The sequence below is a fragment of the Doryrhamphus excisus genome, chromosome 1 (genome assembly GCF_030265055.1).
Source record: "Doryrhamphus excisus isolate RoL2022-K1 chromosome 1, RoL_Dexc_1.0, whole genome shotgun sequence".
NCBI classification, from domain to species: Eukaryota; Metazoa; Chordata; class Actinopteri; order Syngnathiformes; family Syngnathidae; genus Doryrhamphus; species Doryrhamphus excisus.
In genome coordinates, this window is record NC_080466.1 from 29,298,807 (window position 1) to 29,587,164 (window position 288,358).

General features: G+C 39.4%; 1 protein-coding gene and 1 long non-coding RNA gene across 4 annotated transcripts; both read right to left on the reverse strand.

Moving 5' to 3' along the window:
* Positions 1 to 66,989: 66,989 nt before the first annotated feature.
* flrt2 (fibronectin leucine rich transmembrane protein 2) lies at positions 66,990 to 162,985 on the reverse strand. Of its 3 annotated transcripts, XM_058072159.1 has the most exons (5): positions 162,841 to 162,985; positions 160,145 to 160,282; positions 152,386 to 152,439; positions 95,927 to 96,030; positions 66,990 to 74,344 (listed from the first exon to the last, which is right to left on the reverse strand). In XM_058072159.1, exon 5 carries the CDS (start codon positions 73,915 to 73,917, stop codon positions 71,935 to 71,937), a length of 1,983 nt encoding a protein of 660 aa, XP_057928142.1. In that variant the 5' UTR covers positions 73,918 to 74,344; positions 95,927 to 96,030; positions 152,386 to 152,439; positions 160,145 to 160,282; positions 162,841 to 162,985; the 3' UTR covers positions 66,990 to 71,934. The 3 variants fall into 3 exon arrangements, with proteins under 3 accessions (XP_057928142.1, XP_057928143.1, XP_057928140.1); XM_058072160.1 differs by lacking the exons at positions 95,927 to 96,030; positions 162,841 to 162,985; XM_058072157.1 differs by lacking the exons at positions 95,927 to 96,030; positions 152,386 to 152,439; positions 160,145 to 160,282; positions 162,841 to 162,985 and adding an exon at positions 76,098 to 76,578.
* A 24,411-nt stretch (positions 162,986 to 187,396) lies between these two features.
* Positions 187,397 to 192,768, reverse strand: LOC131129005 (uncharacterized). The gene is made up of 6 exons (XR_009129742.1): positions 192,643 to 192,768; positions 191,838 to 191,901; positions 188,841 to 188,890; positions 188,581 to 188,648; positions 188,338 to 188,445; positions 187,397 to 188,205 (listed from the first exon to the last, which is right to left on the reverse strand). It is a non-coding gene; the product is annotated as an uncharacterized LOC131129005 (long non-coding RNA).
* Positions 192,769 to 288,358: the final 95,590 nt, after the last annotated feature.

A 288,358-nucleotide genomic window follows, 5' to 3' on the forward strand; every position in this document is an offset into this window, starting at 1 on the left:
GTAACCACAACATCACCTTAATCAACATTCTGTGGTTCGAACGTCTATCCCGTATTTTATTACAGATTTTCAAAAATAAATTGGGAGTGACCACGATGGATAGGATCAGGAACGAGTACATCAGAAAGAGAAAGTAGAAGAAGAAGATTTGCAATAAAGTAACCACAACATCACCTTAATCAACATTCTGTGGTTCCAACATCTATCCTGTATTTTATTACAGGTTTTCAAAAATAAATTGATTAAATTGTACACTACCAGTCCTACCCTAACCCTAGCATCTTACCATAGGTGTGAATTGTTCCCTGTGACTGACTGGCAACCAGTCCAAGGTGTATCCCAACCTTTGCTAAAAGTCAGCTGGTACTAGAAAAATAATAATAATAATAACATAGTCTTACAGATCAAGTACAAACAAGTGACATTAAAGCCTGAATTTCAGAGTTCAGCCTCTTGACATTCAAATAAACCCCAGCCCACTGATTCATTGTATGACTGACATCATCATCCCCAGAAAACGGGAACCAAAAACAGTCTACCAGTCGTATACAGTATTGGGTCGTTTTGATGAATATGTTTCTTTTAACAGTTCTGGTTTTGTATAGTAGCCACTGCCGATACCAATCAGATGGATTAACTGTAAATTGTTCAGGTTTTTTGTGAGTGCTATTGGCAACAACAGGTTTTCATTGGGAATGACCACGATCGATAGGATCAGGAACGAGTACATCAGAAAGAGAAAGAAGAAGAAGAAGAAGATTGGCAATAAAGTAACCACAACATCACCTTAATCAACATTCTGCGGTTTGAACGTCTATCCCGTATTTTATTACAGATTTTCAAAAATAAATTGATTAAATTGTACACTACCAGTCCTACCCTAACCCTAGCATATTACCATAGGTGTGAATTGTTCCCTGTGACTGACTGGCAACCAGTCCGAGGTGTATCCCAACCTTTGCTAAAAGTCAGCTGGTACTAGAAAAAAAAAATAATAATATAGTTTTACAGATCAAGTACAAACAAGTGACAATAAAGCCTGAATTTCAGAGTTCAGCCTCTTGACATTCAAATAACCTCCAGCCCACTGATTCATTGTATGACTGACATCATCATCCCCAGAAAACGGGAACCCAAAACAGTCTACCAGTCGAATGCAGTATTGGGTCGTTTTGATGAATACGTTTCTTTTAACACTTGTTGTTGTATTACGTTGTGTCATTGTCCTCTTTCATTCCCAGTAGCGATGATGGGGGAGCAGTCACTTAGCAACCCACACTGACCTTGTCTGCCATGTTAGCATGCATGAGCAATCTGCATCCATGACTCTCTGACGCACCTCCATCTCTCGCTTTCTATCCATGCATGAGCAACTTAAAGATTTCCTGTTAGGGTCAATGATACTGAATTGGGAACTGATCGAGTGTGACAAGCGGTTCTGAAAGGATTCGGAGCTCCGAAAGGACGTTTCACCTTAGCCAGGTGCAGTCACCTTGGCCATGAGCAATGAGCTCTGAGGTTAGCCGGGTAATTCCTTCCGTCGCTCCCAAAGCAGCACATTGAAGTGATCTGCATGTAGATTAAAGCCAAGAGGCATGGATGGAGAGCTTATCCTCAGTCAGTTAGCATGCATACCCACAACAGTGCTCAGACAGAATTTGGGAGGGAGTGACAGAGTTATATTTCAATATTTAAGTAGAATATGCTGTGGGAAGACCACCTGCTTTGCATCTTTATTGCGTCTTGCTTTTTTTTTTCAATATAAATCGAACAAAACCAGGTTTCAGGTCAAGGCCTAAAATAAAATCATCTAAGATCTAAATATTTTGATGTAAACAAAAGACCTATTTCTCGTAAATATCAGTCACAAATCTGTTTAAATGTTGAAAAGATAATCCATCTACCTCACAGGTATACCTGAGGCTGGCCGCAATAAAAGGCTACACCTTGTGGTTCACCACAAAGTTAAGCAAAAGTCTGTAAACCGTTAAACTACACTAAGACTGCATGCTTTCATGTGTTTTGTTTTAAAAGGGACAATTTTTAAGAGTAATAAACGTAATAACTGCCCACAAACGTAATAAACCACAAACGTAATACAAATCTGCAGCTTTGAATGTAATAATCCCGCAAATGTAATAAATTTCCCACAAACGTAATAAAATTTGCCTACTGCAAACGTGAAAAAAAAGTGAAAAACTGTAAAGGTAATAACTTCCCACAAATTTAATATGAGACAAAATAATGATTGTGGTTGTTCTTTCTACTTTTGAGGGCGAAAGTGTAGATTTCATTTTGAGGATTTTAACAAGATAATTCTTTTTTTTATTTTTTTGTGGAAAAAATATTATTCAAAGAGTATTATTTGAATACATTAAAGGCATTTTTAATTATTAAATTATAATTTATTTTAAATTAAAAAAGATAATTGTGATATTGCTATTCTTTTAATAAAATTATTATTACTATTACTATTATTTTATTTATTTCTTTTGGTTATTTCTTCCCCATATACACACAAAATCACAAATGTACGCCCACAAACAAAATTTAATAATTTCCTGCAAATGTAATAGTTATTACATTTTCAAGAAATTCAGTATTATGTTTGCAGTGGGCAAATTTTATTACATTTGTGGGAAATTTATTACATTTGCGGAATTATTACATTCAAAGCTGCAGATTTGTATTACGATTTTGGGTTAATTACATTTCTGGGCAGTTATTACGTTTGCGGGTGTAACAGACTACCATGACTCTACATTGTATTTTTGTATTAAGTCGCTGTTGAATTATAAATAGCTTTGCAGTCATTATCCCCTTCGCTGAGATGGCGGCGTTATGATTGTGTATGTGTGGTCGGCAGCTGAAGGACAGATGTGCTGACAGTTGGATGGATGATCGCACATATCGCCAGCGTACCCCGAATCAGCTATAATCTGCTGCGTCATTGACATTTTGGAGCACCGTGGGGATGAGAAATATAATACACTTTGCAAGAGAAAGTAAAATGTCAATACGCATTGAAACCCGGTTACCGTTGCTATGGTTGTAAAGCGTACATGTACTCGTCTCTTGCAGTACAATCTTTTGTCTCTGCGCTCAGAGAATATGAACTGGCAGAACACAAGCATCAACCTCTTTAGTTCAGTGGCCAACAATAGCAGACAAATGACTGCAGCAAAGAAAATGACCATCGGCGAAGCATCCAAACATGGTCATGTTCTCATTAAAATATGCAGATGAACTCCATGCTAAACACTTGGCCAGATGTTCACATCCGATCCAAGAGTCTATTAACTTGTAAATGAGTAGCATTATCGCTATTGTTACGGGGGAAAGCTTGTTGAGTTACGACAAGATTTGTTTTCTGTCCTTTTTGTGTGTGTACGTGTCCACTGGAAGTGATATGTCAGGTGATTAGGCAGACACCAACAGTCTGATTACTATCTGTATCTGTATGTACTGTGTATGTGTGTAAGTGATCTGTAAGACTATATTATTATTATTATTATTTTTCTAATAATCTGTGTGAAGTTGGTGATTCATGCAAACAATTCATGCAAACAACATATAATCTGTCGGCCTTGTTCATGCAAATAATCTGTCGGCCTTGTTCACTGTATTTTCACCGGCAATGACACAATGAGCCAAATACAGCTGTTTTGTCAAATGCACCGCGTACAAAACAATTTTGCAACATGATTGCAAAGTGCATACTGCAACATATTCAGGGTGTTTGATGCAGCTACTGTGCATGTGTACCTAATGTTGTGACCGGTCAATGCAGCAGTCAATCGGTTACAGTTACCACTGTCTGTTGACCGCCAACTGAATTCCTATGTTTGAATTAGCAAGCCTGTTTTATGATGACTTTGTGGAATATCATTCATTCATTAATTTTCTACTGCTTATCCTCACAAGGGTCGCGAGGGGTGCTGGAGCCTATCCCAGCTGTCTTTGGGTGAGAGGACCCTGGACTGGTGGCCAGCCAATCACAGGGCACATATAGACAAACAACCATTCACACTCACATTCATACCTATGGACAATTTGGAGTCGCTAATTAACCTAGCATGTTTTTGGAATGTGGGAGGAAACCGGAGAAAGCCCACGCATGCACGGGCAAAATCCACACAGAGATGCCCGGGCAAGGAATCGAACCCAGGTCTCCTAGCCTGCACGCTATCCACTCATGCATATCGGTTTGTCAATTTTTCATAGTTGCCAGTTCGAGTTGCCAATTAACCTAGCATGTTTTTGGAATGTGGGAGGAAATCAGAGTACCCAGAGAAAACCCACGCATGCACGGGGAGATAGCCGAGGGTGGAATTGAACCCGGATCTACTTTGTGGAATAAGAAAAAAAAATTTTCAAGGAAAAAATCTCAACACAGGCCTGCAACAGTGATGTCTTGTCAAATGCACCGTACATTATGAGATAAGTTTATACCAAGTAACAAACCAAAACAGGCGAGCTGTATAAAACAGAATAAGACACTGCTCAGCTCCTCTAGGAAGAGACTGGCCAATCACAGAGCATGAAGATTGAATATATAATGAGCATTTCCCTTAAACAAAAATACATTTGTTTCATACTCAAAAACCAGCATCCCTCCTGATTGCCCCTTGCACCAATATGTGAAAACTGGAAATATATTCCACACGGGGACACCTAGCAAAGGTCGAAACTTCAGAATGCTAAAAGGCCACCTGTCTGGTTTTGATGCACCTCAGTTGGATGATGCGTCTTATTACTGCAAACAAGTGCGCTCTTTCTTTCATAACACATTATTTAGGGAACTTGCTGTGACTTGAACACAACACAACAGGTATTTAATAAAGTGATATCACACCAGAGTCACCCCGCTTGTGTCTGCATCGCATGTAATATTGTGATTATACAACAAAAGATATGAAATATATTCATACTGTCTTCCGTTTATGTCCCTTGTGTGTGACGTCGCGGTCGCTGCACTGACATGTACGAGGACAAAAACATGGATTTCTTGGTTTCTCTTTTCATGACGACTCAAATCTTAAAAAAAAAAAAAAAAAAAAAAGAGTTGGGTTGTCCAAAGTGCAACCCGGGGGCCATTTGTGGACCGTGGCTGTATTTTTTTGGGCCTGTAGCACATTCTAAATATAGAATTAATAAAAAGAATAAGGGATGGGGAATCATACTCAGGTCCAAAAAAGATATGATTGTTCCAGTGCTAAAGTTCCCTTGGTTGTGGGAATTGTTTTTCTCTTTAGCTGATGAATTTGAGAATAGCATATCCTAATCCGCTAACCACAGCAGCACAACTAAAAAGTATGTCATCAGAAAAGCCACTAATATTTTTTTTGCCATTTCAAAAATTAATTTCATGAAAATACTGTAATATGCCTTAAACCCAAATCCACTACATTTATATATTGGATATATTAGACCCTCATGCAGCTCCCAGACATACTTATGGTTCTAGAAATAGACGTTTGTACCAAATATAGAGTAGATTTTTGCTGAAAATGCACTTTTCTGCTCAAAAAACAGCGGAAACCTCACACACACCCACCAGGGGGCCCAGGAGCTCCCAAAAAGTGCATAAAATGCCAGTGTTTGAGGGCGTTGATTTTTGACGAAAAACGTAAGGGGTTAGTATGTCGTTTTTTCTCAGTTTTTCAACTTGCTGAAAATGCACTTTTCTGGTCAAAAAAAAAGCGGAAACCTCACACACACCCACCAGGGGGCCCAGGAGCACCCAAAAAGCACATAAAACGCCAGCGTTTGAGGGCGTTGATTTTTGACAAAAAAACGTAATGTCGTTTTTTTCAGTTTTTCAACTTGCTGAAAATGCACTGCATATTTTTGACAAAAAAAACATAAGGGGTTAATATGTCGTTTTTTTCAGTTTTTTTCAAATATAAAATAAAAATTCATTTGTGGTTGCTCACAATTCAAGGTCTCAAGGAGCAAAATATACTCCATATATTGAATTCATAATATAAGCTGCACTCTGGCCTGTTTGAGAATTTATCACACATTAAGACACGACAGGTTTAAACCCCACAGCAACACACCGCCTCTCACCACCTCTGGTGCGAAACCTGCTGACGCAGTCCGAATTTGACACTTCCCCATTTCTTTACCAGATTGTTACCACATTGAACGCTTCCTGCAGTTGAACTGGCAAGGGAAATGTGAACAGACAGTTTGTTATCAGCAGTTTTATGGCTCCTTCTGTGGGATGCTGAGGCCACTACACTTCCTCTCAATTCACTTGCAAGACATGCGGGCTGCCGCCTGGACAGGAGGTGATCAGTTATCATCAATGTCTCCACCCCGTCAAGCACATTTGGATGCAAATGAGAGCAACCGTTATGGCAGGACTAAAATAGAAGACAGAGAAACCTTAATAACATTAATGATCTCAAAAGAGCACCTGAAACATTAAATATGGGGGGGCATAGAAAATGGATAACTGGGCATCGTATGATACTGAGGGAAAAAGTACGATCACATGGAAATGTTGCAGAAAAAAGACAGAAGATTATATTTTTAAAAGTAGTAACAAATAAAGCAGTCATTTTTCAAAATTTAGATCTGAACAAAAGTTATAATGTTAGACATTAAAGTTGAAGTTTTATGTGAATAAAGTCAGAATTTACAAAATTTACAAGAAGAAAGTGGAAATAGTTACAGAAATGAAGAATATACATTAAATATAGTCAAATTTTTTTAAAAACATACTTAAAGGTATTGATTCGAATAATACACTTTTTCACCTAACATATCTTACTTACTATTTTACTATGTAATATGTACTATGTATATACTATGAATATTGCATCAACTTTGGAAGCTATATTGGAAACAACATACTGATAACACTGGGGAACACTCAAAATGTTGCATTTAAAGTAAGACTTGTTTTTAGTCAATTTAAGTCTGCTGAGTTCAAATCTGAAGTTAGTTTTTTTCTGCAAGCTACAGATTTTATGCAATCTTTAATTTTGATTAAAAATGGAAAAAAATCGAACATTATTATAGGATATTGCAATGTCAGCCACAAATCAGTATATTTAACAAGGCAAAAGAAACAGAACATTAAAATGTGATTTTAGATTAAAGTACACCATTGTTAGAAGTGCCATATGTTTTTCTGGAAGCGTTTCTCAGAAAACAGTCTTTATCGCAACGTGAAATAAGCATAATTTACAACGTTCTTCAGATAAGAGTCAATCACAGCTAATAACGCTTATCACTTTCTGTCAGTACAGTATTTTAGTCAGGCAGGAATTTGCGTTTGTAACTTTTGCGTTTGTACACTTCATCTAGGCAATCTCGTTTAATACTCCAGCAGTAGTCGGCCATCATGCTTTTGTCCCAGCGACCTTGGTAGCGTTCTTCCATGATCTTTAGGTCTTGGTGGAACCGCTCTCCTTGTTCGTCACTCACAGCCCCCAGGTTTTCAGGGAACTGGTCAAGGTGGCTGTTCAAGAAATGAAGCTTGATGCTCATGTTGCACCTGAGAGCACGAAAAGCGAGGAGCATTCTGTTCACAAGTTCATTGTAGTTCTCTGCCTTGTTGTTTCCAAGGAAGTTCTAAGCGACTGCCACAAAGAATAACCATGCTGCCCTCTCCAAGGCGGTCATCTTGGTAACAAACTGATCATCACGAATGAGGGTTCGAATCTGTGGGCCATCAAACACACCTGCTTTGATCTTCTCGAACGACAACCCTGGTATAGCTTTGATTATGTGTTGGAAACATTCACCTTCGGTATCCAGTGCCTTGACAAATTGTTTCATCAAACCTAGTTTGATGTGCAGAGGAGGAAAGATGATCCTATCTCTGTCAACAATTGGGTCATGTGTGATATTTGGCATGCCTGCTTCAAGGGTTTCACGAACAGGCCAGTCCTTCTGGACCCAGTGTCTGTCTCGTGCTCGACTGTCCCACATGCAGAGGAAACATGGAAACTTGGTGAAACCTTTCTGTTGACCAAGAAGGAAGTTTACCATTTTCAAGTCTACACAAATGATCCAGTTGTGCTCACGATATTTTAAGAATTCCATGACCATTCTGATGTCATCATAGTCTTCCCGCAGATGAACTGAATGACCTACAGGCACTGCCCCGTAAACATTGCCATTATGCAAAAGAACACACTTGAGACTGCGTTTAGAACTGTCTATAAAGAGCCGCCATTCAGTTGGATCATAGTGAGGAACACCCAGTTCTTTGAGAAGACCTGGGATATCATGGCAGTAAACAAACTGTCTGTCTTCAGAAAAGAAGGTCACAAAAAGCTGGTCGCCCTTTCTGTAATATGACACTTTAACAGTGTGATCAACAAGATTTTTGCCTTGTAATCTTGATGCCAAAAGCTCAGCTGCTTTCTTTGAAAGACCTAAATCCCGAACTAAGTCATTCAGTTCAGTTTGGTGAAGAGGCTTGGGGACTGGGGGAGATTCAGTCTCTGAAGAACATTCCTCGGATTGTTCCCACTCAGTTTCTGGCAATTCATTGTCACAACTGTCTTCCTCGTTCGTATCATGTCCAATGTCTTTATCGTTTAATGAAGGCAAACCTTTGAAAACTGGAACAGGAATGGAATCTATGTATATAATCTCAAAACGCATAGATTTGGGTTACGTAAGTTCATATATTTAGACTATTTCATCTATCTCAAATTGCATGAAAACTAGAGCTTATGGAGAAAAACTAATTTCAGATTTGAAATCAGCACCTAAAAATCATTCAGAATCAGTTAAAAAATCCAATGCAACAGAAAGTTGAAAAAATATTGTTCCCCAGTGTAATTCAACAAGATGACTCGGAGAGTGCTTACCTTTACTAAGACCAAACTGTTTTTTTTAAGGTGCTTTTTAGGGAGCGCTAGAGTGCTGATGGTGGCTTCGGAATTGCACGGAATTTAATGGATTCCTTCTGGCCCGACTGGCTGCTACGCCACATAGTTTTCAACAAATTGATGAATATACAGGGTCAGGCAAAATGATCTGATACATTTGTAGGTTAAATAAAAGGCAAATAAAGTAAAGTAACAAAATTTTTGAAAAATGTTATTTTCGTGAAGTACATATAATGCCTTTTTTTTCCATGAAATGCCATTTTGCCAGATCCAAACACCATCTTGTTATGGGTTACAAACCAAAAATCAACCGCTCGACCTTGCACCGCTAGAACTGATTTAATTCTTAAAACATAATGAAACAGAATGGTATTATATGTACTTTTCGAAAATCCAATTTTTTTTTTGTTTCTTTACTTTATTTTACTTTTATTTAACCTACAAATGTGTCAAATCATTTTGCCGGACCCTGTACTTCAGAGGTAGGGAACCTATGGCTCGGGAGCCAGGTTGGGCTCTTTTGATGACTGTATCTGGCTCTCAAGCATTTCTTACCACAATAAAAATGTATTTTTGCTAACATTTTAAAGTAAACATCACAGAAATCACTGTTAAAAATAATATTAAAAATCAAAACTTTCTTATGCATTTTAATTCGTCCATCTATTTTCTACTGCAATATGGCCGACCATATCTATCTTTCCTGATGATATTTTCCAGGTCAAACACCAAAACTTGATTATTACTGGGTAATGCTGTAGTCTACCTCAGTCATTGAGATGTCAAAAAAAACATGTAAATGTAAACTTTCCTCCTTTAGTCAAATAGCTAAAGCTGCAGAACCAAGCCTTCTGACGAAGATGGCCAAAAGAATGAAATATGTGTACGGAGTACGGTGCAAAACCATGCAGCAGCAGAAGTTGCATTAATGGCAGCAAGTATTTGATTTATTATTAGACACTGCGCTGCTCACGAAAGTGTGCTGGCCACACCCCATTGGCGTGGGGTAGTGTGCCTGGTCTACATAATTAGAGCCCATTATATCTAAAACTGTTGGTCTTACATAAACATGCACACATTTTATTGCATTCAATGTTTAAAAAAATGTATATGGCTCTCAGAGATACACATTTTAAAATATCTGGCCTTCATGGCTCTCTTAGCCAAAAAGGTTCCCGACCCCTGCTGTACTTAAACCAAAATCAGTACAACTGCAGTGAGGGTATGAAATGTGAGTAAATGATTCTGGTCTGTTTCTATGTGAATTATCTACCAAACATGGCGGTTTAGCATTCTCACCCAGGTTGGGATTTTAAAAATCCCTGAAATCCCATTTTTCCGAAGCCATCCCCACTTGGTTCCGTCAATTTTTGATGATTTTTCAAGTCACACAGAATATTGTTTGTTTTATTTCCCCTGCAGGTACACAGTAACTTTCATGCATTGCAAAGTGTAGCTTCCTGCTGCAGTGATATGATTCTGGATTTGTGAAATCCCTCTTCCAGGAAGACGTACTGTATTGCTGCTGTACCAGTGCCGTATTATTACAGCTTACAAGAGTAAGCCGCATTTTCCACAGAGGTTAACAACATGTTTTGGAGCCAGAATGACAAGGCCCCTATAGTCTGTTCTCAATTCTTCGTCTTATTCCGCTCAGAGGATGGGAAAATGCAAAGCATTTAATCCAATGCAACCGTCGTTTATTATTTATGTTGAAACATTCCGTATATTGCCTTGGTCAAAGTATCGCTCATCTATTAGTCATAAGTCAGAGAGAAACATCTCAGACCAGCTGATTCTAAAATGATGCCAGAATGAAAAGGAATAGTTTATTATAGTTACATCATCTGAGGCAAAATATTTGTAAATGGGATTTTTTTGATGAGGGTGTAAAAACAGAAATTCATATTCCCAGGTATTATTCAAGTAATAATTCCCAGCTTGAATGCTGTTTGAATGAAAACTTATTTTTGTTAATTTATGACCAAAGGAAGGCTTTAGGCATTATCAAGATGAAACATCCCACCATCATCAAACGTCACTTTGGAGAATGATTCTTTTTTGTTATTCCTTCCTGAGAGAGCTGAGTAAACATCAGGTTATGAAGTCAAAATAAATTTCAAAAACATATCTAATCAGCCTAAATCCAACACAACAGCACACAGGCACGGAATTTTAAGCTAAATATGAATTCTTACCTAAGTTGGGGTGTTATTACTTATAATAAAATGGTCCGATAGTGATTGATTTATTCATTTTTCCAACTTTATATGATTATAAAGTTATAAATAAAATTCATAAATAATATTCATTGGTTTGTCCATCCGTCTAGTCATTTTCTATACCACTTATCCTCATGAGGGTCGCGGAGGGTGCTGGAGCCTATCCCAGCTGTCTTCAGATAAAAAGCGGGCTACACCCTTGACTGGCTGCCAGCCAATCACAGGGCACATATAGACAAACAACCATTCACACTCACATTCATACCTATATGGACAATTTGGAGTTGTTAATTAACCTAGCATGTTTTTGGAATGTGGGAGGAAACCGGAGTACCCGGAGAAAACCCATGCATGCACGGGGAGATGCCCAAGGGTGGAATTGAACCCGGACTTACTTTGTGGAATAAGAAAAAAAATGATTTCAAGGAAAAAATGTGCATTGTAACAGGCCTGCGCAGTGATGTCTTGTCAAATGCACCGTACATGATGAGACAAGTTTATACCAAGTAACATACAAACAAACCGAAATAGAGGCGAGCTGTATAAAACAGTCTAGGAAGAGACTGGCCAATCACAGATCAGGAAGATTGAATATATAATGAGCATTTCCCCATAAACTAACCCTAACCCCTAAACAACCATTCACACTCACATTCATACGTATGGACAATTTGGAGTCGCTAATTAACCTAGCATGTTTTTGGAATGTGGGAGGAAACCGGAGTACCCGGAGAAAACCCACACATGCACGGGCAAGGAATCGAACCCGGGTCTCCTAGCCTGCACGCTATCCACTTGTGCATATCGGTTTGTCCATTTTTCATAATTATGTGACTTAAAAAAATCTAATTTCAAATGTATGCTACTAAAATTTTGTTATTTCTTATTACGATGTTATTGTCATAGAATGACTTGTGTTAAATTACAACTTTTACGATTTACTATTTTCACCTTATTCTTAATTTTTGCTGGTTTTTTTTGAAAAAAAAAAGTCTTTTTGTTAAATTTCACATTTAAAATATGCCACAGGCCAATAAAAAAAAAAAAAAAACAAGGGTCACAAAATGGCCCCCAGCCTGCACATAGACACCTTTGCAATTCATATATTCCAAGATATCTTCAGTTTGAAATAAAAATGAATTTTTGTACCTTCCACTTTCATGACTGGCTCGTGGGCCATTGCTTGGGGTTTCAAACTCGCAGCCTCAATTGGCTGTGATGAGAGGTCCGTCCATGATGTCATCAGAGGTTGACTCTCAAAGATGTTAACGCACAACAAGTTTTTATAGTTTTACAATTACATTTGATTGATTTGGTTAGCATCTTTTTGGTTAGAGTTCAACAAATTAACAAATGAATGCTGCTAACCAAGGTTCTTGTGGAATACTTATTGAGTGGACCCCAGGTTAAGCTGAGTTCGACTGACTGGAATAAGAAGCCCCAAACAAGCGTGAAAACACAGTGACAACTTCAAACTGAGTGTTTTTTTCCACACGCAGGTAAGTAGCTTAACTTTCTTTCTACATCAGACTTTTTGGCATGAAATCTTTTCTAAAGTTGGGCCAGAACTCTTTAAGACGGCAGAGTACCAGGTTCCCACTGGTTTCTGCCAGTTCTGAGCAGAGGGCGGGTCTGGACTTGTTCCAGTTTGAATAGGAAAAACAGCTTCATGAGACTTTCATCTACTCCACCTAGTTTACTTGGCGGCAACCATCCAGTTTCTCGGTGCCTCTGCAGGAATGCTTGGATAGCACATCTGAAAACAACTGCCGACCACGAGTTTGATGCCTGTGAAAGACCTTCTTGATCATTGGCTTTCTACTAAATCATTTTTTTCCTTTAATCTGGACATGCCTACAATTTTACAAGAGTTGCTTTCCAATTCCGACTCACACTGAACACTTTGTTCCAACCGAGAGCTACAATTATTAATTGATTCTGAAAACAAGCAGAAAAATGTATTTCCTTCAATTGTGGACTCGGATGTGGACAACAACATGTGCCTGCTGAGTGGGTGCTTGGGTTCCCCAATATACACATCGATTCAGGGGTGTCAGGGTGTTACCAGGTACTGCAACCAGTACCCTAAGTGATTAAAAGTTGCTTCAAAGTTGAAGGGTGGACCCAACTCAATGGAAACCCATCCATCCATCCACAAATCTGGGTCAGCAGACTCAGTACTGAAGCCCAGATTCACCATTTTTCCCAGAATCAATTGGATTTGGGGCACCCGGGTGTTCACAGGCCAGCTGTGAGACCAAAGACCACAATGGAAACCCATCCATCCATCCATCCACAAATTCGGGTCAGCAGATTCAGTACTGAAGCCCAGATTCACTACCTTTCCAGTTTCAATTAGGTTTGGGGCACCCGGGCTGTGAGACCAAAGACCACAATGGAAACCCACCCATCCATCCATAAATCAGGGTCAGCAGACTCAGTACTGAAGCCCAGATTCACCACCTTTCCAGTTTTAATTGGGTTTGGGGCACCCGGGTGTTCCCAGACCAGTTGTGAGACCAAAGACCACAATGGAAACCCATCCATCCATCCATCCATCCATCCATCCACAAATCCAGGTCAGCAGACTCAGTACTGAAGCCTAGATTCACCATTTTTCCGGTTTCAATTAGGTTTGGGGCACCCGGGCTGTGAGACCAAAGACCACAATGGAAACCCACCCATCCATTCACAAATCCAGGTCAACAGACTTAGTACTGAAGCCCAGATTCACCACCTTTCCAGTTTAAATTGGGTTTGGGGCACCAGGTGTTCCCAGGCCAGCTGTGAGACCAAAGACCAAAACCACAATGGAAACCCAGCCATCCATCCATCCATCCACAAATCTTGGTCAGTAGACTCAGTACTGGAGCTCAGATTCACCACCTTTCCAGTTTCAATTAGGTTTGGGGCACCCGGGATGTGAGACCAAAGACCACAATGGAAACCCATCCATCCATCCATAAATCAGGGTCAGCAGACTCAGTACTGAAGCCCAGATTCACTACCTTTCCAGTTCCAATTGGGTTTGGGGCACCCGGGTGGTCCCAGGCCAGCTGTGAGACCAAAGACCACAATGGAAACCCACCCATCCATCCATGCATCCATCCATCCATCCACAAAACTGGGTCAGCAGACTCAGTACTGAAGCCCAGATTCACCACCTTTCCAGTTTTAATTGGGTTTGGGGCACCCGGGTGTTCCCAGACCAGTTGTGAGACCAAAGACCACAATGGAAACCCACCCATCCATCCATCCATCCATCCACAAATCCAGGTCAGCAGACTCAGTACTGAAGCCTAGATTCACCATCTTTCCGGTTTCAATTGGGTTTGGGGGCACCCGGGTTCCCAAGCGAGCTGTGAGACCAAAGACCACAACGGAAACCCACCCATCCATCCACAAATCCGGGTCAGCAGCCTCAGTACTGAAGCCCAGATCTGTACTGACCAAAGACCACAATGGAAACCCACCAGACATTGTATATAAAAATTAGCATAACAGTATTTTTTCTCGACAAACAAACCTCGTTGAAAGTAATTGTGACGAATGCTTTTTTTTTTTTTTATCTCCAGAGAGAGAAAGCCAAACATTTGTTGTCAAAGAGCTCAGTGACAAACGTTCCACAACTGTCTCGTCTACCTGGAGACACGGAGAGAGCAATTTACTCTCCTCGCCAGTCACTGTAATCTTCAAAGAATTGCTGTTATTGCATTGCTTACATCACTGTCAATCCGCACGTAGCCACCCCCCCCCCCCCCACCCCCATCCTGTCAGGAAGTAGCGAGATTATAACCTCCACTCGAGTGACATTAGCCACGTTTACATGGACCCAAATATTCCAATTCCATTTGGGTTATTTGCTCAAACGGAAAGAATGTAACCTTTGTATACACCTCATTCCTAAAGTAAAAATGCCAATCCGATTGAATATATAATGGGATTCCCAGGTTTGGAATATTCCTTTCCTCAATCCGATTGAGGTATCTTGTACCCGCTCAATCGGAAAGTTGTCAGACTGCGTTCTTCTTCGTGGTGTTTTTCTTCTTCGGTTGTTTATTGGCGGTTGGCAAGCAGCTTTCGTGTGCATTAGCGCCATCTGTGGAACAGAATCTAAACCAGGAATCTCAAACACGCGGCCCGCGGGCCAAATGTGGCCCGCAGAACACTAGTTTGAGGCCCCCGCCTTGATATGAAAGTTTAATGTTAGTGCGGCCCGCGCAAGTTTGATATGGATGCTGTATGGTATCATGTACCCAGAAAAAAATATTACGTTTGATTAATGTTCATGTTAAAGGTTAAATAACTGTTAATAGTTATCCTCCCTATCCGTGTGGAAGTGGTAAGTTTTTGGCTATTTAAGTTTAAAGGAAATAACTTGGAGGCTACCGTTTAGGTCGCTAGCTCTCTAGTTTGCGAGTTAGCATGTGTCTCAAGACCCTGCAGTTGCATGTTGTAAATAAAAAAAGTATAAATGTGACTATAGTCGTGTTTTGTCATGTCTACAGGGCTCTAATAATGCTTTGTTAATTTTGATCTGAAAAAAATAATTTGTCTACCCACCAACTATATGTGGTTTCTTAATTTTTTATTATTTGTCGTTTTATTATTATTATTATTATATTTATTTATTTATTACTGATTGATTGATTTTCTTTATTCTTGATTTGTTCATTTATTTTTCATCTTATTTTGTGTAGAAAAATAAAAAGTAAGATATTTGATACATTTTTTATATTTTGATACAGATGCTGCCATTTGTTTGGTTGCCGTCACATAGTTTTCTGCACACATCTGTATCTTCTGATCTTCTGCTCCAGCCAAAACCAAGCGGTTGTGACTCCAGTTCATCAAGCGCTTTTGCTCCTTTTTCTGTCTAATTATGAGGCGGTTCAAAAGGGGAACGAGGCTGCTCGTGTTAGATTGTGCTGCAGGAACGGAGTGAGTGGTGGGAGGGGGAGCTGCTGCAACGTGAGGACGGCCCGAGACAAAGGGAGACTCAAGTGGGACCGGCAAGATGGGAGGTTGGTGCTGTGAAAAGCTCAACAGAGGGGAGGGATGCACGGTGCCAAAACTTGGTCCCGACCGATGCCAGCACATTTCATCCTATTGTCTATTTCCCCACCTCTTTTCAATGGGCTTTGCCAGTAACAGTCCATTGGCCAAGCTTTGTATTAAGCTTTGGGCCACTAGTTTGGAGATGATAGAAGGCTATTTTAAAACGGACGCCTGCCAGGTTCGTGATACTAGCTTTGCCAAAAAAATTGCCAGTGTTGTATTTTGTCCGTGTTATGATGTTTCAGCAAACAAGGGAAATGGCTTCCACTTTGGGATGTTCCGCAACATTAATATTCCTTTTGGGGCAAGCAGAGCAGAAACTAATAACAGAGGAAGTGGCGGGACAGAACCCATGAAGGATCTACAGTTTCGAATTCATTCATTCATTTTCTATCGCGCTTTTCCTCACGAGGGTCGCAGGGGTGCTGGAGCCTATCCCAGCTGTCTTAAACCCTGGACTGGTGGCCAGCCAATCACAGGGCACATATAGACAAACAACCATTCACACTCACATTCATACCTATGGACAATTTGGAGTCGCTAATTAACCTAGCATGTTTTTTGGAATGTGGGAGGAAACCGGAGTACCCGGAAAAAACCCACGCATGCACAGGGAGAACATGCAAACTCCTGGGTGGAATTGAACGCTGGTCTCCTAGCTGTGAGGTCTGCACTCGATCGCCGTACCGCCCAGTTTCGAATTAAAGAATTCAAAAATTATTTTTATTATATTATTAATAATTTCTATTTAATAATTTATAATTAATGATCTTAATTATAAAATATTTTATTTTAGTTTAGTTGTTTGAAGATGAACTATATCAGCAAGTTGAAGTATTTGTGATTTTAGAAATAAGGAGTTAATATGTTCTCTGTTGGCGGCATTATGAATTATCCTTACTGGCCGTTTTTTTGCAGTACATTTAGCGAGTGAAGATTGCTTTTATAGTTATTAGCCCATATTTCCACAAAATAAGTAAGATATGGTAGAACCAGAGAGCAATAAAAAAAGAGTGTGGAGTGATTTCTGATTGAGAACAAATTTTGCTTTGTTCAATACTGAAATATTTAATAATTTTTATCCATAATGATGGTTGTGACACACAAACTTTTTTTTTTTATGATATTCATTTTCACTTCCATAGTGATGGCTTTCCTTTCCTCTGGACCACTTGAGAGACAAAATGGCATGAAACATTTGCAATATGAAACCAAAGACATTGTTGCCTTATGGTTTTGATTTTCCCACAGCATATGCTTTCTATTCATAGCTACATTTTGATTTTTTTTTTTTTTTTTTTTGGTTTTATAGCCTCCCGTTAGCACATGTGTCAAGTGAGTTTGCACATTAAAATGTATTACGAGGGTAACTAACTAAAACAATGCAGTGGATAACTCTTGTTTTCCTGATCTCATGAAAATCCGATCCTTGAGAACCGAGCATGAAGAGCATTTTGGCAGCCTCCATTGATTACCATATAGAAACCATCGCACTGACCCAAGCTGCTGTTCAAGCATCACACTCCATCCTCTTGTCTGTCATCCTCGTGTCAAACGAAATCTCAACTACGTGTCCAAGCGCTACGAGTCTTTGAGAATATAAATATTCCACACGGTGTGTTGTTGTGGTGCATCTCAATCACGGATCAAAGGGAAAAAAATCCCTCAAGGGGTGTGAAATTTAGACAGGAAACAAACACCCTGCCTGTCCAATATGGAAGAGCTTCGTCCTTCATGCATTTGTTTTTTCATTTAGCTCAAAGGCGTCGGTTCCAAAGCAGCTCTGCAAAAATGGAAATTGATCTATTCAAGTAACCATTTTGTTAAGTTCTATACGGTACCACAATACTAAGTTAAACATGATTTTAATACGCTAAAATAGCAAAAGTGGTACTCTCCCCTTACTGGAAAATGTCGCTCTTTTCGCTGGGTGTTTATACGGAGAATCAATAATTTACTTTATTTTCTATTGCATAAAAAAGATGTAATATTCACTATTACAATATTCTGCACAGAGGTTATTCGGAACCAGAATCGAAACAAAGAATCGGAACCGTTCAAATTCAAATGATGAATTTTAGAGCCCTCTAGACATGAAGTAACACCCCTATAGTGAACTTTATACTCATATTACCCAATATAGTAGACATAAAAGGAGAATATAAGATGTTTTTACTCTATATGGTGGATGAGTGATTAGCGCGAGGGCCTCACAGATAGGAGACCCGAGTTCAATTCCACCCTCGGCCATTTCTGTGTGGAGTTTGCATGTTCTCCCTGTGCATGCGTGGGTTTTCTCCGGGTACTCCGGTTTCCTCCCACATTCCAAAAACATGCTAGGTTAATTAGCGACTCCAAATTGTCCATAGGTATGAATGTGAGTGTGAATGGTTGTTTGTCTATATGTGCCCTGTGATTGGCTGGCCACCAGTCCAGGGTGTACCCCGCCTCCCAGCCTGAAGACAGCTGGGATAGGCTCCAGCACTCCCTGTGACCTTTGTGAGGATAAGCGGTAGAAAATGAATGAATGAATTAATTTTAGAGCCCTCTAGACATGACATAACACCCCTATAGTGAACTTTATACTCATATTACCCAATATAGTAGACATAATAAGAGAAAATAAGATGTTTTTACACTGTATGGTGGATGAGTGATTAGCGCGAGGGCCTCACAGCTAGGAGACCCGAGTTCAATTCCACCCTCTGCCATTTCTGTGTTTCTGCTCCAGAATGAATGAATGGTTCCTTGCATATTGACGTTACATCCTCCCCCAAAATTACCCCTTCACACACACCCCGGCTATGAAATACCTCTAGAAGAGTTGGCCATTGTTATATTCACTGTGTGACCTCCCGCCAAGCGAAGGGCAGAGCTCAGAAAAGGCCAGCCAGCAGTTGGGAAATGTCACCTACGCCCTGCTGTGGATTTACTGCGACTGACAGGACCAGAATAGGTCCTGATTTGCATACACATCTCATCTTTCATGTTCGGCATGATTTAATTAGCACAAAGTCCTCAAACCACACATGCGTAGCCTCCAAGACCATCCTCCGCTACGTCGTCAACATTGACTAATATATTCATAATTCATGCAATTCATTTAAATTAGACAGGATGATTAATGCCATGAGAATACCAGAAAGACGTTTTTGCTATAATTTTCACGACATGACAAGTGAAATGATTCCATACATTCGTTTTTTATGTCAAAGTAGGTATGCTGGAGCCTATCCCAGCTGTCTTTGAGCGAAAGGCGCGGTGCGGATTAGATTCAAGAGTCACATTTAATGTTTTTAGTTTGCTATCATAACACCCACACACATTATATTCGGTATTTAAAGTTCTAATACAAAAAAACAATGCAAATATTTTAAACGTGATGAATTACAATAATGCTCTGATAAAAACACAGCAGCGTCTGGGCTAAATATGCCTAAACAATACATTTGTTCGTTTCGCCCCGGGGCATTTTCAACCCACGCGATGCCACCGTGTCGACTTTTTCCCCTTTGAAACATGACTTAAACTGTCACAAATATTATTTTCACGTGTATTCAAAGAAAAGGTACAGCCTCCAAGTGCATGTTTGCAGGCAAATTAATATTCACAGTCAGCAGCTCCTTTTACTTTCGCTACATGTCTAGGAATAGCGAGTCTGATGTGCCGCCTGCTTGGCCGCGGGCCACATATGAAATGTCCTTGAAAAAGCTTTGTAATGTCAGTCATTTTTAAATTTGTGGGAAAAAAAAAAAAGAAACGTAGTCTAAATTCATTTATGCCTTGTAGCAAATGTAAGGTGTACATTAAAAATATATATCATCGGGTTGGCATCAGGCCAGGTTGAGTCTTCCCTGCAAACAAGTCTTTGTGAAGGTAACAAGTGCGAATTAGGCTCATTTGTATAGACGCATTTATTAAAAACAGAAAAATATACAAACTTTTTCATTGCTTTGGTTCCGATTTTCTACAATAAAAGCTCTGATAAAACATTCCACTGTTCTCAAATATCTTAATTTTTATTTTTCTACACAAAATAAGATGAAAAATAAATAAACAAATCAAAAATAAAGAAAATCAATCAATCAGTAATAAATAAATATAATAATAATAATAAAACAGCAAATAATAAAAACTTAAACCACATATAGTTAGTGGGTAGACAAATTATTTTTTTCAGATTAAAATGAACAAAGCATTATTAGAGCCCTGTAGACATGACAAAACACGACTATAGTCACATTTATACTCTTTTTATTTACAACATATTGCGCAACTGCAGGGTCTTGAGACACATGCTAACTCGCAAACTAGAGAGCTAGCAACCTAAACGGTAGCCTTCAAGTTATTTCCTTTAAACTTAAAAAAGCCAAAAACTTACCACTTCCACACGGATAGGGAGGATAACTATTAACAGTTATTTAACCTAAAACTATAACTAACGGGTTTGTGTTCACATTTGTGGCTTTCTGGAAACAGATTCATTGGATTTACATTATTTCTTATGGGAAATATTGATTTGGTTAGAGTACGTTTTGGTGAAGATTCATGACGCTAACCAAGGTTCCGCTCTTCCTCCAAAAAAAGCCCAAAGAGAAAGAAAAATTACTATAAAATATTTAAAAAAACATTAAAAATTATTAAAATTATATTTAAAGAATAAAAAATATTAAAATATATATTTAGTAATATTTAAAACACATATGATGGTAATTTTTTTTTTTCTCTTCATTGTTTTTCTTTTTAATTGTGGTAATTGTTTTAATTCTGGAAAGCACTTTGTGTCGCATCTCCTTGCAGGAAAAGTGCTCTACAAATAAAGTTGATTTGATTTGATTTGATTTGAATATTTAAATTCTAGGTAACATTATTTTTTGTATGGAAAACAATTAAAAAAATTGAAACAATATTTTCTTTAAACCTAAAATGTTTAATTATAATTTCCTAATAATGATAATGCAACATTATAGCACCATTTGAAGTTAACACTGGCATTGAAACAAATACATTATTACTGGTATTGTGAGAGGAGTAAAACAATGCATATAATACACAACTTGAGATTCATGGAATATTTTATTTAAAACAAAACAAAAAAAAAAACACTTACTATAGCATCCCACTGGGATCCAATACCATTTAAATTGCCGCTGCAATGAATAGAATAGGCTTCTCATTTCCGTGGAACAGCTGGAACTCTCTGATGTTAAGACGAGCATCATAGTCTTTGTCACTTGTCCAATGCATGTTTAATTTATTGTTTTTTTTTCACCCCTACAGGAAGCCCTGCAAACCAAAACTGTTCCTTGATGGATAAAACAGTGAACTTGACCTGCCACTTTTATGATTCAATTTAAGTGATTTTGAACGAGGTGTTGAAGTCTCCCCAATGGCGTATAAACGCAACTAAACAATAACTGTATCCTGTAATTACTGTTTGTTTTGCGTCAGAGACCCTGTGCCGCTGAGCAGAACTTACATCATGTTAGTCCAAATGAGAAAATCTTGTAATGCACGGTGAATCCTCGTAGATATCTGATACACATTCCCGAAAATGAAAAAATATTTCAAGAAAAAGGGAAGAACACGCATAGAGAGCTCTACTCATTTCAGAGGAGATGACCTTTTACTTCAATGGCTGCTAGAGTTGTCAGACAGCCCCATGGAGACACAATACAAAAAAGACGTGTATTCAACCAAAATGTTATTCAACATTGTGCTGTGAATCGCAGTAAAGCACTCATTTGGAGAGAATACAAAACCGTAGCTATGATTGAAACGTTCTCAGCCCTTTCAACCATATAATTATAAACGTTTGTTGCACATTTATATGCGTATGTCATTGTGGAAAAAGGACAAAAATGTCTTAAGCAATCTGATCGAGGGATATTTTATTGATTTTTCTGCCACCCGCTGACTGGCTCATCTCTCAAAGAAGGAAATAAAAAATTCGATTTTGCTTTTAATGTGGGATTGACGATATACCTTAGAGCAGGGGTCTTAAACTCAATTTACCTGGGGGCCACTGGAGCCAGGGTCTGCGTGAAGCTGGGCCACATCAGGTTTTCCTAAAAAAAACAAAAACAAAAAAAAACGCATTTATTAAAAACAGAAAAATGAATAAACTATGCTTTGGTTCTGATTTTCTACAAGAAAAGCTCTGATAAAACATTCCACTGTTCTCAAATATCTTAATTTTTATTTTTCTGCACAAAATAAGATGAAAAATAAATAAACAAATCAAGAATAAAGAAAATCAATCAATCAGTAATAAATAAATAAATATAACAATAATAATAAAATGGCAAATAATAAAAACTTAAGAAACCACATATAGTTGGTGGGTAGACAATTTTTTTTTCAGATTAAAATGAACAAAGCATTATTAGAGCCCTGTAGACATGACAAAACACGACTATAGTCACATTTATACTTTTTTTATTTACAACATATTGCGGAACTGCAGGGTCTTGAGACACATGCTAACTCACAAACTAGAGAGCTAGCGACCTAAACGGTAGCTTCCAAGTTATTTCCTTTAAACTTAAAAAGCCAAAAACTTACCACTTCCACACGAATAGGGAGGATAACTATTAACAGTTATTTAACCTTTAACATGAACATTAATAAAACGTAATAATTTTTTCTGGGTACATGATACCATACAGCATCCATATCAAACTTGCGCGGGCCGCACTAACATTAAATTTTCATGGAAGATCAGGGTTCAATTCCACCCTCGGCCATTTCTGTGTGGAGTTTGCATGTTCTCCCTGTGCATGCATGGGTTTTCTCCGGGTACTCCGGTTTCCTCCCACATTCCAAAAACATGCTAGGTTAATTAGTGACTCCAAATTGTCCATAGGTATGAATGTGAGTGTGAATGGTTGTTTGTCTATATGTGCCCTGTGATTGGCTGGCGACCAGTCCAGGGTGTACCCCGCCTCTCGCCTGAAGACAGCTGGGATAGGCTCCAGCACCCCCCGCGACCCTCGTGAGGATAAGCGGTAGAAAATGAATGAATAAATGAATAAAATATCACCAAATTCGACTGTCCGCCCCACGTTTTACGGAGTACTGCTCATTTCGCCACACACACGTATTTTTTTGCAAGTGTGATAAAGATCTAGTGAAGGTCGAGAGAGAGATCTCATTCTCAGCAAAGATGAGCCTGCTGATAGTGTCACTTGCACCGGCAGATTAGCCTCCTCGGAATCCCACTGCCGGCCCAGTCGTCCCAATGGTGTCATGGCTTCAGCGTTGATACTATCACACACAGTCAGCCACAGATGACCCTTAAAGGCAGTTAAAGATTTCATTTAACTCCGTGTCATTGCACAAAATTTTGTCGAGATAACTTGCTTTGCCCGTACGTGCGCATGGAAAATAAACCTTGCAACACATTGGAGCGACTACGGGCTGCCGGGTTAATGCTTTTTTGAACAGTCATTCTGGGATACCGACTTGCTCATATGGCACATCAAGGCTGTCTCCTTCACTGTCTCCCTCCTGGAGTTTTTCCAACTACTCCGGGACTCAAGAATAATAAGATGGAGGTCAGGGGAACGGTAAGGCTGACAGCCTGAAGGTGAAAAGAGGCAAATTAGAATGGTAAAAAAAAAAAAAAAAAAAGTTTTTCCTGCTATTGGTGCAGCCTAGTTGGGAACTGTGATGTTGAGTGAGAGTTGTTGTTCTGTGTTGATATTGTAATCACGGTTCATACAGTACTTTCAGTTACGTTTTGCAGCCTATCTTGTTATAGAATACACAAACACATGGGGAGTTCATTCAGCTGTCTTCGGGCGAGAGGCGGGGTACACCCTGGACTGGTCGCCAGCCAATCACAGGGCACAAACAACCATTCACACTCACATTCATACCTATGGACAATTTGGAGTCGATAATTAACCTAGCATGTTTTTGGAATGTGAGAGGAAACCGGAGTACCCGGAGAAAACCCACACATGCACGGGGAGAACATGCAAACTCCACACAGAAATGGCAGAGAGTGGAATTGAACTCGGGTCTCCTAGCTGTGAGGCCCTTGCGCTAAGCACTCGTCCACCATACAGTGTAAAAACATCTTATTTTCTCTTATTATGTCTGCTATATTGGGTAATATAGTACAAAGTTCACTATAGGGGTGTTACTTCATGTCTAGAGGGCGCTAAAATTCATTCATTCATTCATTCATTTTCTACCGCTTATCCTCACAAAGGTCACAGGGGGTGCTGGAGCCTATCCCAGCTGTCTTCAGGTGAGAGGCGGGGTACACCCTGGACTGGTGGCCAGCCAATCACAGGGCACATATAGACAAACAACCATTCACACTCACATTCATACCTATGGACAATTTGGAGTCGCTAATTAACCTAGCATGTTTTTGGAATGTGGGAGGAAACCGGAGTACCCGGAGAAAACCCAAACATGCAAAGTCCACACAAATGGGCTCAAGCAGAGATTCAAACCCAGGTCCTTCTGACTGTATGGCTCCAGCCCAGATGACGGCCCCTTAAGTTTTGAACCATTAGCTTTTTTCGTCATTCCAGTGAGACACAAACAATGCCTTCATTCTAATCAGAGTTACCGCAATAAAGCAATATCTACTGAGGTACATCAGTGTCACGGAATGTATAAAACTGTCATATGTGATTTATTAAAATGAAACAATCCAAGCGGGTTTTACAAAGCTGTCTTGTAAATTGAGCGATTAAAATTTTGGGTGATGGTTTGACAGGAAGTGGTTTGAACAGTGCGATTGAACCATGTTTGTGAGGGCTAAAACATCTGGAATTGAATGAGACTAGCCTGGGACAGTATTTTAAGAAGGTATGACCCACAAAAAATGTATTACATTACTACAAGTACACAGAAAAACCTCAAGAAGAACATGAACAACAAGTTCCCCGACTATTGCGTGATACTATATGATGACTGCCACTAACACCAAAACAACGATCAACTAAATGGAATTGCTTTTATTACATAATGACAGTAAGCAGGATCACAGCCGTGGGGGAATTAATTCACTCAATCATATCATATGGGAAGAATTACTGCACATCCAATAACATTATTTATCAGCCAGTGCTGCTGTTTTATATAATCTGTGAAAACAACACAATAGATTTTTGGGTGCATACATCAATCAGAGGCAACAGATGCAACACAATTGCCTGGTGTCGAACAAATCACCCATACGGGACAGTAGCAATAATAGTCTCATGATTACTTTCAGCACTGGGAATGAACATCACTCAAGTTTATGGAAATTAGAAGCAGTATCATCTGGAAAGCTGTTAGTAGGTTTTAAATGCATCAAAACACATGGTGGGTTTTTTTATGCTTCAGGTAATATTATGCCATTAATATCTCTGTCACTTCCTCATTATGCACCAATCACAGTCAACACTGGGGTGCATTCATTAAATACTGGAATTTTGACCATTCTGGCCAAAATTTATTTATTCTGCACATTATGGTGTTCTATATTACTGCTGGTTTTGCAGTGGGTTTTATTACGCCATTATTTCCTACTTGCATGTCACAAAATTAAAGTTTTTTCTGACAAAATTTGTAGGTTTTAAATGCATCAAAACACGTGGTGTTTTTTTTATGCTTCAGGTAATATTGTGAAATTAACATCACAGTCGCTTCCTCATTATCCACCAATCACATTCAACGGTGAGGTGCATTCATTCAATACTGGAATTCTGACCATTCTGACCAAATTGTATTTATTCTGCACATTATGGTGTTCTATATTACTGCTGGTTTTGCTGTGGATTTTATTACGCCATTATTTCCTACTTGCATGTCACGAAATTCCATTTTTTTCTGACAAAATTTGTAGGTTTTAAATGCATCAAAACACATGGTGGTTTTTTTATGCTTCAGGTAATATTGTGAAATTAACATCACAGTCGCTTCCTCATTATCCACCAATCACATTCAACGGTGAGGTGCATTCATTCAATACTGGAATTCTGACCATTCTGACCAAATTGTATTTATTCTGCACATTATGGTGTTCTATATCACTGATGATTTTGCTGTGGATTTTATTACGCCATTATTTCCCACTTGCATGTTACAAAATTCATTTTTTTCTGACAAAATTTGTAGGTTTTAAATGCATCAAAACACATGGTGTTTTTTTTATGCTTCAGGTAATTTTGTGAAATTAACATCTCTGTCGCTTTCAACACCAACACTTCCTCATTATCCACCAATCACAGTCAACGCTGGGGTGCATTCATTCAATACTGGAATTATGACCATTCTGGCCAAAACGTATTTATTCTGCACATTATGGTGTTCTATATCACTGGTGATTTTGCTGTGGATTTTATTACGCCATTATTTCCCCCTTGCATGTCACAAAACTCCATTTTTTTTCCCACAAAATGTATATGCTAGTACCAGTACTATAGGATAATATGTGAGGGTGGTAGAGCGGTAGTCTCCCAACCTGAAGGTCGATGGTTCGATCCTCAGTCCTCCCCTAACTACGTGGGCAAGACACTGAAATTAGTAACAATGTCAAAAGTGCTTAGAGAAGGTAGAAAAACACCATAAAAGTGAAAGACCATTACCATAAAATAATAAGTAAGTGCCAGTAAAACTGAAATAATAAACACAATGTCAGCTCTCCGACGCTGGCAGCCAACAGCCCATTGACTGCCAGCGCCTCACCCAACCACTATGCGGTAGTGTGGTAGTTCGGGCAGAGATTCAGTGGATTCACGAATGAATGGAGGATGGAAAAACCTAAAACATTGAAGAAACACATGGAGACCCAGCAGGAAAACTGTTAAATAATAAAAAACCAACAAATCTGGCTTGGAAATGAGAGCTGCTGTGGCCTTTTTGTCAGACAGCTGGTGAGCTCACCTCGCAAGTAATGCAGAGATTAATATTGTTTTTTTTTTTTTACTTTTGTCTCGAAGCAACCTCATCTCTTATGCAGCTGCAGTAGTTAATGAATTGTGCTTGCGTTCGTCCAAAACAAGCCCAGACATCATAAAACAAATCAACACTGGAAGGGTAGACTTAATTTATGACTCTGACACAAAATTAAATTGTGTTTCCTTCATCATTACAATTTCATCATTTTACAAATGATTTGCCAGTTTTGATTCGCACGAGCCAAAAGCTGTCATGTTTGCCCAGTAAAAATACATTTCATAAGCCAAGTTCCTTTCCTGTCAAATGGAAAACTGCATTGGATGAACAGCGTGGCAAAGGAATTGGGGGGAAAAAAATAAAAAAAAAAAACACAAAAAAGGGATTGTTTTAATAACATGCTGTGTTCTTGTATCAGTGGAATTTCATATTTAAATTCATATTCAAAAGGAAGAGAGAAGACAATACAGGTCTCTTGGTGCTCTGGGATGATCTGCCCAGCGCGGTGAACACAAAGAGCGGCATGATTTAACAATCTGGCCGTTATCACAGCGAGCTGTTAGCGAATCCACTTATCAATCCTCCTGAAAATCCATTGATGGCAGAATGAGAACCTGAGGTAGAACTATTTTCATGTAAAGTAAAATTTCCGTCTTATTAGTTCTCTCAGGTTCAGGTTCGATATTAAGTGAAGATATATTAAGCTCTTTATTCCCAAAAACCAGATAAACTACTTCTGGTCATGAGAAACTCTTTGTTTGTTATTGTTTGCCCCCTAAACTACTAACCGGTTTGGCCACACTTAGCAGCAACAACTGCAATCAAGCATTTGTGATAACTTGCAATGAGTCTTCAGGTTGAGGTCATCAACAGATGGCCGGACATTCTCTTTCAGGATTTTTTGGTAGACAACGGAAGTCATGGTTCCATTAATCACAGCAAGTCTTCCAGGTCCTGAAGCAGCAAAACGGCCCCATTCCATCACACTACCACCACCATATTTTACTGTTGGCATGATGTTTTTCAGTAATGCAACTAGGTGTTTTGGGACAACGGACGTCATGGTTCCATTTATTACAGCAAGTCTTCCAGGTCTTGAAGCAGCAAAACAGCCCCAGACCATCACACTACCACCACCATATTTTACTGTTGGTATGATGTTGTTTTTCAGTAATGCAACTAGATGTATTGGGACAACGGAAGTCATGGTTCCATTAATCACAGAAAGTTTTCTATGTCCTGAAGCAGCAAAACAGCCCCAGACCATCACGCTACCACCACCATATTTTACTGTTGGTTCGATGCAGCGTTACTTTTAAACCAGATGTAATGGGACATCCAAAAAGTTAAAGTTTTGTATCGTCAGACCACAGAGTATTTTGTTCATGTTCTTGGGGATTATCAAGAAATTTTCTGGCAAAATTTTCATCTTGGAACTCTGCCTTGCAGGCCATTTTTGGTCAGTGTCTTTCTTATGGTGGAGTCATAAACACTGACCTTAACTGAGGCAAGTGAGGTCTGTAGTTATTTGGGTGTTGCTGCGGGGTCTTTTGTGACCTCTTAAATGAGTCGTTGCTGTACTGTGCTTGGGTAATTTTTTGTTGGCCTGCCACCCAAAGCTTTAGAAATGATCTTTATAAGCTTTTCCAGACAGATAGAGCTCAATTAATCTGAGTTATGTTTTAATGGTGGGGCAGTTGTGTTGTCATTGACTTATATTTAAATGTCTGATGATCTGAAACATCCAAAAAAGTAAAAAAAAAAAAATCCAGGAAGGGGCAAACAGTTTTTCATAAGACCGTCATGATGGCAGATTGTGCTCCATTGATTTCAATGTGTGTGAGTAAATATCCGTGTGTTCATTATCCGGAAATGATTAATGTGCAAAAACATGTCATAGTACATTTGCTTCTGCACTAAAAATTCATACTTATTTCTGAACCCTTATTGCATGCAATTGGGACAATATTTTTCTTCATGTTTGAGCAAAATATCTCTCTCCCACAATGCCCTCTGGCTGAGTGTAGCTGGCCAGCTGTCCCGCTGCCTCATCTCGACATCAGCGAACAACATCTGCTTTGTTGACCTCTGCAACAGGACTTCGCTGTGTATTTTATTTTATGCGTGTGTGTGAGTGAAAGAGACACAAAATACCAGCTAATGCCAGATATGGGCTCCTCTTGTCATGCAAGCAGGCATCTGAATGGTAACCCCCCCGCCCCCTCCCCCCCATCACACACACGCACATCCCCTCCCTTTAGGCCCGGATGCAGCATCTAAACATTAAAACTATGTAAATTTGCATTTTTTAAATCCGATATTAGGTTTCCCTATCTCGGAATTTTCCTTCGGCCTCAGATATTGAGTGTGTCATAAAAGGAGGATGAAGTGTCGAAAAAAAAATACATGTGCGAAAAAATGTGGAACGCTGTGCCGCGGATAGAGCGATAAGTGGCATTTGTGTTATTCCCTCCCGTGGCTAATTATGCTATTTATATCAGGGAAATGGAGGAGATGAGCTGGTGCACCGAGATTAGTACTCTCACTAACATTGTTTATCCTCCCGAAAGTGATAACAGTGCACACCTCTTGCTGTAGGCGTGGAACTGGAACTCTGTCACTGTGTGTGTGTGTGTTACACATCCTGATTACGTCTGTGAAGAGATGCATACATCTGTTCTCAAGGTATTTGCACTCTCGTCAACAATGGTATTTTTGGAATCGAACTATTTCCAGTTTGTGACATATGTGACTATTCACTGGGTTTTTTGAGTCTTCGCTATCTGTGTTAATAACATTTAAGATAATTAACCGGCTCTGATTAATTGAGCTCTATCAGTGTGGAAAAGGTTATAAAGATAATTTCTAAAACTTTGGGACTCCAGTGAGCGCCATTATCCACAAATCCACAGTCATCATATAAATATTGTCCCAATTTCATGCAATCGGGGTTCAGAAATAAGTATGAATTTTTAGTGCAGAAGCAAATGTACTATGACATGTTTTTGCACATTAATCATTTCCGGATAATGAACACACAGATATTTACTCACACACATCGAACTCAATGGAGCACAATCTGCCATCACGGCGGTCTTATGAAAAACTGTTTGCCCCTTCCTGGATTTTTTTTTTACTTTTTTTGCATGTTTCAGATCATCAGACACATTTAAATATAAGTCAATGACAACACAACTGCCCCATCATTAAAACATAACTCAGATTAGATGAAAAAGGTCAAGGAAAATTTTGCCAGAAAACTTCTTGATAATCCCCAAGAAAATTGACAAAATACTCTGTGGTCTGACGATACCAAAGTGTAACTCTTTGGATGTCCCATTACATCTGGCTTAAAAGTAACGCCGCATCAAACCAACAGTAAAATATGGTGGTGATAGTGTGATGGAATGGGGCTGTTTTGCTGCTTCAGGACCTGGAAGACTTGCTGTGATAAATGGAACCATGACTTCTCGTTGTCCCAATACATCTAATTGCATTACTGAAAAACAACATCATACCAACAGTAAAATATGGTGGTGGTAGTGTGATGGAATGGGGCTTTTTTTGCTGCTTCAGGACCTGGAAGACTTGCTGTGATAAATGGAACCATGACTTCCGTTGTCCCAAAACACCTAGTTGCATTACTGAAAAACAACATCATACCAACAGTAAAATATGGTGGTGGTAGTGTGATGGAATGGGGCTGTTTTGCTGCTTCAAGACCTGGAAGACTTGCTGTGATGAATGGAACCATGACTTCCGTTGTCCCAATACATGTAGTTGCATTACTGAAAAACAACATCATACCAACAGTAAAATATGGTGGTGGTAGTGTGATGGAATGGGGCTGTTTTGCTGCTTCAAGACCTGGAAGACTTGCTGTGATGAATGGAACCATGACTTCCGTTGTCCCAATACATGTAGTTGCATTACTGAAAAACAACATCATACCAACAGTAAAATATGGTGGTGGTAGTGTGATGGTCTGGACTGTTTTACTGCTTCAGGGCCTTCAGGGTCAGAAGGGCAATGATCCAAAACACACCAGCGAGTCCACCTATGAATCTCGGTGCAAAAAAAAACAAAAACAAAATAAAGACTTTGTAGTGACTTCGTTAAAGTCCTGACCTGAATCCTATTGAGACCTTAAAAAGGAGCTTCATGCTGGAAATGAATGACAGAAATTGGGCAAATATGAGTGAACACAAGGTGCATTCATGTACATTAGGTAGTCAGATTATTTTCATGTTTTGGGGATTTTTTTTTTTTTTTTTTTTTTTGCCCAGGCAAAGACTCGTGACACATTGAAAATGGTTTTGCAATTGAGGCAGCAGCTGCTATACTGTGGGTGTGTATTCGATTTGCATGTGTACCTTTAGCAACATTAGCTCAGCAAAATTACCACAAGCAGATACATTTCTGTGAGCACATAACAGCCAACTAAATTAAAGATTTGTGTCACGCTGCGGAGTTGTACACCTTAAAATGAGTTTTTTTTTTTTTTTTTTTTTACAATTAAGACCTTCCGTCTCTGTCCAAATAAAAACAGTGCAGTGAGTTTAACAGCTACTTTCAGATGCTGTATTCTTTCTACAGAGCTGAGTTTTACGATGATAAATCAAGTACTGCACACCTCTGTACAGAAACACCTTGAAATACATTATGCATGAGACAAAACACTCAATGTTTAGTAGTGCTGCTTTTCAAACGGGCACTAAACCTCAGAGAGGCTCTTACCGGTGCCCTCCAATGAAAATTACAGTTTAACCTTGTCAACATGTCAATTTTTTTTTTTTTTTTCATATGCAACAAGACACCAGGAGTGAAATCAAAATCTGTATAGTTGAAGCAGTGCTGTGTCATCTGGATTTTCGAGCAGAAAGCAACACAGATGCCCACAGCTGATAATTGGGCGATCAGGCCCATGCCAGGTAGGTACGAGTACAGGTTATTGGCCTAGCGTGTCCGAACATATTCCACTGAGGACCACTAAAGTTATATGAACTGATACCAAAAAAATGCATGTCAGCTTTACAATATTCTGTCGGTGAAAAAGTGTATTTAATTTAGTATGATTAGTATGTAATTAGTATGATACTGTTTCATTTTCCAAATATTTCCATCCATTTTCGGTACCGCTTATCCTCACGAGGGTCGCGGGAATGCTGGAGCCTATCCCAGCTGTCTTCAGGCAAGAAGCGGGGTACTGTCGTGACTGGACTGGTGGCCAGCCAATCACAGGGCACATATAGACAAACAACCATTCACACTCACATTCATACCTATGGATAATTTGGAGTCGCCAATTAACCTAGCATGTTTTTGGAATGTGGGAGGAAACCGGAGTACCTGGAGAAAACCCACGCATGCACGGGGGAGAACACGCAAACTCCACACAGATATAGCCGAGGGTGGAATTGAACCCGGATCTACTTCTTGGAATAAGAAAAAAATATATATTTCAAGGAAAAAATGTGCATCGTAACACAGGCCTGCACAGTGATGTCTTGTCAAATGCACCGTACATTATCAAGTAACTTTAAATACAAATTAATACAATACAAACTCGCAAATTAACCTAGCATGTTTTTGGAATGTGCGAGGAAACGCTGCAGCCTCAAAATATTTCAACTTTCTTAAATAATCTATGGAATATTTGTAATATTATGACTTCATTCCCATAATATTTTTTCCTCAACTTCATTTTCAAAAAATTACAACCTTATTTTGTTTTGTTTGTTCCTCATAATATTATGACCAAAAATACCATTAATATTGTAATCACTACTAAAATTACATTATTTTTTTCTCATATTACAATTTTTTCTCTGAAAACTTTATAACTTCATATTTCTTACTTCGTCATGACTTCACAAACTACATTTTGACTTCTTATCATAACATTTTCTGCAACCTAATTTTCCCCCAAATTACGATACTTCTTTTCTCATAATTTTTACGACGCCAAAATAAAAACATTGTCTCTTCACCGAAGACTTGCCTATGCAATAATCATGCTGCGTCATCAGCATCTTAATATTGTCCATAATAATATGAATCACAATTCACTTCCACAGTGAAGACCCTTTCTGTGTCATTCAACCATTATAAAATCATTAACAACATGCACATTAAATTCCATGCCCCCCTAAGCTAGAAAGCCTCATCTAAAAATGATCATTTACATAGCAGTTTATTTTTAGCTTAGTAAGAAAATTATAAATTTCCATTTAAATGAATGGCAATAACTGTTTGGACTTTGTTTTGTGATCCCGGTGCAATTCCGTATCCCTTCCGAAATTTGACCTGAAGCCATTATACCACAATTGTTGACAAGCGTACTATTTGCATTTATGCACAATATTAAAATTATTTCTTCTCATGAGGCATTCATGCGCATTACGTCAATAAATACAGTCACACAGTTTTTCAATTTATAAAATCACGTACACCCTACGATATTTAGCGTCCCCTTAGGGGTTTGAACTAATTATCTATCTACTTATTTAACTGGAAATGTGTTGCTGTGTGACTTTGAAATGACACTGTCAGTTGTCCGGGTATCCATAACCCTCGGGGTGATGTCATTAAACTGAGCTTTTCCCAAAACAGGGACAATTAAACTGTGTCATTCAAAAAAGCCTTAAGCAAGCGAGGGACCAAAAAGTTTTAGTTCCAAATATAGACCCATAAATGATGACGATGATGCTCGCACCCTGGGTTAGTGTTTGAAGTGATCTCCCATCCAAAAAAGGTAAATTGCAGTCTTTCTAAGGTTGCAATAGTCGACTATTATTCATGAAGTTGCGACTACAGCAGCAGTCGTTTGTCCCAAGGTTGCCAGATGGATTCATGCGCAACTATCAAAAACATTTTTTTATTTTTTTTACTAATAAATTACTGTCAATTATCACCAGCTTCGCTCCCCCATGTTTCATTTACATGAGCTGAGCATGATGTTGATATTCATTTACTGGTGTAATAAATGTTTGAATGCAAACACCGATGAAAAATGACTCGGAAAGGTCTTGCTGCTGAGATTAATTGGGGACCTAGCAAAACACAAGTGTGTGTATGTGACTCTACACCGTCTGAATGTAAAAAAAAAAAAAAAAAAAAAGATGGATTTCTATGGAGACGGATTGCAAGCCAGCAGGGAAACAGAGTAATTATGATGTGGTGGGAAGCAAAGTGAGAGCCGTCTTTAAGAAGTAGCCCTCCGGCCATCAGATACTCAAGCATGCTTCATTGCATCACATGGCCAATTACATTGTGTGTCAGTGAGTGATTTATTGCTCCGAAAAGCGAGATCTTTCTTTACGGGCGGTCGGAAATGAGTGGGCGACTCCATGGTATGTTCGTAGATTAGGTGTTTCCCTTTTGACATGCACAACATAGCCCATGGTGTGTTTTCGAGGAGTAAGCATGTAACCGGCTTACAAGCAAAATTAAAGCACGCAAACATGCTGAAGTGCACACAACACATCAATCGCTGATGTGTTTTCATACCTGACCGATGCTGGTGACGGTTGCCTAATAGGATGTCAGAGATTGCGACGCACATCGACAATTTTAATATAAGATCCGACTATAACTGATCCGACTATAACCAAGGTCTGGACTCTGCCGCCATGGTCAAAAGAACTACTTCTTTTTGGTGAAGACTCAACATGTATCAACATGGAGGACAATACGATTTTATCAATTTTTTTGCGATATTTTCACAATTTCACCTTATTTCTATTCACAGCATATCAACAAATTTGGTTGAAATGTGTTGCTTTTTTTTTTAATGTTGAACCAAAAAGAATGAAGGACAGTTTGGATAGATCCCTTAGTTGTCTTACCTTCTGAATTATTCATCTCACCGAGATATCTTGAATAATTCTGTGCTTCTTAAAAACAGTTTGGGAGAAAGCTCTTTTCTGTTCCTGCTGAAGTCTTCCGGAAGAACGGATAAAAATCCACATATGCACACTTTAAAATATTGGAGAAATCTTCCCAGATGAGTACAAGCTGTTATAGCTGCTCCTAGTTGTAATGGATAGGTTTCACAATAGTTAGCAATACTTTGTATTGTCCAAAGTCGAATAACCATCAGGTGGCATCTTCAAAAGCCACAAAATTGCCCGTCGAACATGGGACATTGAAAGGTGGAAGAAAGTTGTAACCATGACATTCCGGATGGCTTTCGGGATGGCTCTGAATATTCGGTTTCTGAGAGTTTTTTTTTCCCAACTCTGGAAAAAGTCACCAGCCCAGTCCGGGTTTGTTCATGTTTGAAGGAAAGCTAACTGCCTAAAGAGGGAGGCAAGCATCAGGCAGAAGTGGTTGGAGTTTCAGATTCCAGGTGAAGAGAAAAATATGGGACGATACGAATCCAAACTGTTTCTGAAGCCCAATGCCTTCCCAGCATGACTTGGTCATTTTTGAAGATTCAGAAGCGCAATTTATATTAGTGTCCTAACTGCGTTTCTGTTGTGCTAGTTAGCGGTTGTCTGTGTAGCATTATAAGGAGCGGGGTGAGAATTACAAGATAACCGAGTTGCTAAGAGCCTTTTTCCAACCAGGTCAGTGGTCGACCCAAGTTGTTTTAAAAACGAGTAGTCCTGCAAAAACTATGTTGTGTCAAGATTGTCTGCACGTAGTAAACGCGGACCTACATTACCACTTGTTCAGTTCATACATGGTAAGTCAGGGGTCTCCAACCAGTAGCTCCTAACCACTTTTCTAGTAGCTCTCCAAAGGATTAATTCATTTATCATCAACTCTGATACCAAAAAAATTAGAAAGTGGGGTTCGGCAGTCGTCCGGAAGTCCTCGGCAGCACTTAGGAGTGGGACCAATCACAGTGGAGTGGGCATGTGGGTGTGGGTGGAATAAATTAAAATGACTGTTTTGGAAATCCAAGGAACTATAGCTGTAATAGGTGCAGATTCTGGAAGATCTAGAAAGATTTCTGTGCAGGTTATTGTGTGTAGCTGCTCTACAGGAGTCCTCAAATCAATACAAAGGCATGAAAATGAGCATAATAGGTCAACTTTACGATCCACCAATGTTGAATAGAAATTCTTGTAATTTTTCACTTGGTCTAGTGTACTTATCAGGAGTGTGTTTTCTTTACTCTTTGCTGGGGGTTGGGGGGGGGGGGGGGGGGGATTATTCTGTGGTGTGTATTGTTTGTGTCGGTCGATTTTCATGCAGAGGGAGAAAATTTGCATCGCAGTACAGCACAAATACATCTGCCTTGCCTGGTATTTCAAAAAAAAAAAAAAATCGACAAACGATGTGTTTTCAAACTGCATGCCAATATGTCTGATGAATATTTCTCCAATTTTTTTTTTTTTAACGGTTTGTAACCTCAAATAGTACTCCTCATGGGATGGCACCGGCAGAACTAATACATTTTAGATGCAGCAGCGAGGCTTCATGGAATATATTTGCAGTGTTTATGCCAAAGCATTTTAATAGTATTCAAATATGAAGCAGAGAACAAAGCATTTTTTTTTAGACACTATGGTGCAGAAGAAAAATTTATGAAATATTTCCATGCAGATATTTACTGACCAGTATAGATCAACATTTCCCACTTGTGGTAGTTTTTGTTTATGCAAAAATGAAGAAAATAGAAAAGCTATATTGCAATATTTTAACTGTCAAATATAAGCTAATGTTAAAATCCGTTGGGCCGTTGAAACAAAGCCACCTGCTGCTGTCAAAGTCGTCTTTCCTCCCCTTAGTGTCGCTTCCTTGATATTAGATTTGTGCCACTGAGCTTTGAGACGTAATAAAATGCAAACAAAGATGGATTGAACAAGTTAAGAATAAAAACAGACAAACCCCCCCCACATGACAACAAAACAAAAAGTAATTTGCGGAAATTACACAATTCTGTTCTTTGCAACTCGAAGTTCGTGCATGTTCTATTGTGACCTCTCGTGCTGCGTTCATGTTTGCCGCCTGAAGATAAGGTCACCTCAGCAGCGAAGTGTTTGTTGTCTGTTTGCAGCCGACTTAAGAGTCACAACAGTCCTGAGGGCTGACAAGCTCTCAATGGCTGATGCTCACCCTTAAAGCGAAACTGAAACTGAAAGAAATCTTCAAAAACTTACTTTGTCAGGGGAAATTTGTTTGGAGTAGAATGATGCTTCAAAAGACAAAAAAAAAAAAAGTTCTGAGAACCTTCTAGTACCATGGGGATTATATTTAGGAGTCAAACTGAGACTGATTCATTATAATGCTATTTTGTACAAGTTGTCTACATTGAGCAACAGGTAACTGGCAAATTCTTTCATCATTAATCCCGCTGTGTCGCAATTTAACAGGCTTTGAAAGGTCTTAGCGGGAAGGCAATTTCTTTTATGGCGTTGACGTCTCATAATAGCGCGTAAGCTTATTGTTTTAGAGATCCTTAAATACGATTGACGGTGACTATCTATCAAATGGTACAAACCACCCCCGGACTGTGACTGAGCTAATGCATACGTGCCGTGCTGATAGTGAATTAAAAAAATCCACAAGGGTTAAAAGGCCATGCTGTGGTGAATACTGTCTGCTATTGAAGTAATAGTCATGCTATGCAAAGATCAACTGCTATGGAAAGAACCAAGGTTGTGTCAGTCCCGTCAAACTCATTTCATATAATATTAGGGATGAGCAAGTACACCACTACCTGTATCTGCATCTGTTCACACATCTAATTTATCCAATCTATCCAGGCTTAAATCTAATTATTTTAAGTCTGTAATTGACACGGATTGATCACAAGTTGCTATATGTATTGTTTATTACTATGTGTACTGTGTATGTGTGTATAGTAAGTGATCCTTCAGACTTTATTCTTTAATTACTGTATTTTTAAGGACCTGTACTGTGTATGTTTGGAAGTGATCCTTGAGACTTTATTATTTAATTTTTTAATGACCTGTACTGTGTATGTGTGTAAGTGATCCTTGAACCTTTATTCTTTAAGTATTTTTAATGACCTGTACTGTGTATGTGTGTAAGTGATCCTTGAGACTTTATTCTTGAATTATTTTTTAACGACCTGTACTGTGTGTGAGGACTGTAAGTGATCCTTGAGACTTTATTATTTAATTATTTTAATGACCTGTACTGTGTATGTTTGTAAGTGATCCTTGAGACTTTATTATTTAATTATTTTAATGACCTGTACTGTGTATGTGTGTAAGTGATCCTTGAACCTTTATTCTTTAAGTATTTTTAATGACCTGTACTGTGTATGTGTGTAAGTGATCCTTGAACCGTTATTCTTTAAGTATTTTTAATGACCTGTACTGTGTATGTGAGTACAGTCAGTGATCCTTGAGACTTTATTCTTTAATTATTTTTAACGACCTGTACTGTGTGTGAGTACTGTAAGTGATCCTTGAGACTTTATTATTTAATTATTTTAATAACCTGTACTGTGTATGTGTGTAAGTGATCCTTGAACCTTTATTCTTTAAGTATTTTTAATGACCTGTAATGTGTATGTGTGTAAGTGATCCTTGAACCTTTATTCTTTAAGTTTTTTTAATGACCTGTACTGTGTATGTGTGTAAGTGATCCTTGAGACTTTATTCTTGAATTATTTTTAATGACCGGTACTGTGTATGTGAGTACAGTAAGTGATCCTTGAGACTTTATTCTTTAATTATGTTTAATGACCTGTACTGTGTATTTGTGTAAGTGATCCTTGAGACTTTATTTAATTATTTTTAATGACCTGTACTGTGTATGTGTGTAAGTGATCCTTGAGACTATGTTTTTTAAATTATTTTTAATGAAGTTGGTGATTCATGCAAACATGACAAACAGGGAAATCTGTCATCACCAGTGATTAACTCGGTAGTTCTTTGTAAACGAATACAGTTACGCAACAAGTATCTCCTTTTCTTATTGATCATGATTGCAAAAATAACAAAATTGTATTTGAACTCAAATTCATCTGCATGTTTTTTTTATGACAGAATTAGTACACTTGAATGTACTGTGTGTACATGTAGAACCAACAAGATGATGATGGAAGACTAGTTGGATCATGCCATGGCAGGCGAGGGTGTTGCGTTTTTCATAATCTACTGCACTTCAGGGACTTTAGTTTGACAGAACCAGGATGTTGCCATCGGAAGTGAAATTTACATCTGGCTTTAGGCTGCTTAAATATGTAATCTGTGACCTGGCGGACTCTTGTCATTGATGATTTAGTAGAGGAGAACACGGGTAGGAAGGGCAGCTCAACAAATGCTGCCTACCATGTGTGTGCTTTAATTCCATCCCAAACCCTTTCTGGTCACAACATTATGACGGGGACTGATCTGCAGGGAGATAAACGGCAGGGGACTGGTGCATTGGAAATTGGTTGGAAGGCAAGGTCAGGCGTATAGCATAAACTGCTTAAAATAAAGGTAAGGGTTCGCTGTGATTTCATGTTCTTTCTGCCTTCAGTCAGCTGGGATAGGCTCCAGCTCACATAAGATACACAGCATTTACCAGGTTTTGTCAAATTGCGGCTACAGATAGTGATTTGGGGAATTTTTGAAATGCGAAATGCGCCTTTTCAAAGACAATGTGAAATATCAGAATGACTGCAAGTCAATAGCCACGTTTACGTGGACCCAAATATTCCAATTCCATTCGGGTTATTTGCTCAAATGGAAGGAATGCAACCTTTGTATACGTCTCATTCCGAAAGAAAAGTGCCAATGCGAATGAATATATAATGAAATTCCCAGGGGTGGAATATTCCTTTCCCCAATCCGATTGAGGTATCTTGTACACGCTCAAACGGAAAGTTGTCAGGGTGCGTTCTTCTTTGTGGTGTTTTTCTTCTTCTGTTGTTTATTGGCGGTTGGCAAGCAGCTTTCGTGTGCATTAGCGCTATCTGTAGAACAGAATCTAAACTCTTCTATACGCCATTCATAAGTCCAGTTTTATTAAAAAAGAAAATATATATCTATATACGTAAAACATGTACCGAGGTTAATTATAAAATATTAGCAAGATTGAACTTTATATTTTCCTGTTCCCGGGTGCGTTCTTTCAGCGAATGCTGAGATATGACGTAACACGCAGCTCCAGACGTTCTTCGGTTTTAAAAATGGAGGCGAGCAAACGGCACTGGACTGCTGCGGAGTTTGGTTTTGATTCAATCTAAATTTCAAGACCGGACGAACGAAAAACTGGCAATACGGAGTTATTCCAACAAGTGAAAGAAAAACTCGAGGAAGTCGGTATCATGTGATGTTGATGTTTACGTTTTACTGGGCATGCCCCATTGACTATTCTGGTTGATTATAGCGACGCATGTAGACACACGATTGCAATATACCATTGTTTTCGGAAAAGTCATTCGGGAAGAGAAAAACCTATGTAAACGTGGCTCGTGAATGCATTCCGTTCGCAGACGGGAGGAACCTGAACTTTGGTTCATTTTCCATTGTCCTGTGGAGTCGTGTCATTACCAAAATAAGTCACCAGTAGGGTTTGGAAAGTCGCTAGATTTAGTGAGAAAATAGTCGAATTGGCAACACTGTGCTGCACATAAGATGGGAAGGGGCGGTTACAGATGGTGAATACATAAAATAGTCGTTCATAAAAATGTCAAAACATCTATTATATACGAAGGATCGGGCATTTGGTTTTATAATACGCATAAGTATGTGTTTGGTACTGAATGAGTTAAAAGCAGATCCCCCTTGATACTCATTCACACCAACTCAAGTTCTACCACTGAGAGAAAGACTTCCTGATGAGGTTGTTATTGATTAAAAGCGGACATCGCCATTCTGAGCTGGCTCGAAAAATCAGTGCCAAGTTGATGGAGGTTTATCTTTGCCTTAATGCCTCTTTGTTCGGTACTGTATTGGTGTTTCTGTCACTTTGTTGAAATCTATGGCGCAATATCACTCTCTTGGAATGGGCTCATCCAAGTGTCAGGGCCTTGAGGATCTATGGCCCAATATGGCAGGGAGTGGAAAAGGAGAAAAGGAGCGGTAAACTCATAAAGCTACAGTAGACTTCCATTTTGATTGATGATAATCGGCATCCCCCATAAGAAAAAACCAGTAGCAAACATTTGTGGTAAAAGTACAGCTAAAAAAAGTGTTTGCCAAATGACGCCTGGCCTAATCTATACATGGCCTGTGAAAGCACTCACTGGAGAAATGGATATGCGAATGGTATCTACATCGGTTTTATCATTTCCAATTGTTTCAACTGCGCCACTCAAAAACACACCAGCTGTTATACCATGAAAATGCTTTCAGTCAAGCAACCGGCGCTGATTGCAACACGTTTTGTGTGATTATGGCAATCATCGCTCGCTATGTGGTTACAGGTCCTCCAGCTGGCCAGTTTGGGCCACATCCATGTTGCTGTAGGCTACTAACAAGGTATCGGTTCTGCCTCTGAATGACTGCTATGTTTATGGGAATTATCACCGATGACTGGAAACACCGACTGCATGATGTTAGAATCTTTTATTTTGAATGATGAATAGGCTTACCCATTCTTACATTATTGCCTCATAAAACATTTCAAGTGTTGATCTGCTATCAGTTGTTGCAACAAAGTAACCTACAAACAAATATATACCTATGCCAAAAAAGAAACCTGATATTCCTGCCGCAAGGCATGCTGGGTAACTTGTGTACTTTTTCTCCCAACATTTTGCCGTATTTGTTGTATTTTTGCTTGATTGCAAAATATGTTGATTAGGCTGTCAGAGTAGTAAACAAGGAGGAGTTAACATTGTTGTGACAGCTGGACTACCCAGCATGCCTTGCGGACATTTGGAAGAGTTCTTCTTCTTTGTCTTTCGGCTTTTCCCTTCAGGGAAACTACCTATTTGGTTTTCCTTTACGCAATTTTTGCTGGGTTTTTTTTTTCTTTCTTTCGCAAATGGCCCCCGGGCCACGCTTTGGTCACCCCTGATCTACCATCTACCACATCTAGTGTTTTTTGGAAGGAAGATCGAAACCTTGGTTAGCGTCATGAATCTTTTCCAGAATCTTAACCAAAACGTACTCCAACCAAATCAATATTTCCTATAAGAAATAATGTAAATCCAATGAATCTGTTTCCAGAAAGCCACAAATGTGAACACAAACCCGTTAGTTATAGTTTTACATGCGGAAACCAATTTGAAACGCATACGAATAAAATGTATGTTTAAAAAAAATGAATATTTAACATCACTTTTTTGTGGGTTATTATTTCTGGTGTCCATGGGGTTTAGTAATAACACAACAAGACTTCTTTCTCTTTTGGCTTCCCTTCAGGGGTCGCCACAGCAAATCAATCTCTCTCACACCAACTACCCTCATGTCTTCCTTCACTACATCCATGAACTTCCTCTTTGGTTTTCCTCTACGCCTCCTACCTGGCAGCTCTAAACGCAGCATCCTTCTACCAATATATTCACTATCGCTACTCTGGACATGTCCGAACCATCTCCAAGGCCTCTAACATGTAAGGTACTCGTCCCTGATCCTATCCATCCTGGTCACTCCCATTGAGAACCTCAGCATCCTCATCTTTTCTGCTTCCTTCCATTTTGAAGAGTTAAGTTATATTATGTTTAGCACTTAGTTGTACTAAGTACACATACTGTGGATATGTGTACTGTATGTCGTTCCCTGTATATAGACAGTCCTTGTGACAATTTTTTTTTCAACCTAATGTGGCCCCGTCTGTCAAAAAGTGGGCCACTCCTGCACTAGAAAGATCTGAATACTCATAGTCACAAAGTTTGCCCCACTGATGCTGCCCCATTTACTCCAAAATTATGACTAATATACTAAAAAAAAAAGTCATTGTCCTACGCTGTGACTTTGCAACAGTATACATTCAGGTGTGCATTCATTCATTCCCAACTACGACCACAAATACTGACCTTTATTTACAATTTGAAATCTGTCCTCCGACTAGTTGATCAGAGTAAAAAAAAAAAAAAATGGTGATCTTTATTATTTTTTTAACAATACTGGCCCTCCAATGTCTTCTTAAGGAAATTCTGGTAGGTTAAGTCAGACCACTGAAGGACCAGGTACAAAAATACACGACCCGCCACTAGACTTGGGGTTGCAGTGCTGTTTGTCTCCGGGAATTGGTCTGTGCTGAGACTAGCAGGAGCGTTAATTTGATCGTGTTGAGACTCTTCTTCATTAAACTCAGGTCATGTACAGACCCAGAATCAACATGCATCTTCGGGGACTTCATCATAAGTGAGCTGCTCCAAGGATGCATCTAATTGCTTTGACCACATCTTGGAGTGGTCTGTGAAGTAAGCTACAAAAAAATAAAAAATTAATAAAATGATTTGAATGCAAATGTTTCATTTAAAAGTGTGGGCATAATAATTGCCATTCTCAAAATGATTGTTTTTTTCGGATGTGTTCCAATTTGAGTCATTACTTAGCGACTGTGCTGTTGAGGTGAGAGCCGATCCAATTTTTGCAACATTGCAGTGAACTCATATGATTTGCCATAAAACTGGGCCAAATGCTTAAAATGTATCCACACAAATAAAACCAGCTTTCACAGCTGGTGGGTTTTCATAATCTGTGAGTGTCAACCGAACATCCTCAGATCCCCTTTTTCCCTTCCCACAACAGCTCAAATTGCCTCGTGGAATGCTTATATTCAGACCTCAGAGCACAGGCCAGACAATGTGTGTCCTTTTCAAAGGGTATCGGGGATTGGCAGGGCCATGATCTCCTCCACTCGTAGGTCTCTTGCGATTCCCTGGAGGGGATGAGGCCAGGCAAACTCCCTGGCGCCATTCTTTGCTCTTTCACCCAGTCAGCCTTCATTAGTTTGCGCTATTATACGTTTCCTTTTGCTGGAGATCCAACTTTTCAGTTTGTCAGATGTCGAGCACAAACATGATATAATGTTTGGCCGGCGCCGTGCATATCTAACGATACAACCAGTTGTTGTATAGTTGTGATTTTATGTACTGCTACTTAATGATGGCCACAACTTTTCATGATAAATTAAATGTCACATCTGCAGTGTTTTGGTTTTTTTTTTTAGTAGTGGCTGAAACAGCAGATGGTTTTCCTGATTTATATTTTTACTTTTTTTTTTTTTTTTTTACTCTGGGCAGCCAAGCAGGACTTGTTGTGTAACCATAATCATCATCATCATCATCATCAATCCTTCCTCCCCCCCACCAGTTAATGATAATTACTACCTTTCAAAATACAGCAAAACAGAATATAATCAACAAAGTTGTAATATTGCAGCATTAAATCAAGAGTTAATGTGTTGTCCTTTTCCAAACCGTTTTTTTTTTTTTATTATTGCGTTCCCCCCCAAATTTTGAAACTATTGACTTTGTTTTCCAATTCTGGATCAACATTTGTGATAAAAAAAAAGTGAGTGAGATCAAATGCATTCAATCAGAGCATGAACATATTTGCTCTCAGGTCCTCTATAAGGAAGGACAGCAGTGACAAGCACCTTCCAGCTCATGTACGCTCCTATCAGCTTAGATTTTCGTTCGGTATTTGATAAAAAAAAAAAAAAGTAAATTCAACGATTTGGACTGTTCAAAATGATTGGAATAATTCAGAAAATACATTTATAATATAGTACAATGGGCACATATTTATATTTTATGTTATCTTTTGTTTGCCCACTACAAATTTTAGATGGATCACAGTCTAGTCACAGTCTCTCTAAATGTACTGCAAAAAAGGTCAGTAAGGATAATTCATAATGCCGCCTACAGAGAACATACCAACTCCTTATTTCTAAAATCACAAATACTTCAACTTGGTGATATAGTTCATCTTCAAACAGCTAAAATAATGCATAAGGCAAAAAATAACCAATTAGCTAAAAATGTCATCCAATACTTCTCTACAAGAGAGGAGAAATATGATCTCTGGGAAGAAGTACATTTGAAACACTTATATGCTAGGACTACGTTAAAAAGCCATAGCATTTCAGTATGTAATCAAACTATGGAATGGATTGAGTAAGGAAATCAAACAATGCACAACGATGAGCCAATTCAAGAAACAATACAAGCAGTTGATGTTTGCTAAATACAAGGATGAAGAGTCTTGAACCAGTCAAACTGTATTATGGAAAGCAGGAAGTCAACAAATGTAACAGTTACTGATTGTAAAAGTACCAGATGGAGGGGTAGGATTTAATAAGCTTTGCTTCTTCCTACTCCTTTTGGACATGTGGAACTGTGAACTGATTATGTGATGCATTCAATTGTAATCAAATGAAATAAAACCATTACCATTTGGCCTGCATTATCATGCATTCATATATTAATTCCAAGTTAGGGTGAATTATATGTGTTTTTGAAGGATGAAAAATGTACTATTTTCATAAAAATATATTTCTTGGAGCAGAAATTTGCAAATTTGCAGATAGTGAATGATGCATTGTGACTTTATGTGGAGATCTGCTGTCATTAATTTAATACATATAGTAAATTGAGCGATTGGGCGAGATTGCAAAAACATTTTGGGGTCAAGGTGATTAATACAAATAGATTATTGCTTCTTAAACGAAGACAAAGATGCACTTTTAGATTGGTTTTTCCCCCCTTGTGAGAGTTCAATAGCTTGTTACTGTAATGTTTAGTAGAATGTGATGAATGACTTTGTCTTTTAAGGCTGCCTTTAATAAAAGGAGTCCTTGTCTTCTTAGTCTGACACAACGTAGATTCTTGCCAAATACGGTTTTGTGCCAAGGAATGCAACATGCCAGGAGAAGAAACACCAAAATACTTCATGTAAGTTTATTTTTGTGATGTATAAAGCACATTTTTATATGCATTATGGAATAAACAGATAATAAAGTACACACTTGAGTTTAAATGTTTTCATTGTTTCAAAATATCTTTGTAATTATCTCTGAAGACAAGATCGGCCGACAAGGTATTGTATGCCTGAAATAAAATATTTCCATCAATACCAGTTCAATGTCGTGCATCAATAGTTGGTGCTAATTCAGCAGAGAAGCCGGTGATCATTCATACTGATAGATGAGGACCTCTGAACCTTACAATCAACCTGTGGTGCAGTGTGATGGATTTATGCGGCCCCCCGCCATCAGAACACACATTCATAACATTTTAAAGAAGCGCATGCAAAGCAGATACAAAGGCAATCTGGTTGTTGTTCTATTTTTGAATTGTGTCTATTAATGTGCAGAATGACAGTCAATCTATACTTGAATGCATAAATAAACTTTACACCAGCGGAAATCTGTCACCACTTAGCCATAACTAAAGGTAACCTCTGCATGCCATCATTAAGAATTGAATCAGCCTGAAGACATGTTGATTGACGAATCATGGAAAAAGTAGGAAGTGAGAAATATTACAGACAAAACCCCCACGACAGCAAACACTAAAGAACAACCAGGCAATTTATCACAGTGAGCTAATTTGTTTACACCAAAACCTGAATATTTTCCATTCCCCAGATGAGTTGTTGATAGAGAAGATTCCACTTGTTGAGAACCATGAAACCTTAGCAACCGTGTTGAAATTGTTTTCAATGAACCTTGAATGAAATTCACATGTTGCTCTCCAGTTTTAAAAAGCTGTTTTGCATCGTCTTACAGTGCTGGAATTGTTGATTGACATTTCTGTCGTCTTTCATCACTTATGTGAATTTCTAGTAGTAGAATTCATTATTTATGAATCAAATATTTTTATAATTAGAGCAGAGAAAACCTATGTATGACCGTCTAAATAGGATTTTTATTAAATCCCTCTAGGCATAATATAACAACCCTACAGTCACGTTTACATTCATATTATCCAATATAGTAGACATAAGGATGCTGAGGTTCTCAATGGGAGTGACCAGGATGGATAGGATCAGGAACGAGTACATCAGAGGGGCATTAAATGTTTAGAGACCTTGGAGATAAAGTCAGAGAGGCCAGACTGAGATGGTTCGAACATACCATTCATTATTTATTAATCAAATATTTTTATAATTAGAGCAAAGTAAACCTATGTATAACCGTCTAGTAGGATTTTTATTAGAGTCCTCTAGGCATAATATAACAACCCTACAGTCACGTTTACATTCATATTATCCAATATAGTAGACATAAGGATGCTGAGGTTCTCAATGGGAGTGACCAGGATGGATAGGATCAGGAACGAGTACATCAGAGGGGCATTAAATGTTTAGATACCTTGGAGATAAAGTCAGAGAGGCCAGACTGAGATGGTTTGAACATAGCATTCATTATTTATTAATCAAAAATGTTTCATAATTAGAGCAAAGAAAACCTATGTATGACCGCCTAAGTAGGATTTTTATTAGAGCCCTCTAGGCATAATATAACAACCCTACAGTCACATTTACATTCATATTATCCAATATAGTAGATATAAGGATGCTGAGGTTCTCAATGGGAGTGACCAGGATGGAAAGGATCAGGAACGAGTACATCAGAGGGGCATTAAATGTTTAGAGACCTTGGAGATAAAGTCAGAGAGGCCAGACTGAGACGGTTCGAACATAGCATTCATTATTTATTAATCAAATATTTTTTTATAATTAGAGCAAAGAAAACCTATGTATGACCGCCTAAGTAGGATTTTTATTAGAGCCCTCTAGACATAATATAACAACCCTACAGTCACGTTTACATTCATATTATCCAATATAGTAGACATAAGGATGCTGAGTTTCTCAATGGGAGTGACCACGATGGATAGGATCAGGAACAAGTACATCAGAGGGGCATTAAATGTTTAGAGACTTTGGAGATAAAGTCAGAGAGGCCAGACTGAGATGGTTTGAACATAGCATTCATGATTTATTAATCAAATGTTTTTATAATTAGAGCAAAGTAAACCTATGTATAACCGTCTAGTGGGATTTTTATTAGAGCCCTCTAGGCGTAATATAACAACCCTACAGTCACGTTTACATTCATATTAGCCAATATAGTAGATATCAGGATGCTGAGGTTCTCAATGGGAGTGACCAAGATGGATAGGATCAGGAACGAGTACATCAGAGTACATTGTGAATTTTCACAAAGTAGAATTCCTAATTTATGAATCAAATTAGATTTATAATAATAAATCTTTTTTAAAATCTTAGAGCCCTCTACACACAAAATAACAACCCTATATAGTAGACATAAATGTAAATAAGTAATTTTTCATTGTGTGTGTTACTATTAATGTGTCGGAAGACAGTAAGTGACGTAACTACTTTGGTACAATAACCACAGAACATTATGACATTATCGCCTAAAATGTGTACATTTATGGTCATTTCCAGTTGATTCTGAACAGGTTAAATTTCAGTTTTGTCCATTATCACCCAAACCATACACAATTTGTCCTCATTGCGTTTTAATTCCGTACAACATTAATTTAATGGGGTGCTATTTGTTCTACAACAGCAAGCATCTGCATACTGAAACTCCCTTTACGCAGGGAAGCATGGCGTCTCCTCGAAGAAAAGGATGCATCCAATACAAATCAAATGATTTAGTTTAAGTGCATTTTGCTTCTCCCATTTATCAGTCGGTTCTGTCGAAAAAACTGATAATGCTGTGCGATGCATATTGGAGGCAACGGGGTTTTAGCATTGACCCAGCGTGGGTGCCTATTTCACGCCTGCCCGGTTCAGGGGCTAATGAGCGCAGTTAGCATCTCACAAGTGGGCGAGCTCAATGATTGAACACAATTAATTCCACTGCGGATCAGTTTGTATCCAAATCACTGATCGGAATCCAGTTGAACATGTTCTAATGGCTCGATGGGGGAAAAATACTAGATAGGGTTCAAGAAAGGCCTCAATAAGTACGGATCTGTCGTTGGTTCAACCGATAATTCTCAGCTATTTTTTGTCACGCTACAACTGACGGATAGAAAAAATTTTCTCGATTTCATTTTGTTGTCAAAATGGATCGCCATACGCCGATTACATGTTGTTTTTTTTTACAGAAGTCAATGAGATTCAACACCTGAATACAAGGTTGTGGTTCTTGGTCAAGAGTCATTTTTCTCAGTAGGGTTTCTAAGCTCAAAATTTGACATTGGTCATCCAAGACAGACTGGTCGCAGAACTACATAGCAATTTTAGCTCCTGGATGAGATGTTCCAACATGGTATTGGCACTATGTCTCACATCTGCACTGGAAAAACTGTATGTGCTTGAATTTGACTGCAGAAAAAGGCATTTCAATCCTAATGACAAATACTGCTTACATTCCTCTTACTGTATAATCCTTATCCAAAAACACAGTTCTCATCAAAAGGAGGTTTATATTCCAGTAATCAGTGACTGAATGTTTCTTTCCACAGTTAATTGAGCCGTGTCATTGTACGATAATGTGAGACTTTTGGAAAATTAATTTGTGGTTAACTTTCTAAAGTATCCTCAAGGTTTTTTTTGTTTTTGAACATAAGTTTTGTGAAACGTTTGATGAAATCATTGTTTTTCCTCCCAAACAGTGTGAATAATGACAAGTTAAAGAGTAGCAGAAAAGTCTCATAATTGCCTACCACATTAGCCACGTTTACATAGACCTAAATATTACAATTCCATTCGGGTTATTTGCTCAAACGGAAAGAATGTAACTTTTGTATACACCTCATTCCGAAAGAAAACTGCCAATCCGAATGAATATATAATCTAAAAAAAAAATTCCCACTTCCACACGGATACGGAGGTTAACTATTAACAGTTATTTAACCTTTAACATGAACATTAATCAAACTTGATAATTTTTTCTGGGTACAAGACACGCAGCCCGCGTGCCAAATGTGGCCCGCAGGACACTAATTTGAGGCCCCCGCCTTGATATGAAAGTTTAATGTTAGTGCGGCCCGCTCAAGTTTGATATGGATGCTGTATGGTATCATGTACCCAGAAAAAATTATTACTTTTGATTAATGTTCATGTTAAAGGTTAAATAACTGTTAATAGTTATCCTCCCTATCCGTGTGGAAGTGGTAAGTTTTTGGCTATTTAAGTTTAAAGGAAATAACTTGAAGGCTACCGTTTAGGTCGCTAGCTCTCTAGTTTGCGAGTTAGCATGTGTCTCAAGACCCTGCAGTTGCGCAATATGTTGTAAATAAAAAAAGTATAAATGTGACTATAGTCGTGTTTTGTCATGTCTACAGGGCTCTAATCATGCTTTGTTAATTTTAATCTGAAAAAAATAATTTGTCTACTCACCACTAGTTTTTATTATTTGCCGTTTTATTATTATTATTATATTTATTCAAAATGTGATGTTAGTTTCTACGTCACTACTTCCTGAATATGCACTCTAAGAATCATGGGAAATGTAGTTTTTACTATCCAAGCTGCGGGGTTCAAAGCGTGACAAAAATGTAACAATTTATACACCGGAAATTGCAGTATTTTAAGTATTATGTTGAACAGCTATAATTTGATATGTGAGAAGTTATGTTAAAAACTGCAGTCACCAAGCAAAAATATTATTATTTTTTTTTAAGTTTGAATGGTTTTACTGTGATCATCAACTCAGCAGTTTGATTGAGTTGTTTTATGTCTTTGGATTATTTTGACTCCAAGTGCTCCCTTTGTGCCAAAGTGCGGAAGGACTGTGTAATGACTGTGTAATTCAGGCCGCTATGCTGACATTTACTGTCAGCGTTTTTTCCCGTGTCTATAATTACCTATCAAAAAAATTAAGAAGTCAAAACTTATTTAAAACTTATCTTGGAAGCGTGTACTGTTTACCCATCACTTTCTTATATTTCTTGGAACATCGGCACCATTTTAAAAACACCGCAGAGTGGAAAGACTGTTAAAATGTGATCTGCCGTGTGTCCGTGTGTATATTTCAAAGCCGCCGTTCTCTTTCAGATGTGCAGAATACCATTAGAGTTATACAGAACAAAAGCTTGCATCAAAAGGGTTATGGTTTTGAAAATTTCGACGCTAGTTAGTTAGCCAATTTGTCATGATCACACAAAAAAAAACTACTTACATAAGCACATGATATCCAAAAAAACTTTGTAGAAGAGATTATTTATTACACTTTAAGCAATTTAGTCAGCTCATAATCAAGGCCCACTGTTGCTGTCACCCATCACAGTGTATGTTTTTTGTCATTCTCTTGTAAAAAATACAGTAAAAGGACATCAGGAATCTAACCTGGCATTTGATGAACAATCAGTCCAACGAGTCAGATGAAAATTGTAAAGATTGTTACAGGTGGTACGAGTTTTCTTCAACGGGTAGAAGAAAACAGTGTCAATGCCAATGAAAAGACAGCTGCGGCCCTTCAAATGCCTCCGGGCCGCATTATGGACAACCCTGGTATACAAGTGTGAGGGACTATAATTTAGGACTTAGACCAGGGGTCTCAAAAATGCGGCCCGTGGGCCAAATGTGGCCCGCAGGACACTAGTTGGAGGCCCCCGCCTTGATATGAAAGTTTAATGTTAGTGTGGCCCCCGCAAGTTTGACATGGATGCTGTATGGTATCATGTACCCAGAAAAAATTATTACGTTTGATTAATGTTCATGTTAAAGGTTAAATAACTGCTAATAGTTATCCTCCCTATTCGTGTGGAAGTGGTAAGTTTTTGGCTATTTAAGTTTAAAGGAAATAACTTGAAGGCTACCGTTTAGGTCGCGAGCTCTCTAGTTTGCGAGTTAGCATGTGTCTCAAGACCCTGCAGTTGCGCAATATGTTGTAAATAAAAAGAGCATAAATGTGACTATAGTCGTGTTTTGTCATGTCTACAGGGCTCTAATAATGCTTTGTTCATTTTAATCTGAAAAAAATAATTTGTCTACCCACCAACTACGTATATGTGGTTTCTTAAGTTTATATTATTTGCTGTTTTATTGTTATTATTATTATATTTATTTATTACTGATTGATTGATTTTCTTTATTCTTGATTTGTTTATTTATTTGTCATCTTATTTTGTGCAGAAAAATAAAAATGAAGATATTTGAAAACAGTGGAATGTTTTATCAGAGCTTTTATTGTAGAAAATCGGAACCAAAGCACTGAAAAAGTTTGTATATTTTTCTGTTTTTAATAAATGCGTTTTTTTTTTTGTTTTGTTTTGTTTTGTTTTTTTTTGGAAAACCTGATGCGGCCCAGCCTTGTCCAGACCCTAGCTCCAGCGGCCCCCAGGTAAATTGAGTTTGAGACCGCTGACTTAGACTAAAAGTCAATATTTGGGGGCTAAGTGTCTTTCTTTTCATAAATGTAGCTTTTTTAGAACCCAAAAAATGTAAAAAAAAAAAAAAAAAAAAAAAAAAAAAGCAGTTTCATGCTGTGCAAGACGATGCCTAGTGAGTAAGCTGATTGTAATTCTGGTGTCAAAACATATTAAACCTATTCCCAGCAAGCAGCCGGCCTCCCTCCTGATGGGGTAACAACCTTGAAAAATGCATGAACAAATTCCTCAATTAATTCAGCCAGGCCTTCATATTTCTGGGTTACATATAATGGCAGCATGTATTTGTCCGAGCTCCCGCCTGCGGCATTCAGCAACTCCATTGATGTGTGTGTGTATGTATGTGATGTCCTCTCGCACTGCCTAAGATGACAGAGATGGCACGATGCCCTCTCTGTCAGAGCACTGCATTGCATTCCAATGGCCATTAATTGAGTACCTGCCCATCATCTGGTCCTCTGATTGATGACATAATTAAAGACGGCCTGTTTGATGGAGATGCCTGGCAAACTCCTCTGTCTGTTGGCCCCAGTGTGGATGTGAGGCCCAGGCCCCTGGAGCTTTGCTCTGTCACTAACCTCGCCTTAGCATGCGGCGGAGTGTGCCTTCATGTGCCTTCTGTGTGTGTGTGTGTGTGTGTGTGTGTGTGTGTACGGGGATCTCTGGTCCTCCTCCCCTTAACAATGAGCATGGCTTCAAGCTCGGGGAAGCTGATTAAATTAAAGTGCCTCGCAGGCAATCATGCCAAGGTCAAAGAGATGCTGTGCAAACTGCTTTTGGCACCAACTTTCCTCGGTTGTGTTGCGGGGGGCGTTTATCAGCAGATGTGTGCGGTTCGGGGCTTAGTCGCCGCTGAGCGGTCGAGGAACGCGCAAAATTGAATTGTCACTGACGATTTGGTCGGTTGCATGTCAGCGGGGAAAATGAACTTTCAACAATGCCGTCGGGTTGTATATTTTGCTTTTGTCTTTTGTAAATTAGCCCAGCCATGTATGCAAAGGTTGTTTTATGGCGACAGCGGCGCTCGACAAAAATAGAAATGCAACACAAACAAAAAAATATTCCATCTACCTCACAGGCGTGGCATACCAACATGCTGATGCTGTAGGGTGGCAACAATAAAAGGCCTCACCAAAATGACAAGCTACTACAGGGACAATTTCTGGTAATACATTACAAACCATATCGTACGCTAACCAGGAAATGTACGTGAACAGAGGTGTAACGTTTTCAATGTAAACCGAAAAATACACTAACCAAGGTGTACTCTAATTGAGGTTGTACTGTACTGCTAAAATCTAAGAAACACCTTTGGAGATGGTGTCTGTATGTTGCTACACAACCAGCGAACCAATGAAAAAAAACTCCACGTACAAGGCTTGCTTTTCTTGCTTTATGGAGCTTTCTTGTAAAAAAAAAAAAAAACAAGTGGTAACTGAAACATACAGAAAAAATAAAATAAATTCCAACACTGCTCATGTTGCAGGCTAAACACACATCAGCTAACAGCTAGCTAACACACGTACACCGACTGCAAATGCAAGCTAGCAGTAGCATGAAGCTAGCGAACTTGACAAAAACTAGTACAACAAAGCAAACGCATCTATGTAAGTGCTTTATACACCAATATACTTACAAAGAGCACTCTCTAGTGGCCCAAACGATACTTTCTAGAGAAGATGTCTCACTCTGTAAAAACTTTTTAACCTTAGCGTTTTTAACAATATTTATTAGAACTTTTAGCTATTTATTACTTTCATTTTAACTCCACTGGGCCGGTACCAGTTCGCGCCAGTTCGAGTCAATGCAATTTGCTGTGGCGCCTAGTGTCGCCAATAAGGTGCCTATTGGCGTGCAGTGGCTTAAACTGCCTCCCAAGTGGCCCGTAACAGTGACACAAATATAGTTCGGCGGCAAGAAAATTTCTAAATGTTTAAAATCTTCGTCGTGACAATTGCTTGATTCAAGTGCCCACCAACTGGAACCAAATGTCGCAAACAAATCCACCTATTGGAATCCAGTGGAATATAATGGCACAAACAATCGGCCTATTGGAATCCACTGGAATGTAATGGCGCAAGCCAAGTCGCGCCAAAAAATTATGTGATTCGCTGTGAAACATAAATAATGTTTGGCACCAACTGGCGCGGCGCAAAAAAATTAAGCAGATTCAGCCTCATTGTCTCATTAGTTGTCACCACAGTAAAAAGCAAAAACTGTGTTGTAAAAACATGAGACACTAATTTAAGGTCTGATAAGTCCAAATAGAGAGTGTTTAATCATACATTCAACGATGGTATGACCCATGTAAGCCAAATAAAACACAAAACACTGGAAACTTTGTGCTATGCTGCTGTTGGGAAGATTCCCTGCAGCGGGCCTGGGAAGATTCTGTGAAAATGGAGTCAGATCCATTTAGTAAAATGCAGACAATGCTCAGCAAATATTTGCCGCTGAGCTTAAGGGAATGATAAATGTGAATTCCTAAACTGTACATCTGGCGACCAGACTTTCATTCTTTCGAGGATTTATGGAGAAACTTGACAAATAAAGTTCATGGACCTACAGCAGTTTTGGATCCAACCGGTATGGACACTTTTATTGGACTTTACTGTGGTAGGATTACTTAGAATCAGCTAATGTTTCTGTCGAGTCTCAAACTGATTTAGTGAAAAGGGATAAAATGCACAGTACACACACACACACAGAGGAAAAACAAAACAAAAACAATTGCTGCAACTCGAGGCAGGATGTCACGGGTGTAAAACTTCAGTGTCGGGAATGTGGCCAAACTTTTTTTTTATTGGCTTTCCGGATCTGATAATGTGTAATGCAAAGAAAAATAATGTTACAATCCTATACATCCTTGGTCCCCAAAGTGGAATACACAAATTTTTATGAGGGGTATTAGTGTCTGTAACGCAGTGCACTTGAACGCCTCATCATGTGAATTGCGCCTTGGAGTACAGTGCAAAAGAAACAAATTACTGTCTGCAATAAATGAACTAATTGTTTGATGATTATGTTGTGCATTTAGAGCAGGGGTCTCAAACACGCGGCCCGCGGGCCAAATGTGGCCCGCAGGACACTAGTTTGAGGCCCCCGCCTTGATATGAAAGTTTAATGTTAGTGCGGACCGTGCAAGTTTGATATGGATGCTGTATGGTATCATGTACCCAGAAAAAAATTATTACGTTTGATTAATGTTCATGTGAAAGGTTAAATAACTGTTAATAGTTATCCTCCCTATCTGTGTGGAAGTGGTAAGTTTTTGGCTATTTAAGTTTAAAGGAAATAACTTGAAGGCTACCGTTTAGGTTGCTGGCTCTCTAGTTTGTGAGTTAGCATGTGTCTCAAGACCCTGCAGTTGCGCAATATGTTGTAAATAAAAAGAGTATAAATGTGACTATAGTCGTGTTTTGTCATGTCTACAGGGCTCTAATAATGCTTTGTTCATTTTAATCTGATAAAAATAATTTGTCTACCCACCAACTATATGTGGTTTCTCAAGTTTTTATTATTTGCCATTTTATTATTATTATTATTATTATTATTATTATTATTATTATTATATTTATTTATTACTGATTGATTTTCTTTATTCTTGATTTGTTTATTTATTTTTCATCTTATTTTGTGCAGAAAAAAAAATTAAGATATTTGAGAACAGTGGAATGTTTTATCAGAGCTTTTCTTGTAGAAAATCGAAACCAAAGCAAAGTTTATTCATTTTTATGTTTTTAATAAATGCGTTTTTTTTTTTTTTTTGGAAAACCTGATGCGGCCCAGTCTCGCCCAGACCCTAGCTCCAGTGGCCCCGAAGTAAATTGAGTTTGAGACCCCTGCTCAAGATTAAACGGAAGATACCAATAATTTCACTGCTAAATTGTTTAAATCCTTATGCCAATGCAATTTGTTGTGTCGCCAATTAGGTGCCTAGTGGCGTGCAGTGGCTCAAACTGGCTCGTGGTGGCCCGTAACGACAGCAAACATTGAGTTTGCTGGCAAGAAAATTGAAAAAAATGTTTAAAATCGGCACAAAGTGTCCACTAAGTGGAACCAAATGTCGCAAACAATGGAACAATGGAATGTAATGGCGCGAGCCAAGTTGTGCCAATGATGCTAGGAGTCCACTGGGCCACTAGTTGGTGCCAGTTCGTGCCAAAATTAAGTGATTAGTGCATAGTGGCTCGCTGTGGCGCGAACTGGCACCAACTGGCGCCGTCCCAGTGGACTCCTAGCATAACATGGCTATAAGGATTGCCAAAGAATAGCCATAAAATTTCGTCATTAGCATCAACGCTGTCTTGAGACATTATCGTCAGGCTGGACATGCAAACACGGAGAAACACATGCGATTGACAGTGACTCACCTTTGGAAGACCCCCCCCACCACCACCACCACACAGAGATTGTAATGTACTAGCCAAGAATGAGTATCATGACACGGTTTGCGTCTGAACACCACTGGCGTTTGCAGCATATGTTTAATTGGCAGTTTGAGACTCTGCTGGGCTGTCTGTGTTCCAAGTCATTAACATGTAATGTGCGCACCGGACCCGGGCCCCCATTAGAAACTGTCTTACCCACATAATATTTAAACAGCTATGAGCCGTAGTTTTCCCAGCTGTGAGACAAAGGGCGTATGCTTTTTGTCTACCGAGCGAACTCCTCTCTGGTTTTGCCATATGAACTGTCACCACCTCTTCACCCATTGGCCCTTCCCTCAACACATTCCCGCGGGATTTCGCTCACCGTTCAAGGCGGCTGCTGTTTTTCGTCTTTGCTGCTTCAAGTAAAGCCGGAGATGGAGAAAGACGGAAAGCAGGCGAGCGAGCGCATGTTGTTAACAGCTTGTTCGACATAGCTGTTTAATTCAGCCTCAGCCATAAGCGCATCTGAAATGAGACGTTCATCTTCTCTTGATGCACTCGGCTTTCATGGTCCAAATATAGAGAAATCAATTCGTAATGTCTCGCGTTTCCCTGCCCTCAGTAGATGCGTGAGACTCTAATGAGCTCCCAATTTAGACAGATATTTGTTTAGCACTTCAAAACTGTTTTTGTTTTGTTTTTTTTACTCAGAAGTGCAGGTTCAGCAAAAAGACACGGAATTGGTAAGAGTTTCAGAAGAGGCATTTTCTGTTTTCAACAATGAATAAGTCATCTCGAAGAAACTGCAGCCAAGGTCACACTCATGTTCACACTTGTGAAAAGGATGTAAACATAACCACCTCTGGATGGGGCTGTTCAGACGCTCAGTCGGCACCTTACAATACAATAACAATGCCAAGATGTGAGTTCACTTTGTTAGTACAACTTACTCGTACTCGTAGTGTAGCATATTTAAGCTGTAGCACAAAAATAATCAACTTTTTTTTTTTTTTTTTTACAAGCAATTTCGTCATGTTTGCTATGTTTATTTCACTTTGGTGTCAGGTTTCGTGAGAGCGTTCGACATCCTCTCTCGACAATTTGTCCCACACAAGGCAGGACACACACGGGGAAGGGTGGCTTTTTACACTCAACAGCCACAAGATTTTCCTCCCACAGCTTAAAACATGCATGTTAGGTTAATTTGAGACGCCAAATTGCTCATAGGTGTGATTGTGCTTGTTGCCCTAACCGCTTGCCCAAAATTCAGCTGGGATAGACTTCAGCCCATCCGTCAACTGTATCAGAAACAATACAAGCAGTTGATGTTTGCTAAATACAAGGATGAAGAGTCTTGAACCAGTCATGATGTGCTATATATATCACTATATTGACACTTACTATGGTACCCATTATGTCATTGGATGGTCATATCACCTCGGACTTCGGTACAAGGTACATTATTAAAAAAAAAAAAAAAAAAACCTTAAACTGTATTATGGAAAGCAGGAAGTGAACAAATGTAACAGTTACTGATTGTAAAAGTACCAGATGGAGGGGTAGGATTTAATAAGCTTTGCTTCTTCCTACTCCTTTCGGACATGTTGAACTATGAACTGATTATGTGATGCATTCAATTGTAATCTGATGCATGTTCAAATGAAATAAAAACCATTACCATTACCAAGTAGGAGAACTGAAGTGTCCTAAGTACAGACCGGGGGCCATTAGCAGCCTGCAGCTTGTTTTTTATTGGCCCATGACACATTGTGAAAATAACATTAAACCAAAGAATCCCAAAATGTTGATGCTAATAACAAAAAAAGTGTTCTTTAGCCCATCCATCCATTTTATATACCGCTTATCCTCATGAGGGTTGCATGCTGGAGCCTATCCCAGCTGTTTTCAGGCGAGAGGCATGGGTACACCCTGTGTACCCTGCTGTGAATGCTGAATCGTGAATGTGCGGGGATGCAATGTACTTCATGTTGTGTCTTTGTTTATATTCTCAAAGGCACATAAAAAAAACATTTTCAGGCTCTTCCTGTTCACCTGCTACACCTTGCCTTCACTATTCATCACTATCTTCATTCATTATAGGTCTTAGCAGACGACAGGTCTTGCTCAAGGTCACAGCTGCTCTGTCCCACCCGGAATTGTGACTCCTCTAACCCACTGGCTCAACATATGGTAGCGTGACCAAGATCTCCGAGGTCCAGGGGAGGAAGTTAAACTTTAATCTTGCCATCTACCGGGGAATTTGCTCCAAGTGTCCCTAGCAGGTGGTGCTTTAATTAGTGAAAAATGAGCACTTCACATACACGGCCGTGGATTTATTACAAAGTTATTTTCAGACACCTTTATCGCTGTGCATAAATATCACCCAGGCATCTCATGCAACTTTTATGATTCCGAAACTTCACACTCTTGGTAGTGATAGAAGACACAGAGGAAGTGGTGGTGGTTCGGTGCAGGCCAATTTCATCCTTTATCTTGATGTGTTTGCCAAAATCACCTATTTTCCACTTTATTGTTGATGCGGAAATCATCAATTAGCATACAAATAAGCTTAAATTTCGCTCTGTGGTGATTCATGTAAACAACTACAGATGAAATCCATACAGGTTGTAGACAACAATGAGAGACACACTGTTACTTGGAATAACAAGCATAACTTTTAGCTGACCTGAATATTAAAGCATTCGTCTTACTCATTACTCATCAGCAGATGTTTTAAATATATTTTATTAACAATATTAACAATTAGACTTACATCTGAGACATGTTGTTTCAAAGTTTACATTCATGAACTATGCTATTGTTATTATGAATGATAATACACGTAACAAGGAAGCTAACATGTATGCTCTTCGCATACTATACACCTTGCAGTTCAACCTCCCTTGATATATTTTATTGACCATATTAACAATTAGACTTACATCTGAGACATGTTGTTTCAAAGTTTATATTCATGAACTATGCCATTGTTACTATGAATGATAATACACGTAACAGGTAAGCTAACATGAACAGGATGCTCTTCGCATTCTATACACCTTGCAGTTCAACCTACCTTGATGTTCCTTGCGTCACTCGTCACTCGTCACTTGGCGGGTACTTTTTGTCATCGTAGTTCAACCACTGTGGCGATAAATGTCCAAGCTGATGGTGTAGTGATTCTACTTTTAATCACACATACTTAAATGTAAAGTCACGAGCAGCTCAAACTATAATCGCTGTGATTCAAAACACTTGTTGCTGGCGTCCATTTCCGGGTATTTCGGTCTTTTTTCATTACTTCCTGGTTCGGCACTCTAAGCATCATGGGAACTGTATTTCTTTCAACGTGAACTGATTGCGCTGCAATCGGTACCTACATGGATGCGAAGTTTTGCAAAAAAAAAATGTTTTAGAATGTGCCTGTATTGTTTAGTGATTGAGTTAAATTTAGTTAAATGGTGTTTGTACACACCTATATTTTGGAATTGTAGTTTTCTTAAAAGTAATGTTAAAATATTATCTCATTATCATGAACCCAATATCGTACATCATCTCATCTCCTGAATTAAGTGAAAACCCTTACCAAAAGACTGAAAACATAAAGTAGATGATGCATTCAAAAACGTGATATGCAGTATTCTGTATTATTTATACTATATTGGGTAATATGAGTGTTAAGGTGGGTGCATGTTGGACGAGTGGTTAGCACATAGGCCTCACAGCTAGGAGACATGAGTTCAATTCCTCCCTCAGGCCATGTCTGTGTGGAGTTTGCATGTGCTCCCCGTGCATGCGTGGGTTTTTTGGAGATAAGCGGTAGAAAGTGAATGAATGAATGAGTGTCAAGGTGACTATAGGGGTGTTATTTTATGTTATGAGGGCTTTAATAATGATTCTTCTTCCCTTTTGATGTATATAAATTCAATCACAGGATTATTTATACTGTATATAACTTGACTGTTATACGTCAAATGAAAACAATATCAGTTTAATTCAGCTGATAATACATCTGTACCTTTTTCTTTTGATGATCAATATTTTAATTTTAATTCAGAGGTTTTTTACCATTAAATGTACCTCCGATAAACATTACTGTAATATCAATCATGAAGCATAACTGTTGTTTGCAATTGTTTGTTGTTCCCTTCTGTGAATGGGTAGCACGAAGGCCAAACAAGGACAAGTATGTGCTTGTCGGACAGTGGTAATGTTGTTTTCCAATCAATTGAATAGGTGCACTTAAATATGTGTGTGTGTGTTTGTTGCGTACTATGTGTATTTTACTGCAGCTGGGATAAAAAAGTAACACACATAAAACCTTGAAAATGACCAAACAGGTGAGTTTTACCATTCAAAAAGAAACTTAGCATTATACTAAGCGTCAACAATTACAGTATTCAGTGTAGTAACTGTAAATGCCTGGCAGGTCTGAAAGCCTTTCAGGCTGTAAAACAGCAGCTTTCAGTGTAAAACTCATTTAGTCACCAATTAAAAGTAAGTACAGCTGGCCAGTTGCTTTTTACACATGTTGTAAAAAAAAAAAAAACAGAACGAGCGTTATGGAGGCAGGTCTGGCAAGATTCAAAGTACACCATTTGTTTCAAGTGCTTTTTACAGGGAACAAATGTTTGGCATCCGTGAATAATATTTATTTTTTGTATAAATTTCAAAATATTTTGTATAGCCCTTCTGGCCAGGTTAATTTTTAATAGATTTTAAAAGAATTTTGGAAGTTTTGATTAGTAAGGGGTGTGGCATCAAATTTGAAATACACAATTCCAGACCAAACCACGTTCTGTTAATATAATAAAATACTATGTATATATATATATATATATATATATATATATATATATATATATATATATATATATATATATATATATATATATATATATATATATATATATATATATATATTAATTAATAATATAATATTATTAATAATTATTAATTAATATATATATATTAATATAATATATATTTAATAAATTATATATTATTATATTTAAATCAATTATATATATTAATATAATATTAATAAATTGAATACATGGGAAGTTATAGCAGAGAAAACCTTTTTATGCCTTTTTAAACACAATTGTTAGTCTTCTTCACACTCCTATTATTATTTGTTTACAACACATGGCCTCATGGATCACCGCAGGAACACAAGAGAGGGGCATGACTGGCAAGGCAAGCTAACAAGCTAACTTGTTTTCCTTGTTTTCCTTCCTCCTTCTTTCCTCTTTCCTATTTAATTATTCGAAACTTCAAGTGTTTCAAACAGAGAGGGAAATAAGGTGCCAAAACTTTACCACTTCCACATGGAATGGGAGGAACATGTCAGACTTTTCATGGCTGACTACATATAGTATAGCGATTTAATCAAATGTCATGTAATATTACGGATGCCTAGTGACCAGAATACTTCATAAAACTTGTTTTTCAATATTTTTGGACAAATAATAGTCCGTAGTCAAGCACAAAAACAGTAGGGGAGCCATGTTTGAACCGCGGAAACCATTTCTCAAATATTTCCATTGAAACCCATGTAAAAATGAACACTACTTGCCTGTCCACCCAATGGGAATATTACTCCGTGAGTGGTAACTTTAATGATGTGTATTTATCAGAAGCCTACAGAAAGTCATTCCCACACGAGCTTCAATAACAAGCAACAAAAAAGTAAAGCATTTGTGTGGGCTATGGCCATGAAACGGGCCAGCAGTGACTCAGGAGGTAGAGCCAGTAGGTCATCGAGAGGTATGAGGGATCGAACCAACTATGAGTGTCCACCATGCCATTGACTGCGGTTATGTCCTTGGGCAATACGCACCACCCGCCTTTGTATCCGGTGCCGCCCACGCTAGTGTATGAATGTGAATGAATGGTGGTCGGTTACAGTAGGTATAGGTCTGAACAGATGTGGATCCAGATGTGGCTTACAACCATTGGGGTGTGGGTGATTAATGGGTTTTAGTGGATCCATTCATTCATTCATTTCGTACCGCTTATCCTCACGAGGGTCACGGGGTGCTGGAGCCTATGACAGCTGTCTTTGGGCTGCGAGGCGGGGTACACCCTGGACTGGTGGCCAGCCAATCACAGGGCACATATAGACAAACAACCATTCACACTCACATTCATACCTATGGACAATTTGGTGTTGTCAATTAACCTAGCATGTTTTTGGAATGTGTGAGGAAACCGGAGTACCCGGAGAAAACCCACACATGCACAGGGACAACATGCAAACTCCACACAGAGATGGCCGAGGGTGGAATTGAACTCGGGTCTCCTAGCTGTGAGGCCCTCGCGCTAATCACTCGCCCACCATTCAATATAAAAACATCTTATTTTCTCTTATTATGTCTACTATAATGGGTAATATGAGTATAAAGTTCACTATAGGGGTGTTGCTTCATGTCTGGAGGGCTCTAAAGTGTTATAATGTTAGAAGGTTAGAAACATTTTTTTTGTGCCTACCTACCGAAGATTTTGGAATGTGGGAGGAAACCGGAGTACCCGGAGAAAATCCACAAATGCACGGGGAGAACATGCAAAATCCACACAGAGATGGCCGAGGATGGAATCGAACTTGCGTCTCCTAGCTGTGAGGACTGCGTACTAACCACTTGGTCTATAGTAAATATTCATTAATTCAATGATTTTCTACCGCTTATCCTCACAAGGGCCACGGGAGTGCTGGAGCCTATGCCAACTGTCTTCGAGCTGGGAGGCGGGGTACACCCTGGACTGGTGGCCAGCCAATCATAGGGCACATATAGACAAACAACCATTCACACTCACATTCATACCTATGGACAATTTGGAGTCGCCAATTAAGCTATCATGTTTTGGTTAATTCCCCGCATAAAACACACACATGCACGGGGAGAACATGCAAACTTCACACAGGAATCAAACTCCAGTCTCCTACTCCTACCACTCATCCACTGTGCAGCCTGATAATTAAACAGTACAGCCATAAAAAATCAGTGTCTGTGTTCTAAACTGATTTTGAAACATGGTCATCCTGGCTAGAGTTCAGTTCCAAGTGTTAAAAGCCAGGTTTTAGCTCGACAAGGTAAACAAGCTAAATGAAAGGCTTTCACGTTGATTGCTATTTAAACTGAAGGTTGTAAAACTGAGGATTTTTGGGGGGTTTTGGAGAGGCTTCAAGTCCACAAGACAATATTGACAGTAACTGTTTACACAATCCTGCAACAACGACTGAAAACCAAACACTTAGAGGTGTGCGAGTCGTGAACGAGTCGTTCAAAACTTGCACATTTGATTTACTGAACACACACTTTAAAAAAAATTATTGTAAATATACTGTCGAGTGGTTAGCGTGCAGACCTCACAGCGAGGAGACCAGGGTTCAAATCCCACCCTCGGCCATCTCTGTGTGGAGTTTGCATGTTCTCCACGTGCATGCGTGGGTTTTCTCCGGGTACTCTGGTTTTTCCTCCCACATTCCAAAAACATGCTAGGTTAATTAGCGACTCCAAATTGTCCATAGGTATGAATGTGAGTGTGAATGGTTGTTTGTCTATATGTGCCCTGTGATTGGCTGGCGACTCGTCCAGGGTGTACCCCGCCTCCCAGCCTGAAGACAGCTGGGATAGGCTCCAGCACCCCCCGCGACCCTCGTGAGGATAAGCGGTAGAAAATGAATGAGTGAATGAATACAGCATTGTCAACTCGTTACAGTTGGTAGGACTCTAACCGAAACAGACTCTAACCAAGTCAATTTTTCCCATAATAAATATAGTAAATCTCATTAATCTGTTCCAGAAAGTAAAAAAATGTTAACACAAAACATGTTTTCATAATTTTCTCTCGCCCGAAGACAGCTGGAACACACTTTTGGATGCACAGTGTCCATAGGTATGAATGTGAGTGTGAATGGTTGTTTGTCTATATGTGCCCTGTGATTGGCTGGCCACCAGTCCAGGGTGTACCCCGCCTCTCGCCAGAAGACAGCTGGGATAGGCTCCACTAACCCCTGAAAATCAATGAATTAATGAATGTTTACTATAGACCAAGTGGTTAGTACGCAGTCCTCACAGCTAGGAGACGCAAGTTCGATTCCATCCTCGGCCATCTCTCTGTGGATTTTGCATGTTCTCCCCGTGCATGCGTGGGTTTTCTCCGGGTACTCCGGTTTCCTCCCACATTCCAAAAACATGTTAGGTTAATTAGCGACTCCAAATTGTCCATAGGTATGAATGTGAGTGTGAATGGTTGTTTGTCTATATGTGTCCTGTAATTGGCTGGCGACCAGTCCAGAGTGTACCCCGCCTCTTACCTGGGATAGGCTCCAGCACCCCCGCGACACTCGTGAGGATAAGCGGTAGAAAATGAATGAATGAATGTTATATACTGTCGATTAAGCAGTAATAAAGATCATTATAATGAATAACAATGAATGCTAATGATGAAAATAAAATGTCCGCATGTGTGGGTGCAACCATGTGGGCCGAAGAAAGAGCGAGGTTAATTAAAAGAAGTCTACAAATAGCCTGTTGTTTCCGCCGCCTAACTTTCCCCCGTCATCAGCTTCCACGGCTGAGCAGAAAGTTTTTTTTATTCATTTTTATGTAAATGCAGAAACGAGGTGACACTGAATTGATTGACCTAATGTCCGTGGCATTTGCTGTCGGCGGAAAATGGGCCGAGAATTCCAGTGACCCCCCAACGTGACATGCATTAGCTCGGTAGGAGAAGATGGCGGCTGAGGCCTCACCTGTGCTCACGCTGTAATTAAAGGCTTCTCAGCCCACACTAAAAGAAGCGAAAACAACAGCGCTTAATCTTTTAAGTCTACCAGATGTCCACGTTTGAGAATGTTCAATACCGCCCGCTCGAAATCGCGTTATTTAATGAGTTTACCCACAAAAAAAAAAAAAAAAACATCCTCTTTGAGCGAACACCTGTTCATTGAACATTCATTTCAAAAGCAGAACATCCACATTTCATTACTTGCTGCAATATGGAATATGACAAACATATTCTTGGAGATGAAATAGAGGACTTATTAAGGTGAAGAAACAAAGCGTGCTGGTATTGGCGCGGCACGAGCAGATGTGTAGCTCTTGATCAATTCCCTCTCATCCTAAAATGCTTTAGAAAGATTTAAACATCCGTAAATTAAAAGAGATTGCACCTCCCTTTTGGAAATGTCGGTTGGTGTTATGGAATATGTCTGACATGTTTTGATGTGACACTGCTGGGGTGTAAAATGTGAGAAATATTTTAATATTTCACATAATCAACTCTATGCAACCAGCTCAGAAAGAACCAACATTCACTGCATCTTATACTTGCAGTGTTGGGCAAATTACATTGAAGATAGTTAGGAGTTGGCTGCACAGTGGTTGAGTGGTTAGCGCGCAGGCCTCACTGCTAGAACACCAGAGTTCAATCCTCACAAGGGTCACAAGCGGGCTGGAGCCTATCCCAGCTGTCTTCCGGCTGGGAGGCGGGGTACGCCCTGGACTGGTGGCTCAGCCAATCACAAAGGCACATATAGACAAACAACCATTCACACTCACATTCATACCTATGGACAATTTGGAGTCGCTAATTAACCTAGCATGTTTTTGGAATGTGGGAGGAAACCGGAGTACCCGGAGAAACATGCAAACTCCACACAGAGATGGCCGAGGGTGGAATTGAACTCAGATCTCCTAGCTGTGAGGTCTGCACGCTAACCACTCGACCGCCGTGCAGCCCGTGTCATATATATTATGTCTTATTTTCTCTTTATTTTCTATTATCTTGTGTAATATGAGTTTAAAGTTGACTATAGGGGTGTTATTTCCTGTCTAGAGGGCTCTAATAATGTTCATTCATTCATTCATTTTCAACTGCTTATCCTCACGATGGTCGCGTGGGTTATTGGAGCCTATCCCAGCTGTCTTCAGGCGAGAGGCGGGGTACACCCTGGACTGGTGGCTCAGCCAATCACAGGGCACATATAGACAAACAACCATTCACACTCACATTCATACCTATGGACAATTTGGAGTCGCTAATTAACCTAGCATGTTTTTGGAATGTGGGAGGAAACCGGAGTACCCGGAGAAAACCCACGCATGCACGGGGAGAACATGCAAACTCTACAAAGAGATAGTCAAGGGTGGAATCAAACTCGGGTCTCCTCGCTGTGTGGCCTGCACATTAACCACTCGGCGCCATGCAGCCAGTATGACACGTGTGTGTTTATTATTACATTTAAAGCTGCAGATTTGTATTACGTTTCTGGGCTGTTATTACGTTTGCGAGTGTAACACACCCAGAAGAAAAAGACAAAAAAAAAAACATTGTGTATCAAGTTCGAAGTTCTCCGAAACAAAACGGGAACGAGCTCTCAAATCCAATGGCTCTTTTATTTAAAAAAAAAACAAAACAAACAAAAACAAAAAAAACCTTCACTTAAGTATGTACAGTTTGTGCAAAAACATTTAAAGGTTTCAAGGACTTTACATTGTAAGTTCAACCTCAAGGCACATACATGGAACAACATCAACATTTCGACATGAGAAAAGAAACTTTGGTTCCTAAGAAATATTTTGTGTGGGTGACGGGAAGCCGGGATGACCAAGTATCCCAAACGTTGCCATATTACATGCACTGTAAATTTTTGCAGCTTAGGTTCTCTAGACCCTCAGTATTGCAACCACCGGTTGGACGACTGCTTTAAAATATACCTTTGTAAGTCTATGAGCAAAATAAAAGGCAGTGAAGGTTAATACTGTACATGCAAAAAAATCAACAAACGGATGTTACTCGCCGATGTGCCTGCAGTTATGGTTAAAAAAAATGCTTATTTATGTATAATCACTTTTAATGAGTCATTTATCAGCACCCTAAAATAACAGCAGTGGTCAGTCTGCAGTCCGTTGAGTCTAATTCCTAGGATCTCGTTGTAATACACACTGCAAAAAAAAGCTCATTCCCAGCTTCGCTCAATCATTACCGATGTTGTGTCGTATGAATGAAAAGTCTCGTGTTACGCTTAGCAGTGTTGTTCCTGTCGGCACCGTTATTGTCACCGCCGTGGTTGCAAAAAAATGTGCTTTCTTTTCGAGCATTCTTCTCGCTGTCTCATGTTGTGTTCTTTTCTATCGTCGCTTCTGCATCGTTCCTGCATATAAAGGTAAGGCAAATATATTGGACGTCGGCATTACACATTCAGCAAATTATACGACGTGAAGGTTTCATGTGATCTGTTGGGGGTCAGTGTACAACAAAAAGAAACGATAGGTGGGGATTTTGTGTTGTATCGAAGTGGAAATCGGTTAAAATGTAGTGTTGGTTCAGTGCTTCGTCGTCGGCGATGCTTCACGATTGTTGAAGCAGGGCAGGTTTTTTTTTTTTCTGGGTGTGCTGATATGTGGATATTTGTAGAAAAAAGTTTCAACGTGGAAGTGGAGATGCTCTGATAACCACAGAAGATTCGACTGTTTTGTTGATTAAAATGCTGATATCGTGACGAGAAGGGACATCAAATCGAAATCGAACAATCGTACAGTTTGTTGAGGATTTTTGTATTTAATCAACGGATGTTCTATTCACCGGCACAGAAAGCACACACTCTTTGGTGGTAAAAAAAAAAATGGAATTCTAAAGAACGCGTAAATTGAAAAAATAAAAATTTTCAACAAAATGAATGAGAATTTAGGATAAAACTAATCGATCAGAACCAAATGGACACTTCGAACACTCGAACCAGCATCCTTCAGGTTGGGATACGATCACTCTACCACCGTTACGATTGATAAGCACTGCATTCAAACAAAAACTCATCTATATTTTTCATTATTACGAATTAAACCGCATAAAAATTTGTAACGTTCAATGGACTCACCAATGGCTTGTACATAAAAAAGTTTCAGAGAATCAAACCAATAATTTGGAATCATGTTGTATGCACGGTGATCTAGTGGTTAGCATGTTGGCCACAGAGTCAGGTGATCTGGAAAATCTGGATTCTAATCCGTGTTTGGGTTGTGAGGTTAATTGGTTAGACTGTAAATTCTTCGTGGAACAAGCGACATCAAAAATGGATGTTTATGCTAGGCTATACATTGATATGTGAACCACATATTGTTATTATTAGCTATAATAGCTATAATAGCGATCACTATTATTAGCTGACAACAAACTTAACTGCGATATAATCCCCTGACTCCACGAATTAATATAATGCTGTTTGTATTTGTATGTTCGAATGTTGGCGCCGTCTTGGCATAGGCAACTGGATAAGCCTTTTGCGTACCGTCCCTTTAATGCAACAATATAAAATGTTTAAAAAGTGTATTTTTTAAAAACAGACGTCTAACAGTAACTTCATGTTCACAGTATAGACCAGGGGTGTCCAAAGTGCAGTCCGGGGGCCTTTTTCGGCCAGTCGTTCCTTTTTTTTTCTTATGTTCTATAGTATATTTTTAATATGTATGCATCTAAAATTTTTAATTAAGTTATTATTAATTGATTAAATGAGTGAAAAAGTCACACACCCCTGGTTTAGACTGTTTCTTATTAAAATAATATAGAATTATTGAAGTATTACTAAGCTAATGACGCTTTGTTTTGGTTGAATGAGGAAAAACTATGAAAAAAATGCTGATAATTTTTTTTTATTTTGAACAATGGGGCCGTGGAAGTTTTGTTGGACTTGTAAATCCTCTTATCGATACAATATGTAAAACTACGAGCCCTTTTATTTCTTCTCGAATATTTGGCCCAATAGCAAAAAGTTAGTACTCTTACTCAACATGAGCTTAATGCAGCCGAGTGAAAATAAGTGCATATTTTTCTCTCTTTTCGGGGGTGGAGGATTATAAGGCTAGGAACCCTTTAAGCTTGCCCCCCCCCCTTCAAAATAAAATGATGTCAAGTCAAATAGAGTCTCTTTAAGAAGTTCATAATGAAGACCTCTTGCTGGCAGCTCCCATGCAAAGCGCCGCCACCGCAGTCCATGAGCTGAAGGGCAGGGAAAACTGCTTTAATTGAGCCCATGCAGGGATCACAGATATTGGGACAGACGGGGTGGGGGGGTAGAGACGAGTAAGCCCCCCCTCTTCCCTTATCATTCCCGATGCCGTGAAATGCGCATAAACAGACAAAAGTATGCAAGCCGAATGAGCAGTTTGCATTGTGGAGGATCCTAATTAAATTTCCCCAATTAAAAGCTTAGACGAGTTAAAAAAATAATTATGTTTCTTCTGAAAGTGCATCACAAAAGAGCCCACCCCTGATAGACCACAATGGTGAAAAATCCATATCATTTAGCCACAAAGCATGAAAGACGCTGTTAGTTTTAAATGATTCCACATCATTAAAGACACCCGATGAGCAATAAGACTGGAAACAATGGCGTTTGAGCAGAGTAATGTCATATGGGTAATGGATTCCGGCGGAATGGTGGTGGTAAAGTGATCCTTGTGGCTTTGTTTGCTTCTTCCTGTCTTGTCTCATGGCCTCTTGTTCAGTACTGAGCTGAGAGAAAGTGCCCCCTTGTGGATGGAAAAAAAAAAAGCAAACTGCTCTCTAGACTTTGCACATTTAACACCGCATGGAGGACGGTGATTCTTTGTTGTTGTTTTTTTTTAATGTTATCATTAAATCATATTGCTACTATTGAGAGTGTTCCAAAAAGTGTCTTTTAATAAAGCTCATCTTTGCTCGGATATAAACAATTAGAGCAACAATGATTTTAGAGTTGAAGGCACTTTTGGGACTTTGCTGCACATCCTGTTCCTGATTCCTCATAAACAGGGGTCTCAAACATGCGGCCCGCGGGCCAAATGTGGCCCGCAGGACGCTAGTTTGAGCCCCCCCGTCTTGATATGAAAGTTTAATGTTAGTAATAGTTATCCTCCCTATCCGTGTGGAAGTGGTAAGTTTTTGGATATTTAAGTTGAAAGGAAATAACTTGAAGGCTACCGTTTTTGGTCGCTAGCTCTCTAGTTTGCGAGTTAGCATGTGTCTCAAGACTACTTTAAGCCCCCCCCCGTCTTGATATGAAAGTTTAATGCTAGTGCGGCCCACACAAGTTTGATATGGATGCTGTATGGTATCATGTACCCAGAAAAAATTATTACGTTTGATTAATGTTCATGTTAAAGGTTAAATAACTGTTAATAGTTATCCTCCCTATCCGTGTGGAAGTGGTAAGTTTTTGGATATTTAAGTTTAAAGGAAATAACTTGAAGGCTACCGTTTCGGTCGCTAGCTCTCTAGTTTGCGAGTTAGCATGTGTCTCAAGACCCTGCAGTTGCGCAATATGTTGTAAATAGAGTATAATTGTCGTGTTTTGTCATGTCTACAGGGCTCTAATAATGCTTTGTTAATTTTAATCTGAAAAAAATAATTTGTCTACCCACCAACTATATGTGGTTTCTTAAGTTTTTATTATTTGCCATTTTATTATTATTATTATATTTATTTATTACTGATTTATTTTCTTTATTCTTGATTTGTTTATTTTTTTTCATCTTATTTTGTGCAGAAAAATAAAAATTAAGATATTTGAGAACAGTGGAATGTTTTATCAGAGCTTTTATTGTAGAAAATCGGAACCAAAGCACTGAAAAAGTTTGTATATTTTTCTGTTTTTAATAAATGCGTTTTTTTTTTTTTTTGGAAAACCTGATCCTTGCCCAGACCCTAGCTCCAGTGACCCCCAGGTAAATTGAGTTTGAGACCCCTGCTCATAAACAAGCACCGCTATTGTTAACATGAGTAAAAAACACGCCACCAGTGTTGCTCTTTTCCATAGTCCTGTCATCAATTCTTTGTATTGTGTTGTTTTAATGACTATTTTTGTATGTTTTTTTTTTTTTTTTGCTTCTGTGGTTAGCAAAGAATCCCTGCCCTCTCTCAGAGTGCCTGACATTTTTTCCGAGGCTGACAGCAGAAGCTACACCCAGGTTGCGGTGATTGTACAAATCTGTGTTCATGTACGGTACTGACCATTAAAACAACTTTTCAAAACCCTGCGCTTTATAAAAAAAAAAAAAAAAAAAAAAAAGCAAAACACTTGGATATCTCCTTTCTGTATGAATAAAAAAGATAGCAGAGATTCCCACATTATCCACAGTATAAATTACATCATAGACAGAACTTGGAAATATATATATGTATATATATATATATATTGTACAGTTATATTTTAAGATAATTTTTTACGCTTTTCTGTTCTGTTCTGTTCCACACAAACAGTGAAGGTGTGTATTGTTTATATTTGTCAAGTGTTTTTGGAGTTTACAGGGGGGGGGGGGGGTGCCGCCGTACCGTTTACCGCAGCATCACGTGTGGCAAAACTCAGTACTGGGCACGTTGCTGCTTTTGCAGTACGCCAAGCTGTTGTTACTGAGGTGACAGTCCCTAAATCCAATCCCCCCATTGGGTGTGTAGATGGGCTGAATACGGAAATCTCCCTTGAGCAGCTGCTCGTTGTTAAGCGCCACAATCTGGAAACTGGTTTCAGTCATCTCCAGAATGGAGTTATCCTTCTTGGTTCCGGCCTCGCAATAGTCGTCTTTTCTTCGACCGCGGTTGTATTTCCACTTAGTCGAAGACGACCGGCTCTTCCTGTGCATGTGCCAGCAAAAGAGACTGAGTAGTGTTACCAAAATGATAAGCACGGCTCCGCCGATGATGCCGGCCATTAACAACGTGGAATTAACGCCCTCCTTTGGAGCTTGCCCCGAACCAGGACTCTTTGTCGGTAAAGCTGACTTGGTCCTGGCCTCAGAGCATATTGTATCCTCTCCGGGCCTGTAGGAGTTATGGGTGTCCAAAACGTGCACACAGATCCGGTACACAGACCGCGGTTCCAAATTAGCGAGGCTGATATGGCGTTGGCCGCCGCTCACCGTCCGTTCTTGCATCCCTTCGTTTATTTGGCTTTGACCTCTTTTAACCCAAGTGACTTTGTAGGCTGTGACGGTGAAATAGGAAGCCCATCTCACGTCGATGCTTGTGGAGTTGACCACATGGAAGGAGATTTGAAGGGGGTCCTCGTAAGGAGGCAGGGGACCGGGTGGATTGTTATAAATCGGGGGTAAAGGTGGAGAAGGTGAGTCTAAATAATCAGGAACGGACGTGGTTACAAGAGTGGAGATAACGGTGGTAAGAGGGGTGGTCGTGGGCGGAGGAGGGGGCGTGGAGCGAATAGTAGGCCATGACGGTTGCCCGGCGTCGACCGGGCATTCGATAATATCCAAGGTGAGCTCTCGGACCGCCATTCCGCGCACCCGATCCGGACTCTGACACACAAAACCTCGGGCGTTTATCGAAGAAGGCAACGACTTGAGCCAAACCACCACCCATTTCACCGCACAGTCACAACGCCATGGGTTATTTCGCACCATGAGATGCCGTAAGCTTGACAGGCTATCAAACACACCCTGCGTCAGTGTCTGAAGTTGATTACTGGAAATATCCAACTTCTCCAGCCTGTTTAAATCTGCAAAAGCTGCAACTGGGATCTGGTCGATTTGGTTCTCCTGCAGACTCAGTTTGACCAGTGACTGGCTGGGTAAAAGCGGAGGTGGAAATGTAAGGGAGTTGCGTGCCAGCGCCAGTTCGCGGAGGCTCGACAACTCCTGGAAGGTCCCCGGTGCAATGCCCTCATCGGTCAGCAGGTTCCCGTCCAGCAGGAGGCGCTGCAGACGTGTCACATTCTGAAAAGCCTCCTCGGCGATGACGGCGATTCTATTCTCATCCAATCGCAACTCTTTCAGATCCTCCGGGAGCCCGATGGGAACGCTGCTTAAGTGGTTCTTGGTGAGGAAGAGCAGTTTCAGGCTTAGCGCCTCCCTGAAGGCGCCTTCTTCCACCCCGACTGTGGAGATAGAGTTATCATCAAGGTGCAACTCTTCTAATCGAGTCAACTGTGCTAGGGCTGCCCTGGAGATTGTTTGAATATTGTTCTCCTGGAGATGCAATACTCTGGTGTTTTTGGGCAGATTAATCGGAAACTCATCGAGCTGGTTGCCATAGAGATATACCGTCTCCACGGAAGCCAGATTGTGAAGTTCGACAGGAAAGCCAGCATTGTTGATCTGGTTGTTGTGCAGGTAGAGCACAGTGTAGCCCTCCTGTATCCCCAGAGGCACTGATGTCAGGCTGCGTTCATTGCAGTACACAAATAATTTGTCACAACGACACTCTTCCGGGCATGAGGCACCTGGGCTGAATTGCATTTGAAGGCTTAGGATTACAGTCAACCAAAACTGTAAGAATGAAGTCCAATCCTTATTCCAGGGTCCAGCCAGAAACTCCATAGTGAAAAAAAAAAACGGTCACTGAATAAAAAATAACTACAAGTAATTGAAACAAATACAAAAACTTGAACAGTAATGTAGAAATCCACCAAATACCAAACTTAAAAAAAAGTCCACCAAGAAGCGTTTGGTGATAAATGTTGGGAAACGATCAGGAAAATGTTCGGGAGTAATCCGGAATAAATGCTAGTCCTCGAATGAACAGCAACGGTCTCATTAGCGGCGGACGGTCCTTTGACTGACTCCATCCATGCTGAGACGTCAGACCATAGCAGGACTTTTCACTGGTTGTGCCATGCAGAGCTGAGCCAGGGGCCGTTTGAAGGGGCCACGCGGCTTCGAGGCTCCACTCGCCTGTCCGTCACACACTGCTGCTGTTCCCCGACTGGGGCAGAGTCCAAGGAGGGTGACATTTGGAACCAGAGACCTGTGGGAAAACAAAGAAATGCTAGTATTTTCAGGGTGGCCTGTTCGCAAAAAAAACGAAAAAAAGGAGGGTGGGCTCTTTTTTCTTTTTTTTGCCCCCCGGTCCTTCCTCTCTCTCTCTCTCTCTCTCGCTCTCTCTCTCTATTTGACAAACACAGAAGCATACCAACCGTCTCTGCTTCTACCACACTCGTTCTCTCTTATGATGCAGAACAGAAAGGCGCTAGTGACAAATCGCATTGCTCACCGCCGATGTCAACTGATGCACGGACTGATTGGGAAAAAGAAAGTTAAAGCGTGTCTGATAAATATTCACAACAGCGCTAGCATATCCGGTATCACACACATAAAGAGGGCTTTTGTCCCTTTGCACTCTTGTCAAGGGAGGGAATCAACAACGACACACACACACATAAAGGATTTCCAGAGGTATTGCCTAGCTTAAATCGAAAATGTCAGCATGTGTTCCAACATTAATGAAAATTTAATATTGCTGGGTTTATACATAAACATAAACGCAGCAGGGGAAACAATCAGTTTTTTTTTTTTGCTTATAGTAAACAGAGGCTCTGTTTTGCCTGCGGCCTAACACGACCTTGATATTATTATTATTAATATTATTATGTATAACCTACATTGTACATTCATCAACCTCAAGGGGTGAAGCTGTGAAAAATGGAATTGTGCGTAAAAAAAAGCAAACAAAGAAGTAACATATGACATATATAAGCTGTCAAACGGAATGGAATTGCGATAAATGATCAATATATGGGTTGTTTTTCATTATGGGAGGGAGGGGGGGTTCAGTCAAGCACAAGGTCGTCGCATTACATTCGGACCCCACATTCATTATTGTAACTTTTATGACCCATCAAACATCCGCTATTCCTGCATATAATTTTTTTTAAAGATTCCAGGTTGTCTTATGTTGCGTTCAGGGTTTTACTGAAGCCTCCACCCTGAAAAGCATTGATGGATAACACGCAATTAAGGGAAGTATGAGGTGAATGTTAAGCACAGGAACAGGCCAAGAGTTGCATTATTGTTGCATGCAAGTCTATCGCCTGTGTGGCAGGGAATTTTAACGATATTATAAAGCATGCATGATTAAGTGCAAATGATTATGTGTTCCATTTGACTGCAAAGCCCAGGCTTGCTTTGTTGCATGGGTGGACAAATCATTTGACACACATCTGTGAGCTACTTTTTTTTTCCGGAATTGAAAGGGATAAATTTAATCAAATAAGCTTTAAGGGAGGGTAAGCAAGCACAGGAGGAATGCAGCTGCATGCATATTATTACTGCACTCATAAAAAGGTCCATTTTGGGGGTTCTTAGTTAAGATTTAAAAATCCTTTACCACTTTTCAAGCCTTTCTTTATTCAATTTCCGAGGTTGTGAGCACATTTTCTTCACCTCCTGATGAACGCTGTGATACGTAGCCAGGAAAATCGGATTAAAAGTGGATTTGCTGGTAGAAACGCAATTAAAAGTTGAAAATGGTTAAAGGTATTTAAAGGGGGTGATAAGCAGCGGATCAGGTATACTTCAAAAGGTTGCTCAGTGAGAATGGAATATTTCTAAGAGCATTTAGACGCCTTGAAGTGTAATCTTTTTAAAAGAAAAATATGTCTGGTAGTAATTTATAACTAAAATAAACACAAAAATTTAATGGTTTGATTTGGGATCAGTCAGTAGGGATGTTTTTTCTTTTTTAATTTGACTTAATAAATCATAAATAAATAAATAAATACCTTTGCCGAGTCGTTATCCTCCCCCCCAAGCCGCGACTGCGTTCAACTTTTCGCCCTCCTCACAGTATCCTTCCCTGGGCCCGGCTGGATGATCATGCGTAAAGGTCCGTCTGGTTCCGCTGGTGCCAGGAGCTTCCGATCAACCCTCGTCGCAGCATATTTGCAGCCACCCGCCTCCAATCCTTACTTTTTGCCTTTTTTTTACGCAATACCACCGGCGCCACAGAGCGAAGGAAGCGGGTGCAGGGATCCGGTGCGCTCTAGTAGAACCGCGAGGACCCACACTTGGAAGTGTCCGTCGCCGGATTCATCACACGCCATGACCGCTGTCTGCGTGCGCCCGGTGCGCTTTTTTTTTATTTTAAATTGTGGATCAACTTCCCTTTTGGTGTATCTCTAGCACAAGTCTTCCTTGGAGTTGTTTTCTTAGATGCATCCAGTTAATAGTGCGACGTGTGCGCTCCTTGCACCTCTCTCTCCCTCTCCCTCTCTCTCTCTCTCTCTCTCTCTCTCTCTCTCAGTCCCTCCCCTCCTCTGAATAAAGAATGCACCCCCCCACCCCCACCAGCATACCCCGTGATGGCTGTGAGCCACAGATCCTCCCTGCTGCCCTCACACTGCAGAAAATAGTCTGTCTCTCAACACACTTTATCCCTACATGCCTACAGATGCAACCTTAACCATGATATGGGCACGCCTTTCAATCTGATTCTCATTAATACTAATAAAAAAGAACACATTTGTGCAAAATTTACTACTCCAAATAATGTTTTCCCAAACTCCACATCAAGACTCACATTATAAATTATGCATTTACTACAATGCATAATGTACTTCCAATATGGAAGTTTTTTTTGGGTTGATACACTGAAATTATTTAATGCATATATACACTCACCACTATCGAATGATAATGTAAGACTCGAAAATTCAACCGCGGAAATTTTGATGGGCTTGCCACCTGTGATGTGAACCTCGGGCCCGGTGTGCCAACGGCTACCATGCTAGCACCTAGCAAGAAAGCCTCAAGTACCGAAAAGGTTGATGCAGTCCCACAGTGTCCCCACATGATGCCATGTGTCTATTTGCCTTTATACATTAGTAAATTAGCTTCAATGCTAACATGCTAACGGCTACATGCCAGCACCTAGCAAGACAGCCTCAGGTCCCGAAAGGTTTGGGGCAGTCCCATAGTGTGCCCACATCATGCCATGTGTCTATTTGCCTTTAGACATTAGTAAATTAGCTTCAATGCTAACATGCTAACGGCTACCATGCGAGCACCTAGCAAGACAGCCTCAGGTCCCAAAAGATTTGGGGCAGTCAGATAGTGTCCCCACATCATGTCATGTGTGTATTTACCTTTAGACATGAGCATATTAGCTTAAATGCTAACATGCTAATGGCTACCACGCTAGAACTTAGCCAGAGGGCCTCAAGTTTAGAAAGTGGCAAGGTTGTTCTATAACCTCGCTGCATCATGCCATGTGTGTATTTCCCTTTAGACATGAGCATATTAGCTTAAATGCTAACATGCTAATGGCTACCACGCTAGAACTTAGCCAGAGGGCCTCAAGTTTAGAAAGTGCCAAGGTTGTCCTATAACTTCCCTGCATCATGCCATGTGTGTATTTGCCTTCAGACATGAGTAAATTAACTAAAATGCTAACATGCTAACAGTCATCATGCTAGCTCCCAGCAAAAGAGCCTCAAGTTTAGAAAGTGCCAAGGTTGTCCTATAACATCCCTACATCATACCATGTGTGTATTTGCCTTTAGACATGAGTAAATTAGCTTAAATGCTAACATGCTAACGGCTACCATGCTAGATGGACAGATCTACTCAGGTAGACTCTGTTGTTATTAGAAGTCCGAACCATCTCAGTCTGGCCTCTCTGACTTTATCTCCAAGGTCTCTAACATTTAATGCCCCTCTGATGCACTCGTTCCTGATCCTATCCATCCTGGTCACTCCCAATGAGAACCTCAGCATCATCATCTCTGCTGTTTGATGTTTGATGTTCAAGGGTTGATCTGCTATCAATGGTTGCAACACAGTAACCTACATGCTGCACCATGTGGTCATATAAACAAATATCTATGTGCAATACCCATGGCAAAAATCAACATGATATTCTCACCGCAAGGCATGCTGGGTAGCTTATGTTACTCTTTCTCCCAACATTTTGCTTGTTTGCAAAATATGCTGATTAGGCTGTCAGAGTAGTAATTAAACAAGTTAACATGGTCGACATTGACAGCTGGACTACCCAGCATGCCTTGCGGGCATTTGGAAGAGTTCTTCTTCTTTCTCTTTCGGCATCCTTCTATCAATATATTCACTCTCTCTCCTGTGGACATCCCTCTCTCGGACTTTATCTCCAAGGCCTCTAACATGTAATGTCCCTCTGATGTACTCGTTCATGATCCTGTCTATCCTGGTCACTCCCATTGAGAACCTCAGCATCCTTATCTCTGCTACCTCCAGTTTTGCTTTCTGTTGCATCCAGACGGGAAAGGATAACCGAGTGAAACTACCAAAAGCTAAACTTAAAGTGGAAAATCAACTTTAGCTCAATCGATGCCTCATCTGGTACTTAAGATAAGTTAAAAAAAAAAAAAAAAAACATTGATGTTGTTTTTGGTGGGTTACAAACTAAGCAACATGTAATCTTTTAGCCGAAAAGTGGTAAAGTCATCTTGCGGACACTTGTGGCTTGTGTGCTCACCATTTATCCATTCATCAAGTTTAGTGTGTGAGAAATGAACTTGTGCATCTTTTCAACAACATGAAAAAGTTCACAATAAGGTCATGGACATGAAAAATGTCTTTTTTTTACGTAATTCTTTCGTTTCTATGACGTGAATGATGGTAAAGTTTTCGCTGCCTGTGTCATTAAAGATGGTAAATATGTCAGTCTTTTGACGAATTGTTTGTTAAGATTAGTTAAATTATGTATCCAAGTTTTTTTTTCATGCAGAAATGACATAAATGTATATCGAAATTTAACTATTTACCCTGCTTGACTGGCTACTAATCCAGAGTGTACCTTAAATTAATACTTCACCAAGCCATGTAAAAAAAAAAAAAACTATAGTAACAGATATTCATATATGATTTCCTAAGAGAAACAGGAAAAGACTGATCACCACAGCTGACAAGCTTCACGTCCCCAAGCGGGGAAACAAATTCAATAGCTTCTCAGGTTCTGACAGGTTAAAAGCACCCTGTGGATAGCTGGAGTACCTGGTTCCAAACACTAATGTTTTTAAAAGTCTCATTTGTTTCGTGCTTGATGACACGGGGGCGTTTGTATCTTTCACTTGATACTGTTTTAAAGAAATACTCAAATACTCATTTTCTATTTTCAGAGGTACTTCAGCTTGCTTAAAAAAGGTAGAGGCTCTTTAATTGGGCAAGCAAGTCCAAACTTGCAGTGAACTTGTCACACGGTGAACTGAACTAGACGGAACACTGAGTACAATCACGGTGCGCACGTAAAAATGACAGCACGGCATGTAACAGATAAGTAAACACATATCGACTATTAAAAATAATAAACACAACTACTCTAAGTAGTTTTTTGGGGAGAGGGGTATTTGATAAAATCAAAGACAGCCAATAGTCCATTAGTCAATAACAACACAACCAAACACTACAGTGTCAATCTTAAAAAGCCATTTCTAAAGATTTGGGGACTCTAGCAAACCACAGTGAGAGTCACTATCCACAAATGGAGAAAACATGAAACAGTGGTGGACTCCACTTTTCCCAGGAGCGGCCGATCAACCAAAATTATCTCAAGAGCACAGTGAGGATGAATCCAAGGGGTCACAAAAGACCCCACAAGTACATTCAAAGAACCGCAGACCTCATTTGCCTCAGTTAAGGTCAGTGTTCATGACGCCAAAAGCTGAAAATTCATTCATTTTCTACCGCTTTTTCCTCACGACGGTGGCTGGGGGTGCTGGAGCCTATCCCAGCTGTCTTCGGGCTGGAGGCGGGGTACACCCTGGACTAGTGGCCAGCCAATCACAGGGCACATATAGACAAACAACCATTCACACTCACATTCATACCTATGAACAATTTGGAGTCGCTAATTAACCTAGCATGTTTTTGGAATGGGGGAGGAAACCGGAGTACCCGGAGAAAACCCACGCATGCACGGGGAGAACATGCTAACTCCACACAGAGATGGCCGAGGGTGGAATCGAACACCGGTCTCCTAGCTGTGAGGTCTGTGCGCTAACCACTCGACTGCCGTGCAGCCCAAACTGAAAATTTTGAACGTTAAATTCTCACTTTTCAGAAAAAAAATCATCATACCAATAGTAAAATGTGATGGTGGTAGTGTGATGGTCTTAGGCTTTTTTTTTTGCTGTTTCACAACTTCAGATATAATGAACACATTCCCTGTAGTATTATAGTCCTATTGCTTGGGTTTTGACTGTGACACTTAAGCCACTGTGCACCGACATTGAAAAGGCAGCTTAGCCTGAGCTCCAGAGTTCATACCTATGGACAATTTGGAGTCGCTAATTAACCTAGCATGTTTTTGGAATATGGGAAGAAACCGGAGTACCCGGAGAAAACCCATGCATGCACGGGGAGAACATGCTAACTCCACACAGAGATGGCCGAGGGTGGAATCGAACACCGGTCTCATAGCTGTGAGGTCTGCGCGCTAACCACTCGCTGCCGTGCAGCCCAAGCCAAAAATTTTGAAGGTTAAATTCTCACATTTCAAAAAAAAAATCAGTAAAATATGATGGTGGTAGTGTGATGGTCTTGGGCTTTTTTTTTGCTGTTTCACGACTTTTAGTCCTAAACCTTGGATTTTGACTGTGACACTTAAGCCACTGTGCACCGACATTGAAAAGGCAGCTTAGCCGGAGCTCCAGAGTGAGAAAGGCACACAGAAGTCACATGATCCTCACAGGTCAACATGTGCACGCTTCTGATCTTAGCCGTCGGGTTGCCAAACATTATGGCTGCAACAACACCGACTTTCCGTGACCCCCCCTTGGCTCAACGTCGGCAACTCTTCAAAAGTCTACAGACAAATCATGCGTCTCCTTTTCAAATTGCCGTTGTCGTTCCGTCCATTCAGCGCCATTAAGGTCTTCAATCACATGAAGTCCGTGACAGATGATGGTGGTCATTCTCAGTGTTTGTCCATCGTGTTTAATTTCAGCTGTCATGTCCACGTAAGCTTCACTCCACATTCACCTCCTTCATAAAACAAGCTTCCGCTCTCCACATGCATTATTGATCGACTAAATTTAGAGGAAACTGTGTATTTTTATTTTTTTTTGCCTTGATGGACATGTTTTGCAGCAAGGGCGCTGGCGGTCTTTGTTGATGTAGCATTATGGGGTGTCTTCTTTTTTGGCATGTGAATTACAAAAGAAACGGTTTGATATATTTCACAGTTTTCATGTAATCAAGCACATGAATGAAATTATTCCTGACAATGATTATATTTACATGAACAAATAACCAGACTGTCGACTGTATTTTGAATATCACCGTATTTCCATAACGGTGTTTATATGACTCGCTAAGAATATCCCATTTGTAATCCTTGTTTATAAGATACCAAAACACTGTCAGACTATGGAGAACGTGCACACTCTGGTCTACTTTACCTTCAGGAAAGATGCTTTCAAGATATTTTCTCTCATTACTGCTTTCTATGATAGGATATTATTTTATAATTAAGGTACATATGTACATGGGTAGAGTTATTCTGTGTTTTTCATTATAATCCTCTCTTTTTGACTCTTTGTATTGAGTTGTGGACGTATAGAGCAGCTGCATACAATAACCAGCACAGAAAACTTTGTAGATCTTCCAGAATCTGCACCTATTCCGGCTGGATTTGTGATTCCTGACAAAAAAAATGTGTTTTAATTGTTTCCAAAGTGTTTACTGTCTCCAAATTTGCATAACAAAAACATCAAATAACGGCAAATAAAATTTCATAGTACAGGGAAGTTGTAGCTTACACCTTTCCTGACATAGAGTAAATCTGTTTAGCATGTAAAAGCATTTAGATCAATAATACTATCTGCCCCAATTGGCTGGATGGGACACAAAAAATATAAACAAAAAACAAACAAACCCCCCCCCCCCCAACAAAACAAAGTGTTTCCTAACTACGAACGAACTAATATAACCTAATATAGTGTGTATTATAGTTGATAATACACAAATAAAGAGAGCTAATTGAGAGCTAATTGAAAGATATTTAGGATTTCCAACCTCATGTGCCACTCATTGTCGGACACACTTTGTCAGCGGCAATGTTATTGTTATGTTATTGTTTTTCTGGTCTATGGTACAGTGTATGACCTTAAAGACCTTAAAAGACTTTAATTGGGTTTTCCAGAGTATTGATGACCATGTTAAAGCAGCCATTAAAAACCAAGATTGAGTTAGTTTTAAGTGAGAGAACCAAATGTCAAACACTACAAGGATTTTTCCTCCTCAGTCAATATCCTCTGTGGAATTTGTGTGTGGAAATTCCCTTTCTCTGCCGCCGCCTGGAGACCTTTAACATGTTTTGGTGTGGCATATTTACTCTGCACGCTTCTGAACCTTGATGGAACTGCAGATATACAAGACCCCTAAACACATGAAAGTCAATGTCCATCTGCTCCTTTTTCCAGGACACAATCAGCATTAAAAACAAGGGCCGAGAAAGGAAGAAAAAGTCTGCTGAGATATTCCGATATGTTTATCCATTGGTTAAATTCGCTCCCCTGGAGACATCATTAGCTTATCACGTTTCTCCCTGTATTTACATCTGGACACTGCGAAGCACTTCAAAAGGTGCCGACCACATTAGTGTTACAAAAAAACTCCCTGCATTGAATTAGCCATGTCTTTTACAGAACAAACTGTGGGAAATCATGACGTGATTGCACCGTCCAATGAGATTTGAAAAATATGCTGATTATGTTGAGAGTGAATGATCAATGTGGTTATTAATTTCTTAGGTGATGTAATTATGTTTACTCCCATCAATTGTCAGTCTATATGCATGTAATGTCACAGCATGTTTACCAGAAGACGTGACACAAAATTTTACTCCCGGAGGACAATGTAGCTTCCATTCCTTTGCCAAAAACATGTATTTTTTTTTCAAAAAGCAAAAACAAATTGAGGTTGACAGCTAAGAATGCAGTACAATCAAATGCACAAAACTAGAGGAAAAAATGTGTGAAAATTTGTAATTAGATTGAAATAGATTAAATTAGATTAAATTAGATTAATTAGATTAAATTAGATTAAATTAAATTAGATTGAATTAGATTAACTTAGATTAAATTCGATTAGATTAACTTAGATTAAATTGAAATAGATTAAATTTGATTACATTAAATTAGACTAACTTAGATTAATTTAGATTATTTTTGATTAATTTAGATTAAATTGGTGTTTTGTTTTGTTTTTTTCAATTGCATTTACTTTGTCTGTCCTGAAGAAAATTCACTCATCACTCGCCGGCTGTCTTATATGAAAACTAAATGTAGCTCAGCACCTTGCGGGCTTCCAATGTGCCATGACCATCTAAACTGCATATCTGCGATATTGGATATGGACCTCGTCAAAATCTGGGTCATTGCAAGCAATGGCTGACGGTGAGATATTGAGTTCTCGGTAAAGTCCTGACAGAATTCTGCCCCTGTGTTGAAGCCAGCCTGTAAAAACACTTGACAACAAGCAAGCCCCTGTAAGTCAGTAGCGGGAGGAAAGGGGGGGGGTAGGAAACACACCGAGGAGGGGGGATTGTTGGTGTAGTTTTGAAGGAAAGGCGATGGAGGAGGAGAAGGAGGAGGGGGGTTGAAATCGCTCAAAAGAGGACAGGAAGAGAGGATTGTGGATTACTGCCACTTTTGACACGAGGCTCTGATGTCATCCCGGTCTTCCTAAGATTTAATACCTCAGTCGGCTGCTTAGCAACACATCCTGTAATTGTCAGGCAACACGGTCGACATTTTGTGCTGACTTTTGAGTCTCTCCGCTCTGAGAAATAATACACCTGAAAAGATCCACCTACAGCGTATATCACACTTTGCTAAGCCAAGTGACACATCAGGGATCCCGTTTTTTGGGATTGCATTTGTAATTCCAGGTAGTCGGCAACGACGCCTCATGTTTTGGTAATGGTAATGGTTTTATTTAATTTGAACATGCATCAGATTACAATTGAATGCATCACATAATCAGTTCACAGTTCCACATGTCCGAAAGGAGTAGGAAGAAGCAAAGCTTATTAAATCCTACCCCTCCATCTGGTACTTTTACAATCAGTAACTGTTACATTTGTTCACTTCCTGCTTTCCATAATATAATTTAAGGTTTTAAAAAAACGTAAACATAAAACATAAAAAAAACTTTATATATTTTTTTAATTTTTTTAATTTGATTTTTGTCATGTACCGAAGTACGAGGTGATATGACCATATATCATGGTAACTGTCAATGAAATGAAATATATATAGCACATCATCAATACAATCAGTAACTGTTACATTTGTTCACTTCCTGCTTTCCTAATTTTAATTTTAGTTTGTTTTTGATCCAAACTAAATTTCAAGACCGGACAGACGAAAAACTGCCAATACGGAATTATTCCAACAAGTGAAAGAAAAACTCGAGGAAGTCGGTATCATGTGATGTTCATGTTTACGTTTTACTGGGCATGCCCCATTGACTATTCTGGTTGATTATAGCGGCGCATGTAGACAAGAGATTGGAATATTCCTTTCCATGGATATCATTGTTTTCGGAAAGGTCATTCGGAAAGGAAAATTCCTCATGTAAACATGGCTAATGCTAGTGACCAGTTTGGAATCTCACAGCAAAAAATCTGAAAGTCCAAAAAATTTGGTACATTCACACGCAATTGACTTTTACCACTAATTGCTGCTAATTTATAAATAAATACAAAAATAATTAAGTTGAATAATGTGCTGTGTAACTTGTAACATAAATCAGATGATGCACACACAGTAAGAGAATCAGGAGGAGAATGGCGTGGCAGCGGGATCAGATGTCAGAGATTGCTGTTCGATTCCTGTTTCCAGCATTGAGTTGAGACTGCTCTTGACAGGTTTCACAGTGGGAGATCTGTTTGCTCCTGCATGGTTCTTTTTAAACTTCTTTTCCAATAGCAGTCAAGGAGAGTGCTGTTCAGAAACTAAACTAAAAATAATGAATATCAACCATCGCCATGATCTTTTCCTGATGCATCTTTTCCTTTTGCGGTCAAATAGTATGGTGCCCATCATTGGTGTTATTACTATTATTATTATTTTTATTATTATAAAGGGACCGCTATTGAGCATAATATATTTTAATCACCACATGTTGCATGTTGTTGTAATTTTGGTACACAAAACACCTGAATTCCTAAGAAGTCTTGGACGAAAGGAACTAAAATGTGCTCAATTTCCTTCCTTCTTCATTTTATACCGCTTATCCTCACGAGGGTCGCGGGGGTTGCTGGAGCCTATCCCAGCTATCTTTGGGCGAGAGGCGGGGTACACCCTGGACTGGTGGTCAGCCAATCACAGGGCACATATAGACAAACAACCATTCACACTGACATTCATACCTATGGACAATTTGGAGTCGCTAATTAACCTAGCATGTTTTTGGAATGTGGGAGGAAACCGGAGTACCCGTAGAAAACCCACGCAAACTCCACACAGATATGGCGGAGGGTGGAATTGAACCCGGATCTACTTCGTGGAATAAGAAAAAAAACATTATTTCAAGGAAAAAATGTGCATCGTAACACAGGCCTGCACAGTGATGTCTTGTCAAATGCACCGTACATTATGAGACAAGTTACATGCATGCACGGGGAGAACATGTAACTCCACACAGAGATGGCCGAGGGTGGAATCGAACACAGGTCTCCTAGCTGTGATGTCTGCGCGCTAACCACTCAACCGCCGTGCAGTCCTGCTCAATTTCCGATGCTAAAAAAAAGATTTATTAGCCTAATTTGAGTCCAAGTGACGACATTATCAAAACAACCCTTGTCAGACAAGCAGTACGATTTGTGGACATTCTCTGGACATAAAAAAATCCCTAAAGGACCTAAAGAAAAAAAAAATCCATTCTTTTGCACGAAATTATGATTAATGTCCTAGTATTTTTCAGGCTTTGGTCGTTAGCTATACTTAGCTGCTGATCTATGACAAAAAAAAAAAGATGAAACACAAAGCAGAAAAATGGGGAATGCTTCATCCGTGCTTGTTCACCATATTTGGTGAAAGTACCGATGACACACCCGACGGACTGCAACTTACAATAGACAATCTAGCAGAGGAGGAAAAATAGACAGATGCCAGGAAGGAGCGGGGTCTTGGGGTCACGAGAAAAGATGGGCCTGATCCCACCTCCTATCCCTGTTGCTTTTCTTTTGTTTGAAGTCACATCTGGGCTAAATTTCCTTTCCTGACTCGTGCAAAGAGGAAGTCTTCTGGGTGGGTGGAAGGGCGGCTTCTGCCTTCTCGGCTTAACTGTAAAAAAAACTGTAATCTGTGAGTCAATCCACTCACACTGAATAAATGCAATATCCAGACCTAGATTGACTATTTACAGTATAAATATTGTAATTGTCTGGACAGGTCGTGACAAAAAATTTATTTAAAAAAACAAAAATTGCTGATAAGCCTAATTAGAAAAATCAGATAAGGTTTGTTTTTAATGCTACAGTGGGTCATAATTACCAACACAGATCTGAAGAATCATCATAACTGAATACAACCATTTATTATTTAGCAGAACCAGTCAAGACATCTGCATTGTTTTCTTCATAAATGCTTATGAACAATTGCATTGTTGGATCTTAAGGATCTTCCAAATAGGGCTTAAAAGTGAAAGCATGAAATTTTGACGTTCATCAGCATCAAAATTTCCGACCACTGCCTTTAAAGGCAGAGAACATACTAACTCCTTATTTTTAAAATGAAAAATACTTAAACTTGCTGATATAGTTCATCTTCAAACAGCTAAAATAATGCATAAGGCTAAAAATAACCAATTAGCTAAAAATGTCATCCAATACTTCTCTACAAGAGAGGAGAAATATGATCTCAGGGAAGAACTACATTTGAAACACTTCTATGCTAGGACTACGTTATGATAGCCATAGCATTTCAGTATGTGGAATCAAACTATGGAATGGATTGAGTAAGGAAATCAAACAATGCACAACGATGAGCCAATTCATGAAACAATACAAGCAGTTGATGTTTGCTAAATACAAGGATGAAGAGTCTTGAACCAGTCATGATGTGCTAAAATAAAATGAAAAAAAACATAAAAAAAACTATTAGGAAAGCAGGAAGTGAACAAATGTAACAGTTACTGATTGTCATGATGCGACCATATATATCACTACGTATATTGACAGTTACTACGGTACCCATTATGTCATTGTATGGTCATATCACCGAGTACTTCAGTACATGACAAAAATAAAATTAAATAATTTTTTATATATATATATATATATATATATATATATATATATATATATATATATATATATATATATATATATATATATTAGGAAAGCAGGAAGTGAACAAATGTAACAGTTACTGATTGTAAAAGTACCAGATGGAGGGGTAGGATTTAATAAGCTTTGCTTCTTCCTACTCCTTTTGGACATGTGGAACTGTGAACTGATTATGGGATGCATTCAATTGTAATCTGATGCACGTTCAAATGAAATAAAACCATTACCATTAAATCAATTCCTTAGAACTCGTTAGAAGTCTGGTCATGTGACTATCTCACCTTTAAAGCTATGTGAAGCCTCCGACTGTTCTTCGAACTTCAATCTGTGTTTGTCATCAGCTTCCTCCTCGAACTAATTAACCGAGTCCCGGAAACGTCAAACACCTCAGCCCCTTGAACTTGTTCTCTTCTGACACCTTCCCGTTGATTTATTATCGTTTTCAAATTAGAGTGGAAAACTGCTCACTGCAGTTTACACTCACATGACCTGAGATGGTTATTAATTGCTCTATTTTATTCATAGATAATTACGATATGGTGCATATAATATGATTTAATTGAAAATTCTGCATAAATAAAGGATGGATAGTCATTATTATTATTATTTTGCAGACTGTTCATATCATTAATTTCTATTTAGACAACACTGTGTCAGACAGGAAGAGACATTAACAGCAGCAACGATTTGGTTCAACGCATATGTTGCAGAGCTGTATTACCTGTCTGCGTCCCCCAGATTGAAAAATCCCCCTGTTGCAAGATGAGACAGGAAGTCGGATAAATCCAGATTACATCAGCAACCAGGTGAAAGCGCTTCCCAACAGACAGCGACAAATACAATTATTCTTTCAGACACGGCTAAGCTGCGGCGTTTAATCCTATTCTATCCTGATGGCACTACTTGTCTTTTCTTACGAGGGTGTCATCATTCAAACGTCTGATCTCACGGATTTGGTTTCTTTCCTGTCGTTAATTCGTCATCATCATCACCGTTTCTTTTGTTATTTCTTCCCGTCACAATCAGCCCCGCAGCATTAGCCTTGGCAAGTTATGTTGTAACTTTATGCTTTGCGGTATTACATCTTGGCGAGCGAATATTTGGAATCACGCTCATAAGTCGAAATCTAACCCTCCAAGAAACGGAATGCCCTGCAGACATACAGATGCAGATGCTGGATTTTCGGATTTTTCGCTTTTTTTGTTTACTATGTTGTGAAAAAAAATGGGATTTAGCAAAAATAGCATTTTTGACCCATATGGTTTTGCTGAGGCAGTTAGCCCCCTTGCAACAATCTGTGGTTCCATCTGGTCACTGTGGTTACTTTGTGCCCCCCCTTTTTTTGCTTTCACTTACTACCACAGCACGTCGCCCCAGTTTGGAAATAGTCTGACAAAACATCCTAAGGGGGGGTCTCTGGGTGGGACGCCTGCAAGAGAATTAGCGCTCCTCTCAGGGTGCCTCTGATAAAACCCAGAGTGTCTTATTGGGCCGGTTTCACCGTCTCCAGAGGAAAACAGTCCAAGAGGAAGAGAAGGGGAGAGTGACAAGTTAAAAGCGAATCGATTCAAAAGGCATCGCCTTTCAATGCTCATCCCAGAGGAGAGCAGAGGATCGCTCTTTCTCTCTCGATCAGGTGGCACGAGGCCCGAACTTGGCGCCTGCAACCCTGTCCGGATTAATTGAAAGGCGCTGTTGTAAATGAATCACATATGGCCATTACCTCCCCACTAGAGTGCAGTGGTGACTCTGGTAAAGGCTATTTTTACAACTTTACATTTTAGAATTAATACGTACAAATGATAATTATTGCAATGTAGACAGAAATCCGGACTTTATCATCTTCTTATGTACTGTATGCTGCACTACTTGTTAGATTTTGTTCTGAAAACTGATGAAAACCGTATGAAAACTGATGTAATTTTCCCCTGATCCTATCCATCCTGGTCACTCCCAATGAGAACCTCAGCATCCTCATCTCTGCTACCTCCAGTTCTGCTTCCTGTCGTTTCTTTCTCTTCTGGTTTTTCCCTTCAGGGGTCGCCACAGCAAATCAATCGCATCCATCCAATCCTGTCTTCTGCATCTGTACTGAGTGAGAACCAAACTACCCTCATGTCCTCCTTCACTACACCCATAAACCTCCTCTACCTGGCAGCTCTTCTATCTCTCCTCTGGACATGTCCGAACCATCTCAGTTTGGCCTCTCTGACATGTAATGTCCCTCTGATGAACTCGTTCCTGATCCTATCCATCCTGGGCACTCCCAATGAGAACCTCAGCGTCCTCATCTCTGCTACCTCCAGTTCTGGTTCCTGTATTTTCTTTCTCAAAGCAAATCAATCGCATCCTTCCAATCCTGTCTTCTGCATCTGTACTGAGTGAGAACCAAACTACCCTCATGTCCTCCTTCACTATATCCATAAAACTTGGCAGCTCTCCTATCTCTCCTCTGGACATGTCCGAACCATCTCAGTCTGGTCTCTCTGACTTTATCTCCAAGGCCTCTAACCTGTAATGCCCCTCTGATGAACTAGTTCCTGATCCTATCCATCCTGGTCACTCCCAATGAGAACCTCAGCATCCTCATCTCTGCTACCTCCAGTTCTGCTTCCTGTCGTTTCGTTCTCTTCGGGCTTTTCCCTTCAGGGGTCGCCACAGCAAATCAATCGCATCCATCCAATCCTGTCTTCTGCATCTGTTGTGAGTGAGAACCAAACTACCCTCATGTCCTCCTTCACTATATCCATAAACCTTGGCAGCTCTTCTATCTCTTCTCTGGACATGTCGGAACCATCTCAGTCTGGTCTCTCTGACTTTATCTCCAAGGCCTCTAACATGTAATGTCCCTCTGATGAACTCGTTCCTGATCCTATCCATCCTGGTCACTCCCAATGAGAACCTCAGCATCCTCATCTCTGCTACCTCCAGTTCTGCTTCCTGACCAAACTCTAGACCAAACAACATGGCTGGCCTCACCTGTCAAGTAGGATTGAATATGAAAAATTGACCCATGAGTTAGAGTTCATGCATTTTCAAAATAAAAGCATCAATGGACATTTCTTTCCATAATAATGGCTTTTTTTCCATCTCAGCATCATATGACTTGACTCATCACTTTCGCTCATACTGCCCTATTTCTACCATAGAAAAAAAAAAGTATAAAAAGGTAACCGCAACTGCAGATCTTTGACTCCACTGTAAAATTCATGACTTTCTCTTTTAGTTTTTCATTTTTCTTCTCCTGCTGTCTTTGCTTTAAACTTGGCACAAATCAGATTAATTGCGCTGTCTTACAAAAAGGTAGGAACAAGACGGTGCACCTGTCTGATACCACGTCGTATTAAGATGAATGCGTCATCGCTTTGGTCTTTATCAGTGCTATATAAAGGCCCAGCGCCCGGAATAACAGCACTAAAACAATGGCCGAAGGCAATTGGCCGCAAACTGCAGCTTTGACACGAATGCCCTCAAAGGGTGTAATATAATAATATGAAAAAATGAGAAATGTTGACCGAAGTGACATCCTGAATTTCCTGCCAGGCAGTGGCTGGATGGGGTTGTCATGTCAACAAAGCATGACAAAGAAGCGCAGGAGAACCCCCCTTGTAAATATTGACATCAGTTGCTTTGTAATCCAAAAATACCTTACAGTGCCTTTGGAGGGTATGGTGACGTCAAGGTTTATTATTAGAATGGTGAGCTATGGAAAAATGACATTTAAGAAGCAAATACTGGATATGTTCTCACATACAAACAAATACACTTAATTATTCTCCAGTACCAGAGAGTATTTAAAGAACAAGTTTTTGGTCTTTCTTATGGAGTACCATTAACAACTATTGGCCTGGCAATTGGTTCTGCTAGACGTTCACACTACAGTCTATGATGCCCAATTGGGATGTTTTTGTTAAAATGTCAGAAATTCAACGTGTATCATGAACGCTATGCATTTGAGAAGTGGTTTCCAAAAATAAACATGGCCCCCAGTCCTCCATTTTCAGGGTTTTTGGTCTTTCTTATGGAATACCATTACCAACTATTGGCCTGGCAATTGGTTCTGCTAGACAGTTAGAGTATTCCGATAAACGAGGCTACGTTCACACTACAGGGTATGATGCCCAGTTGGGATGTTTTTGTTAAAATGTCAGAAATTCGATATGTATCGTGAATGCTACGCATTTGAGAAGTGGTTTCCAAAAGCAAACATGGCCCCCAAGTCCTCCTTTTTCAGGGTTTTTGGTCTTTCTTATGGAGTACCATTACCAACTATTGGCCTGGCAATTGGTTCCGATAAACGAGGCTACGTTCACACTACAAAGTATGATGCTCAGTTGGGATGTTTTTATTAAAATGTCGGAAATTCGATCTGTATCGTGAATGATATGCATTTGAGAAGTGGTTTCCAAAAGTAAACATGGCCCCCAGTCCTCCTTTTTCAGGGTTTTTGGTCTTTCTTATGGAGTACAATTACCAACTAGTGGCCTGGCCATTGGTTCTGCTAGACCGTTAGAGTCTTCCGATAAATGAGGCTACGTTCACACTACAAAGTATGATGCTCAGTTGGGATGTTTTTGTGAAAATGTCGGGAATTCGATATGTATCGTGAATACTATGCGTTCGAGAAGTGGTTTCCAAAAATAAACATGGCCCCCAGCCCTCCATTTTCAGGGTTTTTGGTCTTTCTTATGGAGTACCATTACCAAATATTGGCCTGGCAATTGGTTCTGCAAGACCGTTAGAGTCTTCCGATAAACGAGGCTACGTTCACACTACAGGCTATGATTCCCAATTGGGATGTTTTTGTTAAAATGTCAGAAATTCGATATGTATCGTGAATACTATGCGTGCGAGAAGTGGTTTCCAAAAATAAACATTGCCCCAGTCCTCCATTTACAGGGAATTTGTGCAGCCAGACTCAACATTGTGATACAATTGTTTTGCGTAGGAGATTAAGAAGGGGTATTTGATGTGCCGATGAACGTATGAAGGAGGGATCAAAACCTGGATGGGTGGAACATTGATGTAAATTTTTGGACAAAATTTTAGTCTCCATCTATGAGAACCTGAACCCAAAGCTGCAAAACACACATTTTTATGACTTATAGGTCGGATATAGGCGACCAGAGCGTTTAGACTGCGGTTCTTGAAGATCTTGAACAGAAAAGCCACAATGTGTCGGTGATGTCATGGCATTCCCAGATAATAACAGTACTAACAAGGCATTCCATTGGATTGCTCAGATGCAGCGGTATCCAGTCCATCGCATAGATCGGGATCTATTGTCCGAGCACTTGATTGGTGTGATGCTTAAATTGGAGATGTAACGTCTTCTGCGGTTTATGACATAGCGCCAGTTTCATTTGTAAGACCCTAGACCTTTCTTTGTTTAAACCGCTTTTTTTGGATTTGTCACTTTCCATTCACTTAAGAGTTACCTAAAAGCTTTTAAAGAGCGGTAATGTTGGAACACACACTTTGGTGGCGACTGCTCTGATCTACATCAGAGACATCTGGAAACACGCTAGTCCTCACCATCTTTCATGCTCTTTAAATACGGCTTCTCGAATTACCATATAATGTCCGATGCTAAGGGGATGGAAGTTAGTAAATCAGTTCAGTCAGACAGGCCTATATACAGTATGATGATACTTTCCGTCTTGACGCAGTCAACTAAAACCTTGTCTAATATTGCGGTTTTGTCATCCTGAATGCCCTCACATGCAAACAGATGTCGGGTACCCGTGCATTACGATTAAAAAGTGCAGTGATGTTTCTGATTAAATGCAATCATGAGGTATGTAGTTCTGACACCGAACAACATTTGTCATTGCAAGTCACTTGTTTTTGACACAACCTTGGGTTCGAGCAAAGAATGATAGCACGGAGCCAGTTCTGTTGCTTTAATCCAGAGTGATATGTGATGGTTAAACAAATAGACGGCAGGCAGAACATTACAAACTATTGGCCTGGCAATTGGTTCTGCTAGACAGAGTCTTCCGATAAACGAGGCTACTTTCACACTAAAGGGTATGATGCCCAGTTGGGATGTTTTTGTTAAAATGTCAGAAATTTGATATGTATCGTGAATGTTATGCATTTGAGAAGTGGTTTCCGAAAGTAAACAGTCCTCCATTTTTAGGGTTTTTGGTCATTCTTATGGAATACCATTACCAACTATTGGCCTGGCAATTGGTTCTGCTAGACAGAGTCTTCCGATAAACGAGGCTACTTTCACACTAAAGGGTATGATGCCAAGTTGGGATGTTTTTGTTAAAATGTCAGAAATTTGATATGTATCGTGAATGTTATGCATTTGAGAAGTGGTTTCCGAAAGTAAACAGTCCTCCATTTTTAGGGTTTTTGGTCATTCTTATGGAATACCATTACCAACTATTGGCCTGGCAATTGGTTTTGCTCGACAGTTAGAGTCTTCCGATAAACGAGGCTACGTTCACACTACAGGGTATGATGCCCGGTTGGGATGTTTTTGTTAAAATGTCGGAAATTCGATATGTATCGTGAATGCTATGCATTTGAGAAGTGGTTTCCGAAAGTAAACATGGCCCCCAGTACTCCATTTTTAGGGTTTTTGGTCTTTCTTATGGAGTACCATTACCAACTATTGGCCTGGCAATTGGTTTTGCTCGACAGTTAGAGTCTTCCAATAAACAAGGCTACATTCACACTACAGGGTATGATGCCCAGTTAGGATGTTTTTGTTAAAATGTCGGCAATTCGATATGTATCGTGAATGCTATGCATTTGAGAAGTGGTTTCCAAAAGTAAACATGGCCCCCAGTCCTTTTGGTATGTAGGTATGTAGTTCTGACACCGAACAACATGTCATTGCAAGTCACTTGTTTTTGACACAACCTTGGGTTCGAGCAAAGAATGATAGCACGGGCCACTTCTGCTGCTTTAATCCAGAGTGATATGTGATGGTTAAACAAATAGACCTCAGGCAGAACATTGCCTGCGGTGCAACAGACGGACGGGTATATATGTATGTATGTATGTATGTATGTATCTCGTCCTTTGAGATCTGCATTTTTCAACACACCGCTTTGTTCTTCCCCTCGACCTTCATCCAGACACTTTTATTTGACAGCAAGGTGTGCCCTGCAACAGCCCATTGGAGATGATGGCCCTGTGCAGCCGCCAGGGATGGTGATTACGACTGTCGTAAACCAGCCCTGGCTCCATCTCCCTGGTGTATAACAGTAGGAAAACAATAGCCGTGCAAACGTATGCACGAAGAATGGCAAAAAATTCCCTCATCCGGTTATTCAAAAACTCTTATGGGTAACTAGGAGCCAGCAGGTATTTCTCATGACTATCTGCTTTCCCTTGGGGTATCTGGTATCTTTAGGGGGAGTCTTGAAATGCCTCAGAGAGGTAGTCGGAATGTGTGGACTGCACATGGAAGCATTTTAGACGCCTTGCAAACAGGCGGCCGGCCACTAGAGAGATGTAAGATGAAACATTGCTCAATGTCCTCTTCAATGTATCTCTTGGAAGGAGAGCGTTAACACATGTTCCATTCTCGGGACTATCTCGCCATGCATGTGTGTGTGTTTGAAGCTGTAGAATAGTAAGTGCCGTGTCATAGCAAGGGGTTGTGTAGAAATACGCCCCTGAGACTTTTAACGCTGGCCGGCATCCAGCTCTGCTGATACGTTAACAAGAAGAACTTGTTCTTATCAATGGGGCGCTTTATTCCTGCTGTACACACACACACACACACACACACATCGAAACATCAACAGACAAAGCAGTGACGGTCACACAGAAATCCATCATTCCGATAAAGTCACAGACAAACACGTCTACATGTAATTGACTTACACCGAGGAAAATGCAAACATCAACCGGCAGATGAGCATACAGTAGATAAAACATATAAACACAGAGTTTACAGAAATACCGACATCCTTAAATACACCAATCAGGTCTGGGACTGTAGTTTGCATAGTTTCTAGTAACCTCAAATGGTCACAATGAGGCACCTGTGGAGCCGATAATGTAACAAGTTTGTGTTGCCTAGCCCCAAAATGCAATTTATACAAATATTCTAGTTCTAGCCTCTGGTAATGCAAAAGTGAGTCAGCAACATTCTGATATGATGATGCCGATAACACATCCACTGCCATGTAAACAACATTTTTAAGATACCTCAAATGGTGGTAGGTCTGAATCCGAAGCAAGCAAGAACAGGATGACAAAACGTATATGACACAGAATTGTTTTAAATTACCAAAAACCAAAAAGAAAACTCACTGGTTTGGACATCATCTTTAGTAGATGTCTTCTAGTCGTTTCCTGATATCCAGGCTGGTCCTTTGCTTTTCTTTGTATTATAACATTTTCATGGTGCCTGGGGCCTGAAACACAATTGAATTTAAGAAATAACTCACGAGAAAACAAGTGTTGTCTCGCAGCCACATCGTGTCTTTGGGAACAATGGTCTTCATTGAAAGTAAAACTAACCATAAAAGTTCATTAAATGTTCATTAAGCACTTCCCTTTTTCATTTGTATGCATTTAGTATTGTTTTAAGGGGGGGTGCTGGTGTCTATCCCAGCTGTCTTCAGCCGAGAGGCAAGGTAAACCTTGGACTGGTGGCCAGCCAATCACAGGACACATATAGACAAACAACCATTCACACTCACATTCATACCTATGGACAATTTGGAGTCGCTAATTAACCTAGCATGTTTTTGGAATGTGGGAGGAAACCGGAGTACCTGGAGAAAACCCATGCATGCACGGGGAGATGGCCGAGGGTGGAATTGAACCCGGCTCTACTTCATGGAATAAGAAAAAAATCTATAGTTCAAGGAAAAAATGTGCATCATAACAGGCCTGCACAGTGATGTCTTGCACCGTACATTATGAGAAAAGTTTATACCAAGTACATAAAGTATTTCCATAAAGTGAGATTCCTTATTCATAAATGTGGATATTGTCATGGTGAGAGCATAGAAAACCTGGTTATGACCTTCTAAATATGGCTTTTAACACTATTAGAGCCCTCTAGACATGAAATAACACCCCTATAGTCACCTTAACATTTATATTACCGAATATAGTAAACATTAATTCATTCATTTTCTACCGCTCATCCTCAAAAGGGTGTGCTGGAGCCTATCCCAGCTGTCTTCGTAAAGTGAGATTCCTCACTCCACACAGAGATGGCCGAGGGTGGGATTGAACTCGGGTCTCCTAGCTGTGAGATCTGCGCGCTAACCACTCGACAACCACTTGTTTTATGAATGTAAAAGTAAAATTAGAACACTGTAAAAACATGTTAACGTACAGTACTTGAGAGTCAACCACTGATGACATCATAGACTGGTGCTGTAATCTAGCAACTTCTGTTTCTGGTTACCATTTTCTGCTCATTAATAAGATGCTAACAAGAAATACAAACTGACTGACGCGGAATGTACAGAAAGCATATATTTTCAACGTGAAAAACAAAAATATGTTAACCAAGGCGGACGCTAACCAAGGTTCCAATGGATGTGAATTACATAGAGTTTCTTACAGTCTCCATTCCCACACTTTCCATGCTTGTGGACGGTTTAAAGACGACAGCAAATAAAAGACCTTCGCCTGAAGGCGTTCAATGGGCTGTAAACATCCAGTAAAGCGGCTCTGCCGTGAATTTGACTTTTATGAAGCTTATATTTTTACTTTTTTTTTGTCGTTGTTGACACTGTCAGAAAGGCAGTAACTCTATTTATGGTTATCACGAAGCTTGTACTCTGTGGTGGTGTTTTATTGGAGTACATTATATTAAGAAGTCTTTGTTGTAATTTACAACTCCAATGTACCTGGGCAGGGAATAGCCAGAGAAACACCTCTAGGTATGATGTATACAATTTCTACACTTGTAACTAAAACAGTGTTAAAGGTAAAATATCTGGAAATTTTTCAAGAAAAAATACATATTTTTTATATCTAAAAAAAAACAAAAAACAATTAACCTTGCAACCTTGGCTGGCTAGCGCCATTCCAGTCCATTCCAAATGATTCAACTAAAACCAAAACGTACTCTAACCAAACCACTCTAATCCATTACAAAGAATGGAATATGAATATTGTAGAAAATCCAATCCATTGCTTCACAACACTTATTGACCTCCTTGGCAAAAAGGTAGTGTAAAAAGTATTTTGATGAGAGGCTATATAATATTTTTGTACATATTTTCACCTTGAGTTCTTCTCTGCTGCACTTTTCCAGTTACTAAGGAGGAATGTTGCATGAGAACACTAATACTACCAATCCATTCAACCACTTCATCTTTGAAGAGCCCTTAAAAACTACTTTAAAAATTCAGTTTCTTACTTAAACCTAATGTTACTGTGTTTTTTTTTTTTTTTTTTTTTGAAGATTTTCTCTGAAACCATGAAAAACTCAGAGAAGAATATAGTAGATAATAATTTTCTGGGAATAAATCATTCCAGCTTAATAATTCAATGCATTAGTTATTCCACATCAGGGGTCTCAAACATGCAGCCCGCAGGCCACTAGTTTAGGCTCCCGCCTTGATATGAAAGTTTAATGTTAGTGCGGCCCGCGCAAGTTTGATATGGATGCTGTATGGTATCATGTACCCAGAAAAAATTATTACGTTTGATTAATGTTCATGTTAAAGATTAAATAACTGTTAATAGTGATCCTCCCTATCCGTGTGGAAGTGGTAAGTTTTTGGCTATTTAAGTTTAAAGGAAATAACTTGAAGGCTACCGTTTAGGTCGCTAGCTCTCGAGTTTGTGAGTTAGCATGTGTCTCAAGACCCTGCAGTTGCGCAATATGTTGTAAATAAAAAGAGTATAAATGTGACTATAGTCGTGTTTTGTCATGTCTACAGGGCTCTAATAATGCTTTGTTCATTTTAATCTGAAAAAAATAATTTGTCTACCCACCAACTATATGTGGTTTCTTAAGTTTTAATTATTTGCCGTTTTATTATTATTATTTTATTTATTTATTACTGATTGATTTTCTTTATTCTTGATTTGTTTATTTATCTTTCATCTTATTTTGTGTAGAAAAATAAAAATTAAGATATTTGAGAACAGTGGAATTTTTTATCAGAGCTTTTCTTGTAGAAAATCAGAACCAAAGCACTGAAAAAGTTTGTATATTTTTCTGTTTTTAATCTGTTTTTTTTTTGGGAAAACCTGATGTGGCCCAGCCTTGCCCAGACCCTAGCTCCAGTGGCCCCCCAGGTAAATTGAGTTTGAGACCCCTGTTCTACATATTTATTAGTAGGACTTTAACAATGCACTTATTTGATTTGCATAAGCAAAAAAATAAAATAAAAATACGCACAACTCCCTTAATGATAAGTTTTTCAGAATAAAAGCTTCTGTTCCAAATGCTGGATATGAGATTATGTATGCATGATAGATGAATAACCAAGCACAAAGATAAATGATATAAGTAACAGCCATGAACGGTGAATCAGATTTTAAAGTAAATACTGAGTACACTGTGTGGAAAATACAGCTCCCATTCAAGTAGTTCGGAGGCCAAATGCAGCATTACTCACACAGTGTGTCATATAATTACACATCGAGTGCAGATCCCTGCGGAGGCAAGGTGTTAATATTTCTTTGAACAGATCATTATTGCTGGGGAAAGTGTAAAAAGCTTATAGCGTGCCTTTACAACACTCCGGAGGTTTTTTCCACTGTGTGCTCAGATGCTCTTCTTTGCCTTTAAAGTGAGGATACTTCAGAAATTCATTTAAAAAAAACAAACAGTTGGCACTACACAAAGAAGCCAACATGTTAAGTGTAATTTTTCTCTCAGATGTGCTATATTTAAATACGCTGCTTTAAATATGTGATTTGTTTGTTGGCGGTACAATTGATGTGAAAAAACACACTCAGTCATAACAGGGCATTTGGTCAACAAATAACAAATACAGTAGATGTCGACAAGGTCCAATCAATGATGTTGGTTGACTTCCATTTTTTTTTTTAAAAGTTAACTTGAATGTGTTGCAGTACCAAACTACATCAGCAACCTTCCTGACACATTGACATTGACATTCCTATTTGCCATTATTGCATGTTTGCATGAATCAGTTAAATAATAAGTCCTACAGATCACTGACACACATACACACTACATATTTAGAATAAGAATAATAGTTAATATAGCAACGTCTCATTCATCCATGTCAATTTCAGACTTCAAATAATGTACAGATGTAACCCCCTACACATTTCCATTTAAATAACTATAAAAGCACTCGCTAAATGTACTGCAAAAAAGGCCAGTAAGGATAATTCATAATGCCGCCTACAGAGAACATACTAACTCCTTATTTCTAAAATCACAAATACTTAAAACTTAAAAATAATGCATAAGGCTAGAAATAACCAATTACCTAAAAATGTCATCCAATACTTCTCTACAAGAGAGGAGAAATATGATCTCAGGGAAGAAGTACATTTGAAACACTTCTATGCTAGGACTACGTTAAAAAGCCATAGCATTTCAGTATGTGGAATCAAACTATGGAATGGATTGAGTAAGGAAATCAAACAATGCACAACGATGAGCCAATTCAAGAAACAATACAAGCAGTTGATGTTTGCTAATTACAAGGATGAGGAGTCTTGAACCAGTCATGATGTGCTATATATATCACTATATTGACACTTACTATGGTACCCATTATGTCATTGGATGCTCATATCACCTCTTATTTTGGTACGTAACAAAAATAAAATAAATAAAAAACCCCAAAAATAAAAAACCTATATTATGAAAGCAGGAAGTGAACAAATGTAACAGTTACTGATTGTAAAAGTACCAGATGGAGGGGTAGGATTTAATAAGCTTTGCTTCTTCCTACTCCTTTTGGACATGTGGAACTGTGAACTGATTATGTGATGCATTCAATTGTAATCTGATGCACGTTCAAATGAAATTAAACCATTACCATTACCAAATGTCCGGTTTATGCCCCGCCCACACCTTACACAGATACGGATACAGATAATTGAGATGGGTGAATGGGTAATTAAAACACAAAAATGTAGTCAGTAATGCCACTGTAATGTTCAGCGAGACACACAAGCACCATACCTGATCGCCAGAACAACAGGTTTTAGTGGAGGTTTGAAAGAAGCACAACACACATAAATACAAGTCTTAAATGGCTGATTTATTTTTCTTATGTCTACTATATTAGGTAATATGAGTGTAAAAGTGAATATAGGGGTGCTATTTCATGTTTTGAGGGCTCTAATGTTTAAAAAAAAACATATTTACAAGTTTGCAAACAGGTTCTATTTCCTACTAAAATGCGCTCCTTCAATCTACAAAATAAAAATAATACTTTGATTACACAATTAAGCACTATTTCTGACAAGGTTATGCTTTTATATGATGAGCACATTCAAAATATTTGCATGAAATTATCTATGTTGATGATTCCGCTACTGCTTGCACTATGGGACTGTTTCCACGGCAACTAAGCTCTGGAAAAACAGTAAGGTCAGTAACACAATACACTAACATTGCGGATCATTTGCTGACCTTCCAATAATCTGATAGGTGGTTAATAATTAAAAATGCATAAAATTGTGGACTCATCTTTTTGCACATATTGAATACTTAAAATTGCCTTTTCGTTGCACTAATTGCTGTTTCAGTCAAAACAACCTTCAACTTGTAATTGGCCCCCGACTATCACACAGGAATGGGTTTTTGGCAGTAGGATGACAAGCATATTAATCAAACAAAATACTCCAAATTTTGTTTTATTATTATCTATTTAATTGAATATATAAAAAAAAATATTCATATTTTTTTGCCTGCATAAAACAAATCTCATTTATCTTAAGTCAGTAATTTGCAGTAACTGTTTTTATGAATATTTGATTGCATAAAAGTGACTTTTGACATCAAAATCTAACATTAGTGAGTTCTTGCTTGCCTTAGGATCAGCAATATGATTTCCTACAATTTAGCTATGAGTGAGATTTCAATGTAATCCTCCACGTTTGGGTGGATTGCTGAAGTACTGAAGTGGACGTGGCTTATTAAATACGGCACTATATAGAGATATGGAGTGAGTAAATGGAGCTGTGGAGGACCGCTTGCTTCAACCCACACCACCCATACTCGCGTAGTTAAGCTCGTCGACAAGGGAAGGATGTGAATATATAAAAATACACTTTTTACAAATAAACTCAGGATTTAAGTACAATTGAACATTAAAGTTTTCCTGTATTTGTACATTTTTTTAACTTCCATTCATCCATATTCTATGTTGTTTATTCTCATAAGAATGATGGGTAAGCCTCTGGTTGCCATCATTAGGCACGGTGAGTTCATAAGTGTAGGAAAAAGGGCCTCCAAACTTCACCAAGGGTGCCCACGACAGGTAAAATGATGTTAAATGTTCATTTATTTAGCTGTTTTCTATGCCGCTTAATCCTCACTAGGATGATAGTGGTATGCTGGAGTCTATCCCAGCTACACCCCGGATTGATCGCCAGACAATCCCTTCCGTATGTCATGTTTGTGGCTTTGTTTTTTGACTGTATAAGTGTGCATGAGTGAAATAACAGCTAAGAAAAAAACTAAGGGATTACGCTCAAATGATGTAATTATTTCTGCATCATTTTCTGCATTTAAAATTATTCTATAAAATGTATTTTGTAGTAAACATTTTAGTTGTCTGGAACAGATTAATTGGATTTACATTATTATTATTGTTATTATTATTATTTATTATTATATATAGTATATACATACAGTATTCATATGGCTTTCCAAAGTGCAGCCTGGGGGCCATTTGAAGCCTGTGTGTGTGTTTTTTTTATTATTATTATACATTCCAGAAAATATAATGTAACAAGAAAACGAAAAAAGGGAAAAATAAGTGGTGTAAAGTCACAATATTACGAATCCAAGTTCCGAGTTTCTAAGTTTGCGAGCATAACGTCACATTATTATGACAAAAAAAATTGTCATTTTAGTGGCATAAGTTGAAGTATTAAATTATGAGAAAGCAAACGTTGTAATTTTGGAAGATTAGGTTAAGGAAATATTCTATAATGTTATGAGTATAAAGTCAAAATATTATGTAAATAAAGTTTAATTACAAGAAGATTTTTTTTTCTTTATTATATCTTTACATTATTTTCTATGGGAAAACTTGCCTTGGTTAGAGTCCATTTTGGTTTGAGTCGGACCTTTTGGAACAGATTAATGTTGTTAACCAAGACTGTATTGGTTTCACACAAATTCAACTGCAATGTTTATTGTTCTGGATGTGAGGCGGTGAAATACATAAATGTACGATGAATTTGAACACATTTGAACCAGGACTTCAAAAAGTATGTTTTTTTTTTTTTTTAAATCAGCCTATTATCATGTTTTACAATTGTAGTGTTGCCCCTAGTTTTGCGAGAATTACCATAAAATGGAGAAACACATGTAAAGTATTGCATATATACTGTAGGTACTCAGCATGAATGGAGTTCTGACTACTACGGTGCGTTCAAGGATCACCAAAACAGAGTATGAAATAAATGTATAATGAAAAAACATGATAAATCGGGAAAAATGTATGCTTTTTTTGCACAGTATCGTTACAGACTTAAGGTGAAAGAGATGTTTGTAATGCATTTTTTTTTTCGATTGTATTTAACCAAAATTTTGAAAATTTCTAGGGAATAAAAGGTCTTAAAATAAATTCTACTTCTATTGTGCAAAGGGAGTCGAAGAGCAAAAAGCCACCAATTATCGTTGGTGGTTTTAAGTCTCACTTGCCTCATTCAATGAAAGAGATGTTTGTAATGCATATTTTTTTTGATTATTTTTAACCAAAATTTTGAAAATTTCTAGGGAATAAAAGGTCTTAAAATAAATTCTACTTCTCAAGTGCAAAGGGAGTTGAAGAGCAAAAAGCCACCAATTATCGTTGGTGGTTTTAAGTCTCACTTGCCTTATTCAACATAAGTTAAGTGAGGCAAACCAGAAGAAGGAAATAATTAACATAATGATGGGTTAAGTACACTTGCAATAGGAATCTTCTCTCTATCGTGTGTTCAAGCTTTTATGTCGGCAAATTGTCACTCCTGTAATGTGTGCGGTGCTTCTGGGAAAAACGCCTTTAACTTTATTCTGCCTTGAAACAGTTTAGTGATCTTCTGCGGGCGAGTCAATAAATAGGAGCGCATAGCTCTTTTTTCCCCCTACTCAGCTCAGACGCCCCCCCGTCGCCCCCCTCCTCTGTGCACACTCCAATTTCAGCCTGACGGAGGTGATCTTTCTTTTTGGGTTGCTTTGGAAAGAGGCCGCTGGGCCGTTTACACTGCAGAGTGAGAATGAGGGATGTCTAATGACTCTGTCCTCTGATATTCTTCCAGTTGTGGCCAAGGCCTCTCGCCAAGGCCCTTCCAACGCGACGTAACTACTCATCAAGCAGTCCCATAATTCTGGTGCACGGGCCTCCGAAACCGGGAAGCTCAGTTATGCGAAGTGTTAGCAGATGGAGTCTCCACTGATATATTGTTTTTGTTTCTTTCATACAGCTCTCAATCCCTTCTCAAACACATCATCTTGATTGCTGTGTGATGAATATTTATTAACATTTTTCATAGAAACACGTCAAACTCAAATCTGTGCGGCCCTGATGGGAAGCTGGGAAAAATACCTTTTGTTAAAATCCAACATTCCTTTATTAATGCAAATGCAATACATGAATGAGGGCCATGTCTGAAATTTTAATTATCAGCTATTATTGGCTAATTAGCGGTGAAGCCTTCAATGGAAATTCAGACAAGTAAAGCGAGATTGAAAACTACACACTGACAATCAGTGATTAAAAAAAAAAAAAAAACGGATAATACAGGTATTTCCTTATGATCACTCACTGCAAGGTAAATTATTTTTGACTGCATTTCAGGTTGAGGGACCAGGTGAAATATATAAACACATATTCATTCATTAATTCATTTTCTGTACCGCTTATCCTCACTTATCACAGCTGTCTTTGGGGGAGAGGCGGGGCACATATAGACAAACAACCATTCACACTCGCATTCATACCTATGGACAATTCGGAGTCGCCAATTCCAATGCCGATTTTTATCACTCCTGTAGCTTACGTGAGTCATTTTGGTTTAGGAAATTTGTACAAAAATGAAATCATGTTACCTGAGATGGGTCAAAAGTTTGGGATCACTTGCAAAATTTGTTTTTTTCCAAAGAAAAACACATTTTCATGCATTCCCAAACATTTTTTTTCCATTTCACAAACAATTAAAATGAATCCGATGATTTTCAAAGAACGATCTACGTTTTTGCATAGGGGCCTACTATCAACAAATGCCAGTCCTCTGCATCAATCTCCTGGTATGGCTGCTAATCCAAGTTCATCATTTTATAAGGCTAAAAGATTATTAGAAAACCTAAAAATCAAAACTAAAACTAAAATCCCTTACCATGCTGTTAACGACTCCTTTCAGAGAGCAGCACAAACTGGGTCTAACGAGGAAAGAAAAACGATGCACAACTGTGCAAGAAGACAAATATCTGAGAATGTGTTCTTTAAGACAAAGACGCCTCACAGGTCGTCACCTGGCAGCTGCACTAAATAGTCAAATACCCGTCAAACACCAGTACCACCAGTGTCAGTATCAACAGTGAAGCCAAGAAAAAGCCATATCTCAGACCGACCAAAAACATTTCCAAGTGATCCCAAACTTTTGAGCGAAAAGTCAGAAATATTAATGTATTTTTGAGTGCAAACAAACAATTCACACTGAACCATGTCATGTAAATCCGACCTAATTCAGGAAGTCTTGCCCTCAGCGTGAAATGAAACCAATGGCTGTGTTCGAAACCGCATATTTACCTACTACTCATACTAACTCTTTGAGTATGTGGTGTGTCTATGCTGGCAGTACGTGATTGAGTATGCAAGAAGTTCCCGGATGCATACTGCATTCGCCGGAAATGTTATTGAGTATGTATCATCAGCTTACTACTCACACTCAAATTATCCAGGATGCAACACGACGTGACGTCGTGTTGCAAAAAAAAAACTTTGGCTGAACACTGAGCAGCAGGATGGACCAAACGGCGGATATGTCAAGCAGGATATATTGCCAGTTGGTTCGCTTCTTATTTTCAAAGTAAAAGCAGTGATTTATCACTATGTTTTTTTTTTGTATGAGAAAAGTAACGGGGTGTTTTATTTTGTCAAAATAACCCAAAGTGCTTTGCTCACTTCGGCTAGCTTAAATTTTGCTGAATTCGTCCGAACGAAATTGTAAATGGTTGGTATTTGGACAAATAAATGGCACACTCAGGATCTAAACGGCCATTTTCTTGCCTGATTAAAAAAAAAATCTCAATAAAGTGATGTATTTAAAGAGTTTAGAGCTAAAGTGAAATCAGCTTCAGCCTGTCGATTTCGGCTCAGGTAGGAGTGCAATGCATTGTGGGTTAATTGTAGTACGCTGTAGTGTAAACGCTTTGCATATTGTCTGATGGATTGGGTATGCAGTATGCAGTGTTGATAGTATGGCTATGGAAGTATTTAGTAGTTAGTATTCGGTTTCGAACACAGCCAAAGTTGTGCTTTTGCTTTCTTGCTGTGTTTGCACAGATTCAGATTTGTAGCAAAAGAAACCACCGCTACTTCTTGAATGCAACTCAAAGAAGATAAACGCTAAAAAAAAAACGCATATCCGGAATAGCATCATTTAAAGCAAAGTTTCTTCAATAATTATTTGAACATTAATTTAAAGCTACACGCCTTGGAGCGTTTGGTAATGCCATTTGGCGTGGCATGTCTGAAGGCGGCAGAGCTGCGGAATGGGGGAGAAATAAGCTTAATTAAAACAAAGGTCAAACAAGTAAAAAAAAAAAAAGCATTATTAGGGTATTACCTCAGGGGGAGAGTTTTGTACTGTGTGACCACAAAGCTCGTCAACCCTCGACATTGTGCAAAAAAAAAAAAAAAAGGAACAATTTTAACCTCGATTGTTCCTTGTTCTTAGTCCTGAAACTGAGCCAAGTATATGAGTGAGTCAAGGGAATCTAACACCTCGCGCTGGGTGCAACACACACATCATCATTACACAGAGTTCATCACCTCCATCAACACTGCTCATCCTTTCAGAAAGCAAAGGAACACGCAAACACACATTGCTCCTTTATGATGTATCTCCTTTGACATTTCGGGTAAAGCAAAAACAAATTCCACTCTTGAGTGCATTTCCAATGCAAACCCAATCCCCCCCATCTACTGTAATACACATGTGAAATTCCCCTGATAATAAATGGATCAAAACAGCAGAATACATCATGACTGTATTATTTGTTTCAGTAAACACGGCCATTTTGTTTCAAATGATGTTGCAATTTGCTAATTTAAAATGCAAACCATGTGATAAAAATATAATAAAAATATAATGATGCTTTCTATTAGGAATGTTCGGATTGATCAGCCACTGATCAATATCGTCCGATCACCTGTGACTCTGCACACAAGATTCAATACACCAAATACAACACTTTGTTGCATAAAATATTGTACAATAACCAAGACAGTGTATGAAAATTAGAATCGTATGAAAACAAGGACGTTCACAAACCGAGGTTTGACTGTCGAGGAAACGGTTTCAAGATTCCGACTGTCTGGAATTTTGTGTATTTTTGCTCTACAGAAAAAGACAGGAATCAGAACTGGATGTAGCAGAAATGAGGATGCTGAGTTTGTCATTGGGAGTGACCAGGATGGATAGGATCAGGAATGAGTACATTTGAGGGGTTGGATGGAGCAGATTGATTTACTGTAGCGACCCCTGAAGGGAAAAGCCAAAATAGAAAGAAGAAGAGACTTTTGTATATCTTGGGAAATTTTTAGTCAAATTCCGACTCATGGAGCATCCGATAGCTCAACTGATGTCGTGCATTGTTACATATTCATAACTACTTACTGGAAGTTGCTATGCATACAGAGAGAACTTGCTCAAGGCGAGTTGACAAATACAACTGCTGCAATGTTCTTTACTTCCCAAGACCTATGACTAAAACGATACAGGCAGGGTACAGACCATGCAGATCCCCAGAACAAACCTCCCCACTGAGGCAATGCAAAATGACTCACACCTTGGAATCTTCCAGTTGGCCGGTAATAAATGGCAGTCGGAAGCAAACACGTCGCTGATGTGCCAAGGGGGGTTGAAATGGAAGCACGTGTAGGAATAGTGGCACACACTCAAAAGAAAGACATTGTATAGCCTTGCCTTTGATTAGGTAAAGAAATGGAAACAATGTTTGATTCCTGTATCGCTCGCTCTCACACGTCCTCAGGGCCACAGCAAACTCTTGTAAGGCCGAGCACGCACAAGCAGATAGGGCTATATTTCAGTGTGTCAAGTTGCTGGCTCATCTTGCTTATTTTCTCACGCTTACATATATGTACATATATATGAAGTCTGGGTGGAGACCTTAGACTGTTTGGACCTCGAAAGTTTAATTTCTGTACGATTTGGAGGAAATTATTCCTCAAAAACTGCTGGGATTGGAGTAATTCCCTAGTTTAGCATCAAAATTTCGAACTTATTATGCTTTTTCTTCGGATTACTTTGGATTTTTAGCTACACGTATTCCAAGTATTTCAGTATTTAGCTTTTTCTAGAGTGTTTTAGTATTTTAAGTAATTTTATATGGTGCCCCGAAGGTACTCATTTTGCCAGTTTCTGTTTGGGGTTCAGTCTACGTACACCTTCTCCTTTGATTTCGGATCTACTGACTGCTGTCATGTATCGATTTGTTTGATGCAATAACAAAGGAGGCTAACAGCCTACTTAAAGACGCAAGCCTGACGAATAGCGACACTATGAATTCAAGGCTGTCCAAACTGTGGCTAGTCTTCCATTCGTCCATCTTTTTCCGTTTCGCCCATGTAGCAGCCCAAGACGGGAAGCCCAGGTTCTCCGTACAACTCCGTCCCGGGCATCCTAACCACATGCCTGAACCACTTCATCGGGCTCCTTTTACAGTGGAAGACCAGCGTTTCTATGCAGAGTTTGTCCAGGTTTCTGACCTTATCTCTTAGGGAACCCAGCCACCCAATGGAGGAAACTCATTTTCTCTGCTGGTACCCACGGTTTTGTGCTTTCGGTCACTACCCAATGGTCGCGACCATCGGTGGCTTTTGGTAATGGTAATGGTTTAATTTCATTTGAACATGCATCAGATTACAATTGAATGCATCACATAATCAGTTCACAGCTCCACATGTCCAAAAGGAGTAGGAAGAAGCTTATTCAATCCTACCCCTCCATCTGGTACTTTTACAATCAGTAACCGTTATATTTGTTCACTTCCTGCTTTCCTAATATAGTTTAAGGTTTTTTTATTTTTATTTTTTAATTTTGTAATTTTTTGTCCCGTATCGAAGTACAAGGTGATACTTTTTTTAGCCTTTTTACAAAATACATTAAAAAATATTTCAGAAACATCACCATATGGACTGTGTTCGAACTCCATAGCCTTACTTCCAGAGACCAGGGTCAGTTGGTGTACTAATCCAGATTCATCGATTCAGATTACCTTTACACTAACCATGCCTCTTTTGTTGCATTAGTTCCCAGCTGAGTGACAACAAACTTTGTTTCCACAGACGGCAGGTGGCATCAGGGACATGGACCCCCCCATCCCCCATCTACGCCACAACGCCAACACAAACGTGAGCTCCCCGGAGTGCTGTGCCCAGACGTAACTGGATAAAGCCTGTCGGGGAGAGGCCTCATTGGGGCTACAAGTGGAAACACAGGCAGGATCTAATTAAGAGTCCGACCCGCAGCAATGTAGACTGTATCAAAACAAGACGCTTCAATATGACTTTAGCAGGTAATTTGGTCTCGACTGGGTTCTAAACGATTGTTATTACGTTACATTCCGTCACGTTCCCTTCGCTTTTGTTCACTGCCTTACAAGAAGAAAATAGACATTCACTGACCTTACAAATTTCATTCTTTCACAAAGAAGTATACTCTGCACAGAAATATTTTATATCCTGACTATTTTTTTTTTCCAAGGCATTCCAGCCGTGCTTTGAAGAAAAAACTGAAAAGTCCAGCTGGAGAATGTTGATCGGTCGCTAAGTTTTAGGGTATCGGATAACGATGTGCGTGTTTTATTGGGTGATGGACAAATAAAGAATAGCAGAGCTTCCATCCATCCCTGAGTCATGTTTTTTTTTTTGAACAGGCAGTATCAGGTACTTAATACGCACCAGATGCCATGACAGGAAAACATCCCTTCATGAAACACCGTCGAACAAAAGAACAACCGAACATCGATAAGATAATTGATTTTGGGGTTGAGTATATATTTTGTTCCTTTTGCCAGCTTCCGTCGCCACATGGAGCTTTGATCAAAAAAAGTTCTTCCACTTATCGGTTCTCTCCAAATGCCCGCCTGTTACTGATGTGAAGAACAAGGAACGTGTACTGTATGCAAAAGCCTTGACTGACATGTAGTTTCTTGTGATGTAGCGTTATCAAACAGATGCCCCGTCTCTCCATTGTTGCAACGCGTCGCTGTACTGACTACTCAGTGCAAACACATGACACCATATGTAGAAACCAGGGCTATTTTCTCCTTATGAAGCAAGCTGTTGTCAGATTTAAGAGTAAAGACCCTTTAAGTACTTTTTAAAGGTAGTATTTTTGCACAGTAGATCCCCATGTAAACACCGTTCTGCATAAATAATTTCACAGTATTTGTTTTCAGTATTTCACAGTATTTTCTTTCCAAAATTAGGCAAGTTTTTTCGCAGAAAACCCAGAGTAAGAAATAGTGTGTTGGGAAAATTACTTTTAAAAATGTAATTTTTTTATAGTTTTATAGTTAATAGTTACAATATTTGGTAACAAGTGGAGTGGTAACGGAATTGTAATTATTTGCAATGGAAAGTAATTAATATTTTTGGAAAAACCTTACAATGGTTGTAGTAAAATACATAATTGTACATTTTACATGTATGCTCTTAAATTAAATTAGTAATGAAAAAAAGTTCTCCCATTTCATGTGGAAGTGGTAAGTTTTTGGCTCTTCACTTTGTCCTTAGTTCCCACTCTGACGGTTATTATGGTACCCATTATGTCATTGTATGGTCATATCACCTCATACTTCGGTATGTGACAAAAAAAAAAAAAAAAAAAAAAAAAATTATATATATATATATATATATATATATATATAGTATATATACAAAATAATAATAATAAGATATATAAATAATTATAAATAAATTATAATATATTTTATTATAATAAAATAAATAATTATAATAAATAATATAATACTGATTGTAAAAGTACCAGATGGAGGGGTAGGATTTAATAAGCTTTACTTCTTCCTACTCCTTTTGGACTTCAAATGAACTTAAACCATTACCATTACCATAAACAGTTTCTTAATCCATATATTTTCTATGCCGCTTATCCTCACTGGGGTCTTTAGGCGAGAGGCGGGGACAACCCTTAAGTTTAGAATACGTATATTGGAGTCGAACCAGCTAGCAATGCTTAATGTTGTCTCTTATGTTTCTGCAGTGATCCTGGTGTTATTTCATGTAATGTAGGGGTGTTATTTCATGCATACGGTGCTCTAATCTAATAATAATATTAACATGGTTAGAACAATGACAACGATGTGAGCATTTTGATTTGTACATGTATGCTTCCTGCTGATTTGGCTGCTGTGGCATCTTCATAATCATCTTCGCCATCGTAAGGCACGACAAATCTAATTATCGTCATCATCTTTAATCATCATCATTCATTAGTGGCGAGTACCTATGCATTTTACAATTTGAAATGTGTTTAATCACCGAGAGTGGGAAAAGAAGAGGGTCTAATTGGGGAAGCATTAGTCAATACTGAACTCACATTGAGTGTGTCACAAAGTGGGGGGGAAGGAGGGAGATCACAATCATGTAAAAAATGACAGCAAAACATGTCGGTCGGTATTGGTCGGTATTAGAGTCCTCTTGGTGTTTAAGGCCACTGTACCAATTTGCAAGAGATTATTGTTGTAAGGTCAACTTGCAACTCGCTAATTAACCTAGCATGTTTTTGGAATGTGGGAGGAAACCGGAGTACCCGGAGAAAACCCACGTATGCATGGGGAAAACATGCAAACTCCACACAGATATGGCCGAGGGTGGAATTGAACTCGGGTCTCCTCGTTGTGAGGCCCTCGTGCTAATCACTCGTCCGCCATGCTGCGTAAAAACATCTTATTTTCTCTTATTATGTCTACTATATTGGGTAATATGAGTATAAAGTTCACTATAGGGGTGTTACTTCATGTCTAGAGGGCTCTAAAATTCATTCATTCTTTTTCAACCGCTTATCTTCACGAGGATCGCGGGGGGTGCTGGAGCCTATCCCAGCCGTCTTCAGGCGAGAGGTGGGGTACACCCTGGACTGGTCGCCAGCCAATCACAGGGCACATATAGACAAACAACCATTCACACTTACATTCATACCTATGGACAATTTGGAGTCGCTAATTAACCTAGCATGTTTTTTGGAATGTGGGAGGAAACCGGAGTACCCGGAAAAACCCACGCATGCACGGGGAGAACATGCAAACTCCACACAGAGATGGCCGAGGGTGGGATTGAACCTGGGTCTCCTAGCTGTGAGGTCTGCACGCTAACCACACGACCGCCGTGCAGCCATCATTCCGGTTCATTCAGGAAAAAGAGTCGTTAATTTCAGTCAATTGGTCGTTAGCCTGTAGACCCGGTCAGCCGTGTTGAGTCAGTCCGTTCACTCATGTTCACGTTTGTTCCGACTCAACAGCGCTAGTGATGACTACTGGTGTGTCTGTCATGAACGAACAGGTCAAAAGAACTAGTTCTTCTTTGTGAACTGAATGAACAAGGTCACAAACAGTGTCGGTCAACCAAACTGCAGAAGGAACGGCGAACCGACTCTCCAGCCAAACAAAAAAAAAGCATTTGCAACTGAACGGACTGAACGGGTATTTTAAGGGTGGTGACCTTGTTCATTCTGTTTACAAAAAAGGACTTGTTCCTTTGACCCGTTTGTTCATGACCGACACACCACTATTACAAAGATCCTGGTTAACATTGACAAGGACACTCATTATATATTCCATTTCCCATTGTTAAAACAAGAATAGAATTATGAATATCATAAGTGGATAATTAGTATTTTGCAGTGTTTGGGCATGACCTGATGAATCTGAGGACATTTTCATTTTACAAGAAATATCACATTCCTTGGCATAACATTGGCGCTATAAATTTCCTGGGCCTGTACTTATAAATAAAACTATAAATGCACAAATAAAATGGACAAGGCAATAGAAGTCCTGATGGAACGGATTGAAGCTTTTTAATAAGGAGGAGGTGGAAGACGTCGAAAACGAACGGGAGTTTTAAACGATCTCAGCCACTCAAATGGGTGGGGGTGTGGCCAAAAACGGACAGTGAGGCTTTAGCTCCAGGGCAGGTCTACAAGAAGGTCATGTGAAAGTGGAATGCTGTTCAGCTGGATCCTTGCCTGCGGCTATGTTCAGTCGAGAAAGCTTATTTTTCTTAACAAAGGGGAAAACTGTATGCCACCTGGGAGAGATTATTCCTTTCTCCGTACATAGGGTTGAGATTATTTGGATTTTTTTTGGTCTGGATACATGTGCCAATGTCTTGCCACGAAGCCAAATATATTTTCATTTGGGTTTGTATTGTTTCGACCGAGTTCAATAGATACAAAGAGAGTGGGTGGGCAAAGAGGCTGGACGAGTAATTACTGTATGATGACCAGGAATCTTTAGAGACGGAAAGGATGCATCGCTCAGCAAGCACCTGATAGTTAGCAAATGAGTCGAGTTTTTTTTTATGGGATTTTGGTACTATTCCCATGAATCGCCTGTCACAGATTAACATCGTGGGAAAAAACGTAAGATCAGTCCACCTGATCTTGATACGTTCTTTTAGACATAAGTTTGCGTTTTTAACAAATAAATCCTTCCTTTCAGTCAACGAAACTAAAGTCTTTGACGATTACCTGCGAGTCAGTGAAACTCAAATCTTTGTTGAGTACCGCGAGTCAGAGAAACTTCCAACTTTGTTGAGTTGGTATGAGTCAGTGGAGTTAGAATTTATGAGCCACTGAAACTTAAGTCTTTGTCGATTACCTTTGAGCCAGTAAAACTCAAGTCTTCCTAGAGTACTCTTGATCATTCGCGCTCGAGTGATGGATCACGCATGAGTCGGGAAATGCAGTTCTTCGTCCATTATTTGTGAGTTAGTGAAACTTGAGTCTTGTGAGTTAGTGAAACTCGAGTCTTCGTCGAGAACCCATGAGTGATTGACAAAAGCCTTCGTTGAGTACCCGTGAGGTGAGTCAGTGAAACTTGAGTCTTCATCGAGTAGTTGTGACACAGTGAACCAAAAAAATGCAAGTCTTTGTACCCTTGTTCAGGGAAACTTGAGTCTTTGTCGAGAACCCATTAGACAGTGACACTCAAGTTTTCGTCAAAGCAACCATGAGTCTCGAAAACACAAATCTTTGTCCATTACTAGTGAGTTAGTGAAACTCAAGTCTTCGTCCAGAACCCATGAGTTATTGACATAAGTCTTTGTTGAGTACCCATGAGGTGAGTCAGTGAAATTTGAGTCTTTATGAAGTATTTGTGAATCAGTGGAACACTTGTTTCCTCAAGTACCCGTGAGCCAGAAAAATACAAGTCTGACTCGATTACTTCATTGAGTCACTGAAAGTCGAGTCTTCCTCAAGTGCCCTTGTTCAGTGACACTTGAGTCTTTTTCGAGAACCCATTAGACAGTGACACTCAAGTCTTCGTCAAAGCAACCATGAGTCTTGAAAACACTAATCTTCGTCCATTACTTGTGAGTTAATCAAACTCAAGTCTCCGTCGAGAACCCATGAGTTATTGACAAGTCTTCGTTGAGCACCTGGCAGGTTAGTCAGTGAAACTTGCAGTCGGTGTGACTCAGTCTTCGTCCATTACCTGATTCAGTGAAAGTCAAGTCATCCTCAAGTACCCTTGTTCAGTGAAACCTGAGTCTTTGTCAAGAACCCATTAGACAGTGACACTCATGTCTTTGTCCAATACCTGTGTTAGTGAAACTCGAGTCTTTGTCCAGTACCTGTGTGTCAGTGAACCGTGAGTCTTTGTCCAGTACCTGTGTCAGTGAAACTCGAGTCTTTAACCAGTACCTGTGTGTCAGTGAACTGCGAGTCTTTGACCAGTACCCGTGAGTCAGTGAACTGCAAGTCTTTGTCCAGTACCTGTGTTAGTGAAACTCGAGTCTTTGTCCAGGACCTGTGTTAGTGAAACTCAAGTCTTTGTCCAGTACCTGTGAGCCAGTGAACTGCGAGTCTTTGTCCAGAACCTGTGTTCGTGAAACTCGAGTCTTTGTCCAGTACCTGTGTTAGTGAAACTCGAGTCTGTGTCCAGTACCTGTGTGTTAGTGAACTGCGAGTCTTTGTCCAGTACCTGTGTGTTAGTGAACTGCGAGTCTTTGTCCAGTACTTGTGTGTCAGTGAACCGCGAGTCTTTGTCCAGTACTTGTGTGTCAGTGAACCGCGAGTCTTTGTCCAGTACCTGTGAGTCAGTGAAACTTGAGTCATCGTCGAGCGCCTGCTGTTCCATGTTACTTGTTTTATTTTTAATGCAAAGAACAGTAGCAGTGGGAAGAAAGTATGCATCCCATATCAGTAAAAAAAAAAACTCACACATTTTTAACTACTCGTTCATGACTTGCACATCTCTAACCTGGAATAAGCCAACATGTAGTCAAAAAGCTGAGCAAAATTGATAATTACTTTTTTGTGCGTCATACTACTACATAATAAATAAAATGGTAACTTTTGTCCCATATGGAGACTATTTCATTTTCTGATATAATACTGAGGGTGAAGAGTTTTAATAAAGAAAAAGCTTAGGCAATAACAGGAAGTCCAGGGAGTTGCATAATGCCTTTGTGGTGTTTAGTTGAAAATGAAGCGGCTTTATTTTGTTGTACGGGTTTTGCAACAGTCACTAGAAGATGATGTCACACTGTCTGGTTAGGTGAGGTGTCACACAAAGGCTAAAAGACAGCCAGACGGAGTGGATTATGTTGTAATGTGTTATGTTAAGACGGACTGAAGTGATTTTAGATGAGCAAGATTGAAATCAGACCCTTATTCAAGTGTGAATGGCAAGAAATAACTATAGGTTTAGCTGTAGGTGGTGTGAAATCTGATTCAAATCAAATTTCCGAGTTAGCCGACCTATCTAAATCAGATTTCTAACCATCCTTTACATCACTCACGGAATCTAACCCGGAACACATGACAGTGATGTCAAAGCCAACTGCTGCACAATGCGGGAAAAAAAGTTCACATGATAAGTCCATTACTTTTAATATCCTCAAAGGGCAATGTTTACTGTTATTTATAAAAATATATATATATTTGAACCTTGAACCGATCATGACAGATTACACATGTTGATATTGTTTTAAGCATGTGAATTACAAAAACAGTAATATGTATGTTAAACAACCATTCACACTCACATTCATACCTATGGACAATTTGCAGTCGCCAATTAACCTAACACTACTTTTTTTTTTTTTTTAACAGTAGCCTAGAATAAATGTCATGGGAACTGGGAACTCAAACCACTAAAGTCATCTTCTTCAGGGTTAAAATTGAACTGCCTCATAATTATTTCATCACACATGTTGTCAGTCTCCAGCCATTCCCACTCACATTCATACCTATGGAAAATTTGGAGTCGCCAATTAACCGAGCATGTTTTTGGAATGTGGGAGGAAACCCACGCATGCACGGGGGGAACATGCAAACTCCACCAGAGATGGCCGAGGGTGGACTCGAACTCGGGTGTCCTAGCTGTGAGGTCTGCGCGCTAACCACTGCCAAGGTTAAATTTCCAAGGTTAGAAATGGATAGGGATGTCCAAAACGAACAAAGTTTTTGCAGAATTTTTTTTTTTGCAGAAAACCAATATGCCGATATTGTCCAACTCTCAATTTCCGATACTGATATCAGCCGATACAGATAGCAATATGTGGAAAACGACATGTGGAATTTTTAAAATGATCCAGAAAAAAAATCAGATATTGATATCAACCGATATCGCATTTTAGAAATGAAAATTTGTAAATTCGAAAATTGTTATTCTCTGAGCATGTACTAAACATATCTAATGAAAACTGTAGGCTAGGGCAATATGTGTTCGTGTTCCCGGGTCAGGGACAAGGGAGTCGCGCTCTGAAAATAAGTCAAAAATAACAAAGAACCTGAGAATTTAGAAGCGATTTTACAAAAAAAACTAACAAAAAAATCCCAAAGTGGCGTTTAATGGCAACATGTGCGTGAGTCTATATTTATATATGTCTTATTTTCTCTTATTATATTGGGTGATATGAGTGTAAAATTGATTATCGGGGTGTTATTTCGTTTTTCTATGTATTTCATGGAAACTCACGTATGATAGTCGGGTCTGGAACTGATTAACAGTGATAAACGAGGGACAACTGTAACACCTGCGCATCTCTGTGGAATTGCGTAATTGCCTGAAAATACAAACACCAGACTTGATCGCCAGAACAACAACTTTTATTACAGGTTTAAATTATCTCACCACAGACATAAGATAATCATATTAATAAATACAGGCTCTGGGACTTGTATTTATGTCTTAAATTGCTTTCTTTCTCTGATTATATTTACTATATTGGGTAATATGAATGGGTATGGTTACTATAGGGGTGTTATTTCATGTCTACAGGGCTCTAATGTTAAAACAAACGCATTTAGAGGGTCGTGAACAGGTTTTGTATGCAATAACTAAACACCTGCACGGTCAATTATGATTCAATAATTGGAAAGTTTGTCAGGTTACAGTAGTAGGCAAGAAAATCCCGACAAAGTCAGAATGCTTTGGTATCTCTTGGCTAACTGTAGCCTGCCAGGAAAATCATTGACAGCAAAAAAAAAAAAGGGGGGGGGGGGTGGGGGGGCGAAGAACTCGAACGTAAACATACTTAGTTTGCGCGGCTGCTGCCACATGAAACATGTCTGCACATATTAATCCTCCAAGTCTCTGAGGCTTCTTTTTGCTTTGATGTGAACGTGTGAGAGGATACATCTTCAATCTTCTTCTAATCCACCGTGTTCTATTTTAGTTCTGTTCTGGAAACATGCAACATGAGTCACTTGAATGCATTAGCGCCACAGAAGTAATGCTGATAGCCTCAAAAACACTGCTTGTAAATGACAATTTGAAAAAAGGGACTTATTGCAAAAGATTCAACCGGAGAGACAAATTGTGTTTTTATGAGGTGTAAAGCAGAGGAGAAAGATGAGGACGGAAACCTGCGCAGAATCCAAAATGCGTCTGCATCACAGAGTCAGCTAAAAGTTCAGTGCGGTTGGAGCAGAAAAATCAAGGACTTGGGCTCTAAGTAGCGAGCTGCGCTCCTGCTGGCAGCTGGTCTGGCTGGAGTTCACCAGGGCTTTTTTGGCCTCTTTCACAAGACTCCAAAGCAAACAAGAACGGCCTCGTAAAACTTTTCATGTCAAAACTACTCGGTCAGATGCAGCACAGCGTTTCACAAAATCACAGTTTAAAAGTTCACTTTGTGTTCCCATAACACAATTGTTTAAGACCCTCAAACAATGCACAACGATGAGCCAATTCAAGAAACAATACAAGCAGTTGATGTTTGCTAAATACAAAGATGAAGAGTCTTGAACCAGTCATGATGTGCTATATATATCACTATATTGACACTTACTATGGTACCCATTATGTCACTGGATGGTCATATCACTTTGTACTTCGGTATGTGACAAGAAAAAATGAAAAAAATACAAAAAACTATATTAGGAAAGCAGGAAGTGAACAAATGTAACAGTTACTGATTGTAAAAGTACCAGATGGAGGGGTAGGATTTAATAAGCTTTGCTTCTTCCTACTCCTTTTGGACATGTGGAACTGTGAACTGATTATGTGATGCATTCAATTGCAATCTGATGCATGTTCAAATGAAATAAAACCATTACCATAAAATATCATTTTTAAAATAATGGAATTGCAGCCACTGAACACTATGAACCAGAACTGGTTCATAAACCAAGGATACAAGGATGAAGAGTCTTGAACCAGTCATGATGTGCTATATATATCACTATATTGACACTTACTATGGTACTCATTATGTCATTGGATGCATATGCATTATTTAAAAAAAAACAAACAAACAAAAAAAAAAATTAAACTGTATTATGGAAAGCAGGAAGTGAACAAATATAACAGTTACTGATTGTAAAAGTTTTTCCTACTCCTTTTGGACATGTGGAACTGTGAACTGATTTGATTATGTGATGCATTCAATTGTAATCTGATGCATGTTCAAATGAAATAAAACCATTACCATTACCATAAAATATCATTTTTAAAATAATTGCAGAATTGCAGCCACTGAACACTATGAACCCGAACCGCCTTCTCAACCCCCCAAAAGCTATTCGTGAAGACCCACGCCTGTTAAATCATTGATGACAGTTTTCCTGTCTGCTAGTTAAAGCTTGTTAACTTAAGTGTTTGCAGCAAAGGAGCTAATCTTGCAAGAGTCAGCTGTCTCTGGCCGCTCTTTCTGAACTTCCACGGTATGCAAGCAGGGCGTGGCTTGCCAAGAATAGCAGTGGGATCCATAATAAGACCTCTTTCATAGTCCAGATGTGATGGCAAATGACCAGATTGTTCAAACTCGCAGTCGACCGCGCGGGTCCCCGCCGTTCATACAATACCCCATAATTTCAAGTGCAGTGTCGGGCCTCGCAGACATGAGGAATCACGGACCGTGAGTGCTCACCTATGGGTTAATCATGTCAGTCTTAACGTCTCCTGCATTGAAACTAAAATGATCCTCCGGCCAAACAATTTAAGTTTAATGTCAATCATACGAAAGGAGCACCACTTCAACCGGAGTACGTGTGCATCCAAGGAGAAGAATGATGACAACCTATAGTTGGTACCACGGTTTTGTTCATCTAAAGTGTCCGTCTAAATCAGTGGTGGGTAAATATTTTGAGTATATTGACAACAAAATTGTCCAGGGGGGCCAGAACATATATTTAACACACACAAACACACTATTTTAATTAATTGGGGCTGCACGGTGGATAAGTGGTTAGCACACAGGCCACACAGCGACAAAACCCGGGTTCGATTCCATCCTCGCCCATCTCTGAATAAGAAACTGATTACAGAGTTCTTAAAAAAAATACTTCTTACGGGGCTGCACAGTGGAAAGTGTTTAGCACACAGGCCACACAGCGACAAAACCAGGGTTCGATTCCATCCTCGCTCATCTCTGAATAAGAAACTGATTGCAGAGTTCTTAAAAAAATATTTCTTACGGGGCTGCACGGCAACCGAGTGGTTAGCGCACAGGCCTCACAGCTAGGAGACCCAGGTTCGATTCCACTCTCGGCCATCTCTGAATAAGAAACTGATTGCAGAGTTCTTAAAAAAAAATACTTCTTACGGGGCTGCACTGTGGATAAGTGTTTAGCACACAGGCCACACAGCGACAAAACCCGGGTTCGATTCCATCCTCGCCCATCCAAATAAGAAACTGATTGCAGAGTTCTTAAAAAGATACTTCTTACAGGGCTGTACAGCAACCGAGTGGTTAGCGCATAGGCCTCACAGCTAGGAGACCCAGGTTCGATTCCACTCTCAGCCATCTCTGAATAAGACACTGAATGCAGAGTTCTAAAAAAAAAATACTTCTTACGGGGCTGCACGGCAACCAAGTGGTTAGCGCACAGGCCTCACAGCTAGGAGACCCAGGTTCGATTCCACTCTCGGCCATCTCTCAATAAGACACTGAATGCAGAGTTCTTAAAAAACGTACTTCTTCCGGGGCTGCACGGCAACCGAGTGGTTAGCGAACAGGTCTCACAGCTAGGAGACCCAGGTTTGATTCCACTCTCGGCCATCTCTGAATAAGACACTGAATGCAGAGTTCTTAAAAAACGTACTTCTTCCAGGGCTGCACGGCAACCGAGTGGTTAGCGCACAGGCCTCACAGCTAGGAGACCCGCGTTCGATTCCACCCTCGGCTATCTCTGTGTGGAGTTTGCATGTTCTCCCCGGGTACTCCGGTTTCCTCCCACATTCCAAAAACATGCTAGGTTAATTGGCGACTCCAAATTGTCCTTAGGTATGAATGTGATTGTGAATGGTTGTTTGTCTATATGTGCCCTGTGATTGGTTGGCCACCAGTCCAGGGTGAACCCCGCCTCCCAGCCCGAAGGCAGCTGACTTTGCAGTATTTTGAACTAACTGAAGCTTAAAAGTAGCTCAATTAATCAAAAGGTTTAATCCAGCTGTCAGACTTGATCGCCAGAACAACAACTTTTATTGCAGGTTTAAATTATCTCACCACAGACATGATAAGATAATCATATTAATAAACACAGACTCTGGGACTTGTATTTATGTCTTAAATTGCTTTCTTTCTCTGATTATATTTACTATATTGGGTAATATGAATGGGTATGGTTACTATAGGGGTGTTATTTCATGTCTACAGGGCTCTAATGTAAAAAAAACGCATTTAGAGGGTCGTGAACAGGTTTTGTATGCAATAATTAATCTATTTATAAAGAAGGAATCCTACCACCGTAAAGTCTGGAACCAATCACGCCGCAGAATGAAGTACCCAAACAAAGAACCTACGCATTGCTGACTTACTGTCCGTGCATGGCTGATAAATAACTAGAGCCCCCCGCCAAATGTGACGTATCACCGTTGAATAAACATTACTGAATATCTCATTTTGAAAAAAAAAACTGCTTTTGACCTTCTGGAATGAATTACTAACAAAAATCAGTTTGTCACAAACTACACCATTGATTTCCATGAAACGGCCCGGACATAAGACGTTTGGTACACTCCCACAGCACACACAACTACGCCATGACCTCCCCTTCTGTCCTCGTGATTATAATTGAGGGTTGTTTTCAGTCAATTGTGACTGAAGCAATCAAAGCAGTTGTGCTTTTGCTTATGCATGTGTGCTTCATTTGAGTTACTGACCAGTTGATTTAGGGTCTGCTGTCTTACTGTATATCAGCACCAGTCAACCTGCCTCTTAGAAATACTTGGTACTTTATTCTGGTTTTGAAAACTAGATGAGTTAGCTTAAAAAAGGCAAGGAAGTCATTTGCAAAAGTTTGTTTTACTTTGATATGCATGTGTAAGCTCCAACGTTAGCTTCCCGGTGTTTGTTTACAGCTCAGTACAATTGGGTATACCTCAAAAGTGGACACTTTCTATGGGTGATTTTGATCATTTTTTTAAATATTTCACCAGATTGTTACATGCAAAAAAATATGTACCAATAATTTACTCAAACAACAGTACATTAAAATTTGTTTTAAGGTTCTATGACAGACGACTACGATATAATACTGCGTATAATGTGACATCAAGCAGAATGACACACTTTCTCACGGTTCAACAAAACAAAAACGCAACACATCAGCAACTGCGTCGCATTTTGGAGGACTCATGCACGCCACAATAACACTGCAAGTCATATTGCCAGCTACGCTTTCCATTTAAAAGTGGGCCGGATTAAGACACTTTGAGGGCTGATGTGGCCCACGGGCCAGAGTTTGCCCACCCCTGTTCTAGAAGTACCGTAGATCCCCTGCTTTTCATCAAGGTTACGTTCTTAGACTACTCCAAAGTATCCTGTACAATAAATGTAAATAAATGTGGAAAACTGTGCGATAAACTGTGCAATAAACCTGTGACTGGATCAACATGTACACAGCTATAAATGGTGTATATAACAGTTTCAGACAGACGTCAACCAGAGTGTTGACAAGACAAGTGCACAAGGGTTAGCAAACAACAGACAGGGAGTGCCAAGAATCCTGTACAATAACTGTGCAATAAACCGTGCAATAAACCTGTGGCTGGATCAATCATGGATTCTTATTTGTATTACCTTGATTTTGCATGTGTGATTTTTGTACTGATTTTAATTAGTCCACTTGAAGGGACTAATTAAAGGCGTATCTTGTCAATAATTGCCAGCTACGCTTTCCAATTAAAAGTGGGACGGATTAAGACACTTGGAGGGCTGATGTGGCCCATGAGCCATAGTTTGCCCACCCCTGTTCTTTCTCGTAGTACCGTAGATCCCCTGCTTTTCATCAAGGTTACGTTCTTAGACTGCTCCAAAAATCCTGTAAAATAATTGTGCAATAAACTGTGCAATAAATTCTTATTTGTGTTACTTTGATTTTGCATGTGTGATTTTTGTACTGATTTATATTAGTCTACTTGAAGGGACTAATTAAAGGCGTATCTCGTCAATAATTAGGGAGAAGCATCAAATTTACATACAGTATAAAAAGGACACAAATGTGACTTAAATAATAATTCAGTCGTCTTATATTAATATCCTGATACATAATTCGACTTATTAATCCAGAAAACACCATTAAGCGCCTTCTTTAGGTGTAACTTTTTATGTGAGGTCCCATTTATATTCGGATGTCTTTATGATGCTTTCAGGGCACTTCCCACCAAATCCAGGGCATGGATGGTCACAAGGGGGAGATTATGATTGTTTGATGAAAACAACAGGAGGTGGAATCCATCACTGCGGTGTCGGATCGCCGTGCTCGACCTCCCAGCCATGTGGGGGCAGCTTCATGTTTTCTACATGTTATTCTAATCTCATGTCACAATCGACTATAACCTAATGATTGGACCTCAAATAGCCAGGTATTATCTTCCAGAAAATATACACTCACACCATTCCTTCGGAACTACTGGATTATGTGTTTATTTTAAAAGCCTGAACAGGAATTCTGCTGCTTCTGCACTGCTGGCGGAATCGACCCACGTATATTTATATTCCTGCATACAATATTAACTTCTTTTGCTTTTTACAAACACTTAACTCCAATTAACCCTCATTCTTCTATTTGCCTGTAATTACATTATTCCTGGTATTCCAGCTTTTTTTCCCTATAAGATGGTAAAAGCTGAGAAAAAAAAAAAAAGAACAAGCTTCTCCTTGTGTTGGATCTCCCAGTTGGCTTGGAAGCAGTCTGTAGTCTCCCCCCCCCCCCCCCCCATATCTTTCTCAACTGGGTCCTCGGGTCATGTCCAGTGCCAGACAGCGTCTGATTCATGACTACAGCATCTGATTCATGGCTTCACACGTCAGCTCGGGTTTAAACTACTTCAGCTTTGGGATGCCTCTTGGATTGATTCAGTATCCTGCCAGGAGGCTGATCAATTCCCCCGTCCGTGTTAGCGGGTCAAAGAACGAGAGAAGCGTTGAATAATTAAAAAGGTACAATTGTAATGAACAAACCTGCTAATCTTGGGTAATGGTAATGCTTCGGTTGAATAGCCAAATGTGAATGTGGGCTGACAACCACTCCAGGGTGGACCCCGCCTCTCGCCCAAAGACAAATTGTCCATAGGTATGAATGTGAGTGTGAATGGTTGTTTGTCTATATGTGCTCTGTGATTGGCTGGCGACCAGTCCAGGGTGTACCCCACCTCTCACCCAAAGACAGCTGGGATAGGCTCCAGCACCCCCACGACCCTCATGAGGATAAGCGGTAGAAAATGAATGAATGAATGAAACCTGCTAATCTTGGGTAATGCCAATGCAAATTGAATAGGCAAATGTGAATATGGGCTGATGACCACTCCAGGGTGCACCCCACCTCTCACCCAAAGATCATCTGGGATAGGATCCAGCATACGCCCTCGGATAAACGGCATAGAAATCGAATGGATGGATGGCCCGCCGTCATTTTTGGAAAATTAGGATGGGAAAAAAGTTACAAGAACAAATCAAAATATTATGGGAACAAAGTCAAAACAAGTGTGGTCTGGGGGCCATTTGCGGTCCATGGATGCTTTTTTTATTGGTCCACGGCACATTGTAAAAATGGAAAACTACAAGAGCAAAAATACAAATCTGCAGTCAGTTCACAAAAATAAAGTCAAAATACTAAAAAAAAAAAGTAAATTTTACAGGAATTAAAAATGTATGTTAAAGTTTAAACTTTTTTTAAAGTCGTAATATTACAAAGAATGAATAATGTGGTAATTTTTGGAAAATTAGGATGCGAAAAAAGTTACAAGAACACATCAAAATATTATGGGAACAAAGTCAAAACAACAAGACAAAAAAGTGTGGCCTGGGGGCCATTCATAGTCCATGGATGCTTTTTTATTCGCCCACGGCACATTCTAAGAATAGAAAACTACAAGAGCAAAAATAAAAATCTGCAGTCCTGAAGTCAAACAAGTCAATTTTCCATGAATTAAAAGTTATGACGTTAAAGTCGTATAATTACAAAAATGAATAATGTTTTTTGAAAACATTATTCTTAACATTATTTTTAATTTTTGAAAAATTAAGTTGCAAAAATAACACAAAAATATTACGAAAACAAAGTCATAACTACAAGAAAAAATTGAGTAATCAAATAAATAAGTACAATTCTGCAAGCATAAATGTCAAAATATGTTTTTATGTCACAATAGTATTAAAGACAAAACATCATCGTCATCATTTTTGGAAAATGATAACGATATTATGGGAATAAAGTCTAAATGTTATAATAACTGAAGAAAATTGACAAAGAATATTGCCAAAAAAAAGAGCAAAGAGTGACGTTAATTACTAATAATAAGATTTTTAGCATACCCCGCCATTTTTCAGTATGTGTTCCAGTGAACTCACCTAAACACTGATTAATTACACACTGGTTATGATTCATTAGAACAAATGGAAAACAATGTCAGCAAATAGCTCTGACCTTTCTATGATGATCCTAATCTTTTTTTTTTAATTTCATAACTTTCTCATTATTATTTCATCACGTACAAGGTGAGAAGTTCTTTTAAAATACCAACTGTGTGTATTTCATAACGTGACCTCGGCGCATTCATTAATATGTCGAGGCTTTGTGTTGATGACAACATTATGTGTTTATATTCCCTGGACGCTGTAATGTTTACCCATTAATCATGTCCATTGGGCGAAAGTGCTTCGTTGGAAGTGTGTTAAGTGAAAACGGTGAATAGACAGAGGGAGGGGGGGGCAAAAAAAAAAAAAAAGCTTTTGATTACAGACTCGTCGTTATTTCCCCAAGAAGAATTGTGTGTTTACCTGTGAGGGGAAATGGAGCACTTCACACCCATTTCAATAATGAGACCATTGCAAGATAATTGTTGCTTTTTCACCTCAGACATTTTTAAAGTTATTGCAGGAAAATGCTCGCAATTATTTTAAACGGTCGTTCCGCATGCAGAGGAGTCAGTGGACCATTTCAGAATATAAAGCTTTTCTGTTATTGGATGCAAATCTTTATTTTTGAGCGTCAAATGTGTCACTTATTGAAATTATCAGTGTTTTTTTTTACAGTTTCAGACAGACGTGCACAAGGGTTATAACGCAAACAGGCAGGGAGCGCCAAAAATCCTGTACAATAACTGTGCAATAAACCTGTGGCTGGATCAATCATGGATTCTTATTTGTATTACCTTGATTTTGCATGTTTGATTTTTGTACTCTGATTTTAATTAGTTTACTTGAAGGGACTAATTAAAAGGCATATCTCGTCAATAATTGCTAGCTACGTTTTCCATTTAAAAGTGGGCCGGATTAAGACACTTGGAGGGCTGATGTGGCCCATGAGCCACAGTTTGCCCACCCCTGTTCTCGAAGTACCTAGATCCCCTGCTTTTCATCAAGGTTACGTTCTTAGAGTGCTCCAAAAATACTGTACAATAACTGTGCAATAAACTGTGCAATAAATTCTTATTTGTATTTGATTTTGCATGTGTGATTTTTGTACTGATTTTAATTAGTCCACTTGAAGGGACTAATTAAAGGCATATGTCGTCAATAATTGGGGAGTAATATTTTTTTTCAGCTTTTTTAGACAGACGTCAACCTTGTTGGTTGACAAGACAAGTGCACAAGGGTTAGCAAACAACAAGCAGGGAGCGCGACAGAAAAAAAAACACACACAAAAAAAAAAACAAAACGTGAATAATGCATGAAATAAAAAAGGTCCCGCTTTTAAGTCTTCATCTGAGCTTTCAGTTGGCTCTTTTTTTTTTTTTTCCTTGTTCCCTCTCAACTTTGCACACTTTCTTCCGACATCCTCCAAACTCAGCAGGAGCATGAGACTGATTGGTTTAATTATGTGTGCGGTGATTAAGCCAGAAGATTCATCAATAGGAAATCCTGAGATGTGACACAATGAGGGTTTGAAAGATTCTCTATCAGGAAGCGGAAAGTTTTCAACTTTTAACACATACTGTGTACACACAGACACACACACACACACACACAGACATACTCATACGACAAGCTACAATATTAAGATGACTTGAAATTGTTGCCTTTGCTGTCATGTTATTATTATTATTATTATTATTATGGTTAAAGTTTACCAAGTGACTGTTTGACCTTGGTTTTTGACCGTTTTGCCCAAATTATGTCTTGGTTCTCTTATAATATTTTTACTCTTATTGAGTTTTTTTGTGTTCAATAAATATGACTTTATTACCTCCGCCAAGCACAGGACAAATTTTTATCTGGTTTTGAATGGATTTGGATTTTCAAAAATCGTTGAAACTGGCATATGGAAAAACTGATTAAGTTTCCATTATGGTCAAGTTTCCATAATATTTTGACATTATTCTGATTTAAATTTTCCTGCAACTCGATTTTCAAAAAAAAAAAAAAAAACGAGCTATTTTATTTTGTTACTTATAATATTCCGACTTAAAAATATTTTTTTTTATATTTAAATTATATGCAACTAAAATGTCTGCGAAAATTCAGACTTTCTTGGGAGTAAAATTTTTTTCTCCTGTAAAATTGTAAAAATTTGGGTGTGTCTTATTAAATTATATTTTTTGAATGTACCACGGCCCGCACATTGGACACACCAATATGTATGTATTTCGCTTTTTTTTTTTTGCATGTAAAACCCCAACTGTTCATTATTAAGTGTTTTATGTTAACATTTTGGAATGCCAGAAATAATGTTTTGGATTTACATGGTTCCCTATTGGATAAGATTTGGTTTTGGAACTGATTATTGACCTAAACCAAGGCACCACTGTGTTATGGTTTTATAATTTTGTCGAGCGGGTTAAAATATTCATGAACGCACCATTTCAAAGTACAACGACAATACTAAAAATATTCTCAATGATGATGATGAGTGTAGTAAAGGCAACTTAAATCAGCTAATTAGACTGTACAAGTAATCATAATAAAAAAGTGGCCCCCGTCATGTTTAATATACACCAAAAAGATATTTTAAGGAGGCACACTTACCGTTTTTGGATGAACTGTGTTCATAGAAACGAAGAAGTCACCCTCCTCACATCCCCGTCCGATTCCCGCATGCGAGGTCGTTAAATTTTAAGCACATACGGGAGGGCGGGCAGCTTGGTAGCGCGTGTCAAGAGGAAAGTGCAGGTTGCAGTCAGTCAGTCAAGCACAGGAAGGAAAAAAGGAGACAGACAACAAGCAAAGACGACTTCTTCCCCTTTCCTTCCTCCCTTCCTCGCTGTCTCTCGTGTAACTTAACCCTCAAGGAGCCTTGGCGAGTCCACACACACAGAACCAGTTCCAGACCTGTCCTACACCAATGGATGCCTCTCCCTTTTTCCCTTCTCTGCATTTTTTTTTTTTGTATCATTTAACTTTAAAAAAGTGCGGGCCGACGATGAGCTCAGTGTAGGCTCGTGTTTCCGAGCGCCGCTGGAATGCGAGGGCAGCCACACAGAGAGGCAGAGGTGCTGCCGGGGGTCAAAGGTTACCAGGCTAGTGTGGCGGAACACTAGTCGAGAAGGGGTCTGTCTCAAAAGGGGGGGGGGGTCGGCCTTGTAGGGTGTTTTTTTTGTGTGTGTGTATGTGTCTTAAGAGAGAAGTCCCGAGAACAAAACAAGACTTAAAGGGGTCACAAGCAGCGGATGTTGACGGGGGGGCCCAAAGAACATTTGACAGCACTCGGGGCTGTGGACTTGAAGTACTGAGAGAACATTTATACACACTCAAAAAAAAAAAACTCCCTTAAGTGCTAGATTTACTGCTCCCTCAGAGTTTCAAATGTTTCCCTCGAGGAATACTTGGAATACTGTGTTTTTTTTTTATTATCAGGGGCAAAGTTATGAGCTGAAATGTGATCATAACAAAAAAAAGAAAGTAAGCATATATGATATACGACATTTTGTACACATATACAACCTGTCAATCCTGCGGTTTTCCCTTTTTTTTCCCCGTAAAATTATCTCCGGTACTAAATGATTGGTGACTGGGTGCATGCATGCCACAGTAATCTGGACGCAGAATTTTTTAGGCTGAATGAATCAACGTATTTTGGGTAAAAAAAAAAAAAGTACATTGACCTATGCAGTAATACTGCATTTAATAATTTTTGCCTGCATTGTATTCTTTGTTTTAGCATGGTTAAATTATGTTCTTGTGTTAAGCCTAATAGCGATGATAGATTTGCAGGATAAATTAATTAACAGTATATTAGTGTGGTCAAGAGATTAAAAAAATATCTTATATAATTAATACACCTAGTTAGTCTCATTAAAATTTGCTGACAAAATCCTTCACCTTGTATTTCATCATTGTGGCTGATCAATATATTGATCTACAACAAAATTAAGTTTTTATATCGACAACTCTCACGTACGCCTCCATTTTCACGTCGCCTCTCCGCCACTCACCTTACCCTCAGGACTACAATGGGGGCTAAACAATGACAGCCGATCAATGTCCACCTCATTGTTTTCCACCCCTAATGCACTAAAACTGATTTTATAACAAGCTGGCATACCGAAACAGTAACGAAATAAGATTAATGCGATTAAAAGAGTAAAACACAAAATATGATTAACTACATGATCAATTAATCATTAAATATGATTGATCATTTTGTAATGATATTTAATCAGTAATTAAATACTGATTAATCATGATCAATCATGACCATGACAAATTAATCTTTTTTCACAAAGAAAACAAGAGTTAAAAAAGTAACACTAAATATGATTAATTACTGACTAAATATCATTACAAAATGATTAATCATGATTAATTAATCATATTTAATGTTACTTTTTAACCATTAACATACTTTTTTAATTAATCATGATTAATTAATCATATTTATGTTAATGTTAACAAGGGTTAAAAAGTATGTTAATGTTAAGGGTTGAAAAAGTAACATTAAATATGATTAATTAATCATGATTAATCATTTTGTAATGATATTTAGTCAGTAATTAATCATATTTAGTGTTACTTTTTTAACCCTTGTTTTCTTTGTTCATTTTAATGCCTAAAGGTACATTTGTTTGGACAAATATAAGGGTGACAACAAAAATAGCTCATAGGACTTTAACAGCTTATTTCTGTCATTCCCCAGGTACGTGTATTAATAACGACGACGTTGTACTGCCAAAAATTTGACCAGACAAATGTAGCAGGCATCAAAATAAACAAGAAACTGAAGAAACAAGGGTACCAAAGCAAAGGTTTCCAGAGCAATACAGTCAAAAATGCACTTTATACATTTAACAGAATAGTTAATAATTATAAAAAAAATAATAAAAAATATAACATGGTTAATAATAGAAAAAGTAAAGCCCCTAAAATAGAATTTGAAAAATGATGGCTGCTTCTGTACTACTGTCCTAGCCATTTGAAATACATGTCTACATTTGCTTCTTTTTTTTACTTCATGTTTCTTTGGATAATACGTACAAACTCAGAAAATGTACGGATGCATCATTTTGGTGTTTTTATAAGACATAAATAGCCATCTCTTTATATGTCCATTGTTCCACATTTGTCACAGAGCGGTTGTGTCCCCCCCGTGTCCACAAAACACCTCCTCCTCCTGCATTTGTCATCTTTTCATCAACCATGTTCTTTCCGGGCGTAGTGCCATGCGATCTACCCACGGCAAGCCCAAAGGGCTCGAACACAATGTCAAGAACCCCTGAACAGAACTTATCCTAACATTGAGTTTAAATATGACGCATTTCTGCACACCGTGATGACGCCAAACACAGATGCGTGTCTTTTCCCGATCATTGATACTTTCACAGAGCCTCTGCGGTGGTGTGGAAGGTGTATCACTTTGACACTGAATAAATTCTCAGTGTAAACCGAGCAGCCAGTTTGGCTCTTTTTGCAGGATTTTATTATCAAATCATGCAAAGCAATATTATCCCTGACACACAGCAAAGCCTCTCTCTGTGTACACTCATGGTTTTGAATCCGGCACAGGAAGGATCTCTTTTCCAAACATGAACAGACTTTGTGATTTGACTGTTATTATTTTGGTTTCATACAATAACCAATGCGGAATAACTGACAGCTTTGGTATTTCTATATCACTATATTACATTTGGGGCATTGCATGCTTATTTGCAGCATTTGAAAAATAGAACCAGAAATGCAGTTGATGACCACAACTTGGGTAACCTGCAGTTTTCTTAATACTGCATGCTTTATAACATTGTACAATTCCTTTCTATTTATCTAAAGTACAAAGTCTGCTTATTAGTGACTTGTTTTTAATTCATGGATTACAAGGTAATTACGTTAAAAAGTTGTGAAAGGACATTCTGGACTTACTATACTGAATAAAGTATGACTGAAAATGTTCTCACATACTTCTTATACTATTTACCGATCTGTTTTTTTATCGTACTGTATACTTATCACTGACTAACCAAATACACGTATGAATTTCTGTCTCAGTCTTAAACTTCCCCGAGTCCAGTGATTCTCAAATAATGGGAACCCCCCCTGGGGGGGTTGTGGGGAACAGTCAGGGGGGACACAAGAGGCTTTCATTTCAATGCAGATCAACCAACATGTACAAATTTATACCAGGGGCAAAAATTATCTGAATCCCAAATTATTTTAAGTGTTAAAAAACATCTGATTATCAATTAATCTAAAAACTAATTGGCCGATTAATCAGGTATTAAAATATTTTTTTAAGTTTTTTAAGTTTTTTTTATTAACCATCTTCTTCCAGCGCATTCTGACATTGAATACACAGTTTTTTTTATATCCATATACTTGAAAATATGACTTATTTCAGCTTCAGTAATTTGTCTTGTTCTGTAAAAATCAATTCCCTCCCTCTGGCTTCATTTGTGAATTGAATGTTGTTAGCGGTGCCACAATGCCACTCCACAGAGACTGCCGTTTAGATATCGAAATATGCTATCTTTTCATTTTGTGTGAATCAGAATCTCACAATTACCAACAAAATCCGGTCAGTGCTTATAAAAGTACCGAATTCAAGACCTATCCCAAATGCAGAGGACAACGCCCCACACTGATCCGTATTTTGGATCAGCACCAAATTGTCCTCCATCTACATATGCATGGTTTTGTTATTAGAATTCATGCATTATTCACTGAGAAATTATGCCGTTACTGCATAACCCCAAAATGGACATTTTAATGGTGCATGCCATTAAAATTCACAAAATTTCAGTGAACTATCATGAAAAGAACTCGCTTGGGAAATGTGACGAAAGGGTCATTGACTTTTTGGTGGAGGATGGGCGATAAATGAAAAATAAAGTATAAATTATTTCATTAATTCATTCATTTTCTACCGCTTATGGATAGATAGACTTCCTTTATTGTCATTGCACAATATCAGAGCAGTGAAATTGCCAACAAAATGTTGTTGCCTGCCTCCTGTGTAATAATAATAAATAATAATTAGGTGAATAAATAGATGACATCAAATATGAACAACAATGTACAGCATAAACAGTAAATTGCACAAATAATTTAAATAATCTTGAATAAATTTAAATTATTTGTTCCTTTGTCCTCACAAGGGTTGCGGGGGTGCTGGAGCCTATCCCAGCTGTCTTCGGACGAGAGGCGGGGTACACCCTGGACTGGTGGCCAGCCAATCACAGGGCACATATAGACAAACAACCATTCACACTCACATTCATACCGATGGACAATTTGGAGTCGCTAATTAACCTAGCATGTTTTTGGAATGTGGGAGGAAACCGGAGTAACCGCGGATCTGTCCCTAATTTGAATACAATGTTTAACTTTTAGTCGACTATTGACTCCAAAAACCGTAGTATCCGGAAAAAACCCACGCATGCACGGGGAGAACATGCAAACTCCACACAGAAATGGCCGAGGGTGGGATTGAACTCGGGTCTCCTAGCTGTGAGGTCTGCGCGCAAACCACTCGCCCTCCGTGCAACCGATAAATCATTTCGATGATTAAAAAAAAATAACACACGGGTATAAATAATATAATTTCAAACGGAAAAAAGCATAGTTAATGATACAAAAACCAACAAAAAAATGGGCATGACTCAAGGCGGAAGGGTTTGGTTTTGATAGAGCAGATATCCACAGTACAGACATGTTGAGTATCCGAGCGACTCAAACATAATAATAAAAGAAAAAGGACATTTTTCTTTTGACACACCAAATCACGCAAAAAAAACCTGAAAATACCGTAGTATACTGTAAGACAACTAATCACATGACGGACGAGTAGTTAGCGCACGGTCTTACGGTCCTCAACATCGAAGTTGACCAGTCTCGAAGCTATGTTTTTTCCGCAGTTTTGTCAGTTAATTTTAAATAACTATATTCTATAATTAGCCATAGCCTGAGAAAAAATGAGCGCTCTTTTGGACATCAACCCTGAGTTGAATGAACAAGTCTGACCCCAAATAGGAAATAATAGACTATAAGCCAAACAATAATAGCGATAACGGTGTGTGGCATTTATTTAAAAACTATTATTCCGTAATACTCCGACAACGCCACTAATGCCGCCCGGGAATGTGTGGTCTTGATTATAAGGAATCTCGATTTTCTTTTCGCTCCATTGTGACACTTGATAAAATTGGGCCAACTAATCACTTGCACGGATAACAGGGTTCTTCCGAGGGCCCCTGGTTCCCAAAGAAACAAGCAGGACATGTAGCGTTTGTGCAGATGAGTGCAGACAAGTATGTTAACACACCCCTCTGAAGGCTCGTTCCCATGGGAACGGCAGCGAAAAAATGAACAGCTTGTTTTTGTGTTTTTTGGCAATGTTGCCTCACTGGAACCGTGACAGGCACTGGGTTGGTCTGATATGTAAAATCCCAGCCAGGTAAAGGCCTCAGGAAGTAGAGTTTTCTTTTTCTTCCTGGGAGTTATTTGCTCATACGGAATTTCTCTCACCTATCAGAAGCGGACAACTGCAGATAAAGTCTTCGCTCCGTACCACTAGCTGACAGGCAGAACTTGTTCTTGAGGTTTTAAAAACTCTCAGGTGTATCATGAGATCCGTTTTCGGTCGAGCGACCGCAGGTTACTGTTACACGTCTCCGCACGCTTGGCCGACGAGCGTTTGGCTTTGGTTTTGACCTTTCGGGGTCTCTCGGGGAACCAAACACAACCTAAATGGAGGAATTTCCATTTTGCAGAAAATACTGAATGATAACATCTTTCTGCGGGTCTGGTGACATAATTAGCATATTTGTAATTGTATCCACTCGGAAAATAAATCACTTGTAGAAGGATGACGGTGGCAATGGAATGTATGAGTGCTGACTGAAAATGCCACGCGGAATACGAGCAAAAATGTGTTCAAGTACTGACCTTCATTTCTACGGTACATGATGATGCAAAATATAGCCAGCAAAAAAAAAAAATACTTGACATTTTTTTTTTAGCACACACCAAATCATGCAAAAACTGAAAATACTGTAATATACTGTAAGACAACGGATCACACGACGGACGAGTAGTTAGCGCACAGACCTCACAGCTAAGAGACCCGAGTTCAATTCCACCCTCGGCCATCTCTGTGAGGAGTTTGAATGTTCTCCCCGTGCATGCGTGGGTTTTCTCTGGATACTGCGTTGTTTGGAGTCAAAAGTCGGCTAAAAGTTAAATATTGTATTCAAATTATGGACAGATATCCGCGGTTATATTTCCATAATTTGGCATAAGAAAATTCATAAATTAACTCGTTCAATCCCTGCCATTTTTCAAAAGACAACCCCCAAAATCAGATGGATTTTGGGGGTTCTTACATAAAGAAAAACATATGTTCTGTTCTTTAGTAATCAGCACTAGAACATAGGTAAGTTTCAGGAAAATATCAGCTCCCGACTAAAAGGGGGAGATAAACTTTTTGTCCAAAGTTACATTTCTAGCATAACTTTCACTTTGACACAAACATGTTTTGTGTTGCTGCACGGCGTCCAAGTAGGCTTCACAGGTAGGAGACCTGAGTTCGATTCCACCCTCGACCATCTCTGTGTGGCGTTTGCATGTTCTCCCCGTACATGCGTGTTTTTTTTTTTTTTTTTAGTAATCAGCACTAGAACATAGGTAAGTTTCAGGAAAATATCAGCTCCCAACTAGAATGTGAGTGTGAATGGTTGTTTGTCTATATGTGCCCTGTGATTGGCTGGCGACCAGTCCAGGGTGTACCCCGCCTCTCGCCTAAAGACAGCTGGGATAGGCTCCAGCACCCCCCACGACCCTCGTAAGGATAAGTGGTAGAAAATGAATGAACAACCAATCACAACCAATCACAATGTCGTGCTTGTATTAAGCATAATCAAGGGTCAAAATGCGTACAATGTCCAAAAAATGCTTTCATTTGATATTGTTGTTCGATAATGAATACAATATCCGAAAACAAAACCAAATCAGAGGAAAACCGATGTGAAAAACAGAAAAATATACTAAAAGCCGATCGATTACAGACTTAGCATAGCTAAGAGCACTATGCAGCAATGCATTCAAGCATAGGCCTACAAGACCGTGTTCATCGGTCCGATATGTCGAAAACTGAATCCGAGGTAGTATAATTTTGCAAAATAAAATGAGCGCTTTGAGTGCGCACTGTTTTCGCCCTTAAGTGAAAACACACGCTAGCAAACCCCTTCACCCAACTTCTTGCTGAGAGCAGACGTCTCTCCTCTCCCGCTTGCCCTCTCACCAGGGACAGCAGGGTAATTACATCATTTGGAGCTGGAATGAAAGCACTTTACAAGGGAAAAGGACGTGAAATGCTTTATTGCACGCGGAATTGCCAATTAAAGACAACACCTGGAACACAGAGGCTTGCTTAATACAAACCCCCGTTTTCCCCCAGTGACGGGGGCCAGAAAACCCAGTCGGTCCCCTGCTTTTGAGAGGCCCCTTGAGAATGTTTTTCTTTCCGTCTCACCCACATTTTTACCCTGAATTTATTTGCGAAAAACCTGTCGACAATGCACCTTCACATCATCTTACATAAGCCATAAGTCACCGAGGCATAGCGTGCTCTTAAACCGATTAATAAAGCCCATTTCCCAGGTAGCGCATATGGCACACCTACAATATAAACCTGCTCGCAAGCGAAAACTGTAGTGAGCCTCACACTATGTAAAAGGTACCCCGCCCCCCCCCCTCTCCATGCATAAACATCCAGTCTAGTCCATTATTATGACCAAATTTGTGCCAAAGTGAACGTTATGATTAAAATTTTTCTCCCTTTTTTTTGTTGAAAACTGAAATTTTGCTGAAACTGGAAACTAACTTTTTTCAGTTTGTTCAGTGTATACCAGACTATGGGCTCTGATCAAGAGGGAACATTTGCCGTCAGACTGAGACCACCTCTCAAGGTCTCGGTCCATTCATTCTGGTTTGCACCCGAGTGTGATCACTGTGTTCACACCTGCCCAAACAAACTGGTTGAATTCAGCTAAACTAAATAAGACACATATGAAAAGCAAGACTGTTCTCATCGGAGGGGGGGGGGGGGGGGGGGAAGAGATGATCGCACGCGAGATGTAGCGTTCATGGCACCAGGGAAGGAGTATTTGTCACATTTGTGGTGGTGCTTTTTAGTGCCTGTTGAGTGAGTTCACTCTAAACAGCAAAACCATGTCAAGGAAAGTTTGGAAATTTGTCAAACTTAGCAGTCGTCACCCTCTAAAAACCATGGATCATTAGGACATTAGTTGATGAGCTGTGGACCATTTGGTGCACAGGTAACCTCTGCAAATTTTTGACTACCAGTACTGGGAGTAAAGCTGGTTTATCTTACCTATTACAGTCTTAGTGACATATTTAATATATTATTTTTGGATTTTTTTTTAACCATACTTAGTTGTATTGTTAAGCTGTCTGTAGCTTGCATTTCTGTCTGACCATGCTAGTATTAGCCATCACATCAGTCATTGTGGATTAATCACTGGGTGGTCTATATGTCAATTGGGAATGGGTGGAAGTGTAGCGAGGTAAATGGCTGACCGCTTTGGAGTTTTTGGTTTATTTAAGACAGTATTTTCTGTTCTGTTATGCTCCGCAGATCAGTGCCCAATTTGAAATAATATATTTATCATATTTTCCGGACTATAAGTCATACTTTTTTTTCATAGGTTGGCTGTTCCTGCGACTTATACTCCGGAGCAACTTATAAACGAACTGTTTATATGTTACATAAACACTGGACACCTTTTCTGTTCATGTTTATTTTTTGTGTAGCTGAATAACCATTGTGTTAGCATATCTTACACCTATTCAGCCTGTTCTCTATTCTTTTATTGTTAGAACTTGCCTTCCAAGAGGACTTAATGTCGTTTTTGGTCAAGTAGTTTGTAAAATAAATTAACCGCAAAAAATGCGAGTTATACGAATTATGCATTTTTGGCCTTATGCGACTTATATTCTTATAGTCCAGAAAGTACGGTATTTATCTGTACTGTTCAGACTGAACTCGACATTCAGGCAACAACGATATTATTATTATTATAGTAGCCAACATGAAAATCAGTGTATCCCAATGGTTGCATTGTGAGTAAACTCAAATTAACTTATTTCTCGTGTTATAATGCACAAAAAAGGGAAATAATTACGTGTTCATGTTTTGCATAAGTTTTGCGAATGATGGGCAAAATTCCCCAAAATAGTCCCCTTTACTCTTTCACTACCAAAGACATACTGTATTTGTAAATTTTTCCCAATCCCAAAGACGTATTCATACATATTTTACGTTTTTTGGGAGTGATGATGAAACTACACAATAGAAGAGCTCATGTTCAGTGCAGTTTTAAGCTGTAAAAAAAGAACTCTGCATTTATCATCCTATGTACTAAGCACACAAGCAGGAAGTCGAAGAGTATGAAAGTATTTATGTATCTGTACTGCACAGACTGATCTCGACAGTTCACCTGTTTGTGTTGTCGGATACAGCTTCAACGTTCAAGGTCGGAAATTTAGATCACCACTTAGAATGTCAATTTTGAATGTATCACAGAATAAGTAATACTCAGACAGTAATAATGTAATATACTTAAATTAGTTTCATATGTCAGTATTTAATATTGTGGAAGACCACATTCAATTACCTCAACAGCTGCTGACTGACAAGTTTACCCAGGCCGTGCTCCTGGGTTTCCATTCCTGTTCATGGCCACAAACTGTCAGAACCACAACCATGGGACCCACACTACCATGAAGACTCGGGTGACAATGATACTATAAGCGGAACCGCAGCAGTCGCAGCACACAAGCGCACTTATTCTGGTGTCAAAAAAGGAGGCCTTATTTTACTCTGTAAATGTCTTTACCAGGCAGCGCCAGCCTATTACTCTGGTGCCTGACTGACAGTCTTATGGAATATAAAGGAACCACAATGGATGCATGGCATGTCACTTATGTTCGTGGAAGCCTGATGAGCAGGTTTTGTTAGGAATGGGAGTGAAAGCACTGAGTAAAACCTGGAAGATCGCTTGTTTTGTAGCTGAAGACTCAGTAGGCTTTTTCGAAATTCAAAGCAAAATAAGATAATGGTGTCTAAATGAGAGCTAAAGAACTTGAGAATGGTTCCGATTCCTACTGTGTGGCATCATGCGGTATTTCATAATAAAACATTGTCTTTCATGAAGACATTCGGGGGATTAAGCTGATTCATGTGTGATTTATGTCAAAACATTAGCATGACGGCGAGTTATATGCAACTCGCACTCGAGTAATTGCGAGGAGAGAAGCCTCACTTGAAATACCATCATTGTCTGAAGAGATTACCTTCTGACAAGTTATGTAATGTCTCTATTGACGAAAGGATTCCGCCAACATGTAAAGCTAAGCTTGAATCACAATAAGGGCACTGGAGGTTTTTACAGCAAATCGGTCTGACTGATGACTACATGCAGGTCTGGACCCCCACATGCAAAGGCGCAAGGCTGAAAAACAGTCAAATAAAATACAACAAAGCCAACAAAGGAGGGAGCAGAAAACAAAGTCGATGGTTACTATTGGAAAAATAAACAAAAAGTTACTGTTGGAGAACAAAGCAAAGCCTGGCTGGAGTTGCAAAAACTAGTAAAGTGAGCGCGAGAACCGGCAAATTTTCAGATATTCCCGCCGCAAGGCATGCTGGGTAGCTTGAGATAATTTCCCACATTTTTTTTTTTTTGTGTTTGTCACATTTTTGCATTGCAAAATATATAAACAAGGAGTTAACACTCTTGATATCAATTTTTTTTATTGTTCATATTTCATATTGTTGCTACTGGACTACCCAGCATGCCTTGCAGGCATTTAGAAATAACAGATTAAAGTCATGTGTTATGTTTAACTCTTAGTTATTGATAGTAGAAGTAGTTGATTTATGCAATGTCTTTACTTGCTGTGGATTGTTTTCAATTTGTTGCACTCTGAGCAAGCAAGTTTTTTTTTACCAAATATATGTATAAATCTGCAAAAATGTTTTACTCAATGTGGCCCACGAGTCAAAACTTTTCCCGCCCCTGTTATACGACAGCTTAAACAGTCCATTTTGGTTTGGTGAAAACAAAGTATGTTGCTGTTACATCATTTAATTTGGTCATGTGTGAAAGCTATTATCCTGTAAGACCACCTCTTCAAGCGGTTGCGGTCCAATTCCAAGGGAACTCTGGTGTGGTTCAGTTCACTTCAGCTCAAGTGTGAATGTTATATGGACCAAAAACACAGAAAGCACAAGCAAATACAAATATGACAGAAACTATCAACACAGGCCTGCTTCATAATATCAAAACAAACAGAGTCTAAAACCTAAAAATTGTTACTGTTTACTGTTTTATTCTGACAAAAGCTATAGAATAAAAAAGGTAGCACTGGCTTGACACTGCTCTTATGCCCCACACGAGACCTGCAGATTGTGCCAGGAATCATGACTCGGGAATAATATCCATTTTGACCTGCTGAAATATTCATTGGCACACCTGCAGGGCAGCAGACGGTGGCTATATGATATCCAGGACAAGGTGGCACCAATCATGGAACCCCCCAGAAAGAAACTTTTCGGGAAATAAGAAATGATTTCGTATGGAATCGATGTAAAGACAAGCAATGGATAGGACTTGTTTGGAATTCAGCAATTTGGAGAAAATGTAATTGGTACACTGACTTATGGTCAGATTCACTGATGCATACATTCACAAAGACTTGACTTTTAGTGACTCATGGGTACTTGACAAAGACTTGCATTTCACTGACACGTGAGATTCGAGTTTCACCGTCTCGTGGGTACCCGACGAAGATTTGAGTTTCCCTAACTTCCGGTACTCAAAAATTCATTGACTCATAGTTTGACAAAGACCTGACTTTTAGTGACTCACTGATGCTTCACAAATTCTTGAGTTTCACAGACTTGAGAGCACTAGATGAAGACCCGTGTTTTACTGACTCACGGGTACCTGGAGAAGATTTAGGTTTGACTGACACAGTCTGACAAAGACTTTTGGGTGCTCAAAGACTCAAGCTTCACAGACTCAAATGTACTTGTTGAAGAATCGAGTAGTGGGCAAAACCGTTCATTTCAGTGAACTGGATCATTACAGTTCATTCAGTAAAAAGATCCGTTCATTTCGGTCAATTGGTCATTAGCTTGTGATCTCCCCCTGTTCATAGACCTCGTCAGTCCGTTCACTCATGTTCACGTTTGTTCCGACTCAATAGTCGGTCATGAATGAACGACCGACAAGTGTCGGTCAATCTCTCGGTCAGTCTCGGTCTTTCAGTCAGCTAACCCCACCCACCCACAGAGCGAGGCGCGACAATCGGATAAGACCGGCAAGTACGCAGATAGTCCCACTCTACAAAAGGAACGGTGACTCTCCAGCCAATCATAAAAAAACATTTGCAACTGATATTTGCAACGGGTATTTTAGGGGCGGTGACCGGGTTCATTCTGTCATGATCGACACACCACTAATAATTGGGTTATATTTAGAAAAATACCGAATCAAGAACCTTTGTTGTCAAAGGGCAACAACTGATATTGTGGCTGTGGTGGTACAATGTTTACATGTAATAATAGTGATTTTTTTTTTTTTTTTTACTCCAACTCGCTTGATTTTCTGATTGCTGTTGTCTCGAGCTCGCACACTGCTCTCATGTTACTTGCACTAACCATTTACTTTGACCGAAAACACAAAAATAGGATGTGGAATGTAAAAAAAAAAAAAAAAAACATTTTGTATGTCAAAGCATAAAAAGAATTGCCTTCCGGCTCTGCAGTTGTGTTGACTTTATCAGCTCCATGTCATAGTTTCAGTTGTGCCGCCCACAGCTTCATTGCCTTATTGGTTTAAATCTCATGTCATCTATCATGAACCTGACATGCGGAGCATTTAGTTGCAAAATAACCTCTTATTTCCCTGAGGAGATGGAAGAGACAGAGGGAAAAAAAAATAAAGTAGGAAATATTGGACTCGCTTTAATCAGGTGTCCAAACACAATCTGTAAAAAGTCAGTTTGAAGCCTGATCAGTATGTTTGCTGACAGTTTTTTTTTTTCTATCAGAGTTCAAACTGTCACTTTAAAAAGGGAATGCCATTAGATCACTTAATTGTCAGGGTTACAGAGAGGTTAGAGAAGAAATTAAATGGAGATGCATGGGAGAAAAAAAGTGTATCAAAAGCCGAGTCTGATTCATCACAGCGTGGTTTGGATGCTTTCCGTCCACCTGGTGTGCCCTGTTCAAATGTTTATCTCTTTCTTGGTTTATTCAGCTGTCTTGTCATCTCTACAGACTCTCCCTCAAAAACACACACAAGAGGCAGCATACAGTGCATACAATGCACATAATTTGTTAGAATAGAGTGACCCCCCCAGATAGTGCACGCAGCAGGTTGTGAGACTGAGCAGAACTAAAAGAGTGGGAGTATGCATGATGCATTCTTTCTTGAGAGGGAGGATGGCTGACAATGGGGAAAAACAACTGCACAGAAAAAGTCCCCATTCATCAAAAGTACATCTTGAGTATCTGAATGTACGTCTGTTGTGTTATTTTTGTAAGCATCCGTCTGTCGTATTATAAATGGTGGTGAACTTGATTTGACAGTTGTTACTCGGACAAATGCTTGCTGCCAGTGTACGTGGAAAATGTATTTACGACTTTTAGTGACTTTCACGGACTCACAAGGACCTGGCAAAGACGCAAATTTGACTGACTCACGGCTACCAGGTGAAGACTTGAGTTACACTGACTCATGGTAGTCAAAGATTCACTGATGCATACATTCCCAAAGACTTGACTTTTAGTGACTTATGGGTGCTCGACAAAGACTTGCATTTCACTGACTGTGTCTACTCAATTGAAACTCGAGTTTTAGAAGATTTGAGTTTCACTGACTTCCGAAAAATTCAAAAAAACATTATTGACTCATGGTTTGACAAAAACTTGACTTTTAGTGACTCATGGTACTCAAAGATTCACTGATGCATACATTCCCAAAGACTTGACTTTTAGTGACTCATGCGTGCTCGACAAAGACTTGCTTTTCACTGACTCGTGCCTACTCAATTGAGACTCTGGTTTCACCGTCTCGTGGGTACTCAACGAAGACTTGACTTACGGTACTCAAAGATTCACTGACACACAATTTGGCAAAGAATTGACTTATAGTGACTATACAGACCCGAGTTTCACTGACTCACGGGTACTTGGTGATGACTTGAGTTACACTAACTTGTGGTACTCAAAAGTTCACTGATGCATACATTCTTCAGACTTGACTTTTAGTGACTCATGGGTGCTCGACAAAGACCCAAGTTTCACAGGCTCACAGGCACTTGACGAAGACCCAAGTTTGTCTGACTCACGGGTACCTGGTGAAGCCTTAAGTTACACTAACTCATAGTACTCAGAGATTCACTGATGTATACATTCACAAAGACTTGTCTTTTAGTGACTCATGGGTGCTCGACGAAGACTCGAGTTTCACTGTCTCGTGGGTACTCGACAAAGGTTTGAGTTTCACTAACTTCCGGTACTCAAAAATCACTGACTTACAGTTTGACAAAGACTTGACTTTTGGTGACTCACAGGTGCTTGACAAACTCTCGAGTTTCACAGACTCGAGAGCACTCCACGAAGACCCGAGTTTCACCGAATCGTGGTACTCAAAGATTCACTGATGCATACATTCACAAAGACTTGACTTTTAGTGACTCACGGGTGCTTGACAAAGACTTGCGTTTCACTGACTCGTGTCTACTCAGTGAAACTCAAATCTTCTAAAACTCGAGTTTCAATTAAGTTCCGAAAAAAAAAAAAAAAGTATTTACTCACGGTTTGACTTGTCTTTTAGTGACTCACAGGTGCTTGACAAATTCTCGAGTTTCACAGACTCACGGGTACCTGGAGAAGACTTAGGCTTGACTGACAGTCTGACAAAGAATCAAGCTTCACTGACTCAAATGAACTTGTTGAAGACTCGAGTTTCACCGACTCACAGGTGCTCATCGAGCATCGACAGGTCAGCTGCCAAACTTGCAAATTTTTGCTCATACTTTTTGTGATGAAAGACTCAAGTGACTCGAGCACCCCATAAGAACCGGTCAGTAAAGTAGTATGGCACATCAGGTACCATCCACCACCCTCCATTGGCGTAAAGAGAAACGCATGTCTGAAGAATGCACAAGTGACGCATTGCTTCACCTCACACTTGCATACCTGGCCCAGAGGGGGAACAGCTCTGTTAACTCAAGCCAGCTTTTTCCTGTTCTGGTATTACACAGTGGCTTGAATGCAGATGGAGCATTTTAAGCTCTGGTTCAAATGTGATTTTAGGTCAGATCCAAATCTCGGAAGAGTAGTGCATGTGCAAGTGCTTGTTTTTTTTTTTCTTGCAAACATTATTTCACCATTTGGCAGCAAGCCGGTTGTCCGACATGCTCCATGTCCCATGTATCCACGCACCGATGGACACACGACCGCCCCCCCCCCTGTTCTGACGCCCACCCCGGGCTTGGCACCACCAGCTGTTGAATGTATAAGGCGCCAAAATGGCTCCTCAGCTGCTGCCATGGCTCCCGCTGAAAAGCCTGACAAGCCGGGCAGCTGCTGGCGAGAAACGGAGCAAGGTCAGACAGACTAAAATTTAGAGCTACCTGCTAAAGGGGTCTCAAACACGCGGCCCGTGGGCCAAATGTGGCCCACAGGACACTAGTTTGAGCCCCCCCCCTTGATATGAAAGTTTAATGTTAGTGCGGCCCGCGCAAGTTTGATATGGATGCTGTATGGTATCATGTACCCAGAAAAAATTATTACGTTTGATTAATGTTCATGTTAAAGGTTAAATAACTTAATAGTTATCCTCCCTATCCGTGTGGAAGTGGTAAGTTTTTGGCTATTTAAGTTTAAAGGAAATAACTTGAAGGCTACCGTTTAGGTCGCTAGCTCCCTAGTTTGCGAGTTAGCATGTGTCTCAAGACCCTGCAGTTGCGCAATATGTTGTAAATAAAAAGAGTATAAATGTGACTATAGTCGTGTTTTGTCATGTCTACAGGGCTCTAATAACGCTTTGTTAATTTTAATCTGGAAAAAAATAATTTGTCTACCCACCAACTATATTAATAAATGCGTTTTTTGTTTTTTTTTGGAAAACCTGATGCGGCCCAGTCTCACCCAGACCCAAGCAAATTGAGTTTGAGACCCCTGTGCGAAAGCATGACTTGGCACCAGATTGGATCCTTTCACCTCAGTCGTGCTATATTTTTTTGTGTTATTCTGGCAGGTATTCTGAAATGGACACTCAATTTAAAACGGGAAAATGTTCATTGTTTTGCTAGTAAACAATTAAAAAGCTATGACTCACTGTCTAAGTCGAATGAAATTGCTGTTCTTTATAAAATAATTAGCATAACTTCTAACAACATCAGTGTAAAATTTGTGACTTCACAATCCTGTTAAGTGCAGAGACGAAGCGAGGGCGGCTGATTTACTGTTGCACCCCCCCGGCACACGGAATGCTGCCGCGCGGCAACATCATCGCAACCGCTCCCACGTTAGTCTCGAAAGACAAGTGTGTCTATTAAACCAATCAGGGGTGTCAATTTTCACGGAGCATGTGGCGTGAAGTCATTTCACGTCAATCGCTGTTCACAGATCTTCTGACGGGTTAATCCACCAGGCAGGTTGACTTTATTCACTTAGTGGAGGCAACCAAACTTCTGCAGCTGTCAGGGGACGCATGAAAAGACGTGTGGGGAAACTCAATTAGATTGCTTGAAAAACGTATTAAAATAGCATTAAGTATGAAGTAAATCATGCAATTTTGCACACTTGATTTTAATTTGCACTACAGATTTATTTTGCACAATAGGACATTTTTTGGGACTAATCTATAAACGAAGTCTGTAAGTACTCACCACTTCTTTCTCTTTCGGCTTTTCCGAAAATCAATCACTTCCATCCTGCATCCGTCTCTCTCACGCCTCCTACCAGGTCGCTCAAAACTCGGCATCCTTCTACCAAAATATTCACTATCTCTCCTCTGGACATATCCGAACCATCTCAGTCTGGCCTCTCTGACTTTATCCTCAAGGCCTATAACATGTAATGTCCCTCTGATGTACTTATTCCTGATCCTATCTATCACGGTCACTCCCAATGAAAACCTCAGCATCCTTATCTCTGCTATTTCCGGTTTTATATCCCGTCACCACTAGTGTAACTGCTCATGTAATTTCAATAAAATCTAAATTACAAATATTTTTCACAGATATACAAGGACACAAATATTCATTCATTTTCTACCGCTTGTCTTCACGAGGGTGGCCAGCCAATCACAGGGCACATATAGACAAACAACCATTCACACTCACATTCATACCTATGGACAATTTGGAGTCGCTAATTAACCTAGCATGTTTTTGGAATGTGGGTAGGAAACCGGAGTACCCGGAGAAAACCCACGCATTACGAGGGTGGAATTGAACCCTGGTCTCCTATCTGTGAGGTCTGCGGGCTAACCACTTGACCTCCGTGCAACACATAAATCATTTCAATGATTAAAAAAAAAATAACACACGGGTATAAATAATATAATTTCAAACGGAAAAAAAGCATAGTTAATGACTCGTGTTTTTTATTGACACATTGACCTAGCAAACAAAAAAATGGGCATGCCTCAAGGTGGAAGGGTTGGGTTTTGATAGAGCAGATACGGTCCTCAACATGGGACCGTAAGACATGCAAACTCCACACACAGAGATGGCCGAGGGTGGAATAGAACCCTGGTCTCCTATCTGTGATGTCTGCGTGCTAACCACTCCACTGCAGCCTGACACAAATATTTACAAATAAAAATAGGCAGCGGCAGTGAAAATAGTAGTCACAATAAATGACTAAATTTGTTCAAATAAATTAACGAATAATTAAAACTACTAAATACTTGCAAAAAGTAATGTGTGCAAAACAAGCGGAAAAGTCTGAATTAGGAGCTGGAATTATTGAGCAAAAATAATCCGTTCTAATATACCGTATGTATTTGTTACGATGAGCTTGAGACGGACATCAATATCACGTAGCGTTAGACCGACTGACCCGCTTATTAATGATCCCTAAGTAGACTGACTATTTTTCCGACTTGAGCAGGGCTAATCCTTGGCAAGTCATTTGACTGCCTTCAACAACCCATTCCCACCCACCCGCTTTATCCCACTGGTGCTAAAAGGGTGTTTCCTGACAAGTGAGGTCATTTTACGTCTATGCGTTAAGGTTTTAAGGCCGAGGCTTAGGTTGAAATTTTATTGGCAATTGTATAATGTTTCACGCCGGAGCCTGAGCGCCTATGCCTTGTTTTGCCCGTCGGGCCACATTCAGGAAAAAAAAGCCGCTGTATTTTGATAGCAGTGAGAGTTGAGGGTTGTCAAAGCGTCCGCCTGAGGGAAGCTCACCTTTTGCATTTCTGAGTCATTGCGTAAACTTCTCAATACTGTGAGGTATTGTACACTGTAATTATTGTTATTACTTTTTTCCTGGTGGAATAAACATCAACATGGCTATTTATAAGACATTAACCTACCCAGCGGGACGTCGTAATGACAACAAGAACTGACTGACTTTAATGAAAGTGTTTTCAAGCAACACGTTGCCATGTGAGGTTTGGAATTTGGATCTCATCCAGTGTGGGGGGAAATTATTAAAAGTTGACTTGGATTCAATAGCTTCAGGGATCGAAAACAATTCTGGCATCTCAGTAATTGCGGAAAAGAACATCTGTCTTTTTGAAGTAGAACTTGAACAACACAAGAGTTGAATAAAAAAAAGACATTTGGCACCAAGGAAGACTATCACCTGGTTGGCAAACAGTTGCAGTTACAATGTGAAACAGGTATTGAGCAACAGGTAACTGAGCAAAATGAAAGAATCCACTAAGAGATCAGAGATTCTGACGTTTTTAGTGGGGAACTGGCATTTGCCTAGGGAAAAAAAAACCAACAAAAAATAATCGAATGCAAGTGTTTCCTTCTAAGCATCCAGACTTTACTGTATATGAGCTGGAGTGTGAATTTGTCTCATTATTTGTAATACAGTTGAACCTTGGTTAGCGTACGCCCGGTTAACACATTTTTCAGTTAGCGTCAAAAATTTATTTTTGACTTACATTCTGTGCTGCACGGCGGACAAGTGGTTATTAGCGCACAGGCCTCACAGCTCAGGGAACCCGAGTTGAATTCCACCCTCGGCTATCTTTGTGTGTTCTCCCCGTGCATGCGTTAATTCTGCGGGGAATTAACCAAAACATGCTAGGTTAATTGGCTCATCCAAATTGTCCATCGGTATGAATGGTTGTCTATATGTGCCCTGTGATTGGCTGGCGACCAGTCCATGGGGTACCATGGATAAGCAGTAGAAAATGAATCAATGACTGATGTACATTTTCTGGTTAGCATCTTGTCTTGGTATTGAGCAACAGGTAACTGAGCAAAATTAAAGAATCCACTAAGAGATCAGAGATTCTGCCGTTTTTAGTGGGTAACTGGTATTTGCCTGGGGGAAAAAAAACAACAGAAAATAATCTTTCTAGAAGACGACCAACAATGCAAGTGTTTCCTTCTAAGCATCCAGACTTTACTGTATATGAGCTGGGGTGTGAATTTGTCTTATTAATTGTAATACAGTTGAACCTTGGTTAGCGTACACGTACGCGTTAACACGTTTTTCAGTTAGCGTCAAAAATTTATTTTGCATTGTTTGACTTACATTCCGAGTGGTTAGGGCACAGGCCTCACAGCTCGGAGACCCGAGTTCAATTCCACCCTCGGCTATCTCTGTTTGGAGTTTGCATGTTCTCCCCGTGCATGTGTGGGTTTTCTCCGGGGAATTAACCAAAACATGCTAGGTTAATTGGCTAATCCAAATCATCCATCGGTATGTCCAGGGTGTACCCCGCCTGCCCGAAGACAGCTGGGATAGGCTCCAGCATGCACACGACCCTTATGAGGATGAACGGTAGAAAATGAATGAATGACTTATGTACATTTTCTGGTTAGCATTTTGTCTTGGTAACTGAGCAAAATGAAAGAATCCACTAAGAGATCAGAGATTCTGCCGTTTTTAGTGGGTAACTGTCATTTGCCTGAGGAACAGAAAATAATCTTTCCAAAAGACGACCAAGCATCTAAGCTTCTAAGCATCCAGACTATACTGTATATGAACTGGAGTGTGAATTTGTCTTTAATTAATTGTAATACAGTTGAACCTTGGTTAGCGTACGGCCGGTTAACACGTATTTCAGTGAGCGTCAAAAAGGTCCAGGGTGTACCCTGCCTGCCTGAAGACAGCTAGGATAGGCTCCAGCATGCACACGACCCTTGTGTTGGATAAGCAGTAGAAAATGAATGAATGACTTATGTACATTTTCTGGTTAGCATCTTGTCTTGGTGTTGATACACTGCATGATTCCAACAGTGTTCTTTACGTATTCTTATACAACAGAAGAAGAAAAACACCACGAAGAAGAACGCAGTCTGACAACTTTCCGTTTGAGCGGGTACAAGATACCTCAATCGGATTGGGGAAAGGAATATTCCACCCCTGGGAATCTGATTATATATTCATTCGGATTGGCACTTTTCTTTTGGAATGAGGTGTATACAAAAGTTACATTCTTTCGGTTTGAGCAAATAACTTGAATGGAATTGGAATATTTGGGTGCATGTAAATGTGGATAGTGTTTCTGACCTTCCTTATCAAATGCAAATGACTTCCTTTGGCTCTTGCAAAATATGTATTTGTTAAAATAATGTCTAATAGCTCTTTTTACAGGTATGTATCCAATATGCCAGACCATATCATTTGACTGTGTTTTTTAAGTAGTTCATTAAAGTATAATATTGCAAATCCAGAGTACAAGCAGAGAGGATGATAATCATGATAAGAATTGGATATCGGCATTATGAAGTGATTGTTGAAGGATTTTGGAGAACCTAATTCAAGCTTGTATTAAACATAATTCGTCATCAGATTATCTTTGTAAAACACAATTTCAAAATTTTAGTGGTTGAGGTAGGAAAAAAAAAATACCAGATGTGTTTGAATCTCTACCAACATCTGGATGGGAACACAGACATCTCCATCGGGGGTTGAGGTTACGTTGTGTGCGTGCGAGTGGTTGTCTGTCAGTGTGTGATGTATGAGTGGATGTTTGTGTTGTCCAAACACCGACACTCAAGGTTTATTGTGAGAGGAATGTGGAGTCAGAAAAAAAAACCTGCAGGGCACTTTCTCGCCGTTCGTAATGAGCTTTGCTGGGAGGTAGATGAAGGGGGGGGGGGGGGGGGGGTGATGGCAACAAAGGCCGGATATGACTTGTCATGAGTCGTACGGAAAAGAGGGAAGTGAAAGGAGCAGTGGCGAGTATTCTATTCTATTGCACAGCACTTAAGTAGAGTTGGAGTAAAGGACAAAGTCTTTCATTCTCAGAACGCATTACACGAAGGGATAAGGTAGGTAGAGGGATAAAACATTAGCCACGTTTACATGGACCCAAATATTCCAATTGCATTCGGGTTATTTGCTCAAACGGAAAGAATGTAACCTTTGTATACACCTCATTCCGAAAGAAAAGTGTCAATCCGAATGAATATATAATGGGATTCCCAGGTTTGGAATATTCCTTTCCCCAATCCGATTGAGTTATCTTGTACCCGCTCAAACGGAAAGTTGTCAGACTACGTTCTTCTTCGTGGTGTTTTTCTTCTTCTGTTTATTGGCGGTTGGCAAGCAGATTTGGTGTGCATTAGCGCCATCTGTGGAACAGAATCTAAACCCTTCTATACGCCATTCACAAGTCCAGTTTTATTTAAAAAAGAAAATATATATCCATATAAAACATGTGCAGAGCTTAATTATAAAATATTAGCGAGATTGAACTTTATCTTTTTCTGTTCCCGGGTGCGTTCTTTCAGTAAATGCCGAGATATGACGTAACACGAGACGTTCTTCGATTTAAAAAAAAAAAATGGAGGCGAGCAATCGGCACTGGACTGCTGCGGAAAGTTTGTTTTTGATTCAAACTACATTTCAAGACTGGACGAAGGAAAAACTGGCAATACGGAGTTATTCCAACAAGTGAAAGAAAAACTCGAGGAAGTCGGTATCACGTGATGTTGATGTTTACGTTTTACTGGGCATGCCACATTGACTATTCTGGTTGATTATAGCGCCGCATGTAGACGCACGATTGGAATATTCCTTTCCATGGATACCATTGTTTTTGGAAAAGTCATTTGGAAAGATTCCATTTGGAAAGAGAAAAACTCATGTAAACGTGACTATTGATATGGTCTTGTATAGCAGTTATAGCCAATGGTCCTGCAGTATTGGTATTGGCCGGCCGATATTTGCGTTTTTTTCCTTGTATCGGTATCGGCCGATACGCACGTTGGGTTTGCCAATGTTTTTTTTTACACCGCATGATTTACAGTCAGGCATCCGCCCCCACTGTTGAATCACATCAAGGGCGTGTTTTCACAAGTAATAGACTTAGCTTGCTTTTTAACACTTTACCAAGCCCATCACATTTCACTGGGTGATCGCTAGGCATAACAGTTTAAGTCACGGTGTGACAACAAGAAAGCCCAAACACATCACATACCAACGCAACAAACGAATAATTTATTCCTTTTAAAAAGTTGATAATGCCATTTAAATGCGTGTTCAAGAAAGCTGAATCCTACTGTGTTCAGTGTTTACATTTCAATAAATATTTGTTATCATGGTCATTTCTTTATGTAAATTGAGGGATCAAAAGCAGTATCAGCCACAAATATCGGCCATCGGCTAAGGGTGATGGAAAAAAATCGGTATCTGCATCGGCTCCCAAAAAACCATATCAGTCGATCCCTACTGTCAACCCTGCAAAATATTTTGGGGATGTGGGAGGAAGTTGTAGTACTCCACACCCATCGGGAGAGCATTCAAATCTCAGCTTCAAACCCCTGATTCTCACCCAAACAATGTGATTTTTTTTGTAAATTCACAAAAGTTTTACCTCGGTTCCAGAGGCGACCACTCCGGAATTATATCATTAAAGTAATCACACATTAAATCTAAAGTCGACTGGCGCTACAATAGTTTCTCAATATGTTACACATTGCTTTGTTTACATTAATGAACTGCTGACGGATGTGAATATAACAATCATACATTTTCTGCATGTCTTCACTCATTTTATTTGGGAATTTTGTACAACTCAGTTTATAGTGTTGAGTGATTTGTACTGGCATGTCTGCCTGTTAATAGAAGGATCTCTCAGTAGAGCCAAAACAATTTAGTCAGAGCAGACTAAAGCTCTCTCTTGCTGAAAAGAAAAAAGGAAATAACCAAAGATTCTGAAAGCCGTGGGATCTCTGATAGAATAATGGTACCTCGCCCTAGGATCTCCCTGTAGTGCTTTTGCAGCACATTATCGACAAATGTAGCCAGAAAGCTCTAGTTTTCTAACTTACAAAAGATATCTCGGATTACTGTAAATAATTAGAAAGTTCATCCATAATAAACAGATTGTTGATTAATACAATTTTGAACGTGTCACGACAAAGCTGATAATGTATAAATGATTGAAAAGGAGACTGGACTTTGGGAAGTCAGGGGGATACACACCTTTTTTTTTTTTAAATAAAGTTCTAAACCAAGGAAAATAACTCTGTACCACAACTTCCAATAAGGCTTGGGTGACAATGCCTAAAGTATAAACAAAAGTAGAAACCTACCTTCTACTAGCACAGTGCATCTCCTGGCTCCACCCCTTCAGCAGCACCGGCGATCTAAAAAAAAAACAGGAAATTGACGCAGAAAAAAAAAAAAAAAACAAGCAAGCAACAAAAATATTACAAACTAAATATGTAGTTCCAAAATGTAAAAAAAAAATATACATATCCATGACTTGAAGGCCATTTCATTCATATTCTACCACTTATGAGGGGGTGCTGGAGCCTATCCCAGCTGTCTTCGGGCGAGAGGCGGGGTACACCCTGGACTGGTGGCCAGCCAATCACAGGGCACATATAGACAAACAACCATTCACATTCACATTCACACCTATGGACAATTTGGAGTCGCTAATTAACCTAGCATGTTTTTGGAATGTGGGGGGAAACCGGAATACCCGGAAAAAAACCCACGCATGCACGGGGAGAACATGCAAACTCCACACAGAGATGGCAGAGGGTGGGATTGAACTCAGGTCTCCCAGCTGTGAGGTCTGCGCGCTAACCACTCGACCGCCGTACAGCCCATATTATATAATATATATATATATATTTATTAAGATTAGATTATACACATATTTGATAATATTTTTATTATCATTTTATTATTTTTTATTTGATATATATATTTTAAATTATAATTATTATCTTTTTATTAGATTTATATGTATATAAAAAACAAATAAAACTATAATAAAAAATATACATATATATATAATCTAATAAAAAATAAAAATATAATAAAATGTGTATAATCTAATCTCAATATTTTATTTTGCATTTGTGTAAAAAAAAAAAACATTATCGTATTAAGAGCATATTGTGACCTTGAATACTTTGGTATTTGTGATTCAGTTCTTCTCTCCTTCAGTATGGTCACTAAAACCTCAGTGGCAACTCAGAGTTTTGGTAAACAACCACCCACCCCTACTTCCTGCCCACTAAACACACACTACAGTAATCCCTCGTTTGCCGTGGTTGGTCCCAGACCGACCGTGATAAGTCAATTTCCGCCGACTATGGTTCCTTATGTATAAATGACTAATATAATTAGGAAAAAACCTGATAAGAGAGAAGGCACAAAAGGGATTACTGTACGTGCTAACATGGTTGTCAATACTACAGAAAAGTAGTTTAGCCTGGCAGGCAAAGTGATGATAAAAGTCATCCAGATGTAATATTGCTTGGGTCTGACATCATTCCCGACAAGCAAAACGCACCCCTGAAATCGGTGCTGCCGTGTGTCAAATTCTTGTGATCTTTACAAATACTTTGCAACCTTCTATCCTATTCAATTCCAACCTAAAAACGGCTCACCTCTCGCCTCTAATGCTTTTTATCCTGACCTTATTCCCTATCTCCATTAGGTCATGTTGTATGGCAGCAAATGGGGAAGAAATGCTGAGACGGGGTCATAGCTGCTGCTGGGGAGTGTTGAGCTGCACACACGAGCAATACAGCGAGGGGGGCATCATTACGGACCATTACGGTCAGTCACCCACCGTTTAGCACACACATCCCCCCCTGTCTCCTTGTATGTGCAGTTATACACGATGTGCGGCTGAGTCGACATTCCCACTACTGCAGCTAACAAGGTCACCAAGTGGATTTAAGCAAACAATTGGGGGAATCGCAATTAATTGGGTCATTACGGACGTGATTAACGTGTTTCAAATAGCAGGAAGGTACAACAGTCGGAACAAACCATTAGGAATATTTCAGATCGGTCAAAGCATTGGTTTTTAGGAACTTCCTAGTTCCTAAATCATCTGTGATAAGGTGGCCGGTAAAGAAAATGGATGTCCAATGCAGGATTCAAACCTGGAAACTTTGTTTTTTTGTAGTATTCGTTTTCAGTTATTGTAAGATTGAGTCAGTTTTTCCGCATGTAATTCCAAGACAAAGGCATGGATTAGTCTCTCTAAATCTGGTTTAGACACGGTTCCCTAGATTTTGGCAGTGTTCTCTCGGTGGTAAAAGTCCGAGACCATTATTATTCCTGGATTTCTAACCTGATTTGGTTTGGTTTTAGAGGTCTCTGTTTATGCAGGACACAATTTCAGTTTTGTCCGAGTTTGGTTTTAGCTTCTAGAGTCCACTGGGCCAGTGCCAGTTGCTGCCAAAGCGAGCCACTCTGCGGCGATCACAGAATTTTTGGCACGAACTGACACCAAGTGGACTCCTAGCATCACAGATGACATTTGGTTCCACTTGGTGGACACTTCGTGCCAATACAAGTGGCGAAGTTGGGGTATCCAGTTTGTCCTTGCTTTCAGCGGTCTACAGCTGTGGGACTTTGCCTGGTGGGAAGCGGTTCTTCAGACTCTAAACCTAAGGGTGTCAAAATTTAAGGTATCTTCTTTGGTATGTTGCTAGTCTCATAGACTCTGGTGGTTTGTTGATAAGGATTCTGTAATACGAGTCCACTGGGCTGGCGCCAGTTGGTTCCAGTTTGCACCAAAGATTATGCGATTGGCGTGTAGTGGCTTGCTTTGGCGTCGAATTAATGTTAGCTCGGCATGTTGCCATGTTGATGTTAATTTCGCACCAACTGGCGCCGGCTCAATGGACTACTAGCATCATTGGCGCAACTTGGCTCAGGCTATTACATTCCAGTGGATTCCAATTGGTGGATTATTTACGACATTTGTTTCCACTTGAAACAAGCAATCAATGCAATGATTTTGAATTTTTTTTGCCGCAAAACTCAATGTTCGCTCGGCATGTTGCCATGTTGCCGTTAATTCGGCACCAACTGCCGCCGGCCCAGTGGACTACTAGCATCATTGGCGCAACTTGTCTCAGGCCATTACATTCCAGTGGATTCCAATCGGTGAATTGTTTGTGACATTTGTTTCCACTTGGTGGACACTTGAATCAAGCAATTGATGCGATGATTTTGACATTTTTTGCTGCCAAACTCAATTTTTGCCGCCATTACGAGCCACCACCGAGCACGCCACTAGGCACCTTATTGGCAAATTGCATTGGCGCAAACTGGCACCAACTGGCACCGGCCCAGTGGAGTCATCCATGAAAGCAGACGTATATATTATCATGTTTGTGTTTTGTTCATATTGATTTGGTCCATCTGGGGCCAAACCAATTAATCAAGAAAGTAATCGTTAATTGCTTAACCCCTACTGTGTATTTCACGGCAATACCTAAAAAGTACCGTTTCTACAGCGGCATTTTAAGAACAAGGCATTGGTGCTGTGTGTGCTGTGTAGCCTTGAGCAAAGCACTTAGCACTGTGGTTATCAGGGGAAAAAATATCCAGGTTGCTAAGTTGCATAAAGACTTAGACGCAGGCTCACTATCATTATGTGAAGAAATCGAACAAGAGGTCGGCGTACAATGGGAATATATTGAACAGGCTTTGTATTCCAAGATGACAACAGGGTAACAGTCTGGGTGTCATCCTCAATAGCGTGCAATTATTCCATTCCCACATCAATAACATTACCCGATCTGCTTATTACCATTTACGCAACATCAACCACCTGATGTTTGATATCCTCAACATTGTCACCTCCATCCGCTCCCTTGGATCCTACTCTATTCACTTCGTGTGAGCCTGAGCACCATGGGTTGCATAGCTTTGGGTGTTGTGCTACAAAATTTTGGAACTCTCTCTATTTAAATCCACACTTGAAATCTTACTTGATAATTTATCATAATATTTTTTTATTTTTCTTCCATATTTGAGTGGGTTTCTTTTATCCGTGTTTATGTACAGCGTCCTTGGGTTCCTTGAAAGGCACTTAGGAATAAAGGCATTATTATTATTTAGTGTATTTTGTCATTTACGATACGTTTTATGCTGTAACTTGTGTAGTTGGTGTTTATGATTAAATGATAACATGCGAGTTATTATATTCACGTTAACATGTAAAAAAAATACTTTAAATGTTTATTAGATAGTTCAAGGACATACAGTACATTTTCATGATGGTCGTAGGGGGGTGCTGGAGCCTATCTCAGCTGTCTTCGGGTGAGAGGCGGGGTATACCCTGGACTGGTGGCCAGCCAATCACAGGGCACATATAGACAAACAACCATTCACACTCACATTCATACCTATGGACAATTTGGAGTCGCCATTTAACCTAGCATGTTTTTGGAATGTGGCCGAGCGTGGAATCGAACTGGAGTCTCCTAGCTGTGAGGCTAATCACTCGTCCGCTGTGCAGCCTCCGAATACATTCATTTTTAAAAAAATCATGTCTCAGTTTTATGGTTGACTACATCTTATTATTAGTCAAAAATATGCAAATTTAAGCAGATTAGCTAGCATGTTTTTTGGAATGTGGGAGGAAACCGGAGTACCCGGAGAAAACCCACGCATGCACGGAGAGAACATGCAAATTCCACACAGAGATGGCCGAAGGGGGATTCGAACTTGGGTCTCCTAGCTGTGACGCCTGCATGCTAACCACTCATTCATCGTGCAGCCTTTTTCAGTGGTTTTGAAAGTGACTTTTTGACACTGTGGTATACCTTAAAACCGCTAACCGGCTAACGCCTGGTCGACAATAAGCAGAAGGGGAAATGAGGTGATCCCCACACAAGCTGAGAGAAATGAGCAGCATGAAACATAAGCTGAGGCTCCGTGTTCTTGAATGCCAATCTTCACTAAAGACCAGGTGAGTAATTAGTACGACCGAATGTATTTTTAGCCAGGCCAGACTAGTTTTAGATGTTTGTCAGTCTGCTATTCATGCTAATGCACCACTTTGCTCCACACTGAACTATTGAAGGCATCATTAGCACTCATTTGCATTAATTTTCCCCAGGGCAGTTATTTCCTTGGTGCTGTAGCCTACACATACAGCTCATATGCTTCGGTTACTTGACACTACCATCTTGTAAGGTGAAACATTTTAATTCCACCAATGATTGCTTTATGTACTGCCACAATGAAGCTAACAAATTGGTAGATATACCAACAATAATACAGTTGCCAGTAATTATATGCTTTACATTATATGTAAAGCAGGGGTCTCAAACATGCGGCCCGCGGGCCAAATGTGGCCCACAGGACACTAGTTTGAGGCCCCCGCCTTGAGACGAAAGTTTAATGTCAGTGCGGCCCGCACAAGTTTGATACGGATGCTGTATGGTATCATGTACCCAGAAAAAAATTATTACGTTTGATTAATGTTCATGTTAAAGGTTAAATAACTGTTAATAGTTATCCTCCCTATCCGTGTGGAAGTGGTAAGTTTTTGGTTATTTAAGTTGAAAGGAAATAACTTGGAGGCTACCGTTTAGGTCGCTAGCTCTCTAGTTTGCGAGTTAGCATGTGTCTCAGGGCCCTGCAGTTGCGCAATATGTTGTAAATAAAAAGCATAAATGTGACTATAGTCGTGTTTTGTCATGTCTACAGGGCTCTAATAATGCTTTGTTCATTTTAATCTGAAAAAAATAATTTGTCTACCCACCAACTATATGTGGTTTCTTAAGTTTTTATTATTTGACGTTTTATTATTATTATTATTATATTTAATTTATTACTGATTGATTGATTCTTTATTCTTGATTTGTTTATTCATTTTTCATCTTATTTTGTGTAGAAAAATAAAAAGTAAGATATTTGAGAACAGTGGAATGTTTTATCAGAGCTTTTATTGTAGAAAATTGGAACCAAAGCAAAATTTTTTTAATTTTTTTGTTTTTAATAAATGTTTCTAAGCTTTACTTTTTAGATATATTTTGTAACGATAAAGTATCTTAACTTTGAAGGACATTTCATAACCGAACATTCTTTTTTTTTTTTTTTAGTCGTTTATCATCCCACAGTATGGGATATGCTACTTTTTTTTTTCTTAAGTCAAAGCACTGCCGCTTTGACGTTTTGCTCTGCAAATACAGTCTGGCTCTTATCCAATGGCTGCAAGGAAAACAGGGCTAGGCTGTCACCATGAGGCTGTTTTACGTCAATCAAAGCTATGCACCTATAAGTCAAGTGCAGGTTAAACCTGTCAGTGCCTTCGCTTTGCCATGTTTTCAAAGCCCAGTTGAAGTCCGAGTCACTTCAGGGTATGGTGATTTTGGTGATGTGCGCATAATGTAAACATCTACTGTATACAGGAAAAGGGAGTAGCGCTGAGCAAGAGACTCAGGAAGTATGTACAGTATTTCTGACAAAAAGGAGCAGGGAGGTCTTCAATGCAGTAATCGTGTATATTGTCAGGAAACCACAAAATTAAAAGGGGACCTATTATGCTAATTTTTCTGTCCTTTGTATCAAGTTGTGGTTTCTAGTTCTTCCAGAATCTGCACCTATTCAGCTGTATTTCACTCCGTTGTGGTTAGGACTTCCTGTGTTATGCCGCTAGCTGTAATGTGGCCATTATACATTTTTTACGGGACGACCAGTGTTGGATAGAGTCACTGGTTGTGGTAGGAAATGGCGATTAGCAACTCCGTTCCCTGTATGCACACTATATAATGCTACACGGATAAGCGCTTTTGCTCCAAGACTTACACAAACGTTGGAAAAGTGTCCGGTTTCTTGGCTAGTCCAGCTGCATAGTGGCCCATGTTCATGAAAAAGTCCAGTTTACAGTTTTTTTTTTCCTGGTAGAGAATCAGGAAATCCAACCATGTGTGCCTGATGTTGGCGTCTTTAAGGATTTTATAAACAAATGCGGCTTTCCCTTACATCCAAGGAAACACTTTATGAGCCATTGCTAGCAACGTAAACAGAGAGTATCTGGTCTACACATCCATACATTTTTCCATGTCGGAAAAATTTACACTTTCAGGGCTCACTTCCAAATGCGCAAACCACAAACCAAAAAGTCAGAAAATTGAAAAACCACAATAGGTCCCCTTTAAAATACAATACAATACACGATCACTCAGATTGTAGCGGATTTTTTTAATGTTACCCCCAACACTGGCGTGTGGCAATTCAAGAATTCTCAGTTTGAGATAGTAAATATTTGACTAGTAAATAGTAGGATTTTCTGAAGATTATCCTTTATATGTCATCTGTGGGAATAGGAGTTCAATCATAAATTCATGCTACATTCATGCATACAGTGATTCACACAACTTCTACAGAAACTGCCCCCACCAGATAAAGTTTACACACATCGGAAACAATTGTGCCCTAAGGAGATGGAAGTCTGAATGAATGATGCATTTGTAGGTTAAATAAAACGCAAATAAAGCAAAGAAACTTGAAAAGTAAATATAATGCCATTGTTTTTGGTTTCTTCTTCAGTTTCTGCCATGAATTGGACTGATGAGCATGGCGCTTTCATTGTGTAAACGTTTATCAAAACAAACAAATCTGTAACTGCAACACAATGAGCGTTCCGTTTGGACTTCAATCTTGGTAGACATGATCCCATACCAGATCCAAAACACCATCTTGTTATGGGTTACCAACTTCACAGCTACTGGATCTGCTTTGAAACCAAAATAAAGCGGTAAATAGAACTCGCATCGGCGGAACTGATTTAATTTTTTTCAAATCATGACACAGAATGGCATTATATGTACATTTCAAAAAAATGTTTTTACTTTATTTGCCTTTTATTTAACCTACAAATGTGTCAAATCATTTTGCCTGACCCTGTATTTTGTATTCCTTTCATTATAATGGGATATTGTAGGAAGAATAGTGCTTCATTGGAATTATTGTCTTCCCTCATCAATTGCGGTGAACTGGTTTCACACCCAATCCTGATCCTGTCATGATATACCAAAACATCGGCAACAACAAGAAAAGATGAGATGCTAAACTTACCAAAATGTGTAGCAGCAAACACAAAGGAACCATCCAGCATTAGTCAGCTGTTAGCAGTGAGCCTAATTAGCCCAGCAGTAATTAACTGCAGGTGTGCCCACAGGAACCGCCTCCTGCCAGAGTGGAGACTTCTGTGGACTGAAAAAAAAAACATGGACTAAATAAAGGAAGACGTAACACTAAATCACAGCCTGTTTCCTGGATGACTTATATTTGTATTTTACTTAATTAAGCAATTTTTATGCTTGAAAATGCTTACACATATAATCTGCTTAAATTTGCATATTTTTGACTAATAATAAGCTGTAGTCAACCGTAATACTGAGATTTTTTTTTAAATGAATATATTCAGAGGCTGCACGGTGGTAAAGTGATTAGCCTCACAGCTTGGAGACCCCAGATCGATTCCACACTCGGCCACATTCCAAAAACATGCTAGGTTCATTAGCGACTCCAAATTGTCCATACGTATGAATGTGAGTGTGAATGGTTGTTTGTCTATATGTGCCCTGTGATTGGCTGGCCACCAGTCCAGGGTGTACCCCACCTCACGCCCAAAGACAGCTGGGATAGGCTCCAGCACCCCTCGTGTGGATAAACGGTAGAAAATGAATGAATGAATAAATGAATATTTAGAGGCTGCACGGTGGACGAGTGAATAGCCTCACAGCTTAGAGACCCCAGTTTGAGTCCACGCTCGGCCACATTCCAAAAACATGCTAGGTTAATTAGCGACTCCAAATTGTCCATAGGTGTGAATGTGAGTGTGAATGGTTGTTTGTCTATATGTGCCCTGTGATTGGCTGGCCACCAGTCCAGGGTGTACCCCGCCTCTCGCCCAAAGACAGCTGGGATAGGCTCCAGCATACCCCCCCCCCCCACCCTGTCACCCTCGTGAGTATAAGCGGTAGAAAATGAATGAATATTTAGAGGCTGCACGGTGGACGAGTGAATAGCCTCACAGCTAGGAGACCCCAGTTCGATTCCACTCTCAGCCACATTCCAAAAACATGCCAGGTTAATTTTAATTGGCGACTGCAAATTGTCCATAGGTATGAATGTGAGTGTGACTGGTTGTTTGTCTATATGTGCCCTGTGATTGGCTGTTCAGTCCAGGGTGTACCCCGCCTCTTGCCTGAAGACAGCTGGGATAGGCTCCAGCACCCCCACAACCATTGTGAGGATACGCGGTAGAAAATGAATGAATGAAGTTAAGCTAGTTGGAAATGTGAAAAAAAATATCACAGCAGAAATGTTTTTTTTTCTGAGAATGAAGTCAAAATATTTTTTAAAAAAGTCATATTTTTGCGAGAAAAAAAGTCACAATTTTACAAGAATGAATATTATATTTTATATTATATTATATATTATGAGGTAAAATAATGTCTTAGTTGACATATTAAAGAGAAAGCCATAATATTATGATAAACAAATAGGGTAAAACATAATATTACGGGCAAGTCAAATATTTTATACAATTATACAAAATATTATTTTAATAAATTATATAATTTATAAAATTATGCAAAAATATTTTACTACAATTACATACATTTACTGCGATTATTTACAAAAACTAAAAAAAATATTAAAGACCAAAATTCATACCAACCTTTCTCACAAATCTATATAAATAGCATCCATTTGGACACCCCTGGTCTTCGATAACATTTATGGTTCTATAATCTCTGGTTCGACTTCCAATATCATTTGCCTCCAGAGGGTACTAGACTTTAATACCACCCTTGGTGCCGAGGGTGTAATACAATGCTAGTTTTTATTTCAGACAGGTGCTTTCAGTGGTGCTGAATAGCACACGCTACTACTGAAGCCATTTCTTTAACTTATTTAATTTGTTCTACCTATAAATATTGATGTTTTTTTTTTTTAACCTGAAACTGCTGCAGTTTCATTTTACTCCATATTGTCACCTCAAATGAAAAGAATAAAAAAAAAAGCTGTAGGGGAATAGTCATGCATCATCACACTTCACTCTTACTAATACTTTTTTCTTGGCATGTAAGCATTTTCTTAAAAATGAAGAGGAAATCTTGTCATTGGCAGTAATCCATTTCATTACAGAACCTCTCAAGCTGAAACATGAATAATTCCGACGGAGCCCAACATTTGTCAAAGCATCGAAACGTAAAACAGAGTCTTTTTTTTTTTTTTTTTTAAGTCGTAGGCATTAACAGCTGTATCTCTCAGGCAGTTTTTTTTTTTTTTTTTTTTTTTACAAAGAAGAACATCTCCAAATGCTTAAGGATCAGTTCTGGTTACATTGAGCTCTAACGCTTATCCTTTCTATGTGGTGGTTGCTTTTGTCGAGGCTCAAAAGCTTTTGAAAATATAGAAGTCGGTACCAATACAGAAGCAACATCAGGCAAAAAGTGAGTGGAAGGTATCAAGTCATGCATAAGCGACAACACGCTTGGATTATTCCAGACTGACGGCTTTTTTTTTCGATCTTTTATCAGCTGAACGCAGACAATAAAGAAACGAAAACCAAGATGTATGACACCGACCTCGATGTAATGCGTTCACGTGTTCGGCACGAAAAAAACCACCGCACTCGAGACACTTTGTAGACATAAGATAAAAACAAGACCTTTTCAAGGTCATCGAGTAACAGGTGACAGATATCTGGGTCTTGTTTTAGTCATGTGATCCCTTCACCTGCACTTGCATGTTCTTACCTCTGATGAGCTTCGGCGAGAGGGAAGCTTGTCACAACGTTATCAGAAGAAAACACACCAGCTCTTTAGTTTCTAACTAAAAAAAAAACGTAATTTTCTGACATTTTCACAAACACACCTGAGCAGAGTGGATTCAAATGTCAAGGTCGATGGCAGTTGTGCTCGAGCTTGAGTGAGTCATCCTGCAACAAGTCGACACTCGTTTTCCGGTTTTTAGTTTCACACAAAAATCTGTTTTGAAGCTTTAAAGTGCCGGCAGGATAAAGTTTCAGTAAAAAAATGCATGCCCGAACTGCACACAACAAGACTCAAGACTCAAGTGACGGGATGCAAGTCAGCCACACACGGCGCCAGACTTCAGGTGGGATTGTTTATCAAAAAAGCGCTGAAGTTTTGTCTTTAAATACGCTTCCTTGGTTTCCGGGTGTACATTTTTGTTGCATTTCGCTGGTTTCAGTTTGGGGTTTTTTGTGTCTGAGTATTTGATTGTTTGGGATTTTGAACTTAAAACTAGATTTATTTGAAAAATGGGCCTGGATAAACAGTATGAATAATACATACAGGGTCAAGCAAAATGATCAGACACATTTGTAGGTGGGCGGCACGGTGGTCGAGTGGTTAGCGCGCAGACTTGTGAGAATGAGCGGTAGAAAATGAATGAATGAATGAATGAATGAACGGACGTTTTAGGGCTACACGGCGGTCGACTGGTTAGCGCGCAGACCTCACAGCTAGGAGACCCGAATTCAATTCCACCCTCTCTTTGTATTGTATTAGTTTGTATTTAAAATTACTTGGTATAAACTTGTCTCATAATGTACGGTGCATTTGACAAGACATCACTGGGCAGGCCTGTGTTACGATGCACATTTTATTCCTTAAAATAATTATTTTTTTCTTATTCCACGAATTAGATCCGGGTTCAATTCCAGCCTCATCCATATCTGTGTGGAGTTTGCATGTTCTCCCCCGTGCATGCGTGGGTTTTCTCCGGGTACTCCGGATTCCTCCCACATTCCAAAAACATGCTAGGTTAATTGGCCACTCCAAATTGTCCATAGGTATGAATGTGAGTGTGAATGGTTGTTTGTCTATATGTGCCCTGTGATTGGCTGGCCACCAGTCCAGGGTGTACCCCGCCTCTTGCACGAAGACAGCTGGGATAGGCTCCAGCACCCCCGCGACCCTCGTGAGGAAAAAGCGGTAGAAAATGAATGAATGAATGAATGAAGATTTGTAGGTTAAATAAAACGCAAATAAAGCAAAGAAACAAAGTACATATAATGCCATTTTGCTTTGTGTTTTTATAATGCCATTGTTCGACATCACCTTGTGTGCTTCGGAGCTCTTATTTTTCACTTTGGGCGTGCCCTTATCACGGGGAATGTATGGAGAGGTGCTTATGTTGTTCAGGAACTGTGGGGCTCCAGAAATGAGCTGTAGCACATATGGCGGTTTTAGCGAAAAAAAAATGATTTTGACCCAAAATTCCAAAAAAAAAGTTTTTTGTTTGAGTGACACCTCATGAAACAACAATAACAACTCAGGAAAACTACTGTATTTTCCGGACTATAAGTCGCAGTTTTTTTCATAGGTTGGCTGTTCCTGCGACTTTTTGGAAATTTTGGAATTGGAATACATGAAATTTGCGGAGACAAATTATAATTCTGCAGGCGAGGTCTGATATAACGTCACATAAGATGAACTATATACTGTATAACATATATAGTCATAACACTAATTGGCAACAAAACTATCCTCATTGCACCCAATTACGACACTATATCATGTCTGCCACTTCCTGTGCTTGAATGGAGTTTCTTTATTCCCGAAAGTACCACAACTATTATTTTCTTCTTCTTGGTAATGAGCTATTTGGAACCTTCTCCAGATGCAACCAAGGGTACATGTGGGAGAAGTGGACTTACATAAGGACCAATCAGAAGCACACTTGATGTTATGTATTGAGAGGCCACGATGGAGGTACTGCATGGAAAAATAACAAGCTCTTTTCATGTTGTTTTGTGTCATCTTACTCCTGCTTTTTCTAGGTCACGTTCTCACCCCAATTCCGAGATGTGACCCTGTGAAGATAATGAGCTGCGTGCAATACATTAGACCTGGGGTCTCAAACATGCGGCCCGCGGGCCAAATGTGGCCCGCAGGACACTAGTTTGAGGCCCCCCGCCTTGATATGAAAGTTTAATGTTAGTGCGGCCCGCGCAAGTTTGATATGGATGCTGTATGGTATCATGTACCCAGAAAATTTTTTTTTACGTTTGATTAATGTTCATGTTAAAGGTTAAATAACTGTTAATAGTTATCCTCCCTATCCGTGTGGAAGTGGTAAGTTTTTGGCTATTTAAGTTTAAAGGAAATAACTTGAAGGCTACCGTTTAGGTCGCTAGCTCTCTAGTTTGCGAGTTAGCATGTGTCTCAAGACCCTGCAGTTGCGCAATATGTTGTAAATAAAAAGAGTATAAATGTGACTATAGTCGTGTTTTGTCATGTCTACAGGGCTCCAATAATGCTTTGTTCATTTTAATCTGAAAAAAGAATTTGTCTACCCACCAACTATACATATGTGGTTTCTTAATTTTTTGTTATTTGCCGTTTTATTATTATTATTATTATTATATTTATTTATTACTAATTGATTGATTTTCTTTATTCTTGATCTTATTTTGTGTAGAAAAATAAAAATTGACATATTTGAGAACAGTGGAATGTTTTATCAGAGCTTTTATTGTAGAAAATCAGAACCAAAGCAAAGTTTATTAATTTTTCTGTTTTTAATAAATGCATTTTTCAGGAAAACCTGATGCGGCCCAGCCTCGCCCAGAACCTAGCTCCAATGGCCCCCAGGTAAATTGAGTTTGAGACCCCTGCATTAGACCATCTAAGGTGGGTTTGTTCTATCAAAATAAACATAAAAAATAAATAACTGTCATATGTTTTTTTAAAGTTAATTTTTAATTTTTATGAATATACGAGTGTGTTTTCGGTGGGCTCCCATATTCAGGACATGGTGAGAAGTAGCGCAAGGCAACATGCTCCAACTCCTCCCCAATACCAAGTGATTAAAGAGCAAGCTCTCCTGCTTAATAAGTGACTAATCCCCCTGCCCTTTTGCTCTGTCAGGCCAAACAGATGACCCAGTTGGCCCAGGATATTCATCAAGGTGCAATTGCTTTGCTTTTTCTCATTGGTTCAACAAGACGTCCTCCAAAATCACCTCGTGTGTTTCATACTGAAGATATAGACCTGATGAAAATCTTAATCGAATTTAATAGAACTTTGGATCTCGACAAAATGCAAAACCAAGAACAGGAAATGTGACAAAAAAGCTCATTCAAACTAATTCATTCATTCATTTTCTACCGCTTCTACCTCACAAGGGTCCGGGCGTGCTGGAGCCTATCTCAGCTGTCCCTGTAAGTAAGGTGTATATAACCTGCTAGTTTATGTGTTTTCATTTAATGCCACAACATTTACTAATTTTTGGCCTGAATTAAAAAATCATTGTAGTATTCTACACTGGTCACTAGGTATCAGTAATGCTACTGTAATGCCCGGTGAGACACACAAGCACCAGACTTTTATGGGAGGTTTGAGGTTATTTTGCAACAGGCACAATAATCCTGAATAAAAACATGGACTACTGGGCACATATAGACAAACAACCATTCACACTCACATTCATACCTATGGACAATTTGGAGTCGCTAATTAACCTAGCATGTTTTTGGAATGTGGGAGGAAACCGGAGTACCCGGAGAAAACCCACGCATGCACGAGGAGAACATGCAAACTCCACACAGAGATGGCCGAGGGTGGATTCAAACTCGAGTCTCCTAGCTGTGAGGCCCTCGCGCTAATCACTCGTCCGCCATGCAGCGTAAAAACATCTTATTTTCTTTTATTATGTCTACTATATTGGGTAGTATGAGTATAAAGTTCACTATAGGGGTGTTACTTCATGTGTAGAGGGCTCGAAAATTCATTTATTCATTCATTCATTTTCTACCGCTCATCCTCACAAGGGTCGTGGAGGGGGCTGGAGCCTATCCCAGCTGTCATCGGGCGAGAGGCGGGGTACACCCTTGACTGGTGGCCAGCCAATCACAGGGCACATATAGACAAACAACCATTCACACTCACATTCATACCTATGGACAATTTGGAGTCGCTAATTAACCTAGCATGTTTTTGGAATGTGGGAGGAAACCGGAGTACCCGAAGAAAACCCACGCATGCACAGGGAGAACATGCAAACTCCACACAGATATGGCAGAGAGTGGAATTGAACCCTAGTCTCCTATCTGTGATGTCTGCGGGCTAACCACTCGACCGCCGTGCAGCCCGACACAAATATTTACAAATATGCCACCCCAGTTAAATATAAGTGATGGAAAAGTACTGGCAAGGAGATGTGCTTAAGCTTAACTTTCACTTTCTCGAAGGGAGCTCCTCTATGTACTTTCTGTACAGCACCCCCGCGACCCCCGTAAGGAAAAGCGTGAGAAAACGAATGAATGAATATGTAACTGTTCTACAAATGCAATTGTCCTATATCGGCGTGTATGCTTGTGTGTCAAGAAGGCCTCGATGAAGTTATCAAAAATCAGGGCACATGAAAAACCATAGTTTCGCTGCATACGAGTACTCGATGTGGTCATTTGTCTTCAATAATTTCTCATATTACCTTATGTTTTATGAACAAAACTCTTAGTTATTATGAGTTTCCATTCATCCCAAGCCAGGTTAAAAGAGTCCATTCCTCTCATAGGAAGTTGACGGACAATAACAATTGGCTTGAAAAGGCAACACACAAGTGCGACTCGATTGTCACAGAGATCAAGTTTCAGTACAATGTGTGTGACCTCTCGCCTGTCTAAAAGTCCTCCTTTAAATGAGTTGCTGTGATATGAATCACATTCTCGGCTGTTTACATTACCCCCCCTGTCCCCCCCATCATCATGTCAGACGGTGCCACTAGCCTTTCACACCTGTCCTGTCACGTCCTCGGCTTGGAACTGTGATACATTTTCCAAATGCAACAGAGAGGTCTTTGTATGTGTATAAGTGAGAGGGGGTGGTGGTGGTGGTGTGGGGGGGGATTAATGCACAGACAGACAAAAAAAAAAAAAAAAAAGAAGTCCACCATGCAAAGAGTGAGAGATGGCAGTGGCCCACACAGATTCATGCAGTAATGCACACTCACTGAGCTCTCAATCCATCAGTGTGGTGAATTGTGGAGCTGGTGGATGTGTCTGAATGCAAGACGGGAACATTCCAGAGCTGTAAAAGAGTGATAAACGAGCCACAAATGAGCAGGAGAAGCTCTTCAGACTTCAGACTCAACACTGTACCACCGTAGAGACACCGTATATATATATATATATATATATATATATATATACATATATATATATATATATATACATATATATATATATACATATATATATACATATATATATATATATATATATATATATATATATATATATATATATACATATATATATATATATATATATATATATATATATATATATACATATACATATATATATATATATATATATACATATACATATATATATATATATATACATATATACATATACATATATACATATACATATATATATATATATATATATACATATATACATATACATATATATACATATATATATATATATATATATATATATATATATACATATATATATATATATATATATACATATACATATATATATATATATATATACATATACATATATATATATACATATATACATATACATATATATATATACATATATATACATATACATATATATATATATATATATATATATATATACATATATACATATATATATATATATATATATATATATATATATATATATATATATATATATATATATATATATATATATATATATATATATATATATATATATATATACATATATATATATATATATGTGCCGTCACCTCGGTCCGGTGCCATGCTCTGCTGCTTGAAACTTTACACACAAAAAAGACATTTATCTCACTAATAAATATGTCTATTCATCCGGTGACAATTTATTTATGTCCCTTGTCAGAAAACATTACCATTTGTATTATTTATATCCTGTATTATTTATGCCAGGTGTACAACTTTTTCCCAAAATAGTTAGAATTTATTTTTGTAGTTTAACTTTAATGTTTTACAAAAGCCGCCATTCGCCCAAATACAGCTGGGATAGGCTCCAGCATACCCCGGGAGGACAACAGGAATATAAAATGTAAATAAACAACCCATTTTAGTCGATTTTGATTTTTTTTAAGACACAAAGAATATTGTGGTCTATGCTTATATAAACATGGAAGCACCCCCCCTCCCCATTCTAAAAGGAGACACATGGAAGCCCCTCCCAAAATGTGCAAGCCTTCTTAGAGGGGATGGTATGATTTTTTTTTTCATAAAGCAAAACACACATCAATTATTTTAATAATTAAAATTATTTAGGGCAGTAATACAGTGGAAACTTGGTTAGCGTGTGTTTTTTTTGCTTTGGTTTGCAAACATTTTTCCAGTTAGAGTACAATATGGTATACATCTCGTCACTTTTTCAGTGCATGGATGCAAAACTAGACATACCAACGTCTGCTTTTTATAAGAAGTGAAAAAAAACAGAATTTTCTTCACTTTAATGGGAATGGTTTTATTTCATTTGAAGTGTGCAAGCCTTCTTAGAGGGAATAGGATGAAATTTTTTTCTCATAAAACAAAACACACATTATTTTAATTATTTCAATTATTTTGGGCAGTAATACAGTGGAACCTTGGTTAGCGTGTTTTTTTTTTTTGCCTTGGTTTGCATACATTTTTCCAGTTAAAGTAGAATATGGTATGCATCTTGTCACTTTTTCAGTGCATGGGTGCAAAATTAGACATACCAATGTCAGCTTTTTATAAAAAGTGAAAAAAAACAGAATTTTCTTCACTTTAATGGTAATGGTAATTCTTTATTTTATTAAAATTTTATTTCATTTGAACATGCATCAGATTACAATTGAATGCATCACATAATCAGTTCACAGTTCCACATGTCCAAAAGGAGTAGGAAGAAGCAAAGCTTATCATCTGGTAGTTTTACAATCAGTAACTATTACATTTGTTCACTTCCTGCTTTCCTAATATAGTTTAACTTTTTTTTTTTATTTGTATTTTTTTTTACCTATTATTTTTAAGTACGAGGTGATATGACCATACAATGACATAATGGTTACCATAGTAACATTACATATTAATCGTATATTTACCTTGTCTCAACTTTTCCATGCTTTTTTATTTGAGTGGGAAAAGTGCTGCGGTTGGCCATAAACTCCGTATAATAAATTCTTATCACGGATTATCGTCCAAACAGTGTCTGGAAAGGTCCGGAAACGTTCATCAAAAATTGCTGCCATGCAGCTTATTCAAAGTTTACCAACCCATTCGTCAGTTTAAGGGAATAATATAACATTTGTTACGGACTGTACACTCATGTCATCTTAACTTTTCATCTGGCACCCTTTCTTGTGTAAATTATGAATCAGGTTATGTTTTTGGTCTGGTCCGCAGCCTGAGGGAATCATAAACAAGCACTGACTTGACACACATCCTGTTTTTTCAAGGCCAAATCCAACACAGTTAATATTCCCTGAAGCAGTGTGTTTCATCACTTGGCTGTGTTTACATGGACAGTAATGGCCAAATTATTTAACATACAGTACACACTGCGGTACTAGTCACACCCACATTACAACTCCATGTGAATCCTATGTTTAAAAAAATGTGTGTGGACATAGCCTCAGTTGAGTGAAATCAAACTGTAAGCTTTTGAGCTGACCTCCTACACCAGGGGTCTCAAACACGCGGCCCACGGGCCAAATGTGGCCTGCAGGACACTAGTTTGAGGCCCCCGCCTTGATATGAAAGTTTAATGTCAGTGCGGCCCGCACAAGTTTGATATGGATGCTGTATGTAATGTAATGTTCATGTTAAAGGTTAAATAACTGTTAATAGTTATCCTCCCTACCCGTGTGGAAGTGGTAAGTTTTTGGCTATTTAAGTTTAAAGGAAATAACTTGATGGCTACCGTTTAGGTCGCTGGCTCTCTAGTTTGCCAGTTAGCATGTGTCTCAAGACCCTGCAGTTGCGCAATATGTTGTAAATAAAAGAGTATAAATGTGACTATAGTCGTGTTTTGTCATGTCTACAGGGCTCTAATAATGCTTTGTTCATTTTAATCTGAAAAAAATAATTTGTCTACCCACCAACTATATGTGGTTTCTTAAGTTTTTATTATTTGCCGTTTTATTATTATTATATTTATTTATTTATTACTGATTAATTGATTTTCTTTATTCTTGATTTATTCATTTTTCATCTTATTTTGTGTAGAAAAATAAAAAGTAAGATATTTGAGAACAGTGGAATGTTTTATCAGAGCTTTTCTTGTAGAAAATTGGAACCAAAGCGAAGTTTTTAAAAAAAAAAATTTTTAATAAATGTGTTTTTTTGTTTTTTTTTTTGGAAAACCTGATGCGGCCCAGTCTCACCCAGACCCGAGCTCCAGTGGCCCCCCAAGTAAATTGAGTTTGAGACCCCTGTCCTACACATTTCAGCCCACCCACTCATATGCAACAGACACTTAACACTACGCTTAATCTCCCACTTTATAAGACCCACCCATCAGCTTCTATGCTTTATCAATCCCCGCTTTTGCTCTATGCACCTCCATACCACACACGTACTTAACAACCATCCATTAAATCACACACACACACACACACACACACACACACACACACACACACACACACACACACACACACACACACACACACACACACACACACACACACACACACACACACACACACACACACACACACACACACACACAGAGACTCACAACCCGCATCACCACCCAATCCATTTGTCACCGTCCCCACTCAACACCGGAATATTGGACTAATGGGTCTCATAGTACGCCCACTGCTTTTGCAGGAATCGGCGAGTGTATAGCAGAATAAAGGATGATGTGTTCGTGAGCAGGGGAAGGTGAAAGCAGAGAGGCGCTGAGAGAAAGAGAAGAAGAGCAAACTGATGAAACCGACGTGCTGAGAGCGCCACGAGAAAAGGGCTCGGCAGACGAGCGAGGCCAGACTGACAGGAAACGCCACGTAGAAAGGCAGGGGATGTAAAAAAAAAAAAAAAAAAAAGTGAAGTCACAGTCGTCACACAGCGCCGGTTAGATGTCAGCGCCCCTGATGTACAATCAAAACATCAGCAGTCTTTGATTTTGGACCTTTTTTTTTTTTACCTTCTTTCTTGGCTTTTTCTTGTGTAAGTGGTGGTGGATGAAATAAAAGCACCTGAGGGAAGCTTGGGGAAAAAAAAAAAAAAAAAAGTCTAGCCAGTTTTAGTCAAAATGTGCGAAAATGCGCATCTCGAGCGCTTGAGTGATTTATGGAAATTCTTTCCATATGATGAGTTTTACAGATCATGGAGAATGGTTCTCCACCTGACTGAGGTCGTTCAGTTTAGTTTATGTATGAGCTCATGGTAGGTTATTACAAAATGACTATTCCACATATGGACTGATAAGAGGAATTACATATTCCTTTTTGTCTAAATTAGTCATTCATTCATTCATTTTCTACAGCCAATCACAGGGCACATATAGACAAACAACCATTCACACTCACATTCATACCTATGGACAATTTGGAGTCGCTAATTAACCTAGCATGTTTTTGGAATGTGGGAGGAAACCAGAGTACCCGGAGAAAACCCACGCATGCACGGGGAGAACATGCAAACTCCACACAGAGATGGCCGAGGGTGGAATTGAACTCGGGTCTCCTAGCTGTAAGGCCCTTGTGCTAATCACTGGTCCGCCATGCTGCGTAAAAACGTCTTATTTTCTCTTATTATGTCTACTATATTGGGTAATATGAGTATAAAGTTCAATATAGGGGTGTTACTTCATGCCTAGAGGGCTCTAAAATTCATTCACTCCGGGTTCAATTCCACCCTCGGCCATCTCTGTGTGGAGTTCGCGTGTTCTCCCTGTGCATGCGTGGGTTTTCTCCGGGTACTCCGGTTTCCTCCCACATTCCAAAAACATGCTAGGTTAATTGGCAACTCCAAATTGTCCACAGGTATGAATGTGAGTGTGAATGGTTGTTTGTCTATATGTGCTCTGTGATTTGCTGGCCACCAGTCCAGGGTGTACCCCGCCTCTCGCCCAAAGACAGCTGGGATAGGATAAGCGGTAGAAATGAATGAATGAATGAATACCAATAACGATTAAATGTTTTGATTGGCTCTTGCAATGCAATGAAACAAATATCGATATTATCATACTCAATCAGCTGAAAAGGTTCAGGTTGAAAAGGTGGGAGTGGTTGTTGTGGTTGCCGTGTTTGTGTGGAGGGGATTGTTAATGACTGTCACTTTAAATGTTGGCAGGTGTGTAATCACTACCATTTACCATGTTTAAATGCGTTTGATTAAATATGAAAACAGCCATATGGCCGAATACATGAGAGGTGTGAAATACACTTAGATTAGGGAGTGCTTTATTGATCCTTATACATTTAAATATTTTTTTAGTTTTGCTGTTTTTATTTCACTATGAAAAGATTCAAATGCATATTTTCAAGTGGTTTCTACTTTGAAAATATTAATTCTTTATAATTGTTGTTTTCTTTGGTCTCATTTAAAAAAAAAAAAAAAACTGGCACTCAGCAATAGATATTTATGTTGGCCCGAGGACAAATTTAAATGACAGTTTTGTCTGTTGATGAAAAATATTCAGCTTCCACTCCTGTTGAAAATGAAAAAGATTGTCTTATTAGATGAATCAGATAATATGACTCACATTCGATGCTGTAAATCAGGGGTCTCAAATTCAATTTACTTGGGGGCCACTGGAGCTCGGGTCTGGGAGAGGCTGGGCCGCATCAGGTTTAAAAAAAAAAACAAAAAAAACACATTTATTAAAAACAGAAAAATGAATAAACTTTGCTTTGGTTCCAATTTTCTACAAGAAAAGCTCTGATAAAACATTCCACTGTTCTCAAATATCTTACTTTTCATTTTTCTACACAAAATGAGATGAAAAATAAATAAACAAATCAAGAATAAAGAAAATCAATTAATCAGTAATAAATAAATAAATATAATAATAACAATAAAACGGCAAATAATAAAAACTTAAGAAACCACATATAGTTGGTGGGTAGACAAATTATTTTTTTCAGATTAAAATGAACAAAGCATTATTAGAGCCCTGTAGACATGACAAAACACGACTATAGTCACATTTATACTGTTTTTATTTACAACATATTGCGCAACTGCAGCGTCTTGAGACACATGCTAACTCGCAAACTAGAGAGCTAGCGACCTAAACGGTAGCATCCAAGTTATTTCCTTTCAACTTAAATAGCCAAAAACTTACCACTTCCACACGGATAGGGAGGATAACTATTAACAGTTATTTAACCTTTAACATGAACATGAATCAAACCTAATAATTTTCTCTGGGTACATGATACCATACAGCATCCATATCAAACTGGCGCGGGCCGCACTAACATTAAACTTTCATATCAAGGTGGGGGCCTCAAACTAGTGTCCTGCGGGCCACATCTGGCCCGCGGGCCGCGTGTTTGAGACCCCCGCTGTAAATTATCATCAACTTTAACCCATATAACTATTTCTCCATCATAACAAACATCACTGTTTAGCAATTATAGAAACAACTTATGGATCTGAGTAATTTAAGTCTGCACTTACAATAAATATCGCAAACGATTGAAGGATTGCTTATGAACATATGCCAAAACAATTTATTTAATGGGTTTATTTTGTTGCTTTGCTTACTGTCGTAAATAATCCGCATTGTGATATCAGTTCATGTGATTTTATTTTATTTTTTTCCATATTAATAGACTAAAAGGTTAGCTTTCTGCACAGCAAGAAGCATGTTCCACTTGAGTCTCTTCTTTAAATTGCTGGTATTCATCAACTTAAGTGATGAGTCTGCATGATGAATGTTGCCTCATTAATATCATTATGCTATTACGTTGCATCTCGCTCACTCCGCTCTATCAAGAATATGTATGCACACTGTCTCGTTATAGTCTAGTCTTCTTTTTAGACTATTTAATATTGCAGATCTGTTCATGCATTCTGCTATATGGCATTTTGTTTTTTTTATCAATCACGGCTGTGTGGTGTTTTTTGGTTTGTTGTTTAGAAGACGTTGGACTGGTTGTTCACATTGGAACCAATTTTTATTTTTCAGTGCAATTGAATTACAAATAACCTGTTCCTGGTGAAAGTGTTGCCGTCATCACACACTGTAAAACCTAGAATGTTCAAAGTACTTAAATAAATGAAGCTATGCCTACTCAAAGTTCTCATGACTTAAATAATTAATTGAGTTCATTTAACATGTTGTTCCATTTTGAGTGCTTTTAACTAATATGTTTTGATTAAATTGAACTATGGCTATATTAAGATTAACTTAACAACATAGTTTACATACAACTTAAGACACTGTAAATCCGAATGCTCAAAATAATTAATTGGTATAAGTAAAGTTAACTTAAAATTTTCTTAAAAGTTCTACTTGTTGGTTGCCAGTTGCATTATCTGTCTTTTCAGTTTATTTAACTTGTAATTTTTGATTAATATGAACTTTTTGCAGATTTGTGTAACCTACTTAAAAGAAATCGTAGTTACTTATAACTTAAAATTTTCTTAAAAGTTCTACTTATAAATGTTGATTGCCAGTTGCATTATCTGTCTTTTCAGTTTATTTAAACTTGTAATTTTTGATTAATATGAACTTTTTGCAGATTTGTGTAACCTACTTAAAAGAATTTGTAGGTACTTAGAACTTGAAATTTTCTTAAAAGTTTTACTTATAAATGTTGATGGCCAGTTGCATTATCTGTCTTTTCAGTTTATTTAACTTGTCATTTTTGATTAATATGAACTTTTTGCAGATTTGTGTAACCTACTTAAAAGAATTAACTCGTAGTTAATTAAAAAAGTATCTATTAAACATGAATAAATCAAACCAAGAATCAATTAAGAATAAATCCATTGCATCAGATAGATTTGTACTGTGTAGGTTACACATTACAGTGCATTAAAATATACATAATAAAACAGCTAAATACGTCATGCAACTTCAAGCGTAAATTCCATAAAAATAAAATATCATTTAAAGGTTTTACTGTCTTTATTGATAGATATATCACCGATTTATAACATCCTAACCTCTCCAGCGACAACTTTCTGCCCCAAACAGATGTTGTCAAGCCCTTGCAGAGCATGATCCAGAAGATAGCGTAATAATTATGGATATAAACAGATTGTGCACATGATATAAACTGTCATGGCTGATAAATGGCAATGGAGGCGTGCCACATAAACTCGCAGACCCATTATGGAGTCCTCTTGGCCCTGCGGGGTCAACGGTACAAGGATGGGTTTAATGGGAGGGCTGTCCTGTGGGGGTGTCCATCTGCCCACTTTCTGTCGCTGTCAAAATGGTGTTGACACTGAAAACATGTACTACTGCAATGTACTGCAGTACATATTTTTAGAGTGCTAGAGGCTTAAGAGGTCCCTGACATGATTTATCCACTTAACTAGCTTAACTTAAATATGTTGTTTAACACTTTTTAAGGTATATTTTTATCAGTACATTTTTCATCAAAATAGCAGTCATGCCAAAATGTTGTGTTGCTGCTGGATGTTCATTTATCCGAGTGATTTTTTTTTTTTTTTCAAAAAAGGACAAAGTGCAGATGGACACCCACCGAGAGGAATTTCAAGAATTTACCTTGCAATTATGGTATAAATGCATTCTGAAAAAGGATAATTTTGACTGATTCAGTCAAGGCACACAGAATATTGTGTCCTTGGGCTATAAAGACATGGTTTATACCAAAAGAAGACTTTGTCGTGATCTCTGTGAAAAATCACAAATCATATCGAACACATTAAATAGAGTTTGATCAAATGATTTGAATGAATGAACTTACTTCAGCATCCTCAGAGAACCATCACGGGTCCCATTGAATTTTATACTGGTATCAGTTTATGAATGACTGTCCACACAGATGAATACATTTTGATTTAAGACTTTAAAAAGGAGGCCATGTAAGGGTGGCCGGCTGTTGTTGCAGTTATACCAGGCACCAGGAAGACGATAAAATATGACCGAGACAGTTCAGTTCCAATGACAGATGGATGGCCTGCCAATGTACAAAAGCAACAGTCTCTCCTGCTTGATTCACTGATGTCTAAAGTGAGAAACTGACAACAGATATACAGACTATTTATCCATAGAGGAAAATGCCAGGTTAAAAAAAAAAATGCTGAATGACACCCCCCCACACAAGCATTCAACCGCTGGATTTACCGATGCCACATGATATACTGTATGCTGTCAGATGTCCCAAATTGACCCACCACCAATCTGGAATAGGTCAAGCACGTGTGAATTGCTAACGACTGGGTGGGACTGAAGTAATATATTCTGAAGCAAATTAGTGAGCGAGATCATGACTCACTGGTTGTTGCTGTCGATAAAGAAAGACAGAGTGGCCACTGTGACGTCCTGTAATGTCTTTGAAAGTGATTGATTTCCACATGCAATCACTGTTTGCCAAGTCTCAGCTACATCAAAGAAAATTGCTAAGTCATTCCAATAAAGTGACACCTTACAGTTAGCTAAGTGTATTTTTTTGGTTTCCGTAGAAAATGTATGCAAAAAGGCTGACTCAGTTCACATACAATGTCTCATGTCTGAGTTCCAACTGTGTTCATAGGATATTTTTAATATTTTCGCAGCTTGTTTGCATGGAAACAGGATAAGTAAGTTTCAGCTAAAATGAAAGGAAAGACCAGCGATGTTGATTGGTGTAGAGTCAGTGCCGCTGAGGAAAAGACATGAATCCGTACTGTAGGTAGCACAGATAACAATGCTCAGATTTTCATTGGGAGTGACCATGATGGATAGGATCAGGAACAGAGTACATCAGAGGGACATTACATGTTTACAGGCCTTGGAGATAAAGTCAGAGAGACCAGACTGAGATGGTTAGGATATGTCCAGAGAAGAAATGAAGGACATGAGGTTAGTTGGTGTGAGAGAGACAGATGCAGAAGACAAGGTTGGATGGACGAGATTGATTTGCTGTGGCGACCCCCTGAAGGGAAAATCCGAAAGAGTTTGCATGGAAGTCCTTGCCAATGGTGGGATGGAGCCAAAGAAATTTCCTGGTATTGATCCAATACCAAGTAAATACAGGGCTAGCATCGCTGATAATGATCCTTTTTAAGATGTAATATTTGTGTATGTAATATAATAAATTGGAATGGGTCTTTTCTGACAATGACACAACAGGGAACCCAAACAAAATCTCTAAAGTAGCCATGCATTTCAGAAAATTGCCATTACCAGCAGCTAGGAACATTATATATCAGCGATGATCAATGTGGCTTGTAATATGGTTTGGCAAGAGCAAATCGTACACTGGAGGTGTAATGGAAGTAATGATGTTATGTATAATCGTGGGAAATATTATTGCCTTTCTCCTCTGAGGCTGGCAGCTGCGACTTGCATCGATCTTAAAGTTGTGCTCAGATTTGGGCTCCAAAAGCATCCAAAATCTAAAATGCATGTGGTTTTAAAACGACGGAGAAGTAATAGCAAAATGCATCCTACCACTGTGTTCCGGGAAATGGAAATTGTGGTTGCATGTGTTTTTTTTTTTTTTCAAACAAAGTGGCAATTCTCTCGATATAAACCCAGTAGGTAAGAACGCTGCAAATGTTCTTTTTGAATCCGGTCTGGTCTTTAATAACTGAGCACAGCTTCAATGCCCCACCATGGCTTCGCTCCTCATCTAATATTCGGACTGAGGTTGTATGACATTCCTCAGGGCATGGGCTGACATTTGGAAGTAGAGTCCTATAGATAGAGTAATAATGTCAGCAGGGCTATGGGAGTAGTTTGGTCTGAAAAACCTAGTGTAACAACAGACGGGCATTATCTAATGCTGTGAATGATTTAATCTGTAGAGGCAAGACAGGCAGAGGGATGGAAATAACTGCAGACTTTATTGATTTTTTTTTCCTCCCACCATTATTGCAAAATATTACGCATACATCACAAACAGATGTTGACTGCAAAATGTGGACTGGCATTCAGTTTAAGACGGGACATTTAATGTGAATGCCTCGGGGAAGATGTTTACATTGAGCCTGAGTCAAAATTGACTGATGTTTGGCCGTGCAATTTTTGGGGTTGCCCAAATAGCTGGATTTTTTTTTTGTTTTTGTTTGTGAAGAACGTAGTTGTGGTGACCTTGACTAAGAGTAAGAGTAAGATCATCACAAACAGAAGTTGACTGCAAAATGTGGACTGGCATTCAGTTTAAGACGTTAAATATCATATTCCCTGAAAAGTACACATACAGCATGCAATACCTCAAACTCAATTACAGGGTGACACATTGGGTTAGTACTGACGTTAATTGTAGCAGTATTAGTTTGGTATGGTACACTAAATGTACATGTAAAGAACCAACAGATGACATTTAATGTTAAATACCTCTGGGAAGATGTTTACATTGAGCCTGTGTCAAAATTGACTGATGTTTGGCCGTGCAATTTTTGGGGTTGCTCAAATAGCTGGATTTTTGTTGTTGTTTTTGTTTGTGAAGAACATAGTCGTGGTGACCTTGAGTAAGAGTAAGATCATCACAAACAGAAGTTGACTGCAAAATGTGGACTGGCATTCAGTTTAAGACATTAAATATCACATTTAAAATTCAGATATTCCCTGACAAGTGCACATACAGGTTGCAATACCTCAAACTCAATTACAGGGTGACACATTAGGTTAGTAATGACGTTAACTGTAGCAGTATTAGTTTGGTATGGTACACTAAATTTACATGTAAAGAACCAACAGATGTGAATGCCTCGGGGATGATGTTTACATTGAGCCTGCGTCAAAATCGACTGATGTTTGGCCGTGCAATTTTTGGGGTTGCCCAAATTGCTGGATTTTTTTCTTCTTCTACAATCTGTAGTAGTATAGTAAGCATACACGTTTCTCACTGTGGAAATGGCAATACCTCCACAAAGATTTTGTCTTCTAGATTGTCAGTTCCGAGGAATCGCAAGAATTGGTCATGGTGTGTACCTCCAGTGTTGATGCTCATGTTAAGGTAATCTTGCTTTAAAAAGGCATATAAAACTCCAAAAGAAGTGTAAAACCTAGTAGCTACTTGCAGAAGGTTATTTTCGTAAGATGTACTGTGGTAGAAGTGTAGCAGGCAAAATCGACTGATGTTTGGCCGTGCAATTGTTGGGGCCCAAATAGCTGGATTTTTTTTGTTGTTTTTTCTTTGTGAAGAATGTTGTTGTGGTGACCTTGAAAAAGATCATCACAAACCCAACTTACAACCTGTAAAAGGAACACACGGAATTTGAGGCTGCTCAGACGTACCGACTGATACGTTCTATGCAGACTTTGTATGAAAACTGCAAGAACTGTGTACAATCTGTGGTAGTATAATAAGTATATAAAAGTTTCTCACTGTGAAAATGGCAATACCTTCACAAAAACTGTGTCAAAATCGACTGATGTTTGGCCGTGCAATTTTTGGGGTTGCCCAAATTGCTGGATTTTTTCTTCTTCTACAACCTGTAGTAGTATAGTAAGTATATACATTTCTCACTGTGGAAATGACAATACCTCCGTAAAGATTTTGTCTTCTAGATTATCAGTTCCGAGGAATCGAGACACTTGGTCATGGTGTGTTGATGCTCATGTTCAGGTAATCTTACTTTAAAAGGCATATAAAACTCAAAAAAAGAAGTGTAAAACCTAGTAGCTACTTGCAGAAGGTTATTTTCGTAAGATGTACTGCGGTAGAAGTGTAGCGGGCCCTCACTTCTGAGACCATACAAACATAAGACGAGGAAAATTCAGTCAATACCCTCATGCTCTGTTGAATAAGATTGATTTCTTACTGTTGTGTTTTGTGCACCGCAGCAGTGTACAAGGGGGAGGTGAATATTTGTGCCCAGCATCTGGCTTTGCAGGTCCGTGTGGGTGTTCTTGCGAATATACCGTTCAGACAACGCAAGTGTTTGTGTGTGAGATAACATGGAACAGATAAAAATGTGAGCATGTTGCCCGTCAGTGCTGATGGATAGGGTGGAAATATCATTTATTGATACGCTTTCATGTTTCAGAGGCCATCAGTCAGACACAATGTCCTTCTGCTGCTGCTGGAGAAATGACCAGCCATACACACAAACACACACAAAGCTTTTATACATTTCCTCCCAATAGGCATGACCTTCACCCATTCACTCGCTGCATTTTAGCCCCAAAGAATACGTGTACATCTTTCAAAAGGACACTTTTCTATCAGAGTCTGTAGAGACCGTAAAATGCCAAGAAAATGTCCTGGCAGATGGGGCTGTGTACGGAATACTGGAGAAGGTTAGCACTCTTTCAGTGGCAAATGCCTCAATTAATAGAAATAAAATAAAAATACAACAATAGGCTTGACATTACAATACTAGTGTGCAGTCCTTGAACTTCACTGACCTCCAGCATGTTGTGTCACATAGAATACAGATAAGATACCCAGCATTGGAAATGATCACTGTGCAAGGTTTATATAAGCGGTATTCAGTTTTCTTTCAGTAAGTTCGTTCATTGGAGGTTATTCCATATTGCCTGTGTGTCTCGCGACTCAGAACATGGAAAGGCGGATCTCCTCAGATACAGCGCCCGTCGTTTCCTCCCCACCGCCTTGTTTTGTTATAGCGATAGTCCAAATATTGACTTACATGGACATTTGTCAGGGAAATCTCGTGAAGATCACCAAGACAAGTCTTTTCAGTTTGCAAAGAGAACAAAACTCGTCTTTTCTGCTCGCGAGGGACAGCAAAGCTCACACTCTCGTGATCGCTCCTCCGAACTGTCGAAATTCTGCTGTCCTCGTTTGCTTTTTATTAAGTCAAGTGGACAGTAACAGTTCACGATTGCATCGTAGATAGGTTTAAGTTACGGTTAAGACAGTTTAGTTTGATTCCTGTTTCACTTCCCTGTTAAAAAGGTAATGAAAAGGTGCTCGGATAAGGTTTGCGCCCTTTAAAATATGCATCTTCAGTTTGGTTGAGTCGCTATTTGAATGCAGCACATTTCTTTTAACAGGGTTCAGGTGCTTGTAAATTTTCATAAGAACTTGTCCTGACAATACAATGGTGTAGTCCCATAATATACATTGGACTCTTAACACGTTTGTTAGTTTCATGACATAATGATAAACTGGATTCTGAGTACATTTGTTAGTTACATGAGAAACTTATATACCGAGTTCACACAACAAAACGATATACTGGAGTATATTCAATTTCTATCACAACATTTTAGCATTACATTCATTAGCCATGTATACATGGACCCAAATATTCCAATTCCATTCGGGTTATTTGCTGAAACGGAATGAATGTAACCTTTGTATACACCTCATTCCCAAAGAAAAGTGCCAATCCGAATGAATATATAATGGGATTCCCAGGGGTGGAATATTCCTTTCCCCAATCCGATTGAGGTATCTTGTACCCGCTCAAACGGAAAGTTGTCAGACTGCGTTCTTCTTCGTGGTTTTCTTCTTCTGTTGTTTATTGGTGGTTGGCAAGCAGATTTGGTGTGCATTAGCGCCATCTGTGGAACAGAATCTAAACCCTTCTATACGCTGTTCATAAGTCCAGTTTTATTAAAAAAGAAAATACATATCTATATAAAACATGTGCCAAGCTTAATTATAAAATATTTGCAAGATTGAACTTTATCTTTTCCTGTTCCCGGGTGCGTTCTTTCAGCGAATGGAGGTAAAATGGAGGTGAGCAATCCGGACTGGACTGCTGCGGAAAGTTTGTTTTTGATTCAAACTAAAATTTCAAGACCGTACGAACAAAAAACTGACAATATGGAGTTATTCCAAGAAGTGAAAGAAAAACTCGAGGAAGTCGGTATCACCAATATCAGTCGTATGTCCCATTGACTATTCTGGTTGATTATAGCGGCGCATGTAAACATGCAATTGGAATATTTCTTTCCATGTATACCATTGCTTTCGGAAAGGTCATTCGGAAAGATTCCATTCGGAAAGAGAAAAACTCATGTAAACGTGGCTATTGTTTTTCTTTAAAAAGACCAGCGTCGTTTTTGTTTACTTGAGCTTTTAAGACTTTCACAAAAGGAACGACGAGTCTACCACAGGTCAGTAATAACCTTTTTCCCCTCCATAACTTTGCTCATATTATTTTCCTTGGCTCCCTACAACCCCCTCAATCTCTGCTCTCTTTGAAGTGTGCACGCTCTCCGACGGATGAGAATCGTTTCCCCCCCGCCTCAGAGCTACCAACGCATCCAGCAAAAGCAGCGGGAATGTTGCCTTGCAATCTTGCTTATTTTGTCAGCGATATCAGGTGAATCATTTATCACAGAACCTTGGCAGGGCTTGCAGATTAAAATATGGACCACACTTTTACTACAACCGGGTCATCTCATCTCAACCCATCCCTTATTCCCCACAGCTTGTCTTGATGATCTGCAAATCATGTGATTGGGAAGCATGCCACAGCGACATGATGGAATGCTTTTTTGCGCTGCTCATGCTTCTCCGTGTTCCGGGAGGTGAAAAATAGAGGAAAATGAGGCAACGGCCGTGGAGGGGAAAGAGGAGAACTGTCATGTTTTGAAGCCGGAGCTAGCTTGTTCAGGCCTCCAGCTCTCGTCCTCGCCACGGTGTCCTCATTAGGGCTAATATGAGGCTGGTGGCGAGGGGGGGACGGGGGACGACGGTGCTGTCTGGGGATCTCAAGGGAGTAATGATGGGGTGCCTGTGGCCAAGGGCCCCCGGGGAGGAGTTTTGTTGGTGGTGATTCCCTACTGCTTATGTAGAAGCCACAGAGGTCAACCTCACATCCACGGCAGCTGCAGTTTGCCTGATGCTCTGTTTGCCCTTGGGGAGGACAAAAGTAGCGAGTGAGGCAAACGGCGGGGAGTGTTTGCCCGGGCGCACGCCGCACCCCATCCATCTCCGAGCGCACGTCTACCCATTACATATTACTTGCATTCCTCCAGATCGCCGCAAAGACGCAATCATTTCTCCGTCAGTTCCTTCAGTTCTTCTCCCCTTTCCCGAGGGCGTATTGGTCCAGTCACGGCTGAGTGCAGATATAATCCTTTAACGCCTTTAAATGATCCAGAGGTTGAGTGCTCCTCCTGGATGCCAATAGGACCTGCTGGGCGCACACCTGCTCGAGCAGGTTAAGATAAATGCCACTGGCCACTTGGGCATCTGGCCCTGCATTAATATTTAACAGTCCGGCTCTCATCTCCTCCACGCTGAAGGTGGGGAAGGTGCCAAACCCCTAAGACATATCGCAGCTTAATATGGATTTGTGCAAACCAAGGAAATGGAAGAAAGGTACTAGCATGGCGAGGATCGGACTGCATGTTAAATTTGAAAGCTGCCAAGACATAAGTTGAACTTTAAATTTGGGAGAAAACTTGCACAATATAAATAAATGCAACTCTAATGTCCGAATCCAAATTTGTAGGAAACAAATAAGTCCTAAGGTTAGCACGCAGGCCTCACAGCTAGAAGACCCAAGTTCAATTCCACTCTCGGCCATCTCTGTGTGGAGTCGGCCGTGCATGCGTGGGCTTTCCCCGGGTACTCCGGTTTCCTCCCACATTCCAAAAACACGCTAGGTTAATTAGCGACTCCAAATTGTCCATAGGTATGAATGTGAGTGTGAATGGTTGTTTGTCTATATGTGCCCTGTGATTGGCTGGCCACCAGTCCAGGGTGTACCCCGCCTCTCGCCCGAAGACAGCTAGGATAGGCTCCAGCACCCCCGCTACCCTCATGAGGATAAGCGGTAGAAAATGAATGAATGAATGAATGAATTTTAGAGCCCTCTAGACATGAAGTAACACCCCTATAGTGAACTTTTTACTCATATTACCCAATATAGTAGACACAATTAGAAAAAAGATGTTTTTACGCTGCATGGTGGACGAATGATTAGCGCGAGGGCCTCACAGCTAGGAGACCCGAGTGCAATTCCACCCTCGGCCATCTCCGTTTGGAGTTTGCATGTTCTCCCCGTGCATGCGTGGGTTTTCCCCGGGTACTCCGGTTTCCTCCCACATTCCAAAAACATGCTAGGTTAATTGGCGACTCCAAATTGTCCATAGGTATGAATGTGAGTGTGAATGGTTGTTTGTCTATATGTGCCCTGTGATTGGCTGGCCACCAGTCCAGGGTGTACCCCGCCCCTCTCGCCCGAAGACAGCTGGGATAGGCTCCAGCACCCCCGCGACCCTCGTGAGGATAAACCGGTAGAAAATTAATGGAGCAAAAGTTTCCAAATGAGATGTCAAACAGCATCTTTGACAGAATTTTCTTCCGTTTTTTTATGTTCGACTTCCATTGTAATAAGATGTTCAGCTCTTATTGTATAACCTTACATGTGATAAAAGATGACTAGTGTGTCATAACCCAGCTTTGTCTTCCTGTTTCATGTATTATGTGACTGTCAGTAAAAAAATAAAAAAAGATCCCAAGCCTTTACCAGCATAAAATGTCAAGAATGTAATCTGACAGTTTTAACTTTCTTGAGGTTAGCGTGTCGCTTTGAATCACAATGTTGCCCGATGGAGCTAATTGCCAGTCAATGAGATATTTGCAACTCGTTACAGGAGTTCAGAACAAGAATTAGGTCCTGTTGACTTGTGAACGTTTAAATTCCAAATGCAACTCCACAGGAAAGAATTTATCACATGATCGGAAGATAATATGATGGATTGATTGACATCCGTGCAAGGCCGCTATGTCCATAAACGAAGCAATGAGGCAGCTATGATGCCAGTTCGATGAGACGCCATCTTAGCATCACAACCCAGCGGCACACCATCAGGTCAACCCGACCTCCTTACACTCCATTTCCACATCATAACGAGTAGCCATTTTCCATTTGGTTTTTTTCACCATACCTGAAAATAAGAGGGTCGTAAAAAAAAACACGTGTAATCTCGCTAAGCTTCAATTAAAGCAAGATTTGCAGGTTGTATATGTTTCACGAACATAGATAGAGGTTTTATCTCCTTCTAGCAATCGCTCCGGGTTCATCCCACTTAAACTAATAGCATAAACCTCAAGGGTGCCTTTTAGCGTCACTGTATTCCTTGTCTGCCTTTCACAGGTCTGTGGCCTTTCATGCAGCAGCAATATCAGTTTATCCCATGCTAATGGCCAACCGCCTCCGAGACAGCTCAGATTGAGATCACTTTGAATTATTTATATTCATTCTCCACAAAAGGCCCGCGGAGGGCACCTCTCCCACTCGTCAACACAGCCCAGTGTCCAGACTGTCACCGAGCCAGTGTCAATAGTCGGAGTCAAACAGGGATCCCTGAGACAAACTCACAGAGTGTACGTGGATGACCTTCGCCAGTAATGCAAGTACATTGGACCTTCGTAACTTCATGACTTTGGTGCTTTGTATACCCTGATACAAAGCTATCGGTGATAATAGAATGGTGCATGCAAATGCATGGATTCAGGGTAAATTTTACTGTTAACTCGTACTACAAGTAACTCACGGGTATTTCAAGGTCTATTCATTCATTTTCGACCGCTTTTCCTCACAAGGGTTGCGGAGGGTGCTGGAGCCTATGCCAGCTGTCTTCGGGCGAGAGGCAGGGTACACCCTGGACTGGTGGCCGGCCAATCACAGGGCACATATAGACAAACAACCATTCACACTCACATTCATACCTATGGACAATTTGGAGTCACTAATTAACCTAGCATGTTTTTGGAATGTGGGAGGAAACCGGAGTACCCGGAGAAAACCCACGCATGCACGGGGAGAACATGCAAATTCCACACAGAGATGGCCGAGGGTGGAATTGAACCCGGGTGTCCTAGCTGTGAGTCCCTCGAACTCATCACTCATCCGCCATGCAGCATAAAAAAACATCTTATTTTCTCTTATTATGTCTACTATATTGGGTAATATGAGTGTAAAGTTCACTATAGGGGTGTTACTTCATGTCTAGAGGGCTCTAAAATTCATTCATTCAGTCATTTTCTACCGCTTATCCTCACGAGGGTCGCAGGTGTGCTGGAGCCTATCCCAGCTGTCTCCGGGCAAGAGGCGGGGTACACCCTGGACTGGTTGCCAGCCAATCACAGGACACGGGGAGAACATGCAAACTCAATTCACAAAGAGATGCCTGAGGGTGGAATCGAACTCGGGTCTCCTAGCTGTGTGGCATGCTCGCTAACCACTCTGACAGTTTTGATATTGAATTTTAAAAAATACAAATGAATTGTATTCTACTGCGTGATTGGCAGAAGTTAGGCTATGACAGACAGATTAGCTCTAAGCCTGTGAGTGTGCATGGTATGTTGAATAAATACAGGAAATACTTGAAAACAAAGCACTTGCTGGCAAAGAAATTGCTTATAAAATTGTATTTTTTTTTTCCAGTTACAAAACATTATATATCTGAATAACAATCCACAATGACCGCTAAAAGCTCCACCAAAAAGGACCATCCTGTGCAACCCCAGGCTGTGACACTTCATGATGCCAGCATGGACGCGTCATCCCTCACTGTCCTCCCAATATGGGTTTTGCTATCGTCTCCGAGGGCCCACTGTGTCTATATCATGTATGACAGCATGTTTTCCCAACATGGCTCCTTTTGTCAGCAGTCGATGAGGAGGACCGAGCTAACGTTTGCCTGCTACTGCTGACTCCCCCTTTTGAGACGACATTAATGTATCCACCTGCCAGGCAGCAATATGCTATACACTCAGCAGTCCCTCAATCATCCCACTTCACCATAACCAGATGGTTTCAGAACAGAGAGTTATTGATAAAATATGGAATTGCTTTATAGTTTACTGGTGACATGAAGGATAATGGCTATGTGACCTGTTGAGTACAGTTTTGTGCAGAATTATTGGAACAGTGAGGTCAATTTGTTTATGCAGTTGTCGCTCATTTTCAGCGAATATAGCAAATTTTCTTAAAAAAAAAAATAAATAAACATGATTAGAGCACTGTAGATATGAAATAACACCCCTATAGGAGACAGAATTTAGAGGTGAAAACAACATGAACAGGTGATCATCTTGTGTTCTCAGCATACAGTAAGTCTAAAAGAAAATTTAACATGAATTGTAAATAAAATAAATATATCATTTATTTTGTACCATTTACGGCCATTAACAACACAATGAGGAACACACCGTCCAGGTAATGATAAGATCCTGTTGCTACATATTTACCTGTAATACCTCTCGCCCCGAAGACAGCCGGGATAGGTTCCAGCACCCCACAGGAATACCACAGAATAGAAGTTCTCAGGTTTTTTGGACTGGTGCGATACTGCAAGTCTGCATATTTGAAGGACGTGTGTAAAATAATGTAAACATTGACTTCATCCTGTTATGGGCATGCATAGTAGTGACCCCAACATGCAGACACAGGAACATTTTTCAGGTAAAAATAATAATTTTTAATCGACTCACCAACTCGTAAGACTCGTAACTCCACAGTCAAGGAACCAACCAACAACGGGAGGAGCACACACCTGAACCTAAATAGGAGAAAGGAAATTGGTAACAGGTGTGGAAGAAAGGAGGACAGGAAATGAGACACAAAAGGAAGTGAATGAAAAAATAAGAGCGTCTAATGCAGGACTAAACTAGACAGGGAATAACAAAGGAAATGGAGACAAAATAAGAGCATAGAAATCGGAGACAAAGGAAAAGGAGGAAAACATAAAGACCTGTCACGAGGGGGTGCAGTCCGGATCGTGAAACAACCATTTGGAATGTCCTGAAGAAGAAAAAAAAACACTGATGTACGAAATAAGAGACATCGAACACGTAGACCAAGGAAAACATTGGTACTTGATGACAAAATATCGTAAGAACTGTAAAAAAAAAAAAAACACCAAAAGATTTATGGACTGACGAGTTTTTAAGGCTTTGAAAAAAAACCCTATAATAACCATAAATAAAGTTGGATTTTTTGGGAGGGGAATATTTGTTTTGCAGAAACGTTCTACTTTCTCGATATTATTGGAATTAAAAGAAAATTTAAGTTGAAATTAAAAAAAAAAAAAACAACAGTGTAAATGTATTTTTTTTACAAGAACTAAGTCAAAATATTAAGAGAAAAAAGTATTCTAATGAGAATTTAAAATGTAATGAGGAATGTTATTTTGTTGTCATTATAGGAGTAAATATTAAAGAAAAACTATGAATTTATGTAAAAATGTTTTGAAAGGTAAATAAAAATGTCATAGTGTGGAAATATGGTAAATATGGTAAAGTATGGTATGGTAAGTATGGTAAATATTATGGAAATAAAGTCCTACAGGCTGCATGGTGGATGAGTGGTTAGCGCACAGGCCTCACAGCTAGTAGACCTGAGTTCAATTCCACCGTCGGCATGTTCTCCCCGTGCATGTGTGGGTTTTCTCCGGGTACTCCGGTTTCCTCACACATTCCAAAAACATGTTAAGTTAATTGGCAACTCCAAATTGTCCTTAGGTATGAATGTGAGTGTGAATGGTTGTTTGTCTATATGTGCCCTGTGATTGGCTGGCCACCAGTCCAGGGTGTACCCCGCCTCTCACCTGAAGACAGCTGGGATGGGCTCCAGCATGCCTATCTACATGTGTTGCTTTTCCAAAATATCAAAGTGGCCTTTGCATCCTTTCATTCATTCATTCATTCATTTTCTACCGCTTTTCCTCACGAGGGTCGCGGGGGTTGCTGGAGCCTATCCCAGCTTTCATTTTGTATTATTATTTATTTATTATTATTGTAAGAACTGTAAAGAAACACCAAAAGTTTTATTGAATGACAAGTTTTTAAGGCTTAACTCTGTAGTTTTTGGCAACCGGCGACCGGTCCGGGGTCCAAAGACAGCTGGGATAGGCTCCAGCATACCCCTGCAACCCTAATGAGGTTAAGTGGTATAGAAAATGGATGGAAGGATGCACTTAGTGGCATCACATTGTGTGTTGATTCATTATATGACCTGACAGTTTAAGCGGCGATTTATTGCCTATATGAGTATCGGTTGATATCGGTTGATATCGGTTGATATTGGACATCGAGCATCCCCGGATTTAATGGTGTTCTCCACTGCGGGTTAATTGTGCTGATTTGAAGGAACAAGCATCGTGCTCCCATTTATACATTACGTTTTCCAGAGCATTAAGTCTGTGGATTCTATTTTATACAGTATGACATGAAATGCTTGTACTACGCTACCTGAAAGATAGTCGCTAATGAACTCTCATAAATAACCTAAATGGCAAGGGCTGTAGCCATTTTTGGATCATTAGCACAGCTAGGTGTCAGGCAATTGTTTTCCCCTGCAATTTAATTGTGATCCTATGGTTTCTTTGCTGCCTCTGTGTTTAAAATAATTACTTTTTTATAGGTTACATTTCATCATCCTCCTGTGATAATAACTCTCGGAATGTTTGAAGTAGTTCCAGTTCTTTTGGAGACTACCTGGGAAGCTTATTTTACTATTCCAAGTGCAGGAAAAAAAAAAAAAAACACAGTGAGAACCTATGAGGATTACGTGTGAGCACAGATGGGTTCTATTTAGATGTGTCATGCACAAACACTTATCTCCTAAGAACATCACAAGAGGCCACACTGGGATACACTAGATATCCTCCCAAGTATCTGTCATGGATCACTGATGAAAAGAAGCTGCAAAAGTTTCGAATGACTACATTTTCTACAGTGTTGCCTTGTTTAGCCATCATCATCACCATCACTGAGTTGGCCTTCAGACAACAGCGATCCGCATTGGTGGCAATTGATGCATCTGCACAACCTGAAGCTTTTAAGCTTTAATCCGTAGATGCTATCTTATGGTTACTGGGCTGCAGTCAGCGTCAGTAGGGGTCTTAATTTGGTCCAGGATAAGCCTGTGTTTTCACAGACAGATTAGAGCAGGGGTCTCAAACTCAATTTACCTGGGGGCCACTGGAGCTAGGGTCTGGGTGAGGCTGGGCCGCATCAGGTTAAAAAAAAATAAAAAATAATAAAAAATAAAAAAAAATAAAAAAATAATAATAAAAACATAAACATCATAGAAATATTAATATATATTAAATATTAAATATATATATATATATATATATATATATATATATATATATATATATATATATATATATATATATATATATATATATATATATATATATATATATATATATATATATATATATATATATATATATATATATATATATATATATATATATATATATATATATATATATATATAATAGTCTTCAATGCTTCTGCTATACCCTCCACTTTTTCAGTGCTTTGGTTCCGGTTCCTGATAAAACATTAAATTATAATAAATTATTATAAATTATTATAAATTAATTTCTATTTAATATTAAATTATTAAATGAATGTTTCATGTTCATTTTTATTTTTTGAAACAAAATAAGATGGAAAAATGAATAAGCAAATCAAAAACCAAATGAAACAAATGAAACAAATGAACAAATAAATTTGTTTTTATTATTAAATAAATGTTTCATGTTAATTTTTATTTTTCGAATCAAAATAAGATGGAAAAATAAATAAGCAAATCAAAAAACAAATTAAACTTTCATTATAGGAGCAAATATTAAAGAAAAATTATAAATTTATGTAAATATGTTTTGAAAGGCAAATAAAAGTCATAATATGGAAATAAAGTAAATATTATGGAAATAGAAATTAAGTCCTACCGAGTGGTTAGCGCGCAGTCCTCACAGCTAGTAGACCCAAGATCAATTCCACCGTCGGCCATGTCTGTGTGGAGTTTGAGAATAAGCGGTAGAAAATGAATGAATGAATGAATAATTTAATTATTTTTTGTCAAAAACAATCTTTTACAGCATTGGGAAAAAGGCCTTTATCCCATCTATTTGCTTTATGTGTTTGTTTCCATTTCAAGAGCTAGAATTTAGCTGCACGGTGGACAAGTGGTTATCGCGCAGGTTAATTGGTGACTCCAAATTGCCCACAGGTATGAATGTGAGTGTGAATGGTTGTTTGGATAAGCAATAATACATCTTAACATATCTACATTTGTTGCTTTCCAAAATATCAAAGTGGTCCTTGCATTATTTCATTTTTTATTATGAGGTCCTCAGTGGAAAAAGTTTGGACACCCCCTGTATTAAAGCAAAACATGAATTTGACACGGACTAACCTCGTCACATTGTCAATCATAACGTTAACGGTTGAGATGTTTCCCGTCATGCACATCAAAGCTCAAACACTTCCTGCTCAGCAAGACAGTTCCGTGTAAACAGGAAGCCCACGCCTGCACCGGTCCTGATGTGTTTGTCATCAAGGAGACTTTCAAAGTTGTGATCATTTCTCAGGTATGTCCCCGGAGAGGTAATTAAATCCACCCATATGTAGTAAAACGATGCATGGCCATTGAAAAGTATGCTATTCTCATGGCCCTCATCTTGTGTTGACATTAAATATAATGTGTAAGATGAAGAGACTGAAACGAAAATAATACAAAACACATAAACTTACCTTAATGGCTGCACACAAGCCTGAGGAGGGAATTTTCAAGATGATCTTTAACCTTTAGCATCTATTAGCTCTTAAATAGCGTTGCAAACAACTGATCTTATTTTCTATGGGTGTAACGACTATACGTGCGCGTGTGGAAACGACGATTTTACAGAAAAGTAGTTCCGCCTCATTAATTTATATGAATCTAGGTAGGAACCAAAAACGAAAATAGGTAGGAACTTAAAACTGACTGCATACACTGAGAAGTAGTTACAATAGGTATAATTTTTAAATATTTTTCTGCTTCCAGTGGTGACACCTTGCAATTTTTTTATGCGTTTACACAGATGCAAGCAAGAAGGAGCAACAATGGGCGAGTAAGACTGCGGTTGCAATGATTCATGGGTTTCAATCTGGGCTGACCACAAGAGTTCTTTGCACTGCAAAACACGAAAACAAAACAACCATAACTTATGATAACAGCTTCAAATAACCGTCTATGCTCAAGAGCACATTTGTCATTATTTATTATTAGAATTTAAGCAATGGCTGGAGCCTGTCCAAGCTGTCGTGTGGGGGGAAAAAAAGGTTGGCTGTTCCTGCGACTTATACTCCAGAGCGACTTATAAATGGAAAATATACATATATAATTTCACAGACAGCCACAAGACGGCACTCCTTTAGCTTATAAAGACAACTGAAAAAATTCAAACAAAAAAAATCATATTCTGCAGATTACAAACCGCAAGTAGTGAATGTGTTACATAATGTGTTATATAAACACTGGACACCTTTTCTGTTCATGTTTATTTTTTGTGTCGCTGAATTACCATTGTGTTAGCATATTTATTGTTAGAACTCGCCTTCCAAGATGACATAATGTCTGTTTTGGTCAAGTAGTTTGTAAATAAATTAGCCAAAAAAATGTATTAAAAATGTATTAAAAATGTATTAAAATGTATTAAAATGTAATAAAAAAAACTCTTTCAAATTTATTTATTTATTTATTTATTTATTTATTTATTTATTTATTTATTTATTTATTTATTTATTTATTTATTTATTTATTTATATTAATTTATTAGAAATGTATACTCCAGTGCAACTTATTTATGTTTTTTGTCATTATTAATTATTATAATTTAAGCAATGGCTGGAGCCTATCACAGCTGACTTGTGGGGAAAAAAAGGTTGTTCTCAACTGGTTTGACTGCAGGACCCGCCATTAACCCGAAATGACCAACAACCCACAAGTTGAGAATCACTGGCATAAAGTCTGGACTGGTTGTCTGTAGATTTGAAATATGAATAAAATCAAAGGTTGAACAGCTTCATGCAATATCTGGTGTTCAACTGGAGGATACAAACCTGTAACCTTTGCAGAGAACTATTTTGAAGGAGAGCAGATGGGTGCATGTCTTGATGGGAAAATGAGATGTGGACCATATGAGCAGAGATGGAATCAAAGTGTTTTAGATCAGCATCCAGGGTCCTGTCCTACATAAAACCCATGAGAACAACCCTGGTAATATACACACGATACATTTGCCTCTTTTGAGTCAATAATTCAACTCCGATTCACATTAAAAAAAAAAGTTCAAAAGACTTTTTTTTTTTTTTTTTACAGTGTTATAAAGTTTGCTTTCAAACGTCTGGTTACTTTTCTGTTTCATGTCGGACAGATTTGAATTGTGTGTAGTATATTTCCTGGTTTTGCTCCTTAACGTGGGCCTATAGTGATGGAAACGCTGATCCCCAGCTGTGCCGGCCGAGCCAGTGAAGCAAAGCCAGTCTACCCAGTACGTATGGAAAATGGTAATGGTTTTATTTCATTTGAACATGCATCAGACTACAATTGAATGCATCACATAATCAGTTCCCAGTTCCACATGTCCAAAAGGAGTAGGAAGAAGCACAGCTTATTAAATCCTATCCCTCCATCTGGTACTTTTACAATCAGTAACTGTTACATTTGTTCACTTCCTGCTTTCCATAATACAGTCTAAGTTTTTTTTTATCACGTACCGAAGTACGGCGTGATATGACCATACAATAACATAATCAGTACCATAGTAACTGTCAATATAGTGATATATATATGTATATATTGCACATAATGACTGGACTTTAATTCTGTAAGTCCATAGTCAGATATTGTGAAGGGCTGTAAAATAACATTAGTAACAGACAGGAAACAGAACAGGAGGTAGCAGAGATTTCTCATTGGGAGTGACCAGGATGGATAGGATCATGATATAGTATGTCAGAAGCCTTGTAGATACAGTCAGAGAGGCCAGACTGAGATGGTTGGGACATGTCCAGAGGAGAGATAGTGAATATATTGGTAATAGTAATGGTTTAATTTCATTTGAACATGCATCAGATTACAATTGAATGCATCACATAATCAGTTCACAGTTCCACATGTCCAAAAGGAGTAGGAAGAAGCAAACCTTATTAAATCCTACCCCTCCATCTGGTACTTTTACAATCAGTAACTGTTACATTTGTTCACTTCCTGCTTTCCTAATATAGTTTATGATTTATTTTTATTTTTTTGTCATGTACCAAAGTACAAGGTGATATGAGCATCCAATGCCATAATGTGTACCATAGTAAGTGTCAATATAGTGATATATATAGCACATCATGACTGGTTCAAGACTCTTCATCCTTGTATTTAGCAAACATCAACTGCTTGTATTGTTTTTTTTTTAATTGGCTCATCGTTGTGAGACGCTTATGTTCCCATTACGTGACACATAAATCTGGGGGGACCGTGGAAACACGGCAAAAGGACCATGGCTGAAGTCAACACACCTGCAAATGACTAAACTGCTTCTCACCGCTCTGTTTACTTTGCAACGTTTGAAGGTCGTGTCTTTTGAGTAACACCAGCATAAGCAATAGTCGTATATCATGTCCCCCCATCGTAGATAATGTACACGCTGATCTTGCTGGTCGCATAACCTTGCAGGGGTGATATAGTAACCTATAGGTGCAGGATAATCCACATGCATGAGGAAAATGGAAGATTTGTGAGCCTTCGAGGGTCCTATGTCTTCCATATTGGACATAAGAGGTTCAAGTCTCCCTGACTTTAGTCTTACCACTAATAATAAATATACATTGGTAATAATTGATGTGCTTCACTGATAATATTCTGCAGCCCTTGAATGCCATAGTTGCTCTGAGACAATGGCAAAGGAATGGCAATTGAAGAGAGAAGGTTATGGTGCTGAATCTAATCGAATCAGAGGAGAAAGTCACTGTCACATGAGCAGGAAGTGGGGAGGAGCAAACCTTGTGTCAAAAACATTTTTTCCTGTGCATATTAATTTCTCACAAATTTTTGACATCATCTAATTTATAAAGAGTCAGATAATTACCGTATTTGTGGACTATAAGTCGCACTTTTTTTTCATAGGTTGGCTGTTCCTGCAACTTATACTCCAGAGCGACTTATAAATGAAAAAAAAAAAAATATATATATATATATATATATATATGTATATATGGGGTGGAATTGAACTTGGGTGTCCAAGCTGTGTGGCCTGCGCACTAACCACTTGTACACTGTGCAGCCCTAGACAATAAGGTACTCATTCATTCATTTTCTGCCGCTTTTCCTCACAAGGGCCGGGGGCCAGCCCAGCTGTCTTCGGGCGAGAGGCGGGGTACACCCTGGACTGGTGGCCAGCCAATCACAGGGCACATATAGACAAACAACCATTCACACTCACATTCATACCTATGGACAATTTGGAGTCGCTAATTAACCTAGCATGTTTTTGGAATGTGGGAAGAAACCGGAGAAAACCCATGCATGCAAACTCCACACATAAGATGGCAGAGGGTGGAATTGAACTTGGGTGTCCAAGCTGTGTGGCCTGTGCACTAAACACTTGCACACCGTGCAGCCTTAAAAAAATACAGTACTAATTCCAAATAGCCTCCCAGAAGAAGACCTGAAACAGCTCGAAATGATCCACTTCATGGAAAAGAAAAAGTGATAAATTTCCAAAATGGATAAGACGCACACGGCTGTGTCACGTCTTAAGTTCGAGTCCCACAGAAATGAGCTTTCAGTGAGCCCAAGCAAGTCGTACATCAGCCATTCATTCTTCTTACCCCCCAATGGCGGTTTCTCTGTCAACGCCTGTGTCCGTCTCATATCTCATGTCCTCAGACACCTCAATGATAAAACGTTCTTGTCTTTGCTGTCTGGTGTTCCACAAGGGATGGAGCGATGGATGGGTGTGTATTTCAGGTGCCGTGTTGTGCCTGCTAGATCACACGTTTAAGTGGCATTTCAGCATGATACTTGATCAGCCAAATATCATTATGAGCTTTCCCCCCTCATCAATAATTCACCTGCAGGGGAGTCGGCTAAGAATAGCCCCGGCTGTCTGCGCCACCGAAGGAGAAACAAAGACACGACGGCAGGACTTTGTGCAGTATGAACCCAGTCTAGTGTGGTGCATTCAGGAGCATATAGCCATTATTCTTAATTACTCCACAAAAGCAGAGGCTAGGTCATGTTTGCCTATTTAAATAGACAAGAGAGAGCCAAGCTGCAGTCACATCCACCCTTTTTTCCTGTCTCATTGTTTCATTCCTCGGCTTATCGCTCAGGAAGCAAACAATTAGACAGATACAGATGAGTCAACCTCATATTGTTCTGTTCTTCCCCTTGGTGACCGACGTCTTGTCGTGTCCTCCGGCAAATTCGAACCTCATGCACACGTCCATCTGCAGGATGTGACTTTAATGCACTCTCAAGTGTACCGGGGGAATGTTTATCTACAAAAAATGTGTGTGCATTGTATCAGAAGGCCAACCACAAACACGCTGAGGCTGGAAGGATGAGACAGAACAAGGCAGTTAGTCCCTCCGGGCTGTTCCTTTGTTAACCCAGATGGTCCCCTTTCCCAGTAGCAACATGGACTTATTTTGCCATTTGAGATGTCAGCCTTGCAATGCCGTGCGCTGCCGTTTTTTTTAGCCTTACATTGTTACAAAAAAACTTACAAAACTTTAAATTATTATTATTTATTCTGAATGATGTAAATTATTTGCGCAAATTACTGTTTATGCTGTACATTGTTCATATTTGATGTCATCTATTTATTCTCCACATGTATCTATCTATCTAACTATCCATCTATCCATCCATCCATCCATCCATCCATGTAATGGTTTTATTTCATTTGAACATGCATCAGATTACAATTGAATGCATCACAGTTCACAGTTCCACATGTCCAAAAGGAGTAGGAGGAAGCAAAGCTTATTAAATCCTACCCCTCCATCTGGTGCTTTTACAATCAGTAACTGTTACATTTGTTCACTTCCTGCTTTCCTAATAATCTTTAAGTTGTTTTTTTTATTATTTATTTATTTATTTGTAATTTTATTTTTGTCACGTACCAAAGTAGGAGGTGATATGACCATCCAATGACATAATGGGTACCATAGTAACTGTCAAACTAAGGACAAAGGGGACTAAGGACAAAAGTGAAGAGCCAAAAACTTACCACTTCCACATGAAATGGGAGAACTTTTTTTAATTACTAATTTAATTTAATACAATACAATTTAATACAATTATGTATTTTACTACAACCAAGTTTTTTCAAAATGTTCCATTGCAAATATTACAATTCCGTTACCACTCCACTCATTACCAAATATTGTAACTATAAAACTATAAAAAGTACATTTTTTTAAAGTAATTTTCCCAACACACTATGGGAGGAACTTGAGAGTAATGGTAATGGTAATGGTTTAATTTCATTTGAACATGCATCAGATTACAATTGAATGCATCACATAATCAGTTCACAGTTCCACATGTCCAAAAGGAGTATCCTACCCTATCCTATCTGGTACTTTTACAATCCGTAACTGTAACATTTGTTCACTTCCTGCTTTCCTAATATAGTTTAAGTTTTTTTTTTTGTTTTTTTTTTATTTTACTTTTGTCACATCCTGCCCAACTTCTGACCTCTCTTGTCCAAACTGTGGCTGATGATTCACAAACCCAAGACTTGTAGGTCATCGTCTAGCGATGTCTGAATCAGCACACAAAGTTAGGAGCATATGAAACTAAACTTGTTGAACAACAAAAAAATTTAGTTTTATTAGAAAGGCAGGGCAAAGAGTCAATGCTTAATACATGCATACCATGGACATAATGCAACAGTAATGCAATTTGCTATGGGCCAAACGCCCAGTCGCACTTATCTAGCAGTTACAGGCTTGATTTGTCTCCTTCGCCCTCCCTCCGAGGCCACCATGCATTAAAAGACCTTCTTACATACCTCACCAGCTCGGAGGATGGCAGTGCCATTATTTGATGTGACTGCATGATAATGAATCGGCGTAATGCGATGTCAGAGCGGTTGACACAACACAAAAGGCTAAGGCTGGCGAAATTCCTAATCAGCTCAAAATGTCAAGGGCCTCACCTTGTTCTGAATCACGGTCTGCAGGCAGATTAGTTCTCAAAAGTCTACACCAACCTTCAAGGATGTCTTTTCTCTTTGGCATCTGGACCCAAGTCTCTATGATGTTGGACTTCTTCTCTTGGTCTTCTTGACATTCTATTCCGCTGAGCTCTAAGAAATAAGCTTCATGATACGCGAGTGAAGAGTCAACACTTTATTTTGATTCCACAGCATATTTAGTCCAGTGTGCTTTAATACTGCATGTCCTTGTAGGGGATTAAACTCGGCAGTGAAAATGAAGCCTGTTTGCAGGTGGGCCGATTGACTTCAACGTTGCATACGAGGGGACTGACTGTTTGTAGTGTGGAAATGAATACTAGTTGCTTGCATGGCACTAAAAAACAGTACGTTGAAACCGATAGGTGATTAGTCCACAGGATAAGGTCGTATTATCTAACGCTTACGTTGTTTGAAGTACATTTTCTATACCGCTTATCTTCATGAGAGTTGCGGGCAGCTGTTTTCAGGCGAGAGGTGACTGTGATTAACTGGTCGCCAGCCAATCACAGGGCACATATAGACAAACAACCATTCACACTCACATTCATACCTATGGACAATTTGGAGTCGCCAATTAACCTAGCATGTTTTTGGAATGTGGGAGGAAGCCGGAGTACCCGGAGAAAATCCATGCATGCACGGGCAGAGCATGCAAACTCCACACATCCCAAGCGGGGAATCGAACCTGAGTCTTCTAGCTGTGAAGCCTGCATGGTGGAAGTATGGTTAGCGCTCTGGCTTCACAGCTTTCCACTTTGTATGAAGTTAGTATTTTGAAAATGGTGTATTGTGCGATTAATCAGTTATCAAATGAATTAATCCTGATTAATCACCATTTGCAACTATGTCCAACGTATGCTCTTTTTTAAACTGTATTTTATTGAAAGAAAGATGGACAATTTGGAGACGCCAATTAACCTAGCATGTTTTTGGAATGTGGGAGGAAACCGGAGTACCCGGAGAAAACCCACGCAGGCACAGGGAGAACATGCAAACTCCACACATCCCAAGCGGGGAATCGAACCCAAGTCTCCTAGCTGTGAAGCCTGCATGGTGGAAGTATGGTTAGCGCTCTGGCTTCACAGCTTTCCACTTTGTATGAAGTTAATATTTTGAAAATTGTGTATTGTGCGATTAATCAGTTATCAAATGAATTAATCCTGATTAATCACCATTTGCAACTATGTCCAACGTATGCTCTTTTTTAAACTGTATTTTATTGAAAGAAAGATGGACAAGAGTCGCAAATTAACCTAGCATGTTTTTGGAATGTGGGAGGAAACCGGAGTACCCGGAGAAAACCCACGCATGCACGGGGAGAACATGCAAACTCCACACATCGCAAGCGGGGAATCAAACCTGAGTCACCTAGCTGTGAAGCCTACATGGTAGACAAGTGGTTAGCGTGCAGGCTTCACAGCTTTCCACTTTGTATGAAGTTATTATTTTGAAAATGGTGTATTTTGCGATTAATCAGTTTTCAAATGAATTAATCCTGATTAATCACCATTTGCAACTTTGTCCAAAATATGCCCTTTTTTAAGTGTATTTCATTGTATGTATTAACAGCTCTAAATGAACTGACCATTTCAATCAAGCTAAAAGATAGCACAGGTTTAATATCTATTTACCTAACAGTCATGTCTTTAATCATAGCAGAATATTTGGATCACACTCTAATTGGGTTATAATGAGCAATGAGGGGTTGCATTCAAAGACACCATGTAACTTAAGTTGAATTCACGCTTTGAATATATTTTCTGGGATTTCCGTGCAGCCGTGGTTAAAATAAACCAAAAGTCTTATAGAAGTTGTGATACATTTAGTGTCGGAATAGCAAGACAAATGTAACACATTTTAAAACAGTTCAAGAGCATGTCTGTTTGATTACAGTGTTTACTTTTGGAGGAAATCAGTACGTCTGCCTCTCTTTCAGCAAAATAACCAATTTTAAGGAAGTACCAATACGGGAACTTTGAGACAATTGGACTTGTGTAATAAGCAGAAAATTCAGCAGGTATAAGCCAATACTTTGTGGCCCACTCTAATGTGAGAGAAGATCATGTTGTTGCAGCACTCAAGCATGGTCTGTTTATTTCATTTCATTTCACAGTCAGTCCAACATCACGTCCACACTATCAACACTGTGTTAAATCAAACCTCATTAGGTACCCAATGTGGAGTTGGCCCATTTTCGTCACAGTGAAGCAGAACAAGCCAACAGCAGCACCTTTAAAAGCCCCAGTGGTTACTGATACCTTGATTGCATGTTTTTTTTTTTTTTTTCCAGGTACTCCAGTTTCCTCCTGCAGTCCAAAAACATGTTAAGTTAATTGGAGATTTTAAATTACTCATCTGTGTGAATAGCTATGTGTGTCTTTTTCTCATAAAGTCAGCTAGGATAGACTCCAGCTCACCTGTGACCCAGATCAGGATACACGGTGGAAAAAGAATGGAGAACGGTAAAAACCACAGCAGATTGGGTTGAACTAAAATCAACTGAGCTTGACTATGTCTACATTACAAAAAGTGAAATCCAAGCTTAACTGTCAAGATAAAAATACATGCGGTGTATATTCAATTCAACATTCAATGCCCCTTAAATTCATGATTTTTTGGTGCAAAAACAAAAATATTAGTTTCTCAAAAATCTGCAGAAAAAAGACACTACATTAGGAATAATAATAATAATAATCATGTTCACGTTCGTTCCGACTCAACAGCGCAACAACACGATGAAGCGGTGTGTCGGTCATGAACGAATGGGTCAAAAGAACTAGTTCTTTTTTTTGAACGGAATGAACAAGTTCACCGACAGTGTCGGTCAATCCCTCGGACTCTGTCTTTCAGTCAGCTAACCCCACCTACAGAGTGAGGCTTGACGATAGGATGAACGGTGAACTGACTCTCCACCCATTAAAAAAAAAAAAACATTTGCAACTGAACAGACTGAACGGGTATTTTAGGGACGTTGACCTCGTTCGTTCCGTTCACATTCATGACCGACACACCACTAGAGACTTGCCATGTTGTTTGATCGAAAGACAGTGCCACTAGAGGAAAAGACAGGAGACGGAACTGGAGGTAGTAGAGATGAGGAAGCTGAGGTTCTCGTTGGAAGTGACCATGATGGATAGGATCAGGAACGAGTACATCAATGGGACTTTACATGTTATGAGCCTTGGAGATAAAGTCAGAGAGGGCAGACTGAGATGACTAAGCAGTATTCTGGCCACTATGTGTAGTTACAGGTGCATGTCTTGCCGTGCATGGAGGTAGCAGAGATGAGGATGCTGAGTTTCTCATTGGGAGTGACCATGATGGATAGGATCAGGAAAGAGTACATCAGAGGCTTTTGATGAGGCTTTTTTGTGCCTCGGTAGGTGTTGCTGTTTTGGAGGGACGTAGTTAAGGTAGTTAGTCGTTGACTTAGTTGAGTTGGAGAGATTCTGTAGTCACTTCAGTTTTATTCAGGAATGCTGAGGTTTTTTTTAGAAGACTGTAATCAGCGTCTCAGTCTGTTTCACATAAAGTACAGGGCCCATCAGTGCAAAATGAGTAATGATCAAGCAGTTTTTTGTTTCCACATGTTATGCTCTGTCATAGCCCCGGGCTATGTTAAGATCCATGCATAGACAAGACGAGAAAAGTACCGTTTTTATAACATGAAGAGAACATGTCACCATACTTCATCATTCCTGACTTCGGAAAATTTGTACGCCACGTTGCCTTTCCTTCTGAACCAGAATCCTTCGGTAAAATAAATTGCATGTCGCTCATCTCCCGATCGAGGTGCGTATATCTGTGTTTTTGTGTGCTATTCTCTCTCTCTGTATCCTCCACAGCAGACAACGCCATTTCACTCAGAAGCATGTGTTTCTGATTACACTCCCACATTCCTTTCTCTCAACCTGATTGGCTGCCAGAGCATCATATCTCTCTGCAACTGCTGGCATTTGTGCAGTATCCCGTGAAGACACAACGCATGGCCTGTGATGAAGCGTCCCATGCTTGTCCGTCGGTATGTCGATTTGTCTGTCAGAGGAAGCTCAATTGTTAACATATGGTAATGTAATAAGATGACCTTTTCACCCTAAAAAAAAAAAAAAAAAAAAAAAGTAGCTGCCCGGTAACGTCTTCACGCTGGATGATATGTTAAGTGTGTCTCGGACAGCTTGTCAACAAACACATAAGAGAAGCCAATAAAGGGTCGGCGCTGCGGTTGTTTTAACCCTGGCAGGGCAAAGCGCATTAATCACAGTTAAAGCAGAGACAATGATGAGGTGTTTGGTGGTTGGCTCCCAATAAACAATACAACAACGATGCTCTTTTTGCATTGCACTGAATGAACAGTGGGCTGCACGGCGGTCGAGTGGTTAGCACCCGAGTTCAATTCCACCCAGCAAATAGATTTTCAGACATGAGCTTAATTTCATTTTTCAGTTCATTTGGATCCAATACGATACATAAAACTCCTGTTATTTATCTTTTTGTTCATAAAATACAGCAAAAGGGACATTGTTGCCAATGGTGATTAATCATGATTAGTTAATTAGAAAATTGGGATTAATTGTATAAAAATTTTGACAACCCTAGCTAAAACTCAACTCTGAACATGTCACTTCCTGTCCTTTACAAGCCACATATTTACTCTTATTATATCTACTAATTGGGCTGCACAGCGGCCGAGTGGTTAGCGCCCAAGTTCAATTCCAACCAGCAAATAGATTTTCAGACATGAGCTTAATTTAATTTTTCAGTTCATTTGGATCCAATATGATACATAAAACTCCTGTTATTTATCTTTTTGTTCATAAAATACAGCAACAGGGACATTATTGCCAATGGTGATTAATCATGATTAATTAATTAGAAAATTGGGATTAATTGTATAAAAAAATTTGACAACCCTAGCTAAAACTCTACTCTGAACATGTCACTTCCTGTCCTTTACAAGCCACACATTTACTCTTATTATGTCTACTAATTGGGCTGCACAGCGGCCGAGTGTTTAGCGCGCAGGAGACCAGAGTTCAATTCCACCTTTGGAGTTTGCAACCCTCGCTAAAACTCAACTCTGAACACGTCACTTCCTGTCCTTCACAAGCCACTTATTATGTCTACTAATTGGGGTAAGTGGTTAGCATGCAGGCCTCGCAGCTAAGAGACCCGAGTTCAATTCCACCCTTGCCCATCTCTGTGGAGTTTGCATGTTCTCTCCGTGCAAGCGTGGGTTTTCTCCGGGTACTCTGGTTTCCTCCCACATTCCAAAAACATGCTTTGACATATTTCATATAAACAAAATGAGTGCAGTTAATAATGCACTTGTTTAAAACCAACAAAACGATTGTACATACCTGACAAATCAGCATTTGTCTCAGGAAAAAAAAGGTAACACCATAAGACGTGACTTAACATATGTTCTATTTGTGACTACAATCCAATCATGGAGGAAACAAAGTAAATTAGCAATCCAGTCATTACAAAGAAATATTTCCACTGCCACTGCATGACATCCTTATACTTTACATCCAGGCAGAGAAAACAAACTAAGTAAAACAAAATTGAAACATTGTCCAAACACAACATGTTTTTAATATGCAGTTCTTGCAGGTGATGAAACCCGAGAGGCGGACTGAGCTTAGGTGATGCAATCGGGCAGCAGAAGCCGCGGGTGACAATTTGTTTACACAGCAGTTTACAGGGTGCAGGCAAAACTTACTACAAATGAAATGTTTTATATTTATACATTTAGATATTAAAAAAAAAAAAGTTAGTCATTCCTAGCCACATTGCGGCTTCACATGATTTTTTTTTTCAAAACACATCAATTAATCATGCTGTTTTGTGGTTGCATATGGCATATTTTTACTACGGCTGCTATTAAAGAGACTGGTGTTAGCAAATAGATATTCAGACATGTTATCTTTTTAGATTAATTAATTTTTTCAGCTCATTTGGATCCAAATACTCATGTCATTTATCTTTTTGTTCATAAAATACAGCAAAAGGGACATAGTTGCCAATGGTGATTAATCATGATTAATTAATTAGAATTGTGATTAATTGTATAACATTTTTTGACAACCCGAGCTAAAACTCAACTCTGAACACGTCACTTCCTGTCCTTCAGAAGCCACATATTTACTCTTATTATGTCTACTAATTGGGCTGCACAATGGACGAGTGGTTAGCGCCTGAGTTCAATTCCACCCAGCAAATAGATATTCAGACATCAGTGTTTTCTTTTAGCGTAATTACATTTTTCAGTTCATTTGGATCCAATACGGTACATAAAACTCCTGTAATTTATCTTTTTGTTCATAAAATACAGCAAAAGGGTAGTTGCCAATGGTGATTAATCATGATTAATTGATTAGAACATTGAGATTAATTGTGATTATTTTTTGACAACTCTAGCTAAAACTCAACTCTGAACATGTCAATATTTACTCTTATGTCTACTAATTGGGGTGAGTGGTGAGCACGCAGGCCTCACAGCTAGGAGACCCAAGTTCAATTCCAACCTCGGCCATCTCTGTGTGGAGTTTCCATGTTCTCCCCGTGCATGTGTGGGTTTTCTCCGGGTTTCTCCCATATTCCAAAAACATGCTAGGTTAATTAATTAGGTTAATTGCCGACACCAAATTATCCATAGGTATGAATGTGAGTGTGAATGGTTGTTTGTCTATATGTGCCCTGTGATTGGCTGGCCACCAGTCCAGGTTGTACCCTGCCTCTCGCCCGTAGACAGCTGGGTTAGGCTCCAGCAAATGAATGAATGAATGTCCACTAATTTGGGTAATATGAGTGTACACCTGACTTATAGGGGTGTTATTTCATGTTTAGAGGGCTCTAAGCAGTATTTATAAGGTTGTCACGATTGGGTCTGGAACCAATTAACCACAATAAAGGAGGGATTACTCTATTTATTCGTATTAAAAGGGTACACTGAAACACTATGCAGTAGACCTGTAATCAATACCATTTCTTGCCTTCCCCTGAGACCCGTAGCATTTCAGTCCCTCGCTTCCAAATATTCACTTTTATCAGATGCTGCAGCATAAACTTTGTTTTTATTCATTCAAAATGGCCACCTGGAGATGCAGCTTTTTGCCTGATAGTACCGTTATTGTTTGATTTCTGTGCATTTATTGTCACTTGCGGCTTTTCATTTTATGGTAACCTTATAGAAGACATGCCAGTTTCCAGTTTGAGAACCTATGTCGGGCATTTTATGAATGCTCAGTCACGAATGTGCAGGGATCCACTGCATCTGATCAAAATTCAAAGCATGTCCAACATTTACTGTCCCATCACAGAAACGTCAAGATGATGTACAGTTGCACATAAAAAAAAGACACTCCCAAAACATATGGATGAGAATTTTGCGCTTCTCAAAATCTCACGTTAAGCAACGGGGTCAGAGTTGTCTTGTGTTCAGAATTCGGTGTGATTGGTAGACTCGGTTACTCGGCTGCAAGGTTGGCATACATACGTGGGCGATCCCTTTCACAGTGCATATCAAATGTAAAGCCTGTTCAGAACTTGGTAGATGAGATGGGACATAAAAGCTGCAGTCCCCTTAAGAAGGGAGATACTAAGGAAGAAACAGGTGCTAGTGCTTCAAAGCGGAAGAATTTTATGAATTATGGGAGATAATGTGACTGCTGCCTCCTGCAAGGGGGTCCCACTGGTGTTGGGTATCATTCTTTGTGGACGGGATAACACTGTTTTTCCTCTTCCCTTTTTTTTCCGAAGCAATAAATAATACAAAACTGCAGAGTATCTGAAGAATAAAAATAATACACTTTTCTTGAATTTTTGGAAAATGGGAAGACACATAATGTGAAATTAGTGGCAGTGTCAGGTCCCATTCTAATGTTTAAGGCAGGGGTCTCAAACACGCGGGCCGCGGTCCAAATGTGGCCCGCAGGACACTAGTTTGAGGCCCCCACCTTGATACGAAAGTTTAATGTTAGTGCGGCCCGCGCAAGTGTCTCAAGACCCTGCAGTTGCGCAATATGTTGTAAATAAAAAGAGTATAAATGTGACTATAGTCGTGTTTTGTCATGTCTACAGGGCTCTAATAATGCTTTGTTCATTTTAATCTGAAAAAAAATAATTTGTCTACCCACCAACTATATGTGGTTTCTTAAGTTTTTATTATTTATTATGTTATCATTAAAAATGTACACATATTGAAGAAAACGTTATGTCGTATTTGTCACAATTAAGAATTTAAATGGATAAATGAAGTAAAATACAAATATAAGGAATTCAAACGATGGACCTGACAACACATATAAGCATGTGCATGAGTCTATATGTATTATTTGTGTCTTGTCTGTCTTATTTTTTCTTATTATGTTTACGAAATTGGGTGTTGTGAATGCAAAAATGACTATAGGGATGCTATTTTATATCGAGGGCTCTAACAATGAGAAGGTTTAGAACAACGATGTCCTATTATTAAAAAAATTACACATATTGAAGAAAACGTTATGTCGTATTTGCCACAATTGGGAATTTTCAAGCATAGAAATGGGTAAATGAAGTAAAATACAAATATAAGGAATTCAAAAGATGGACCTGGCAACAAATATGTGCATTTTTGTCTTGTCTGTCTTATTTTTCCAATTATGTTTACAAATTTGGGTGTTGTGAATGTTAAAAGTGACTATAGGGATGCTATTTTATGTCTGGAGAGCTCTAAAAATGAGAAGGTTTAGAACAACAGGCGGTATATTCCATTTACTGGAACCAGGGTGGAACTTCCATCCAATCAACGTACATACTGTAGACATCCGTACGTCCTTGAAGACAGATTGCACGGAACTAATAGCATCTGGTATAAATGTAGATTTAAGTAACCGTATACATACATTTTGGACCAGGAACAGATTTTCTCTCACTCATACTCTAACCGTCATATAATTTTGCAGGATTTTCCAAAGCAGCAGTCAGACTTTTGACATGCATTTGCGAAAACCATTACCATGATGATTTGGCTGTCAGAACACAAGAGGCCAGTTTCTCATATCCGTTTTTTTGGCACCAAAGTGGCAGATTCTCTGAAAAAGAAAATTGTGTTCGATTTGGTTTTTATTATAATTCATTGTTCCTTCTCTCGTCACAAGTCCGCCATTGTAGACTTCTGCTGCAAAGCCCCTCCACACAGCATGACACTGCTACCGCCATGCTTCACAGTAGGGGTGCTATTACATGGCTAATGAGCTGTGCCCAGTTTCCGTCTGACAGAGAGCCCTTTTTTTTATGACGGAGAGTTCTGTTTCTGTTTTTTTTTTTAACAGACTTTTCCGCCTTATGTTAGCTTCAAGAGACTCCGGAGTGTCTTGACGTCCGTTTGTCTACGTTGAATAGCAAACTAGATCTCTCAACGCAATGTGGGGGTTCTGGTTCTCTGATCGAGGTCTCTATTGGCTACATTCTAATGCTTGGATGGATTACCTGGAACAATCTAGTTAGTCCGGTGGGTTTTATTTTTAAATGTGTAATATATCTTGAGTATTGGAAGCCCGAACAGAGACTAGTCTGTAATTTCTCAAGTTGTCATTGTAGTATTTTTCCTCATGGCCATGTGTTGAATTTTTGTTTTCATGTCATGACCACCGAGGTATGTATGTTTTGCACTTCGGGCATGTAGTTTTCGATTAAATTAAGTCAATTTTAAATGTAATTCAATATTTGGGAATCACAGGTTTGTTTCTTTCTTCCTGAATGCTTCAGCATCACCTGAGCCTGGGAGCTCAATGAAAGCTATTCTTAGCCACTGAATTAATTCAGCCCCCTGTTGCCTGAAAAACGATGATCACTGAGGGAGTATTTCTGCATGACTGCCTGACGACTGCTTTCCAACATCAACAATACAAATCACAAACGATAACACGGACAGAAAGGGTATCTTGTAAAGACTAGATTCAAACAGTGCTTGATTAGGTTTTTTTTATTTTCTATTGACAAATCTATGGAGGGTAATGTAAAAGGAACTGCAGCATAGAAATGTATTAATGACTTTTTATCTACCTTCAAGACGCTTAAAGTGATTTTAAAAGTGACCATATTCACTAAATAATAAATTTGGGTCGCATTTCATTGCTATGAGATGAACTACTTTGGTTGCGTAGCCATCACAGTATGAGCAGCATCAAGAGAGAGAGGGCACGACTGTGCATCAGTCACGGATTGTGTTTTGTTTTTTGGTTTGCTTGTTTCAGCTGGTGATATTAAGTCAGTTGTGGTACTGAATGCGGTACCTTTGACAAAAATACACTCAACAATTATTTCCCTGTACACCAACTTCACACAGCTCATTAAAAATAATGAACGAATAGAGGATCACTTACAGACATACACGGTAATAAACAATACAAAAAGCAACTTCTCAATAATCCACGTCATTTTCTCGACTTAAAACAATGTCCAGCTTTAAGCCCCGCCCATTTCAAGTTAAACCACACCCACTTCCGATTTATGCCATCCTCGAATACGGCTATAATAATAATAATAATGGTGTAAAGGTGACTATAGGGGTGTTATTTTATGTCTAAAGGGCTCTAAGAATACTAAAAATATATTTCAAGGGTTTTGTATGCTCGAAATATACAATTTCAAGCATACAAAACCAGAGTAGTCGAGCACAGATCCTACGTGTCTAAAATCATGTATGTTCTAAAATTTAAAAACAAATTTGAATAATTGATTACACACTGTTTTTCACCATTTACTGGTTGTACTGGAATGCGAAGCCCATGAAAAGTAAGTATACTAAATAGGGATCGAACCTACAACCTTCACTTTGGGATGATGACCATTGCCACAAGCCTCCCCCGATGTTGATGTCTCAATTAGGGATTGACTGATATGGTTTTTTTTCCAGCCGATGCCGATTTTTTCCCATCACGCTGAGCCGATGGCCGATTTTGCTTGGGCCGATATTTGTGGCCGATAATGCTTTTACTCCCTCTATTTATATGAAAAAGTTACAATGATAACAAATATTACAGGTGTTAAGTTTTAAATCATGCGGCGGAAAAATATATCGGCAAACCCACACGCGTACCGATTCAAGTAAAAAAAAATATCGGCCTGATATATCGGCTGGCCGATGTATCGGTCGATCCTTAGTCTCAATGGTTATTGACTGTCTGTTGACTTTGCACTCCATGATTCACTAGCTGGCATGCATTGTATGGAGATAATGCTAATAATTCTTGGGTGCCTGAAGGCACCATTGCACATACAGTAGATGCAAATGTTTTTTTTATAGACAAACAATGCAAGACGTTCATTCTCTACAAGTAAACGTTTTCTCAAGGAGGTCTGGCGTCTGAATAAACAGAACAATGTGTTCAACCCCAACGATGCCGTCTGCACTTTACTTGCTTTTTCCTCCATTTTCTCTTTTTTTTAACGCTTATTCAGAGATCTCCAACATGCACTTTTCTTTCTCCTCCGGGAGCGATGAGAAATTTAATTACAAAAACCCAGGGACCATGAAGAACAAGACCACCATAGGACATGCGCATATGGTGTTTAATATGCGAATGTGCTTGCAGAGCTGAGATTTGACTACTCGAGTATACTGTTCATTTATATAAGACCGGCTCATCTAAGCTAAGTGCGCCTGATAATGAAAGATTCGTACAAGTTTGTGAGTTTCGCCAGGTGTTTTTTCACTTATTTTGTCACAGGTCTGGAAGATCGCTTCAGACACAGCTTTTACACCCCCCACTGGTTTACGACTCTCCTCCCAGTGGACCGTGTCATGTACAGTATATCATCCGAGTCTGTGTTCTTCAGTCATTCTGTTTGTTGTTCTCTTTGTTGCATACCGCATTCAGTGTGCCGCAAGGTTGGTTGTCTTGTGTTCTTCATATGTTGACAAAGAAAAAAATATTTGAAGCGTTCCGTGTTGGTGGGATAGTACAAGGACAAACATGTTTGTTCGCACATGTGTCTGTCCATTAGTGTGGGAAAACCACAGAGGGAGGGCTGCAGGGGGCTTTTACAAGGTCAGCTTCCTGTAGAGTGTAACAGTTTGAGGGCGGTAATAATAGCCGGGTCAAGATTCAATTATTTGCCTGGGGGATTAACCTTATGAGGTCTTTCATGCAGGTCAGAGGGTTTTAGGCCTCTGAAACAGAAGCTGGTGCTCAAGCATTTTATGAAAGGTTACGGCCTGTGATCATAAAGCTCTAGTAAGTGTCACTGTCGGAACCAAGAACCAAGATAAGTCAGATTAATTGCTGGTATACTGTATTCATTGTTAGATTCCGTATAGATTCATATCAGTGACCTAATACACCATCGCTACCACACTGAAATTATATATAACCCATGAATAACATACAGAAAAATGTATGCGATGTGCTCGTTCCTGATCCTATCCATCCCGGTCACTCTCAATGTGAACCTCAGCACCCTTGTCTCTGCTACCTCCATTTCTGCTTCCAGTCCTTTCCTCAGTGGCACTGTCTTGAGACCAAAAGTCTCAAACCTGTGGCCCGCGGGCCAAATTCAGCACGCGGGACGCTAGTTTGAGGCCCCCACCTTGATATGAAAGTTTTAATGTTAGTGATATGGATGCTGTATGGTATCATGTACCCGGAAACGACAGCTTAAAGCTGTGTGCACACCGGATACAATTCAGATGTAACGATGCTAACTTGCTAATTGGGTAAAAATGAGCAAAAATGGTTACGTTTCATTAATGGTCCTGTTAAAAGGTTAAATAACTGTTAATACTGTTAATTTGAATCTGAAAAAAAATAATTTCTCTACCCACCAACTATATGTGGTTTGTTAAGTTTTTCTTATTTCTTATTTGCTGTTTGATTATTATTTAATGTATTTATTACTGATTGCTTTATTTATTTTTTCATCTTATTTTGTGTAGTAAATAAAACCGTAACCAAAGCACTGAAAAAGTGTAGGGTATAGCAGAAGTGTAGGTTTTTTTTTATTTTTATTTTTTTTCTGTTTTTTTTATTTGTTTGTTGTTTTTATTATCTGTTTTATTATTTTTTTCTAAACCTGATGCAGCCCAGCCTCACCCAGACCCTAGCTCCATTGCCCCCCCCAGGTAAATACAGTTTGAGACCGCTGCTCTAGACCAAAAATACGTCATCATGGCACATGGTGGCAGAGTAGTGGATTTTTTTTCCAGTCTTGGTCCCATTTGCAAGACACTGATGGTTATATAACCATCTCAAAAGTCGTTTTTAAGTGTTTGACATCATTGACATTAGGTATTTGTAAACATTCATCATCACAGGAAGTGGAGGCCATCCTACTTTAAAGTGCAAAGGCCGTGTATGACTCTCATGTGCAATAATCCACACCAACCCACATACATTTCTGCAATGAAGCATCTCTGCTACATGCATTAACACTCACGTTTGCAAAGTGAGCCATCAGGATCCCCCCTACACTCACATTCACACGACTATCTTGCACCGGACCGCACACTCGCACCCTGCTGGCATCGCAGCACAGTTTTTGCAAGATGAAAGATGAGCCGAGAGATGTGAACTTTACAAAAGAATATCATCACAGCCTGCTGGTTGATGCGTGAATTAATCATCAGTGACTGTCTATCCACAGTACTAATGTGCCATGCGAAAAAGACGAGCGCTGTCCCAGATATGAAACAGGCCCGAATCCAGGACCGGAGGCAGCTCGACTACCTGCCTCGAAGCCTGGCCACACATCTTGTTTGTTGTTTTTTTTTTGTCTATTTCTGTCGCCTTCCTGTCTCCGTTGCTCACATTCTCCCTGACTCAGTCAAGTCTTGGCTGAAGGAAGAACAGAAAACACAATGCCTTTTTTTTTGATCGGGCTGCTGCTGTGTGTTGTGGATCTGTCAAAGAGAATTACCCTAATAACCCAACCAAAAGAAATAGCCACGGGCTATCAAAGCCAAATATGCAACCTTTAACACAAAAGACTAATAACGAACAAAGCACGTAGTCCGGACTAGATGACTCAATAGCCACACTGCTGCAGCCAAGTGTCTTACTCATTTCATTTTCTCTCTCGGCCATTTCCTGACTTCATATATATTCCCCCCCCCCAACGGCCTTTTTTCAGTTGAGGCTGCTTTGATCAAATGCATTGTAAATGCAGTCTTACACTGTTTGATTCCCAGCATTGTCACGTCGAGGGTGACTCCGAAAAAATAAGACAGACCTTTGATCCTGTCAGGATGACATGATGCATTTTCGTCCATTCTGAAAGGGAACATACCGTCTTTGGGCTCCCCTTGTGGTTCCCCTCAGATACAGGAAAATATATATGTTTACTACTAAAGGCAGATATGATACGTAAAACATAAGATAAGACAGATTATTCATTCATTTTCTACCGCTTTTCCTCACAAGGGTCGCCGGGGGTGCTGGAGCCTATCCCAGCTGTCTTCGGGCGAGAGGCGGGGTACACCTTGGACTGATAGCCAGCCAATCACATGGCACATATAGGCAAACAACCATTCACACTCACATTCATACCTATGGACAATTTGGAGTCGCTAATTAACCTAGCATGTTTTTGGAATGTGGGAGGAAACCGGAGTACCCGGAGAAAACCCGGAGAACATGCAAACTCCACACAGAGATGGCCGAAAGTGGAATTGAACCCTGGTATCCTTGCTGTGACGTCTGTGCGCTAACCACTTGACCGCCGTGCCGCCTACTGATTATTCAAATATGTTATATTTTCTTCGGTATAACAAAACAAGTCTGCAGGATTGGGTCAGGATCTCATCCTGGAGGGGTTTAAGTCCTGTGAGGTCTTGTTTCCGAGTGAGGTGGCTTGGGCATCTTGTCAGGACCCTGGAGAGAGGACCACGGCATGCTAAACTCGTTCACCATGTAGGCGTCACAGCCAGCAGACCGGGGTTCGATTCCCCGCTTGGGATGTGTGCAGTTTGCATGTTCTCCCCGTGCATGCATGGGTTTTCTCCGGGTACTCTGGTTTCCTCCCACATTCCAAAAACATGCTAGGTTAATTGGCGACTCCAAATTGTCCATCTTTCTTTCAATAAAATACAGTTTAAAAAGGGGTATATTTTGGACACAGTTGCAAATGGTGATTAATCAGGATTAATCCATTTGAGAACTGATTAATCGCAAAATACACCATTTTCAAAATATTAACTGTCCACAGGTATGAATGTGAGTGTGAATGGTTTATTTTTTTGTGCCCTGTGATTGGTTGGCCTCTCGCCTAAAGACAGCTGGGATAGGCTCCAGCACCGCCACGATCCTTGTAAGGATAAGTGGTAGAAAATGAATGAATGAATTATGAAATGTATTTTTGGTTAAAATCGTGGGTGTCTGGAACAGGTTTATTGGATTATTGTCTATGGAAAAGTCTATGTTGGTTTATGTTGAACCTTCTGGAACGGATTAATGATGCTAAGTGCTAAGTTCATACATATTCTGTTTAAGAAATGTATCTGTTATTTTTGCACAAAAAAATGAATTTGTTTCAAAATGGTTTTACAAAAAAACAACAAGATGTCCCTTATTCATTTTCCAGGAAGTCGGCAACCTCTACAAACGCCCCTCCAAGGACATGAACGGATTTTTAAAAAAAATACCCGCAATACCAGTTTCAAAATGTCCCATTTGAGCCAATCTTGACACACTACTGAGTTTTGCACAGCTCAAGTGATCAGTCAAGGAGCTTTGGGGGAACGAATAATGCAGAGGTGAAGTGAGGATCTGGAGGGGAACGTGCTAGCGTGTTTCAAGTGTGTTGCAAGCAACACGATGTACTGGTTTAAAAACCCTTACCGGGTTATTGAACATTTGAATGGTCCTTCTGGGGACTGATGCATTTAACTCCCATGTTTTAAATGGCCCAATCAGATACAGTGCATTTAACAAGTGCACGCATCCTTGTACAGTAAAATGTCAGGGTTTGGGTGTTATAAACCTGAATGCATTTAAAGAAGAAATTATACAAAATGTCTTCTAAAAGCAAGAAGAGCTTTGTACAGTTTTTTTTTTACAGAAAAAATAACAGTAGGCTGCACGGTGCTCAAGTGGTTAGCACGCAGACCTCAACATTTTTGACAACCCTAGCTAAAACTCAACTCTGAACACGTCACTTTCTGTCCTTCACAAGCCACATATTTACTCTTATTATGTCTACTAATTGGGATGAGTGGTGAGTACACAGGCCTCACAGCTAGGAGACCAGGGTTCAATTCCACCCTCGGCCATCTCTGTGTGGAGTTTGCATGTTTTCCCCGTGCATGCGTGGGTTTTCTCCGGGTACTCCGGTTTTGGAATCAAAAGTCGACTAAAAGTTAAATATTGTATTCAAATTAGGGACAGATATTCGCGGTTACATCTCCATAATTTTGGTATAAGAAAATTTATAAATTAACTAATTGCCATTTTTCAAAAGACAACCCCCAAAATCAGATGATTTTGACTGATCTTTCAAAGCAACCAGAATATTGCCTTCTATGACTATAACATGGACCCTATCAAAAGAAAGGTTCTTTAGTAATCAGCACTAGAACATAGGTAAGTTTCAGGAAAATATCAGCTCCCGACTAAAAGCGGGAGATAAACAGCTTTTTGTCCAAAGCATAACTTTCGATTTGACACAAACATGTTTTGTGTTGCTGCACGGCGTCCGAGTAGTTAGCGCGCAGGCCTCACAACTAGGAGACCCGAGTTCGATTCCACCCTCGGCCATCTCTGTGTGGAGTTTGGATGTTCTCCCCGTGCATGCGTGAGTTTTCTACGGGTATTCCAGTTTTCTCCCACATTGGCTGGCGACTAGTCCAGGTTGTACCCCGCCCCTCCCGCCCGAAGACAGCTGGGATAGGCTCCAGCACTCCCTGTAATAATGAATGAATGAATGAATGAATGAATGAAAATAACAGTATTTTGTAGAAGGCCAATCCCAGTAAAAACATACTTCATATGTTGCATTTTCCAACGTTTCATCATCAACAGGCGACCGTGTTGTCACGAGTCAAATGGTAAAGATGTCAACGTGAGGTTGTAAGCCCTCAGCATACTAGAACCTGTGATGTGGCTGCACTTTGTTAAAACTATAAAACGGCCTATAATTGTGTAATTTACGGTCAGCAATAATCATATATCTTCTTGAAAAAGCTGCGGATGGAGCGACTCCTCCCAACTAGCATACAATCCGCTTCCTGTCTGTTACTGAGCCCGGCAACAGCTTATAAAACTTCTTTAGTGTCCCGAAGGAACCCTGCATGGCTCATCAGATGTTCTTCCTGTTTGACTACGCAAAGCTCAGGAAGTGAATGTTTAAACCTCTGGTACGATTAAAGTGATCCCCTCTCACGTCACCATGTCGGACAAATAAAATACTGTCGTTAATTCCAATCAACAATTTAATGAAAGCCTGATTAATTAAGCTTTTATGGCCAGTGAGTGAAAGGCACTTTAAATGACGGCTACTTTCTGAGTTGACTTATCCAAAGCATTTACAGGAAACGTTAGGCAATTTTTTTCATCATATTAACTGTATTAACTGCGGACGAGAGGCGGGGTCGCCAGCCAATCACAGAGCACATATAGACAAACAACCATTCACACTCACATTCATACCTATGGACAATTTGGAGTCGCTAATTAGCCTAGCATGTTTTTGGAATTTGGGAGGAAACCGGAGTACCCTGGCATGCACGGGGAAAACATGCAAACTCCACACATCGATGGCCTAGGGTGGAATTGAACTCGGGTCTTCTAGCTGTGAGGCCTGCGTGCTATAGTTTCATTTTAAAATCAAACAATTTGTGTTGTGTTTGTGTGTAGCCTGAATCCACTGTATGTACAACCAATGAATTATTACATGAAAATAAAATATGTACTACAAACACGTTTATGAATAAAGTAATATTAACTGTGTGGCTTTCACATAAAACAAAGGCGCTCAGACCTGAAATAATAAAGGGATCATGAAAATAGTGTTAACTTTGGCTATTTAAGAATAATATACGTACATGACAAAAGCGCACATGTTAGTCATTTGATGATGTAGTTTTGGGCAACAGAATATAGAAACCATAACCTATATTGCCTTTTTATGATTTTTTTTTTTTTTTTGCTCCATTCACAATATAAAATTGTCGCCATGATGAATATATGAGGTGTATTAGCCATGGTTGAACCCTCTTACTTAATACACACAAAGTACAGAATAGTATGCGGCTTCTTGTTGTGATCTTCAGCACTGAGTGGATATTCTCCACTCCTGTCTGCCGGCTGCTAAAATGTCAGGTGGTGCAGTAATATTTCTTCAGCTAATACCTAGCGGAGGATTTTTTGACAGTTGATACCCAACCACCTCCTAACTCCTTCAGCAGATGACGTCTAAAGCGTTTGGCAGTGTTATTTTAGGGTTAAGGGGGTTTCATTACAATTGGTGTATAAAATCTGCAAAAGCTATAATGCTATATTTGGTAATATTCATGATCGTTGACATAAGTACTGCTGGTATACTACAGTATGTAGTACATTCAAAACAAACCGTCTCATTCATTCTTTTGATCGATCATATACAGCTTTAGTATCTGGGTGTTGAAACTATTAACCCATTACCATGGACAGTGAAAATCATTCATTAATTTATTTTTTTTTTCCATTTTCTGTGCATTTTAATGAGGAAATGACTTAGTATGAGCTAGCTAACAAATCACATCATTGGGATGCACCTATTTCGACAATGAAGCCCTAACAATTTTCATTCATTCATTTTCTATGGCTTATCCTCACGAGGATCGCGGGGGTGCTGGAGTCTATCCCAGCTGTCTTCGGGCGAGAGGCCGGGTACACCCTGGACTGGTGGCCAGCCAATCACAGGGCACATATAGACAAACAACCATTCACACTCACATTCATACCTATGAACAATTTGGAGTCGCTAATTAACCTAGCATGTTTTTGGAATGTGGGAGGAAACCGGAGTACCCGGAGAAAACCCACGCATGCACGGGGAGAACATGCAAACTCCACACAGAGATGGCCGAGGGTGGAATTGAACTCGGGTCTACTAGCTGTGAAGTGTGCTCGGACGCCGTGCAGCAACACAAAACATGTTTGTGTCAAAGTGAAAGTTATGCTTGAAATGTTACTTTGGACAAAAAGCTGTTTATTTCCACCTTCTAGTTGGGAGCTGATATTTTCCTGAAACTTACCTATGTTCTAGTGCTGATTACTAAAGAACAGAACAAGTTAAAAACATGTTATTTTTTCTGATGTAAGAAGTGAGTGTAATTTTTTGATAGGGTCCATGTTAATTTTTACAGTTAACAAGTAAATTTATAATTTTTTTATACCAAATTATGCAAATGTAACCGTGAATATCTGTCCCTTATTTGAATACAATGTTTAACTTTTAGCCGACGTTTGACTCCAAAAACCGGAGTACCCGGAGAAAACCGAACTCCACACAGAGATGGCCGAGGGTGGAATTGAACGCGGATATCCTAGCTGTGAGGCCTGCATGATAACCACTCGTTCACCGTGCAGCCCAGTCATAATCAATCTCTTCCCAATTAGCCTCTCTCTCCCTTCTTTGCAACGCCCTTAACAGTGTGCAAGACATTTTTAGACGGTGCCTTAGGTGTTAATTTATGTGTAATTTAGGTATTAATTCCCACTTAGACTACTCCCCGATGCCTTGCGAATCGTGGTTGATGAGTCGGGCTTTTAGCCTCTGGACTCTCAACCCGCAGACCCTATTTGGATCCCCGACCGTGCATTGGGGGCACACCAGTTGAGTTACATTTGATGCCATGACCCGGATTAGAGCGAGGTTTATGGAAGTGAGTGTAATGGATGCCAGCTGTGCAAAAAATACGTTGGTAAATCTCAATCACTGACGTCTTAAGAGTCGCGCCAGACATCGAGGTGACAAGTCGGGCATTTAGATTGATGGCTAGCGTTCTCGACTCTAATTCCGAGGATGGTGACGATGGTTTTCTATTTTTTTCCGGTTACCGAATGAGGGTCTTAAACTCGATAGTGTAATATCCAACAATAGCTTAACAGATTTTGATTGGCTTGTTGCAAAGTTTCGAGTTAATACAGAACAGAATGCTTTTTTGCGTAGGTTGCCTGTGTAGAGCATATACAGTAAAAACGTTCAAGCACCCCTGGTGGCAAATGACCTCTACAACCGAGATATGCTGTCTTCTCTATAAAATAAAGCTAACAGCTGGCTATATTGTCACATTCAGGAAAAAAAAAAAGTCCGTCAGTCATCTATCCACTCTCCTACCGTGTACTTGGCGGCATATAATTCAGTCTTTAAACATTCTCTCCACCCGCAGAGTTTTCACATCCACTCTGGGGTCGTACAGCAGGAAGTGGCGGAATGGCATTGTGAGCCGACATGTCATTACCGACTTTACTGCCGCTCTCATTAGAACGGATCAAGTCAAACTGCAGCTGTTTTACTGTATCTGGAAAGCTGTGATAATAATTGTGTGTGGTTTTTTTGTGTGTACTTATGGTCAAGGTTATGAGACCTGGATCGTTTTGGTTATTTGACGTTATTCCGAAGAAAGAAAAATAAATCTGTGACATTCCGGACATCATTTTAGCATCAATCTGACAGATCTGATGCATACCGATCAAACTGCAAACCGATCAATTCAAGGTTGCACTGGGAGTTTTGAGTGTAAAACGATCTGCTCCTTGCAAGATGTTCCAGGGTTCTGTTTTAATATGACGCTCGTATCGTGCTGAGTTAGCCTTTCAAGCCAACCGCCGACTTTCTCAGGGCGACTGATGATGAGAGACCACAGTCAAAAAAGCATTTGGATTGGCTCAAGTCAGCTGAAATCAGTCTTTCCTGTTATAGCTTCATATACGATATAATTTAAACCTCACATAAACAATCATTATCTCCACCCAGAGAGATTACCCTGCTTCTGGAAACATGAGAGGCCTTTGAGGCCGATGCTTCTTCTTCTCACGTACTTTGCAATCTTTAGTGGGGAAAAAAAAAATAATTGAACACTAATTAGTTTTGGGTGTCCCAGCTGTCTTGTATTTTTTTTATTTATTATTTTTCTTTATTAATTTTTAACGAACACACTGTGTTGCTTTTTTTTAATGAACCAAATATAAACATACGTGTTCCGTGATGCTGGTCATTTGGATTTTAAGACTGATTTTGGTCCTGTATCACCGCTCAAAGTCACTTTGAAGAAGATTCATTACACTTTGCTGAATTTGAAATAAGATATGAAACGTTACTGGTATCCCATGTTGGGGAAATTGCTTAGTTGTGGTATACAATTTACAGTATATACAGAACAAAAAGATGGAAGTAACACAGTAAAAAAAATAACAAAACTATATGGACACGCATATTGCCTGAGAAAAGGTAAAAAAAAATTGTCAAAATATAAACACAGCAATTAAAAATAAAAAAAAATACAAAAACTAAATACAACTAAAAACAACCAAAAATAATCATTTTTATTATTCATTCATTTTCTACTGCTTTTTCCTTATGAGGTTCGTGGGGGTTGCTGGAGCCTATCCCAGCGGTCTTCGGGCAATAGGTGGGGTACACCCTAAAGCAGGGGTCTCAAACACGTGGCCCGCGGGCCAAATGTGGCCCGCAGGACACTAGTTTGAGGCCCCCGCCTTGATATGAAAGTTTAATGTTAGTGCGGCCCGCGCCAGTTTGATATGGATGCTGTATGGTATCATGTACCCAGAAAAAATTATTACGTTTGATTAATGTTCATGTCAAAGGTTAAATAACTGTTAATAGTTATCCTCCCTATATGTGTGGAAGTGGTTTTTGGCTATTTAAGTTTAAAGGAAATAACTTGGAGGCTACCGTTTAGGTCGCTAGCTCTCTAGTTTGCAAGTTAGCATGACCCTGCAGTTGCGCAATATGTTGTAAATAAAAAGAGTATAAATGTGACTATAGTCATGTTTTGTCATGTCTATAGGGCTCTAATAATGCTTTGTTCATTTTAATCTGAAAAAAATAATTTGTCTACCCACCAACTATATGTGGTTTCTTAAGTTAAGTATTATTACTTATTACTATAGTACTTAAGTATTATTTGCCGTTTTATTATTATTATTATTATATTTATTTATTCATTACTGATTGATTTTCTTTATTCTTGATTTGTTTATTTATTTTTCATCTTTTGTGTAGAAAAATAAAAATTAAGATATTTGAGAACAGTGGAATGTTTTATCAGAGCTTTTATTGTAGAAAATCGAAACCAAAGCAAAGTTTATTAATTTTTCTGTTTTAAATAAATGCGTTTTTTTTGTTTTTTTTTTTGGAAAACCTGATGCGGCCCAGTCTCACCCAGACCGTAGCTCCAGTGGCCCCCAAGTAAATTAAGTTTGAGACCCCTGATCTAAAGGAAAAATTCAGAATCAAACATGCCCATATACATTCTCGTGTATAACGGAGCCACATGCTTCCTCTAGCGAGGTCCACTCCAATTTCTTTATTCTTATCAAAACTGCAGCTGTTAGTCTCTTTTGGGCCTGAAGGATTATGAACAGGAGAAACCTTATTGAGCAAATCCTGGGCGTGGAACAGGTCTTAGAACAGGAAGAATGCCTAAAGCTTCTTAATTAACCTAGCAAAGCTTGTTTGTTGATGTGTTTAGTGCACTTCAGCAATCTATTACTTTCCTCTTTATTCATAAGCTCCTCACTGGAAGCTTTTCTTACGCCTGGTAATTAATTTACCAACACCGCCTAGAATTGGGATTCATCTTATTTTATATGAAATTATTTGGTATTGTTTGTTATTGTCTCTTTTGCTTGCACTGGATTGGAAAAGGAGCTTCCAGATTGAGTATTGTCGTTAACCTTTAGATATAATATGTTACAGCATGCAGTATATATTTTTTTGGGAAAAATATAAAAGGTCATATTGTTGACAGTTTGTGCTTTATGTTTTTCTTTTATAGATAGATTTCTTTAAAAAAAAAAAAAAAAAGCTGCTTTTGACCCGCTGAGCTACAATCAATGAGCAAAAGGTCCTGAAAATGGCAACACAGCCCATACTGAACATTTTATCAATGTTACACAATATCAATATCGTTTTAGGATATTTTGACATCTTTTAATCCAAAAAACGTATTTATTAAACACAGAAGAAAATATGAATAAATTTTAAAATAAAATTTTCAGTGCTTTGGTTCCGGTTTTCCACAACAAAAGCTCTGATAAAACATTCCACTGTTCTCAAATATCTTCATTTTTATTGACGACACAAAATAAAATGAAAAAAATAAATTAATCAAAATAAAGAAAATAAATCAATTTGTAATAAATATATATATATATATTATTAATATAATATAAATATAATTAATTAAATCCAGGGTGTACCCCACCTTTTGCCAGAAGACAGCTGGGATAGGTTCCAGTGTGGGCTTTTTTTTAATTAATGAATTTTAGAGCACTCTAGACATGAAGTAACACCCCTATAGTGAACTTTATACTCATATTACCCAATATAGTAGACATAAGAGAAAATAAGATGTTTTTACACTGCATGGCGGATGAGTGATTAGTGCGAGGGCCTCACAGGTAGGACACCCGGGTTCAATTCCACCCTCGGCCATCTCTGTGTGGAGTTTGCATGTTCTCCCCGTGCATGCGTGGGTTTTCTCCGGGTACTCCGGTTTCCTCCCACATTCCAAAAACATGCTAGGTTAATTAGCAACTCCAAATTATCCATAGGTATGAATGTGAGTGTGAATGGTTGTTTGTCTATATGTGCCCTGTGATTGGCTGTGATTGTACCCCGCCTCTTGCCCGAAGACATAATGGAATAATTTATAATGGAGACCCTGAATATGATGAATATTACTGAATATTTTTTTTGCTGTGTGAGATCATGGGGGGTGATAAGCGTGGAATATGGCTTAACGCTCGTATGCCTGGCTGCCTCTTCATCTGTTCCAAATAGGAGGGTGGGTGGGGGGGTCGATTAAGGGCTCGAGCACAGTGATGGCAGACTTGAGTAGGTAAGACCAATGTGGTGCTGGATGACAATTGATTTCAGAGGCCATCTTCGGTGTCATCCTTGCCTCTGATATGCTATCTGTCTGCGTGTCAGCCCTCATATAGCCATGCAAGATCACGACGAGCTGTGTAAAAGTGCTTTGAATCCAGGGGGGCACTGGGGCCTTTCAATCACACCCTGGAAAGAAAGAATGCCCTTGTGGAGCGCTAAGACTCGTCAGCAATATTTATCCCCTTGAAGCTGACTTTTTTTTTTTGTGTGTAAAAATGCTGTGAAGTTCACAGTCTCGGCTTCCTTTGTAGTTTCAACCAAAGTGTATTCGCCGCCCAGCTGCAAACACATTCGACTCAGGACATCAGAGAATAGAGCAATAACGCCTAAATGTCACTAAAGTGAGTTCTGAGTGGTGAAATTGTATTTCTTCCTGCTTTAAATGCACCACAGACAATGCAATTGCTCACACTGAATCAGAAAACAGCTTAAATCAAAGTTTGAGCAAGTGCCAACAAGTTAAATGAGCATTTCGTGTGCAATCATAACCAACAGACACTCCGAAAATTATTCAAAATGGGGTCTTATGATGCAGCGATGACATAACTGCATCACGGAAAGTCAGTTTGTGTCTTTTTATTGGCCTAAATTTGGGATTTTAAACAGTGGAGCCTGGCCTCGCTCATGTATGGTCACGATATTATACTTAATCCTAATTAACACCTATTAACAACATCGCTACCACACTGCATTTATATTTAACCCACGAATAACATACAGAAAAATGTCTGTGATGTACTCGTTCCTGATCCTATCCATCCCGGTCACTCTCAATGTGAACCTCAGCACCCTCGTCTCTGCTACCTCCAGTTCTGTTTCCAGTCATTTCCTCAGTGGTACTGTCTCTAGACCAAGGGTCTCAAACCCGTGGGCCAAATGCGGCCTGCGGGATGCTAGTTTGATGCCCCCACCTTGATATGAAAATTTTATGTTAGTGATATGGATGCTGTATGGTATCATGTACCCAGAAATGACAGCTTAAAGCTGTGTGCGATTTTGCAAGTTACAATGCTGCTCCCAGATGTTAACGATGCTAACTTGCTAATTGGGTAAAATGGTTAAGTTTCATTAATGTTCATGTTAAAGGTTAACTTGAATCTGAAAAGTGCCAACAAGTTAAATGAGCATTCCGTGTGCAATCATAGCCAACACAGACACTCCGAAATTATTCAAAATGGGGTCTTATGATGTAGCGACGACATAACTGCATCACGGAAAGTGAGTTTGTGTCTTTTTATTGGCCTAAATTTGGGATTTTAAACAGTGGAGCCAGGCCTCGCTCCCAACGCTGCAACTTTGAAGTCAAGTCAGGAATATTTGCACTCATGTATGGTCACAATATTATACTTTGCCTCCCGGTGTCTTAACTATCCGAGACATTTGGAAACACACAGCGCCCCCCCCCTTCCCAACCCCCCACCAGTCTAATGTGAAGCCAAGCAGACTGATTTGGCTGCAAATCTTTGAAATGCTAATATGAATGAGGCGAAGCATCGTCTTTCTCCGGGTGGCGGAGGAAAGGGAGGTAGGAAGTTGAGGTTTTTGGGAGCAGCACTCCGGGTCACAAAGATGTAATGATGGCTTGCGATGAGCTGGGTTTTGCCGCAGGATTACCGTCTGTCCTCAAAGCAAGCATTGCTTACCAAGGCCAATGTTTCAGTCCCCGCAGAGCTGCCACTGCCAATATGAAAATAGGAAGGCATCTTGGTTGCTACAATGAAAGCAGTCAGTGTAATGGCTTTTTTGTGTGTGTGTGTGGAATAAAACCCACTTCTGAAAAGAAATCAAAACGATGGCTTTTGTCCTGTCTGTTCATTTGCTACAAAAAATGCATTTATGTGATAAATTATACAACAAAGATCACATTATTAAATTTCAAAACAAAGTACTTCAGGGGGCTTTCGCAAAATGTAAAACGTGAAAAAAAAACACTGCATCGCTAAATAGGTATACAAAAGTTGTTGTATGTGTAGCATTATAGAGTGTGCATACAGCGACCGCAGGGAGGGTTACCTGCATGCATGAAAACTACAAGCTCACCGATGTCTGAAGTTGCTAGTAGCCTTTTTCCACCACAATCACCGTGTCTAGCCAACTTTTTTTAAATCACAGATAGTCCGGGAAAACACTGTGTAATGACAATATTTCCATTACCAATGTCGTCCCAAGATTGACTCAGTAAGCACGGACCGAGTTAAAAAGACACTTTAAAAAGATAAATTGTAATTTACGATCAACTCCTATACCAGAATAAATTAGGAAGTAGGGTTTGGCAGCTGTCCGGAAGTCCTCGGGAGCGCTTTAGAGTGTGACCAAACACAGTACCTAGAGTAGGAAACCCACAGGAAGCACTGGAAGAATAAGAAAGCTTTCTGTGCATGTTATCGTGTGAGTCCAGAACTCAACACTGAGTTGAGGTGATATCCAATCATGTTTTATACACAAAAAGCAGGAAGAAAATGTAGCACGCGACACACACAGCTAGCAAATAGTGCACTCGATAGCACGTAGCGTGCTTCTCTTCACTGAGATAAAGCGAATGAATGACTGAGGGTTCACTCACTGCGTTCATTCCGCTATCGAACCGAAGCACCCAGGTGTTGGGACAGATGCACCGAGTTTCAGTGTGAGAAAGAAAACAAGGATGAAGAGGAAAACAAACATACATCAAGAGAGGCATATCATTGATTTCATAGTGACTTAATTCCCATAATATTATCACCTTACCCCCAACCTATTGGTGTTACTCATTGACCTTGAGTCTGTCATAATTCATAAATACATATGTAGTGACTATCGCTTCTGTGTGTGGTTATGATGCGCTCCTAAGATGTGAAGACAGAAACTTATGTATGGGGTACGTTCCTGTTTATTGGCCATATTGAACTCCAGAATGGTGCTATGTGGCGGTAGGTCGGAGGAATGGTAAGTGGGGAGATATAGTGCAGGAGCGTGCGGTCGCATGCATGAATGCGAATGAAGCGTATGTGTGAGCATACATAGATGGGTAAAAAAAAACAGTGTGACCTCCCGTCACTTCCACACTTATTTCATACAGTATAAGTACTCAATACTGCACAAACAATACAGAAAAAAATAAATTTTGTATGACCGTTAAGGTCTATTATTCTGATCATAAATTGTCTATGATAATTTACATACAACATGTTTGCACTGTCGTTTTTACAACCGTGGGTCATATTGTTCACGTCAGTGCCAATGAATATTACCTTTGTCGTGTACCTGTTCAGCTGCAAAATATTCTGGGCAATAATGTTTTTAATATCATTATATATTTATTTAATATCAACATCCTGTAAGTTTGCTTTACTGGCCTAAATCATCAGGGTCAAAGGATGAAAGTTCATATTGTGACCGCGTAGATGACATGATGACAAAAGTAACAGCATAGATCCCTGAGGTACACAATATACTAGATATGAATTTACTCACATTACAACCGACCAAGATAGCCTGACCCACTGTTATTAAGACATCCATAACATCAACTTATAATAACAGAACAGCAGTACAAGCCTGGAGTTTGTTTTCAGAGAGAAGTTTATTATTATTATTATTATTATTATTATGTATACTTATGTATGCACATGAACACTCAATACCATTTTCATGCAGTTTCAACATTTGGGAACAACTTTGAGGTGAAAGAAGAATAGGGAAAAATACATATAATTATTAACTGAACCAAACTATGGTGCATTCAAGCACCGTACAACCAAATATGAATGGTGAAACAAAATATACATTTGCAAAAAGTCTGGAATTTCTAATTGTATATTGTTATAAATAAAGTACTAGCACTCACCAGTACTTATTTACTAAGGTAGCTGAGAAACTTACAATAAAAATATCAATATGAGTTTAAGCCCAGAGGAAAGGAGCCCAGAGTCCAGAGGGAGGCTGATGTTATTGCAGCTCACCAATAGCCATAACCAATTAATTTTTTTTTATTGTAAATTCATGTTGATATAGGTTTTCTAAGATTAGAACATAGCTATAAATTAGCCACACTGCGTTTTCAGTTTAAGAAAAAAGTAGCAGCTTACACACCACAAATTAAGTTAGTACTTCATTCGTATTTATGCGCACACGGCCTAAAATTGCTGTGTGCGGGTTTCCAATCATTTTGACAATTTTATAGTCCGAGTTGCTGAATGTGCATTTCCTGTTCAAATACAGATGAGATGAGGCAGCAACAATCTGGTGAAAGTTCACACAACTCCAGCGTCTCCACGGGATGACAAGACAAGATGGTAGATGATGACTTGTGTTTAATACGATGGCTGAACCTCTTCCACTTTCCGCCCCCCCTTCGCCTCTCCTTCAAAATCTGGAAATCATCAGCGCACCTCCATATCTCCCTACGGCTAGATATGAAGTGAGCTCACGTTCTAAACATCTCCATCTCCTGCTTTGATTGCCCTCCCAAATAAGTCACACTGTTCAAACAAGCAACGATCGCAGCTCCACTGCCTCCCATAGTCTGGCTTTGAGCTATTGACGCTGCACTTGACGATTTATTATCGGCACCTTTCCCGAGTGACCGATAAGCGTTGTGATGGATGCGTGATTTTTACCGTGCCAAAATAGCTTTATCTCCCCCCCCCTCCGAGCTACTATCTCCACCAAGCTGATGAGCTCTGACTTTCTCTCGCTGTGTTTTTTCCTTGCCCGGTTTTTTCCCCCCTCTCATCCCTCTGATGGCAACCGCTACTTCTCTCCAAAGAACCAATTTCAGCAGGAACAAATGTATTCTATTATTTACCGACTTAGTTATCTATTCACTTTGTGGATTCCTCCCTTTTCCTACCACTTTATTTGTTTATCTGGATGCATCTCCAGTGTTTGTCAGCATTTGCATGTACATTTAGATGACTTGACAAGCGCAGGGAATATGCATGTCGCTCCTGCTGTGACACTCTTTTCACATGCAATGTCTTTTTTGGAGGAAATTATATGGTAAAAAAAAAAAAGGGAAAATCCTGCTGCAATAAAGTCCATAATCATGGCAAAACATTGAGCACTCAAGCAAATAATTATATAGGCTACATGTACAGACATATATATATGTATATATTGTATATTTTTTTTAAAATTGCATCTTCGGTCTTTGTTTTTTTATTTTTGATTGTTTTTTTTTCGACATCCATCCATGCATTTTGGGGTCAGCCTAAGCAGGGACGTCATCCAGCTCCTGTTTGTGGATCCCGAGGCCTTCCCAGGCCATGTCCGAGATCTCCCCTGAGGCTTCCTATTGGTCGGACGGGCCCTGAACACCTCCCCAGGGAGGCCGAACAAGAACTTAATCGGGATGGGGGGGGGGGGGGGGGGGGGGGTCTCTCCTGGATGACACGGCTTCTCATTTTATCTCAAAGGGAGGGGCCACCTATATATATATATCTATATACAGTGAAGAAAATAAGTATTTGAACACCCTGCTATTTTGCTATTTCTCCCACTTAGAAATCATGGAGGGGTCTGAAATTTTCATCGTAGGTGCATGTCCACTGTGAGAGAGATAAACTAAAAAGAAAAATCCAGAAATCACAATGCATGATTTTTTAACAATTTATTTGTGTGATACAGCTGCAAATAAGTATTTGAACACCTGTGTATCATCTAGAATTCTGACCCTGAAAGACCTGTTAGTCTGCCCATTAGAAGTCCACCTGCACTCCATGTATCATCCTGAATCAGATGCACCTGTTTGAGGTCGTTAGCTGCATAAAGACACCTGTCCACCCCATACAATCAGTAAGACTTTAACTTGTAACATGGCGAAGACCAAAGAGCTGTCCAAAGACACCAGAGACAAAATTGTACACCTCCACAAGGCTGGAAAGGGCTACGGAGCAATTACCAAGCAGCTTGGTGAAAAAAGGTCCACTGTTGGAGCTATCATTAGAAAATGGAAGAAGCTAAACATGACGGTCAATCTCAATCGGAGTGGAGCCCCATGCAAGATATCACCTCGTGGGGTCTCAATGATTCTAAGAAAGGTGAGGAATCAGCCCAGAACTACACGACAGGACTTGGTCAATGACCTGAAAAGAGCTGGGACCACCGTTTCCAAGGTTACTGTAGGTAATACACTAAGACGTCATGATGTGAAATCATGCATGGCACGAAAGGTTCCCCTGCTTAAACCAGCACATGTCAAGGCCCGTCTTAAGTTTGCATATGACCATTTGGATGATACAGAGGAGTCATGGGAGAAAGTTTTATGGTCAGATGAGACCAAAATAGAACTTTTTGGTCATAATTCCAATAAGCGTGTTTGGAGGAAGAAGAATGAAGAGTACAATCCGAAGAACACCATCCCTACTGTGAAGCATGGGGGTGGTAGCATCATGCTTTGGGGGTGTTTTTCTGCACATGGGACAGGACGAGTGCACTGCATTAAAGAGAGGATGACTGGGGCCGTGTATTGTGAGATTTTGGGGAACAACCTCCTTCCCTCTGTCAGAGCATTGAAGATGGGTCGTGGCTGGGTCTTCCAACACGACAATGACCCGAAGCACACAGCCAGGAAAACCAAGGAGTGGCTCCGTAAGAAGCATATCAAGGTTCTAGCATGGCCCAGCCAGTCTCCAGACCTAAACCCAATCGAAAATCTTTGGAGGGAGCTCAAACTCCGTGTTTCTCAGCGACAGCCCAGAAACCTGACTGATCTAGAGAAGATCTGTGTGGAGGAGTGGGCCAAGATCCCTCCTGCAGTGTGTGCAAACCTGGTGAAAAACTACAGGAAACGTTTGACCTCTGTAATAGCAAACAAAGGCTACTGTACCAAATATTAACATTCATTTTCTCAGGTGTTCAAATACTTATTAGCAGCTGTATCACACAAATAAATTGTTAAAAAAATCATGCATTGTGATTTCTGGATTTTTCTTTTTAGTTTATCTCTCTCACAGTGGACATGCACCTACGATGAAAATTTCAGACCCCTCCATGATTTCTAAGTGGGAGAAATAGCAAAATAGCAGGGTGTTCAAATACTTATTTTCTTCACTGTATATATATATATATATATATTCAAATTTAATCTAAAATAAACATGTTATTTTTCTAATATTACGTAACTACATAATTACAAATTTAATTTGTTTTGCTTTTTTCTCAAAACACAATTCTTTTTTATATTTAATATAATTGCCACTAAAATGATTTTTTTTGCAACCTAATTTGCCATTTTTTTGTTTCTCAGTATACTATAACTTTTAAATAAATAACTTTAGTATTTCAACTTTATGCTACTAAAATTACATTGTATTGCATCTAAAAATAGTTATGAATGATATATTGTATAATTGTATAATAATGTATAACAAAAGATAATCAAAAATATAATATATAAAAACATATAATATAACACAAATATGAAAAATATAAAAACAATTTATTATAATGAAAAATATTTATAAAATGTATAATGTAATTTAACATATATAATATAATATATAAATATAATATAATAACAATAATAAATAATACAAATTATTTACATGTATATTTTTAAAAACATTGAAAATTATTTGAAGCATGTTGGTGTAGAAATCCCAGAATACACTGTTGTTATTCTTGTCCAAGTGAGTGAATGTAAATGAATGTTGAAGATCAGAGAATGCTATGAAATATTTACTTAAACGCCTCAAGGCAGTGTGTGACGTACTGTATTTTCTATTCCACTTGGCATTGAATTATTTTTGTGCCGCTTTCCTTTTTGAATGAAAATTTCTACTATGGTTGGATATGAATTCTTTGTGTAGTTTATGTATGCTGTTCAATAACAACTAACAATAAGGGCTGTATCATATTCTATGCCAACTTACATGCATGTTCATCACCATTGGTTCTTCTTACGTGTGCTTGTGACCTTTTTTCCTGTCCCTGACTGCAAATATTAAATAGTTTTGAATATCCGAGGTGTGTCCTATATTTTTGGACATATTGTCCACATTACTCAATACGAGTAATGACTAATAGCTTATAGGAAATTGCATTGGTTGTTTTAGTAACAGTTTTGCAGCTTGAATATCAAACAATAAAATGGCCTCACAGCTAGGAGACCCGAGTTCAATTCCACCCTCGGCCATCTCTGTGTGGAGTTTGCATGTTCTCCACCGTGCATGCGTAGGTTTTCTCCGGGTACTCCGGTTTCCTCCCACATTCCAAAAAAACATGCTAGGTTAATTAGCGACTCCAAATTATCCATAGGTATGAATGTGAGTGTGAATGGTTGTTTGTCTATATGTGCCCTGTGATTGGCTAGCAACCAGACTCTCACCGGAAGACAGCTGGGATAGGCTCCAGCACCCACCGCAATCCTTGTGAGGATAAGCGGTAGCAAATGAATGAATTAAAATTGTTAGGGCTTCATAGTCGAAATGATGTGATTTGTTAGCTAGCTCATATTAAGTCATTTTCTCGTTAAAAGGCACAGAAAATGGAAAAAGAATGTATTAATATTTCACATGAAGATTGTGAATGGTGGGAAAAAAATTGTAATAGAACAACAGGAAAAAGACTTTATACTAAGAGGAAGACATATTGAAAGTTTTCTGTGTTATTGCTGGAAGTGATTGTGCTTGACTTTCAAGGATATAGGACATCCCCATTTAGGACACGCGTTCAAATACACTGAAATGAACCATTTGCTTGCTTAGATTGTTTTGTTTTGCAAATGCATGCCATTTCAATAAAACATCAAGGTTAGATAGAAGGCATAGTCCACTAATTGTATAGGGATTCATATATTACATACAGACACACATATATAGAAACTAACAATTATTTAAAGAGACAGGCTAAAGCCTCTTTTGTCTGTGTAGCAATCTGTCCGTGGCTTCCTCTGCATGCCTGCTTTAACCGTGTGTTTATTTCTATGTGACGGAATTGTCTCTCTGCCGGGAAGACACAAGGCAGTGCTGCAGCGCCACCCAGCTTGTCCCCCTCAATCGTCATTTCGCTTCCAACTTTTGTCATGCCGACGCCGTCAAACTCAATTTCTAAGTTTTTCATCTACCAAACACAGATGTGTTTGGATGCTTATTGGTTTGGGGATCATGCTGTGGTTGGAGGGAAAAAAGAGCCAGTAAGAACTCACTAATTGGTGAATCCCAACATTTCAAAGTCTGCTGTCAGTCCCCAAAACAGATTGGTCTCTTTTTTTGGGAGCTTGTGCATAACAGAAATGTATTTCTGAAATACAACTGATGGTCTTAATTACCAGTGGTCTTTAAGAGATTAAAAATGTGGAATTGAGTTTATTTTCATATATTCAAAACACTCCGTCAGCAGCAATTTGTGGCCACTAGTATTTTTGTTGCAGCGAGATCATGAGCAGTGCAGAGACCAGGGATGTGTACCGAAACTCAAGTATTATCAGTGACTGATGCCAGGCCGTGCCCGCTGTCTTGTGAAAAACAACGGATATGTTATGAAACACGTTTAAGATAGCTAGGTGCATACTTCGACGTAATTTTAGCATGTTTATATCAGCCATATATGCAGAATGCTTGATGCGGCCCTTGTGCAACTGTGCAAGTGTAACTGATGCAGGCATTGTGACAAACGCAGAGCTGTTTTCAACTTTGCAATTGCACCACTGAGCTCCTATATTGCGGCTGCCGCTTGCAGAGTCAATGGCCAATCGTCAAAAGAATTACTTTCAGTACTACAAGCAGTTTGCTAACTGAGTTTATATTACCAGCAAGCAAGAGCAAGCACCTTCAGTGACTGATGCCAGGTCGTTCCCGCTGTCTTGTGAAAAACAACGGATATGTTATGAAACACGTTTATACTTAAGATAGGTGCATACTTCGACGTATTGAGAGGGATGTAATATTTTAGCATGTTTATATCAGCCATATATGCGGAATGCTTGATGCGGCACTTGTGCAATTGTGCAAGTGTACCTAAATACAGGCATTGTGTTGCATAAATACATTTTCTATATACTCGTTATAGTATCCAGCTCACCCCAATTGCCAACCTTAACACGTCAACAGCAGTGCCGGTTCGTTTAAGCTCCAGCACCATTTGAAAATTACCAATTTGGCACCAGTAACGATCAATACATAAATAATACCTAACCCGAACGGAGACTGGTGTTCCAATTTTCCTCTACCACAAAGTGTAATAAACTGTATTTGCCTAGGCCGCTAATCGAAGCAAGCTGAGCCAAATTCATTTATAATAGTTTCAATTTGCTTCCCTTCATTGTTACACTTCACTCACACCTCGAAATAGAAGTTTAATTTAAGCAAAATGCTCCACCTGGATCATAGATTTTAACCACGGAAAGGAGTGTTGTCATAATGATAAGAATGCTCGGGGTATATTTTATATTCCCATTATTTTACTCACTGTTTATTTAGCTTGGAGATGAATGCACTAAGACTCCCTCTGGTCTAAGCCTGAACTCTCTCGGAATAAGATGAGTGTTCAAATTAAGCAGTGTCAATCTTCCGGTTGTTTGGCTGATATCTACAGTGGAAGGTTTTAAGTCGAACATACCTGAAGTCATACAGTTTTTCATTTCAGCAAAAGTTTCAAAAGTTTCGGCCATCTCTGTGTGGAGTTTGCAATAATTAATTTTAGAGCCCTCTAAACATGAAGTAACACCCCTATAGTGAACTTTATACTCATATTACCCAATATAGTAGACATAATAAGAGAAAATAAGATGTTTTTACGCTGCACGGCGGACGAGTGATTAGCGCAAGGGCCTCACAGCTTGGAGACCGGGGTTCAATTCCACCCTCGGCCATCTCTGTGTGGAGTTTGCATGTTCTCACTGTGCATGCGTGGGTTTTCTCCGGGTACTCCAGTTTCCTCCCACATTCCAAAAACATGCTAGGTTAATTAGCGACTCCAAATTGTCCATAGGTATGAATGTGAGTGTGAATGGTTGTTTGTCTATATGTGCCCTGTGATTGGCTGGCCACCAGTCCAGGGTGTACCCCGCCTCTCGCCCTGAAGACAGCTGGGATAGGCTCCAGCACCCTCTCATGAGGATGCGGGGTAGAAAATGAATGAATGAATGTTTACTATATTCGGTAATATAAATGTTAAGGTGACTATAGGGATGTTATTTCATGTCTAGAGGGCTCTAATAGTGTTAAAAGCCATATTTAGAAAGTCATAACCAGGTTTTCTATGCTCTCACCATGAAAATATCTACATTTATAAATAAGGAATCGGCTGTGATGTGTACCCCGGGTGTACCCCGCCTCTTGCCTCGAAGACAGCTGGGATAGGCTCCAGCACCATCCGCGACCCTCGTGAGGAAAAGTGGTAGAAAATGAATGAATGAATGAATGTTTTAACTGAAATGTTGTCAAAACTCTTTAAAAAAAACATGCAAAAAGTAAATATTGGAAATAAATGCAAATCTGCTATTGTGCTACTTTTGCATGCACACTAAGTGGAGTACGTAAAAGCTAATGTGGACCTCTGTGCAAAGATCATTGTTAGCCGTTAAAAACCAAATAGCCTTCTGCCCTTTGTATCGCTCTGGCAGTCAATGCAAGATTAGCGATTTTGTGAAGCAAGAAGAAGAAGACTGATGTTTTGTCCAATAACACTTCGACCGGAATAATTTCTTGCTTTGGTGGGATAAAACTTCAACCATTGAGGGGATGATTGTTTTTGTTTGACTGAACAGCTTCACACAGATTTGTATTCATGAGACTAAAAAAAAGCTTAAAGGGCATCTTCTTTGACTAAATGAGAGAATTGCTTTTGTGCGTCCCTGCCGTGCTTCTCTTTAAGTGTACTCCCATTTGAGCATGTCTACAGTATTGATGTACGACGAGTGCATGAGTGTGTGTGTGTCATCGCCCACTCGGTGTGCGGTACTGTGCGAGATAAACAGGACATGCTCCGAGAAGTGGGATGATGGCCAGTGGACACAGCTGAGGAGGCAGCTGTGAGGAGGACAAGCGGTGGAAGGAGGGGGGGAAGATGAGAGAGGGAGGGATGGGGAGGAGAGCAGCACACTGTGGAGGGCAGAGTGCCCTGACAGCCCGGAGTGGGACCTCTCCAGGCTTGACAGATGGACAGACAGCGCTTCACCCCTACTGACAGACTCTGGCTCTTGATGCCAGTGTGGTTGCACAGACACATCCGCAAGCACATGCTTCCACTATGAACATAAATACACGACTTGGTAGCTATGCCAGAGCTGGGGTTGGGTTTTAGTTGGTCGTGGCCTTGCACGTAGAGGACGTAGGGTCGTCAGAGGGGTGAATGCTACTCGCCCTTCACGCGCTTCAGATAAGGCGGTCATACGTATGTTCCACTCACCGGAGACGTAAGTAAGTGTGTGGGCATCATATGAGGCTTGTGCGGCCCACTTACTTGGATCGTCGAAAGTGGAAAACCGGAAAAAACTGAAAAAAAAACCTCACATTCATACCTATGGACAATTTGGAGTCGCCAATTAAGTTGTGGAATCGAACCTGGGTCTCCTAGCTGTGAGGACTGCACGCTAACCACTCTTCCCCCAATGTATACAATGTACATTTAAATTTGCGACACAAATTATCCCGAGTTGCACAGTACTCGAGTCGTTAGCAAGCAGGCCTCACAGGTAGGAGACCCGAGTTCAATTCCACCGTCGGCCATGTCTGTGTGGAGTTTGCATGTTCTCCCCGTGCATGCGTGGGTTTTCTCCGGTTTACTCCGGTTTCCTCCCACATTCCAAAAACATGCTAGGTTAATTAGCGACTCCAAATTGTCCATAGGTATGAATGTGAGTGTGAATGGTTGTTTGTCTATATGTGCCCTGTGATTGGCTGGCCATCAGTCCGGGGTGTACCCCGCCTCTTACCCAAAGACAGCTGGGATAGGCTCCAGCATCCCTTGTGACCCTTGTGAGGATAAGCGGTAGAAAATGAATGAATGAATGGATCAGAGCAGGAGGTGATAGAAAATGAATGAATGAATGAAGTTCTCTCTGGGTTTTGCAGGTTTATGTGGGCCACATGTGTCTCTTGCGATTTTGCCCATTTTTGCACATAACCAGCACAGCAGGATGGAACACCCCCCTTGACATATTGTTAAGGTCAATGACCTTGAAACCATTGTTTTTACACTGCAAAAAATAAAATGAAATCAAGCAACTGAATGGAAATATACTGATGTGACGTACAAAGCACTCAAGCACTCAACATTATATTGGAACAATTTGCTTACCTTGAATTAAGTAGTATTTACTAAAATAGACAGAAGCAAAAAAAAAAATATTGCGCCTCAATAAATGAAATGTATAGATGCTCAGTAAAATATTCTTTTTTCGTTGTTTTTTCCACTTCTTTGACGTATAAATGTAGTTAGATTGTTAGATTCCTGTGTTAAATGATGCCTACGTTTCAAATAATGAGGTTTACACATTTGGAAGTGAGTTTGGGATAGCTCAAAATGCTCGGTTTCAGAAGGCGTGGTAACACTGCCCCTTTGTGATGTCACAGAGGAGCGGACTTCCTTATATGGATGTGGCTGTAAGCATATCGCCCTCCACCAAATTCTCCTCCTCCATACAGGAAAGCCATGGGTGGCAGGCCATGGGTGGAAAGCACAAAATCCAAAGAAATACAGCTGAATAGGTGCACATTCTGGAAGAACTAGAAAGCTTTCTGTGCAGGTAATTGTGTGTAGCTGCTCTATAGGAGTCCACAACTCCATACAAAAAAATTGAGCATAATAATAGGTCCCCCTTTAAGAAAAGTATACTTTACATTGATCTGAATACCAGCCAATCACAGGGCACATATAGACAAACAACCATTCACACTCACTATGGACTATCTGGAGTTTACTGAAGTGAACAGTACCATTTGTGCAGTGTAGCAGAAACATGCTATTTGTGTGTTTTTGATACGAGAGTACATGGTCAAGACGGTGACACTTCCAACAGGGAGTGTGCAGCGGGCATTAACTTCTTTTGTAGAACTTCTCACCTTTAGCTTTCCACCCACATGGGATGCAGAAGGATGGCAGCGTCCGAGATGTGAAACACGCAGCGAGGCGTGCGGAGGCAGAGCAGCGATGGGGAGAATTCAATCAGCGTTGACCATCTGCCAGATTGCTTGTAGCTTTTAAGAGGTGTTATCCCCCCTGAGTGCAATGTTTGTAGATTCGGACTTAGTTTAAACCTTAGTTGTACCATGACTTGCACTTCCAAATAAACTTCACTTGTATCTTTGATATAAGCTATATGCTAACCTTAACCCCTAACCCTTGATGGGGTGCATGTCCGTGTCCGTCACAGGCGTATTGTGATGTAAAAATTTATAACCTCGTTTTTCCTTGCATATCACCTTGCAACAATAGTCCTTATTGTTAATGAAGGTTGCAACTGGTAATGGTAATGGTTTTATTTCAGTAACAGACAGGAAACAGAACTGGAGGTAGCAGAGATAAGGATGCTGAGCTTCTCATTGGGAGTGACCGGGATGGATAGGATCATGATCTTGGGACATGTCCAAAGGAGAGATAGTGAATATATTGGTAATGGTAATGGTTTTATTTCATTTGAACATGCATCAGATTACAATTGAATGCATCACATATCAGTTCACAGTTCCACATGTCCAAAAGGAGTAGGAAGAAGCAAAGCTTATTAAATCCTACTCCTTCCATCTGGTACTTTTACAATCAGTAACTCTTACATTTGTTCACTTCCTGCTTTCCTAATATAATTTATTTATTTGTTTTATTTTTTTTGTCACGTACCGAAGTACAAGGTATATCAGCAAGTTGAAGTATTTGTGATTTTAGAAATAAGGAGCTAGTATGTTCTCTGTAGGCGGCATTATGAATTATCCTTACTGACCTTTTTTGCAATACTGAGTGGTTGGGGCTAAAAGAAGAGTTGGTTGGAAAATTATATTCATTTTGATGACTTTCCTTTTCTTTGTTGCACTACCAACATATTCTTCCGCTAGCGTACACTGTAACAACTTATCAAGTAGGTCTTTCTGTGGTTACAGATTGACTAAAATTAGTTTTTTAATACATAAGACCATTTGGAATTAGCGGTTGCCGGTCAAAATTGATCATGTGATTAACTTCCTGGGGAAAAATTGTAAAAAAAAGTGGCCTGTAAATCTACACTGACTGGTAACACTGGGAACTGTCGGACATTGGGTGCCTGAGCAGACCCAGGTGAACCCAAACGGACCCTCGTCCAAACGCCAAGTGTCCCAGTACCGACCACTCAACCCTGCAACAAGGAGCAGGTGTGTAACATTCAATCAAACATACCACCCACATACTGTATCAACACCATGAGACCGTTACCAGTACCACACCAATGCGAGGCACCAAACAGGAGGGAATTAGCCACCCGGCCCAGATTAGAAAATAATCCAGAAACCAAACTGTAATGGTTTAATTTCATGCTGTCTTTTACAATCAGTAACTGTTACATTTGTTCACTTCCTGCTTTCCATAATACAGTTTAAGGTTTTTTTTTTTGTGTGTTTTTATCATAACATAACTGTCATAACATAGCTTGCCAATGTGCAATGTTCTGATATCTAAATGCAGAATGCTGCCATTGTGGGTGCGAACCCAGTAAATGCACCATTCACACCACTCCTACTGTCCCCGCAGTGTTGCACAGGGATGAGCAGAGAATGGCTGTGAGACTCTGAGAGTGGGAGATGAAAAGGGGAGGGGAGTGACGGAGGAAAGAAAAGGAGGACTGGTGCAGCGATACCATTTAAATTGATTCCACGACCAGTGGGACTGCATCCTGTCACACTTTCATGCAGCTCCCATGCTAGACCCGGGGCTTCTCTTTCTCCTCGGTCTTCCGAGTGAAAGTATTTTCATGGCAGCTCCTGTGTGCCCATCTTACTCTTATCTTCTACCCTGTCAGAAGAAGGAGGAAAAGGAACCTGAGTTCACTTTTTTTTTTTTTTTGGAAGTCACTTTTCTCTTCCCACTCTTCAACCTAGGACTGTATTCCCTCCACATCAACTGCTTCCATTTTACCCGCTTTCACTTTCTGTTAATGACTTCTGCTCCCCATCACCTAGTTCCTCAGTCCCTGCCCGTTTTTTTTGTTCTTGCTCTGACTTGAGTGCCATTTGATGAAGCCTGGATTGAGAGAGCACTGGCATATCGGTGCCGTGCAGCACTGTGCCCAGGAGTGGATGTCAGGGAAAAAAAAAGACAGCCCCCCCCCTTTCACATTAAATATCATCTGACACCTAATTTGCTGCACCTTCTGCAGCAACTATGATGGGAGGAAGAGAATGGGACCGTGCCCGAGTTTGAAAAAAAAACAAAAAACATCCTCCTCCTCCTTGCCACTTTGGTTCATGAAGCAAAAGAAGAAGTGCTATGTAATTAATAGATCAAGACAAAGGCTGTTCGGAGCCTGTCAGACGTTGAGAGCAAGAAAGAGTGGTGAAGAAATGGGGTCCGACTTCTCAACAGCCACCGCATAAGAAACGAAATCAACCAAGGGTGCAATTATGCCACTGACAATGACCGAGGAAATGTCCCCCCCCCCCCACACCTCTTTCTTACCCCTGCGCATTCTATCTGTCGCTAGGTTGTCACTGTTCCGTGTCGTCTCAATACATCACATGGCTGATTTGGCAGGCAGATCACAGGTTCACCGTGGCGCTACAGGGCAGTGGCCAAGAAAATAGGACTTTTATGATTCAACAAAGGCTGTGGGCCTGCCCCGATGCGGTTGCAAATTGAAAAATGAATGAGAACCGACAAGTCTCGCTGGGAAAAAAATCAATCTGATGGAATTGGTTTCCAATATGGAAATGCCAGAGAGATGATCACCTGGAAATGTTTGCTGCACATTTTTGATGTTTCATTTCTGAGATAATAAATTGGTTTGTCCTTTGGGGTGAGCAACCTGCAAAGGATGTATCAAGCAAAAGTTCATTTCGGAGCTGCAGCTATTAAAATGTGGGGTAATATTGCCCGATATGGGAGTGTCAATTTTTTGGCTGTTAATGATATTTCTGCGAGAGTGAGACTTCAACCTGCACCAAATGCAAACAATAATACGGAAACATATTTTTTGATCATCTCTTTATATTGTCCCCCTTTTTTTCTCTTTTATTTTCTATCCCCTCCTGCTCCGATCCATTCATTTCTACTGCTTATCCTCAGGAGGGTCGCAGGGGGTGCTGGAGCCTATCCCAGCTGTCTTCGGGCGAGAGGCGGGGTACACCCTGAATTGGTCGCCAGCCAATCACAGGGCAAACAATAATATGGAAACATATTATTTGATAAACCATGTTGTGTCATGATCAAATATGACATATTATTAGTCAAAAGATACGCAAATGTAAGCACATTTTTGTAGTCCTGTTAGCTATTGCAATTGTTGCTGTTTTTGTTTCTCTTCGTATTGTCCCCCTCTTTTTCTGTATTCTCTATCCCCTCCTGCTCCGATCCATTCATTCATTCATTTTCTACCACTTTTCCTCACGATGGTTGCGGGGGGTGCTGGAGCCTATCCCAGCTGTCTCGGGCGAGAGGCGGGGTATACCCTGGACTGGTCGCCAGCCAATCACAGGGCACATATAGACAGCAAACAATAATATGAAAACATATTATTTGATAAATCATGCTATGTCATGATTGAATATGGCATATAATTAGTCAAAAGATACGCATATTTTTGTAGTCTTGTTTGTTTCTGTTGTCCTGTTAGTCATTACAATTGTTGCTGTTGTGTTTGTCTATTTGTATTGTCCCCTTCTTTTTCCTCTTATTTTCTATCCCCTCCTGCTCTGATCCAGATGCTTCTAAATTTGCATTACAACAAACATCAAATAAATCTATTTAGCATGTAAGGCAATTTAGATGGACAGGACAAAATGTTTCTGTAACTTAAATTGCATTTTTATCAGTGTTGATTTATTTGTGAAATGCATCCATGAGAAAAATGTGTTCATTATATGTCATTAGTTTGCGGGAAGAGCTGCTGCCGATATCAGTATCAGTAATGAAGTGCCGGACAATATCGGATATCGATAAGAAAGCCAATATTGAGCATGTCTAGCTATAATACCGAACATCCCATTGCTGACATGTACAGTATTTTGCCAGAAACCTTACACATCTTAGCAGGGTTATTTGCATTATCTGTGTCAGTCTGGCATTCCCACAATGAATTCAAATGTCATGCACATTTCATATGCATAAATGATTCTCCGGAAACAACTGCCGGGAAGCAAGATAATGCGGAAGAAAAAAAAACAGCAGACACATACAAGAGCTTTAAAAGCATATCTTCTTTATTTTTACTGTTGGATTAATAGCAAACATAAGGTAACCATGTTTCTTTTAGTATTATCATAAGGAACCACATGTTATGATATAAACCAGAACCTGCAACAATGTTTTGAAAATACATCCACACACAGCTACCACTGATATCTGTGTATAGACAAAAAAAAAAAAATCTCATAAAAGCGATGCGGCATACCAGATAGTATGTAGTCCCATGCCTTCACAGGAAGTACAATCAAGTGTCGTGAAGCCTTCTTCAGAATGACTTTTACCTCAGAGTGGTTGGAGGTTGTCAAGCGATTGTCCAAATTGACAGACTCCACTCTCCCGAACCACCCGGAGAGGTCACCCGACTTGAAAAAGGCACCGACGTCTGGGAGTTCATAACAACGCCACCCCGGCTCTATCTTAGCCATTTGTTTCTGCCACTCTCACACAGACAGAACTGCTCTTAATCTCTGGGAGGGAGGCAGCCATTCTTGGCATTCGTGCACCCCATCCATCACAGGACCACACCCCCAGTGCAAGGAGAACGACCCCCCCGCCCGGCCTGTGTGTCCGAGTCTCTTCAAACATACAAGTTTTTTTGTTGTAAATAAATATAAATTGGTAATCTCATTATACAGCATTTTTGCAGGATTCCTGTGTGTGAAATAGACTATTTGTGTTTATTAAACTAACTCCTTATTTCTAAAATCAAAAATACTTCAACTTGCTGATATAGTTCATCTTCAAACAGCTAAAATAATGCATAAGGCTAAAAATAACCAATTAGCTAAAAATGTCATCCAATACTTCTCTACAAGAGAGGAGAAATATGATCTCAGGGAAGAAGTACATTTGAAACACTTCTATGCTAGGACTAAGTTAAAAAGCCATAGCATTTCAGTATGTGGAATCAAACTATGGAATGGATTGAGTAAGGAAATCAAAAAATGCACAACGACGAGCCAATTCAAGAAACAATACAAGCAGTTGATGTTTGCTAAATACAAGGATGAAGAGTCTTGAACCAGTCATGATGTGCTATATATATCACTATATTGACAGTTACTATGGTACCCATTATGGCATTGGATGCTCATATCACCTCATACTTCGGTACGGGACAAAAAAATTAAAAATTCAAAAAAAAAAAAAAAAAACTGTATTATGGAAAGCAGGAAGTGAACAAATGTAACAGTTACTGATTGTAAAAGTACCAGATATATTCACTCTCTCTCCTCTGGACATGTCCCAACCCTCTCAGTCTGGCCTCTCTGACTTTATCTACAAGGCTTCTGACATGTATCATGATCCTATCCATCCCGGTCACTCCCAATGATGTATCCTCATCTCTGCTACCTCCTGTTCTGTTTCCTGTCTGTTACTAATGTTATTTTATAGCCCTTCACAATATCTGACTATGGACTATACAGAATTAAAGTCCAGTCATGATGTGCAACATACATATATATATATCACTATATTGACAGTTACTATGGTACCGATTATTTCATTGTATGGTCATATCACCTTGTACAAGAAAAAAAAGAAAAAAAGAAGAAAAAAAAACTATATTAGGAAAGCAGGAAGTGAACAAATGTAATAGTTACAGATTGTAAAAGTATCAGATGGAGGGGTAGGATTTAATAAGCTCTGCTTCTTCCTACTCCTTTTAGACATGTGGAACTGTGAACAGATTATGTGATGCATTCAATTGTAATCTGATGCATGTTCAAATGAAATAAAACCATTACCATAAAAAGGGAGACCACCTCGTCAACCATCTCCAAATCCAATAATTCGTACTGTAAACACCACTTTTGACTTTTGACCTCCGTGTGGCACATAACAAATAAGAGAACATGCAGGACATTTTGTTTAGCCTGGAGGTTACAGTGTGTTTATTGAGACTTTATGGAGTTACATGTGTGGCAGGGCCAATAAATGTGTTAGACAGCATAAAAAGGTGGGGTGGGGGGGGGGGGGGGTGTAGGTTTGGTATAAAGTGACTTCTTGGCTTGTGTCGAAAGCGGTTAATTCACTGCACATAGGACCAAAGTGGCACTTATAGCGCATAAACGTCACAAGGAATGAGTCAAACTTGGCCAGCCAGCATAATATGCATTTTGATGTGTGTGGATGTGTGTGTGTGGATGTGTGTGTGTGGATGTGTGTGTGTTCCTTGATGTTGTGGGGACGCCTTATACGCAGTCACACGGTCTCATTTAGCAAACTAACTCAAGTCATGTTAATATAAATCATTGAACGTTAGTCCGACAACTTGTTTTAAAAGAGCAATTATTTTCATGTCACCTCTGAGTCAAATTTCACTGTTTTTGCACTTGCAGCCACGTAAGCTTGCCGTTATTCATTCATTCATTCATTTTCTACTGCTTTTCCTCACGAGGGTTGCAGGGGGTGCTGATGCGAGAGGCGGGGTACACCCTGGACTGGTGGCCAGCCAATCACAGCCGATTCCTTATTTATAAATGTAGATATTTTCATGGTGAGAGCATAGAAAACCTGGTTATGACCTTCTAAATATGGCTTTTAACACTATTAGAGCCCTCTAGACATGAAATAACACCCCTATAGTCACCTTAATATTTATACTCCAAATTGTCCATAGGTATGAATGTGAGTGTGAATGGTTGTTTGTCTATATGTGCCCTGTGATTGGCTGGCGACCAGTCCAGGGTGAGTTTTTTTTTTTGTCTTTTTTTTTCCCAGTTCCCGTTTTTTCGGAATTGAACCCTGGTCTCCTAGCTGTGAGGTCTATTCTTATTCTTATTCCCAATCCACTTTTAATACCACCGCTATTATGAACCATCAATAATATCCAAAAACACAATGCATGACATTACAGAACTGGGGATAAATACCATGATTGTTAAAGCAACAAACCCTTTATATTCAAATACAGACAGCTCCAAAAGTCTGGAGTCGTTCCCAATTGATGTCACTATTATTAATCATTTCATCCTTTACACTTTTTCCCAGCATAAATATGTCTTTTTTTTTTTACCATCCGACAGGCTCCATCTTGTACGATTCCATTTTTTTCTCCCCTTCTTTACATCATCAAGGGCAGGTGCTTGTCCGACATAAGCAGGTGATGATTAAATGCTGACCTTATGCTTCATTAGCAACAACTGGGAGATTTCACTACTTGGCTATGAATCATGGGAGGAAAAAAAAAAAAAAAAAAAACAGCAGCCGCAGGGGAAATGTTACCTAAGTGATTAGGTTAGGGGTGTAAATCAATAGAACCGTTGACCTGAATGGAGTGGTGCAGAGAAGTGAGGTGCGAAATGAAGAAGGAGAAAAATGAAGGGATGTGATTAACACGGTGGCTGACCAGATGGACATAAATGTTATATTAATCAGACTTAAAATAAGGAATAAAAAAAAGGTGCAAGAACTATGAAAGTGACTAAATAATTCATGTAAATCTATGCTTCTTTTGATGCCTAACTTGCCCTCTCAACTCAACAATCTCAACATAAAGTCTCTTCTTATACTTCATCGCCAAGGTCATACACAAACTAGTTACGGAAGAATGGAAATTGCAAAAGCAGTCCTTGATCTCATCCGATCGGGCACCGACGCTGCTGGTGTACCCAGTGTGCTTCAGAAGCAGAACCTATAGAAAGCTTATAGAACATTCAAGGTAAGCCATGACGGCGACATACAGTACATTCATCTTTTACATTCCTGTAGCAGACGTCTCTGCTACCGCTGATTGATGGACAGTTCAGTTCAGTAAAAGTTCCATACAACATTATAATACTTTAATTCTGTATAGTCCATACTCAGATACTGTGAAAAGCTATAAAATAACATTAGTAACAGACAGGAAACAGAACTGGAGGTAGCAGAGATGAGGATGTTAAGGTTCTCATTGGGAGTGACCGGGATGGATAGGATCATGATACATGTTAGAAGCCTTGTAGATAAAGTCAGAGAGGCCAGACTGACATGGTTGGGACATGTCCAAAGGAGTGATATTGAATATATTGGTAATGGTAATGGTTTAATTTCATTTGAACATGCATCAGATTACAATTGAATGCATCACATAATCAGTTCACAGTTCCACATGTCCAAAAGGAGTAGGAAGAAGCAAAGCTTATTAAATCCTACCCCTCTATCTGGTACTTTTACAATCAGTAACTGTTACATTTGTTCACTTCCTGCTTTCCTTTTTTTGTATTTTTTTCATTTTTTTTATTTTTCTTGTCACTGGCAGCCATTTTTCTTGTGTTCCTACTGTTAGACTCCACAAATACAGTACATGTAATGGTAATGGTGTAATGGGTTTGAAAGTGGGGCATCCTTGAAGAGTTGATTTTTGTTTGGGGAAATTATTTTCCATAAAATGACTTATTTTCAGTTCTGAAAATATTTGTAACCCAATATATTAGTCAAAAATAATCATATTTAGGTAATAGTAATGGTTTTATTTCATTTAAACATGCATCAGATTACAATTGAATGCATCACATAATCAGTTCACAGTTCCACATGTCCAAAAGGAGTAGGAAGAAGCAAAGCTTATTAAATCCTACCCCTTCATCTGGTACTTTTACAATCAGTAACTGTTACATTTGTTCACTTCCTGCTTTCCGTAATACAGTTTGTTTTTTTTTTGTTAGTTTTTTTTTAAATAATGTACCTCGTATCGAAGTAGGAGGTGATATGAGCATCCAATGACATAATGGGTACCATAGTAAGTGTCAATATAGTGATATATATAGCAGATTGATTTGCTGTTGCGACCCCTGAAGGGGTACTTCATTGTACTTCCTGGAGGGACCGAGGCACGTGACAAGTGTCATACACAGGAATAAAATTTCCGAGGTGAAAATCTTCCCACAATATTGAAAGTGTGAGAATGTGAGAATGTCAATGTTATGTTTCGGTATCATTTCTTCCATGTTACCCCAGAATTTGAAGACATGGTGGCTGGTGCAATGCTGTTGCAACGTATTTATTCAACAAAAGGTCTGCTCACACAGAGAGACACAATGAAGTAACAGAAAAGCTGTTACTTCAACTATAAACCTCACCATGGAAGGTGGAAACAGGAACTAATGGGAAGCTTTCTTTTCAAACCGATTCATTTTTCCTCTTTGGTGGAAACTACCTTTTTATGCTATGTTGGATTGTAAAAGTTGAGTTCAATTTCAAGTTTTTTTTCCTGTGAACTGCACAAAAGGTGTCGGTGCAGTGCTTCTCCAATAGAGAGGCGCATGTCCCTTTTTTTTTCCAAATAGTATAACTCAAAAGTAGCTGATGCTAGCAAAGAAGATGTCTCACGTACAGGTCAGTCTGTAAGGACTTGGCTTGGGGCAACGCACCACTACAGACTAATAAACTACACATATTGGAACTAAATGCTCTGGAGTTTCAAGCGGAGCCGTCAAATGCTCCAGGCACTTGTTCCGTTGCTGCGCCCCGATGCTCACATCGCCCCATTAATACCTGGACATTGAATCCTGAATCTGCGCATACATCCGTAGTACCTTCAAATGAATTCCTCCTGAATAAATACTCAATCCAGCCACTCTTCTTCAAAGTCAGCTGGATTCTACGGACTCAACTGATCACCTATTAATCAGGGTGCACATAGTGAAAAAAAGGTTCTCTCTCAAGCTGTGTGGAAGTGGTGAAATTTTGGCTCTTTTGTTCTTCTTCCCCACTCAGTTTTAGAATATGTAAGATAGTTCATTCATTTTCTACCGCTTATCCTCACGAGGGTTGCGAGGGGGTGCTGGAGCCTATCCCAGCTTTCTTTGGGCGCACCCTGGACTGGTCGCCAGAAAATCACAGGTCACATATAGACAAACAACTATTCACACTCACATTCATACCTATGGACAATTTGGAGTCGCTAATTAACCTAGCATGTTTTAGAATGTGGGTAGGAAACCAGAGTGCCTGGAGAAAACCCACACATGCACGGGGAGAACATGCAAACTCCACACATCCTAAGTCGGGAATCGAACCTCGAGTCTCCTAGCTGTGAAGCCTACATGGTGGAAGTATGATTAGCGCACAGGCTTCACTTTGTATGAAGTTAATACTTTGAAAATGGTGTATTGTGCGATTAATCAGTTCTCAAATGAATTAATCCTGATTAATCTCCATTTGCAACCATGTCCAAAATATGCCCTTTTTTTAAAGTAAGTATGTATTTTATTGAAAGAAAGCTGGACAATTTGGAGTGGCTTTTCCTCACGAGGGTCACGGGGGTGCTTGAGCCTATCCCACCTGTCTTGGGGCGAGAGGCGGGGTACACCCTGTACTGGTGGCCAGCCAATATAGCCATATAGACAAACAACCATTCACACTCACATTCATACCTATGGACAATTTGTAGAGTACCCGGTGAAAACCCATGCATTCACATCTGTGTGCAAACTCCACACAGAGATGGCCGAGGGTGGAATTGAACTCGGGTCTCCTAGCTGCAAGGCCTGCGCGATAACCACTCGACCACCATGCAGCCCCATGATCAGATCTAATTAGAAAACTACTAAATTATACTAAGTGCAAGAAGAACAAACCATATTCTCCTGACATGAGATGACATCATCATAAATGCTAATAAGAAGCTAACACTGGTAGATGATAATGTAAAAGGTCTACTGTACTATTTGACGGTCGATTTGAGTCAAAATGAAAAGAATCTGCACGCTATTAAAAGGCCACTTCTCAATGCACCATGATTATACAGCCTGGGCAATTGCAGTGTGATACTGTCAATTCAGGTGGACATGAGTCTCAAATGACTCATTTTAGTCTCTTTCTCACAGTATGCACACACACACACACACACACACACACACACACACACACACACACACACACTTAATTGACTCTATTGAGGAGCAGTGGCATGCTTTCACTTTGCTCGAACACTAATTGGGTTCTGCGCCCTTAGTTTTTACATGAAACACATTTTATAGAACAATTTTAATACCTGGCATGCCGTAATTATGATGATGACGGAATGAGTGGGATCTTTGCAGAGTCGGCTGCAAGATGGAATGTCCATTATTTTCTTTGAATGACTTTGTTTTAAGGAGATTAATTCCGTCTGAAAAGCATGCAATTGTGGAAAAATGTCAACTTTCCGGTCTGTAAAAGCAAGACTGCAAATCATGTTTGTGCATTAAGATTAGCAGTCACGTGATAATTGATCATTAGATTTAATAAACATGTGCTGTCATCTTCACAAACGAATTCCAAATGGCTAACGGTGTTAGTTATTTTAACCTTGGTTTACTGTATAAACCTTCAAACATGTGCGGCTGAAAGCAGATGTTTGGCAAATGTGTGCGGTCGTTAATAAACAGCATGCACACACATGCTCGTGCCCCCATACAGATGCTCGCACAAATCCCCACAACCGCAGCAACATCGCACTCGTTGATATTTACGCTTCTCTAAAACAACACTTGACTCTTGCAGGGAAAAAAAAAAAAATCTTAGTATGCCGGAGCGGTATCATATTTATTTAAGATGTACATCCGGAGATATTGAAGCTGACTTTTTATAAGTAGCTGTTTGTTTGGTTCCCATATAGCTGTGAAGTGTAATTTAACTTTCAGCCCCTTTTGGTTAATACAAATTGAGGGAGACGGAACGCCACCCTCACAGATCAAGTTTTCTCGTAAATTCCTCCATGGACGGACTTCCTGAACATGCATCTGTTAAATGTAGGCTATAAATTATCCATAGGTGATCAGTGATGATCAGTCAAATTTGTCCAAAATCTGTTGGGATCGGGTAAAGCTCAAATTTGGTTTTATTTCATTTGAACATGCATCAGATTACAATTGAATGCATCACATAATCAGTTCACAGTTCCACATGTCCAAAAGGAGAAGGAAGAAGCAAAGCTTATTAAATCCTACCCCTCCATCTGGTACTTTTACAATCAGTAACTGTTACATTTGTTCACTTCCTGCTTTCCTAATATAGTTTTTTTTTTTTATGACGCTGGCGTACCCAGTGTGCTTTACAATTGCTCCACTATGACACGATCCGACCTATAGAAAGCTTATAGAACATTCAAGGTAAGCCATGACAGCAACATACAGTACATTCATCTTTTACATTCCTGTAGCACACGTCTTTGCTACCACTGATTGATGGACAGTTCAGTTCAGTAAAAGTTCCATACAACATTATAATACTTTAATTCTGTATAGTCCATAGTCAGATATTGTGAAGGGCTATAAAATAACATAAATAACAGACAGGAAACAGAACTGGAGGTAGCAGAGATGAGGATGCTGAGGTTCTCATTGGGAGTGACCGGGATGGATAGGATCATGATATATGTTAGAAGCCTTGTTGATAAAGTCAGACATGTCCAGAGGAGAGATAGTGAATATATTGGTGATGGTAATGGTTTAATTTCATTTGAACATGTATCAGATGACAATTGAATGCATCACATAATCAGTTCACAGTTCCACGTGTCCAAAAGGAGTAGGAAGAAGCAAAGCTTATTAAAACCTACCCCTCCATCTGGTACTTTTACAATCAGTAACTGTTACATTTGTTCACTTCCTGCTTTCCTAATACAGTTTTTTTTTTTCTTGTCCCGTACCAAAGTACAAGGTGATATGAGCATCCAATGACATAATGGGTACCATAGTAAGTGTCAATATAGTGATACTATATATAGCACATCATGACTGGTTCAAGACTCTTCATCCTTGTATTTAGCAAACATCAACTGCTTGTATTGTTTCTTGAATTGGCTCATCGTTGTGCATTCTTTGATTTCCTTACTCAATCCATTCCATAGTTTGATTCCACATACTGAAATGCTATGGCTTTTTAACATAGTCCTAGCATAGAAGTGTTTCAAATGTACTTCTTCCCTGAGATCATATTTCTCCTCTCTTGTAGAGAAGTATTGGATGACATTTTTACCTAATTGGTTATTTTTAGCCTTATGCATTATTTTTGCTGTTTGAAGATGAACTATATCAGCAAGTTGAAGTATTTTTGATTTTAGAAATAAGGAGTTAGTATGTTCTCTGTAGGCGGCAATCTGAATTATCCAATTATCCAAAATCCAATGTTGACGTGAGGATTAGTGTTTTGGATAAAGGCAGAATGACTCAAAACATCTGCTCACAAAAGAATAAAGAACTGCCGCAATGTTTTTATGAGTGTAATAAAAATGTAAACAAAAACTCAGAACTAAAAACACAAGCCAAGAGCGGGATAAGCATATTGTAACGTGAAACCCACAGAGCTCAAAACTACATAGAACCAAGCAGAAGGCTAAAGAAATACTGTGGAAGTAAATCACCAAAACAAGATGCAGGTGTGCAACAGGATGGCAGGAAAAGGTGGTGATTGGCTGACATGGGAGGAATGGGGGACGGTGTTGACGAGATGCAGCTGTGACTAATAACTCGCCATGACTGCTTGGTGACAGTCCAAAGTCCAAACATAAATCTGAAACAATCGGAAAAAGGACATAATTAGGAAAAAAAAGGCAACTAAAGTAGGCAAAAATAGCATTTGAATTAAACATTTAACAAAATTGCACATTAATATAACTAAATTATCGGATAAAATGGCACCCAAACTAAACGAGTCAAACCGTGGTTGGCCTCACTTTACACTGAAAGTGGAATATTTTCATAATACCACATAATACATTAAATGTACTGGATATATAGATAGTGTACGCCGCCTCGGATTAATCGGATTAATTAAATTAAATTTACGGGAAACTATTTAATCGGGAACAAAAGTAAAAAAAGTAAAAAAAAAAAAACAGTCTCACTGAGAAAGAAAGAGATTTGACAGGTTTGTATGAATAATACTGGCAACAAACTTTCCTTCAAGGATAAATAGTTCATTAAAATATGTTTTTAACTTGCCGCGTTCCCATAAAAGTCAAAATCGTAGACTTTTTTTCCAAGTTTGCGAATAACTGTAAGGTATTTTTTATGCAATTACAGCATAACTCTACTCCAGTATTGTACTATTGTACATTCAACACAAATAACTTTAAGTGAGTTTCTTGAACATGAACATGAATACAGTATTGGCCTTCAAACCACTTTTGAATGCCTATCTTACACCTAAAGTATGACAAAAAAAAAAAAAAAAAAAAAAAAAAACGAACCTGCTTGACTCTGAAAGGCAATAACAGGTTAGATTTCCCCAAAGGTTCTGACACTGTCACCAAAATTAATTGCACTGTTCTGAAGATGAATTAAAGCAAGCCCTGAACGCACCATCCCTGCAGGCTTGCAACCGACATTCAATAAGCCCACAGCATTTCCTGTAAGATGGCCTTGGAGCCTGATAGACACATACCTGTGTACAAATCCTGCAGAGACCCACTGATGGTCTCGTTCTGCACAGTCACAATACTCACAATACTGTATGGCTGTCAGTCGGTGGGGAAAAACAAAGCTGTCATTTATCAAACAGCAGGAAGAGCAACACAATGCATACTGTATCATCCACGATAACGCTGGTGTAAAGCAGAGGAGAGGCAGCAGAAAAGCCTCTCAATGCGGCTGTCAATGGCGAGCCCCAGATAAGAGAATATTTACGATACCGTACACAAGATCTGACTGTGTGTCAAAGCGAATGGAGCCGTAGTGGGATTTTAATCGTTCCCTTGTGTGTCGACTGGGCTGCTGCGTTCCCGAGCATCTGCGCGCACTAAAATGCTCAAATGACAGCGTGATGGAAAAAAATGTGGCAAGCGGTGGAAGATATCAGGCTTTTATGAACACAGCCTTCAAATTTATGATGAGAATGTGCTGAGAAATGTCATTTGCCATCGACCCATTTCCTGCCGTTTTACGACAATGAGCGTTCGCCACGTTAATTCCTATTGAAGTTAGAAAAGAGCATAATATGAAGGAAAAGGGATGAAAGTTAAGTTGACATTTTGTCTTCCTGGAGCTATCAGGGAACTCACTGGTTTTAGATACTAGTATTTTGACTCGGTATGCCAAATGAATAGAAATTTTAATCAGATTAATCACCATCTGAGGGAAAACAGATTAATCATAATTGCATGCCACCGATGAATGGGCGGCCATGATTAATCATGATTAATCAAGATTAATCACATGCCATGAGTAATTTTTAATCATGATCAATCACAACCAGATGATTAATCGTGATTAATCATAATTTTTTCAGCAATGTGTGAAATATGCTTATTTGTAATGTTTCTTTAAAATCACACAGGAATACTTTGTAAAAAAAATATATAATTTACCAAGAAAACTAAAAAAAAAACTAGAAATAGCAGTAATTTTACAAGACCAAGTCAAAATATGAACATGGAAAATAGTCATGATTTAAAATATTTCAAGATAGCATCGTAACAGGAGAAAAATAACATATTTTTGTGAAGTTGAAATATTACAGAAAAAGTCATAAAACAAAGTAAGTAAGTGAATAAAATTTTAGCAAAATAAGGTAGTGGAAAAAGTTACGTTGCAGAAAATAAAAAAATATGGAAATGAAGTGAAGAACTCCAAGAAGAAAGTTGGATAATTGAAATAGCAAAAATAAAAAAATCATAATTATTGTGAAAAATACTGTATGCTAACAAAAACAAAAGTCACAATTCAGGTCAGTTAGGTTGGAGGAAAAAGAAAGAGTATGTGGCCCTTGTTGGAAAAAGTTTGGACACCCCTGTCCTATCTCCCGTTTACTGCAGGAAATACCATCAAACCTTTTTTTTCTCAAAAGTAATAAACATCAGGATGGAATTTTGTATTAAAACACATCAAATCTCGTCTGGTCATGTCTGTAAAAGAACAGCATTGCCTTGGGTCTGCATTTTACTCAAAGGACTGACATGTAGTGTAAAATCTATTTTCAATTTTGAAGTGTGTTCACATTTTCCAGCTCTCTTTGGGAAAAAAAAGTCCTATCTTCAACTTGATTTGCCCTTGAATTATCCAATTGATCCCCAGCCGCAGGTCTCGGTGCGCATTTGGCTTTAATCGCAGTACTGTGATGATGTCACTCAGGTTGTTGTAGCAGCAGAGTTCGAACCCTTAGGTACGAAAATCAATTTTAAACTTTTCTGCATGGTGGATTTCAAAGCATTTGTCAATCTGGATGAATTTGAATAGGTTGTAGTTTCGTCTATAAATTACAATATATGGCATTGTTAACTGTCTAAATTGTAATTTGCTAATTGGTTTTTGCTTTGTCATGTTCAAAAAAACCCAAAAACAACACGGAACTCCTTATGCTAAAATGTGTGAGTCTATAATATGTTTTATTTATCTCTTATTATGTCTACTACATCAGGTAATAAAAGTGTTAAGGTGACTATAGGGGTGTTATTTAATGTCTAGAAGGCTCCAATATATATATATATATATATATATATATATATATATATATATATATATATATATATATATATATATATATGTATATATATATACGTATATATATATACGTATATATATATGTATATGTATATATATATATACACGTATATATATATATATATATATATATATATATATATATATATATATATATATATATATATATATATATATATATATATATATATATATATATATATATTCCAATCTCTTGTCGACATGCGCTGCTATAATACTGACTTCCCCGAGTTTTTCTTTCACTTGCTGGAATAATAATAATAATAATAATAATAATAATAATAATAATAATAATAATAATAATAATAATAATAATAATAATAATAATAATAATAATAATAATAATAATAATAATAATAATATCAACAACAAACATTCCGCAGCAGTCCAGTGCCGATTAATCGACTCCATTTTAGAATAATAATAATAAATAATAATAATAATAATAATAATAATAATAATAATAATAATAATAATAATAATTCGGTTCTAAAAATGGAGGTGAGCAATCGGCACTGGACTGCTGCGAAACGTTTGTTTTTGACATTATTATTATTATTAATTATTATTTCCCGGGGAAAGGAATATTCCACCCCTGTGAATCCCATTATATGTTCATTCGGATTGGCACTTTTCTTTGGGAATGAGTTTTATACAAAGGTTCAATTCTTTCCGTTCGAGCAAATAAACCAAATGCAATTGGAATATTTGGGTCCATGTAAACGTGGCTAGTGTCCGCATATGTCTCAATTGCTCAACTGTTGGGACCATCATTATATTGTAATGTTTACGATATCCTTGAGCATGTTAAAGGATCTGTTCCTATGAAAGCGACAATAATTACTACATGTCATTGTCATATTTAGTGTTTTTACTCCTGTATTTATACGCCCATGCGTATAGTGTTAATTTAGATATGAGATTTAACATAGTTAAGTTAGATATGCTGTCAGGTATTTCCTTCTCCACCATTGCTCTCATTCCTTGAAACATGAGGAAAATATTCCTCATTGTTATAATCTGACACCAGAGTGGAGCGGAGAACAAAGGGATGTCTACGGAATAGAAGCAATACCGTCTAAACAAAAAGTCCCGGGTTTCTGACTTCTCTGAAATAATCGTAGCTGGCTCAGTGCTTCAGCCCGGCGTGCTTCAAGGTTAATCGTCTCCACGGTGACACATGAGGACATTTCGCCACACCGCCCAATAAGTTATGATGTGTTGCACGACTTTTCTCCTTCCAGCAGCTGCTGCAAGATGCGGCGCTAACTGCTGACATTCCTCTAAAGTATGACTGGAACCATAATCTCTACAAGATGAGGCGCCTGAGAACGTAAAGGTGAGACAGGAGTTGAGGCACTTCATCTCCCGAGCAATCTGTCTGTCCACTTGGGTGATTCAGGGCAGCCATTTTGTGTCAAAATGCTCATACACACATCAGTTTGCACTGAGAAGCATATGAAATTCCATCCGACAAACGGTCGCTGGTCGGGGATTCTCAGACGCGTGACATAAATATGACACCGTTTTTTAAGATATGGAGATGCCAGCTGAGACGGCGCGTTACAAAAAAAAAAAAAAACACAGAACCCGATTCCTTTGCTTCACTTGCCAACTGCTTTTTCCCAGCGTTTGTTATTGACTGAGGGTTTAAAGACCGTATTCCCGTGTGTTTGTTTTCTTGTAAAAACATTCAGCATGCTGCGGTTTCCGTCTAAACAGCTGCCACAGTGATCGCCTTAAATAATTCTTTATAGATGGCAACCAGAATGGAAAAGTCAAGTCTTTTTTGGGTGACTTCATATAACACTCCTGTGCCATGATTTAAAAAAATAATTTCAACAATTTCCATTACACACATACAGACATTTGTCATCTTGTCTTCATCTGGTTTAGAAAATCTTGGCGTCAAGTTCTTGCAACGCCGCTTCCAACTGTAACATTGACTATATAATGGAGAATTAGGCTGTCTATAAAAGAGTCCTGAAGTCGGGGGGGTTGGTGGTGCACCAGAGCCAAATGACACTGAAAGCAATTACCGTATGTTTCAACACTCTTTTCACAGGAAAGAATCTATCTCGAGGGCCACTCACCAGGCGTATGAGATTCATTTGGTTCACATTACCATATCCTGCCGCAGTCCACTGACTCATTCAGGATTTTATTTTCGGGATGGCCATGTCAGAGCATGGCATGCGTTCTGTCATTATGTTTACATGCAGAGTTTTGAGTCGTATTTGAGCTATAATGATAGCTCAAGTAACATTTAATGGGATTATTTCATTTATCCCAATATACATGCACAGTAGGGGAATTCATAACGGGCAAAGTATGTCCATCGTTTCTCATGGCGCATTCTAAATGCAACCCAATCATATACTCTTCATGTTCAATATACAGGGTCAGGCAAAATGATCCGACATATTTGTAGGTTAAATAAAAGGAAAATAAAGCAAAGTACATATAATGCCATTCTGTTTCATTATGTTCTAAAAATTGAATCAGTTCTGGCCGTGCGAGGTTGGCCGATTGGTTTTTTTTTCAAGATGGTGTTTGGAACTGGTACGGGATCATGTCTACCAAGATGGAAGTGCAAAAGGAACGCTCCTTGTATTGCAGTTATAGATTCATTTGTTTTGATAAATGTGTCCACAATGAAAGCTCCATGCTCACTAGTTCAATTCATGGCAGAAACTGAAAAAGAAACCAAAAATTATGGCATTATAAAGAAACAAAGCAAAATGACATTATATGTATTTTTCAAAAATAAAAACACTTTGTTTCTTTACTTTATTTGTGTTTTATTTAACCTACAAATGTGTCAGATCAATTTGCCTGACCCTGTATATATATTTGTACAGGGGGGGTCTTTGAGTTACGAACAAGTTCCATTTCTATGATGCGTTTTACAGTTTTGAGAATGCCACAAATCGACTGTCAATTCACCATCTTTAATTTCGTTAGTTTTTTTGTAAAAAAAAAACAATTCCAAGCGGTCGTTTTGAAAAGGGAGACTTCCCATTTATTAATGGTCCTTCCGAAAATATGGAACCCCTTCTTACTTGTCTTGACAGTTATAGTCCGGGGTCCCCCTTAAAGAAGGACTGGCTTCTGGTCTGGTTCCCATAGCAACATATAATATCCCAATCCTCGTCCTTGTCTTATATGACCTATGAGCTATAACTATATCTGGTCACTCCAACTTACGACTATATTTTTTGTATTTTATTGTATCCTACATAAGTACTATGTAAAATTACAGAGCTGTCTGTCTTCCTGGTTGCATGCAGTTGTCCCGCGATCAGTGAATTAGGATTCAATATTAATAAATAGAACATTTTTGTACTTACAGAAAATGTTCAACTGCACAATGTTAGCAAGCTTACTAGTAAGGTTTAAATTTTGTTATTCTAGACTTAGAAGGTTTCAAACTGAATGGCCAAAAATACCACTTCCACACAAAATGGGAGGAGAATTTATTTTGTTATTTTGTGACTATGCCATAGCTAACTCCATACAGTGTGAGGGTTATGTAATGCAGTAATACAATGTAATATAATGCAATGTCATGTCTCTCATGAAAAATAATAATTTGGAACAACTAAAATTAGCAACAGATTAGCATCGCTAAAAGTTCAAGGTCAGCTGGAGTAATTCAGTTTCTCTAATGTCCACGTCCTCTCCCGTGTCCTTCTGTTGCTTGAACCTTGTGTGAGTTTACCGTTAATTGAATTCAGACAGTAGAGATAATACGATCTAATAGGGAGCGCTGCTAGGCGTGGCTACTCAGGCTGCTCCTGACGTGAGTTATACCGCAGACCGAGTAAGAACAGTAGTCACACAGAGGAGGCTGTGTGGGAAAACAGTCTGCTCTGCATCTGGTCGTCAGGCGGTGCAGCCAGCAGGAGGAGAAGGAGGTCATGGAGTCATCATTGCCCCTGGGAATGATGTCATCCCACCGCGCTCTGAACCTCCTTGAGATGCCTGCACGTGTGCCTGTGGGAGTATACCTCGTCACACCATGCTGCTGAGTCAGCAGGGTGGAGGTTCTCTGTGCCATTGCATTCCCTGGCAGCGTATACGTCCTCGTGGGCTTTTTTCGACTATAGAACCTTGGTTAGCATCATTCATTTGTTCAAGAAGGTCAAACTCCAACAAATGGCTCATTGAATAAATCCAATAAATCTGTTCTAGAATGCCAAAAATGTCAACCCAAAATCCGAAGACAAAAAAGACAAATAAATAACGAATGAAGACGTGATGTGACAATCTGGCAACAAGATTTTTTGGCCATGAGTAAATAATTTAATTCAATCTGGGTTATCACATCAATAACTCAAATGCTCAAAATGATCAGCTGTATGTTCTTATGTCTCTTTTTTCAAAAGCATTTTAAATTAAACCACAATGTTTAATTTTTTATTTTTTTTAATTAACAAAATTTTAATTTTAAATCAGACCACATTAAACTATGTCATTAATTGGACAGTTTTTTTTTTTTTTTTTTACTAAATAAGACAAACAAACTGCAAGTCATGTTGCCAGTTTGTTTTGATAAAAATTGAAATACTTAGAAAGCAACTAGCGGGCCGGATTGATGGGCCGCACGTGGCCCCCGGGCCGTAGTTTGCCCACCCCTGGACTAGAGAGTCGTCGGACTATAGAGAGGACCCCAGAAAGATTAGACTCCTGTCTTTCAATCTTTAGTAATCAGCAGTAGAACATAGGCAAGTTTCAGTCCAATTTTGGTTCCTAACTAAAATAGAGAGAACCAGCTTTTTGTGAAAATATACATTTCAAGCATAACTTTCACATTAATAGAAATATTTTTTTTTTCTTTTTTTGACAGCTTAGGTGACTAAACCAACATAAACAACGCGTAACCTTCTGCATGCTTCACTCGTCCATGGTACCGCTCTTAGTGGAATGACATTTGTACAATTTTCACCACCGAGTAGAACAGTCTGGTCTTTCACTGTAGACATGACATTACTCCCAAACTAAAAAAAATTAAAGTTATTTCCAACAACTCCAATTATTATGTCAAAAAGTGGAACTGTATGAAAATGTAACTCGTTGAATTTTTTGTCTATGGAAACAATAATTAACTCATGACATCTTTTCATCACGCTCACAAATTCTGAGTTATTCCTAAGAGGATGGAGAAAAACCCGTTTCCATGGATTTTGTGTTTGTTTGCACAGACCGTCCGACTTTGACTAAGATGAGAGAAAGTCTTATGTGTGCTTGTTTAAAGATAAATATACAGTACGCTTTGGAAAAGGCCACCTCTGGCGGCGTGAGGAATGCAAGTTTCCGTCTTTGAGAGCAGCCAGAATCAACGCATGAGGGGACAGCAAAAAAAAAAAAAATTGAGAAAACAGAAAGATTCACTAAAGGGTAGTGCATCCAAAACTGCACATTTGTTTTCAATTTTACACAACGATCCCTGAAAGCGGATCAGAGCAATTGTATCGGAGGACTAAAATTGGCACCTAACAAGGTCTTCCACTCCATATTCACCCCATTTTACCGTTCCGAAGAAAAATATTTTCTTTCCCTGGCAGAGAACATTTTTAATCACACTTTTATAAGAGACAAGGCAAGTCTCAGATGTAAACCCCTTTCGCCCCCCCGAAAGACTCTTTCTTACCGCAGTCGCTTTCCGTTCATTACCGCTGCTCCACCACTGGGCAAGGATAGCGCAGAGGGAAAAAATCCCACCACCGAGGCCTCAGATGTGGGCTAACCATACCAATACTGGCCTTGATTCCTCATGTGAAGGGTCATATTATTTTATGTTTGGGTTCTACAATGAAGCCGCTCCCTTCCTTTATCTGCAGAGACAAGTCTCTTATGGCTTGCATCCAACAAACTAGCCGCATACAGGAATGTGCCGTACAAGGGACATTTAGTAAGATATAATTTCAACATGTTTGTGGAGTCAAATTGAAAAGAATCAGGAGGCTCACAAAATGGCTGTGTATCTGCAACTGGTGGCGGAATGTTAAGAGGGCTTTCCCCTCTATGGCGGTGAAGAAAATACTTTAAAACCCTCTTTTAAAGTTGTCAAGTAGAAGCCCCCCAGATGATTTACACCAGGGGTTAGGTCAGGGGAATTGGATGTAGACGAGCTTAGAATTCCAACTGCATGATGCATTTCCCTTGTTTTTGAGCATAACTCGCACATTCTTAGGACGGACAGTAGAACGTTGCTTTGTGGACGAGAGTGGAGAGTTTCCTGGCTGCATTGTCCATGTGAGGAGTTATCCTGTTTGTCCCAACTGTATGTGACACAGAAGAATGGCTGGCAACCGCACCCCTGCTGACCATGGCGATGCATTGAATTATAGACTTTTGGGTCCATAAGCATAAACTTCCTTTTGTTTGTAGTTGTCATTTTTAAGTGTCTCTCTCTCTGCAGGTTGTCTTGTGCAGGCGCCGCTATCCTACCGGCCCTCGGTGAAGCTATGGCGGGGTTAGGTTGGGGCTAGAAAAACACTCAGAGAGTACGGACCTCCGCCAAGGGCCATAGTTTCCTCCCTATAAATATTAGTGCTCCATTTATTCAACTACATATTTAGATTACATGACCATGAAAACAAACCATGCAAGTATTTGAAAGATTTACGGAATGCTAACAATGCTAGCATGCTAATGTTTGTGTGATAACAACTAGCATACTAGCTGTGTTTATATAAGTTCCTAGTACGTACTCGTGAAAATGTGACTCCTGTTAGCATGCTAGCAGGACAACCAGCATATTAGTGTCTACACAAGGCTAAAAATGCTACTATACTAATATTAGCATGCTCACACCTACAATTATAGCAGTAAGTGATTATGTACAGTATGTGTTTACTCATGAATATACACAAAAATGTTAGTATGCTATGTTAGCATGCTAATAATGCTAACATTAGCTAACTAACACACAGCATTTTAGCTTAATATACCAGGAAGGCTAAATGTCATGAAACCCTTGAAAATCGCAAAAAATGTGAGTATACTCTTGTTAGCATGCTACCAGGACACCTAGCATAATAGTGTCTACATATGAAAAAGGCTAAAAATGCTACTATACTAATATTAGCATGCTAACACCTAGAATGATAGCAGTAAGTGTTTATATACAGTATGTGTTTACTCAGGAAAATATACAAAAATTTTAGTATGCTGTGTTAGCATGCTAAAAATGCTAACATTAGCTAACTAACACATAGCATTTTTGCTTAGTATATCAGGAAGGCTAAATGTCATTAAACCTTTAATATTGCAAAAAATGTAAGTATGCCCAGTTAGCATTCTAACAGGACACCTAGCATAATAGTGTCTACATATGAAAAAGGCTAAAAATGGTACTATACTAATATTAGCATGCTAACACATAGAATAATAGCAGTGAGTGTTTATATATAGTATGTGTTTACTCATGAAAATATACAAAAATGCTAGTATGCTGTGTTAGCATGCCAATAATGCTAACATTGGCTAACTAACACATAACATTTTAGCTTAATATACCCTTAATAAACCCCTTTTTAAATAAGTTATATGCACAAATGCCAAACATTGTTCTGTCAACCAATTTTAAAGAATCGTTGAAAAAAATTCCTGGATCCAGACGATATCCCATTTCCGACTGGAAAACCAGCCTGTTCAGTGTCAAAAAGAACGGGTCAAGAATGGGTACACCTTGTGCACACAGTATTTGGTATTGCATCATAATCGGACAAAATGTGTACCAGGACATTGAATAAAATTATATCCTATTAGTTTTGTAAAAAAAAATGTTTGGGAATGACATAAAAGCTCTATGGAGATTAGCCTCTCATTTGAAGCCCTTCAAGTTGACTGTTCCATTTTTTGTGTGTTGTACATAAAGAAACATGGAAACTCTGACTCTTCAGACTGCGGCTGTTTAACATGGAGTACTTGGCTTTGTGCGTTGATGGATTGCCGGGCAGAATCTACAGCATAATGCATTATAAATCACTCTTGTACTGACCTTTCTTTATAAACTAGAACTCAAAAGAGCTGACATGCACAGGAGCTAGGGTGATATTATGGGGTGTTTTTTTTTGCTGCTATGAAGGCCCTGATGATAAAGAAAGTTGTGAATTATGGCATGAAATTAGGGTACAGTACGGGACTACTTTATGTGACCTTGCAAAGACTACATCAATGCTGTGACAGTACATCATGTATGTACAGTCGTCCGTCAACACTTCACGCTTGAAATTTTGCGGTTACAAATATACACATTTAAGGTGACTGTGAATGGCTGGCGACCGGTCCAGGGTGTACCCCGCCTCTTGCCTGAAGACAGCTGGGATAGGCTCCAGCACCCCCCGCGACCATCATGAGGAAAAGCGGTAGAAAATGAATGAATGAATCTTTAATCTCACTTTGACCATTTTACGTCAGATATCAGTGAAACGAGATTGAGCTCGAGAACGCTCCCTGTGTATCCTCAATTGACACTGTTCATGCATCGTGACACAATCCAGTCCTAAATATGCCTTACACATTTATTAAACATATAAAATGTATAGATACTCACCGCTATGAATGATAATATAATATTAATGAACATTGTTAGAGTCACAGTGTAGCCTTTACCCTGGTTGCCAAGCTAGCACTATAGACTAGGAGACAAGACAATTGTTCAAGCATCGAAATAGTCTACACTACTTGCCTGTTTTTTTTTCAGTTTTGTGTTTTTTCAACAAGATTTGGTAATATATTTATCTTATGTTCACCTTGTTGCATGTTTTGAGGCTGAATTTGATTCTCTGAGCCCAATTCAGGGCTTAAAATACCAGTAATTATTTCAGTATATCCAATGAAATTGTCCACCTGTGCAAATGGAGAGTGCAAATACACGTGTTGAGGTTGAAAGTCTGTCACAACCAAAACAAATTATATTTTTCCAGCAACTGTGTGTAGTGGAGTCGTATTGTTTACATATGTCACATATTGTATTTACATATAGCAACCCGAAAGACCAGAGGTCCTCAATTACCAGACTTTTTCACAGTAGACACTGTGAAGGCCAAAGGTAAAAAAAAAAGTAATACAAAAAAGTATTTTTAAAAGACGCGTAATCTCTACTGCAGCAAAACATTTGTTCGTCAGGAAGTTGCTTTGAGTAATTTGCATCTAATTTGCATATAATTTGTAACCAATACTGTAGGACAAAAGCAGAACCTCATAGAGACGAAAAAGTGACGTTAAGTACGACAAGTAAACTCGATCACTTCAATCATTCATTTTCTACTGCTTATCCTCACGAGGGTCGTGGAGGGGTGCTGGAGCCTATCCCAGCTGACTTCAGACGAGAGGCGAGGTACACCCCGAACTGGTCGCCAGCCAATCACAGGGCACATATAGACAAACAACCATTCACACTCACATTCATACCTATGGACAATTTGAAGTAGCCAATTAGCCTAGCATGTTTTTGGAACTCCTCACAGAGATGGCCGAGGGTGGAATTGAATTCGGGTCTCCTAGCTGTGAGGCCTGCGTGCTAGCCACTCTCCACTGTGCAGCCGATCACTTCATCAAAATAAAATAATTTAAAAATTTTATCGAGTAAATTCGAGTGTAATGATGAAATCTGGAGTTTAATCTTGTAGTTAGGACTACTTTTTTCATGTGTCAAACATCTCGCATCACACGTGACACACTGACAGGTAAGTCATCGAAATAAACTGTTTTTACAAGCCATTGCGAGCAAAGTAAATACAGAGTACAGCCACGCCCTTAAGGAAGCCTGCCTCTCTGTGACATCACAAAGGAACAGATTTGCAACACCCTCTGAAACCGAACGTTTTGAGCCATCCCGAACTTCATTCAGAGCTAACTTCCAAATGTGCAAACCTCATTATCTGAACCTTTGGCATAGAATATAACATTCTTACAACATTTATAGGTTAGAAAACAGGAAAAAAGCATCGTATTTGTTAATCAAAAGTCCGGTTTTCAGCGTCTTCTTATTTTTAGAGTGCATTTTTAGAGTGGATAGCACCATATTTGTTTAAATTTGAGCCGTCTTCTTCTATTGCTGCTAATTGTGATACGCATGCCTCGTTGTTGCATGATCACACACTTCTTTAGTTCTCTGCTTTCCATCATTGTGGTCAAGTTCACCATTCCAAACCAAAAGTAACTCTAAAGAAAAAAGAAAATAAACATTTATATTAGGTCATTGTCATGTAAGTGTAGCCCCAGCATGTTAATTTCTGTCTGTTTTCATTTGGACCTCAATTACAGCCACAGAAGAATCTGATCAACACTCAATTACTCAAGCGAGCGAGGAAGCAGCAGTTTGATTTAGCAGACTGAGGCGACTGCCATTTTCTATTATCTATGATTCCGTGATGATTTATGTTGCAACCGTAGTGCCATGAGCTCTCCTCCGTCTCTTTCTCAGACAGTTTCTCTTCATCGTGTCTTATTTGACCTCTGTTTTTTGTTTTTTTTTTCTTCTTATGCTAATAGCTCATCTTGCGACGGGGCCCCTGACCCCGGAGTCGACAACACCACATGTCAGTACAAACTAACAAGAAGAAGTCCTAGTTAACGTGATATGATGATGAAAACCAAGATGGTGTTTGATTGCAGCTGAAATGAACACATGCATGGCTTTTTTTCTCCAAGGACTCCCACACAAAGAAAAACATTTCACATGTGATTGTTGCCTATATGGTTACATACTGTGCAGCGGGGACCCCTAGAGTGTTTGCGTCTTAATATCACACAGATTGCAACAATGGCAAGCTGTTCGCTACAGCCTTAGGGATGGCAGCACTCTAATAAATTACATATTCAGTTGCGTAATTAAAGTATTTTAAATGCAGGGTGATAAAAACAACAATGCCTGGGTTTAAGGGATGGTAATATTCATAACAACAAATAGAAATTAAATGAAAATATATATGTGGTTAGTGCGCAGGCCACACAGTCAGAAGATCGGGAAAACCTGGGTTTGATTCTCCACTTGGGTTTTCTCCAGCATTCCCGTGACTTAACTGAGTATAAGCGGTACACAAAATGGATGCTCCACTCTTAATTGTAAAAATATACATTTTTATAGCTGATATATTTTGAATATTGATCTCATTTTCTTCCCATTTAATAGGAGTAATTCAGATTTTTTGACTTGAAGTTGTATGATTCCCCCATCCACTTCTAAATACTGATGATGATCTAGATGTTTGTATGTAAATGTTAAGTCTAGACATTGAATATACATTTCAATGTTAAATCGAAATGTTCCATCTAAATTTAAACATCCTCTACATGGTGAATCTGGATGTTAAATATAAATCTTAATGTTCAAGGTAAACATTAAATATATAATATAATATAATAATTGTTATTATTATATACATAATATATTTAAATTTAAACATAAAGCTAAATGTAAATGTTAAATCTAGATATTAAATGTAAGTTTAAATGTTATATCTAAATATACACGTTAAATGTTAATGTTAAATATACATATTAAATCTAAATATTGCATCCACATCTAATAATGTTCAATAAAATGTCTCTTCAAGTATAAAATTAAAGATTCATACACCACACTATACATCAATCAAAGTCAAGAATACATTATATACGTACATTATAACACCTCTGTTCATCAATATATATTAGGTGATATATATATTAGATGTGCAATTACGTTTACATTGTTTTTAAAATCAACCCTCACTTCATCATATTTTTTTTTTAAATCATGCCTTTTGACCCTTTCACATACAAACACTTAAAATTGAGTTTTTCCAAATCTCCTCTCAGAGGTTTCCAAAAGCTGTTTTTAAGCACAAAAACGTGTGCATATGGACGAGAGACTATACGGACATAGCCACAAAGTTATGTTGCATACCACTTTCTGGTCGGGAGAGAGGAGAACTGTAGAAAGACAGGCAGTCGAATGCAGCCAAAACCATTGACATACTCCGAACCTCCAGTAGCCGCAAGCCCTTCCTTCCTGCTTCTCCCCAAAGCCGACCCAGCATGCTCTGCTGTTGCAGTAATTGAGTGAGTAATGGACTTATTCCGCTGAGTGGTTCTCTGGGTGTACTCAATACACAGAATGTAAATCCTGTGGCAAATGGCAGATTAGAGAGGAGGAAAAAAAACTCCGGGGAAATAAATACACGCAAAAGGGAAGTACACAATAAATACAAATCCATACCATAAATTCAGTTGAGACCGCAGATGGAGCTGTTTCCATTTAGCCCTCTGCTGAACACTCTGACGACCTCTGTGTTATTACTCAGCTCTTGTTTGTCACCGCTCATCAGTACTGGAGACTGGACTGGTGCCACACATTCCATCTGTTGGGATCATACCAACTCAGAGGTAAAGGGGTTTGAGTGCCCAGGTGATCATTGTTGGCTATATTGTCCAGGGATATATGCCCCTTGTCGGGTCTCCCAAGGCAAACAGGTCTTAGGTGATCGGCCAGTAAAAGAGTGACCCAGAAGACCCCAGAAACACCGAAACATGGGACACCGGCATCCCACCGTGTTGGAGCCAAGTCCGGGGTAGTTGCTCGGCTGGGCCTAAACATCCACCACCTGCAGGGCCAAATATGAGGGTAGGTGACTGGGCGACTTCTAGTTTAGACTTCCAGTTTCCAACTGACCAAGAATAGAATGTGCCGAATATGCCAAGCCACACATTTCGTCCATTGGGGATCATACTAACTCAGAGGTAGAGGGGTTTGAGTACCCAGTATTGTCCGGGGATATATGTCCCTTGTCGGGTCTTCAAAGGCAAACAGGTCCTAGGTGATCGGCCAGTAAAAGAGTGACCCAGAAGATCCCAGAAACACCAAAACAAGGGACCACAATTCGCCCGGACATGGGACACCGGCATCCCACTGTGGTGGAGCCAAGTCCGGGGTAGCGGCTCAGCTGGGCCTGTAAACATACCATCTGCGGGGCCAAGCATGAGAGTAGGAGACTGGGTGACTTCTAGTTCCAAAGTTTGAGGTGTTCCTGGTATGCCCACCTGAAACCGAGAACAGAATTTTCCCAATAGGCCAAGCCACACATTCCATCCGTTGGGATCATACTAACTCAGAGGTAGAGGGGTTTGAGTACCCAGGTGATCATTGTTGGCTATATTGTCCAGGGATATATGCCCCTTGTATGGCCTCCCAAGGCAAACAAGTCCTTGGTGATTGACCAGTCAAAGAGTGACCCAGAAGACCCCAGAAACACCAAAACGAGGGACCACAACTCGTCCCACCACGGAGCCAGGCCCAGGGGAGCGGCTCGGCCTGTACATCCACCACCTGCGGGGCCAAGCATGAGGGGAGGCCACTGGGTGACTGGGCGACTTCTAGTTCCAAAGTTTGAGGTGTTCCTGGCATGCCCACCTGATAGGAGGCCCGGAGGCAGACCGAGAACATAATGTGCCAATAAAAAACGTCCATGGGTCACAAATGACTCCCGGGTCACACATTTGGACAATGCACTGTTCATTAGCAGGTCTGGTTGCTATCCCACGCTCTTCTGTGTTTTATTTCTTCTGCCTTGAACAGTTCTGCATTACCACACTTCAGGAAAACACACATTTTCTAACCAACTCTCATTTGTACACAGCTTCATAATCCAAATTTTCTATTAATCAAATTTCCTCCCCTATTTCTCCCTTTCTGACGACCACCCAGCTCAATGGGGCCACTGACCACACCACTGAATTAATTGACAAATTTGGAATAACGCCTCTCCTCAAAACACACAATTCTGTCCAGATCCGCTCACAATTAGCAACCCGCAGTCAGATAGACCATAGTGAAAATAAGCCACCTCAAGTCAAAACAAACACAAGCAGGAGCAGCGGTGTCAAAACCTTTCGCAAGCTGCCAAGGCAAATATTTTCGGGACGCCTTGTCATGCTGAGGCTACAATTGAGATGGTAGCAGTGATCTCATTTGCTAAATATTGTTTTTGCCATGTAGTCCGCCGGCTCCTTCCTCCTTGTTCTGCACACACAAACGGGGTGTATTCCTTTAACCATGCCTATAAATTAGGGGTTCTGTGGGAGCCTGTTGCTAGTGGCTGGAAAGGAGGGTGGCGGTGGCTGGGGGCCAATTAAAATACAGATGTCTGACTGTCGGTGTAATTCCATTCAGCCGTGATTTACATTTAGAATAGTCACCCTCGGCCCCGCCACTCCACACTTGCTCAGGAAATCGAACCTGACTCCAACCTAATGAGAAAAGTGAACCTCCCGAACTTTTACGAGACTCGGCTGAAAGGGGGCCCTGCAACTTTGGCCACATTATGAAAGCCCTTTCTGCTAATCACCTTGTCATTGACGATGGAGTCTGGTTGGAGAACCAACAGGCGAATTCCCATTGCCGGTGCAAAAATACTGCCCTTTGTCAATATTACAAATAGTTTACCTCCGTATACTTTGGGTATACTACACCCTGAACTGGGTGTCCATATGTACCCCAGGACACATATGGACAATTGGCCATGACTCTGGAATTAATCAAAACCCTTCCTTATAACTTAAATCAAATGCAGTCATTTGCTCGAAACCCACATTTCTCTGCATCTGCCAATGCAGTTGAAAGTGGTCAACCAATGAAATATCACCTACCACTAAACCGTTAAAACTGCTTTCTCCATAGCCAAAACATTTCTCTCATGTGCTTTATCCTCACATTATACAGTAATCCCTTGTTTGTCGCGGTTAATTGGTTCCAGACCTGACTCCCATAAGTGGATTTCCTTATTCCTTATTGATACAATACAATATTTCCATAGTTAGAGCATATAAAACTTGTTTATGACCTTCTAAATACATTCATTCATTTTCTATCGTTTTTCCTCACGAGGGTCGCGGGGGTGCTGGAGCCTATCCCAGGTGTCATCGGGCGAGAGTCGGGGTACACCGTGGACTGGTTGCCAGCTAATCACAGGGCACATATAGACAAACAACCATTCACACTCACATTCATACCTATGGACAATTTGGAGTCGCTAATTAACCTAGCATGTTTTAAAATGTGGGAGGAAACCGGAGTACCCGGAGAAAACCCATGCATGCACGGGTAGAACATGCAAACTCCACACAGAGATGGCCGAAGGTGGAATTGAACCCTGGTACCCAACATTGTAGACACAAGAGTATTAAGCCATTGGGGACCTGAAGTGATATCGGGGGTTTAGAGTTGAGATTTAGCTCATGTTTTTATTAGGGACGATTGCGCCTGTGATAATTCAAAACTGCAATAAAAGCCTGTTGTTCCGGCAATCAAGTCTAATCCTTGTGCGTCTCACTGATGATTACAGTAACATTACTGACACCTAGTGACCAGTGTGGAATACTAAATTTTGTCATTTCCATGAGAAGTTTTTCTTCTTTCCGATTGGAATCTTTTTGAATGACTTTTCCGAAAACATGGTATACATGGAAATGAATATTCCAATCTCTTGCTATAATCAAACAGAATAGTCAATGGGGCATGCCCAGTAAAACGTAGACATCAACATCACGTGATACCGGCTTCCCCAAATTTTTATTTCACTTGCTGGAATAATAATAATAATAAAAGATTAAAGATAAAATTTGCAAATGAAAAATGTATTGTGTTTTTCATATTGATAACAAATTTCGAATTGTCAATTGCTAAAGTGTCCTATAGTCAAAGTTTGCGGAATAAAAAGACCGCACAAATGTAGCCACAAACACAAGCCGATTTTCCGTTATGTTGATCGATAATGACTGTGTTGGGGTCGGGGCAACACACAGACTTTGGTCTGCACAAGAGTTATTTTACCTAAAAATTTTCCAGAATAACATATTTGATACTGAAATTGCTATTGCAAGATAATAAATTCAAAATGTGAGGGTGAGGTTTCAGCCTGAACTTTGGCATACATAAAGAGCTGAACAGTCATATTTTTTTATCTGTTCAGAATAACTGCTTGGACAAGCTTGCGCTTATCACAAGATGATTTGTTGTATACAGAATAATTTGATCCTAGCCATCTCATTTTTTTTTTTTTCTGGCCCGAAACTTGCCTTTCTCACATCCACAGAGAACTTTTGCTTGCCACAAGTTTCAAGTATTATCTTGAATCATGACTGAATTAAAGTTTCCACCGGATAAACGCTCCACTGGTCTTTATCGCCGCTTTGTATTTAAACCTACTCCTGCTGATTTTTGAACATTTTCAGACTTTTCCAGTAACCAAAGTGACCTTTTGAAAACATCCATAAATACTGTAGCATAGCAGCAGCCTAGCCTCCTGCTTGTCTATATTTGCTGCATTATTTATCTATGCAGTTATTAATAATGTACAGCATACAGTACATGCAGCACTGTTAGAAAGCAGACGGGTTTTACATGTTTATGTCTTTATGCTTCACTGATAATGTTTTTTTTTTCGGTCCGGCATTGAGTTTTTTGCGCTTTGTATCTGCAGTCCTTCAGCACACCGTAGCTATGTGCTGTGGCTTGAAATTTGTTTGCGAGTTTGTTTGGCTATGCAATTGTTGAGGCAGATTTAGGGCTTAAACCCGGATTGTGTCGCAAGTGATTGATGGCAGCTGAAAAAGAAAGTGGGTGGGGGTTCTGGAGTTGAATCTAATCTAATAATTCCGACAGTCAATAGCTCCAAAAATAGACATTTTTATGGGCGTGTCAGTTAGTCATAATATGATGGTGATCCTGGACTATAATGCACAAACAGAGGGGATCCACTGTAATGAAAGACTGGAGGGTCTGAAATGAAAACACTGGGTGATTGAAATTGAATTCATTTACATTCACATACTGCAGTTAAACACACAGCCATGAATGACAAACAGAAAAATTTCCAGGAATTAAAAGGCTTTCACAGAATTGTTAAGATGGGTAATTGCAATTATTGTTTATTGTTACAACATAATATGATTTAGCAGGTTTATCTTAGGAACATAAGAAATTAGGCAATAATGCACAGATGTTTTGCATACAGAATCTGGGATATTTGAGATGAAAAGTTCGAAAATCCGAAACAAATCTTCTGTTATGCCATCAATTCTTCACTGGACCTCAGTTAAGCGCAAAGATTGAGACTTCTTTAGAAGGTTATTCTATCTTCAGATTGAAAGTAGTGACAAATAACCCAATAGTAGAAGAGTTTGTTCCTATTTCCTTGAAGAGACTGAATGAACAGACAATTACCCAGGTGTGGGAACTCCGATCAGGACGAAAACCACTCAGAGTCCATGTGGGATGTTCTGCCTTTGACTAATCTTTTATCCCCCAGTAAGCCAAAGACTGACTGGAGAAAGTCCGAAGAATTGCAAAGTACTTTAAATCAGAGAGCTTCAAAGGTATTCTTTTGGGGCTCGGTAAAAACAATCTGCCATTTCCTAACTAGAAGGATCCGTAACCTGACGAACTTGACCTGGAATCAAATAATACCACTGTTCAAATAATACCACCGCCGTGATTCGGCGCCACAACAAGCCACTATGCACCAATCACATAATCTTTGGCGCGGACTGGCACCAACTGGCGCCAGCCCAGTGAACTCCTGGCATTATTGGGGCAACTTGGCTCGCACCATTACATTCCAGTTGATTCCAATAGGCAGATTCTTTGCGACATTTGGTTCTTGTGGACACTTTGATGAAGATTTTAAACATTTAGAAATTTTCTTGCCACCAAACTCAATTTTTGCCGCCGTTAGGGGCCACCACGAGCCAGTTGGGAGGCAGTTTGAGCCACTGCACGCCACTAGGCACCTTATTGGTGACACTAGGCGCCACAGCAAATTGCATTGCCGTGAACTGGCACCAACTGGCGCTGGCCCAGTGGACTCCTGGCATTATTGGGGCAACTTGGCTCGTGCCATTACATTCCATTTGATTCCAATAGGCAGATTCTTTGCGACATTTGGTTCTTGTGGACACTTTGATGAAGATTTTAAACATTTTGAAATTTTCTTGCCGCCAAACTCAATTTTTGCCGCCATTACGGGCCACCTCGAGCCAGTTGGGAGGCAGTTTGAGCCACTGCACGCCACTAGGCACCTTGTTGGCGACACTAGGTGCCACAGCAAATTGCATTGGCATGAACTGGCACACAATGTACTTTTATCTTTCCTGATGATTCGACCAGTTTTCCCATTAGCATTATGGGTACAGTAAGTGTCTTTCTTAGGGCTACACAGCCTTTTAGTCCCTAACCCTTGGGTTTATCTTTGCGCTTTGCAAAAATAACACGATAAGCCCTTGCATTATGATCATCAGTTTATTAAATATGCATTAATTTCCATGCCTGACATTACAAATATACTACATACAATGGTCCCTCGGCTCTTGAATTTACTTTGATCCTTTGCCTCAGACTCTTTTTTGCATAAGGCGTTCATTTCTCATCCGACTGCTCTCCAGAGATAGCATTCAACTAAAGGTTGAAAACATTGTTAAATTAAGGTCTCATTTGCAGAATGTTCCAAAAATGGACGTTTCTACAAGCTGCTCCTACAGGTGAGTGTGTGCCCAAGACATCTCTGTAATCATCTCTCAAAGCCTTGTTGTTGTTGATGGAAAATATCAGTCTTCTATTAATAATAGTACTTTTTCAGAAGGAAAAAAAAAACATTCTCATAGACGCTGTGTGTGAACAAATTGCCGGGTGTATAGGTGCCAGAACAAATAAGCACCTCTCCCAATACAGACACATTTTACCTCTAAGAAAAAATAAAATGTGGTAATTGTAATGACCTCGGTTCAGAGACGTTATTGTTCACACTGCTGAGCCCAGCTGAATGGTGTCGGTAACCAAAATAGCGTACAGAGGAACATCATTCATTCATTCATTTTTTACCGCTTATCCTGTTCAGGGTCACAGGTGAGATAGAGCGTCTCCCGGCTGTTTTTTTGGAGTGTGGGAAGAAACCGGAGGGTCCGGTTTTGAGTGAACATGCATGCAAACCCCGCACAGAGGTCAGAGATTAGTTCTGCCCAGTCTATCTAGGTTCTTATCCTTTCCCAGCTGTTTATTTTTGGACATATACAGTAGTGGATATCAGATTTTAATTGATTCCGCAACTGCAAGCCAGAGCCCCCAACCTCAAGAGCCTAATTTCCTTTTCCTCGGATGGTAGGCATATATGAGACTTCTGCCCAGGCCCGGCTGGCCCGGGGGTGTCTGAATTGGAGGATACCGGCCGACCTGTAGTAGGACAACTGCAAGAATTATGTCTCACAGGTGGCCTTGGAACATATCCGTGTTCTGCAAGAGACATTGAAGTCTGGGCCTTCCGACTCTCGTTTTAGGAGGGTCATCCACACAGACAGTGTGAGGGTCCTGTTTTTCCAGGATGTGACTTGAAGTTTGTTTTAATATTGAAAAATCATTGGTTTTCATTTCATTTTGTTGGGTTATTAAATTGGCTTGCAACTTTTTGAGTGATATTTTTGATAAAGCTAGATTGTCTAATTAACTGATTTTTATAATACATAAATATATGTATATAATTATTTCATATTTTATTTTATTTTATGATGCTATGATACCATCCTATGATGCTTTTCCCACTTTTCCGACCTATAAATGTAGTTAGAATGTTGTATTTTTGTGTTCAACGATGCCAAAGTTTCACATAATGAGGTTTTCACATTTGGAAGAGAAGCCACCGGCGCTTTTTCTGACAAAGTGTATGCGACAATGGGTGCTCCTCCTCAGGAAGGCAAGGTTGGAGGATTTAATTCATTTATTATCAACTCATATATACCAACTATATCAGAAAGTGGCGGTCATTTGTAGTTAGAAAGCATGTTGGCGTAGTGGCCTAGTGGGTGAAATAAATTAACAGTTTTGACGGGGAAGCACAAATCCAAGGAAATACAGCTGGAATAGGTGCAGATTCTGGAAGATCAGATTTATGTGCGGGTTGTTGTGTGTAGCTGCTCTATAGGAGTCCACAACTCAATATAAAGGGTCAGAAAATTTGCATAATAGGGTTTTTTTTTGTATTTACAATACATTTAATACCTTCTATCATATGATTGTTTTGAGTTGACATTTTTTTATACACCCAAATTTTTATATTCATTTTTTTATTTTTTATATTTATATTTAAAAATAAGGAAGACAGCTGTATTTATATAATCACAGAAGTGTAATAATAATACTGTGAGGCCATTATATTTAGTCTGTGGCCTACTGTTTGGTATCTTTATAAACAAACAATACAAATGAGAAGCTAGCTTACCTAGCTAGGTTAATTCTACTAAAACTAGCTTAACAAGCACATTAACTAGCACTGAACTTCAACTTCGAATCCAGTCAACTAGCACTTTGAAATTCATTGGAAGCACAAATCCAAGGAAATACAGCTGGAATAGGTGCAGATTCTGGAAGATCAGATTTATGTGCGGGTTATTGTGTGTAGCTGCTCTATAGGAGTCCACAACTCAATAAAAAGGGTCAGGAAATTTGCACAATAGGGTTTTTTTTGTATTTACAATACATTTAATACCTTCTATTATATGATTGTTTTGAGTTGACATTTTTTTTATACACACAAATTTTTATATTTATTTTTTTATTTTTATGTTTATTTTTTATATTTATATTTCAAAATAAGGGAGACAGTTGTATTTATATAATTACAGAAGTGTATTAATAATACTGTGAGACCATTATATTTAGTCTGTGGCCTACTGTTTGGTATCTTTATAAACAAACAATACAAATGAGAAGCTAGCTAACCTAGCTAGCGTAATTCTACTAAAACTAGCTTAACAAGCACATTAACTAGCACTGAACTTCAACTTCAAATCCAGTCAACTAGCACTTTGAAATTCCTTCATTCCTGATGAAAAATACATTTGATAAATACATAATATATAATTAAAATGCGTAAACTTAAGAGTGAAAAAAAAATAATCAAGTGGGTTTAAGAGTGACCTGATGTCACGCAGGCAGACAGGATTACAAATGCTAATAGAGTGTGCCGCCCCCTTTTTAATTACAGCCTCAACTTAATTAAAAGTTTCTGTGACATTTCGTATTGGCAAGTAATCACATTGGTTTAAACACGATTGCTATCCCACCAGGAGCGAGAGAAAGATGTTGGCACACTGAAGAGAAATGTCACTTTCATTTACTCCCAGTCTCTTCAAAAACTGCATAGCGCTTATATGCTTTAACTCACTTTTTTCGTCTCTTTTGTTGAATTGAGCATTCTTGACGGAAGCAGCTGCGTTTATTTGTGATGTCAAAAACAGTTCAGCTGTCGCGTCTTTAATGCACAATTCTAGCCAGTCAATCACACTTGCGCTTTCCGTAAACATTCAATTTTAAGGACTTAACTGAATGCTATCTCCAGTCGGCATTCACGTACTTTGGAGGGGAAAGGGAAGTCATAGCGACTGTTACTGACTTGTTGTTATAACCCAACTTCAAATACTACATGTACTCTAAATGGGTACGCTGTTATGTTCAAGAACCTCTCGGTGAACTCTGGGATTTAATTTCTTGTCTCACTTATCGGAAAACGCTCGCTATCCAAATACATTTCCCGAATGGACTACTTCTGGTTCGAGACCCTAAGGGGAGACCATTAAATGGAGTTAGGATTTGGACATGTGCTCCAAATGTCTTCCCATCACAATAGATCAGAGTGAACCTAGTCCAAGTATCTCCAGCTGAACTCTGGACATGTCGGTTCCTGAGTGCAAATCATAAAATGTGTTCTTTTACTTATCTTGACATACAGTAAACCTCGGATATATCGGACTCGGATATATCGGAAATTCGCTCACAACGGACAGATAAAAAATAACCGATTTTTCTGTAATGCATTTCCAATAAAAATTCATTGCATATATCGGATTTTTTATAACGGATTTCGCCTATTTCGGACAAAATCTCCAGTCCCGTTCCAATGCATTTCCATTAAATTTCCCTCGCATATATCGGATGGCCGCATCGTGGCGCTCCGATTCGCCGAATCGTGACAGGCCGATATACGACGTCATTTGCGGCGTTTGCAGCGTTGCCTGCGCGTCCAGGTACATTGGAAACATAGTCAAGGAAGTGCCTTTTTATAACGGATAAAATACGATTTACGCATATACCGCATATAAATCCGATATATGCGTAAAACGGACATTTTCCGGTATACGCATATAACGGATTTCGCTTATATCGGACAAAACCAGTGGGAACAATAGAATCCGATATATCCGAGGTTTACTGTACTATCTGTAGTAACTTTCATCGCTAAATTAGCCGAATCATATTATTAGTAGACAACTTACGATGAGTAATTAGGAGCAGAGGGTGACTTTTTTAAGAAAAGGCACATCTGAAAGCTAGTATGGCCAAACGGGATCGTGAAAGACTCCAGGGATAAGTGATACTTTTTGGCATGTGTGTAAATAATTTCAGAGCTCAAGGCCAGCAGCCTTTGGTAATGGATGCTTGACCCAAACCGAAGTGATACACAGGGTAGCCGTCAAAATCCATGAAAGGGCCTTTGACACACAAATATAAATAAGAGAGGGGCTGGATTTACAGCACTTTTTTTTTTTAAAGCCTCTCAGAGATCAAGACAGGAAATTTATGTCTCTCTTTTCAGATGGGAATGAGGCTGAAGGATAACATTGAAGGTACTGAGCCACCTTTAAACTTTAAACCAAGTCAAGGCAAACAGATGTGAAACGCTATCAAAAAATACAGTATAAACGTCATAAACTTTAGAGGTAAGTTGCCATTCCAGAATCGTAAATAACAGAAGTGTTGAATAGTTCAAAGTTTTTTTCCATTTTTGCTCCGTAACCCAGCATTGGTGACACTTTGGTTATTATTATTATTATTTTTCTAACATGGTTGCCTTATCTTGGATGCGATTTACAAATCAGACAGCAAAGACAATGCAGATCTTCTGAAACGCAGATTTCTAAAGCTTTCAGTGGACTGGTTTTATGTAAAAATGTATGTCTTATAAGCAGTCTTTCATGAGAAAACATAGTTTTTCCCAGCACCAAAGATGCCGAGAGTAAGGGTAAGTCTTCACACTTGACAAGTTACGGATGCTACTTCTCAATAGTGTGATTTGTTTGATCAAGTGTGGACACCGGTTTTCAAACGATTGAACTGAGAGTGCTTGAAGAGCTGAGTACCTGTTTTCAAACAAAGTTTTGGTTCAAATGTGAACACTATGAGAAAAGAAAGCAGGCAGTGTAAAATCAAGAATAAGTTTGAAAGTCAAGAGGCTTCTCAATGTGGCATATCATAGTCTTTTTGTAATGCGAAGAGTCCACTGGGCCATTTGCTAGCATGCCTAGCATCACCAATAAGGTGCCTTGTGGCGTGTAGTGACTCAAACTGCCTCCCAACTGGCTCGTGGTGGCCCGTAACGGCAGCAAGAAATCTTCGTCGCGCCAATTGCTTGATGCAAGTGGCCATTTGGCTCCACTTGGTGGAACCAAATGTCCACTTGGTGGAACCAAATGTCACAAACAATCCGACTACTGGAATCCACTGGAATGTAATGGCGCGAGCCAAGTTGCGCCAATGATGCTAAGAGTCCACTGGGCCGGCGCCAGTTGGTGCTAGTTTGCACCTACAAAATTAGATGGGGTGCCTATTGTCACCAATAAGGTGCCTAGTGGTGTGTAGTGGCTCAAACTGCCTCCCAAATGGCTCGTGGTGGCCCGTAAAAGTGGCAAGAAAATTTCTAAATGTTGAAAATCTTTGTCGCGGCAATTGCTTGATGCAAGTGGAACCAAATGTCACAGAAAAATTGCCTAATGGAACCCACTGGATTATAATGGCGCGAGCCAAGTTGCGCCAATTATACTAAGAGTCCACTGGGACGGCATCAGTTCACGCCAATGCTATTTGCTGTGGTGCCTAGCATCACCAATAAGGTGCCTAGTGGCGTGCAGTGGCTCAAAATGCCTCCCAACTGGATCGTGGTGGCCTGTAACAAGAAAATTGATTGATGCAAGTGGAACCAAATGGCCACTTGGTGGAACCAAATGTCACAGAAAATCCGCGTATTGGAATCCACTGGAATGTAATGGCGCGAGCCAAGTTGCGCCGATCATGCGAGGAGTCCATTGGGCCAAAACCACTTTGAGCCAGTTCGGACCAAAGATTAGGTGATTGGCGCATAGTGGCTCGCTGTGGCGCCAAATTGTTCGAATTAATAGTCGAATTGGCACGAACTGGCACCAAATGGTGCCGACCCAGTGGACTCCTAGCATAACGGATGCAAGATAGGGTAGCTGTGCAAGTGTAAAACGTTACTACGTAAATTTCAATAACAGCATTTGTAAGCTAGCTGAAATTAACTAGTTTTCTTGTGTTATAATGCATAGAAAAGGGAAATAAATATGTTTTCATGCTTCACATAAGGATGGTGAATGATGAGCAAAATTCCAAAAAATGTCTTCACACTACCAGTCCCAAATCAGATACTGATTTGCATATGGATGAGCCTTCAGTTCAAACACTTTGCATGTCTTGCAGCATGAAAAACACATTCAATGTCCTCTCCAGAAGTATCGGAAGAGTGAGGTCAATTACTTCAGTTTCTTTGTTTTTCAGGCTGAAAACATTTGTTTTGACATCAAAAGACGGTTTTCAACGGTTTCAGTTTGGGCAGGATAAGCACCGCCTGTGGATACTGCATTATTGGTTCATGTATTGATGAGATTTTGAGGTTCTTCTCCGTGCTATACGCCGTGCTATCTTCTAAGTTGCAGAAATAAAAGCTGAACTGTCGCTCTCTGGTCTGACATTCATCTTTTCACGCCATTGACCTTACTGTTCCAATATGTCTGAAGAGCACTGTAACCCTGAGACAGAAGTACACCGCAAAGAGCCTTAGACAGAATAGTTATAACACCACTGGTGAAGTAGAAAACTTGAAGGCTCTGTTCCACAAATGTCATATGGAAGAAAATTCTAATTTTTGAACAGAATAATCAGTGACGTTGAAATACGCTTGTAGTACAATTACTCTGCAGTACGATCACACTTCAAGTTTTCTGATACAACCCACAGAAGCTGAGGTAGCTCCACAATGACTGTCTCCACCGTACCTCCTCCATCATCATGAGATACAAGGCAGCCACTGCAAAGTACAAGGGCAAAATGCAGCCTATCATTTTGCCCTGCTGGGAAAGTGAATTGCTGCAATCTCACATCCCTACATGAGCTTTACCGAGGGAAGCCTTCAGGACCCCAAAAATGTGCAAGTACAGTACAGTTTATGGCTGACCCTTTCCACCCTGAGCACAAACGTTTAGAAAGGGTCTCGTTTGATTGGAGGCTACATTTGATTCTATTGAATATGTTAACCTTAAGGCCAGTTAAGAAGAGAATATGTTAGTTGCATTGTTGGTTGGTGTAATATTTTGCAGGCTGCACGGTGGAGGAGTGGTTAGCACATAGGCCTCACAGCTAGAAGACCAGAGTTCAATTCCATCCTCAGCCATCTCTGTGTGGAGTTTGAATGTTCTCCCAGTGAATGCATGGGTTTTCTCCGGTTTCCTCCCACATTCCAAAAACATGCTAGGTTAATTGGCGACTCCAAATTGTCCATAGGTATGAATGTGAGTGTGAATGGTTGTTTGTCTATATGTGCCCTGTGATTGGCTGGCCACCAGTCCAGGGTGTACCCCGCCTCTCACCCGAAGACAGCTGGGATAGGCTCCAGCAGCCCTCGCGACCCTCGTGAGGATAAGTGATGTCCTCGTTCCTGATCCTATCCATCCTGGTCACTCCCAATGTTTTTTTTCAAAATATCTGTTATTAAATCATGCCGATTCATGGTTGAATACGGCCTATTATTAGACAAATCATCAACATATTTTTTACCTTAAGCATAAAAATGGCAAGTTGACCTAAAATACGAATATAAGGCATTCAGAAGACGCTTTGAAAGACGATATGTAGTATCCCACACTGGTCACAAGGTGTCTGTAAGGTTACTGTAACACAAGCAACAGACTTGATCGCCAGAACAACAGGGTTTTATTGCACGTCTGTTTTAACTCTGAACCCCCATGACCTGTCTCACCCCCCCAACTGTTCCAACGAGTTCAATTCCATCCTCGGCCATCTCTGTGTGGAGTTTGAATGTTGTCCCCGTGAATGCATGGGTTTTCTCCGTTTTCCTCCCACATTCCAGAAACATGCTAGCTTTTTTTTTTTTTGACATGTGTCCTGTGATTGGCTGGTGACCAGTCCAGGGTGTACCCCGCCTCTCGCATGAAGACTGGGATAGGCTCCAACAACCCCGCGACCCTTGTGAGGAAAAGGGGTAGAAAATTAATGAATAAATTTTCACAGTTAGATCATAGGAAACCTGTTTTTGAATTTCTGACAACAGTTTGACATTAGAAACCTGTAGACATTAAATAGCACCCCTATAGTCATATTTATAGTTGTTTTATGTAATATTGCTAGGTTAGTTGGCGACTCCAATTTGTCCATAGGTATGAATGTGAGTGTGAATGGTTGTTTGTCTATATGTGCCCTGTGATTGGCTGGTGAACAGTCCAGTCCAGACTTATTTGGGCTTCCACTGTAATATTAAATATGTGATCCTGTGTCATTACACCATGCTAATTCTTGATTCTGTTAGACGTTTTTTCATGTATAATGTTGTTCTGCTCTACAGCTGTCCTCTCTCATCTTCCTTTAATTTTTTTTTCCGAAGCCAAAACAACCATGGCAAACCTCCACTGATTATGTTTGTGCATAATCACCACGTGAAGACAGCTGTAATAGAGCAGTTGATGGTTGAGATTCAATCACATTGTCCTTGCACTCTTGCTAATTGACAGTAGATTATGTCTGATTCGACACACGCATGAAATTGCTGTCATATGGGGTACATTGTTGGAACTGCGTTTTGAGAAAATAAGAGAGCGCTCACCTCACTGCGGCTTGGGCTTTCTTTTTTTTTTTTTTTTTTCTTGCCATCATTCTGTTTTACAGACAGGCATAGTATACTTTGAAAGGCCAATCAGGGAGGATTTAAGAGTTGCTTTTATAGAGATTTGTTCAAGCTTGACCCGTGAAGATTGGCTTAAAAAACATATGTAGTGTGTCCCATATGTACGTACGCACACTCAATGGGATAGTCATAGTTGACCTGAATGGAAGTAGACCATGAACGTCAACTGAAGAGGCTGAAGACGGGATTAAATACTCGGGTTTTTTGGATCAAGTTGAAAAAACAACTTGATTCTGCCCCTGGACAGACACACAGAGATGAGATATCGAAGAGCGATTCACTAAGTATATTTTTTTATGTGTGTGCAAGTGTGTGTTTTCTTTTACACACTTTGGTTGCCTTTCTTTAAGGCCTGATGACAGGAAGGGAGGATGGAGATGATGTGTTGCCTCACACTGGAAGAGAAAAAGACACGAGGGGGCGTCTATTTTATACGCCAGTGTATCGTTAATCACTGCTGTGTGTGTGTGTGTGTGTGTGTGTGGGCGTTTGCGTTGCAATAAATAGACTCTCGGATATAATCAAAAGTTGCATGCATGAAGAGACTTGCTGAATCAAGTATGACTTTAGTACTTTAAAGTTAAACCAGGATAATAGTTAGAAAATGTTGGCCTTAAGATTAAGAACCAATCCTGTCTCTCCTCAATATAATTCACAAACTTAGTAAACACATTATAAAATGTATATCTTAAGGCTGCACAGTGGTTAAGTGGTTAGCGTGCATGGCTCACAGCTAGGACACACAAGTTCGATTCCACTCTCGCCCATCTCTGTGTGGAGTTTGCATGTTCTCCCCATGCATATGTGAGGTTTTTTTTGCAGTGAGTGTGAATGGTTGTTTGTCTATATGTGCCCTGTGATTGGCTGGCGACCAGCTCAGGGTGTACCCCGCCTCTTGCACGAAGACAGCTGGGATAGGCTCCAGCAACCCCAAGACCCTTGTGAAAAATAAGCGGTAGAAAATGAATGAATATATATCATATTTTCCAGTGTGCTATATGTCAATATTTTTTTTTATTAAATTTATTTTTCTTAGCGCTGGGCTCCTCTGGCTCCCTCTGGTGGACAGAGGCTGCATTTCAACACAATCCACAATTTTATATGCTGCTTGTCCGCCAATTAAATGCTTTGCTCAAAAACAATTTGTTTTTATGGGAAGACTTTTTATTTAAACTCATATTTGTACATGTTTGTATATTTCCGAGGTTTATCTTTTGGGTGTTAAGTTGCTGTCTGATGAGTTTAGTGTTTTTTTTATAACTCTCAAGGCATGCTGGGAAGCCCATGTGCACAGTTCCCCAACATTAAGTTACCCAGCATGCCTTGCAGGTTACAAATGAGTACAAAATACAGTTTTCACTGCTTATTAGCGTGTAAACATTTATTTTCAGTACCTGCTTTTTATATTGTGTGTTACATACCTTCATTCATTCATAGTTTTTAGTATTTTCATAAATGTATTTTCTATTACTGGAGCCCTATATATACGAAATAGCAACCCTATAGTCACTTTTACATTTGTGGTACCCAATATAGTGTATAGAATCAGAGAAAATAAGACATAGTATACATAAGTAATACATACACACATTTTTTTTCTTGACAGCGTACTTCCTGTGGTGGCTATTGTCTCTTTTGGGTGTTAAGTTGCTCTTCTGATGAGTTTAGTGTTGTTTTTATAACCCTCAAGGCATGCTGGGAAGTCCATGTGCACAGTTACTTATGTATGTATTACACAAGTAATACATAATATAGACTCACACATTAGCACTGGGAGAGTTTTTTTTCTTGACAGCGTACTTCCTGTGGTGGCTATTGTCACTATTGTGATTCCTCATGTGGCATTACATAACTATTATATTACATTCTCCCTTCTGTGATGGCAGTAGATGTCTGCTCAACCATCTGCTCCGGACAAGTACTGCCAATGCAAAAAAGGACATCCGGTATTTATGAACAAATCAGATTTTACTTGCCCGGAATATCTTATTTTGCGTTTGCCTTGTGATCCGTGCGGTGCAGAGATGCAGCTATTGATTTGGTGCTTGATGCGGTGACAGTGTGAATAAAGGGCACTGCTAATACGGCTGGTTCCCGCCTCGAAGCTGCTGATATTAATATCTTTATAGCCGAGCTTCGGATATGCTTGTTAGCATCTCAGCCAGTTATCACCCTGACAGCCGCCACCGTCTCAACACCTGAGGGGGGTGGGGGGGTCTGACATGCGGTCTTGCTGCCACACATTTCCAACCCAATCAATGTCAGTGCAGAATCCCGTCATCAAAGTATATTGTGCCATAAGGACAGTGTGAATAAACCATCTGTACGAGGCTGAGGGTTGGTGGATATAATCAGGAAGTGAAAAAAAAAATGTCTCCTCGAGAAAGATGTCAAGGAGGTGAAGATGAGAGCTGTTGAGTTATGGCTGAATAAGAGCCACTCTTGCGTCTTTGCAAAACTATTCCCAGGCCCCAGGTCTTGCACAGCTCCGTCCCCCCCTTGCAGAATGAAGAGGTTAACAAACGAGTTCATAACACGACCTTTTGAACGTCTGAGTCAGCACCGACTCCCACACTCTGACCTCCGGCTCCCCCGTGTCTCCTTCCCGCTTTTCTTCTCTTCAGCCGGCAGGTTTCCAGTCGTCTGTGATCCCAGATGAAACAATGCTGCCCCATCCTCCGCCATCGCTTCCTCTTTTTTCACTCTTCTTTCTGCTCTCGGAGGTTTCAAGCGCCAAGACAAATCCCTAAATCATTCACTCCCTCCGCAAAAATTTTCATCATCTGTCTTTCTCCCCCCCCCCCAACACCGACAGCTCCCCAAGTGGTCTGTTTTTCAGTCATCCCCTCCCGATTTTATCCCTCCTCTGTCATTGAGTGTTTCTGGAAAATGTGTGGTCACCAGTGACCCGTAACAGCAAGAACAAGGCCTGCCAGGTTCCAGGCGGTACAGCAGAGCTTCCTGTGGAGTATATTAAAGACACAGGTCACATGTCAGTCGTCTTAACCTCTGATCCCAATGAACCACAATGTCTGGGTTTAGTTCATGTGAACTTGAACAATTGGACATTGCCGCTGTATCGCTGTATTGTTCTACTCGGACTGCTACCATAATAAATTGCCCATTAAGTGACATTTTAATTCATAAATGGAATACAGTAATCCAGCTGCACGGTAGTAGAGTGGTTAGCGCGCAGACAGCTGGGATAGGCTCCAGCACCCCCACGACCCTCGTGAGGATAAGCGGTAGAAAATGAATGAATGAATTTTAGAGCCCCCTAGGCATGAAGTAACACCCCTATAGTGAACTTTATACTCATATTACCCAATATATTACACATAATAAGAGAAAATAAGATGTTTTTTACACTGCATAGCGAACGAGTAATTAGCGCAAGGGCCTCACAGCTAGGAGACTCAAGTTCAATTCCACCCTCGGCCTTTGCATGTTCTCCCCGTGAATGCGTGGGTTTTCTCTGGGTACTCCGGTTTCCTCCCACATTCCAAAAACATGCTAGGTTAATTGGCCACAGGTATGAATGTGAGTGTGAATGGTTGTTTGTCTATATGTGCCCTGTGATTGGCTGGCAACCAGTCCAGGGTGTACCCCGCCTCTTGCCCAAAGACAGCTGGGATAGGCTCCAGCACCCCTTGCGACCCTCATGAGGATAAGCGATGTACTCGTTCCTGATCCTATCAATCCTGGTCACTCCCAATGTTTTTTTCAAAATATATATTCTTAAATCATGCCGATTCATGGTTGAATACGGCCTATTATTAGACAAATCATAAACATATTTTTTACCTTATGCATAAAAATGGCAAGATGACCTAACATATGAATATAAGGCATTTAGAAGACGCTTTGAAAGATGTAGTACCCCACACTGGTCACAAGGTGTCAGTAAGGTTACTGTAACAAGCAAGATTTGATCGCCAGAACAACAGGGTTTTATTGCACGTCTGTTTTAACTCTGAACCCCCATGACCTGTCTCACCCCCCCGCCCAAACTGTTCATATTGAAAAGGTCGTAAACAGGTTTTCTCAGATTACTATACTAATGGAAAGAGAAGTAAACCAGTGGTAAAAGTACTTTAAAGGAGAAGGTGTGTGCAGTAGGGTTGGACGATTATGGGATAGCTCCAATGCCGAGTCAATACAGGGCCAGTATCCGGATACTCCGGTTTCCTCCCACATTCCAAAAACATGCATGTTAGGTTAATTGGTGACTCCAAATTTTGAGTGTGAATGGTTGTTTGTCTATATGTGACCTGTGATTGGCTGGCAACCAGTCCAGGGTGTACCCCGCCTCTCGTTTGAAGACAGCTGGGATAGACTCCAGCATACCCGTGACCCAAGTGAGGATAAGCAGCATAGAAAGTGGATTTACGGAGGTGTGTGAGGAATATTCCCATTGCAAATGTTGATTCGGAATCGTCGGATAACGTCAACATGAAGCTAGTCCCAGAACAGTATTAAAAAAATACAGGTTGTAAAATAAAATGTTAAAATCCGCCGTACATTGACGGTGTTCTGTCAAATCGCAGACACTTGAAAGCTTACCAATAACAACATATTTTTAGAAGTGGAGTCAAATTGAGCGAAGACCTTCAGATCTTTTCCCAAGCTGGCCTTCTGAGAGCAGTTCGAGGTTATCACGCTGCCAAGCTACCTTCCACGTGTGCGAGTACGATGGCCACACTGTATGGATTTCTTTCTTTTCCATGTCCCGTCCAGAGCAAAGAGATAGCGCTGTTCCAGCCCTTCGCTCCAGAGGGATCCTTTACATGGTTGTGGTTTCGCTGTAAAACATCTCACTTTCTCCACTGACTCTGTGTCAGACAGCAGGAAAAGCTTGTCTGGGATTTATTGGCGATTGTGTATCTGCAGATGATGGACGGATGCTTCTCTGGAGCAAAGGTCTTATAAAAAGGCAAAAGGGTGGTTTAGCAGTTAAGAGAGTTCATTCCTTCCTGTTCACCTTTCACTCACATGGAATATTGATGACTTTACATGCTAACGTCTACGCATGAATAGAATATCTCCGGAATTTTGAGTGTGAAGTGCTTGAGCTATAAGGATTGTCCTTTTTTTTAGTTTTTGTTTAGTAAGAGCATCGGTCAAAGCCCCAAGGTCTGACTGTGAGGCCAACATGCTAACCACTGGACCACCTTGCAGCCTGGTTTATTTGTTCAGCATCGGTCATTAGGAAATCTGGAATTCTGCCTTACATTCTATATATTCCAAGACCGTATGCTTCTGTTGCTAAACGGATGGGGGTGGGGGGTGGGGGGTGCCCTTTAATCTCCATCCAAAACGGAGAAATCAGGAGTCTCAAAGTGGATGTCACCACTGTTGCAGCGCCAACACTGGGCTAAAAATACTCACTTTTATCCCATTTCAGTAAAACATACTGTACTTTCTCTCTGTGTACACATACAGAAAGTACTATTTACTGTACACGGGAACTTCTGTTAGAATAAAATGTAGATAGAATGAATATAGCGTTAGTTATCACCCTTATATCCATTTGCTTAGACAATAGAAAGTGTTTGAATGTGCTGTTCCCGTGACCCTGATCAGAGACCCCCGGCGACCCCCAGGTCCTGGAGGTGCCTGGATGCGCCAACAGCAAACCCTGCAGATGTTCACGTTAATCCTGCAAGAATATGTCAAAATAAGAACTCATAAAACAATAAAAGTAATGACTCTCACATATAAACACACACACATAGACAAACAACTACAGCTCATGCAACTGCCCCCCCCCTTAGAGTTGCACGATCATGTAGAAGGGACCCCCGAAAAGAGAATAAAAAGAGAGGACTGGAGTGAAGCGGCATGTCACTGGGTATTTGGTTTCACTCTCCACGCTGCGAGTAACTTTGAATATTGTTGTCTGTATTTAAAGTGTTTTTTACAATTGTCACAGGAGTTTGAACCTAACAACTTCATATAAGAACGTAGAATAAAATGTCCCTAAACTATTTACAGAATTGATGTGGCTGTAAAATCACCATCAATATGTATTCATACAAACTGGGAATTTAATACCAATTCCCAGGGACAGAACCACAAATCCAATATACACACACAGCAAGTTCCAGTCCATACAATCATCACGATTATAATGTACTCCTACAAACATATACTATTACAGTTTCTCAGATGCCACCATGCTGATACACACTTCTCATTGATTGTTATGTTTTTAAACAGTTTCTATTGACGCCTGGTTGTTATTATCCGATCAGAAAAAAAAACAAAGGAATATAGTCAAAATAATAATCATAATGCATGTTTGCAGACACATCTTTAATTACTATGAGGTCCATATTTGGATAGAATGGGTTATGATGCAAGCTGAGTCTTTCAGGTTTCTTATTGTGCACACATTTTTAATAAGAGTAATACTGTATGTGTCCCTTGAGCCTCTTTATGAGCACCAAACATCTGTCATCTCCTTCACTTATTTGCTACACGTTATGATGACATGAATGAAAAAAAAATGTATGTATGTATATATGCTGCCTTTAACCCACTCGTAGCGGTGGAAAAAAAAAAATGTCGGTGGCTTGTTAATGTTAAAGCGGCAACCTCTGCTAAGATTTGCACAATGTGTTGTAAACAAATATACAACATAATGTGGCCAGAAATATTTCAATATTGAACAAAGCAAAATTGGTTCTCAATCAGAAATCACTCCACACTTATTTATTGCTCTCTGGTTCTACCATATCTTAACTTATTGTGTGGAAATATGGGCTAATAACTATAAAAGCAATCTTCACTCGCTAAATGTACTGCAAAAAAAGGTCAGTAAGGATAATTCATAATGCCGCCTACAGAGAACATACTAATTCCTTATTTCTAAAATCACAAATACTTCAACTTGCTGATATAGTTCATGATATTGTATGTGTACTTTTGTGTGTATATGGGGAAGAAATAAAAGAAATAATAATAATAATAATAATAATAGTTATTATTTTATTAAAACAATTGCAATTTTTTTACATTTAAAATAAATTATTCCTTTGATGTATTCAATGATACTCTTTGAATAATATTTTTTTCATGAAAAATTTAAAAAAAAAAAAAATTATCTTATTAAAATCCTCAAAATGACACCTGCGCCCTTATTAAAAGAAGAAAGAACAAACAACAACCACAAAGATCATTATTTTGTCTCATATTACATTTGTGGGAAGTTATTATCTTTACAGTTTTTCACTTTCCAACATATGCAATAATTTCCTGCAAATGTAATAGTTATTACATTTGCAGGAAATTCAGTATTACTTTTGCAGTAGTCAAATTGTATTACATTTGCAGGATTATTACATACAAAGCTGCAGATTTGTATTACGTGTAACAAACATCT

Bases quoted from the DNA above. Each gene is read 5' to 3' on its own strand.
- flrt2 (XM_058072159.1), bottom strand. From the start codon at position 73,917: ATGGAGTTTCTGGCTGGACCCTGGAATAAGGATTGGACTTCATTCTTA.